This window comes from Musca domestica, unplaced genomic scaffold (assembly GCF_030504385.1).
Source record: "Musca domestica strain aabys unplaced genomic scaffold, Musca_domestica.polishedcontigs.V.1.1 62, whole genome shotgun sequence".
Taxonomy (NCBI): Eukaryota; Metazoa; Arthropoda; class Insecta; order Diptera; family Muscidae; genus Musca; species Musca domestica.
In genome coordinates this window covers 1241238-1520159 of record NW_026712369.1, presented here as the reverse complement: position 1 = coordinate 1520159, position 278922 = coordinate 1241238, and the positions used below count along the sequence as shown (strand labels likewise).

Below are 278922 nucleotides of genomic sequence, written 5' to 3'. Positions count from 1 at the left end.
TCTTGTAAAAATTACTTTCAAAAAAAAAAATCAACGATTAATTGCCGGAAGGTCCTTGTCAAACGATGCTCCACAATCCTAAATTTATTCTTGTAAAAATTATTCTTAAAGCAAATCCACGATTAATAACCGGAATGTCCTGGTCTAACGTTAATTAACAATTTCCTTCTTATCCTTGTAAAAATATTTTAAGAAAATCCACGATTAATAGCCGTAGGTCCTTCTAAAACGATTCTTCACAATCCTCTATTTATACTTGTAAAACTATCTTTAGCCAATTTTAGCCAGGAGTCGTTAAAAAAAAATATATCCTAAAATGTCCACAATTGACAGCCACGAAGTTCTTTAAAAAAATATCCTCTAAAAAATTATCGCAATCCTCTATTTATCCTTGTAAAGTTATCTTTAAAAATATCACGTTTTTAGCCAGGAGTCGTTTCAAAAAATTATCCTTAAATGTCAAGAATTGACAGCTAGGCAGCTCTTTTTAAAATTATCCTAAAAACATTTGTATCCAGGAAAGCCTAAAAATCCTCAGGAAATCCTTGAAAAAATTATCTTTAAAAATCTACGATTAACGGATAGGAATTCCTTGTGCACAATATTTAAAAAATCCACAATTTATAGACTCGAAGTCCTTGTAAAAGTTTATTGCAATCCCCTATTTATGAACGGAAAGTTCTTGTAAGAACTTTTCTAAAAATATCCCAATGTTTTAGTCGTAAAGTCGTTGTAAATATATTCTTTAGAAATTAACGGTGTTTGGTTAGGAGGTCCTTGAATAATATTTTCAAATTTGAAAAATATGTATGGACTTAAAAAGTTATTGAAAAATTATTTAAAAAAATAAACTATCCTTGAATGAGTAGGTCTTGGGAAAGAAGGACATGGTTTGATTGTAGTTTAATTCACTGCAAATATTTTAAAAAAGTATTACATCCATACAAGGACATGTGAATCTAATCCTGTTTCTTCGATTGGGTACATTTTGACAATTTCTAATGAGATATATCTTCTTTTGCCATTGACCAGGGCAAATTTGATTTAGGTTCTCCCGTAGGGTCCTCATATATTCACATTACCAAACACAAATTCATTCTCTCGATTTTTTCGATTTTCTCTCTCCTCGCCTCTCCTTGTCACCACATTACAAACTGACCCAAATATAACTATTTTCTGGACAATTTAATGTCTATTTACTTTAGCTTTTCTTGACCAAATACAGATACAAGAACACAGTATAACAGCAAGAATCCTAGAATCCTTGGACGACCAGAAAGGATACACAAAAATGTAAAACAATTTTTTTTTGTGCTCTGACCAAAAAATTAAAGAAAAATAAAATTAAATTGAAAGATTGTTGGAGGAGAAACACTCGTTGTTTGAAAATGGGATTTCCATGCCAGGACATGTTGCTTTGCTAAAATTCCTTTGAAATAAGAAAGTTAGATGTCTTGGTGTTATATTGCAAACTTTCTCTCTGTCTCTTTCTCTCTCTCTCTCTCTCTCTCTCTACCTTTCTCTCTCTGTGTTTCTCCCTGTGAAGTTGAAATTTCTTTGATACTGAAGAAGTTGTAGTTGCAAATGCTTGTAAATATTTTTTTTGCTGCATGAAGCTGGATAAAATTTATCCTTAAGAATTCAAGTCATATGGTCATGTATTTACATATGTAGATATGTGTGTATGTACGTTCCTAGATGGTGTATTTTTGTAGTTCTAAAATTATTGCGGTTTGATTTTTATCCGAGAAAGTTTTCAAATAAGTCTAAGGAGTGGTAAAACAGGGGTCGTAAGAGAAAAAAAATCATATCTTTGGAGGCATAGAAAAAATCCTTTGGTCCCATATTTACGTAGAGAACAAAATTTGTTTCTGGGTTGGCCCCACCGCTGCCTTGTTTACTTTTAATTTCAAGACTGTCGATTTTCAAACACTTTTAAAAAAATACTAATTAAAATGAATTATCACAACGACCAGACCAAAGGAAGAAAAAAAAGACCGGCAGACACACGAAGGAATAACTACATTTCCCATGAAACTTTGATTTGCTCTCCCCAAAAGGATAACAAAAACAATTTTTTTTCTAGAAAAAAAAATTACTAAAAACCCCCAGACCGTAAGAGAAACAGGAAAAAAAGGAAACAAACAACGAAAATGAAGATATTCCAACTCAAATGCTTGCTTGTCGGTCCTGCTAATAATATTTACAAGGATATTTTTTCACAATGCACCAACAGGACAGGACTAACGAACAGCCAAGCAAGCAAATCAACAACAACGGAAACAGGATGACGGAAACCTAAAGCCCTATATAATTAATGTTCTAAATAATATTAAACTAGGAATAAATGGGAACATGAAAATTAGTGCTACGATCAGATTGGGGAGTAATTAAAGAGCAGACAAAATTAAAGGGGTTTAAATATTTATTGTAGAAATTATTCTTAAAAATATCACAATTTTTTGGTTTGGATGTCCTGGCAAAAAAAATTGTTTTTAAAAATACAACACGTGAAGTCCTTGTAAAAATTATCCTTAAAATTCCTACAGCTGAATTGAAATTTGAAAATAGGACCACCTGCATTTTTTAACACATTTTCACCGGACTATTCCGCACAGAAACGTGGATTTAAGAACAGGTTTTCCAAAGGAAATAATTTCCTTGAAACAATCAATATTTTTAGTTCTACTTAGGATAAAAGTACATTGCATAGGTAAGTCCTTGTAAAAAATTTTCTTAAAATTGAAATAATCCTAGTGAAATTTGGAAATGAGACCATTTCTTGCCAGGATCATTCAGACCTTACTTCTGAGTGTTTGAATATAATTTTCCAGGACTATTCAGCACAAAAACGGGAATTTAGAAAAGGATTTCCAAAGGGCACAAGAGGCTAAAGCAGTGGATTTTAATGCATTTCTTCAAAGGATAATAACGGCTATGCCCTTAATTTTTAATCGTATTTTTTTAAAGGACATTAAATGAGAATTCTTATAATGAATAATTTTCAAAGGACCCGCCAGGCTATCAAAGTGGATTTAACATTTTTTTTCAAAGGACTATAGAGTTGGAATTTTAAAGGAGGACATTTTTTTCGAAGAACATGGATAGCATCCACGTGGATTTTTAGAAAGTTTTCCCAAAGGAAATTTGAAATTATGGACTTGGATTTTCTTAAGAAAAATTCTAATGTACATTATAGGTTATAACCGCCGACTAAAGGACATTAAAGGCTATAATAAATATATTGAACGCTAAAGGCGTGGACTATTAACAATAATTTTGAAGGAATTTTTGGAGACCATAAACGTCGATTTTTAAAAAAAATTTTCAAAGGACATTGCACTTAAAATTTTAAGAAAGTTTTCCAAGAACATTGGAGACTGCATAGCTTTAAAGGACATTAAAGACTATAAAGGAGAATTTGTTTCAATGAATATTTTTCGAAGAACATGCCAGGTTTTGAAAAAGATTTAAAAAACAATTTTTAAAGGATTTTGCAAGCTATAAAGGAAACATTTTTAAAGGATCTTCTTGGATATAAACCTGGATTTAAAAAAAATATATTTGTTAAGAACTTTTAAATCCTCATATGTGGCTTTTTTATAGATATTTTTCAAAGGATCGTCCAGGATATATACAAGAGTTTTTGAAAAATATTTCCAAGGAACCGTCCAGGATATAAATATGGATTGTTTTTAAAGAATACCTCTTAAAAAATATCATTTGACTTATAAAGAATATTTTGCAAAGGACATGGGAGGTTATATACGCGGATATTAAAGTATATTTAAGACAACAAACGTCGATTTTTTAAAAATACATCTGGATTTAAAAAGAAAATATTTTAAGGACTTTGAAATCTATAATTGTGGAGTTTTTTATGAATCTTTTTCAAAGGATCGTCCAGGATATGTACCAGCATTTTTGAAGAAAATATTTTTAAAAGATCGTCTCGGATACAAATGTGAATTTTCTTAAAGAATATTTCTTAAAGGATTTGGGTGTGGATTTTTTAAGGACGTGCCACACAATTATCCTTGATTTAATATTAAATAATTTTCAAGAACACTGAAACCTTTAAACTTAGCAATTAAAAAAATATTTTTCATAGGAGCATTAAGGATTAAAGTTGATACACTTGGATTTATATAGAATATTTTTCAAAGGATCTTGGAGGTGATATACCCGGATTTTAAAGGAAATTGAAGACAACAAACGTGGATTTTTAAGAATATTTCTTCAAGGACATTAGAGGCTATAAGCGCATAATTTAACAGAAAATTTTCAAACGATATTGGATGCTACAAAATTTCTAAAAGATTTGGAGGCCATAAATTATTTTTTTTTAAAGGACATTGGATAAAGTTTTTTTAAAATATTTTTGTTAGGACATCATATTCTATAAATCCTGATTTTTAAGAACATTTTCCAGTGAGCTATAGACGTTAATTTTAAAGATTTTTTTCAAAGGACATTGGATCAAGATTTTTAAGAATATTTTTCAAAGGACATTGTACGCTCTAAACCTGGATTTTTAAGAATATTTTCCAATGGTCATTGGAGGCTGCCAAAATGGATTTTTTAAAATGTTTTTCAAAGGACATTGGATCAAGATTTTTAAGAAAATGTTCCCAAGGATATTGGGGGCCATAAAGGTAGATTTTTAAGAATATCTCTCAAAGGATATGGGAGGCAATAAACACGGATTCTATAGGACATTGGTGACTTAAAAAAATGGATTTTTAAGAATATTTCTTCAAGGACATTAGAGGCTATAAGCGTAGATTTTAAAAAATAATTTCAATTGAAGACACCAAACGTCGATTTTTAAGGATAATTTTCAAAAGACGTTGGAGATTATAGACTTGGATATTTAATAAAATTATCCAAAGGACATTGTGGATTTTTAATAAAAAATCTACAAAGAAAAGGGGGGCTATAAACGTAGATTTTTAAGAATATCTTTCAAAGGATATTGGAGGCTAAATACGTGGCTCTTTCATGAAACTTTAGAGATTTAAGGACATTGGATCAAGTTTTTTAAGAATATTTCCAATGGAAACTGGAGGCTACAAAGGTGGATTTTTAATAATGTTTTTCAAAGGAATTAAGATTTTTAGGAAAATTTTGCAAAGGACATTGGAGGTCATAAACGTAAGTTTTCAATGGATATTGAAGGCTGCAAAATATTGATTTTTAAAAATATTTCTTCAAAGGATATTGAAGGCTACAGACGTGGATCTTTCAGAAAATATTCCAAAGGACCCTGGAAGCTATAAACTTCGATTTTTAAGAATGATCTTAATGACATTGCATCAAATTTTTAAGAATATTTTCCAATAGACATTGGAGGCTACAAAACTGTATTTTTAATAATGTTTCTCAAAGGACATTGAATTAAAAATTTCAGAAAATATTGATCCAATGGAATCGATTATTTTCCAGTGGACATTGGAGGCTAAAACGCGGGGTTTTAGGAATAATTTTCATAGGATATATGAGGCAACAAACGTGGATTTTCAAGAAAGTTTTTCGAAGGACCTAAAAGGATATACTCGTGGACTATAGAATATTAAATGTTATAATAAGGATATTGGAGCCTATACTCGTACTTTGGATTTTGAAGATAAATCTCCAACAGATATTGGAGGCTAGAAACGTGGATTTTTAGGAAAATTTTCGAAGGACATAAAAGGATATACTCGTGGACTATAGGATATTAAAGGTTATAATAAGGATATTGGAGGCTATACTCGTATTTTGGATTTTGAAGATAAATCTCCAAAAGATATTGGAGGTTAGAAACGTGGAATTTAGGAAAGTTTTCGAAAAACATAAAAGGATATACTCGTGGACTATAGGATATTAAAGGTTATAATAAGGATATTGGAGGCTATACTCGTATTTTGGATTTTGAAGATAAATCTCCAAAAGATATTTGAGGCTACAAACGTGGATTTTTAAGAACATTTTTCAAAAGACATTGGAGACTTCTAAGAACATGGATTTTTAACAATAATTTTCAAGGACCTTTGGAGACTATATACGTGAGTTTTACAAAAATAACTCTGAAGGTCCTTTGGGCCGATAAACATGGATATTTTTAGAAGAAACGGGGATTTTTTAAAGAATAATTTTCAAGGACCTTTCGTAGACTAGAAACGTGGATTATTCAAAAAAAAATTAAAGGACATGGGAGACTATAAACTTGGATTTTTTAAGAATAATTTCCAAGAACATTTTGGGATTGTAAACATAGATTTTTAAGAACAATTTTCCAGGACATTTCAGGACTATAAACGTAAAAAAATATTTTCAAGGACCTTTGACTATAAACGTGAATTTTTTAAGAATAATTTTCAAGGACCTTTATTAGACAGTAAACGTGGATTATTCAAAAATATTTTTCAAAGAACATTGGAGACTATAAACGTGGATTTTATAAGAATAATTTTCAAGGACCTTTGGAGATCATAAGCGTGGATTTTTTAAGAATAATTTTTGAGGACCTTTGAAGACCATAACGTGTATTTTTTAAAGAATAATGTTCAAGGAACTTTGGAGACTATAAACGTGTTTTTTAAAAATTTCAAGGGCCTTTGAAGACAATAAATGAGGACTTTTTACGAATAATTTTCAATGACTATTGGAGATAATAATAAACGTGGATTTCTTGAGAATAATTTCAACAGACCTTTAAAGATTATAAACGTGGATTTGAAAGAAAATTTTCTAGAGGACATTAGGGCTACGAACGTGGATTTGAAAGAAAAAGACACATTTTTAACTTTTTCGGAAGGACGAAATTTTTCAAAGGACTTTAAAGGCTATAATCCTGGACTTCTTTTTATTATAGTAGTCAAAAAGCCTCGACTTGTAGATATTTTAAAAGTGAAAGGTCAATAAAGGGCATTAAATTCTATAATCCCGGATTTTACATATTTTTTCAAGAGGCATTGTAGAAAAAAAATCCAGGACCATTCAAATATTTTTTAACGCACGTAGGAAAAAATTAAAGATTTAGTGTCAATAAACCTGATATTTTTAAATATTTTTCAAGGAAAAGGATTTGTAAAAAAATTCACAATACATTGGAGGCTATAAATGTTGATTTTTTTTTTAATATTTTGAAAGGACATTTGCTGTGGTTTTTTAAATTATTTTTGAAGTGATTAGGACACCCTTAATAATCCTACTAATAAGACATACGTTAATTTATAGCTTCAAAATGTATCCATCAATTCCACCTTAGTACCCTAACAGGCTCCACCTTATTCCAATTATCTCAAAAGGTTTACATCCATCTCAGACAGCCACAAAAAGTACACACATCTTTTAAACTTTAAGTACCTACTCATCTCTTCTTTCTGCCACAATTAAAGGAAATAATTCCCTTTTCTTGCTACGTAAATACTCAAAATATAATCTTCTACCTCCGCAAAACGACGCATTAAATGAAACAAAATTTTCTCCCTTCGCAATTTTCCACTTTGTAATCTTTGCAAAAACTTATTTCACTACTTAAGACTGGTAATGCGTTAAATTATTATCTATGCCTGTAGATATGGTCGGCGACAAAGTATGAACATGTTTGAGAATTTTCTTCTTTTTTTTTTTGCAGTAGTTTCTTTTTATTCCGACATTAGTGACATGTCAGTGATAATGCAATGGGATTGCAGCTACTTGAGAGTGGAAGAAAATCACCCGGCATCGCTTCATGGCCAGCAAAGGAAAGTCAGTCATGCCTGGCATCAGCTTAGTCCTATCTTATCATTAGACAGAAAAAAAAACACACCCTCTAAAGTCATAATTTGAACTTATTTCTTGGGATTTTTAAATGAAAGAAAATGAGGGAAAAAATTACAGCTTACACTTTGAGGATTATGGGTAAAAATTAAAAATCCACTTGAGAAGTTAAAGGGTGTGTAGAAAGGGGATGATGGATGAATTAGATTTAATATCATTAAAAATAATTTTTTGTCAGAAATAGTCCTCAAAAAAGATAATTAAAAGGACCTTATGGCCAGGATAGGTCTATGAAGAACTTGTTTAAGCCGGTAAAGAAAGTCCTAAAGTCGAGCGGGGCCGACTTTATGATACCCTACACCACTTTGCTAAATTTATAGAGTTCCACATAACAATTAAAAGTTTTTATGGGAGAATTCAATCACACACGCTATGATTATAATTATAATTTAAAGTTCAAAGGACTAAATATGCCGAAGCATTTGTATCTTTTAAATTCGGACTTTTATTGCCCATTTAGTGCAAAAATAATTTGAAATCGGATAAAGATATATATGGCAGCTATATCCAAATCTGAACCGATCTCGATAAAATTTGCAAAGATATTTCTGAGCTGTATCAAATACAGCCCTGAATATCGTTGATACGGAGTGCATATTACGGCTTCGGAGGACAAAAATAACAAATCGGATGAACAATACATATGGGAGCTATACCTATCTATGAACCGATCTTCCCCAAATTTGGCATACCTGCTTCTAGATTCGGTCGTAAGTGCCAAATTTCATGCCATGTGGAAAAATATTAGACGTTTGGGGCACAATATAAGGTAAATCGGACGAAGTTATATATGGGAGATATATCCAAATCTGAACCGATCTCGATAAAATTTAGCAAATGTATTTCTGAGCTGTATTTGATATATTTGCTCAAATATTATTATTACAGAGTGCATATTACGGCTGCGTAGGACAAAAATAACAAATCGGATGAACAATATATATGGGAACTATAGCTATATCTGAACCGATTTCGATTAAATTTGGCATACTTATTTTCAGGCCTAATTTGGTTGTAGGTGCAAAATTCCATACTATTCGGACTGATATTACACGTTTGGTGCACAATAAAAGGCAAAGCGGACGAACATATATATGTGAGCTATAGGGTAAGTGTGCCTAAGTTCGGCATGTCCCAGTAGTCGGCACTTTTTATTTTTAAGCCCAAATAAATGAAACTTTTATAACTAAATATATTTTGTTTACTTCAAATATATTGTCAGCTATCTTTGTGTACAATTTCGCTAAGAAAAGATGATTTATTCTAATAAAAATTAAATTTCTGTATGTGAAAGTCCTCAACAATCCATATTCTTAAGAAAAGTACAGTAAAGACGTCGAATCAGTTTAACTAAACAAAAATATTATATTTTTATGAATTAATTTATTATTATCATTAATTATTCTTACAAAAAAATTGGTATGCCGACTGTTGCAACATGCCATACAGACAATTGGCAAGTGGTGCCGACTACTGGCAAAAAAGCATTGTTTTAATAAAACTACAAATTTATGAAATTTAATAAAAGGTTATTAAAACTTTATTTATTATTGCAAAAACTATACAAAATTTCAAATCTGAATAAATTAACTTTGTAATAATTGAAAAGTTCCACTCAGAATGGTGAGCGATTACAAACGCGAAAATCCTAAAAGTGCCGACTACTGGTACACTTACCCTATCTAAATTTTTACCGATTATCTCCAATTTCAATAGGGTTCGTCCTTGGGCCAAACAAATGATTTGTGGAAAATTTCATCTCAATCGGATAATAAATGCGAACTGTACTTTGTTCATAAAAATACATGGACAGACGGGCGGACGGACAGACGGACTGGCATGGATAATTCAACTCAGAAAGTGATTCTATGGAGATCCTCAAAAGTAACTATGGGTCTATCTCGTTTCCTTTTGCCTGTTACAAACAAATGCACTAAGACATAATACCCTGACCACTATATGGTGTAGGGTAGCGAAATCCACGTTTGCAGACGGGTGGGCCCTTTGAAAAATACTCGTAGAAAATTCACGTATATAACCCATTAAGTCATTTGAAAATTTGTTTCTAAAAAATCGGCATTTAAAGCCTCCAATATTCTTTTTAAAAAATATTCCTAGAAATTGCAGGTATATAACCCAATATGTCCTTTGGAAAATATGCTTCTTTAAGCAAAAAAAAGCATTTTGAAAAATACGGGTTCTTAGACTACAATATCCTTGAAATATATTTTTTAACCCATTTACCGTTTCTTAGAAGGCACTTTTGTAGGCACCAACGTCCTTCGTAAAAATCCTTTGAAATATAATTTCAAAAAGCTGAGTTTATAACCTCAGTATCCTTGGAAATATTCCTGAGATGTCCCTGAATATAGTCTGGAAAGTCAACCGAAAATTTTTCATAACAAATCCTAGTATAAAGCTTGGTTAATCCTTAAAAAAATTTAAAATACCTACTTTTTAAAAAAAATCTTTGGAAAATAATCTATGATCCTTCGAAAAAGATTATTAAAAATTCACTTTTTTTTGGTTTCTAAAGTCCTTGGAAAAATACTCATTTTCGTATGTCCTTTTGAAAAATATTCTTGAAAAAATCCAACTCCATCCTTCAATGTCCTTTGAAAAATTTTCTCAATAATTAAAAAAAATATATATCTTTTTAAAAATTGAGGTTTTTGGCCTTCAAAGTCCTTAAAAAACTATTGAAGTCTTTTCTAAAACATTGCGCTTTGAGTAAAACTAGGAGTCCTTGTTATTGATTTCACCTTTCTTTGACATAGATTTTTAAAAAATCGAGAATTAATGTTTTTATGCCCTCTAAAAAATTACATAAATACACTTTTTGGAATCTACTATATATAAAAAATAGACATTGTTATAATAATATATAAATCTTATCTTAATCTTAATCTTATAATAATCTTAAAAATCCAAATTTTTTTGGCTTGGAATATTTGGTCATCAAATCTATTCAAAAATATTCTTAAAAATCTACGTTTCTAACTTTACGTCTGCTAAAAAATCCAAGTTCTAAAATATTTTTTAAAAAATCCACGATCAGCCTTGAATAATCTTCTTCAGAAATGCAATTTTGTTTAAAAATTATTCATAAAAAACTAAAAAATATAACATTTTTGTCTTCAATGTCCTTTGAAAAATTTTCTATAAAAATCTAGGGCATAAATCCCTTGAAAAATATTCTATAAATAAACCAAGTTAATGACCTTTGAAAAATATTCTATAAAAATCCAGGTCATAAATACTTTGACAAATATTCTATAAAGAACCAAGTTAATGTCCTTTGAAAAATATTCTATAAAAGTCCAGGACATAAATCCTTTGAAAAATATTCTTTAAAAAACCACGTTTATGTCATTTGATTTTTTAAAAACAGCTTTCGATGCCTTTTGAAATATAATTTTAACCGTTCACGTTTTTGGTCCCTAAAGTCCTATCAAATATTAATCCTATCTTAAGTCCTTTGACAAATATTTTTAAAAAAGTCACTTTTATATTCTTCAAAGTCCTTGAAAAAAATATTCGTTAAAATTCAGTTATGTCCTTTAAAATCAATTAAAAAACGCATCTATTGCACCCAATTTTATTAAAAAATGTTCTTTTAGATCTGAGTATTTAACCTTTAAAGTCCTCTGAAAATCTAATCTAAAGTCTTTTAAAGTAATTTCTTAAAATATCAATTTTTTTAGCTTCTAATGTCTTTGAAAATATTCTTAATTGCTTCTCATTTATATCCAGAATAATTTATTGTTAAAATTCCATGTTTATAGCTCTCAAAGTCAAAAAACTGAAAACAATTTAAAAAAAATACAAGTTTGAATTTTTTTTATAAAAATACGCTCATTGACTCTAAAATATAGTTTTATCTTTGATGTACTATCCTTGATGTCCTTTAAAAAATTTCATATATTACCTCTAATGTCTTTTAAAAAATGCTCTTAAAAATCCGGTAGTTTAGCATTTAAAAGCCTTCGATTTTTTCTTAATCCATGATGTAGAATATAAAATCTTTCGAAAAATTCTATAAACTTTTTAAATTTCATGTTCATAGTTTCCAAAGACTTTAAAAACAATTTTTAGTTAGTCTCTGAAATCCTTTGAAAAATATTTTAAAAATATCCACATCCTTCGAAAAATATTTAAAAAATCGAAAAATCCATGTTCATAGCTCGCAAAGTTTTTTTAAAACAATTTAAAAAAAAATCTAAGTTTATAATCCCTTAAATCCTATGAATTTACATTCATAGGTGCTAAGCTCTTTCGAAAAATATATGTATAAATATACTTTTACAGACTCCAAGGTCCTCAGAAAAATAAATAAAAAAGTCACGTTATTGGCCTTCAAAATACACCAAAAGCAAAAAAAAATGATTTTCGCCACTAAGGTCCTTAAAAAATAATCTAAGAAATTCATGTCCAAGAAAAATTTTATGAATATCAAAATTTTTCTATTTGGTTTTATTTTTTAACAAAAAGCTACAGAATATTAAAAAAAAAAAACAGAAAAGATTTATGAATATCGATTTTTTTTTACTACAAAAGTTAAAAAGGGAAAAACAAAACCAAAAAAAAATTAAAATTTTTGATATTCAAAAAATTTTTCTTGGGCATACATTTTTTAGGCCGTTTTTTAAGGATATTGGTTCTTAAAAAATATTGTAAAAAATGCATCTCCAAGAACATGTTTATGAATATCCAAAATTTTTTATTTTGTATTTTTTTAACAAAAATTAAAAAAAAAACAAACAAACAAACAAATATAGTATTTTTTAACAAAAATTAATTAAAAAAAATTTTCGATTTCCATAACGTTTTTCTTGGATATAATTTTTTTAGAATATTTTTTAAAGGACCTAAGTGGCCAAAAATCTTCATTTTTTCCCTTCATAAAATTCAAATATCCCCTTTAAAGATCTCAACATTTAATCCACAGCCCGCATTCCAAAATTATCACATCAACAAGTACTGAGGAATTGAAACATGCAAATGCAATTCAACATGCAAAGCTGGTTTTTTATCTAAAAAGAGTCTGTTTCTGGGTTTGTTAAAATAGATTTATTGCTAATAAGATTTCATGCAATCCCCTTCTTCTTCCTCCCTCCAGCCCTCTCTTCCCATGCTCTAAGCCTCTTTGGAGAAAAAAACTCTTATCACTTCGTTTCTCCTTGCCCCTCGCTTAATTGAAAAAATTCTCTGTTCACATTGAAGTTTTTTCAAAGAACACCGAGAAAGAAAAGAAAAAAACTACTCCAAAAAGGAAAACATTTTTAAAAACCGATAGACAAAAAAACAGAAAAAAGGAACAGAAAAATGATTTAGAAAAAAAAAAACTCAAAACTCCTTTTAAAAAAGGATCCCCCCACTCGAATTGCTAACAAGTTGTAGCGGCAGAAGGAGTTGAAAGGAAAATATTGTTTTTTTTTTCTTTCTCGAGAAATGAATATTCCTTGCGAACGAAAGAATGAATGCAAGCTCAATCGAACGACGAAGGATAACAAAATCAACAATTGTTTCCTTAGGAGTGTGAGAGTAGTAGATATATGCGTGAGTGTGTGTGCTTAAATGCGGGTGTCATGGCAACCAAAAGGAACTCTTGCAATCCAGGGATTGTTTGTCTTCATATGGGGGTACTATGGAAAGTTTCTTTTGTTGCTGTTGTTGTAGTTTTTATCCTTAATGCATATGCATGGTAGAAGAATATGTTCATCGAGAGATGTATGTTTACAGGGTGCGGTAAAAAAAACTGCAACTAAGTCAAACGTCATAATTTTTACATTTTTTTTAAATCTAAACGTGGATATATATCCTTGAAAAAATATTCTTACAAAAATCCACGTTTATTTATATCCTTGAAAAAATATTCTTACAAAAATCCACGTTTATTTATATCCTTGAAAAAATATTCTTTAAAAAAATCCACGTTTATTGTTGGTCCTTAAAAAAATATTCTTTAAAAAAATCCACGTTTATTGTTGGTCCTTGAAAAAATATTCTATAAAAAATCCACGTTTTTTATATCCTTGAAAAAATATTCTTTAAAAAAATCCACGTTCATTGTTGGTCCTTAAAAAAATATTCTTTAAAAAAATCCACATTTATTGTTGGTCCTTAAAAAAATATTCTTTAAAAAAATCCACATTTATTGTTGGTCCTTGAAAAAATATGCTTTAAAAAATCCATGTTATTTGGTCCTTGAAAAAATATTCTTTAAAAAATCCACGTTTATTGTTGGTCCTTGAAAAAATATTCTTTAAAAAATCCACGTTTATTGTTGGTCCTTGAAAAAATATTCTTTAAAAAATCCACGTTTATTGTTGGTCCTTGAAAAAATATTATTTAAAAAATCCACGTTTATTGTTGGTCCTTGAAAAAATATTCTTTAAAAAATCCACGTTTATTGTTGGTCCTTGAAAAAATATTCTTTAAAAAATCCACATTTATTGTTGGTCCTTGAAAAAATATTCTTTAAAAAATCCACGTTTATTGTTGGTCCTTGAAAAAATATTCTTTAAAAAATCCACGTTTCTTGGTCCTTGAAAAATTATTCTTTAAAAAATCCACGTTTATTTATATCCTTTAAAAAATATTCTTTATAAAAATCCTCGTTTATTTATATCCTTGAAAAAATATTCTTAAACAAATCCACGTTTCTGCGGTGTAAGTTCTTGCACTTTTTGGAATTTCAATGGCTTTACTCCGAGCTCATTTTTAAATATTTTGTTTGCAGTTTTTTCATCTTACCCTGTATATTATATGTGTGTGTGTGTGAGTGGTATGCCATAACAGGTGCATTGTAGCTGCCTGGTTCGCCCTCCGCTCCCATTCAATAGAAATGCTATTCTTTACCGCTTTTGTTCAAAAACAAACATTTTATGTAATTTATCGACTTATCTGGAATTTTCTATTGCATTCAATGCAAATTATTTATGCATCCACGTGTGTGTGTGCGGGTGCAGGTGTGTGCGTGTGGCATAGAAAGATTTATTACATTTCTAACTTTAGAAAAGTTGTTTTTTTAGAAAATGCAAAAAAAAAACAAGTAAAGAAAGTCTTAAAATCGGGCGGGGCCGACTTTATGATACCCTACACCACTTTGCTAACTTAGTAGAGCTCCACATAACAATTAAAAGTTTTTATGGGAGAATTCAATCATACACGCTATGATTATAATTATAACTTTAAGTTCAAAGGACTAAATATGCCGAAGCATTTGTATCTTTTAAATTCGGAATTGTATTACCCAGTTGGTGCACAATTAATTTGAAATCGGATAAAGATATATATGGGAGCTATATCCAAATCTGAACCGATCTCGATAAAATTTGGCAAAGATATTTCTGAGCTGTATTTGATATATTTCCCTGAATATTGTTGTTACGGAGTGCATATTACGGTTGTGGGTAACAAATATAACAAATCGCATGAATAATACATATGGAAGCTATAGCTATATCTGAACCGATCTTCACCAAATTTGGCATACTAGCTTCTAGACTCAATTCGGTCGTAAGTGCCAAATTCCATCCCATTTGGACAAATATTAGACGTTTGGTGCACAATATAAGGTAAATCGGACGAAGTTATATATGGGAGCTATATCCATATCTGAACCGATCTCGATAAAATTTAGCAAATGTATTTCTGAGCTGCATTTGATATATTTCCCCAAATATTGTTGTTGCAGAGTGCATATTACGGCGGCGGTGGACAAAAATAACAAATCGGATGAACAATATATATGGGAGCTATAGCTATATCTGAACCGATTTCGATCAAATTTGGCATACATATTTTTAGACCTAATTTGGGTGAATATGCAAAATTCCATACAATTTGGGCTGATATTACACGTTTGGTGCACAATACAAGGCAAATCGGACGAATATATATATGGGAGCTATATCTAAATTTTTACCGATTATTTCCAATTTCAATAGGGTTCGTCCTTGGGCCAAACAAATGATCTGTGCAAAATTTCATCTGGATCGGGCAATAAATGCGACCTGTACTTTGTTTACAAAAATACATGGACAGACGGACGGACAGACGGACGGACGGACGGACAGACGGACGGACGGACAGACGGACGGACGGACATGCATAAATCGACTCAGAATGTGATTCTATGCAGATCATCAAAAGGAACTATGGGTCTATCTCGTTTGCTTCTGCCTGTTACAAACAAATGCACAAAGACATAATACCCTGACCACCTTGTGGTGTAGGGTATAAAAACAGTTTTTGACCTCTAATGACTTTGAAATTTTTTCTCAAAAAATCCACATTTTTTGTCTCCAAGGTGATTAGAAAAAAGTTCTTACAAAAGCAAGATTCTTGGCCACTAATAAATTTTAAAAATTGGATTCTAAATTTTTTGGCATTTTATGTCCTTTGAAAAGTATTCTTAAAATATATCCGATTTTTACCTCTTAAGTCTTTTGAAACATTTTCGTCTAAACTCAACATTTTCGGTCTTCAAAGTGCTTAGAGAAATATTCTTAGAAAAAAACACGAGTTGTGGCTACTAAAGGACTTTGAAAAAATTCTTAAAAATCTAAATTGTTCGTCCCTTAATGTCCTCTGAGAAGTATTCTTCAAGGAAACCCGATTTTGGCCTTTAAAGTTCTTTGACAATTTTCGTCTGTCTGTTTGTCTCTCGGAGGGGGTATCCGATTTGGTCCAAACTTGGCACATCATAATATAATTGTAAAACTTAGATCGAGTTCGGAGATGGGCAATATCGGTCCAAGCCTTCTGGTACCTCCCGCCATTCAGTCAACATTTTCAAAGAAAATTATTTACTTGCTCAAACTTTGCAAATCCTAATATTTGCATCAGTGCTAGGTTAGGTTCTAAAATGGGCAATAACGTCAATCTCTTATAAAATTTGATGTAAGAGTCTGATTGTCTTTAAATTACACATATCACAATATTTTTATTAACCCAAGGCCCAAGGTGTGAAGATTGGATATATCCGCTCACTCCTTCTGTTTCCTCCCCCAAAAAAGTCACAATTTTGAATAACCGCTTCATGGTTATAGAGGCGAAATTAAAATCCGATTCCATTCAGACTTGACACATCTCAATATTTCCATAAACAAAAGATCTGTTATAAAGATGGTAGAGATCGGACCATTTCTTCTGGTACCTCACCCACATAGGGTTCAAGATTTTGAAAAACAAAACCCTCAAAGACCTGATTACTCTGATTTGAAATTCCAATCGAAATATCGAAAATCCGAACAGCGAATTTATTAAGGACTGTAGCCAAAAAGTTCCAAATGCCAAAAACATTAAATTCACTTTTTTTTTAAAAATCCACTTCATAGGGTCGTAAATATCGAGGTCATCGTAAATATATATTTTTTTAAAACCACATCTTAAATTTTTAAAACAAAAAAATTTGAAAAAAAAATTTTAAAAACGCAACTACCTTGGGGGGCCTTAGATTTTTTCCAATCTAACGATTTAGCTATAACTGATACAGGTTGGGTCCGATTATATTGGATTTTTGACGCGCTGTGACCAAAATCCGTTCATCTCATTTCTGATTTTTGCTTTTCACTAAGTCTCTCTCTCTCTCTAACTCTCGAAGGAAGTACTCGATTTGGTCCAAACTTTGTACATCGTAATATTTTTGTCAAACTTAGATCAAGTTCGGAGATGGGCAATATCGGTCCACCCCTTCTGGTACCTCCCCCACAAAAGGTCGAAATTTTCAAAAAATATATTTTCTGCACAGAAAGAGAAATAATGATACGATTTTGCTCCAACTTTGCACATCCCAACTTGTTTGCCAATGCTATGTCAGGAGCAAAAAGGTACACTTTAGACCCACTCCTTCCAGTACCTCCCCTCAAAGCGCCAATATTTTGAGTAATTACAACTCCCATAAAATGTGATGTAGAAGTCCGATAGTCTTCAAATTTCACACATCGCAATATTTATATTAACCCAAGGTCTGGTGTTAAGATGGAATACATCGGTCCACTACTTCTGGTACCTCCCCCACAAACGGTCGAAATTTTCAAAATATATATTTTTTGCACAGAAAGAGAAAGGATTTGCGTCAGTGCTAGGTCAGGTGTGAAAATGGAAAGGTCTGGTGTTAAGATGGACAATATCGGTCCACTATTTTAAAATAATCGAACATTGGCCCCCATATAACGGTACCCCCTGATATTCAGAATTTTGATGATTTTAGCGACAATATTTACAGCAACTATTTCAAATTTAGTATTTGAAGTTCGCAATGAATAATACAGCCTATGACAGAGAATTTTCTGTGCAGGTCCACGTCTTCGTAAGTAGAGACCTATTATGGTTGTGAGCCTAATTTTTTAGGATACATTTCTAGAGGCATGTCATATCTATAAAGTTGGATTTTTTTTTTTTTAAATCAGATAAATATAACCGTAAATGTGGATTTTTGTTTAGAAAAAATTTGAAGAGATATATTAAGGAACTTTAAAAAAAATCCTTGACGTGAAGTGTAGATTTTTTTAGGAAGACTGTCGACTGTCGATTTTTAAGGAATGTCTTTTAAGGGCATTGACATAGCTATAAGCCTTAAATTTTTATGAAAAAATTCTATAAGAATACCATGGCTATAAGCGTGAATACTTCTAAAAAAATTCTAGAGGCATGTCAGGACTATAAGCATACATATTTTAAATAAAATTCTTGAGGCCTGTCATCTCTTTAAAAGTGGGTTTTAAAATAAATATGTGGAGGTCTAGATTGGCTTAGGTGTGGATTTTAAATTTGGTATTCGAAGTTCGCAGTGGATATTACAGCCTGTGACAGAAAATTCTCTGTGCAGGTCCAGGTCTTCTTATAGGCCCCATGTAACGGTACCACCTGATATTCGGTATTTTGATGATTTTAGAGAAATTATTTACCGGAATTATTTCAAATTTTGTATTTGAAGTTCGTAATGGATACTACAGCCTATGACAGAAAATAGTCTGTGCGCGCTTATGACCTTAATATAGACCTTAATATTCGGCTACATTTGGTATTTTTAAGATTTTAAGAGAATTTTTAATGGATTTTAATTTTTTGAAAAATGCCAACTTTTTTACCAAATGGTGGAGGGTATTGAAAGTTCGGCCCGGTCGAACCTACCAATTTTGTACGATTTCTTCTATTAATGTAAAAAAGGAAAATTGCCACAATAATCCCCACATACAATTATTTTGTTGGGCACCTAAAAAAATTCCGCAAATGGAACTTATGTTCATAATGCCTTTATAACAATAATCCGTATGCGGGAAAAAATACACAGCACCCAACCAAAGATTCTCATTTTCTTCCAATAATTTTCATGTTTTCCCCCAATACTTTTCAAAAATAATGAAATCTTCGCTCATTAACACATAACACATACTTACCGTCATATTTGATGGTCAACAAAACCCGCATGGGTTTTTTTGGCTCCAGACAAAATGCAATGCTCATACTCAACACGATGGAGCTCTCATGGAAAGCTATAACGCTCACAGAGATGCGAACATAAATACATCAATTTGTAGTTTAATTAAAAACAAACCCAACGAAAACAACCAGCGCCGCCATAACTTGTCATAATGATGTGGGAGGAATGAAGAGAGAGAGAGAGAGAGAGAGAGAGAGAGAGAGGAGGTGGTGTTGGGATATTGTAAGTCATAAATATATTTACTCATCATTGCAACCAGGAAAAGCTATGGACTTCGTTGCAACCAGAAAAGCGAGAGAGAGAGAGAGGGAGAGAAAGAAAGCACAATGCACATAAACTAAATTATGATGGCAGGACATTATGAAAGGATAACAAAGGATAAAGTTATGAGCTGGAGAACGGGTAAACGAGCTGCGGTGAAATTGTGAGTGTGTCTGTGTGTGTCGTTGGGACAGCAGAATAAATATACATTTTAAATTGCAATGACCATAAAGTGAAAATAAATAAAATTCAGCAACAATAGTTGGACGTCCATAAATCCCATTAAACAAAAAAAGAGAGGGAGAAATAGGAAGGGAGAGGAGAGCAGGGGATTTCAAAATACAATCATCTGGGGAAAAATCCGATTAACAGGGATGCAAAAGCGATTTATTCGTTGTTGTGTGCAGGATGAAGTGTTTCTGAAATGAAATTAATTATGGTTTTAAGAAAATTCTGAAATCATTAAACTTTTTGGTATTGAAGGATATTTAGGGAGAGGAGGAGGCTGATTTAAAAAAAAAATCTTCTCTGGAGTCTTAGCTAGCCTCTAAGCAATAAATCTTTAAGAACATTTTTGATGAGTATAACATACTTATAGGCTAGACTATTAAAAATAAAAAAAATCCTTCAAGCCTGTCAAAACTGTAAATGACATTTTTATACCCCCCACCAGAGTATGGGTGGTATATAAAGTTTGTCATTCCATTTTCAACACCTCGAAATGTACATTTTAGACCCCACAGAGTACATATATTCTTGATCAGCATAAAATTCTATGTCGATTTAGCGAAGTCCGTCCGTCAGCCTGTTCGTCTATCCGTCTGTGGAACCAACTCTAGCTTCCGAACGAAATGAAGTGGGTTGATACAATTTTACTTAAATGTATATTAAGTCTGCAGGACGTTTGGTATTGAAAATGGGCCATGTAGGTCCACGTTTTGGTATAGCCCCATATAATGGTACCTCCGTATTTTCGGTATTTTGGTGATTTAAGCGACATTATTCTCCCGAATTGTTTCAAATTTTGTATCTGAAGTTCGTTAATGGATACTACTGCCTAAGACAGAAAATTGTCTGTGCAGGTCCATGTTTTGGTGTATCTCCCATAGAACCTTATAGAACTTCTCTATATTCGGTAATTTGATGATTTTAGCTACATTATTTAGCGATTTTTTTTCAAGTTTCGCATTTGAATATTGTAATGGCTTATGACAAACGTTGCCTATGTAGGTCCATGTCATCGTATAGACCATAATATAACGGCGACTTTCGGTATTTTTAAGATTTTACCAGAATTTTTAACGAATTTTAGTTTTTTTTTTCTTTTTGAAAATTGCCAAATTCATTCCAAATGGTGAAGGGTATTAAATGTTCAGCCCGGCCGAACGTACACCTTTCTTACTTGATTTAAAATACATGGATTTTTTAAATAAATTTTCTGGAGCCCTTTAATGGCTTAAGGTGTGGATTTTAATATGATTTTCTGGAGACCTGTGATGGCTGTAAACGTATTTTTTAGTATACATTTCTAGAGGACTGTCAGAGGCCTGGATTTATAACGGAAATACAAAATTCCCCAATTTTGTTTTAAATTCCGGCCTTTGATAGGCCTCTAGAAATATATCCGTAGATATTTTCCATAAACGTGAATTTTTTAAGAGTATTTTCCACAGAGAATATTTTCTTCAGGGCCATAACCATAAGCGTAGAATTTTTTAAGAATATTTTCTTCAGGGTCATAACCATAAGCTTAGAATTTTAGGAATATTTTCGATAAGCGCAGATTTTTAAGAATATTTTCCCCAGGAACATAATTGAAAGCGTGGCTTTTTACGAATATTTTCCATAGGGCCATAGCCATAAGCGTAGTTTTTCTTATAATATTTTCTTTAGGGCCATGGCCATAAGCGAAGATTTTTTTTAGAATATTTTACACAGGACCATAGTTGTAAGCGTGGATTTTTTAAGAATATTTTCCATTGAGCCATAGCTATAAGCGTAGATTTTTTTAGAATATTTTCTTTAGGGTCATAACCATAAGCGTAGAATTTTTTAAGAATATTTTCTTCAGGGCCATAACCATAAGCGTAGAATTTTAGGAATATTTTCCACAGGGCCATAACTATAAGTGTAAATTTTTTAGAATGACCATAAGAAATTTTTCCACATGACCATAAGCGAAAATCATAACCGCCAGCGACGATCGTAGCCGTAACCGTGGATTTTTTAAGAATATTTTCCACAGTGCCATAAGCAAAGATCACAGCCATAAGCGTAAATTTTAACAATATGTTTGTAGGACCATAAGCGCGGATTTTTTTAACAATATTTTTTATAGGACCATAACCGAAGACCGTAACCATAATCGTGGATTTTTTAACAATATTTCTTGTAGGACCATAAGCAAAGACCGTAGCCATAAGTGTGGATTTTTTAACAATATTTTTTGTAGGACCATAACAAAGACCATAGCCATAAGCGTGGATTTTTAACAATATTTTTGTAAGACCATAAGCTTGCATTTTTTTAAAAATATTTTTTATTCGACCATAAGCGTGGATTTTTAACAATATTTTTGTAAGACCATAAGCTTGCATTTTTTTAAAGATATTTTTTATTCGACCATAAGCGTGGATTTTTAATAATATTTTTTGTGGGACCATAAACGAAGACCGTAACCATAAGCGTGGATTTTTTAAGAACAGTTTCCAATAAGCGTGGGTTTTTAACAAATATTTTCCACAGGACCATAAACGTTTATTTTTTCAAGAATATTTTCCACAGGACCATAAACGTTTATTTTTTTAAGAATATTTTCCCCAGGATCGGAAGAGAGTCACTAATATTTTCCACAGGACCCTAAATAGATTTTTCAAAAATATTTTCACTGAATAATAAGTGTGAAATTTTAAAGAATATTTTTCAAAAATATTTTCCCCAGGACCATAATCATGGATTTTTTCAGAATATTTTCCACAGGACCATGGATTTATTAAGAATATTTTCCAATAAGCGTGAATTTTTTAGGAATATATTCCACCGGACCTTAAGCGTGGATTTTTCAAGAATGGTTTTCCTTAAGCGATTACTTCTTAAGAATATTTTTCAATAAGCGTGGAGTTTTTAAGAATATTTATCACAGAACCATACGCGTGGATTCTTATAACCTCAGCCATGTAGCTAGAGAGGGTATATATCATTTGATGCGATCAAAACGTGTCTCATCGAAATAACAGTTATAAACCCTAGGTATCTTTAGGCCAAATCCGTTTCAGGACATTTGGAGCCAATCAAGAGGTGTTCGTCCTGCCCTCTGATTGGTGCGCTCGGTTACTTTTACAGGGAGTATTCGATTTGGTCCTGACTTTGTACATCGTTACATAATTATAAAATTTATCGAGTTCGGAGATGGGCAATATCGATCCCCTTCTTCTAGCACCTCCCCCACAGAAGGTCAACATTTTCAAAGAAAATAATTTACCTCGTAGAATGAGAAAGGATCATTCAATTCTGTGCAAACTTTGCAAACCCCAATATTTTTGCGTGTGGTATTTAAGGTGCCGAAATGGACAAAATTGTCGCACTCCATCAACTATATCCCCCATAAAGGTTCGATATTTGGAATGCTTATAACTCTTATAAAATGCAAAATAAGAGAACGATTGCCTTCAAATTTCACACATTTTAATAGTTTTATTAACACAAGATCTGGTGTGAACCACCCCACAACCGATCGAAATTTTGAATAACCAAGATGCTCGTAAAAAAAAACGAAATGGGCATCCGATTCCTTTCAAACTCGGCACATCTCAATATTTTAATAAACACAAGAAAATATGGAAATATGGCAGATATCAGCCCATTGGTTCAAGTTCCTGCCCCATAAAGGGGGTTAACATTTTGAATAATAAAGCGCTCATAAAATGCGAAACATGCATCTGATGTCTTCTAAACTTCGCACATTCCAATATTTTTATTAACACAGGATCGGGTGTGAAAACTGACTCCATCTGGGTCGCAGATTTCAATACCTATAGCGATATACAGCGATTTTTTTCCGAACTTGGTTTATCAAATTATTTTTTTTTCAACCAGAGATCTGATGTGAATATGGAATTTGCCGGACCACGAAAATTCGTACTCCAAATCTCAATCTGAGATACCAACAGTTATATAAATATCAAATTTTAGAATTATATCTCTATTTCTTCACCCAACAGATACCCAAATATTAAATTTCGGGACTCCAGCCCTATTCCTTCCTATATCCAATATCAAATTTAGTATAAGTATAATAAGTATAAGTACAAATTTCGAAAACTTCCTCCATATCCCAATCCTACAATCCGCCATTAATGTTAACTTCAGGACGCCAGCTCCATTCATTTCTCCAAATTCGAATTCTACTAAATTTAGTACCGTTTAGTACTTTTCGTACGCACTTCCAAAGCAACCTCCTTACATCGAATCGACTCCTCAACATTGATTTTCATTCCAAATTTCAAGGTTTTAAGTTTTAGGTCTAACCGTTCTCGTGATACGAAATTATACTAAATGTAGTACATTTTAGTACTTTTTTACTTATGGTGCGAATTTCTAAAAATACACTTCGTCAGTGATCCTTATTCCAATTTTAAGAGTCCTAGCTCTACTTCTTTCAAGGGTACTATGTTTAGTACTTTATAATACTTTTCGTACCCTTCCAAAAGGTACCATATTTAGTACCTTTTAATAGTTGTTGTACTCTTCTAGTACGAATTTCCAAACACCCGGCATTATGTGATCCCTTCGGACCATGATTGAACTTCGCCTAAAATATAAGATTCCAGATTCAGCCGTTTCGTCTCAGAGTTGATGAATCTTCAATCATTCAGGAGAAGAGTAAAGTAGCAACTGACTGCCTAAGGGCTGAAGTTAGAATCTTGAAATTTTGGGTAAGGGTCACTCGTGGTCCGAAGATGTCATATAACGCTGGGTTTTTGGAAATTCGCACTAGAAGGGTACGACAGGTACTAAAGATGGTACCCTTTTCATTTGAGAAAGCATTGGAGCTAGAACTCTTAAATTTGGAATGAGTGTTACTGACGGTTTTTATGATAGATGTACCAAATGGTCTTTGGAAAATTCGCACTATAAGTGTACGAAAATTAAATTTTTAAGTGTCTTAAAATAAATGGGGAGGAATAAACCTGGATTTTTTTTTAAAAAAAAAAATCTCCAAGTCTATTTTCAGAGTCTGGAAACCTACGTGGATTTTTTAAGAAAATATTTTTGGGAGTTTGGGAACAAATATACATTAACAAGCGTGACTTTTTTTTTCTAAAATACTTTGAGAGTCTGGAAGCCTACGTGGATTTTTTAAGAAAATATTTTTGGGAGTCTGGAAACCTACGTGGATTTTTTAGGAAAATATTTTTTAGAGTCGGGAAACAAAGGTGAATTTAAGAAAACAATATTTTTAGAGTCTCGAAACAAACGTGGATTTTTTAAATAGCTATTTTTCAGAGTATCGAAACAAACATTCATTTTTTAAAAATTATTTTTGAACGACTCGAAATAAACGTAGAATTTTTAAAAATATATATTTTTCAGAGTTTTGAAACAAACGTGCATTTTTTAAAAATAATTTTTGAGCGGCTGGACGTGGATTTTTTAAAAAAAAATATTTTTGAGTGTCTCCAAAAAAAAAGAAAAACGTAAGGTCCTTTATTATCAAAAATTTATGATATTTTTAAATTAAAAAATTTCCGCTTGGTGTAGGGTAAACCAGCTTCCTTTCCTGACCGAAATTCCTCCTTCCACCCCATAATTCAATATTTTTTCGTAAAATCTCATAAAAAAATTATTTAATTATATTCCATAACCCAGACACTCACACATTCTCACATGTGATATCTGCACTTAAGTGTCATCAACATTCTTTATTTATTCAGTGACTGAGAGGTTGACGTCGGGTGAATGGGGGAAAATAATTATAAAACCATCAATTAAAAACCAAATTAAAAAGTGGAATAATAAAATGTTTTTTGTTGTTATTATTATTGCCATATATTTAAGATGATGGCCGCCAACTGGCAAAATGACCACAACACTCTAGAGAAATAAACAATTGAAATGCAGAGCGGACAAACAGCCAAGCACTTCAGCTGACAGCCAATCACCGCAGAGAATTAAGAAAACAATTAAATAATACAGAGGACAATTCTTTGGAGGGTGTTTTTTTTTATTTTATTTTTTTTTTTTTTGTTTTTTTTGAAAATAAAAATATAGTCGTATACAACATTGTAATGGATGTGTGAATGGCGCCCAACGTAAAATAAATACATTGTTGAAAATTGACAAAAATGAAATAAATAAATGAAGTATACTCATTATAGAATAATAAAAAAATGTTCGCAAACATTGCCTACTTTTGGGGGTGGTTTAACACTAAATTATTTAAATGACGCTACAACTTAAGAGAGCCTTAAACTTTTCAAAAAATTTGATTTTTTCTTAGAATCAGGATATTCTTGGTTATCTGAAGAAGCAAATCCAAAAAATTCTTCAGTTTCTTATAAATTGGCATTCAAATTATGACTGTTCGCAGGCATTGCATACTTATAGGGGCGTATTAAAATCAAATTATTTGAATGAAATAATATTTTTTTTCGACTAACAGGAAAGGTCGTCTGTGGGATAAGACCAATATACCCAAAGTATTATTAGTATATATGTATTCTGGAGAGTAAAATCCTCAAGGGAATTGGAAACATTTCCTCATTATTTGTACAATTCTTTGAATGTTACGTCTTATCAAATTTTGAAACAATAGAAGTAAGATAAATAAGCGAGAGCGAAAGTTTAAATATTTCAAAATCATTTTTTAAAAGATAAAAACTGATTAGGATATTAGTAACACCATTGCACAATGCGTCCACTTCCAATTTTTCTGTCCAAAACTATTTTAATGTCTCTATATATAAGCCCTAGGAACCGTGACCTCAGTGACCTCAATATCAAATTTCAGAATTTCAGCTATATTCCTTCACCCAATACCAAATTTAGTAACTTTTAGGACATATATCCACAAAAAATATGTTTTTAAAAAAATCCACGTTTGTGTGGAGACTTTCAAAAATATTTTTTTTAAAAATTCACGTTTGTTTGGAGACTTTAAAATATCCATTTATGGAGACTATTTTTTTAAAAAATCCATGTTATTTTGGAGACTTTCAAAAATATTTTTTTAATCTACGTTTGTTTGGAGACTTTACATTTTTAAAAAAAAAAAAACCAAGTTTGTTTCGAGACTTTCAAAAAATATTTAAAAAAAAAAACGACGTTTTTTTGAACTTTCAAAAGTATATTTTTTAAAAAAATCCACGTTTGTTTGGAGACTTTAAAAAATCAATTTTTGGAGTCTTTCAAAACATATTTTTTTACAAAATCCACGTTTGTATGGAGGCTTTCAAAACATATGTTTTTACAAAATCCACGTTTGTGTGGATACTTTCAAAACATATATGGATACTTTCAAAATATATGTGGATACTTTCAACACATTTTTTTTAAATCCATGTTTGTGTGGAGACTTTCTGAAAATATATATTTTTTTACAAAATCCACGTTTGTGTGGAGACTTTCAAAAAATATTTTTATAAAAAAAATCCTCGTTTGCTTGGAGACTTTCAAAAAATATTTTTTTAAAAAATCCACGTTTGTATGGAGACTTTTAAGACATATATTTTTTAATCTAAATTTGTTTGGAGACTTTAAAAACATATTTTTTTAAAAAATCCACATTTGATTGGAGACTTTCAAAACACATATTTTTTTAAAAAATCCACGTTTGTTTGGAGATTTTCAGAATTTTTTTTTTTAAATCCACGTTTGTTTGGAGACTTTCAAAACATATTTTTTTAAATCCACGTTTGTGTGGAGACTTTCAAAACATATTTTTTTACAAAATCCACGTTTGTGTGGAGACTTTCAAAACATATTTTTTACAAAATCCACGTTTGTTTGAAGACTTTAAAAAATCCATTTTTGGAGTCTTTCAAAAAATAGTTTTTACAAAATCCACGTTTGTGTGGAGACTCTCAAAACATATTTTTTACAAAATCCACGTTTGTGTGGAGACTCTCAAAATATATATTTTTTTTCAAAATCCACGTTTGTGTGGAGACTTTCAAAACATATTTTTTTAAAAAATCCACGTTTTTGTGGGACTTTTAAAACATACTTTTTTTTAAAAAATCCACGTTTTTTTGGAGACTTTCAGGAAATATATTTTAAAAAATCCCAGTTTGTTTGGAGACTTTCAAAACATTTTTTTTTTAATCCACGTTTGTGTGGAGACTTTCAAAACATATTTTTTACAAAAACCCACGTTTTACAAAAAATATGTTTCAAAACATATTTTTTTAAATCCACGTTTGTGTGGAGACTTTCAAAACATATTTTTTTAAAAAATCCAAGATTTTTTGGAGAATTTTAGTAAATATATTTAAAAAAAATCCAAGTTTGAAGACTTTCAGAAAATATATATATTTTAAAAAAAATCCACGTTTGTGTGGAGACTTTCAGAAAATATATATATTTTAAAAAAAATCCACGTTTGTGTGGAGACTTTCAAAACATTTTTTTTTACAAAATCCACGTTTGTTTGGAGACTTTCAAAACATATTTTTTTAAATCCACGTTTGTGTGGAGACTTTCAAAATATATATTTTTTTAAAAATCCACGTTTGTGTGGAGACTTTCAAAACCTATTTTTTTTAAAATCCACGTTTGTTTGGCGACTTTCAAAACATATTTTTTTTAAAAATCCACGTTTGTTTGGAGACTTTCAGAATTTTTTTTTTTTTTTTTTTAAATCCACGTTTGTTTGGAGACTTTCAGAAAATATATTTTTTTAAAAAAATCCACGTCTTTTTGGAGATTTTCATAACATATTTTTTTAAAACATCCACATTTGTTTGGAGACTTTCAAAAATATTTTTTTTAATTCCATGTTTGTTTGGAGATTTTCAAAACATATTTTATTTACAAAATCCACGTTTGTTTGGAGATTTTCAAAACATATTTTTTTTACAAAAACCACGTTTGTTTGGAGACTTTCAGAAAATATATTTAAAAAAAAAATCCAAGTTTGTTTGGAGACTTCCAGAAAATATATATTTTTAAAAAAATCCACATTCGTTTGGAGACTTTCAAAAAAATTTTTTTTAAATCCATGTTTGTTTGGAGACTTTCATAAAATATTTCTTTTAAAAAATCCACTTTTGTTCGGAGACTTTTAAAAAATCTACGTTTGTTTCGAGTAGCTCAAAAATATTTTTTTTTTTTTAAAAACACGTTTGTTTAGAGTCGCTCAAAAATATTTTTTAAAAAAGCCACGTTTGTTTAGAGTCGCTCAAAAATATTTTTTAAAAAAGCCACGTTTGTTTAGAGTCGCTCAAAAATATTTTTTTTAAAAAATCCACGTTTATTTCGGGTCGCTCAAAAATATTTAAAAAACAATGTTTGTTTCGAAACTCCCATTTTTTTAACGTTCATTGAACCAAATCCGTTTCAGGACATTTGGAGTCGATCTAACGATGTTCGCCCGTTCTTCCGTCTGTCCGTCTGATTGGGACGCACGGACATCCCAAGATCGACTCCAAATGTCCTGAAACGGATTTGGTCCAAAAAGACCTAGGGTCTAATACCATTTTTCGATGAAGCACGTTTTGGCCATATCAAATGATTAGCCATATGACTGATTGTAAAATGATTATGTCACTCTATATTCCCACAACTGTCCACACACAGACACACACACATGTGTTCATTCACCAGCTTACCATAAGTGTTATAAACAAAAATTATGCTTATTTTGCGGTCAACTCTGTTGTCACAAATCATCATTGCAAATTGCAAACAAACGCAAACAAAAACCAACTACATAATAATTTGGAAAATTTATTGTGACCGCACTTAACGATAATAATTGCTGTTAGGGTGGAGGATGTGGGAAATTCAAAATTTGAAAATGGGCAGAGCAAGGTAAAAAAAAATAACAAAAAATATTGGGACAGTAAATCAGTTTAATTGGAAAAGAACATTTATATAATTTCCAGGAAGGCAGTCGGAGTAAATATTTATTTCAATTCACACGAATAGTAAATAATTTAAATTGTAATTCAAATAAATATGCAATAATTTATTTAAATAATTGTGTAAATATGCAAGCAAAGAGAAAATGTTAAATTTATATAGAATGGATAAAAATTTCCCCTAAAGTATGCAATGCTTTTTTCGTTGAAGCCAATTGAATAGTAAAAGTATAATGAGAACTTAGGGAATAACATTCTTAATACAAAATCACCAATTAATAACAGATACAAAACATTTTTTTTTTTTAAAATTCAAGACTTGTAAGGAGTGTTAAAAAATACCTTTTTGTAAAAAATCTGTGTTCCAAAACAAAACAAAAAAATATTCAAAAAAATATTTTTTGATCAATTTTTTCTCGGACTTTTTTCGAGTTGATGCCTGCAATTAACATAATATTTTATATTAGGCGTAAAGTGTCGAAAGACGAAATATTCTACACAAATTTCATTCTAACTTTCCGGATAAATCATATATCTAGGTATAATGGTTAGTATGAAAATGTCAGTCTTTGCCTCTTTTACTACTAATATGTATTCAATCCGAGTGAAAATCTCCCTTTATACGTACTTTTTTTTGGATAAAATATCAAAGTAAGAATTATTCTAGATAAAATTTCATTGTGAGTCTCTGAACAAAAGAAATTTGTGTACTTAATATGTACCATGAAAAAATGTCATCAAATTTTGTTAATAAAAAATATTTTTCAAAGACCTTCAACAATCTTGGATTTGTTTAAAAATATTTTTTTTTTCCATATTTTTTCTAAAATATTTTTTTCTACAAATATTTTTTTCAAAAGCCTTCAACCCACTTGGATTTTTTAAAAAATATTTTCTAAAGGATCTTCAACAAACGAGGATTTTTAAAAAATATTTTCTAAAGGACCTTCAACAAGAGTGGGTTTTTTAAAAAATAATTTTTGAAGGACCTTCAGCAAATGTGGATATATTAAAATCTTTTTGAAGATTATATTAAAATCTTTTTTATGGATATATTAAAATCTTTGAAGGTCCTTGACTTCAATAAATGTGAATTTTTTAAAATATTTTTGAGAATTTTCAATAATATTTTTTTAAAAATATTTATCAAGGATCTCCATAAAACGTGGATTTTTAAAAAATATTTTTCAAAGATCTTCATAAAATGTGGATTTTTAAAAGTATTTTCTGAAATACCCTCAACAAACGTGGATATTTTAAAAATATTTTTTTCAAGGACTTTCAACAAACGTGGATTTTTTTACAATACTTTTCAAGGACTTTCAACAAACGTAATTTTTTTTTCAATGACCTTCAACAAACGTGCATTTTTTTAAAAATATTTTTTCAAGGGCCTTTCCTAAATCTGAATTGTTTTTAATACTTTTTCAGGGACTTTCAAAAAACTTGGAGTTTTCAAAATATATATTTTTAAAGGACCTACAACAAACGTGAATTTTTTAAAAATATTTTTTCAAGAGCCTTCAGCAAACGTTAATTTTTCAAAAATATTTTTTCAAGGACCTCCAAAGCACGTGAATATTTTTAAATATTCTTTCAAGGAACTTCAACAAAGGCGTTTCAAGAGCACTCAAAAATTTGCTTTTCCATGTGTGTTTTGAAACTCTCAAATATATGTTTAAGAAATCCACAGGTCTTTGAAAAAAAATATAAATAAACACTGTTTTCGAGATTTCCAATTTTTTTAAGAAATCCACGTTTGTCTCGAGACTTTTAATTTTTTATACCCTCCACCAATCCTTGGAGGGTGTATTAACTTTGTCATTTCGTTTGTAACTCCTCGTAATATTTATAATAGACTCTACAAAGTGTATATATTCAGGATCAGCATTAAATTCTAAGACGATCGAGCGATTTCCGTCTGTAGGTCTATCTGTCAGTCCGTCTGTCTGTCAGTTGTAATCACGCTATCTTTCCAACGAATTGAGAGAGAAGGCTAAAATTTTGCAAAGCTTACCAGTAGGCAGGTTACGTTCGTAAATGGGCCATGTCGGTCCACGTTTCGTGTAGCCCCCATATATCGGTACCACCAGATATTCGGTATTTTCATGATTTTAGCGACAGTATTTCCTGGAATCATTTCAAATTTCGTATTTGAAGTTCGTAATGGGTACTACAGCCTATGACAAATATTTTTTTTGCAGGCCCATTTCTTCGTATAGCCTCCATATAAGAATTTTTATTTAAGTGCTAGTTTTTGGAAATTTTCAAGTTCCTTCCAAGTGGTGGAGGGTATTTAAAGTTCGGCTCGGCCGAATTTAGCTGCTTTTTTACTTGTTTAAATTCAAATAAATATTTTTTAAATATCAAAAATGAAAAGACTCTCAAAAATATTTTTTTTTTTAAATCAACTCCTAAAATTTCCTATTTTTTAAAAATCCACGTTTTCTTTTCGAGATTATCAAAAATATGTTTTTTAAAAATCAGCTCTCAGACTATCAAAAATATTTTTTTTTAAAAAACTCCCAAAATTTCCTATTTTTTAAAAATTCATGTTTTCTTTTCGAGACTATCAAAAATATTTTTTTTAAAAATCAACTCTCAGACTATCAAAATTGTTTTTTAAAAAATTAACTCTCAAACTTCCCTATATTTTAAAAAAACACGTTTTCTTTTCGAGCCTATCACAAATATTTGCTTCAAGAGTATCAAAAATTGTTCTTAAAAAATCCATGTTCGTTTCGAGACTCTCAAAAATATTTTTTTTTTAAATCAACCTTTCTTTTAAGACTCTCAAAAATGTTAAAAAAATCAACGTTTGTTTGGATACTCAGGAAAATATTCTTTATAAAATCCACATTTGCTTCGAAACTCTCATTTTTTTTTTTTAAATCCACTTTTGCTTCGAGCCTCTCAAATACAATAATATTTTTTTTCGAAAAATCCGCGTCTTTTTTTTTTTTTGAAAAGTCTACGTTTGTTGGGGACTCTCAAAAATATTTTTAAAAAAAATCCATGTTCTTAGGGACGCTCAAAAATATTTTTGTTCTTAAAAAAATACACTTATGAGACACTCAAAATATTTCTTAAAAAATTACACATTTGTTTTGAAATTCTCAGAAATATTTCGTTTAAAAATCCACGTTTGTTTCGAAATTCTCAGTAATATTTCGTTTAAAAATCCACGTTTGTTTCGGGACTTCCAAAAATATTTTTATTTTTTAATATCCACGTTTATTTTGAGTTGGTCAAAAACATTTTTTTTTAATTCACGGTTGTTCTGACACACTCCAGAAAAATTAAAAAAAAATCGGACCTACTGATATCGGTATATTTTTAAAATATTTCATGCTGTGTCTACAAATTTATTACGTTTGTTAAAAGATTATTAAAAATATTTATAAAAAACCTGTTTTTTTTAAAAATAATTTTTAAATATATTTAAAACTATGAAATTCAAAAGAAAAACTGTTTTATAATTTATTATTTATAAGGTATCTCATAAATATAATTTTTTTTGTAATTTATAAATTGCCCTATTTAAATATTATATTTAATTTTTAATATTTTAATGGTGTTAAGAAAGAAAAAATACTGATTTAAAAATTTTAAGATCCAAACGCCTTTTATCTGCCAAAAAATAATTCCCTTTCAATTTTCAATAATTTCCCCCTGTCTTTTAATTTTGCATGTATGTATGTGTATGTGTCTAACCAAATATCTCTTAAATTAAATAAAATCGGATAACTAAACAATATGACTTAAATTGATTGCCAGTAAATTTTAAACCAATTTTAAAAAAAAAATTCTTAAAATTTTCAAACTAAATTCAAATCTAAAAACACAAGAAGAATAAAAAAACTTACCCAAAAAAATCTGATATAGAAACGAATGCATTTTCATGCCTTTTTCTTGGCCACACCTGAAAAAGGTCCTAACTACTGCTGCTGCAACAAGAAAACTACTCACTTTCACTTTTCCCCTTTCTCACTCAAAGACCACTGCTTCTACTCCAAAAAATTTAAAAAAAAATCTTTGATGCTTCATTCCAAAATACCACCAATCAGAAACTCCATTAACAAGAAAATACAACAAAAAATCTTTGAAACAAATTAAACTATTTCAAATGTTTACTAATAATAATATTTCTTTAACAACAACTACAAATTTTTACTGCCCCCCACCCTCGAAACTTCTTCTGAAATTCGTCTGAAATTTTCTGACGAATGTAACCCCAAACCAACAACGAAAAACGAATATGACTCGAATCGAAACGGCTAAAACATAGATACGTGTGGTATTTCTATGTTGGTTACCATGGATATTACGCATGCACCGACCAGGTAGACCGATCATTATGGATTTCACATCGACGCCATGTTCGGATACATCCTCGGAGAGGAAACATCAGATATTATCAGATGTGGAATTGAAAGAGCGGTAGGAAATCAAAATCCAATATTTATGTTGTAAATAGTTGAAAAAAAAAATCCAAAAAAAAAAAAAAAACGAAAATTAAAATGTAAAATAGAAATACTTAATTTATTTTAAATTATTTAAATGTAAATAATTTTACAACTTTTTTGAAAAATTTTTTAATAACTTAACTATTTTCTCATATTTTATCCCCTCTTCCCCTGGCAAAAATTCCCTCCCCCAAAAAACTATTTCTTAAACAAACTTTTAGCTCTTCGAAATCCCTGTTGGCCAACGTCTTGGACATTGATGACGACTTCCGCAACGTACGACCCATGACCCCGGGCGGCACCCTGCCCCATAATCCAGCATTTTATCGTACTGTTTATGGGTATTTAGAGAATTTGTAATACAGCGCCCGTTTGTGCCCTATTTATGTAATAATTATCTTTAAATTTGTTTTCTCCCCCTCGCTCTGTAGGCAAGGCGATGACGGCAGCATAGGACCGATCGGCAGCACCCGTATGCCGGACGCTGTTACCCATCACACATGCATCAAAACTCAAACGGAATACGAACTGAGTTTGATATTGAAGGAAATACGTTTCATCACGGATCAGGTAAGTTCAAGATGTTTGTAGTTCAAAATCGTTTTATGATATATTTTTTAGAAATAATAAAAAAGGATGAAGAGATCTCACAAAAATTATTTTAGAAAAAAAAAATTAAATTTTAAAAATAAAAAAATGTCAAGTAGTTTAGAAATATTAAAATTAAATTGATTCAGATACTTTGTTAGACAATTAAAAGCTAATTAATAAACAAACAAAATTTTTTTTAATAAATAACTCAGTAAATTGAGATTATCGAAAGTATTTCTTAAAAAATCCACGTTTATTTCTAGACCCCAATTTTTTTTAAAAAATTCACGGGGGTTTCGATACTTTCAAAAACATTTTTTAAAAATTTTTCGTGTGATTCAAGACTCTCGAAAACATGTTTTGAGATCCTAAAAAATATTTTTTTAAAAATCCACGTTTTTTTGAGACTCTCAAAAATATTTTTTAAAAAATCCACGTTTTTTTGAGACTCTCAAAAATATTTTTTAAAAAATCCACGTTTTTTTGAGACTCTAAAAATATTCTTTAAAAAATCCACGTTTATTTGAGACTCTCAAAAATATTTGTTAAAAATCCACGTTTTTTTGAGACTCTCAAAAATATTTCTTAAAAAATTCAAGCTTGTTTTGAGACTCTCAAAAATATTTCCAAAAAAATCCACGTTTGTTTTGAGACCCTCAAAAATATTTGTTTCGAGAGTAACAAATCTGAATATTAAACAAAAAGAATTTTTTAAAAAAAAATCGACTTTGTTTCGTAATTTTCAAAAACATTTTTGAAAAAATCCAACTTCTGTTTTGAGACTCTCAAAAATATTTTTAAAAAAATTCACATGAATTTCGAGGTTCTCAAAAATATTTTCTTAAAAAATCCACGTTTGTTTTGAGACTCCCAAAAATATTAAAAAAAAAATCCGCGTGTGTTTCGAGAGTATCAAAAATATTTTTTTATTTGGAATTCCACGTTTGCTTGGATACTCTCAAAAATATTTTCAAAAAATCCGCATGTGTTTCGAGAGTATCAAAAATATTTTTTTTTTATTTGGAATTCCACGTTTGCTTAGATATTCTCAAAAATATTTTTAAAAAATCCAGGTTTGGTTGGGGACTCTCACAAATATTTTTTAAAAAAATCCACATTTGTTCTGAGAATCTCACAACTATTTTTTAAAAAATCCACGTTTTGTTGGGGACTCTCACAAATATTTTTTTAAAAAATCCATGTCTGTTCTGACGGTCTCAAAAATATTTTTTAAAAAATCCACGTTTTATTGGGGACTCTCACAAATATTTGTTAAAAAATCCACGTTTTATTGGGGACTCTCACAAATATTTGTTAAAAAATCCACGTTTGTTTTGAGACTCTCAAAAATATTTTTTTAAAAAAATTCACGTGTTTTGTGAGACTCTCAAAAATATTTTTTTAAAAACCTCTACGTATTTTTTATAAATCCACGTGTGTTTCGAGACTCTAAAAAATATTTTTTTAAAACATCCACGTTTCTTTAGAGACTCTTAAAAATATTTTTTTTAAATCCACCTTTCTTTAGAGACTCTCAAACATATATTTTTTTTAAAATCCACGTTTGTTTTGAGATTTTCAAAAATATTTTTTTTTTAATCCACGTTTGTTTTGAGATTTTCAAAAATATTTTTTAAAAAATCAACGTTTGTTTAGAGACTCTCAAAAATATATCTTTTTTAAATCCACGTTTTTTGAGACTCTCAAAAATATTTGTTTCGAGAGTATCAAATCTGTTTCTTTAAAAACTCCACGTTTGCTTGGAGAGCCGAAAAGAATATTTTTTTTTAAAAAATCCACTTTGTTTCGTAATTTTCAAAAACAAATTTTAAAAAATCGGCGTTTGTTTTGAGACTTTTAAAAATATGTTTTTTAAAAAATCGACGTTTGTTTTGAGACTCTCAAAAATATGTTTTTTAAAAATCCACGTTTGATTCGAGACTCTAAAAAATCTTTTTTAAAAAATTCACGTTTAATTCGAGACTCTAAAAAATTTTTTTAAAAAATCCACGTTTTTGAGACTCTTAAAAATATTTGTTTCGAAAGTATCAAACCTGTTTCTTTAAAAACTCCACGTTATATTTTTTTAAAAAAAATCCACTTTGTTTCGTGATTTTCAAAAACCTTTTTTATATAAATAATTTTATATTTTATAAACAATTTTTCTTAAACCCACGTTTTCTTTGAGACTCTCAAAAATATTTTTTAAAAAATCCACTTTGTTTCGTGATTTTCAAAAACATTTTTTAAAAATCCACATTTGTTTCGAGACTCCCAAAAATATTTTTAAAAAATCCACATTTGTCTTGAGGCCCTCAAAAATACTTTTAAAAAAATGAACGTTTGTTTTGAGATTCTAAAAAATATTTTCAAAAAATCCGCATGTGCTTCGAGAGTATCAAAAATAATTTTTTTTATTTGGAATTCCACGTTTGCTTTGATATTCTCAAAAATATTTTTAAAAAAATCCAGGTTTGGGTGGGGTCTCTCACAACTATTTTTTAAAAAATCCACATATGTTCTGAGACTCTCACAACTATTTTAAAAAAACCACGTTTATTTTGATACTCTCAGATATATATTTTACAACATCCACGTTTTTTATAAATCCACATATGTTTCTAGACTCTCAAATACACTTTTAAAAAATCCACATTTGTTTCGAGCCCTGTAAAATTATTTTTAAAAAAATCTACGTGTGCTTCGAGACCCTCAAAAATATATTCTACAAAATCAGCGGGTGTTTCAAAACTCCCAAAAATATTTTCTAAAAAATCTGCGGGTGTTCAAGACTCTTAAAAATATTTTTTTAAAAATCTACGTTTGTTCCGAAACTCTTAAGAGGCTTCAAAATCCCATAAACCGATAAAGATAATTTTAAAATGCCCTACTTTGAATTACAAAATCTCAAAAGGACTTCTCACGAAAGAACAGGAGGACATTTCATTGAAGACCATAAAGTCTTCTGACATAGAAGACCGGAAGGTCTTCTCTCATAGAAGACCTTCCATGAGACGACCATCTTCTGGTCTTCTACGAGAAGACCTTCTTCTGGTCTTTTATAAGAAGACCTTATTCTGGTCTTCTATGAGAAGTCCTTCTTCTGGACTTCTATGGGAAGACCCTCATAGAAGACCAGCAGTTGGTCTTCTCTTAGACGACCAGTAGTTGGTCTTCTCATAGAGGACCAGTAGTTGGTCTTCTCATAGAAGACCGGTGATCTTCCCATAGTTTTTTTTTTTTTTTTTTTTTTTTGAAAAGTTATGAAAAAAATTTAATTGCCCTGTGTTATTAAAATAAACATAAAAATTAATTATTTTTACATAATATTTTTTTGTGAGATCTCTTGCCTTTTAGCGTCTATCTAATTATGTTTATTTAACAAATAACTCTTTAAATTTCTTTTCACGACAACCGAATAAAAAATAAACCAAACAAATGCAAATAAATTAATTATTATGTTATCATGTCAACACATTTGAAAAAAAAACAACAACAATAAAAAACCCTTGTTTACAATTATAATTTTTATTAATTACATATTTCAATTTTTTTCTAATATTTTTTTTTTTTTTTTTTTGGTTTAAAAAAAATCTTGTTTTGTGGACCTAATGACACACGAATTGACATAAATGACATTACACTAAACAATTACATTAAAAAAAATACACGGCACACAGCTTCGCAAAGAGGATGAGGAAAATGATATAGCCAATGATTGGAAATTTGCCGCTATGGTCGTTGACAGACTGTGCCTTATCATATTCACAATGTTCACAATATTAGCTACAATAGCTGTACTACTATCGGCACCACATATTATTGTCTCGTAGCTATATGAGAGAGGTGGTTATTGTTATTGGTTTTATCATAAAATCAATTTGTTAATTATTAAATTAATAACGAAAATTTTTAAATAAAAAAAAATGAATAAAACACACAAAAAATCTCAAACCCCCAAAAAATGCAAAAAAAAAAAATTAAAAAAAAACTTAAAAACAATACAAAAAATCAAACATAAAAACACAAGACCCTGGAACAAATACATCCAAACAAAAAAAAATCTCAAAGAAAAAAATACAAAAAAAATATTCATTAAAAAAATCTCTAAACCCAACTCAACACACACAGATACCAACAACACGGAAAGACCAAAACACTTGACATCAACAAAAAAAAAAAAATTGCAAAACTTAAAAACCAATTAAAAAAATAGTAAAACCACAACGTTTAAATAAAAAATTAAAAAAAAAAATAACGAAACAATAAACCAAAAAAAAAAAGACAAAAACTTAAACCTAAAATTTCTTCCTAAACTAAAAACCCTTAAACTAAAACCAAAAAAAAAAAATAAGAAATAAAAAAAACTTTAATAAGACGTAATTTAAATTAAATATAAAAACCTCCCATTTAACTCTAAATAAAATAAAATCCTTTAAAAAAACCTTAACTAAAATAATTTATTTTTCTTCTTAAAAAAAAAAAAACAAAACCAAAAATACCATACAGTTCCTTTATTCCCTTTAGTCCTGCTATCATTCATAAAAACTCCAACAACAACAACATAAATAACATAATAAAAAAAATAAATCACATTCTTCCATTTGTTTTCACATTAAAATGGCACATTTATTATAAATTTAAAAAAAAAAAAATAATAAAAAAATCTTAAAATATTTTCTAAATTAAGAAAAAAAAAACAATTTCAAAACTAACATTTCTATATTTTCATGTAAATATTAGGTGAATTAATAAATTGTTTTTTTTGCTGCTAAATTTCTCATAATAATAAAAAAAATGTAATTAAAACATTTTCACTTGTATATATAATTTGGAATAAAAAAAACTAATATTTAAAAATTAATATTAAAGAATTTCAAATAACTTAAATTTAAAATTTAACTATTAAATTAAATTAGTTTAAAATCAAATTTTCTTTTTCATAAAAAGAAATTAATAGAAACAAAGCAAAAACAAAAATTAAATTAAATTATTTTTTATGGCTTTCTGTTCAAAATATTTGAAAAATAAAAATGAATTTTAGGCTCTAAAATTGTTAAAAAAATGTTCTTACATTTTTAATTTTTTGAGCTTCCTTTTGAAAAGTAGGGGGTGAATTCAACCTCCTTTTTCCAATGTTCAATATTTTCGTAAAAAAATAAAAAAAAACAAGAATTTAATGTTCTAAAACTGTTTAAAAAATGTTATAAAAATTATCATTTGTCTTAGCTCCCTTTTGAAAAGTAGAAGGTGAATTCAACATCTTTATCCTAATGTTTGGATATAATTTCTTTAAAACAGATTTTCAGAGAACTTTTCTAACAACCAAAAAATAAAAAAAAATCGCTCCGAAATCTAGCACTTTTTTTGTACAACTTCCTTAATTTTCGCCCTTATCTCGTTAAAGTGAAAAATAGCTCAAATGTCACATTTTCTAGTACTTATTTGGATTAACTGCTCTTTGGGTCCAAATTTCGGTAAAAATGTTGATAATATCAAATATTCAGAATTCAAGCTGCAATTCTTCACATTTTGAAATTTTGGTACTTTTTCGGTACCTTTATTTTGGTACATAATTTATATTTTTTGTACATTTGTGCGAAAAGTTCTCTCTGGTACCTAATTGACACAATTTATATTCCACCTGTTACATATAAAAAAAAAACTTCTAGCTCATATCTTTCACAAACTATACTTTTTGGAATTATTCTGATTTATATAATTTTCACCCTTATCTCGTAAAAATGAAAAATAGCTTCAATGCCATATTTTCTGGTACTTTTTTGGATTAACTCCTCTTAACTTTCTTTTGGGTTCAAATTTCGGTAGAAACTGCTATGATGCTAAAATTTCAGAATTTAAGCTTACTTCTTCAAATTTCGAGCTTTTGGTACTTTTCCGGTACTTTTATTTTGGTACATGTTTTATGGTTTTTTGCAAATTTTTGCGAAAAGTTCTCTCTGGTACCTGATTGGTACTATATTTTTAACCACCTGCTATTTTCGACAACTTCGCATCCGAAGTGATCCTCATGTCAAATATAAGACTTCTAGCTCATGTCTTTAACAAACCACACTTTTTGTAAATCTTTTGATGCCAAAATGTATGAATTCATAATTACATGAAAAGTTCCTCCCAAATCTAGTACTTTATTTGTACAATTTCTATAATTTTCGCCCTTATCTCGTAAAAGTGAAAAATAGCTTCAATGCCAGGGTTTCTAGTACTTTTTTTGGATTAACTGCTCTTCAAGTTTCTTTTGGGTTCAAATCTTGGAAAAAATTGCTATGATGTCAAAATTTTAGAATTCAAGCTGTAATTATTCACATATCGAAATTTTGGTACTTTTGTGATACCATTATTTTGGTACAGGTTTTATGGTTATTTGTACATTTTTGTGAAAAGTTCTCTCTGGTACCTAAGTGGTACTATTTATTTACCATTTGCCATTTTCGACCACTTCACATCGGAAGTGAACCTCATGTCGTATATAAGACTTCTAGCTCAGGTCTTTCACACACTGTACCTTTTGTAACTCGCGTAATTCCGAAATGTACAAATTCATAATTACATGAAAAATTGCTCCGAAATCTAGAACAATTTTGTACAATTTCCTTCATTTTCGCCCACATCTCGCAAAAGTGAAAAATAGCTGAAATGCCACATTTTCTAGTACTTATTTGGATTAACTGCTCTTTGCGTCCAAATTTCGAAAAACTGCAATGATGCCAAAATTCCTGAATTCCAGGTGTACTCTTTCACATTTCGAACTTTTGGTTCTCTCTCGGTATTTTTATTTTAAGACATGTTTTAAGGTTCTTTTTTTTTGTATATTATTCCACCAACCATTTTCGACCACTTCGCATAAGTAATCCTCATGTCATATATAAGACTTCTAGCTCAGGTCTTTCATAGCTCAGGTCTTTTTGGTACTGGTTTAATGCCAAAATGTACGAATTCATAATAAGATGCTTAATTTTCGCCCATATCTGGTACAATTGAAAATAGCTCTAATGCCACTTTTTTTTTTTTTTGGATTAACAGCTCTTAAGTTTCTTTTGGGGCCGAATTTCGAAAACAAAAAAACTGCAATGAAGAATTCTAGCTTTACGTATTCACATTTTGAACTTTTGGTACTTTTTCTATACTTTTATTATGGTACATATTTTATGGTTATTTGTACATTTTTGTAAAAAGTTCTCTCTGGTACCTAAGTGGTACTAGTTTTTTACCATTTGCCATTTTCGACCCCTTCGCATTGGAAGTGGTCTTTAGGTTATATATTCAAGACTTGTAGCTCATGTTTTCCACATACTGTACTTTTTGGAACTCTTTTCACGCCAAAATGTACAAATTCATAATTAGATGGATAATTGCTCCGAAATATAGGCCTTTTTTGGACAACTTTCATAATTTTCGCCCATATCTGTTAAAATTTGAAAATAGCTCCAATTCCTGCTCTTTAAGTTTCTTTTGGTCCAAATTTCGATAAAAACTGTTATAATGCTAAAATTTCAGAATTCTAGCTGGATTTCTTTTCGTTTTGAACTTTTGGTACTTTTTTGGTACCTTAATGTGGAAGTTAAAATACAGTTTTCATCTACACTATGCGTAAAGTTCTCACTGGTACCTAATTGGTACAATTTTTTACAACCTGCCATTTTCGACCACTTCGCATCGGAGGTGGTCTTTATGTCATATTTAAGATTTCTAGCTCGAGGTTTTTACACACTTTACTCGTTAAATTCGAAAATGTACGAATTTTTAAATACCATACCAAATTTAATACCATTTTTCTAAAATCATAATATTTAGTACCTTTTTGTACATATTTCCAAAATTCTGTTACTTTTGCCTTACCTCGTGCCTATGGACGAAAATTAATGCTTTAGGGACAAATGTTCCATTTTAACACTCTTCTCACCTGAAGTGTGTCCCATGTCAAATTGGGGAAATTTTTTAGTACAAAAATAGTACAATTATAGAAAATTTCAACCATTCTGATACTTTTGGTACTATTTAGTACTCTTTTGGTACAAATGGAAAATATGTTGAAGCTTTAGACACCTCTTCCACATATAGCGATATTTATTCCAAATTTTAGTTTTTTTATAGCCCACACCACAGGCTATTATATATTTTTATATTTGTTTGTAACATGGAGAAGGAAGCGAGATAGACGCATAGTTACTCTTGAGAATCTTCATAGAATCACTTTGTGAGTCGATTTATGCATGTCCGTCTGTCCGTCCGTCTTTCCATGTATTTTTGTGAGCAAAATGCAGATCGCATTTATTTTCTGATTGGGATGAAATTTTCCAAACAATATTTATTCGGTCTAGGGACGAACCCTATTGAAATTGGTGAGAATCGGCTTAAACTGAGATATAGCTCCCATATATATCTTCAACCGATTTCGTATTATTTGTGCACCAAATGGCCAATATCAGTCCAAATGACCTGCTTTTTGGTACGTCCGACCGATTTCAGTCAAGAAATCTTGAAAATCGGTTTAGATATAGCTATAGCTCCCATATATATGTTTCATCCGATTTGGGCTTTTGAGGGACTTAATATGCACTCCGCAAAAATGATATTTGATACCGGATTTCAGATACATCCCATAAATATTTCTGTCAATTTCAGATAAGGTTATAGCTTCTATATATATCTTTACCGGATTTCGGGCTTATTGTGCAACAAATGGCTAATACCAGCTCAAATAGACTGAATTTTGGCACTAAAAAATATTGGAAATTATACTCTGCAACTAGGCAAATAGGACCGTTTAAGTACCCAAAAGGTACAGAAACATGTTTCCACAATAAACTCAAAAAGTACAGAAAAATAACAAACATTTAGTACCTCCTTGTAAATTTCTCCTATGAACCCCTTAGGGATTACTTTATTTCAGAGTAGAGCTGCTGAAGTCTTTCGTACTTTTTACCATAGTTACAAAAATTAAAATCGACTTAGTAGAAGAAATTTTATCACTAATGTAGTTTTGGTGGTTTTTAGCACACTTTTGGTAAAAAGTTCAAAATGTATCGTCATTTTAGGCAAATCTGGTACCTAGAGCGCCATTTAATAAAAATTTTACATATTTACCTCAAGCCCTATGTAAAAAGTACCGAAAAGGTACAAAATCACATTTCTACAATAAACAGAATTTTTTCATAACAAACTTTCTTTCTGCACATTTTCCTTATAATTCCTTATAGAGCTCATTCCGAAAATTCCGTGTTTGGAGCTTTCAGAAACATGTAATACTTTTTAGTATTTTTATTCTAAAATTTAATTTTTGAGGTAGAACACTACCCGTACTGAATTTTGATAATAACAATTACAAAACAACATTTTTTTCGTATACATATAACATTAGATATGTTCTTCTCGAATTCCCATAGAGTACTGATATACATTTTGGTCCATTCGTGCGTATGAGCATTACCTACAATTGTTGGTATTACACATACGCCACCAATGTTATCTTCCCAAAATTTAACAGAAAGCCATAAAAAATATACAAATAAAATCATAATTTAATTTAGAAAACCATTGATAAGATACGGTTTCCCCATTGACATTTTTAGAATTTAATAACGGATTAAACCAAAAAAAGAATTATTCATAAAAAATAGTAGACATAACACAAAAAAATGAACTAAGAAATCAACTAAACTGCCATTAAATATCAATAATGAGATTAGGATATAAAATAAAATTAAAAATATATAATGAATATAAAAATGAAAATAAATGCTCAACCACAACCACATTTCATTTCCCCAAATTCAAAAAGAATCCTCAAATGTTACACATTTTTTAAAAATATTCTTAAATATTTAAATTTTTCTTGATTAATAATTCAAAAAAAAAAATGTTTTAATCTTTAAAAAAATACGTATATATTTCTGTTCTCCGTTTAAGTATAAAAAATATATAATATGATTTGTCTAATATTTTTTATTTATTTATTTATTTATTAATTTTTTGGTTTTACTTTTATCTATTGTATGAAGAGTCGATATTATTGGTAAATTTTGCAATGCATATATAAGATCAAAGTGAGGTTTTCTAAGCGGGAGATTGTTGATTGAAAAAAAGAAAAAAATATTTTGTTATTAAATGTTTGTTTTATAAATTTTAAATATTTAATTTTAACAAAATTTACTTTTTTTGAAGAAATTAGAAACATATTTAATATAAACTATTGTAACTTTCTTTTTATATAAATAAAATTTAAACAAGTTTTTGTATTTCTATTTTTTATATTTAGTTTTTATTTTTTTATTTAAAAAAAATATGTTTTCATATTATTTTTTGGTACATTGTTAATTTGTAAATATTTTTTATGAATTTTAAATATTTTTTTTTAATAATTTTTTTTTTCATCCCTCCATTTTTGTTTTTTAATAAAAAAATTAATATCAACTATTATAACTTCCTTTTTATATAAATTAAATTTTAACATTTTTTGTGTTTCTATTATATAGGAATATATATTTTTTTAATATAAAAATAATAAAAAGTAAACATAAAAGTTTTTATTATTTTTATATTAAAAAATATATTCCTATATACAGAATATTTTTTATATTCTATAATATTAATTTTTAAATATTTTTTATAAATTTTAAATATGTATTTATAATAAAATAAATTAACCTTTAAAGAATGATTTTACGTGGTTTCAATTTATTTAAAAAAAATAATATTTGATAAAAGCTTTTATAATTTTATTTTTATTTAAATTCATTTTAAAATTATTTTGATTTTTTTGCATTTATTATTATTATTATTATTATCATTATTATTATTATTATTATTATTATTATTATTATTATTATTATTATTATTATTATTATTATTATTATTTTTTGTATTTAGTTATTATAATATTTTTAATTTTTTTTTTATAAATTTCAAATATTTATTTTTAATGGAATATATTTCTGATGTATTTATTAACATGCCTTTAATTTATTTAAAAAAAAATATATAATATAAATTATTATAATTTTTTTATACAATTTAAATTTGTCTTTTTTATATTTTTTACATACCCTTAATTTATTTTTAAGAAAAATATATTGAATATAATATATTATAATTTTCTTTTTGAATAAATTAAATTAAACATTTATTTTTATTTTTTTTTTAATTTTTACTTATTTTTCAAAAAACTCTTTTTTGGTATATATTGTAATTTTTATGTTTTTAAATAATTTTTGTAAATGTTAAATATTTAGTTTTTAAGATAACATATTTTGCTTTATAGTATTTATTTACGTACCTTTAATTAATTAAAAAATATTTAATATAAAACATTAAACTTTTATTTTTGTATATATTAAATTTCAACAATTTTTTATATTTTTAATATTTAAAAAATTATTATTTAAAATTTTTATATTTTTAAATATTTTTGTAGATCCGAAATATTTTTTTAGGTAAAATATACTTTTCTTTAGTGTATTGTTTAAATGTTTATTTTTTTTAAATATTTAATATACTGTTATAATTTTCTCTATATATAAATTAAACTTACACAATTTTTTGTATTTTTTACATTAAGTTTTTCTTTTGTTTTTATGTAATTTAAAAACATGTTTTCATATCCTTTTTTGGTATATATAATGTTAGCCTTTTTATTTTTAAAATATACATAAATTATATAAATTATACATTTTAAATATTTATTTTCAATAAAATATATTTTTTAAAGCATAAATGCCTTCAATTTATTGCAAAAAATATTCAATACAATTTACTATAATTTTATATAAATTATAACAGTTTAATTTTTATAACATTAAATTTTAAAATATTTTTGTATTTTTTTATATTTAAAAATAAATATATTATCACATTCTTTTATGGATATATATTTTTTATAATAGTCTTTTTTAACTATTTTTTTAACACTTAAATTAATATTTAAAATTTATAAATTGATTTTTATTAATTTTAACTATTATTTTAAGTATTTAAAAAAATATTTAAAAAAGACTATTTTAACTTTCCTTTTACATATATAAAATTTTTCATATTCTTTTTAAGGATATTTTTACTTTTAAATATTTAAAAAAAATAAAATTTTACTTTTTTACATGTCCTTATTTTATTTTAAAAAATATTTATTTCAAATTATTATAATTTTCTTTGTACATAAATTATTTTTTTATAAATTTCTATTAGTTTTCTTTGAATTATTTTATTTTTTGTAATTTAGTTTTTAATTTTTTATGTTTAAAAAATATGTATTCATTCATTTTTTCATATTCATTTTTTCATATTTTTAATTTATTATATTATTTTTAAATTTTTATTATAATTTTAAAATGTTTTAATTTTTTTTTAAATATTTTCAATAAAATATATGTTTTTTAAACGAATTCGTGTTTTTTATTTAGTTTTTAATTTTAATAAGTAAATTGAAAAAAAAAATATGTTTTCATATTCTCTTTTTTATTTTTGGTATATTTATATTATATGGTTTATATATTTTACAAGGTTTATATATTTTATAAGGTTTATATATTTTGTAAGGTTAATATTTTTTAAATATTTTTCTATAAATTTTCAATATTTATTTTTAATTCTTTTAAGAATTTTTTCAAAGTTCTTAAATTTTTAAAATTTTTAAATATTTTTGAAATAATTCATTATCTCCAAATAAACCCCTCTTAAAAACACAACAAACTAAAAATTCCCCACTAAAACCCGCTAAAATAAATTAAAATTAAAATAAACCCCCCAATAATAAAAAACGTGTCTTCTTTTAAAGAGAAAAAAACCAACAAAACCAATAGAATAACCCGTGAAATTAAGGCTGAAAATGCTAGGCCTTATAAACGCGAAAAAAAACAAAACAAAAACGAAATCCGAAATTGGCCATTTAACCATAATTGAAACCATTGAATCAACAGCGAACCAACAAAGCACACCTCAAGCTCACCATGTCAAACTTACATAAACAAAGGTTTTTGGGAAGGTGAGGCAATGTTGTTTCCAGAATGGAGATAATTTGGCCAAATTTTCCAACAAAAATTTGTTTATCGTCAGTTTGTCTTACCACCACAACTCATGTCACCAAAATTTGTGGAAATTCGAAAAAAAAAACCAAACACAACTCGGAACAAGTAAAATATCGTAAAAATAAAAGATTAATTTTTTTAATCGAAAAATACTAAATGGCTGCGAGCAATAATATCTGTGTGTTGATGCATACCAGATTTGGTGTTATGCCCATAGACAAAATATTTATAAACATTTTCAAATAATCGAACAATCTATTGTTAATAACTCTTCTATTAGCAAAGAAATTAACAAAAGATTGCCACCATTTCGATTATCAGTTAGGATTAGCATAGAGAGATGAGAACCCGCAAGAAAAAACTACGACTTCACAACAACACCCCCCTCAAAAAACTAACCCCCCAGACCAATACCATTGCCACCAAATCATCATTAGAAACAAAAACTGAAACATGCAAATGAAAAACGATCACTTTAAAATTTAAAATTTATTTCACATACATTTCATATCTCTCGAAAAGAGAAAGAGAGAGAGAGAAACGAAAACGAAAGAGAAAATTCATGCGAGCACACTACAAACTAGCCAATACATATGACATGACACAAACTCGAGAGAGTGAGAGAGAGAGACAAAGAAACCAAAACAGTTGTAGTGAGATATTTTCAATATTTTATATAAATTTTAATTTTAAAGTTACGGCTATTCAGCTTTTCATTGTAAATAATGTGTAATATAAAACAAAAACGAAAAATAATCAGAATTTTTGTCGCCAACAAAAAGCAAAAAAAAAAAAACACGAAAAAATTTGAGAAAAATCTATTTCCATAGATTTTTTTCTAATTTTTTTTTATACCACAAAAATAAAGCACAAAAATCCACACTATATCTCCCTTTTGTTGTAAAACAAAAAGGGTCTTCAATATCTATTTTTTTCTAATTTTTAATTATTTATTTCCAACACCATAGACACTTGTTTTTTTTTAATTACAATACCATACCAAATAATTCATAAAACAAATACACATGAATAAATAATTGTTATAAATATGCAAATAAAGGTATTTTGTGAAACAACAAAAATTACAACAAAAACAATAAACAATTGGTTTGGGTCAAAGTGAAATCAAGTCATGCAAATGAACCAGAAAAAAAGCAGAGAATAAAAAACAAGACAAATAGCGATTGAAAAAAAAAAATAAATAAATAAATAAATAAATATCAAGGCACTTAGGTTGTTATAAAGGAAATTAACTGAAATAATATTAAAAGGAAAAAAACACATTTGTATATATAAATATTTAAAGTTTAATACATTTATAATATTTAGTATATATGTATGTAGAATAATTAAATATGCAAACAAGTAATTTAGGTTGTAATTAAAATTTCGTTTTAAGAAAAAAAAAAACAAAGTAAAGAATATTTTCATATGGTGAGAGAAATTAGAATATGACTTCTAGGATGGGATATCCCAAGTAAAATAAAATTATAAATTATATCGGAGTTGACAAAAAAGGCATAAATACGAAGAATTAAGGCTTAATATTTAAGGACAAAAAAAATTAAAATGCAGTAGTTTTTTCCGAAAAAATTAATACCCTCAAAATATTATGTATGTAAAGTACATTCTATATGTAGAACACATTTGAATATTTATTTTGAAATAAAAAGCCTAGGGCTTATGGCCAGGAAATTCTTGAATAAAACCGAGGAAATCCTTAAGAAACATTCGTACAAAATTCACAATGTGTTTCATGTCCTTGAAGAATCCTTGAAAAAGCCATGAGTGTTTTACAAGAAATCCGTGAAAGAAACCCCAAATTTGGATTGGAAATCCTAAAAATATTCCAAACAGAGGTCTTCTTTGACTCTTAAAGCCCGCGAATTTTATTTGAAAGAAAAAAAATAAAAAATATATTTTAACCCATTTCGTTCCGAGGTTTAATTTGTATTTTTGTTTAAAAAAACATATTTTTAAGGGTAGTTTGGGCCTACTGATGTCAAAAATTAACTCAGAAAAATTCGATTTTTCTTTATTCCGGAAACCAGTTTTCAAAATTTTGAACAGTCATGTTTACACATATGTATAATTTCGTTCGTGCATTCAACCCATGCTTTTTATATTTAGTGTAACGTAATACGAAATGCAGAACGCATTTGAAATCTTATTTTGAATTAAAAAACCTATGTCTTTTGGCCAGGGAATTCTTGAATAAAACCAGCTTCTCTATGTTTTCCAAGGAAGACCTCAAGAGTAATTCCTACAAAATTCACAATTTTTCCTTGTAAAGTCCTTGAAAAATGTTTTTGAGAAATCCGTGAGTGTTTAACAGGAAATCCTTAAAAGAAACCCCAATTTTGGATTGGAAGTCTTCGCTGACTCTTAAAACCCATGAATTTTATTTTGAAAAAACATTCAAATATATATTTTAACCCATTTCGTTCCGAGATTTAATTTGTATTTTTGTTTAAAAAAATATATTTTTAAGGGTAGTTTGGGCCTACTGATGTCAAAAATTAACTCAGAAAAAAAGTCGATTTATCTTTTTTCCGGAAACCAGTTTTCAAAATTTCGAATCATCATCTTTACACATATGTATAATTTCGCTCGCGCATTCAACCCATGCTTTTTATATTTAGTCTAACGTAATACAAAATGCAGAACACATTTGAAATTTTATTTTGAAATAAAAATCCTAGGCCTTATGGCCAGGAAATTCTTGAATAAAACCAGCCTCGCTATGCCTTCCAAGGAAGTCCTTAAGAAACATTCCTAAAAAATGCGCAATTTTTCCTTGTAAAGCCCTTGAAAAATGTTTTTGAGAAATCCGTGAGTGTTTAAAAAAGGAATCCTTAAAATAAACCCCAATTTTGAATTGGAAGTCTTCGTTGACTCTTAAAACCCATGAATTTTATTTGGAAAAAAATTCAAAAATATCTTTTTTAATCCATTTCGTTCGGAGATTTTTTTAAATATTTTTTAGGGTAATTTGGGCCTACTAATGTCAAAAATTAACTTATAAAAATTGTCCGATTTTTAGGTTTTCCGCAAATCAGTATTAACAATTTCGAACACACACTTGTACATTCAGTCCATGCTTTTTGTACTTAGTGTAACGTAATAAGAAATGCAGAACACGTATGAAAATTTATTTTGAAATAAAAAGAAAATTCTTGAATAAAACCAGCCTCTCTATGCTTTCCGAGGAAATCCTTAAGAAACATTCTTACAAAATTCACATTGTTTAAATATCTTTGTAGAGTCCTTGAGAAAATATTTTAGAAACAGTCATGAGTGTTTTATAGGAAATCAATTAAAGAAATCCCAATTTTGAATTGGAATCGTAATCTTAAATATATTGCAAGAAATACACCACAAATCTTCGATATTTCTTAAAACCCACGAATTTCACATGGTAAGATATTAAAAAATGTCTTTTTATTAAACAGCATTTTTATTCCATTTTTTTAAATATGCAGAAATTTTTATTTTGCTAGATTTCTAAAAAAAGATTTGTAAAATACTGTATGTTTTAAATGAAGACCTACAAAGAAAGTCTTCAAAGTCAAATGGCCTCGATTTTTATCTGGGACATTTTTGTCCGATAGTACATTAAATAAAATTCACGATTTTTGTCTGGAAAGTTATTTTAAAATTATTTTTATATAATTCACGATTTTTATCTGGTAAGACCCTAAAAATAGTTTTTATTTGTAAAATTCGCGATTTTTTATATGGGAAAACCTTAAATAAAAGGCTTTATAAAAATCTTTGATTTTTAAAAAACTCTTAAAAATTCCCAAACGTGAAGTTCTATGAAAACCTCAAAAAAATGTTCTGAAAATCAAGTTAAATTTCATAATTTAAAAAAAAATGCTTTTTTTTGTTTGTTGATACCATAATACATGATTATCAACTGGGAAATCCTTAAATAAAAGGCTTTACAAAAATCTTCGGTTTTTAAAAAACTCTTAAATATTCTTAATTCTCTTAATAAATTTTAAAAAAAATGTTCTAAAAAAGGCCCTGACTTTTATTTAATCAAATCAACTCAAATAAAATATTTTAAAAAATGCATGAGTTTTCCCGTTTAGACACCAGAAAAGATTTAAGAAACATCCATGATTTTTATCCTGGAAAAGTTTAAACAAAAGTTTTTAAAAAATCCTCCATTTCTGTATCGTCCATTCTGGGAATAATTTTAATGTATTCACGATTTTTGTCAGGATATATAATTAATTTTTTTTTCATAAAATCCCCGATTTTTATCTGTTAAAACCATAAAAATAGTTTTTTTAATCCATGATTTTTATCAGGACATCTGGGATTGAAAAATTTACAAAAATCTTCGTTTAAAAAAAAACTCTTAAAAGTCTCCAACTTTTTACTGAGAATACCTTTACAAAATGTCCATGGATTTTATTCAATCAACTCGACTTAAATTAAATATTTTAAAAAATGCTTGATTAAAAAAAAAAAAACAAGATTTAAAAAAATTGGCAATTTTTGTCCGAGTATAACTTATAAAAATCCACGACTTTTGTCAGGAAGTATCTTTAAAAATTATTTTTATAAATCCACGATTTTTATCTGGTAAAACCCTAAAATATTTTTCTTAATTTTTAACTGGAAAACCTTAAATAAAAAGCTTTACATAAATCGAAGATTCTCAAACTTTTGTCTAATAGGACATTCTTAAAAATGTATGATTTTATATAAAAAGTCTTTAAAATATCTCCGATTTTTGACTGGGAAAAATTTATAAAAATCCACGATTCTTGTCAGGAAAGTTCCTTTAAAATTATTTTTATAAAATCAAGGATTTTTATCTGCGAAGACCTTAAATAAAATTTGTTATTTAAATATGCAGGATTTTTCATTTTCAAAAATTAACGGTTTATTTAAAAATTAAACCAATTCTTCAAAAAGCCATGGCTTTGTCTGGATAGAGGATAAAAACTAAATTTTTTATCGGGAAAAATGTAAATTAATTTTTTTTAAAGTTTAGAAAATAAATATATTGGGAACGAATCGTAAATAATGTCTGGGTATTCTTTTTAAAAAATAACCCAAATTATGAGATTTAAAGTTTAGTTTCGGATTATTTGATCTGAATTGTTTAAAATTTCAGACGAAAAACCTTCGAAAATTATTTTTACGAAATAAAACCATAAACCTTAAATTAATAATAATATAATTATACATGCGAAAAAAGTCAGTAATTTTCTTCAAACGTCGTGTATTTCAATATTTTTATCAAAAATAGATCAAATGTAAATATGGAATATGTCGGTACAGTATTTTTGATATTTCAGCTGAAATCTCTAGAATACCCAGTATGGGGACTATATAAAATAATGGAACTATTGTGAAGTGTTTTTTTTTTTTTTTTTTTTTAATTACAAAATTTCGGACAGACAGTACGACTATTAGATATGCGATCATCGTTAAATCGATTTAAATTAAATATTTCCAATTTTTTCTAAAGGCGGAATGTTGTTACTGAAAATATCTATAACACTTAAAAAGGAAAAGGAAAGTTTTAAAAATTTGAAAATTATCAACAATCAATTATCAAGTTTCAGTAATTCAGTAATTCAATATTTTACATAGAAAGGTAATTATTTGGGGCGATAACTTCATATTTCATTCCTCCAATAGGTAGTCATATTTGAATTTCTCGCACTGTACTCTTCTGTATTGAATTTATTTCACAAATCAGTATTGTAAAGTTATTTTGTATTAAATAATTTATATTTATGTATGTATAAATATGTAAGTGTAATATGTATAGAATATTCAATTAAGCAATACGGTTTTAGAAATTTGCCAAAAGATCCGGTTTGTGAGGAAAATATATATTTTTTTTTTTTTTTCAAAAAGGCAAAGTATTTGAAAATTGCCCAAAGATTTCCAGAAGATAAACAAAAATTACAGGATTTCATGTGAAGAAAAATTAAAATTTATAAATATGCCATATCTGAACCCCTGTACGTACGGTGGATAAGATATAATATTTTTCGGAAGACCTCATTGATTGTATAAGGAAGATTATTCGCACTCTGTAAAAGATGCCCTGTTTGGGAGATATCCTGTTAGGCAAATTACCTTTTTCTCGTTTTCCATGATATCCTGGGGGATGTCCCCTACAGGAGTTCCTACGAAGAGATGGTAGATAGAGAGAAGATCATCTTTTTAGAGAAGACCCTGTGAAGTTTACATAGTAGATTTTTTCCACATTCTGAAAAAATGTCTCATTTGAAGACTATTTTCGTCAGTGGACTGTTCTCCATGGCTTCCTAGGCTTTTCTAAAGAGAAATTCTTTTTGTGGACTTTTTTCTGAAAATTGACCAAAGGTTACCGGGACTTACAGTGAAGAAATACGCTCACGGGTTTATTTTTTATATATACCATCTCCTACTAGGTTTCCAGGGAGAGAAGGTCATTTTTTTAGAGGAGACCCTGTGGAGTTTACATAGCAGATATTTTTCCTTTTTTTGAAAAATGTCTTATTTGGTCTATTTTCGTCAGCGGACTTTTTACTCATTTTCCATGACTTCCTGGGCTTTTCGAAACAGAAATTCTTTTTGTGGATTTTCTATAGTTGGAGTAAATATTTGAAGCGTTCTTTCTGAAAATTGACCAAAGATTACCGGGATTTCCATCTCCTACTGGGGTTCCATGGAGAGATGATCATCTTTTCAGAGAATATCCTGTGGAGTTTACATAACAGATTTTTTTTTTCAACTTTTTGAAAAATATCTCATTTGGAGCCCATTTTCGTCAGTGGAATTTTCACGCGTTTTCCATGACTTCTTGGGCTTTTCTAAGAGAAGTACATTTTGTGGATTTTCTATAGTTGGAGCATATATTTGAGGTGTTCTTTCTGAAAGTTTACGAAAGGTCTCAGTAGTCGACATTTTTTTACGGGATTTCCAATGAAGAAATATCCTAACGCGGGAAAGAAGACCTTATGGATTTTTCCCATTTTTTTGAAAAATACCTTATTTGGGATCTATTATCGTCAACGGATCTTTGAGATGTTCTTTTTGTGGAGTTTGTATAGTTGGAGCAAATATTTACCAAAGGTCCCAGAAGACAGCATTTTTTACGGGATTTCCAATGAAGGAATATCCTAACGAGGGATAGAAGACCTTATGGATTTTTTCCCATTTTTTGAAAAATACCTTATTTGGAATATCCTAATGCGGGAAAGAAGATCTATTTAGAGAAGAACTTATGGAATTTGCCCACTTTTTGAAAAATACCTTATTTGCGATCTATTTTCGTCAACGGATCTTTTACACGTTTTCCATGACTTTCTGGGCTTCTATAGATAAGTCCTTTTTTTACAGGTTTTCTATAGTTAGAGTATATATTTGAGATGTTCTTTTTGTGAATTTTCTATAGTTGGAGCGAATATTTGAGGTGTTTTTTCTGAAAATTTACCAAAGGTCCCAGTACGGGATTTTTTTCGGGATTTGAAGGAATATCCTAACGCGGGAAAGAAGATCATCTTTTTAAAAAAAGAACTTATGGAATTTTCCCACTTTTTGAAAAATACCCTATTTGGGATCTACTATCGTCAACGGATCCTTTACTCGTTTCCCATAACTTTCTGGGCTTCTATAGAGAAGTCCTTTTTTGCAGATTTTCTATAGTTGGAGTAAATATTTGAAATGTTCTAATGAAATGAGACCTATATTCACCTTGCATTTTGAAGTAGTCTATGGGTTCTTTGGTAAATGCGTTTAGAGCTCTTCTGGAATATAGCCCCCCTATGAGGGCTTAAAGCCGAATAGGTCATATTACAGGTCTTCTACAGAATTTTTATTTGCAGTAAGTTCCATTTTTAGAGATTTTGTAAAATTAAACGATTTTTTCAAGAAAATGCTATTTTATTCTTCCTCTTTTTATACCCAACACCACAAGGTGGTCAGAGTATTATGTCTTTGTGCATTTGTTTGTAACAGGCAAAAGGAAACGAGATAGACCCATAGTTCCTTTTGATGATCTGCAAAGAATCACATTCTGAGTCGATTTATGCATGTCCGTCCGTCCGTCTGTCTGTCCGTCCGTCTGTCCATGTATTTTTGTAAACAAACTACAGTTCGCATTTACTGCCCTATCCAGAAGAAATTTCGCACAAATCATTTGCTTGGCCCAAGGACGAACCCTATTGAAATTGGAGATAATCGGTAAAAATTTAGATATAGCTCAAATATATATCTTCGTCCGATTTGCCTTTTATTGTGCACCAAACGTGTAATATCAGCCCGAATAGTATGGAATTTTGCACATACAACCAAATTAGGCCTGCAAATAAATATGCCAAATTTGATCGAAATCGGTTCAAATATAGCTATAGCTCCCATATATATTGTTCATCCGATTTGTTATTTTTTTTTTCTTCCGCAGCCGTAATATGCACTCTGTAACAACAATATTCAGGGAAATATATCAAATACAGCTCAGAAATACATTTGCTAAATTTTATCGAGATCGGTTCAGATTTGGATATAGCTCCCATACATAACTTCGTCCGATTTACCTTTTATTGTTCACCAAACCTCTAATATTTGCCCAAATGGGATGAAATTTGCCACTTACGACCGAATTGAGTGTAGAAGCTAGTATGTCAAATTTGGTGAAGATCGGTTCAGATGTAGTTATAGCTCCCATATATATTGTTCATCCGATTTCTTATATTTGTAACCCACAGCCGTAATATACACTTCGTAACAACGATATTCATGGATATATATCAAATATAGCTCAGAAATACATTTGCTAAATTTTATCGAGATCGGTTCAGATTTGGATATAGCTCCCATATATATCTTTATCCGATTTCAAATTAATTGTGCACCATATGGGCAATACAATTCCGAATTTAAAAGATACAAATGCTTCGGCATATTCAGTCCTTTGAACTTTAAATTATAATTATAATCATAGCGTGTATGATTGAATTCTCCCATAAAAACTTTTAATTGTTATGCGGAGCTCTACTAAATTAGCAAAGTGGTTTAGGGTATCATAAAGTCGGCCCCGTCCGAATTTAAGATATTCTTTACTGGTTTTTAGATATTTTTAAGACAAATATTTTATAGATACATGGGAATTTTTATGGATCTTCAAGTTATAAAAGCCATTTTTAATTCTTCGACTGATGGAGAATTTTTCATACGTCCTCTAGACATAGGTGAGCCTTTGTAGAGCTTTTATACTCAGAAGGTCTGTAAAGGACTGATCTCATTTTGGAGGCCATTTGTGTTTAAAAAGACCATTTTCTGGGCTCTCACTGATTTTTATCTTGTCTAGGTCTTCCAAAAATGAAAGATTATTCCTAGGATGCTAGAGGACATATAGCAGTTATGCAAGTATCCTGTAAGAAGAAGACAATTTATATGATAACAAGAGTCATTATTCCTTTATAGGAATTTTCCAAATGGAGAAAATTCCAATGTCCTCAAAAAACTCAAGGTCCCTCGTGGGTCTTTTCTAGAATATCCCTCTTCTAAGATTTTAAAAAAATATTGAAATTCCTTTCCCCACAGCTTTGGCAAATTTCTAAAACTCAATAAAATAAAAACCAAAAAATCTTTAAGTTATGTTTTTTGCGTATCATCCTCATTACGACAACAACAACAAAAAACAAACCAAATAAAAATCATTCATTTGTAAATAAGATACCCCACACATCAATTAGCATCTTGAGAAATTAAAAAAAAATAATCAATTTATAATGAAATTTTTTTGTTTGGCATTTTTCGAAAAGCAATTGTTTTGCCCTATTTCCAATTCGATTCACAGGTCAACAAACACATACATGCACAGTGTATGGGTGTGTGTGTGAGTGTGCAGATCTATAATTGAATTTGAAATTTCGGGGGAATAACAACAAAATATTGCTTAAAAACGTAAATAATATTCTAAATTATAAAATAAGTGACCAAAGATGAAACAAAAATGGATTTAAATACATTTACCAAGGATGGCATGGAAGGAAATGAAGTAAACAAATAATAAACAACCAACACAAACACACTTTCACCCACAAACAGACGCAAACACACACACACGAACAGTATTGAAATCAAGTTTAAATAAAAAAAAATGAAAATAATAATTGCAAATAAAACACACATAATATCGTTAAACACAATTGCCATAAGTATTTTTCTTCAGTATTTGCAGTTAAACTTGAATATTTCCACAATTAAAAAAAAAAAAAAATAAAAAATAGAAAATCTTAAGTTGGACAATATTTGGCACATATGGGAGGAAAATGTCGAGGATTTACAAAGAGAAATGGATATGGAAAAATTGAATTTTAAATATATCTGAATCAGGGATTTGAACAAACAATTTCAGACATTTTTAACATTTTTAGTATTCTGTCTCATTTCTCGTCGAACCTATTTTGTTCATTAAAAATCATTCTTTTGTAGAAGGGCTTTCAAGGCTTTCCTGTACAAAAAGTACATTTGAAGGTATTTCTGTCCATATTCTGTCGCTAGAAGATCTTTAAAGCTCTTCAGTACAAAACGGCATATAAAAGCTCTTTTGAAAATAATTCAATTCAAAATGTCTTTAAAATCATTTTTTGTAGAAGGATTCTCAAGGCTTTTCTGTTCATGTACATTTGACAGCTTTTCTGTTGATATTCTGTCCCAAGAAGATCCTAAAAGCTCATTAGTTAAAAAAGGCATATAAAATATCTTTTGAAAATAATTCAATTCAAAATGTCTTAAAGATCATTATTTGTAGAAGAGCTTTTAAAGCTTTTTTGTTCATATAGTACATTTGAAAGCTGTTCTATTGTTATTCTGTCCCCAGAAGATCCTAAAAGCTCCTAAGTTAAGAAAACGCATCTAAAAGCTCTTTTGAAAATAATTCAATTCAAAATGTCTTTAAAATCATTTTTTGTAGAAGGATTCTCAAGGCTTTCTAGTACAAAAAGTACATTTGAAGGTATTTCTGTCCATATTCTGTCCCTAGAAGATCTTTAAAGCTCCTCAGTACAAAACGGCATATAAAAGATCTTTTGAAAAAAAATTCAATTCAAAATGTCTTCTAAAACATTTTTGTAGAAGAGCTTTTTAGGCTTTTTTGTTCATATAGTACATTTTAGAGCTCTTCTCTTAATATTCTGTCTCCAGAAGATCCCAAAAGCTTCTCAGTTCAAAAAACGCATCCAATAGCTCTTTAGTATATGGGAGGCCGTTTAAAAGCACATTAATTCGTAAAATACCTTACCAGATTTTATATTTATAGAAGTCTTTAACAAGATATTTTTTTAAAACAAATCCATTAAAAGCTACTTAGACCCAAAAAAAACTTTTGGACTTTTGAAAGCTTTTTAATCCATAAGGAACTTTTCAAAAGGATTATCTATTCATGAAAGTCTATTAAAAGCTATTCTATGCATATATGATATTTAAAAGCTCTTTCGGCTTTAAGCAGCTCTTTTTGGACTTTTGAAAGCTCTTTTGTTCATTAAAGACCTTAACAACATGTTTCAAAGCTCTTCTGTTCATAAAGTACATTTGAAAGCTGTTCTATTGATATTCTGTCCCAGAAGATCCTAAAAGTTCCTAAGTTAAAAAAGGCATCTGAAAGCTTTTTTTGTGTATAGGACACCGCTTGAAAACACTTCAATTTGTAAAATAGCTTTATAAATTCCTATGTTCATAAAAGTCTTTGACAAGATATTTTCTGCCCTTCGTGGAACTTTGAAAGCTCTTTTGTTCATTAAACCCTTAAATACATTTTTTCGCAGGTGGGCTTTCAAAGCTTTAATGTTCATAAAATACATTTTACAGCTCTTCTGTTGATACTCTGTCCTCAGAACATCTTAAAAGCTCCACAGTTCAAAAAGGCATCCAAAAGCTTTTTTTGCAAGTTCTTAAGTTTATAAAAGTCCCCAACAAGATATTTGGTTAAACAGGTCCGTTAAAAGTTTAATTAGTTATTCTGCCCTTTTTTTGGACTTTTGAATGCTCTTTTATTCATAGAGAACTTTTCAAAAGATCCTATGTCCATGAAAGTCCACTAAAAGCTATTCTCTCTTTTTGCCTCTGAGCAGTAATTCCGCCCCCTTTGGACTTTGAATGCTCCATAAAGAACTTTTCAAAAGATTATCTTTTCATGAAAGGCTATTAAAAGATATTCTATTCATATATGACATTTAAAAGCTCTTTGAACTTTGAACAGGTATTCTGCGCTTTTTGAAACTTTGAAAGCTCTTTTGTTCATTATACCCTTAGGAGGGCTTTCCAAAGTTTTCTATTCATAAATTACAGTTAACAGTTCTTCTGTTGATACTCTGCCCTCAGCTCCAAGCTCCACAGTTCAAATAAGGCATCCAAAAGCTGTTTTGAACCTATGAGGCCGTTTGAAAATACGTCAATTCGGAGACTATCTTTACATGTTCACAAGTCCATTAAAAGCTACTAAGACCCAAAAAAAACTTAAATAATTATTCTGCTCTATTTGGACTTTTGCTCTTTTTTTGTGAACGCCCTTTTCAAAAAATCTTCTGTCAATGAAAGTCTATTAAAAACTATTCTATGCATATATGCCATTTAAAAGCTCTTTGGCCTTCGACCAGTTATTCTTCCACTTTTTTGCCTTTTAAATGCTCTTGTATCAATAGAGAACTTTTCAAAAAATCTTTTGTTCGTGAATGTCTATGAAAAGCTATTCAGTTTTCTTGTCTTTTAGAGACCTTTGCTAGGTCTTCTGGCCACGTAAAACCTTTAGGAAACTTTATTTACACTAAGAATCTTGAAAATCTCTTCTATCGCAGAAGATGTTTAAAAGCTTTCAAGCAGTGTTCTGACCATAAAACAGCTTTTAAACTTTACCTGGCCGTAGAAAACTTGTAAAAGCTCTCTAATATATATATAAGGCATTTAAAAGCTATTTTTCCAATTCAAGATCTTAAAAAGCTGTCTGTCCATAGGAGATTATGAGAGGTCTTGTATCCATTGAAGTCATATCAGAGGTCTTCTGTTGAAAAACATTTTTAAGGTTTATTCTGTCCATAGAAACTTTTAAAAGCTTCTTTACTCTAAGAATTTATTTTATAGCTTCCTCTTCATAGTAGACCCTCAAAAGCTCTTCTATTTGCAGATAGCCCTTTTCCTATGAACATGTGTGACCTTTCAAAGTTCTGTTTTGTATAGAGGTCCTTTAAAAGCTCTTCTATCTATTGAGATCTTTTAATAGATTTTATGTTCACAGAACACTGCTGCAAAGCGTAAAAGATTATCATTCCATAAAAGCTCCACAAAAAGCTACTCTATTCAAACAAGAATTTTGTTCTTAAAACCAGTTTTAAAGACGTGGGGAACTTTTTTATTTACATATTAAGGTCTTCAAGAAGGCTATTGGCCATAGAATGCCTTTAAAACATATCCAGCTCATGTATCCATAAAAAAGCTGTAAAAGCTCTTCTATTTTTCTATTCAAGGACATTGAAAACATTCTGTATATCGACCTTAAAAAGATATTGGAAAGATCATTTTGCCCTTCAGAATCTCTTTTGTCATAGATACCTTTTGCAGACATGTGTCACCATATTTTATTTAATTTAGATCTTCAAAACGTCTATTGGCCATAGAATACCTCTGAAATATTTCTAGCTCATGTATCCTTTAAAAAAAACTGCATAAACTCTTCAGCTCTTCAAAATAAAAAAGAGCTGACAAAATATTATCTCTGTGGACGAAGAAAATACATTAAAAAGGTTATTTTGTCCTACAAAAGCTATTCTACCCAATAAAACCATTGAAGAGCTTTTCAGTGAAGATAAGGTATTGAAAAAGCTCTTCTACACAAGAAGACCTTTATGAGGGCTTTTGATCATAGAAAATTTTTTGTTTTGCCCATGGAGGAGTTTCAAATGAATTGATGTTGGTAGAATATCTTTAAAAGCTCGTTTGTCCACCAGAGGATTTTAAAAGCTCTTCTGTCAATAGGGACTCTGTAAATGGTTTTCTGTTTATAAAATGCATTTAAAGCGCTTTAGTACAAAAAAGATTTTTACAAGAATCATATGTGGCTCTGAAAAACTCCCTATCCATAGAGGACATGTAAAGGCTCATTCATAAAAGTTGGTAGAAGACCTATAAAAGGTGGTCTTTGTTCTTAATATATCTATAAACACTTTTTTGTCCCTATGAGGACTTTGAAAGTTCTTCCCTCAATGCAACAACAATAAGAGATAGTCTGACTATAGAATGTCTTTAAAGCCCCTCAGAACGAAGAAGATATTTGCAGGACCATAGCACCTTTTACCTTAGAGGACCATTTCGATCTATTATGTCTATAAGCCAGTAGTTTTACAATAAAATATCTTTTGTCCATATGGGTTCTTTGAAAGCTCTTCTGTCAATATGAGAGCTATAAAAGGTAGTCTGGCGATGGATTGTCATGAAAAGTCATTCAGTGTTTAGAAGATCATGAAAAATCTTTTAGTATGTGGGAAATCTTTAGAGGGACTCAAAAAACTAATTTAAGCATATGTTAAAGGCTCTCAAAAAGCTCTTTTTTACTTCAGAGGAGGAGTTTAAAGCGTATGAGGACTTTTAAAGCCCATATGAGGACTTTTAAAGTCCTTCTGTCAATAGAAAGGAAGAGTGTCTGTCTGTTGGATGTCTTGGAAAGTCCTTTGGCAAATATTAGATCTTTGAAAGTTCTTCCATTCTTAGGTGGCCCTGAAAAGCTTTTTTCTTTTTCATAAAATTATGTCAATAGAATGGCTTTAAAATAGGCTTCAATAGATCCTGGTCCATAGATTGCACTTAAAAGCTCTTTTAAACAAAGAGGCCCGTTTTAAGAAATTTTGTTTTGGAATTTCAAAATAAAAATACATTTAAAAGGTCTTTTGTCCATATGAGGTCTTTGAAATCTCTTCTATCAATAGAAGACCTATAAAAGGTAGTCTGGCGATGGATTGTCATGAATAGTCATTCAGTATCCTTAGAGGGACTTGTAAAGTTATTTTTAGCATATAGAGCCTAAAAGCTCTTTTTTTATTACAGATGAGGAGTTTAAAACGTAATTTTTTCCAAATACATCTATAAAAGCTCTGTTGTCCACAAGATGACTTTGAAAGCTCTTCCGTCAATATAAGAGCTGTAAAAGGTAGTCTGACCATAAAATGTATTTGAAGCTCTTCAGTACGAAGGAAATCTTTACAAGTCGCATAGGGGGTCTTAAAAAGCTCCTGGTTCACATACCGCATTTTTTAGCTTATTTTATCATGGAGGACAGCCTCGAGCTATTTTGTCCATAGACCAGTAGTAAATAAAAATATATTTAAAGGCTCATTAGTCCATATGGGGTCTGTGAGAGCTCTTCGGTCAATATAATATCTATAAAGGCAGTTTGTTGATGTAACGTCCTTCAGTATTCAGTATAATCTTTATAGGAACTTTTAAAGCTATTTTTAGCATAGAGAACCTGTGAAGCTTTTTTTACTATAGAGGACAAGTTTTAAACATACTTTTGTTCTCACAACATCTATAAAAGCTCTTTTGTCTATACAAGGACTTTGAAAGCTCTTCTGTAAATAGAAACCCTTAAAAAAGAATATGTGTGTCTATTGGATGACTTGGAAAGCTCTTTATTACATAGAAGATCTTTAAAAGTTATTTCGTTCTTAGATGGTTTTTAAAAGCTTTTTGTTTAAAACATTTTTGACAATGGCTTTAAAAATGCTTCAAATCATAGAAGCTCTTTAAAAGCTCGTGTGGCCAAAGAAGAGCTTTTAAAGCTTTTGTGGTCCAATAAAGGCCGAAATGAGTACCAAGTGTCTAAGGCGGACCTGCAAGAAATCTTAGGCCAATAGACGAGCTGTCGTCTATCCCTAAAGGCTTTTATGTCTTCAAAAATCCGCTAAAGAGTCCTCAGCATACATGCGATCTTTAAAAGTTCTTTCGTTCTAAGATGGTTTTTAAAAGCATTTTGTTTAAAACATTTATGACAATGGCTTTAAAAATGCTTCAAATCATAGAAGGTCTTTAAAAGCTCGTGTGGCCAAAGAAGAGCTTTTAAAGCTTTTGTGGTCCAATAAAGGCCGAAATGAGAACCAAGTGTCCAAGGGGGAACTTCAAGATATCTTAGGTCAATAGACGAGCTGTCGTCTATCCCTAAAGGCTTTTATGTCTTCAAAAATCCGCTAAAGAGTCCTCAGCATACATGCGATCTTTAAAAGTTCTTTCGTTCTAAGATGGTTTTTAAAAGCATTTTGTTTAAAACATTTATGACAATGGCTTTAAAAATGCTTCAAATCATAGAAGGTCTTTAAAAGCTCGTGTGGCCAAAGAAGAGCTTTTAAAGCTTTTGTGGTCCAATAAAGGCCGAAATGAGAACCAAGTGTCCAAGGGGGAACTGCAAGAAATCTTAGGCCAATAGACGAGCTGTCGTCTATCCCTAAAGGCTTTTATGTCTTCAAAAGTCCGCTAAAGAGTCCTCTGTATACAAGCGACCAATTTCGAGTTCGATTTTTTTACGTTTCTTCCTAAATATATAATTTTCAAACCATTTCTCTATAAATCCTGCGGCATTTCCATCCCATGCGCTAATATTGTGAATACGATTAAATATTTAAATTTGTAAATAATATATGTATGTGTAAATAAATAAAATAAAAAAAAACATTGAATAAAAAAAAACTTTGGAAACTGCCCCCTAGGAAAAGAAGTTAAGTTTAGGATTAAAGAGAAAAAAAAAAGGAAAACGGATATAAGAAGTGTTGGTTATAAGCAATTTTAATTGTAAATTAATGGAAGAATTGAAAAACAAAACGTTATTAGAAAAAAATATTAATTAAAAAAAATAATAATTAATGAGAAAGAAATGGAAAAAAAAAACGTGAAGGATATAGGAAATTTCAAAAAATGGAAAAAATATTAGCAGAAAAGAAAACGTAAAGGAAAAAAATTCAAAGGAAGAAAAAAACATAATAAGAAAGCAATAACAATTCTTTTTAGCATGCTCTTCATATGAACAACCTCAACAAAAAAAAAAAACTCTAGTTTCAATCATTAAAAAAATAAAAATATAAATTTAAAATAAATACAAATATAAAATAATACTGATTCTAACAGTAGCAAAAAAATCTTGTGAAATATCCATAAAAATACATACACACATACAGTGAGACACATACATACATTCATTGATATGAAAGAAGTTTATATTATAAATAAATAACTAATTATAGAATTCATTATATCTAGAATATGATAAATTACATGGAATAGGAGAGCTCAGAACATCAGTTTAAAATTTAAAATCAATCTCAAAACTTCATATTGAATTCGTGATTATTATATACATATATTTTTATTTTCAAAAAATAATAGATAATTACAACCGAAGGTAAGCATAGTTAAATCTGTAAATTAAATATAACTATAATTTCTCCTTCTCTACAAAAACAAATCAAATCTATTTCAAAATCTTAGCAAATATGGAAACCAGCTGCATTAAAGACAATTTTTTATTTTGAATTAAATGTTTTGATTTTTTTTCCATTGATTTTATAATGGTTTTTTAGATTTTGTAATAACACATCAATTTAATTTTATATAATCATTTCTTATATAAAAAATTATTTTTTCTACATTCTTTGAATTATGTTTTTAAATTATAATAAATTGTATTGTTTTTAATTTTATATATATTCTGTTTTTTTTTAATTTTGCTTCGCTATAAAAGAAATAGATCTTAATTTTTATATTTTTTATTAAACATTTTACGGAAATAAAGTATATTTTAGTTGTTTTAATTTGAGAGAATTTTTTACTTTGTTTTTTTTTTTTTTTTTTCAATTATATATTTTAATTTTAACAAATTATCTTGATTTTAGTTGTTTTTTTAATTATTATTTTTTGTATTAATGTTCGCAATAAAAAACAAATTAAAATTAGTTTTATGTTTATTTTTTCTAAATGTATTTTTATTCTGATTATTATATATAATTTTTTTTATTGATTTTATAATGGTTTTTTCATGATTTTGTAATAAAACATCATCATTTATATAATTATTTCTTATATAACAAAAAGGAAATTTGTTTTAACTTTCTTTGAATTATGTTTTTTAAATTATAATACATTGTCTTCTTTTTAATTTTATTAATATATATTTTTCATTAATTTTGTTTTGCTATAAAAAACGAAATCTTAATTTTGATATTTTTTATTTAAATATTTAATGAAAATAAATTATATTTTAGTGGTTTGAGTTTGAGAGAAAATTTATTTTATGTTCGTGTTTTTTTTTTTAATTATATATTTTAATTATGAGACATTGTCTTGATTTTAGTTTTGTTTTTAATTATTATGTTTTATTATAAATGATCGCAATAAAAAAAATTCTTAATTAGTTTTCACTTTATTTTTAATTTTATTAATATACTTTTTTATTAATTTTGCTTCGCTATAAAAAAATATATTTTAAATTTAACATTTGTTATTTAAACATTTAATGAAAATAAATTATATTATAGTGGTTTTAATTTTTTTTTTTTTGTAATTTTGTTTTTTTTTCAATTATATATTTTAATTATAATAAATTGTCTTAATTTTAGTTTTTTTTTTTTAATTATTATTGTTCGCAATAAAAAATAAATCTAAATTAGTTTTCACTTTATTTTTTTTTTCAATTATATTTTTATTTTATTTATTTATTTATTTATTTTTTTGCTTTTTTTTTTGAATAATTTTTTTACTACTTCGTGTTCGCAATAAAATAACTGATAAATCTTATTTTCTATATATTTTATTAAAACATTCAACAAAAATTTTTAAATTAATTCAAATTTGTTACATAATTTATTTATTTTAAAAATAAACTGTCATAAAGTATATACTTTTGGAATAATGCTAATTTATATATATTTCCCTCTTTTGCGTAACTTTTTGAAGGATTTTTCAAAACAAAAATCAGCCAGGGCTTCCCTTTCTTATATATGTTGTACTAGCAACTGCTTCGGCTCGCAAACTTTGATCGAGTCCAGCTACGATCAGATGACAAAGTCCCAATTGAACTAATGTGCGATTTGCTCTCTTCTACTCTCCTACACCAGACGAAACGGCAAAAGCTAGAATCTTGAAATGTTTGTCCGAAGGTGTCAGATAAGTCTGGGTTTTTGAATATTCCTACTAGAGCGCTACGAAAAGTAGAGTAGCATTTGAGGAAGCAGTAGAGCTAGAACTCACTGATGGGGTGTGTGTATGATATATGTACAAAAAAAGGTAAAAAGTACTAAAATGTACTGCATTTGGTACCATTTCGTATCATGTGAAGGGTTAGAACTAAAAATTTGAAATCTGTAATAGAAATCAAGGTTGAGGAGTAGAGAAGGAGTGTAGAGTGCTTTCAATCTGATATATGATTTGAGGTCGTCTTTTTTACTTAGCCCAGATATATGGAGGTGGTTTTGGAAATATGTACCATAACTGTACGAAAAGTACAAAATGGTACTAGTCGTACTACTATGCTTTTGTGCTGAGGGATAGAGATACAATTCTGAAATATGATATTTAGATTAGTACTGGTATCTGTGTTTGAGATTTGGGGGTGGTTTGAAAATCGTCCTATATTTATACAAAAAAGTACCAAATGGTTCTACATTTATTCTTGGGTGAAGGGATAGGGCTGAAATCCTCCATTTTGATATCGCGGTCTTTGTTGAAATCTAGGATTGAGATATAGGAGTGGTTTGTGGAAATGTTTGCTATAATTGTACGACGCGTACTAAATGGTACTAAATTCGATATTGAGTGAAGGGATAGAGCTTAAATCTCAAATTTTGATATTGAGGTCTCTGTTGATATCTGGAATTTAGTAATGAAGGTGCTTTTAGAAATGTGTACTACAATTGTTCGGAAAGTACTAAATAGTAGTTAATTTTGAAATTGGGTGAAAGAATAGAGCGGAACTCCTGAAATTTGATATTGAGGTACCTGTTCTTATCTGGATTTGAGATATGGAGGTGATTATATAAATGTGTTTTCTAGAATTGTACGAAAAGTACTAAAAATGTACTAAATTTCGTATTGGGTTAAGTATTGGAGCTGAAATCCCGAATTTTGATATTGACGTCTCTATTTGTATCTGGATTGACGAAATGTGTACAATAATTTTACGCAAAGTACTAAGTGATACTGGAATAGGGCTGAAATCCTGAAATTTGAAAATTTTTTTTTGGTAATGTGTCCAAAATTGTGCGAATAGTACTAAATTGTAACAAATTTTGTATTGGGTGAAAAAATACAGCTTAAATCCAGAAATGTGATATATTCTTGCATAGAACCACAAAGCTTATAAAAAGTTTTCATCTTTTCCAAGGCCGTATTGAACGCCTTGCAATTCTAGATGTAGTTCAACTGGGAAGGCTTCAGACAAAGAGTCAAGAAATTTAGACCCTTCACATTAGCATCATCCCATGCTTGCTTTGGTTCTGAAACTATTTTAAGCAAAGTATTTAGATACGAAGTATTTTCCCAATATATTTTATGATATTTTAGAGTGGAAAAAAATAGTTTTTCGTTAAATTTATATAAAAAAATAATATTTTAAGAAAAATTATATTTTTAAGAAATTATATATCCTTTAAATAGGATATATTTTAATAATAAATTAATTTTTTTATAATACTTAATTTTTTAATATAAGAAAAATTAAAAATCTAATACTAATTTTTTTAATTAAGATATTTTACCACTTACATCTTTTTATATTTTTTAAAATTTATTAATTTTTATAATTTGTTTATGCGTTTTTTTCCGAATTTTTTTATATTCATTCCATTTTTAATTGTTATTCACATTTAATACTTTCCAGAAATGTATAAATTTGGAATAAAAATAAGTATTTTTGTAACATTAAAAATAATATATATATATATATATATATATATATATATATATATATATATATATATATATATATATATATATATATATATATATATATATATATATATATATATATATATATATATATATTTTTGTTTTTGTTTTTTTGGTTTAATTATTTATTTAATATTATACTTATCCACTACTTATTGAGCTGTAAGGGAACCCTTTCCAAGTTATTTATTTAATTTATTTATTTAATATATAAATATATTTATGAACATTAATTAATTTATTTATTTTGTTTTTTGTATTTATTTATTTATTATATGTTTATTATTTTATTTCTTTATTTTTATTTTTTATTTATTTTATCGAATTTATCATTTACATATTTTTTTACTTTTTATTTATTTATTTATTTATTTTATTTTATTTTTTTTTTTTAATTACCAATAATAAGTTTTGTTAAGATTTCACAGCTGTTTGGGTATATTTATAAAATTTTCCAATTTCTAATTTATTTTTTGGTGAAAAAATCTCTTTCAAAATAAAGGAACAAAAACACTTACCTTAGATATCACACATCTCCAGTTCTTAGAAGAAAAGTTACAATTTGAATTTTCATTAAAAAAAAAAACCAAACTTTAGATTTAATACATATAAATATAGAATTAAAATACATTTTTTTTAATGTCGTTATAAACAAATTTAAAGCAAATATTGAAAATCATGATATATAGGAATGAACTATTAATTAAAATTAAACACTTAAAAGAAAAATTCAATTTAGGATTTAAAACTCAAAAATAAAAAAAAAAAAAAATAAAGAAATAATAAAGGATTAAGAAAAAAATGGAGACAAAATGAAAAAAGGTTATAAATAGAGGTCATTATTTTGACTTGTATTAGAAATATGAATTTAAAACACTAAAAACTTAAAAATAATTTTTTGTATAATTTAAAACAATTAAAAAAAATAAATAGTAATTAAATTAATTATTATATAAATAATAAGTAAAATGAAAAAGACATAACAATGCATTTTTTTCCAAGAAATTTATTTTTTAAATTTCTTTAAGATAAATACCAAATAAATGAAATAACTAAATAGCAAAAAAATAGCAAATGGAAAAAAAATTAATATAATTCAATAAAAAAGAGAGAATATTCACAACAAGAGCTCCTTAAGAAAATATTACCAAAAAAAGGCAAAGACTTGAAAACAAAACAACAACAAAAAAATAAAAATCCATAAAAAAATTTCACTAAAAACCCAAAAGTCTTTTTTCTCCCATGGCTCTTAAAGCAAAATAAAAATCATGATTAATAAATAAAATAATATATAAAAACATCATACATACAAAAAAATATATCAATGGTTACCATAGCAAGAAAACGACACACACACACATTTACGAATAATAAAAATGCATTTAAATGAAAAAATCACCAGAGAAACAAAAATTTCACTTTGAGCATTACCAAGAAAACCAAAACGAAAAAAAGAAATAGAAAATTAAATAAAAAACTCAAGCATTCATAATATTTGCAATAAACACAAATTTTCGAAATCTTTTTAAACAACAACAACAACAGCAACAAACAAGAAAAACTTAAAGATAAATTTAAACTGGTACGATCAAGAGAACCGAAACAAAAGCGAAAACAAAAAGAAAAACAAAAATCCTAAGGTGTTTTACTGTAGTTTAATATTAAAAATTACAACAACAACAACAAGAAATGAACAAATTTTTGTTAAAACAAAATCAATTTTTTTATATATTTATGTTTATATTTATTAGTTTTAAATGAAACAAAAAATGGAAAACAAACCAAACAACACAAAATAAAGAAAATAATAATAAATGAATGAATGAAAATAAAATTGAAAGAAAATTTAAGAAATATTTCGAAGAAAAAATATTAATTTTTATTTATTTTTAAAAATTAGATAAGAAAGATAGGTTTGTCAGAAGAGGTATTGGAGGAGAATACTTAAAACAAAAAAAAATATTTTAATTATTAAAAAAAATAAATTCAGTTTTTAAGAAGAGGTATTTTAAAATAGGAATACTTGAAGGCGTCTAAAGAAATTTTCCAATCCATTTTTAAAAAAAATTTTTGAAATTAGATACTTCTGAAGAATCAGAAATACTCAAAGACCTTTAAGGGTCCTAAACCTTTTGGCCATGAGTCTTACAATAAAATTGTCAATAATTTCACTAGAAAATCCTGGGACCTATAGAGGATAGTCTTCCAACACCTGACAAGAAGGCTAATGACTATAATTTCGAATGTCCTTAAATTTGGATTCCTTGGAAAGTACCAGTTGGTCTAAATAAATAGAAGGTATAAAGGATAGTTTTCAAAAATCTGTATTAGAAAGCTAGGGGCTATAATTTCGAATGACCGGTAAAAAATTCCCCATTTTATTTGTTCACAAAGTCCAGGACAAAAAACCGCGCCAAAATTGGCCTTGGAAATATATTTAAAAAAAAATCCGCATCTAAATTTGCTTTGGAAAAAATATTTTTTAAAAAATCCACGCCTAAATAGGCCTTAGAAAAAATAGTAAAAAAATTCACGCCTACATAGGCCTTAGAAAAAATATTAAAAAAATCCACGCCTGTTTATTCTTTGGAAATATATTTTTGAAAAATCCACGCCTATATTGGCCTTAGAAAAAATATTTTTAAAAATTCACGCCTCAATTGGCCTTGGAAAAAATATGTTTTAAAAATTCCACACATAGTTGATCTTGGAAAAAATATTTTTTTAACAATCCAAGTATGGATTTGGCATTGGAAAAATATTTTTCAAAATTCCACGCCTATATTGGCCTTGGAAAAAAATTTTTTTTTAAAGTCCCACGCCTATATTGGCCTTGGAAAAAATGTTTTTTTAAAAAAATCCGCCCCAATATTAGCCTTGGAAAAAATATTTTTAAAAAAATCCGCATCAAAATTGGTCTTGGAAAAACTATTTTTTAAAAATCCACGCCTAAGTTGACGTTGGAAAAAAAGTTTTTTAAAATTCAAGAATGGATTTGGCCTTGGAAAAACTATTTTTTAAAAATCCACGCCTAAGTTGACGTTGGAAAAAAAGTTTTTTAAAATTCAAGAATGGATTTGGCCTTGGAAAAACTATTTTTTAAAAATCCACGCCTAAGTTGACGTTGGAAAAAAAGCTTTTTAAAATTCAAGAATGGATTTGGCCTTGGAAAAAATATATTTAAAAAATCCACGCCTATATTGAACTTGGAAAAAAATATTTTTTTTAAAAATCCAAGAATGGATTTGGCCTTGGAAAAAAATATTTTTTTAAAAATCCAAGAATGGATTTGGCCTTGGAAAAAATATATTTCAAAAATCCACCCCTGTATTGGCCTTTGAAAAAATATTTCTAGAAAATCAGCAGCTAAATTGGCCTTGGAAAAAATATTTTTAAAAAATCCACGCCTATATTGGCCTTGGAAAAAATATTTTTAAAAAATCCACGCCTATATTGGCCTTGGAAAAAAATATTTTTAAAAAATCCACGCCTATATTGGCCTTGGAAAAAATATTTTTAAAAAATCCACGCCTATATTGGCCTTGGAAAAAATATTTTTAAAAAATCCACGCCTATATTGGCCTTGGAAAAAATATTTTTAAAAAATCCACGCCTATATTGGCCTTGGAAAAAATATTTTTAAAAAATCCACGCCTATATTGGCCTTGGAAAAAATATTTTTAAAAAATCCACGCCTATATTGGCCTTGGAAAAAATATTTTTAAAAAATCCACGCCTATATTGGCCTTGGAAAAAATATTTTTAAAAAATCCACGCCTATATTGGCCTTGGAAAAAATATTTTTAAAAAATCCACGCCTATATTGGCCTTGGAAAAAATATTTTTAAAAAATCCACGCCTATATTGGCCTTGGAAAAAATATTTTTAAAAAATCCACGCCTATATTGGCCTTGGAAAAAATATTTTTAAAAAATCCACGCCTATATTGGCCTTGGAAAAAATATTTTTAAAAAATCCACGCCTATATTGGCCTTGGAAAAAATATTTTTAAAAAATCCACGCCTATATTGGCCTTGGAAAAAATATTTTTAAAAAATCCACGCCTATATTGGCCTTGGAAAAACTATATTTTAAAAATCCACGTCTATATTGGCCTTGGAAAAAATATTTTTAAAAAATCCACGCCTATATTGGCCTTGGAAAAAATATTTTTAAAAAATCCACGTCTATATTGGCCTTGGAAAAAATATTTTTAAAAAAATCCACGCCTATATTGGCCTTGGAAAAAATATATTTAAAAAATTCACGCCTATATTGGCCTTGGAAAAAATATTTTTAAAAAATCCACGCCTATATTGGCCTTGGAAAAATATTTTTAAAAAATCCACGTCTATATTGGCCTTGGAAAAAATATTTTTAAAAAATCCACGCCTAAATTGGTCTTGGAAAAAATATTTTTTAAAAATCCACGCCTAAATTGGTCTTGGAAAAAATTTATAAAAAGTTCACGCCAATATTGGCCTTGGAAAAATTATTTTTAAAAAATCCACGCCTATATTGGCCTTGGAAAAAATAATTTTAGAAAATTCACGCCAACATTGGTCTTGGAAAAATATTTTTAAAAAGTTCACGCCAGTATTGGCCTTGAAGAAATGTTTTTAAGCAATCCACGCCTAAATTCGCTTTGGAAAAAATATTTTTAAAAAAATCTACGCCTATATATTCTTTGAAAAAAAAATATTTTTAAAAAATCCAAATATGGAATTGGCCTTGGAAAAATACTTTTAAGAAATCCACACCTATATATTTTTTGGGAATAAATATTTTTAAAAAATCCAAATATAGAACTTTCCTTGGAAAAAATATTTTTTAAAAAATCCACGCCTATAATGGCCTTGGAAGAAATATATTTTTAAAAAATCCACGTCTGTATTGATCTTCTGAAAAAAATATATTTAAAAAATCCACGCCTATATATTCTTTTGAAAAAATATTTTTAAAAAATTCACGCATATATATTCTTTGGAAAAAATATTTTTTAAAGAATCCACGCCTATATTGGCCTTCGAAAAAATATTTTTAAAAATTCAATCCCCGTTGGTCGTAGGAAAAAATATTTTTAAAAAATCCACACCTTAATTGGCCTTGGAAAAAATATTTTTAAAAATGAAATCCTCCTTGGTCGTTGGAAGATATTTTTAAAAAATCCACGCATAAATTGGCCTTGGAAAAAATAATTTTTTTAACATCCAATAATGGATTTGGAATTGGAAAAAATAATTTTTTTGAACATCCAATAATGTATTTGGCCTTGGAAAAATATTTTTAAAAAATCCACGCATAAATTGGCCTTGGAAAAAATAATTTTTTTAACATCCAATAATGGATTTGGAATTGGAAAAAATAATTTTTTTGAACATCCAATAATGGATTTGGCCTTGGAAAAATATTTTTAAAAAATTCACGCCTTAATTGGCCTTGGAAAAAATATTTTTAAAAAATCCACGCCTATATTGGCCTTGGAAAAAATATTTTTAAAAAATCCACGCCTAAATTGGCCTTGGAAAAATATTTTTAAAAAAATATACGAATATATATTCTTTGAAAAAAAATATTTTTAAAAAATCCAAATATGGAATTGGTCTTGGAAAAATACTATTAAAAAATCCACGTCTATATATTCTTTGGGAAAAAATATTTTTAAAAAATCCAAATATGGAATTGGCCTTGGAAAAATACTTTTAAAAAATCCACGCCTATATATTCTTTGGGAAAAAATATTTTTAAAAAATCCAAATATGGAATTGGCCTTGGAAAAATATTTTTAAAAAATCCACGCCTATATTGGCCTTGGAAAAAATATTTTTAAAAAATCCACGCCTAAATTGGCTTTGGGAAAATATTTTTAAAAAGTTCACGCCAGTATTGGCCTTGGAAAAATATTTTTAAAAAGTTCACGCCAGTATTGGCCTTGGAGAAATATTTTTAAGCAATCCACGCCTAAATTTGCTTTGGAAAAAATATTTTTAAAAAAATCTACGCCGATATATTCTTTGAAAAAAAAATATTTTTAAAAAAATCTACACCGATATATTCTTTGAAAAAAAAATATTTTTAAAAAATCCACGCCTGAATTGGCCTTGGAAAAATATTTTTAAAAAAATATACGAATATATATTCTTTGAAAAAAAATATTTTTAAAAAATCCAAATATGGAATTGGTCTTGGAAAAATACTATTAAAAAATCCACGTCTATATATTCTTTGGGAAAAAATATTTTTAAAAAATCCAAATATGGAATTGGCCTTGGAAAAATACTTTTAAAAAATCCACGCCTATATATTCTTTGGGAAAAAATATTTTTAAAAAATCCAAATATGGAATTGGCCTTGGAAAAATATTTTTAAAAAATCCACGCCTATATTGGCCTTGGAAAAAATATTTTTAAAAAATCCACGCCTAAATTGGCTTTGGGAAAATATTTTTAAAAAGTTCACGCCAGTATTGGCCTTGGAAAAATATTTTTAAAAAGTTCACGCCAGTATTGGCCTTGGAGAAATATTTTTAAGCAATCCACGCCTAAATTTGCTTTGGAAAAAATATTTTTAAAAAAATCTACGCCGATATATTCTTTGAAAAAAAAAATATTTTTAAAAAATCCAAATATGGAATTGGCCTTGGAAAAATACTTTTAAGAAATCCACACCTATATATTCTTTGGGAATAAATATTTTTAAAAAATCCAAATATGGAATTGGCCTTGGAAAAATATTTTTAAAAAATCCACGCCTATATTGACTTTGGAAAAAATATTTTTAAAAAATCCACGCCAATATTGGCCTTGGAAAATATATTTTTTAAAAAATCCACGTCTGTATTGGACTTGGAAAAAATATTTTGTTTTAAAATCCAAGAATAGATTTGGTCTTGAAAAAATATTTTTAAAAAATCCAGGCCTATATTGGCTTTGGAGAAAACATTTTTAAAAATCGACGCCTATATTGACCTTGGAAAAAATATTTTTAAAAATCCACGCCTATATTGGCCCACACGAGCTAGAAACCATTATGAACTACAAAACCTATTTTTAGACAAATCCGCGAAAAAATTTGGCAAAAATATTCAAAATACCTAGTATCGGGAGGTACCGTTATGTGAGGGCTATACCAAAACGTGGACCTATATATACAATGTTTCGTATTTTAAATAAATCCAAGTTTCTTTTAGTCCTTGAAAAATATATTTTAAATAAATCCACATTTCTTTTTGTCCTTGAAAAAATAGTTTAAATGAATCCACGGTTTTTTTAATCTGTGAAAAAATACTTTAGAGAAATCCACCTTTTATTTAATCCTTGAAAAAAAAACTATAATAAAAAAGACATTAAATAAAACCACGTTTCTTTTAATCATTGAAAAATACTTTAAATAGATCCACGTTCCTTTTAGTCCTTGAATAAAAATTTTTGAAAAATCCAAGTTTTTCTTTAATCCTTGAAATAAAAGAATTTTTAAAAACATCTATTTTTTAGTTATGAACAAAATATTTTTTACAAATCGACGTTTTTGGTCCCTAAAATATATATATTTTTAAGAAATTCCTTCAGTCCTTGAAAAAAATATTTTCGAAAAATATAAATAAAAATATATACAGATCGCCCTCATTAAAACATTTCCACAAAAAAATTATGAGATTATGAGTCTCTTGAATTATTTTCAAAAAATAAAAAAATTAAGTGCTCCAAAAAAATATTCATGAAAAATCGTCCCTTTAAATCATAGACAAAAATGTTCTTAAGTAAAACTTCATCTTTGGTTTTTTCGCTGTCAAGCGTTTTCTTAAAGAACTTCATTTCTTCTTTACTCCCTGTAAAATATTTTTAAAATTCAACGTTGCTGTTAGCCTTGAAAAATTCTTAAATTTTTTGATTTCTAAGGATTATATAGTCTCAGTAACCGTTTCAAACAGCAGAGTTTCTTTTCCTGAAAAATTAGCCTGCCAGAAGGATAATAGTAACCCCATCGCCACTGGTTGAACTATTTCCGCAGGAAAGGTTAGATATTGATTATAAGTTTATAGTCATAGGGAAAGAGAAGCTAAAATATATTTTGAAAGTTATTCAGGTTAAGGTATTCTGCTTTACACAAAAATATATTACAATATTTATTAAATATAAACACAAATTTAATAATATACACAGTTATATATTTTATTTCAATATTAAAATGAATTTTTCTATTTATAAGAATTTTTTTATTTATAATAATTTTCTATTTATAAGAACCCTACGAAAAAATCTCTAAAGGAGATTTTTGAAAAATTCTGGTTATGCCATAGCGTGCAAGGGTTAGTCAAATTCCTCTGACATGAAAATACCAACACCAACCATAATAACGACAAAAAACAACAATATTGACTACGTAATTATGATTTATTTTTTAATTATTTTTTTTTTGTAATTTTTAATTTTTTTTATTTTTGGTTTTATTTTTGAAATTACACTGTCCCACAGACAAAAACATGATATTATAATGGAGCATGATATAGAACAAAAATATAAAAGGTAAAAATTGTTAGAGCCTATGGTAAGATGTAACATTGAGTTCAATTGAATTCAATTGTTAGTTTTTAACTATTGCTAATAAATTTGTTTCTGTATTTCAAACGTTATGACTTTAACCCCAATGTATGTGGATTATTGGAGCCCTGGGTTGCTGTAACCAAAAAGCAAATGGTCTATGAGGAAATGCTCTGGAGGACTTGTAAAAAGAAATATTTTCGGTAAGTAAAACAGAACAACATAATAATATAATACGCTATAGTATCGTCGTAGTTGATTTACAAAATATAGTTCCATTTATAAATGAAATGTTCTACAAATCATTTAAGTGGGCCAAGGACGAACCCTATTGGAGATAATCGATCAAAATGTAGACATAGCTCCCATATATATCTTCGTCGAAATAGGATGTAATTTGGCACATACGACCAAATTAAGCCTTAATTTTGTTTAAAGTTTGGTGAAAATCGGCTCATACAAAGTTATAGGTTCCATATATATTTTTCATCCGATATGTTAAATTTCTCCTCCAAAGCCGTAATATGTACTCCGTAACAACAATATTCGGATAAATGTATCAAATACAGCTCAGAAATGCCTTTGCCAAATTTTACTGAGATCAATTCAGATTCGGATATAACTTCCATAAATATCATTTGAAATTCCTCTGCTAAATTTTATAGAGATCGGTTAAGATTTAGACACAAATGCCTCCATCAAACTTATTAGATATTAAGAAGAGGATATACCACCCATATATTAGTTGCTTTCGGCTTCAAATTACAGCTGCTTTAAATTCATAATAGCCATTCAAAAACAATCATAGTTTGATTTAATTTTCATAAATTCCGCATTAATATGTGAATTTATTATGGATAGAGCTAATATATATGTAAAGTGGTGTGGGGTACCATAAAGTCAGCCCCGACCGACATTGGCTTTTCTTTATTCCTTTTTATTTCTTAAAAAAAAATCCACGGAGGGAGATCTCTGAGAGTCTGAGATAAAATATAATATTTTTTAAAAAAGTCACACAAAATAATTCCCCACGGTCATTTGAAAAAAATATTCGAAAATGGACTATAGGATGTCACTGAAAAATATACAAAATACATAATAAAGTTTATGTGACAGCCGCCGGAAGATATTTGTCAAAAATACGCTCCAGAAATCTGTTGGAGCAGAAACTTCAGAAATCTGTTAGCATCTATAAATCGGTAGATTTTGCTACCTTTGATGCCGAAAGATTTCGAAAAATACTTTTGAAAGTATCAAGTTAATGTAAAGTGGAAACCCCTAACTTAGATAGACCTTGATTCTAAAAAATATATATTTTTTTGTCTTTTTAAATCTCCCTTGAGTCTCCGTTCAAGAGGTACTTGAAAAATTATTTTTAAAAAGATCGGAAAGATACACTTATTCGCTTTGTAATTCGTTGCAAAATTATTCATTTTTGGAGAAATATTCATTTCAAAAATGTATTAGTAGGTGAAAAATAGTGGTTCGATAGTGGCTGAAAGAAAGTTCAAACCCGCGATAGTTTCAAAGATATTTCGATTCCCTTCAAATATTTCCAAAAATTCACGTTTGGATCACCTGGTAGACCTTAAAATAGTCTTAAAATGAATCCCCATTTAGAGCCTCTGATAGTCCTTGAAATATTTTTAAAATTAAGAACCTCTAATAGTATTGAAAGTATTCTTAGAAGTGAATTCACGTTTAGAGCCATTGATAGTCCTTGAAATATTTTTAAAAATGAATACACGAACCTCTGATAGTCTTTGAAATATTCTTAAAATAAATCCACGTTTAGAGCCTCTTTGAAATATTCTTAAAATAAATCCACGTTTAGAGCCTCTGATAGTCTTTAAAATATTCTTAAAATAAATCCACGTTTAGAGCCTCTGATAGTCTTTAAAATATTCTTAAAATAAATCCACGTTTAGAGCCTCTGATAGTCTTTAAAATATTCTTAAAATAAATCCACGTTAAGAGCCTCTTGGAAATATTCTTAAAATAAATCCACGTTTAGAGCCTCTGATAGTCTTTGAAATATTCTTGAAATAAATCCACGTTTAGAGCCTCTGATAGTCTTTGAAATATTCTTAAAATAAATCCACGTTTAGAGCCTCTGATAGTCTTTGAAATATTCTCAAAATAAATCCACGTTTAGAGCCTCTGATAGTCTTTGAAATATTCTTGAAATAAATCCACGTTTAGAGCCTCTGATAGTCTTTGAAATATTCTTAAAATAAATCCACGTTTAGAGCCTCTGATAGTCTTTGAAATATTCTTAAAATAAATCCACGTTTGGAGCCTCTGATAGTCTTTGAAATATTCTTAAAATAAATCCACGTTTGGAGCCTCTGATAGTCTTTGAAATATTCTTAAAATAAATCCACGTTTAGAGCCTCTGATAGTCTTTGAAATATTCTTAAAATAAATCCACGTTTGGAGCCTCTGATAGTCTTTGAAATATTCTTAAAATAAATCCACGTTTAGAGCCTCTGATAGTCTTTAAAATATTCTTAAAATAGACACACGTTTAGAGCCTCTGATAGTCTTTGAAATATTCTTAAAATAAATCCACGTTTAGAGCCTCTGATAGTCTTTGAATTATTCTTAAAATAGATCCACGTTTAGAGCCTCTGATAGTCTTTGAAATATCCTTAAAATAAATCCACGTTTAGAGCCTCTGATAACCTTTGAAATATTCTTAAAATAAATCCACGTTTAGAGCCTCTGATAGTCTTTGAAATATGTCTTAAATAAATCCACGTTTAGAGCCTCTGATAGTCTTTGAAATATTTTTAAAATAAATCCACGTTTAGAGCCTCTGATAGTCTTTAAAATATTCTTAAAAGTAAATCCACGTTTAGAGCCTCTGATAGTCTTTGAAATATATTTAAAATAAATCCAATTTTACAGTCTCTGATAGTCTTTGAAATATTCTGAATGTAAATCCACATTTAGAGCCTCTGATAGTCTTTGAAATATTCTTAAAATAAATCCACGTTTTGAGCCTCTGATAGTCTTTGAAATATTCTTAAAATAAATCCACGTTTAGAGCCTCTGATAGTCTTTGAAATATGTCTTAAATAAATCCACGTTTAGAGCCTCTGATAGTCTTTGAAATATTTTTAAAATAAATCCACGTTTAGAGCCTCTGATAGTCTTTAAAATATTCTTAAAAGTAAATCCACGTTTAGAGCCTCTGATAGTCTTTGAAATATATTTAAAATAAATCCAATTTTACAGTCTCTGATAGTCTTTGAAATATTCTGAATGTAAATCCACATTTAGAGCCTCTGATAGTCTTTGAAATATTCTTAAAATAAATCCACGTTTTGAGCCTCTGATAGTCTTTGAAATATTCTTTAAATAAATCCACGTTTAGAGCCCCTGATAGTCTTTGAAATATTCTTAAAATGAATCCACGTTTAGAGCCTCTGATAGTCTTTGAAATATTCTTAAAATAAATCCATGTTTAGAGCCTCTGATAGTCTTTGAAATGTTCTTATTGCTTCTCATAGTCTTTAAAATATTCTTAAAATAAATCCACATTTAGAGCCTTTGATAGTCTTTGAAATATTCTTAAAATAAATTCACGTTTATAGCCCCTGATAGTCTTTGAAATATTCCTAAAATAAATCCACGTTTAGAGCCTCTGATAGTCTTTAAAATATTCTTAAAATAAATCCACGTTTGTAGCCTCTGATAGTCTTTGAAATATTCTTTAAATAAATCCACGTTTAGAGCCTATGATAGTCCTTTACATATTCTTAAAATAATCCTTAATAGTCCTTAAATATATTATTAACGTGAATCCTAGCTTAGAGCCTCTAATAGCTCTAAAAAATATTATTAACCTAAATCCAGGTTTAAAGCCTATGATAGTCTTAATATTAAACTTAGGCTTAGAACTTCTAATGGTTCTAAAACTATTCTTTAAAAATCATAGCCTGTATCCTCTGATAGTCCTTAAAATTTTTTTCTTAAAATACGAGGTTTTGATCCTCTGGTAATAGTTCTTGAAAATATTCTTTAAAAATTCTAGTTTACATTCTCCGATAATTGTTCATAAAAAATCCTTTTTCAGAACCTTTGGTATTTCCAGATAAAATAAATAAATCTACGTTTAAAGCCTCTGTAAGTTTAAAAAAAATTAAAAAAAAATCCGTCATTAAAGCATTACATTTTAAAAATATTCATCATAAAATCCACGCTTGGAGCTTCTGATAGGCCTTTAATGTGTTCTTAAAATAAAACCTTGTTTTGAGTCTCCTTTTTTAAATATTTTTCAAAATACTAAAAAAACTCCAAAATGTATAGGTGTTTAGAGCTTCCAATAGACGTTAAAAAATTGGTTTAAAAATCCAGGTTAGTTTTAAACGATTCAGAAAAAAATATTCCAAAAAGAAAATTTTATCCTTCGATTTTCATTGTTAAAATATCCGTGGAGAACCTCCGATAGTCTTCAAAAATATTCTTAATTCGCCGTTAAAAAAATTCACGTTTATATCCTTCGATAGTAGCTGGAAAAATTCCTAAAAAAATATTTAAATATCCGTTCTTCAAAAAAAAAAAAAAAAAAAAAAAAAATGTAGTTAACAGCCTCAAAAAGTTGTCGGAAAATTTGATTCTCACATTGAGGCTATTGGGAAACTTCTAAGGACTATTGAAAATTTTAGAAAATTTTTCAAAATTAAAAATAGACCTTTTTGAGTATATGATTATTTTGATCGATTTTGGAATATTTTTAAGGGATTTTTTCCAACACAAAAATCCCTTAAAAATATTCCAAAATCGATCAAAATAATCATATAATCAAAAAGGTCTATTTTTAATTTTCGCAATTTTTCTAAAATTTTTAATAGTCCTTAGAAGCTCCCAATAGCCTCACTGCCTGATAATATTCTAAGTATCAAATTCCAATTCTATTTTTAAAATTTATTTAAATTTATTATTTAATATTTTATTAAAATCAATAGCAAAATCATTGACATCTATATTCTCCATTCACAGATTGTCGTGCACCCTCCCTCCTGACTGGCCTGGAGCATAACAACGGAACAATGCAATATCAACAGAAAATGCATCAATTATGAATATGGCCTGGCCTAAAAACTCAGGCTCACAAACAAGGCTAATAAAAATCCAAATTCTGCCGGCAGCTATTTTTAGAGTCCAAACACCTGTGAAATAAAATCGTCACCTCCTGGGTAGCTAAAGTGGCAATGACATGACATTCGGGGAGGAGCAGGACACGAGAGGAAAGCAGTTGACATGCAAATCCAGTGAACCAGAATCGAGGCATGCCAAAGCAATTGCAGTCAGATACTTCTCCTCTCTCACACCTTCATTCACTCTCTTCTCACCAGCGCCACCCCACGCTCAACCCCATAACAATGAATCGAAATGTTATTAAAATGCGATTGCATTGCAAAAGCAAATACGCGGTAAAATTAAATGGATTTTTCACCAAATTTGGCAGGGGAGCTGAGCGGGGAAAGAGGCATTTGAACAACACCATCAAATAGCTGCCAACTCAGCTTAAATAGCTTGGCTAATGCAACTATTATTGAAAGCCATATAAATGTGTTAGCCCAACCGTTGATGGCATAGACCTTTGGCAGGGGCCAAACTGCAAAAAATGAAAGTCGGCTGGGAGGCCGGGGAGGTCAAATGAAAAGTAATTGCATGCAGACAAAACTATTTATAATGCAAGGTTCATTAAATACCGAACACCATCGCCAATGAACTGAATAATAATCAAAAAAAAAAAAAAAAAAAAAAATTAAAATATTATTTGCAGTAGAAGAAAGCAAAATTGTCTATTTAATTGGTAATTTGAGAATTGCCGTAAAGAAAATATTAAAAAAAATAAAAAATAAAATAAATATGGGTCGTAATATTTAAAAATATTTGTGCATTAAAAAAATTGCTATTTAATTACAATGTATAAAAAATTATTTTTATTAATTTATCATAAAAAAATAAGAATTTTAAGTTATTTAATATTGGCCAAATTTTCAATGTTTACACAAGTAATAATAATTTTAGAGTTTTGCCTTATTAAGGCGAAGATCATTTGTTTTATGATTTAAGTGTTTGTTTTCTCTTTCGAGACGAGCTTAATGATCTGAAATTTGCAGTGAAAAGGAAAGCCAGATAGACACTATCACACACTCACCAGTGTGCGACGCGTTTCGCCGTTGGTTAAGCGGCTCATCAGGCATATTTGATGTGGATGATGGCTTACAAGGGCCGTTCTCTGGAAAGTAGTATATATTTCGAACTTAATGCAAATTAGCATATGCGAATTATACACTAGAAACTCTCCAGGTTCGACTCAAGTTCTATTGGCAGATCTTTTTCACAGCAACGTTTTTGTTTTTGTAGTGATGGATTTTTTGTCCACATTTTTGTCCATAATTTTAATTAATATTAAATTAATAAAAATATATTGTAACTCATACGCCATAGTGCAATGAAAATTAGTATTTTAAATATTGTCTTTAGAATTGAAAATATTTTCTTCACAACAAAATGTTAATAAAAAATTATAAATAAAAAATATTATTTTAAAAATTTTATAATAAAAAACTAATGTTTTTAAATTTTTTAAAATTTTACCTTAGTATTTAAGATCTAATATGTTTAAGGGAAAATAGCTATTTTAGCTAAAATAAACAAAGTTGTCCACTCATCTACATTTCTTAACTTTAGGCACATAGTGTCCTTGACAATATTTCTATAAAAATACGAGAATAATTTTTTAAAAAAATATTTAACAAAAATAAAATATTTAAAAGAAAGTGAAACAATATTATGTTCGGCCGGGCCGAACTTTGAATACCCTCCACCATTTGGAACGAATTTGTACCAAAAAAAATAAATAAAATGCGTTAAAAATTCTGTTAAAATCTTAAAAATACTGAATATAGGTTGAGGTCTATACGTCTAGACGTGTACCTGCATAGATAACTTTTGTCATAAGCCATTACAATATACAAATGCGAAACTTGAAAAAAATCCGGCGAAAATAGGGAGTTTCCGTTATATCGGGGCTATACGAAGACCTGGACCTGCACAGGCAATTTTCTGCCATAGGCTGCAGTACCTATTAGGAACTTCAAACACGAAATTTCAAACAATTTCCGTGAAAATTTTCGCTAAAATCATCAAAATACCGAATATAGGGAGGTGCCGTTATATGGGGGCTATGCGAAGATGTAAACCTGCATTGGCAACTTTTGTCATAAGCCATTACAATATTCAAATTCGAAACTTGAAAAAAATCCGGTGAATAATGTAGCTAAAACCATCAAAATACCGAATATAGGGAGGTTCCGTTCGGGGCTATACGAAGACCTATTCAAGACCTATACGAAGACCTATTCAAGAAGACATAGATAATTTTCTGTCATAGGCTGTAGTATTCATTGTGAACTTCAAATACGAAATTTCAAAAAATTTCGATGAATAATGTCGCTAAAATCTTAAAAATAACGAATATCGAGAGGTGCCGTTATATGGGGGTTTTCGAAGACGTGGACCTTCAAATGCAATTTTTGTCATAAGCTATTACAATATTCAAATGCGAAACTTGAAAAAAATGTCGGTGAATAATGTAGCTAAAATCATCCGAGATATAGGGAGGTGCCGTCATATGGGGGCTATACAAAGGCGTGGACCTGCACAGACAATTTTCTGTCATAGGCCGGTAAATAATGTCGCTAAAATCTGTCATAGGCTGCAGTATCCATTACGAACTTCAAATACCAAATTTGAAACAATTTCGATGAATATTGGATAAAATCATCAAAATACAGAATATCGGGAGATACCGTTATATGGGGGCTATACGAAGACGTGGGCCTGCCTAGACAATTTTCTGTCATAGGCTGCAGTATTCATTACAAACTTCAAATAACAAATTTTAAACAATTCCGGAGAATAATGTAGCGAAAAAAACAAAATTCCGAATTCAGGGAGGTACTATTATATGGGGGCTATAGCAAAAAGTGGACCTGCACAGACAATTTTCTTTCATATCCATAACGAACTTCAAATACCAAATTTGAAACACTTCCGGTGAATAATGTCGCTAAAATCATAATAGATATTTCGTATTATTATGATGGGAGGAACCGTTATATATGGGATATATGATATCGCTGACTTATATAGACAATTCTTTTCTAGGGGGTAATGTACTCACAAGAAACTCCTTTTGTGGATTTTCAGACAATTCCGTTGAAAAATGTGACGGCGGCACCGTTATATTGGGGATATTCTATATCGTGGACCTATATAGACAATTCTCTTTCAGGGGTAAAGTACTCACAAAGAACTCCTTGTTTAGGATTTCATACCATTCCATTGAAAAATGTGGCTAGAATCATCAAAATACCGAATACTATGTATGGTGGAGGGTATAAAAATATATATCGTAGCCGAGTTCCACAAAATGGGAACGTATGTCCCGAAATCCACTTCTTGGGCTAATATTAGTCATCATTTGCACAGTAAACCTGAAATCGGATTAAGGATATATATGTGGGACTTAAACACCAAATCGAATGAAGCATATATATGGGAGCTATAGCCATATCTGAAGTGATTTTCACTAAATTTATGTTTATGCTTTTAGACTAAATTTGGTCGGATATGTCTAAAATCGGGTCAACCGAAATCGGTTGAAGATATATATGGGAGTTATATCCAAATCTTAAGTGATCTTGATACAATTTGGAGAGGTATTTCTGGGCTGTATTTGATATCTGGTACCAAATATCATTCTTGTGGGGTGCATATTACGAATCTGAGGTACTTAAAACCAGAAATCGAATGAAGCATATATATGGGATCCATAGCTATATCTGAACCGATCTTCATACAAATTTTATGTACTAGCTTCTGGACTGAATTCGGTCACGTCATTTTGACTGATACTGGCCATTTGGCGCACAATTACCCCGAAATCGGTTGAAGATATATATGGGAGTTATATTCAAATATTAAGTGATCTTGATAAAATTCGCCAGAGGTATTTTTGGGCTGTATCGGATATCTGGTACCAAATATCATTCTTGTGGGTTGCATATTACGAATGTGAGGGACTTAAAACCACAAATCGGATGAGACATATATATCTGAGCTATAGTTATATCTTAAGCTATTTTCACCAAATTTGTGATACATTCGTCCAGGCTGTTCGTGCCAAAATCCATTCAATTTGGACTTATATTAACCATTTAGTCCGCAATAAACTTGAAATGGAGTAAAGGTATATATAGAGGCGCTTTATCCAAATCTGAAACGATAAAATTTGGCAAAATTATTCCTGAGCTATATGAGATATATTTATCCGAATATCTTTGTTACGGAGTGCATACTACGGCTTTGTAAATTGAATAATATATACCTATACCTATAGCTATACCTGAACCCATTTCCACTAAATTTTAAATATTTGCTTCTAGGCTCAATTTGGTCGCATGTGGGAAATTCCATCCGATTTGGACTGTTATTACACATTAGGTGCACAATAAAAAGGCAAACCGAACGAAGATTTACATGGGATTCCAATAAGGCTCTTTCTTGGGCCAAACAATTGGTTTGTGCAAAATTTCAACTCGATAGTACAATAAATGCGACCTGTACTTTGTTTACAAAAATACATGGATAGACTGACAGGCGGACTTACATGGATAAATCGACTCAGAATGTGATTCTATGCAGATCATCAGAAGGGACTATGGGTCTATCTCGTTTCCTTTTGCCTGTTAGAAACGAATGCACAAAGACATAATACCCTGACCACAGTGGGTTGTAGGGTTTAAAAAGCAGTCTTTTTGGTCCTTTTTTCAAAATTTGATTAAAAGCTCCCTTTAGACGGAATCATAGCAACTCAAGCTGTTCTACAAAATTATTTGTCATAAAATTCTACTATAAGTCCTAAAAGACATTAAAGGTCTAAACCTTACCTAAACTTCAGGAATTCATATATATTAAAACCACATTTTAGGATTAAAGACGTAATGTTAATAGCCTTTGATATTCATTGAAAAGTATTTTAAAAATAAAATTAAAAGTACATTAAGAGCTTTAAATTTTCCAAAATTTTCTTAAAATAAGAATTTCTGATTTTTATTAAAATATTGTCATTAAATTTCTAAAAATAATAAAAATGTTTCAAATGATAATAATATTTTCTGCTTTATTGAAAATGTATAGTATTGATGAAATTTTATAAATGCATAATTAAAATAATAATTATAAAACTTTTGGATATGTAATTAGATAATACGTAATATTTTAACATCAAATATTCGTAACTCATACGCCACCGAGCAGTGAATAAATAAAATATATCATACCACCCAAATGCCACTTGAATTAATTGGTATTTCATTGGCATTTCTATGCCGTAATAACTTTCAATGAATAATATAATATTATTAATTTATGTAAATATAATTAAGTACTATTTTTAATCTACATTCCAATTTAGAAAACAATTAAATTTAATTTTTAAAAATATAAAGCTCTTTAATTACCCAAATATAAAATGCTATTGATTTCATTTATTCCTTTGTTTTAATTTCCAAAAAAAAAAGAAAAAAATGGGGAAAATATTGAAATTTTAATTAACAATAAAATAGTTCACTCAAACGAAAAAAAAAACATAATTACGAGGCCTGTTCAAAAGAAATGGAAAAATTATTTTCGAGTTTGGGGAAAATTAAAGGTACAAAATCAGTTTCTTTCAAATCAACCTATTTTGACAAATTCTATATATATGGTCAATGACCTGGGGTACTGAATGTGAACTCAACATTAATGTAAATTTTAGAGTTGGTCAATTCTTTCCACTATCGTATGTTCTCCAATTTTAAAAAAAGTCAATAAAATAACATATTAGAGTTCTGCAAAAAAATTAAATTGCTTAAAAAATATTTTCTAAAAAAAAGAATAGCAATTCCGGGCAAGAAAGCTTTATTTAAAAACAAGTAAGCAAAGGCTACAGTCGAGCGGGGCCGACCGTTGAATACCCTACAACACTATAATAAACCATACAGTTTATATAGGCGAAATACTTGACAGAATTCCACAAGATATTGTGACAAATAATAAAAGATAACCATCAGGTTTCGTTCTCTAATTTTCGAATAATAGCAACTTAAACTAATTTGCTCATTTCCAATTTGTAGGTAGATGTTGCACGTATACGGTCTTCCTAGATCTGGAACCAATATTTCCCAAAGACCTATAATCTCTTAGAAGTGGCAAAAGATTAACATTTATTTGATGAAACGCATCTATATGAGATACAGACATTTGACTATATTCTTCCACGAAATCAGCGTTAACGAAATAGTGAGAAGTGCGTCTTTCCTGTATTTGTGAATTCTCGAAAAAGTCTCTGGAATAGACATTTTCGTATTTTGTCTACAAAAGTTGGCAAACTATTTCACACATTGAATATTTTTGGATGGCCATCCAAAACTGCTTGGCTATTGCAATGTCCGGTAACCCCCTTTCAAATGTGCGTGAGGATCGGGCGATAATTACAACCTTCCGACAATTTTGCAGTTTTTGGTCCATTTTAACCCCTAAATATATGGCGATCATCTCCAAAAAGAGTAGGCTTCTATTCTGACCCTCATCTTATCCCCATGCAAAATTTCGTAAGGATCGGGCCATAAATGCGATCTGTATATGATATCCTGATATCCCAACTACTTAGTTTTGTTAGCTGTAGAAATATTACCAAATGTTTAATTCAAAATGAAAATATGCCAAAAATATGACAAAATTGAAAAAATATTAGAAAATTTTAGAAAATCAATATTTTCATCTTTAGAGAGATATTTTTATGCGATTTTTTAGACGTTTTTTCTTTTCTGCCAAGAGGCCATTCTGAATTAATGAGAACTGTCGAAATCAGTTCAGCCGTTCTCGACATATAAGAGATCTTTCAAGCATATCTTCTTTGATAGACATATATATCGCACATATTTGCTATATATCCGATTTGTTGGATCTTAACATCAATGTAAAGATCAGAAGTAACCTTGTCATGGCTTTGTGATTTCGCCGGGATTTAAAATATTCGCGGTTTAATGAAAAATTTTGAATTTTTTCAACACAAAATATATGGTCTATTTTACCCGCTAAATATTATCCGATGACCACCCAAATTGGTAGGCTTCTTCCCCGCCCTAAACTCTAGCTACATGCAAAATTCCGCGTCGATTGGTCTATAATTGCGACCTGTATAGCTACTGCAAAATCCGACATTTTTTCAGTATTTGGTCCATTTCAACCCCTAAACATTTGGCGATCATCTCAAAAAGAAATAGGGTTCTATTCCCGACCTCCATTCCAAATTTCGTGAAGATCGGACCATAATTGCGACCTGTAGAGTGATTACAAATTGGACAGACGGACAGACGGACGGACGGACATACATAGCTAGATCGACTCAGCTCGGCGAGATAGGATGATCCATATATACTTTCCTATGTGGGAAACCAATATTTCGAGGTGTTACATAATTTTTGGGCCAATCAAACTTATAATACCCCCAACACATAGTGTTGTAGGGTATAAAAATATAAAAATTTGGATCGAATAATTTTTTGATTGGGCCAAACATTTTTTAAACCTCGAAATATTGGTTCCCAAATTGGAAAGTACAAATGGATCTTCCTATCTCGCCGAGCTGAGCTGATTTTGGATGACCATTGGATTATATTTAGCTGTAAAATTGACCACAACTTTCATGTGAAATTATTTTGAATACTTAACAACACTACGGAGTGCGTAAATATTATCCTAATTCTCCGGGTCAAAAACCTAAAGGTAGTTCCTGGGCAGGGCTCTTTGGCATTATTTCAAAAACGAAATCTTCCAAAATGGATTTGGATATAAGGGGACTTCGAACATATTGTAGTGTTGTTGGGTATGACATGTCGAACCTGCAAGACTATAGCCTTTGCCTTTGCCTTTGCTTTTTTTTTTTTTTTTTTTGGAAAACTCTAAGGGGTCCACTTTTCTTTGGTCAATGCTACCTTTTTCTAATTTCTGAGAACTGAATATAACTTTATTAAAAAGTTAATTCTCTCTGATATTGCAAAATTTTATAGAAGGCTTATGGTACGGGGCATTATTAACTGGATATACATCATTTGATACGGTCAAAACGTGCCTCATCAAAATAACGATTTTAGACCCTACTCTCTTTGGACAAAAGCTGTCTCAGGACATTTGGAGTCGATCTTGCGATGTCCGTCCATCTGTCTGGCTAGCTGGTGCACACGATAACTCTCAAAGGGAGTATCCGACTTAGATCAAACTTTGTATAGCGTAATATAATTATTAAAACTTAGATCGAGTTCGGAAATGGGCAAAATCGGTCAGCTCCTTCTAGTACGTCGCCCAGAAAATGTCAAAATTTTCACAGAAAATTATTTTCCATATAGAACCAGAAAAGATCATCCCATTTTGTGCACACTTTGCAAATTCCAATATTTTTATCAGTTCTAGGTCAGGTGCGAAAATGGACAATATCGGTCCACTCCTTCTGGTACCTCCCCCATAAAGTGTCAAAATTTTAAATAATTACAACTTTCAAAAAATGCGATATAAGAGTCCGATTTTCTTCAAATTTCACACTTCCCAATATTTATATTAACCCAAGGTCTGGTGTTAAGATGGAATATATCTATCCACTCCTTCTGGTACCTCCCACATAAATGATCGAGATTTTCAAAAATATATATATATTCTGCACAGAAAGAGAATCGATAATCCGATTTTGTTCCAACTTTGCAATCATGATATTTACGTCAGTTCTAGGTCAGGTGAAAAAATGGATATTATCGGTCCACTCCATCAAGTACCTCCCCCACAAAAGGTCGAAATTTTGAATATCCATCAAGCTCTTAAAACACTAAATTAACATCCGATTCCATTCAAACTTGGCACTTCTCAATATTTTCATAAACGCACGATTTTTTACAAAGATGGTAGAGATCGGACCATTCGTTGTGGTACCTCCCACACAAAGGACCTAAGTTTTGAATAATCAAAACGAGCAAAGAATCCGAAATAAACATCCGGTTCTGTTTATATTACACACGTCTTATTATTTGTACTAACTCAAGATCTGGTGTGAAGATGAGATATATCGGTCCACACATTCTGGTACCTCCCCCACAAAGGGTCAAAATTTTGAGTATTCTTGAAGCTCATAAAACGCAAAATTAGTATCCGATTCCATTGAGACTTGGATGATGTAAGAGTCCGATTGTCTTCTAATTACACACATCACAATATTTTTCTTAACCCAAGGTCTGGTGTGAAAATGGAATATATCGGTTCACTCCTTCTAGTACCTCCTCCACAGAGGGTCAACATTTTGAATAACAATGAAACTCATAAAACGCAAAATTAACATCCGATTCCAATCTGGCTTGGTACACCTCTATATTTTCATCAAAACAAGATCCGTTACAAAAGTGGTAGAGATCGGACCATTCCGTCTGGTACCTTCCCCACAAACCGTCAAAGTTTCGAATAACCAAAATGATTATTAAATCCGAAATAAGAATCCGGTTCTCTCCATATTTCACACATCCCATTATTTCTACTAGCACAAGATCTGCTATGGGTCCACTCCTTCTGGTACCTCCCTCACAAAGGGTCAAAATTTTAAATGCCCATGAAACACATAAACCACGAAATGTATTTCCGATTCCATTCACACTTCGTACATCTCAATATTTCCATCTACACAAGATCTGACAACAGATGATAGAGATCGGAACATTTCTTCTTGTAATGTTAATCCGATGGTCAACAAAAGTGATGTCCTAAACTTTAACCTCATCCACAATTCCGTGTAGATTGGTATTAAAACTTCTGTTTTCCAGGATTCGTTTCACAAAACTCCTAAATATTTTTCAAAATAATAGGCTGCTTTTCTGACTCTAACCGATACCGAACCGCCATGAAAAATTTTGTGAAGATCGGACTATAATAGCGACCTGTACATAATACTTCCAACTCATAGTATTCGAAGACATAAAACTATAAAGAGTCGATAAAATGCATATTGCCGTTTAATACTTCGATCGGGCAATAGATGACCGGCGAAATCGGAGAAACATTTGACGATTTTAGGGACATAATTCACAGGAGCTGTTTCAAATTTCATATTTAGAGTTCGTAATGGGAACTACAGACTATGACGGAAAATTGTCTATGCAGGTCCACATCTTCGTATAGCCCACATATATCAGTAGCTACCTATATTCGGTATTTTGACGATTTTAGGGTACAATATCCCCCGAAATTGTTTAAAATTTCAGCCACTGTGACAGAAAATTGTCCAGGCAGGTCAAGTTTTTCGTATAGCCCGATATAATGGTACTCCCTATATTCGCTATTTTGATGGATTTTTTGTCAAGTCTCATATTTGAAATTTTAATGGGATTGCAGGTCCACGTCGTCGTATAGACCCAAATATAACCGCCGTATTCAATATTTTTAAGATTTTAATAGAATTTTTAATGGATTTTATTTTTTTAGAAAATTTCCAAATTCGTTCCAAATGTTGGAGGGTATTTAAAGATCGGCCCGGCCGATTTTACTGCCTCTCTATGTGTTTCTACTACCCTCTCTTAAGCTCTTTCCCTTAATTCCCATTATGTAAGAAACATCATGCATAGACCTGTCTATATACAAGGTGAGATAAAAATAATGCAACAAAGTCAAACGCCCTAGTTATACCCTCCACCATACTATGGAGGGTATATTAATTTTGTCATTCCGGTTGTAACTCCTCGAAATACTCATGTCAGACCCAACAAAGTATATATATTCTTGATCAGCGTAAAATTCTAAGACGATTTAGCCATGTCCGTCTGTGTGTCGGTCTGTCTGTCTGTCTGTCTGTCTGTCTGTCCGTCTGTCTGTCCGTCTGTCTGTTGTAATCACGCTATCTTTCGAATAAATTGAGATAGAAGGCTAAAATTTTGCACACATATATATTTTGCCAGTAGGCAGGTTAAGTTCGAAAATGGCCCATGTAGGTCTAAGTTATCATATAGCCCCCATATAACGGTACCTCCCGATATTCGGTATTTTGATGATTTTAGCGACATTATTCATCGGAATTGTTTCAAATTTGGCATTTGAAGTTCGTAATGGATACTACATCCTAAGTCAAAAAATGAGCCATGTAGGCCCACGTCTTCATATAGTCCCCATATAACGGTACCCCCCGATATTCGGGATTTTAAAGATTTTAGCGACATTGTTTACCGGAATCGTTTCAAATTTTGCATTTGAAGTTCGTAATGGATACTACATCCTAAGTCAAAAAAATGAGCCATGTAGGCCTACGTCTTCATATAGTCCGCATATAACGGTACCCCCCGATATTCGGGATTTTAAAGATTTTAGCGACATTGTACACCGGAATCATTTCAAATTTGGCATTTGAAGTTCGTAATGGATAATACATCCTAAGTCAAAAAACAAGTAAGCAAAGGCTACAGTCGAGCGGGGCCGACCGTTGAATACCCTACAACACTATAATAAACGATACAGTTTATATAGGCGAGATACTCGAAAGAATTGCACAATATATTGTTCCAAATAATAAAGAAAACCATCAGGTTTCGTTCTCTAATTTTCGAATAATAGCAACTTAAACTAATTTGCTCATTTCCAATTTATTGGTAGATGTTGCACGTAAATGGACTTCCTAGATCTGGAACCAATATTTCCCAAAGACCCATAATCTCTCAGAAGTGGCAAAAGATTAACATTTATTATTGTTTTTTGACTGAAACGCATCTATATGAGATACAGCCATTTGACTATATTCTTCAACTAAATAAGCGTTAACGAAATGGTCAGAAGTGCGTCTTTCCTGTATTTGTGAATTCTCCAAAAAGTGACTGGAATGGACATTTTCGTGTTTTGTCTATAAAAGTTGGCAAACTCCTTCACACATTGAATATTTTTGGATGGCCATCCAAAATTGCTTGGCTTTTGCAATGTCCGGTGACCCCCATAATTACAACATGTTGACAATTTTGCAGTTTTTTGGTCCATTTCAACCCCTAAATATATGGCGATCGTTTCCAAAAAGAATAGGCTTTTATTCTGACCCTCATCTTATCTCCATGCAAAATTTCGTAAGGATCGGACCATAAATGCGATCTGTATATGATATTCTGATATCCTAACTACTTGGTTTTGTTAGCTGTAGAAATATTACAAAATGTTTAATTCAAAATGAAAATATGCCAAAAATATGACAAAATTGAAAAAATATGAGAAAATTTTACAAAATCAATATTTTCATCTTTAGAGAGATATTTTTCGGCGATTTTTTTAGACGTTTTATGTTTCTTGCCAAGAGGCCATTCTGAATTAAAGAGAACTGTCGAAATCAGTTCAGCCGTTCTCGACATATAAGAGATATTTCAAGCATATCTTCCTTGATAGACATATATATCGCACATTTTTTGCTATATATCCGATTTGTTGGATGTTAACATCAATGTAAAGGTCAGAAGTAACCTTGTCATGGCTTCGTGATTTCTCCGCGATTTAAAATATTCGCGGTTTAATGAAAAATTTTGAATTTTTTTAACAAAAAAGATAGGGTCTATTTTACCCGCTAAATATTATCCGATGACCACCCAAATTGGTAGGGTTCTTCCCCGCCCTAAACTCTAGCTACATGCGAAATTCCGCGTCCATCGGTCTATAATTGTGACCTGTAGAGCAACTGCAAAATCCGACATTTTTTCAGTATTTGGTCCATTTCAACCCCTAAACATTTGGCGATCATGTCAAAAAGAAATAGGGTTCTATTCTGGCCCAACCCCGACCTCCATTCCAAATTTCGTGAAGATCGGGCCATAATTGCGACCTGTAGAGTGATTACAAATTAACATGGACAGACGGACAGACGGACAGACGGACAGACGGACGGACGGACATACATAGCTAGATCGACTCAGCTCGGCGAGCTAGGATGATCCATATATACTTTCCTATGTGGGAAACCAATATTTCGTGGTGTTACATAATTTTTGGCCCAATCAAACTTATAATACCCCCAACACATAGTGTTGTAGGGTATAATGAGCCATGTAGGTCTTCATATAGCCCCCATATAACGGTACCCCCCGAAATTCGGTATTTTGATGATTTTAGCGACATTATTCCCCGGAATTGTTCCAAATTTGGTATTTGAAGTTCGCAATAGATACTGCAGCATAAAACAGAAAATGGCCCCCATATACCGTACCCCCCGATATTCGGTATTTTGATGATTTTAGCGACACTATTTACCGGGATGGTTTCAAATTTCGCATGTGAAGTTCGTAATGGATATTTCAGCCCATGCCAGAAAATTGTCTGTGCATATAAACAGATTTTTCTTCAAGTTTCGCATTTAAATATTGTAATAACTTATGACAAAAGTTGCCTATGCAGGTCCATGTCGTCGTATAAGCATTCGGTATTTTTAAGATTTTAACAGAATTTTTAACGGATTTTATTTATTTATTTTTTTTTTTTTTTTTGTGGAAATTGCCAAATTTGTACCAAGTGGTGGAGGGTATTAAAAGTTCGGCCCGGCCGAACTTACAGCTTTTTTACTTGTTTTTTTTTTTATTTTATTCAATGAAAGCAAAAAATATCGGAAATAGAATCAAATTTCAGAATAAGTTTAGATTTGTTCGAATTGGTCACCTTTGGCAGGAATTAAGGCCTTCAAACAGCCAATGAAACCGTCACACGCTGCCCGAATGTTGTTCTGCGGTATTTTGGCCCATTGCCGGCGAAGCGCTTGCTTGAGGTGATCGACACTTTGGTATTTTTTAGTGCCAACCTCGCTTTCCAAAATACTCCACACATAATAGTCCAACGGATTGGTGTCCGGAGATTTTGGTGGCCGTTGTGAAAATGAAGCGAGAAACCTCATTTTGTAACAATTCTTGTGTGGCACGCACGGAGTGCGATGGTGCTGAGTCCTGCTGGAATGTCCACGGTCTGCGGGCAAAATGTTTGCGTGCCCAAGACTTTAATGCACCCTCCAGAATATTTTTGCGATACTATTCGGCATTTTTATGCCAGGTTAATACGAGCGAAGAGCGACCATCGGCTGTTATGGCGGCCCACACCATCACCATGACCGTCACCCTCGGCGCTTGAGCTCTGTTCTGGTGGCCAACCGAAGGTGCATATTTTCAGCTGACCTCTTTGGCAAATAAACACGATCATTTTGTTTGTTTACAAACTACTGGACATCGAATGTTTTCTCATCGGAGAGAGAGAAAACAAAAGTTTCTCTCTCTCTCTTTCTCTCGGCCAATCGAAGCAACTCTTTAGCTCTTTTGAGTCTATTTTTTCTTTCTGTTGCGGTGTAAGTTCTTGCACCTTTTGGAAATTTCAATGGCTTTACCCCGAGCTCCCCCGCTTTTTCAATATTTGCCGAATGGAATATTGTGATATGTTCAGCTCACGAGACATTTTTCGGCCACTGCGATACGGGTTTCGATCAAGTCGCTTCTATAATTTTCGAACCATTTCTGGTGATGTTGCTGTGGTCTTCCGTCCACTACCTTGACGTCGGGCTACGCTATCACGATAACGAGCGATGATACGAGACACCAAAGATTTTTTCACATTTAAATGCTGGAGTGCTCTAACGATAGCCACTTGTGGTTTTCCAGCCAAATTTAAAGAATCACTCTTGAATTCCGAATCACGAATAACTTTTTTTCTGGAAAATTCTCACCAAAATGCTTTTGTACGCTTGTAAACAATATAGTGAGCTGTTACAGGAATAATTTTAACAGCTGTCGGACGAGTGGCTTAGAAATGACAGCAGTCTGAAATTGGTTGCTGTTCTTCAACTCACCTTTAATCGGTATTTTTAAGGATTTAAGATTTCCTTTTTTTGAAAATTTCTAATTTTTTTCCAAATGATGGAGGACATGGAGGGATCGACCCTGCCGAACTTACTGCTTTTTTACTTGTTTAATTTTCAAAGACTTAAATGCCTTTGCGTAAAGATTTTTCGACATGGGTCGAGATGCTCCCAAATATTGGCACATTTAAAATATCACCCGCATTTTTCGACCGAATGGTGCTGTAATTTTGCAAATTTGGTTCGTAACTCTCAGATGAATACATCGCAAGAATATAAGTAGTATATCCTTCTTACAACACTTACTTCATATCTAAAGGCCTCCTCAGCCTGGAGATTATCCAAAATTCTGCCCCTACACAAATTAAAACTATTTCTAATTCCTCCTCCTTTATTCAGTCTTTATCCTTTTTGTATATATCCTCTCTTTAACTGACTAAAATATTTTACGCCTCTGTTCCCCACCACCCCTTTTATTTTCCACGAAACAATTGTGTTTCTACGCACTACTCAATAAAAGTTCCCATTAGTAATGTTTTCAATGCTAATTGTTTTTGCCATTGCACGTGGTCTTCCATTTCCTACGAACCTTCAACATAATGAGGAACATTTTGTGTGTGTGCGTTTGTGTGTGGAAGGACATTGAAACAGGGACAGGAAAAAGAAAGAACTTAGTGGTTAGTAAACAAAACATGCTTGAAGGATATAAATGAGCTTAAGGAAGAATAAACTAAAAATAGGGAGCAATAAACTTCTTGAATGCCAAGGAAATGATGAGCAAATGTTATTCGGTAAATTTGGGAAAATCCATGAGGAAAAACAATAATTAAAAAATTTATTAAAAAAGAAAGATTTATCAAAATCAAGTCAGATTGCAATAAAAGTCCTTAAAAATTTCAATTTTAATCAGTCCTTAAAATATTGTTTTTTTAAAGTCATGACTAATGCTTTTAAAGACCTTGGGAAAATATTCTTAGAAAATATTTGAAGGTCCTTTCAATTTTTTTTTAGAAAATTAAAAAAAAATCGATTTATTGGCATAGAGGGCCTTTCAAAAAAAAAAAAAAAAAAAAAAAAAATATATATATATATATATATATATATATATATATATATATATATATATATATATATATATATATATATATATATATATATATATATATATATATATATATATATATATATATATGTTTAAGAAAAGTGAAAATCCACTAAGACAATATTATTAAAAATCCACGATTCTTGCCGTGAAGGCACCTTCGAAAAATAATCGTAAAAAATTAAAAAAAATGGATGTAAACTTGAAGTCTTTAAAAAAAATTAAGTGTCATGTTTATTGCCTTAAAGTTCTTAAAAGTCCAAAATTATGACTTAAATAATCCGAAATAAAATTTAAAAAAATCGATTTTTGCCTTCAATGTCTTTAAATACAATATTCATAGGAATTCAACATTTTCAGCTTGAAGGTCCATTAAAAAATATAAAGGAAATTTTCAAAAAAAAAGTCGATTCCTTAAAATAATGTTTTTTAATCATGATTGCTGCTTTAGAAAATTTTGGGAAAGTTTTTTAGAAATTTTTTTTTTAATTTAAATGATTGTTGGTACTGGGAAAATTTAAAACAATGCTTGATATTGGCCATAAAGGTCCATTCGAACAATATGATTAGAAATCCACGATTCTTGTCGTGAAGGTACCTTAAAAATATTAAAAATATATTCCTAAAAATAAAAAACCTTACCCTGAAATCTTTAAAAAAAATATATTTTTTAAAAGTCCTGGTTTTTGCCTCAATAGTACTAAAAGTCCACGATTTTTACTTAAAAAAAATTCTAAAAAAATATAAAAAATGGAGTTTTGCTTTGAAAGTCTTTTGCAACAATTCTTTTTTCTATTTTTGACTTAAAGTTCTACTAAAAGTAATCCTAAAGTAATCCTAACATCACGACATTTGCATTAAAGGTCATCTAAAGAAAACAAGTAAAAATGTATCGGTCGGTTTTGCCGACAAATGTATACCCTCAGCTAATGTTCGATTATTTAAAAATATTTTGACTTCTGTTATGATTTTTCAAACTCTTGAATATCCAAAATTTTGAGCGTTTCTGAGGAAGGTACTAGAAGGAGCGGACCGATATTATTCATTTTCACACCTAACTTAGCACTGACGCAAATATTAGGATTTGCAAAGTCGGATTATCGTTTCTCTATATGTTCAAAAATATATATTTTGGAAAATTTCGACAATTTGTGGGGGAAGGAGTGGACCGATATATTCCATCTTAAGACCAGACCTTGGGTTAATATAAATATTGGAATATGTTAATTTTGAAGACAATCGGACTCTTACATCACATTTTGTAAGAGTTGCAATTATTTAAAATTTTGACCATTTTTAGGGGAGGTACTTGATGAAGTGGACCGATATTGTCCATTTTCATACCTGACCTAACACTAACGCAAATATAAGGATGTGCAAAGTTAAAGCAAAATCGGATTATCCTTTCACTTTCTGTGCAAAAAATATATTTTTTGAAAATATCGATCTTTTGTGGGGGAGGTACCTGAAGGAGTGGACCGATATATTCCTTCTTAACATCATACCTTGGGTTTATATAAATATTGAGATGTGTGAAATTTGAAGACAATCGGAATGTTACATCACATTTTATGAGAGTTGTAATTGTTCAAAATTTTGACCAATTGTGGGGGAGGTACTTGATGGAGTGAACCGTATTGTCCATTTTCATACCTGACCTAACACTGACGCAAATATTAGGATATGCAAAGTTGGAGCAAAATCGGATTATCCTTTCACTTTCTGTGCAAAAAATTTATTTTTGGAAAATTTCGACCTTTTGTGGGGGTAGTAAAAGAAGGAGTGGACCGATATTGTCCATCTCCGAACTAGATCTAAGTTTGACAAAAATAATACAATGTGCTACCAAGTTTGAACTAAATCGGATACTCCCTTCGAGAGTTATCGTGTGCATCAGCCAGCCAGACAGACCGACGGACGGTCATCGCTAGATCGACTACAAATGTCCTGAAGCGGATTTGATCCAAAGAGACCTAGGGTCCAAAACCGTTATTTCAATGAGGCACGTTTTGGCCATTATGGCTGAGGGTATAAAAAAACACAATTACTGCTTTAAAAATCTATGGAAAATATTTTTGAAAAATTGCAGATTATTGCCTGGGAGATATTTTTTAATTTTCATGAAATTTGTTCAGAAATTCTAGAAAAACTTTTCTTAAACAAATGGACGACTGTTGCTTGAAAGTCATTTGAGAGTCCTTAATATATTTAAATCATGATTATTACGTTGAAATTCCTTGAAAAATATATGTTCTGCAAAATTCTATTGTAGAATATATTTAAAAAGAAATCACGATTATTGCCTAAAGAATCCATGAAAACATATTTGAAAAATGTCGGATTATTGTCCCTTAAAAATATTTTATAGTTGACCGTAGCCTGGTAAAAAAAATTAAAAAATAAAAATATATCATTTGAGAAAAATGTCAAAGAACCCAAAATTGTTTAGAAATATTTAAAAAATTATTTTCTTCGATTTGTTGGAATAATATTTAAACTATTACGATTATTGAATTGAAAGTCCTTGGAAAGGTATTTCTAAAAAATCCATGGATATTGTATGTCCTTATTTTTTTAATTGCCAAATTTATTTATTTATTTTTTTTTTTTTTGTTTTGAATTTAACAAAAAATGTGATCATATATATTCTTAAAGGACCCACAAATGATCTCTGGAAAATTAGACTTTGAAAAATCCTTATCATCCTCGAAGAAGGATTTAAGAGAATATTTCGTAAAATTTTAAACAGCCGCATATATAAGCAACCCCATATTTATTTTTGGAAAACCTTTCTTCAAATACCGTTCTTCAAATACTTTAAGAAACTTGAAAATGCTTTCTCAAAAATAAAAAAAAAAATTTGCCTGGAAAATAATTTTAAAAAATACGCCAAGTCAAAACAAAACCAAAAAAACATCCAAAAAAAGGATAAACATTCTTAGAAATTTACGAAAATCCTTAAGGAATATATTATTATTACATAATTCAAAATATCGTTATCCTTTGATTTTTTATACCCTCCACCATAGTATTAAGTTTGTCATTCCGTTTGCAACACCTCGTAATATACATTTTAGGCCCCACAAAGTATATATACTCTTGATCAGCATAAAATTCTGTGCCGATTTGGTGATGTCCGTTCGTCTATCCGTCTGTGGAAATCACTCTAGCTTCAGAACGAATTGAAGTGGATTGATAAAATTTTACTTAAATGTATATTATGTTTGCAGAAGTTTTGGTATTTAAAATGGGACATGTAGGTCACCGTATTGGTATAGCCCCCATATAACGGTACCTTCCGATATTCGGTATTTTGATGAGTTTTGCGACAATATTCATCGGAATTGTTTCTAATTTGATATTTGGAGTTCGAAATGCATGCTATGGCCTAAGACAGAAAATTGGTAGGTCCCATATAACGGTACCTCTTGATATTCGGTATTTTGATGAATTTAGCAACATTATTTACCGGAATTATTTCAAATTTCGGATTTGAAGTTGGTAATTGATAATGGATTAATCAACAGAATTCTTTCAAATTTAGTATTTGAAATGCATACTACAACCTATTACAGAAAATTGTCTGTGCAGGTCGACGTCTTCGTATAGCCTCCATATAAAGGTACATCCCGATATTCGGTATTTTGATGATTTTAGCGATATTTTTTACCGGAATTGTTTCAAATTTGGTATTTGAATATTGTAATGGCTTATGATAAAAATTACCTAATTCGAGTAGACCCCATAACGACATTCTCTATAATCTGTACTTTTAAGATTTTAGCAGACATTTTACCATTTTTATTTATTTATTTTTTTTTTTTTTTCTATTTGAAAATTTCCAAAAAAAAAAAACAATTTGGATGTTCGCCTTGAAGTTCTTGGCAAAAATATATATATTTTTTGAATTCATGTTTTTTGCCTCAAGTATCTTAAAATTCCACGAGTTTTACTTAAAAAATATCAAGAAAAATTAACAAAGAAAAATGGAGATTTGCCCTGAAAGTCTTTGAATACTTTTAAAATTTCACTAATTTTGACTTAAAGGTCTATTAAAAATATATATACCTAAAAATATACGATTTTTGCCTTCAAGTTCGTTCTTAAAAATTTTCTTAGGAAAAATTGAGAAAGGTTATTTGAATTTGTCTTGAAGACACTTTGAAAATATATTCTCGAGTATATTCCATATTCCACGAGTTTTACTTAAAAAAAACTTAATTTTTTTCAATTTTTTCTTGGCCGTCCTTTGAAAGTGCTTTCAAAACAATTCTTAACGAACCTTTAAAAAAAAACCCGATTTTGTTTCCTTAATATAAGGGTAGCCACGTATATTCAGCATTCTTAAAATTTTAAGAAATTTTAAATGGTTATTCGTTCCATTTTTTTCGTTCCATTTTGTGGAGGGTATTTATAGTTCGGACAAAATATTCTTAAAACTCAACAATTGATATTTATACAGTACTGCTCTAAAAGCCTTTAGAAAAATATTCTGGCAAAAATATAGGAGCTGAAGGTTCTGAAAAGCATATTTAAAAATTGTCCATAATTTTGTCTTTGTCCTAGAGATTTTTTTTTTGGAAAGTCTGTGGTTGTTCTTGAAAAAATAAAATAGAAGCACATTCAGAAGAACCCAACGCTGACAGGAAAATTATTCTTCGGAATCTACGAAATATTTGAAAAAAATATTATTAAAAATACAGAAAAATAATTATACCCTCCACCTTGGAAAGGAGGGTATATTAACTTTGTCATTCCGTTTGTAACATCCTTAAATATTCGTATATATATATCTATATCTATAAAAGAGGAAAATGTTTGTACGTTTGTTTGTTTGTTTGTTTGTTTGTTTGTTTGTAAATTATGGACTCGAAAACTGCTGAATAGATTTTTCTGAAAATTTCCATATATACTGCAACATCGCCTGAAAGTAACATAGGCTATATAAATTTTTGAATTTCCACTTGGAACTGGAGATATAGCATCAGAATCGGAGGTACCTCCCAAAAATTTAGATTTTATATGCACATATCTATTGATCGGTTAAAGATACAGTCTCCAAATTTGGAATGTGTAACGGAATTTGGAACAAAAATAAGTTTGCTAAATTATATTGTAATCGGTTCAGATTTGGATATAGCTCCCATATATATTTTCGACCGATTTCGTTCATTTGATGCCTCAAACACAATATGAATGTTCGATTCCAATGAAATTTGGAATATGTGACGGGATTTGATCCGAAAATAAATTTGTCAAATTATATTGAAATCGGTTCAGATTTGGATATAGCTCCCATATATATTTTCGGCCGATTTCAAGCATTTGATGCACCAAACACGCTATGTATCCCCAATTTCAATGAAATTTGAAACGTGTGATAGATTTTATCTAAAAAATTTATTTCCCAAATTATATTGAAATCGGTTCAGATTTGGATATAGCTCCCATATACATTTTCGGCCGATTTCATGTATTTGGTAGACCAAACAGGATATGTACTTCCAATTGTAATGAAATTTAAAATAAGTAACGGAATCGGGAGCAAAAATGAATTTTTCAAATTATATTGAATTCGGTTCAGATTTGGATATAGCTCCCATATATATTTTCGACCGATTTCATGTATTTGATGCACCAAACACGCTATGTATCTCTAATTTCAATGAAATTTGAAATGTGTAGCGGAAATTAAAACAAATATACATTTGTCAAATTATATTTAAATCGGTTCAGATTTGGATATAGCTCTCATATATATTTTCGACCGATTTCAAGTATTTTACGCATCATACACGATATGTATGTTCGATTTCCAAGAATTTTGGAATATGTAACGGGATTTTGATTAGAAAATAAATTAGTCAAATTATATTAAAATCGGTTCAGATTTGGATATAGCTCTCATATATATTATCCGCCGATTTCACATATTTGATGCACATTTGACAAATTATATTCAAATACGCTCAGATGTGATTATAGCTCCATATATATACTCAGCCGATTTCACATATTTGATGCACCCAAAGCGAGAGAGACAAAATCTGGCACCAGCAAAAATTGCACAATTATATTGAAATAAGTTGAGGTTTGGATATAGCTAACATATATATTTCGGCCGATTTCATACATATTATGCACCAAACACGATATATATGACCGATTCCAATGAAATTCAGAATGTGTGGCGGAATTTTGTTATAATAATAAATGTGATAAATTAATTGGAAATTAGTTAAGATTTGGATATAGCTCCCATATATATATTCTCGGCCGATTTCACATATTTGACGCACCAATTTCAATTAAATATGAAAGGTGTAGCGGAGTTTGGTGTAAAAGTAATTTTTTTAAATTATATTTAAATCGGATCAGATTGGGATATGATTTTAATAAGAACCATTGACCCACAACGCCTTAGGCTAACACTCAAAAACAACACAACAATTTATTTGAAATACGCTTATTACGGCGAAGTATGTTGCTATCTCAAATTCACTACTTGCAATAGAAATGCCACTCTACTTAAAAAAATTGCAGTTTCCTGCACGCTTGGTATTTGCAATGAAATAAATAAATCTAAAGGACAAACCCTTCGTGTATGCATGTCATGTTACTGCTTTTGTAATGATTTTGTTTATTAACGCATTAAATTAGTGCAATATTTTTTTTTAATTTTTAAATTTGTTTTTCTTTATCCAACATATATTCGTAAATAAAATTTTGAATGCATATAAAATCAAAAGGGGTAGCGAAGCGCACCGGGTTCAGCTAGTATATATATATTTCAGCATTATCAGCATAAAATTCTAAGTCGATTTAACCATGTCCGTCTGACTGTCTGTTGAAATCACGATACAGCCCACATTATTTGACGTAGAGCTCCAAAATTTAGCAGAGCTATTTGCATTGTGTCTAGGATGGTTGGTATTGAAAATGAGATATATCGGTCTACGCTTTGATATAGCCCCCATATAAAGGTACCTCCCGATATTCGGTATTTTGATAATTTTTGCCACATTTTTCCACGGATTTATCTTAAAATTAGTATTTGTTGGTCATAATGGGTTCTAGCTCCGGTGGCGAGACATTGCATGTATGGCTCAATGTTTTGGTATAGCCCCCCATATAACGGTACCTCCCAATATTCGGTATTTTGATTGTTTTTGCCACATTTTTCCACGGATTTGTCTAAAAATTGGTATTTGTAGGTAATAACGGGTCCCAGTTCATGTGACGATTCATTGAATTTTATAGGTCAACGTCTTCGTATAGCCCCCATATAACGGTACCTCCCGATATTCGGTATTTTTATGATTTTTGCGACAATATTCATCGGAATTGTTTCAAATTTGGTATTTGAAGTTTGTAATGGATACTACAGCCTAGGACAGAAACTTGTCTGTGCAGGTCCACGTCTTCGTATAGCCCCCATATAACGGTACCTCCCGATATTCGGTATTTTGACGATTTTAGGTACAATATTCACCCGAAATGTATCAAATTGCATACTTGAAGTTCCTAATTGGATCTGCTGACATTGACAGAAAATTGTCTACGAAGGTTCAGGTCTTCGTATAGCCCCCAGATACCGGTACATCCCTATATTCATTATTTTGATTAATTTTGGCCTCATTATTCACCGGAATTTTTTCAAGTTTCATAATTGAATATTGTTATGGCCTACGAGCAATTCTACGTCTTCGAGTATACCTTAATATTGTGGCAACAATATTCGGTATTTTTAATATTAACCAATTTTATTTATTATTATTTTTATTTTCATTATTATTATTATTATTATTATTATTATTATTATTATTATTATTATTATTATTATTATTATATTATTATTATTATTATTATTATTATTTTATTATTATTATTATTATTATTATTATTATTATTATTATTATTATTATTATTATTATTATTATTATTATTATTATTATTATTATTATTATTATTATTATTATTATTATTATTATTATTATTATTATTATTATATATTATTATTATTATTATTATTATTATTATTATTATTATTATTATTATTATATTATTATTATTATTATTATTATTATTATTATTATTATTATTATTATTATTATTATTATTATTATTATTATTATTATTATTATTATTATTATTATTATTATTATTATTATTATTATTATTACTATTATTATTTTTATTATTATTATTATTATTATTATTATTATTATTATTATTATTATTATTATAATTATTATTATTATTATTATTATTATTATTATTATTATTATTGTTATTATTTATTTATTGTTATTTATTATTTTTTTCCAATTAAAACCATTTGGATGTTCGCCATGAAATCCTTAGAAACAAATATTTTCTTTTCAAACTCATATTTTTAGCCTCATGGGTCTCTAAAGAAAATTAACAAAAATATTGAGTTTTGCCTTGAAAGTCTTTTAAAAAAAATGATTGTAAAAGTTCACTATTTTTGACTTAAAGGTCTATTAAGAAGTAATCCTAAAGAAAATTTCCAAAAAAAAAAAAATGAGTTTTGCCTTAAAGCTCCTATGAAAATATATTCCTAAAATCACGAGTTTTGTCTCAAAGGTCTTCTGAAGAAAGTTTCTGAAAATCCATGAAATCTCTTTCAAAAAAATATACGATATTTGCCTTAATGTTCGTTGTTTGATTTTTTTAGGAAAAATTGAAACGGTAATTTCCAGAGAATCCACGAGTTTTACTTAAAAAAAAAACTTGAAAATTATTTAAAGAATACTTAATTTTGTTCAATTTTTTCTTAACGAACCTTTAAAAAAACTCGTTTTCGTTGTCCTGAAAATGCTTTGAAAGTCCTTTGAAAAAATGTTCTTAAAAACCACGTTTCCTTCCTTTAAAAATTGAAAACAAATCTCAATTATGTCTTGAAGATCCTTCTAAACAACATTTATAAAAAACGCACTTACGATTCTTTAAAAAAATTTGTAAAGTATCACGATTTTTGCGTTCAAAGTCATTTTTAAAATTATTCTGAAGAAATATGAACAAAGTGTCCAATTTTTGACTTGAAGGTCTGTTGAAAATATATTCTTGAAAACTCACGATTAAAAAAAAATATCTTAAAGAAACTTAAATTTTTTTGGCGATTTTTGTATTGACCGTCTTTGGAGGTCTTTTCAAAAATAATCTTAACTAATCTTACTTTGAAATAATATTCTTAAAAAAAATTGGCCTTTAGTTTCAAACTACAATCAATGCTTTGGGAAAGCTCTGAAATCTATAAATATTTATAAAAAGCTTTTAGATTGTCACAAAAATTAATGTTATTTAAAATATGTTATTTAAAAGTGTTAAAAACATTTTTAAAATCCACCGCTATTTCCTCCAAACCCATTGGAAAAATATCTGTCATAAAACCGACGATCATTGCTCAAAAAGTCCTTGAAAACTTAATTTTTAAATATTTACGATTGTCTTTAGGAGAAATGATTTTTTTTAAATTAATATAAATTTCCTTTTAAATCTTAAAAAAAATAATTTTCAAAGTTCACCGTTATTGTTGTTAATAAAAATCCACAGTTATTTGCTATAAAGGCTTGGGAAAAAATATTCTCTGAAATCCACAGTTGCTTATTTTGAGAGTCCTTAAAAATTATTTCGAGAGAAATTATGACTACTGCTTTGAAATTTGTCGAAAATTTTATGTATTGCAAAAAGCGGCTTCGGAATATTATTGCCTCTTAAAAATATTTCATAATTGTCCTTGTGTTGGTAAAATTACTTTTTTAAAAAATTATATCATATTATTTGAAAAATATCTTGAAAAACCCAAAAATTGACATCCGAAAAGAAGTCTTTAAAAATAAAAATTAAAAAAATAAAATAATATTTCCAAAATAAAAATAAAATAATATTTCTTAAAAATCTACGAAAATCCTTAAGGAATATATTGTTATTATATTTAAAAAAACATCATTTGGTATACTTGAAAAAATATAATGAACAAGTAAAAAAACATTAAGTTCGGCCGGGCCAAACTTTTAATACCCTCCACCTTAGGGTAAAAGAAACATTAGAAGAAATGTGGCAGAAACCATTAAAATGCCGAATATCGGGAGGTACCGTTATATGGGGGCTACACCAAAACGTGGACCTATAATTACAATGTTACGCCACACGAACTAGGACCCATTATGACCCACAAATACCAATTTTTAAACAAATCCGTGAAAAAATGTGGCAAAAAAAAATAAAATACCGAATATCGTGAGGTACCTTTATATGGGGGCTATACCACAACGTAGACCCATACATGCAATGTTTTGCCACACGCTCAGGGACCCGCTATGACCTACAAATACCAATTTTAAGACAAATCCGTGAAAAAATGTGGCATAAATCATCAAAATACCGAATATCGGGAGGTACCGTTATATGAGGACTATACCAGAACGTGGACCGATTTATCTCATTTTCAATACCAATCATCCTAGACACAATGCAAATAGCTCTGCTAAGTTTTGGCACTCTACGTCAAATAATGTGGGCTGTGTCGTGATTTCAACAGACAGACGGACAGACAGACGGACATCGTTAAATCGACTTAGAATTTTATGCTGATTATGAATATATATACTTTATGGGGTCTAAGACGAATATTTAAGGATGTTACAAACCCAAGGTGGAGGGTATAAAAATACAGCATTACCCTTTGAAAAAAATAATTTTTAAATTATCACGGATTATTTGTTCGAAGGCTTTTAAAGAAAAGTAGAGGTTTCTGCTGAGAAGTCGTTGCAAAAAATATTCTTAAAAAATGAGCAACAATTTATTTCATACACTTTTTAAAAATTGTCCCTCTTTAAAATATATTTCTTCTACCACCCTGCATTTGTCATACCAATAGCTCATGTGTATGAGTAAATATTGCTCCCTACCCAGTAAACAATTTTTGCCGAATTCGGTCCGATTTCTGTCAGAATCTCTGAAAAAATGTCCGATTCTGATTCCGAATTCCTTCCGATTTCGGTACGAAAGTTGTATGGACGTGGTCACCGAATTCGGAAAGATTTTCTGAAAAAAATCTGAAAAAATATTAGATTTTCTGGACGAATTCGGTCCGAATTCGGTGAAAATTCTTGAAAAAATAAGAGAAAAAATTAGATTTTCGGAAAAGATTCGGAGGACAACTCCGAATTTCTGAAAGAAATCGGGCAGAATTCGTCTGGAAATTCGGCGGAATATTCAGATTTTCTAAAAGAAATCGGTCAGAATTCGAAAGAAAATTCGGAATAAAATTCAGATTTTCTGAAAAAAAAAAACGCTCAGAATTCGGGAGAAAGTTACGATTTTCTGAAAGAAATCGTTCGGAATTCGGAAGAAATATCGAAAAAATCGTCCCACCACTTAAAAATGAAAAAAAAAACACATATTTATTTAAAAAACAAACAATTTATTTCGGGTTTCGTAAAAATGTAGTTTAAATATTACATTTATAATACATTTACATTATAAATATTATTTTTATTAGGAACATAACATACAGTATTTTAATGCACAAAAGAGTTGAACAGATAACAGATAACAGCACGTTTCTGTTTCAACTGCTAAACAAGAACTAAAAATAAAAAGCAGTGCACACAGAAAACCGGTATGTAGTTGTTTTTGCAATTTTTTTCCATCATATTTTTTTGGGAACGAAAGAGAAAGAGGCTGATTCACAACAACAAATCGCACATTTTTACAACGGAAAATCTAACAGTTCACAATAACAATAACAAATAGCATTTTTGCTTTGCGCTTTGTTGTTGTTGAGATCTTGAAATGAATGATCACAACAACAACTACTATGGGAGAGAATGTGTCAAACCACCACCATCCGTTTACATGTGGGAGAGAATATGCCAGAGCAATAGACAATCTACTCTCTCCGTTTGTACATTTTTCGAGTTTTTTTCGCTTAAAAACACAGGAAAATGTGCAGAAATTCTAAAAAAACGTTTAGAAAATCGGACCAATTTCTATCAGAAATTTCTGAAAAAAACGTCAGAAATTTCGGAAAAAAAATCTAAAATCAGAGCAGTCGGAAAAAATTGTTTACTGGGTATATACGACTTCTGGTTTGCCATGCAATGGCAATGAAACAAATTCCAAAAAAATACAACAACAAAAAACCTAACTGACCCATACCAAGGCAGTGGAATGAAATACCCTTTACACTACGGTGCGAAAGAAAAAAAAACTACAGACAGAGTAAGGCCTATGAAGACCAAAGACAAAACTACAATAACAACAACACTTCTAAATAAGCCAGGCCAATACAATGAAAACACACAAAGATATCAACCAAATAATAATGTACGTACTATTCTCCCCCTCTTGCGTTTTCTCTTTGATTTGCAGTGTTACGTTTAGGACATGGCGGCATAGAATGTGAAGGTAAAGGGATAACATGAAATTCATTGAGAAAAACGGTTACCACAAAAAAAAAAAAATAACTACAACAACTATAGCACCAGCGTGGAAAACCTAGCTATACTATGAAGTTTCGGCATTGTTTGGCAATTGAACAGGCATGCCGATGGCAGCAGGCACTATGACAGCAAATAAGTACTCAATGTAGTTTTTAGTATAGTTTTAGGCGCAGACATTTCAACTCGATTCGAAAGCATAGCGTGACCGCACCGAAATGTGAAGAGAAGACACAGCGAGAATGTCCAATAAAATGTAGTGAAATGCATGTTAAAAGGAAATGTATAATGTAAAAGTTGAAACAAAATAAAAAATATATAAAATGTTTGAATAAAATTAAAAATAAAGATAAATAAATAAATTGTATGAAAGAAAGGAAAAAATAAGGAAATAAATTGAATGAGAAAGAAATATTGAAAACAAGGTGTTGTGTGTTTTATTCCAACTGAAAACTAATTGTTGACATTTCCTAAAAATAAGGTAAGTTATTTTCTTTTATTATAAATTAATAATAATTTTAATTTTATTAATATTTTTAAAATGAAACCCCTTTACTATTTGTTATTAGTTCAAAATGATGTTGCCTATCCTTTAGGCGCTCACGTAATTTTGTTAATCAATTGAATTGTCTTGCGTAGCGTATGAGTAATGGGAAAATCTATAAAGTCAAGGTGGCGTATGATAAACCGGCAAACCAAATGAATAATCGAGAATGAAAGGTAATTGGCCAAGGAAATAACAACGGTATCAACTAAAAGCCACATAAAAGGCTAAACCAAAAACCAGTAAGGAAAGCTCAAAAGTCGGGCGGGGCCGACTATATGATACCCTACACCACTATGCATATTTAGTAGAGCTCTCGTAAAAAGGTTTATACAGGGCATTTCAGAGCTCTATGAGATATTTGGTACAAAATCAAAATCTATCTAATTCTATCGTGCATTTTACGAACTATAGCTATCTCTGAACCGGGTTTCTCCAATTTTACGTATTCTTCTTCTTCTAGACTGGTGATTTGGGCTGATATTGACCATTTAGTGCACAATTAACCCGAAATCGGATGAAGATATATATGAGAGCTATATCCAAATCTGAACCGATTTCGATAAAATTTAAAACAGCTATTCCTGTGCTCCATCTAATACCTGGTACCAAATATCACGGTTCTGGAGTGAATATTACGAATGTATGGGACTAAAACTCTAAATCGGATGAAACATATATATGGTTGCTATATCTATATCTGAACCGATTTTCACTAAATTTGATATACTTGCTTCTAGGCTGAATTTGGTCCGATGTACTAAAATTCAGTCCATTTGGACTTATATCGGCCATTTGGTGCACAATTAACCCGAAATCGGATGAAGATATATATGGGAGCTATATCCAAATCTGAACCGATTTCGATAAAATTACAAACAGCTATTTCTGGGCTGTATCTTATATCTGGTACCAAATATCATTCTTGTGGAGTGCATATTACGAATGTGAGAGGCTTAAACACCAAATCGGATGAAAGATATATATGGGAGCTATAGCTATATCTGAACCGATTTGCTCCAAATTCGATATACTTGCTTCTAGGCCGAACTCGGTTGGGTGTGCCAAAATTCAGGTAATTTGGACTGATAGTGGATATTTGGTGCACATTTAACCCGAAATCGGATGAAGATATATATGGGAGCTATATCTAAATTTGATCCGATTCTCACCAATTTCAATAGGGTTCGTCCTTGGGCCAAAAAAATATTGTTTGGAAAATTTCATCTCAATCGGATAATAAATGCGACCTACATTTTGTTCACAAGAATACATGGACAGACGGACGGACGGACGGACAGACGGACTGACATGCATAAATCGACTCAGAAAGTGATTCTATGAAGGTTCTCAAAAGTATCTATGGGTCTATCTCGTTTGCTTCTCCATGTTACAAACAAATGCACAAAGACATAATACCCTTACCACTATGTGGTGTAGGGTATAAAAATCGAAAATTGAGTGTTCTATTCAGAGGCAAATAACCTGTTTTAGTTATCACTAGGTCTGTTATTTACTAAAAAAATTTTTTTTTTCCTAATATCTGCAATTAATCTAAAATAATTTTCAAAAGATATGTTCTTCACAAATTCAGGATTGCCCTTTGAAAATATATTTTTCATAAATCAGCGATTATCTATTAAAAAATATTCTCCAAAATCCAGAAAATAAATGGAAAAATAGTCTTACCAAGTTAAAAAGTATCAGTCGGTATTGCCGACCGGTGTATACCCTCAGCCACTAGGTCTGTTATTCACTACAAAAAAAATATTTTTATAAAAATTCTCAATTATCCTTAAAAAAAACATTCTTAAATAAAATAATGACTGTTAAATAATCTGGGAAAAATATTAAAAAATATTTTCCTAATATCTGCGATTAACCTAAAATAATTTTCAAAAGATATGTTCTTCACAAATTCAGGATTGCCCTTTGAAAATATATTTTTCACAAATCAGCGATTATCGTTTAAAAAATATTCTCCCAAATTCCAGAAAATAAATGGAAAAATAGTCTTACCAAGTTAAAAAGTATCAGTCGGTATTGCCGACCGGTATATACCCTCAGCCACTAGGTCTGTTATTTACTAAAAAAAAAATATTTTATAAAAAAAAATCTCGATTATCCTTAAAAAAATATTTTTAAATAAAATAATAACTGTTAAAATATTCTCGGAAAAGTATTTAAAAAATATCCTTGAAAAAATTTTTTCCTAATATCTGGGATTAATCTAAAATAATTTTCAAAAGATATGTTCTTCACAAATTCAGGATTGCCCTTTGAAAATATATTTTTCATAAATCCGCGATTATTGTTAAAAAAAAAAAAATATTCTCCAAAATCCAGAAAATAAATGGAAAAATAGTCTTACCAAGTTAAAACGTATCAGTCGCTTTGGCCGTATCAAATGATATATAACCTCTCTAGCCATTTTGGCTGGGGATGTATTTGAATAAAGGAATTCCTTGAAAAAAAAAATCTTTTACAAATCCACGTTTGGATTCTAACAAGTTAGAGAGTATCAGTCGGTATTGCCGACCAGTCAGCCAATTTTCCATTATTTAAATATATTTTTGACTTCAGGTGTGATTATTAAAACTGTTGGCCCATTACGGAGTTTGTTCCGAAGGAATGGGCCAATATTGAGCATTTCGTATCGGACCTACATATATATGATATAAATATTGCGACGTGCCAGGTTTGGACTATATCGAAAACCTCCATCACTTTATGTGAGATATGAGATAATTTTTAGAACATGTACCTGAGTTACCAGATATAGTCGGTCGAAGTGTTGTTGGTTGGTTGTTAGTTCTAAATGATGTTGCCTATCCTTTAGGCGCTCACGTAATTTTCACTAATCAATTCAATTGTCTTGCGTAGCGTATGAGTTATCTATAAAGTCAAGGTGGCGTATGATAAACCGGTAAACCAAATGAATAATCTAGAATGAATGGTAATTGGCCAAGAAAATAACAACAGAATAAGCTAAAAGCCAAAAAAAAAGACTAAAAATCAAAAATTGAGTGTCCAATTCAGAAGTAAATAATTTGTTTTGGCTCTATCTCTAGGTCCTTTACACAGCTTCAAAGGATTTTGCGATTGGGGAAATTTATATATAAAATATTGACATTTAAAAAAAATATATTCACTTCATTATGAGAAAAACTTAAAATTCGATGAATGAATTCCTTGAAAAAAAATATCCAATTCCTTCCTTTTGGATGGACCTTAAAAAATATTCTAAAACATAAAAAAAATTTAGTTTTTTTTTTGTGTAAAATTAATTGCATTCAAAAATTGAATGCGCTATAGATGGAAAAGAAAAATTAAATTAAGAAAAATAAATCAATTCTGAAAGACACCTTTACATGGAGTCCTAAAAGCAATGCATTTTGCAAGAAGCTATAGCTTAAAAAAAAAATAATAAATAAATAAATAAAACCAAATAATCGCCCGTTAAAATATTCTTAGAAATTCTGCGACCTTACTCGTTTACAATGTAATCTAGAGAGCCTCAAGTTCCCTGGTCATATCATATCTCAGTGATTTTATATAATTTTATCTCAAGGACCCACAGACCAACTAATGTTTATTTTATTGGAATTTTTGTCAAAAAGCTTTAAGGATTTTAATTTTTTTTTTTTTGACCAGGAGATACAGGCGGAAATCTGATTTAGGACATTTAAGGTTGATGATGCCTTTCCCATCTGTCCGTCCGATTTTGTGCAAATTCATCGTTATATTTTTTTTTTTTTTTCAAAATTTATATCAATTTGGGATATACGAATTATGGGTCTACTCCTCTTTAAAACTTTGCCAAAATATTCAAATCTCATATCGAGCGATAAGAAAATCCGGTAGATCAGGTGCGAAAATTGCACAAGTAATATCCTTACAATAAGAAACAATTTTACGTTATAGTTACGTTAAAATTAATTTCCGATATCTTCAAATGTATCACATTCAAATATTGAACACAGAATGTGGGCTATGTGAGTATATTCCAGACAATAGTTCAAAAACATGGATCATACATATAAATGACATATAACAAGTTAAAAAGCAGTAAGTTCTGCCGGGCCGAACTTTGAATACCCTCCACCATTTGGGACGAATTTGGAAATTTTCAAAAAATAAAATCCTTAAAAAATTCTGTTTAAATTTTAAAAATGCAGAACATAGCCGTTTTGTTGGGGTCTATACGACGTGGACCTACATAGGCATTGTTTGCCATAAGCCATTACCATATTTAAATTCGGACTTGGACCTGCATAGACAATTTTCTGTCACAGACTGTAGCTCCTATTACAAATTCTAAATACGTAATTTGAAACAATTCCGGTGGACAACGACGATAAAATCATCAAAATATCAAATACTGGGAGGTACCGTTATATGGGGGCTACACGAAGACGTGGACCTACATAGCCCATTTTCTGTTTTATGCTGTAGTATCTATTACGAATTTCAAATACCACATTTGAAACAATTCTGGTGAATAATGACGCTAAAATCATCACAATACCGAATATCGGGAGGTACCGTTATATGGGGGCTATACGAAGACGTGGACCTGCACAGACAATTTTCTGTCATAGGCTGTAGTACCCATTGCGAATACCAAATACCAAATTTGAAACAATTCTGGTGAATACTGACGCTAAACTCATCAAAATACCGCATATCGGGAAGTACCGTTATATGGGGGCTATATGAGGACGTGAACCTGAACAGACAATTTTCTGTCATAGGCTGTAGTGTCCATTTCGAACTACAAATATCAAATTTAAAACAATTCCGGTGAACAATGTCGCCAAAATCATCAAAATACCGAATATCCGGAGGTACCGTTATATGGGGGCTATACGAAGACGTGGATCTACATGACCCATTTTCAATACCGAAAGTTCTGCAGACTAAATATACATTGGGGTAAAATTTTATCAACATACTTCATTTCGTTCGGAAGCTAGAGTGATTTCCACAGACGGATGGACATCGCTAAATCGACATAGAATTTTATGCTGATCAACAATATATATACTTTGTGGGGTCTAAAATATATATTTCGAGGTGTTGAAAACGGAATGACAAACATAGTATACCCTCCATACTATGGTGGGGGATATAAATAATTGTAAATTGAATGTTCTATTCAGAGACAAATAACATGTTCTGGTTATCACTAGACCTGTTATTCACTAAAAAAAATATTTTTATAAAAAATTCTCGATTATCCCTAAAAAAATAATTTGGTGGCTCTTTCCGAAACCTAGGTATCCCCTGCCTTACCCCCTGGTAAACATTACCATCGTTCTCCACTAATAAACAGATGTTGTTTTATAAAAACAACAATAATGGAATTAAGCCTGACGATTTTTGCAACAACAAAATACTACGGTATCCCAAACGAACATGCCAACACTGTTCTATAAAATAATAACTGTTAAAATATCCGGGAAAATTATTTAAAAACTATCCTTAAAAAAATATGCAATTAACCTTAAATAATTGCTACTTAAAAACCACGATCATTTTCAAAAAAAAGGTTCTTCAAAAATTCAGGATTGCCCTTTGAAATTATATTTTTCACAAAACCGCGAAGAACTTTTGAAAACATATTCTTTAAAATCCAAAAAATGGAAAAAAATAGTCTTAAAAATAATGGATTAGCAACTATCCCTGGAAAAACTATTCTAAAAAAAATATTTTTTGATTGTTAAAATATCCTAAGAAAAATATTTACAAAATAAATCCAATACTATGCTGGAAAAAAGTTTTCTAAAACATTCTCAAATACCCATACTTGTTTTTTTAATATCTACGATTGTCCTCAAATAATTGTTACTTAAAAATCCACGATAATTTTCAAAATATATATGCTTCAAAATTTAGATTGTGATTTAAAAATATATTTTTCAAATATCCACGATTATCTTTTGAAAACATATTCTTCAAAATCCAGGAAAAACCAGTAAGAAAGGTCAAAATTAGGGCGGGACCGACTATATGATACCCTACACCACGTATGCCTAACAAATAAGTTTACATTGCGAATTTATGTGAGATAGATCCTAGCATGGTTATGGTATCATAACCCTACCTTGATATCATTATACCATGGATCATGCCAACTATGAACCAAATAAAATTGCTATATAGTGCATGATAAGATTTCGATGAGTATTATATACTGAATTTCAGATATATATGGGAGATATAGCTATATCTGCACCGATTTTCACCAAATGTGGAGTACTTATTACTAGGATGAATTCAGTCAGAATTGCCAAAATTCAGCGCATTTGGACTGATATTAGCCATTTGGTGCACAATAAACCTGATATCGGATACAGATATTGGAGCTATATTCTAATTTGATCCGATCTTGATAAAATTTGACAGAGGTATTTTGGAGCTCCAAAAGTTATGTGGTACCAAATATCATTCCTGTGAAGTGCATATTACGCATGTGAGGGACTTTAAACCCCAAATCGGATATGGGAACCATGGCTATATCTAAACCGATTTTCTCTAAATTTGAGGTACTTGCGTCTAGACTGAATTCGGTTCTATTTATCAAATTCCATCCCATTTGGACTAGTATTAGGTATTTGGTGCCCTATAAAAGCACATCGGACGAAGACATGCATATGAGAGCTACATTAAAATTTTAATCGATTATCATCAATCTAATCATTCGTACCAAATCTCATTTCGATAGGCCAATAAATGCGACCTGTACTTTGTTTACAAAAAATACATGGGCAGACGGACCCACCATTCTTGGAAAAATATTCTATAAAAATACCTTAAAAAATATTTATAAAAAATTGTCTTATAAATACACGCCTTAAAAAAATATGTTTTTTCCAGTCCTTGAAGATTTTTTTTAGAAAATCCACAACTTCAAAAAACATTGTTAGAAAATCCAAAATATCCAAATACAAAATATTTTTTTTTAAATCCAGTCATTAAAAAATATTTTTCAGAAAATGCAAGCATTGCAAAATATTTAATATTATTTTTTAATCCAGGCCTTGAACTGACAAACAGACGAACGGACATGCATAAATTGACTCAGAATGTAATTCTATGCAGGTCTATAGAGGTGAATTTTAAAGATCCTTTCCTGAAGGACTTATAGGATTTTTAAAGATGTTTTTTTATTAAAGACGGGACACTTAGCCAATAAACGTGGATTTTTAAAGATTTTTTTATCAGGAACTCAAACGTGAATTTTTAAAGATTTTTTATCAAGACCTCAAACGTGAATTTTTAACGAATTGTTTTTTATTATTAATGATCCGACAATAATAAATTAGAATTTTTAAGATTTTTTAAAGGACCTACAAGCCAATAAATATGGATTTTTATTTTTTTTAACAAGGACCAGATATTAAACCTTGTTTTTTAAGAATTTATTTTTTAACCAGGACCTACAAGCCAATAAACTTGTATTTTTAATTTTTTTTTATAAAGGACCTATTAGCCTACAAACGCGGATTTTAAAATTTTTTTATCAAGGACCTATTAGCCTATAAACGTGGATTTTAAAGGTCCTTTCTTGAAGGACCTACAGGGTTATAAACGTGGATTTTAAAGATCCTTTCCTGAAGGGCCTACTGGGTTATAAACGTGGATTTAAAGGTCCTTTCATGAAGGACATACAGGCCAATAAACCCGTATTTTTAAAGTTTTTTTTTATCTACAACTAGACATTATTAAATTTTAAATTTTTATTTTTTTTTTACAATGACCTACAAACCATTACACATGGATTTTTAGAGATATTTTTCTTAAGGATCTTCAAGCCAATACACCTAGATTTTTAGAAGATATTTTGTAACAAAGATCACACGATAATAAATGCAGATTTTTAGTAATTTTTTCAGGATCTACAAGCCAATAGACATGGATTCTGAAAGGATTTTTGTTTATCAAGGACAATATAAAATTTTTTTAAGGGCAATAAACCTGGATTTTAAACGAATTTTTTCTCAAGGCCTAAAAGCTCATAAAAATTCAATGAACGTGGATTTTTGTAGAGAACTTCATCTCAAGGAAATGTAGGTAAAAATACATTAATCCATGAAAAAAATCCATCTGAAGTATCTACGGAATAAAAATAGTGGATTTTTAATAAATTGTTTCTCAAGGGTCTACAGACCAAAAGATGAGAATCTTTAAAGAATTCTTTTTTTAAGAGCATACAAGCCACAAAAACATGGTTTCTTAAAAAGTTTTTGTCAAGTGCCAAATGTGGATTTTAAAAAAATGATTTCTCAATCAATTTTTTTAAGGACAAGTGATTTCATGCAGTTTGTATGTCGAAACACTGTCTGGAACGCTCCAACTTGCTTTAAATCTTTTTCAGAATTCCAGACCAAAAATCTTAAATTTCTCGAAGAAATCGCTGGAAATTTAATTTAAACTAAGAATAGTTTTCTATAAGCAAAGGATTTTTATTGTGGATTTATTTAAAAATTTTTCATAATATGTCCAAATTTTGCCAGTATGTGGATCCAAAATCTCCTGGCACCAAATTGCTGATTTTTACTTATTTAGGAAAAAAAATCAATTTAAAGACAGTGAACAACGTCGTAGACATTTTATGAAACTTTTTATGAAACTTGAATACCCTCCACCATTTGGAACGAATTTGGAAATTTTCAGAAAATAAAATCATTAAAACATTCTGTTAAATTTTTAAAAATACCAAACATAGGCATTATATTGAGGTGTATACGATGTAGGCCTACATAGGCATTGTTTGTCATAAGCTATTACCATATTCAAATTCGTAACTCGAAATAAACGGTGAATAATGTTGCTAAAATCATCAAAATATCGTACATAGGGAGGTACCGTTATATCGGAGCTGTGCGAAGACCTGGACCTGCATAGACAATTTTCTGTCACAGGCTGTAGCATCCATTACGAACTTCAAATACCACACCTCAAACAATTTCGGTGGGTATTGTACCTAAAATCGTCAAAATACCGAATATAGGGATGTACTGATATATGGGCCCTATACGAAGACCTGAACCAGCATAGACAATTTTATGTCTTAGGGTGTAGTATTCAATTCGAACTTCAAATATCAAATTTGAAACAATTCCGGTGAATAATGTCGCTAAAATCATCAAAATACCGAATATAGGGGGGTACCGATTCTTTTTGATTCTTTTGATTCTTTTCAAGATGGCATTCAATCTAATTCGTGGTGCGTATTTCAAATACACACATTTTTTTAATCACGGATTTTTTGACCGAAAAATGTGGATATTTTGAGGGGACTTCCTTGCAATGTTTTTAAAAAATTAACCGGAAGCTAATACTTTTTGAAAATTGACATTCTTCATAGCAAAACCTATGATCCCTTTGGAAAATACTCGTTGCTGACTAAGAATTCTGGATTTTAAAGCAATAATTTCCACCTATATTTTCTATTTTTTAAGCAATATTTTCCAACACGTCTATAAAACTTGCTTACTTTTTAAAGACTATTTTTTGCGAAGTCTTCCAGGACGAAAATTGTGATTTAAAAACATTTTTGGAAAAATCTTCAGAATACAAATCTAGGATTTTGTAGGCAATTTTTATTGAGAGACACAAAAACCCCTGTAATTTTTAAGGATATTTTTAAAATGTCCTTGTCAACAGTTTGGGATTATTATAATACCAGAAAAAATTAATCGGGACTTGATTAGAACCTAAGGATTTCTAAGAATATTTTTTCAATAATTTGCTGGACAAATGTTGTGACCCTTTCCTTAGCCCGAATCGCGCGGGTATTTCGAATATATTGTAGATTTATTATAATAATTGTTCCAAGGACCTCCAGAGCAAAAATCCTTTAAGAATTCAGAATTTTTGTGTTCGACTTTTTGTTTTGGAATTTTTCAAGGACCTTCAGTTAAAAATCAAGGATTTTTTAAAATTTTTTGTTACTATTTTTTACCAAAAAATTTTGAATATTATGAGGCGACTTTCTTGCATTGTCAAAACTTGATCAAAAGCTAAGGCTTTTTAAGGTCCTCAAAAATCCTAAAATTGTTGATGTCTTCAAAAGGTCATTCTGTCCAGAGCTATGGATTGGATTGATATGAATTGTGGATTAATGAAACCATCACACGCTGCCCGAATGTTGCTCTGCGGTATTTTGGCCACTCCCCGTGAAGCACTTGCTTTAGGTGATCGACACTCCAGACACAATAGTCCAACGGATTAGTATCCGGAGATTTTAGTGGCCATTATGAGCTGGAAATGATGGGAGGAACCTCATTTTTATACCCTCCACCATGGGTAGGAGGGTATATTAACATTGTCATTCCGTTTGTAACACCTCTAAATATTCGTCGTAGACCCCATAAAGTATATATATTCATGATCAGCATAAAATTCTAAGACGATTTAGCGATGTCCGTCTGTCTGTCTGTCTGTCTGTCTGTCCGTCTGTCTGTCTGTTTGTTGAAATCACGATAGAGCCCACATTATTTGACGTAGACCTTTGAAATTTGGCACAAGTGTGTGTATTGTCCCTAGGATGGTTGGTATTGAAAATGAGATATATCGGTCCACGTTCTGGTATAGTCCCCATATAACGGTACCTCCCGATATTCGGTATTTTGATGATTTATGCCACATTTTTTCACGGATTTATCTGAAAATTGGTATTTGTAGGTCATGGCGGGTCCCTGAGCGTGTGGCAAAACATTGCATGTATAGGTCCACGTTTTGGTATAGCCCCCATATAACGGTACCTACCGATATTCGGCATTTTGATGATTTATGCCACATTTTTTCACGGATTTGTCTGAAAATTGGTATTTGTAGGTCATGACGGGTCCCTGAGCGTGTGGCAAAACATTGCATGTATAGGTCCACGTTTTGGTATAGCCCCCATATAACGGTACCTACCGATATTCGGTATTTTGATGATTTATGCCACATTTTTTCACGGATTTGTCTGAAAATTGGTATTTGTAGGTCACAACGGGTCCCTGAGCGTGTAGCAAAACATTGCATGTATAGGTCCACGTTCTGGTATAGTCCACATATAACGGTACCTCCCGATATTCGGTATTTTGATGATTTATGCCACATTTTTTCACTGATTTGTGTAAAAGTTGGTATTTGTGGGTCATAATGGGTCCTAGCTTGTGTGGCGAAACATTGTAATTATAGGTGCACGTGTTGGTGTAGCCCCTATATAACGGTAGCTCCCGATATTCGGCATTTTAATGTTTTTTGCCACATTTTTTCTAATGTTCTTTTACCCTAGGGTGGAGGGTATTAAAAGTTTGGCCCGGCCGAACTTAATGTTTTTTTACTTGTTTAACCATTCCTAGGTGTCGCATGCTGAGTGCGATGGTGCTGAGTCCTGTTGGAATGTCCAAGGTCTGCGGCCAAAATGTTTGCGTGCCCAAGACTTCAATACACCCTCCAGAATATTTTCGCGATAATATTCGGCATTTATTCTGGCGCCACGGTCGATTAATTCGAGCAGAGAGAGCACACCATCACCATGGCCGGCACTTGAGTTCTGGTGGTCAACCGAAGGTGCACATTTTCGCTCACCTCTTTGACAAGTAAACACGATAATTTTGTTCGTTTAAAAACTGCTGGACAACGAATGTTTCTCATCGGGGAGAGATCATTTGGTTTGCTTACAAACTGCTGCACAACGAATGTTTTCTCATCGGAGAGAGAGAGAGAGAGAGAGAGAGAGAGAAAGAGAGAGAGAACCAAATTCGGCAGTTCACCACATTCGGCCAAGCGAAGCAACTCTTTAGCTTTTTTGAGTCCATTTTCTGTCTTTGTAATCTTTTTTTCAGGGTTTCGTTGAAAAAATTCTAAAAAAAAAATCTGAAATTGTACAAATTATGCTTTTAAATTAAGAATGCCTTTTAATTTAAAAGACATGGATTTTTTTAAAAAACATTTTGTATTTTACCTTTCTGACAAAAAATTGTATGGAGAATACTTTTCCAAAGCCAATAAGGCGTGGACTTTTTAAGGATTATTTTTGAATTTTTGGAAGAATATTTCTCCAAAATCACATAAGCATGGAATTTTTTAGTACTATTTTTACAAAGTCATAAAAGTGCAGAAGTTTCAGAGAAATTTTTCCATGGTCATACAATCGTGAATAATTCAGAGATTTTTTTTAAATAATATCTTTCGAAATTCTTGCAATCGAGGATTTTCGATATTAGTTTTTAAAATTCGAAGACGAATTCTGATATTTATTATTATGTTCTTCTTTTCTCATAAACACCAACAAAAGATATTCAATCAATTTTCAAATTTCCATAGGTAATATTAAAAGGACAAGGTTTATTTGACATTTTACAAAATTTATTTACAATTCTCAAAATTTACGTGACGAAACAGAACAATTCGTTATTTCGAATATCCCACACAAAAGACACTCATACACACAAACATCAACATTTAGCCTTCTTCTTTGTAATGGACATTTAATTACATGTTCAAAGGGCTAGACAAAACAAAAGCAAAGGACTTCTAGGACAATACAAAAAGCAAACTTACCACTGACACCAACTCCTTTAGCCCACACTGCAGAGGCCTTTGAAAACAAAACCAAAAATGGTAATTTACTCTCTATCCCCCTCTCACCTCTAAAACAGCAAAAGGAAGGTTGAATAAAAGTTTATTGAACGTTGAATTTGTTAAAGGTCAGTTATAAAAATAGCCAATTTCAATACTAGAATCAAAGACCGAAAAAAGGCACCAACTCAAACAACAACAATTGGAAAAATATAAGAAAATCGTTTCGACCATCAAATGGTGATTATTTTGTTACCGAAAACAAAAATCAATGATAAAATCTAGTTGGCCTATTAGGGAAGCGTCACAAATGCGATTTGTCGATAAATGTGAGAACACGATGGGAATTGGATAATTTGACAGGATTTGGTTTTGGATGGAAGAGACATGGCAGCGAAGACAAAAAAATTACAACATTTTTGAAATAAAGAACTATTTTTGTAAAAAATCAAAATTTATTGGAAAAAGATAATATTTTAAAAAAGTTCCAAAGAAATTGAGAAAATATTTTTTTTAAAAATCCAAAAATTTTTGAAAAAATAAATGTTGTTAAAAAAATTCCAAAAAAAAAATTAGAGAATATATTTGTTTAAAAAATCCAAAATTTTTTGAAGTGTAAAAATATTTTTAACAATTTCCACTATTTTTGGAAAAATAAATACTCTTTCAAAAATGCACGCCTGTATGGCTCAGCATTGAAAAAAAAAAATTAAAAAGAGCCATGCCCTGAACGAATATCTTCTAATAAATACATGTATTGGAAAAAAAAATTAAAAAAATCCATGCCTTGAAAAATGGCTTTTTAAAAAATCCATGCATTGAAAAAATAATTTGAAAAAGATCCATGCCTTGAAAAATGAGTTTTTAAAATATCCATGCCTTGAAAAAATAGTTTGTTAAAAATCCATGCCTTGAAAAAATTATTTAAAAAAAATGAGTTTTTAAAAAAGTCATGCCTTACAAAATGAGTTTTTAAAAAATTCATGCCTTGAAAAATAAGTTTTTAAAAAATCCACGCCTTAAAAAAATAATTTAAAAAAAATACATGCCTTGAAAAAATAATTTAAAAAAAATCCATGTCTTGAAAAATTAATTTTTAAAAAATCCACGCATTGAACAAATATTTTTTTTTTTAAATCTATGCCTTGAAAAATAATTTTAAAAAAATAATGCCTTGAAAAATGTATTTAAAAAAAATCATGCCTTGAAAAATAAATTTTTAAAAAATCCATACCTTAAAAAAGTAATTTTAAAAAATCCATGCCTTGAAAAATGAATTTTCAAAAAAACCACGCCTTAAAAAAATAATTTAAAAAAAAAATCATGCCTTGAAGAATTAATTTTTAAAAAATCCACTCCTTAAAAAATATTTTTTTTAAAAATCTATGCTTGCAAAAAGGATTTTAAAAAAATTAATGCCTTGAAAATTTTATTTTAAAAAAATAATGCCTTGAAAAATGGATTTTTAAAAAATCCAAACTTTGAAAAAATAGTTTAAAAAATATCCATGCCTTGAAAAATTAATTTTTAAAAAATCCACGCCCTGAAAAAAGATTTAAAAAATCCATGCCCTGAAAGAATATCTTTTAAGAAATACATGAAAAAAAATTTTATGCCTTGAAAAAATAATTTTAAAAAAATCCATGCCTTGAAAAATAGGTTTTTAAAAAATCCATGCTTTAAAAAATAATTTTAAAAAAATCCATGCCTTGAAAAATAATTTTTAAAAAATTCATGCCTTGAAAAAATAATTTTTGAAAAATTCATGCCTTGAAAAATTAATATTTGAAAAATAATTTTTAAAAAATCCAAGCCTTAAAAAATAAGTTTTAAAAAATCAACGCCTTGAAAAACATTTAATGCCTTGAAAAAAGTAATTTTTAAAAAATCCATACCTTGAAAAAATAATTTAAAAAAATCCATGCCTTGAAAAAATATTTTATTTAAAAATTCACACCTTCAAAAATATTTTTCTAAAAAAGCATGCCTTGAATAAATGGTCTACGCCTTCAAAAAAATTTTTTTTAAAAACCCACGCCCGTATAGAAGAATTGTTCCTGAAAAAATATTTTTAAATAAATAAAAAATATTTAAAAAAATGAAAGCCTTGAAAAAAACTTTTTCCAAGAAATCCATGCCATGAATAAAATATTTATAATATTTATATATATTTTTAAAATATCCACTACTGTATAAATGGATTAAAAAAATTTTATTAAAAACATCCCTGGCTTAAAAAAATATTTTTCAAAAAAATGCATGATTTGAAAAATTTTTTTTAAGATCCATGATTTGAAAAAAAATTAAGATCCATGCCCTAAAAAGAAATGTTTTTAAAAAATCCACGCCCTAAAATTTTTTTTTTTTTTTTAAATTCATGCCTTGAAAAAATATTTTTCAAAAAAATGCATGATTTGAAAAATTTTTTTTAAGATCCATGATTTGAAAAAAAATTAAGATCCATGCCCTAAAAAGAAATGTTTTTAAAAAATCCACGCCCTAAAATTTTTTTTTTTTTTTTTAAATTCATGCCTTGAAAAAATATTTTTCAAAAAAATGCATGATTTGAAAAATTTTTTTTAAGATCCATGATTTGAAAAAAAATTAAGATCCATGCCCTAAAAAGAAATGTTTTTAAAAAATCCACGCCCTAAAATTTTTTTTTTTTTTTTTAAATTCATGCCTTGAAAAAATATTCTTTAAAAAATCCACGCTTCAAATGGACTTTGAAAAAATATTCTTTAAAAAATCCACGCTTCAAATGGACTTTGAAAAAATATTCTTTAAAAAATCCACGCTTCAAATGGACTTTGAAAAAATATTCTTTAAAAAATTCACGCTTCAAATGGACTTTGAAAAAATATTCTTTAAAAAATCCACGCTTCAAATGGACTTTGAAAAAATATTCTTTAAAAAATCCACGCTTCAAATGGACTTTGAAAAAATATTCTTTAAAAAATCCACGCTTCAAATGGACTTTGAAAAAATATTCTTTAAAAAATCCACGCTTCAAATGGACTTTGAAAAAATATTCTTTAAAAAATCCACGCCTTAAAAAATATTTTTTAAAAAATCCACGCCTTAAAAAATTTTTTGTAAAAAATCCACGCCTTAAAAAATATTTTTTAAAAAATCCACGCCTTAAAAAATATTTTTTAAAAAATCCACGCCTTAAAAAATTTTTTGTAAAAAATCCACGCCTTAAAAAATATTTTTTAAAAAATCCACGCCTTAAAAAATATTTTTTAAAAAATCCACGCCTTAAAAATATGTTTTAAAAAATCAACGCCTTAAAAAATATTTTTTAAAAAATCCACGCCTTAAAAAATATTTTTTAAACAATCCACGCCTTAAAAAATTTTTTGTAAAAAATCCACGCCTTAAAAAATATTTTTTAAAAAATCCACGCCTTAAAAATATGTTTTAAAAAATCCACGCCTTAAAAAATATTTTTTAAAAAATCCACGCCTTAAAAAATTTTTTGTAAAAAATCCACGCCTTAAAAAATATTTTTTAAAAAATCCACGCCTTAAAAATATTTTTTAAAAAATCCACGCCTTAAAAAATATTTTTTAAAAAATCCACGCCTTAAAAAATATTTTTTAAAAAATCCACGTCTTAAAAAATATTTTTTAAAAAATCCACGCCTTAAAAAATATTTTTTAAAAAATCCACGCCTTAAAAAATATTTTTTAAAAAATCCACGCCTTAAAAATATGTTTTAAAAAATCCACGCCTTAAAAAATATTTTTTAAAAAATCCACGCCTTAAAAAATATTTTTTAAAAAATCCACGCCTTAAAAAATATTTTTTAAAAAATCCACGCCTTTTTTAAATTCATTCCTTGAAAAAATATTTTTTTTAAAAATCCACGCTTCAAATGGACTTTGAAAAAATATTCTTTAAAAAATCCACCCTTCAAATGGACTTTGAAAAAATATTTTTTAAAAAATTCTCGCTTGTTAATTTAAGGGTCATTATTCTTTGGTTGTCTCGTAACAGAAAGCTCTATTGGTTTTATTAACAGCCATCCAAACTGTAAAATCGCTGAAAATGTTAATGCCATAACAGACTCTGTTAAGAAGTTACAGAGATATCTACAGCAAAGTTTTGTATATTTTATTAAAATGTTAAACCTCTGTAGATACATGAAATACCAACACCTTAACAGAACTACAGCTATATTAAAATGTATCTTCTGTTGATTTTTGTATCTGCAGATAAACAAAATACGAAAAGCTTTAATGATGCCGATACCAAGCGCTGTTAACTTCGGTTACACCTGTTGAATTCTGGCCAACTAACGGTGGTTATTCGCCGCCGGTTGTCTAGCGAAAATTCAGTTGTTGGCCGCTCGTTATCGCGTACGCATGGAAATGACGAAATTAAACGGATAAATAAATTCTATTCGCAAAAGAATTCCGGTTCAATTAAAAATTATTTCAAAATATTTTTTTTTATGATGGCAAATCAACTGAGGACATGGACGGGCCGAAATAAAGTGCAAAGAAAATTGAAAGAAACGGAAATTGATGGCAATGCCATCAAGAAAATTTGAATTTTCTAACAGTTTAAAACCTACGTACGAAGTCAACGAAGTCGTGTAACGAAGTTATCGTGGCTACGCGAATTGAAATGGCCTCCAGGCCAATGTTGGTGTAAAAGAAATGAAATAATCCTCCTAGGTATTTGATTGTATGTGTGTTGGAAATGTGTTAAATTGTGTGCCTATGTGTGTGTGTAACACACATGCTTAGGCAGTTGGAAAATAGATTTATTGTAACAGTTGTTTTCCTTACTGTTGCTCAAACAACTCTTTTCACGGTGTCAACTCCTTTAATGAGTTTCTCTTCGTAGTGTGAGAGTGCCTGGCGTGTGTGTATTTGTGTGAAATAGAGTGGGCTGCAGGAAAATCGTAGAGTTAAATATGTGCAAATTTCCATGCATGGCCTTAGTTCTTTATGAACCGTGAAAAGTGCAAGATTTACGAATAGCATCGTCTTACCAAAAAAAAAAATATTTAAGAGGCCAACAAAAAAAATATGTATAAATAAATAAAAAAGTAGTTTTGTTTTGTTAATGAAAAAGTAAAAAGGTGAATTAATTTTTTATTTAAATTAAAATTATAAAAAAAAATCTAATAAATGTTGAATTGGGAAGCAATTAGAAAATGTAGGGAAAAATGAAGAAGATACTGGAACTGGATGATAATGTAACCATAAGAAATAATTATCGCAATATTTAAAGTTTTAATTAAATTAATACAACAAAGTAAAAATTATAAAATTAAAGTAAAACAGATAAAAAGCGAAAAAATGGAAAAATAAAACTTAATTAAATCAAAATACAATAAAAGTAAATTATAAACTGCAATAGTAAAGAAAAATTAATTTTAATATAACATGATAATATAATATAAAAATATTAATAGTAAAAAAAATAAAAAATAATAAAAATCTGAAAAAAAAAAAATAAAATTATATAAACATTTAAAAATTAAAATTCATAAATGAATGTATGCAGGAAAATAGACTAAAAATCAAAACAAAGTACAAATTATAAAATTAAAGTAAAACAGATAAAAAATGAAAAAAATAATTTAATCGAATTCAATTAAATCAAAGTACAAGTAAAGTAAATAATAAACTGCAATATTAAAGAAAAATTAATATTAATATAATATAATATTATAATATAAAAATATTAATAGTAAAAAAATAAAAAAATAATAACAATCTAAAAAAATATAAAATTATACAAAAAAAAAAATTATAAATTAAAATACATAAATAAATGTATGCAGGAAAATAGACTGAAAATCAAAAACTTGGCAAATAATAAAATCAAAAGTAATACTAATAATAATGTAAGATTTAAAAAAGATTAAATGAAAAATTTAAAAATAATAAATAAATTTAAAAACAACGATCAAGGAAAATAATTTTAAAATTAAAAATAAAATAAAAAATATGTACAAAAAATTGTAATAAAAATGTGAAAAAATAACTAAAAAAATATATATGTATTTTTTCCAATATAAAGTTGTATTAATATTATTTTTTTAGAAAATTAAGAATAAATTATAAAAAAACACCGAATAAATAATAAAATAAAATAAAATAAGAAAATTAAATTACCAAAAAAAAAAACAAAAAATTAAATCGGAATAAAAAGTAGTCATAAAAAAGTTTTATTACAAAAAAAAAATAAAAATGTATAAAGCATGAAACGACAAAAATACATTATTAAAAAAACGTAAAAAACATTCAAGAAAATAAATTAAAAATATAATTTAAAAATTAATAAAACAAATTTAAAAAATGTGTAAAAAACAAAAAAAAAATTGGACTGTATTTTTAATTTTAAAAACGTACTTAAATTATTTTTTAGAAAATTTGCATAAATAATAAAATATTTAATAAAAATGATTTTAAGGTATTAAAAATAAGAAAATTAAATTACAAAAAAGGACCAATTAAAAGTCGAAAAATACATAAACAATAAAAAAAAAACAATTTATTAAAAAGAAAAAGTTTTTTTTAGAAAAAATAAATAAATATTTTTTAAAAATCATGAAACGACAAAAAACAGCGGTAAAGGACAAAAAATAAAAGTCAAAATAAAATTAACACAAAAACAATTAAAAATTTCCAAAAAAAAAAAAAAATGAAAATATAGGAATTTATTTTTTTTAAATTTAAATTATATTATTTAGAAATTTAGGATAAATATTAAAAAACATACCTAATAAATACTTCAATAACTAATAATAAGTTAAAAAGCTGTAAGTTCGGACGGACCGAACTTTGAATATTCTCCACCATTTGGTAAAAATTTGGCAATTTTCAAAAAAAATCCATTAAAATTTCTGTTTAAATTTTAAAAATTCCGGTCTATACGACGACGTGGACCTGAATAGGCAAGTTTTGTCATAAGTAATTACAATATTCAAATGCTAAACTTAAAAAAATCGGTGAATAATGTAGCTAAAATCATCAAAATATCGTATATAGGGAGGTAGCCTTATATCGGAGCTGTGCCTGAACCAGCATAGACAATTTTTTGCCATAGGCTGTAGCATCCATGACGAACTTCAAATACGCGTCTCAAACAATTTCGGTGGGTATTGCATTTAAAATCGTCAAAATACCGAATATAGGGAGGTACTGGTATGAGGGGCATATACGAAGACTCGCATAGACACTGTGACAGAAAATTCAACGGATTTAAATATTATTGAAAATTTACAAATTCGTTCCAGATGGTGTAGGGTATTCAAATGTATTGCTTTTTACTTGTTATTATTTCAAAATTGTGTATTTTTTTCCAATAAATTTTTTTTCCATTCAGAATTTATTGGAAAAAAATAAATTTTTGTGAATAGAAAAGTGGACTTAATGGAGCTGGAAAATGATATTCAAGAAATAAAAAGAAAGAAAAATAAGAGGTTTAAATAATTTCATATCCTAACGATCTTTTTTGGTAGGATTGTTCAGTCCTACCCCTTGGATCAAAAATAAAGGTCTCAAAATTTAAAATAACTTGAAGTAATGATACTTAATCTTTTATCGTCTTGATTCAGCATTCAAATTCAAAACCATCCACATATCTTTGTCATCAATTTTGGATTTTGACACCGAATTTGGAGTCTGCTTAAGACAGTCGATATTGTGTTTCTTAAAAATTGGGAAGGGGTTTTAATGAAAGTTCTTATCTAAAAGTAATTATTTTTTCTAATGAATTTCGAGGTGATTTGGGTTATTGTGAATCTTCTGCGAATCTTTCATTAAATTTGAGCTTTTGTGAAAAAAACATGTTCGTTAAAGTCATTTCCAAATTTTGACCCGTTATGGGAGAGGTACTTGACTTTGTCCATTTTCCTACCTGACCTAGAACTGATATAAATCTTGGGATTTGCAAAATTTGAATAAAATCGAATGATACTTTCTAGTTCTAGAAGTTTTTTTTTCTATGAAAATGTTGACCTTTTGCGGGGAAAGTGTCAAAAGGAGTGGACCGATATTGTCCATCTCCGAACTCGATATAAGTTTGACAATAATATTACGATGTACCAAGTTTGGGCCAAATCGGATACTTCCTTCGAGAGTTATAGTGCGCACGAGCCAGACAGACGGATATTGCTAGATCGACTCCAAATGCCGTGAAACTGATTTGGTCCAATGAGACCTAGAGTCTAAAATCGTTATTTCGATAAGGCACTTTTTTGGCCGTATCAAATGATATGTACCCTTTGTGGCCGTATGGCTGAGAGCTGGACAACGAATATTTTCTCAACGGAGAGAGAAAAACCCAAATTCGGCAGTACACCACTTTCGGCCAAGCGAAGGAACTCTTTAGCTCTTTTGAGTCTATTTTCTTTCTGTTGCGGTGTAAGTTCTTGCACTTTTTTAGAATTTCAGTGGCTTTACCCCGAGCTCATTTTTCAATATTTGCCGAATGGAATATTGCGATATGTTCAGCTCACGAGCCATTTTTCGGCCACTGCTTGTTTCGATCAAGTCGCTTACTTACTTTTCGAACAATTTCTGCTGATGTTGCTATTTTCCTCAATCCACTTCCTTGACGTCCACCTACGCTACCAGTATCACGGTAACGAGTGATGGTACGAGACACAAAAGATTTATTCACATTTAAATGCTGGGGTTGCTCAAACGATAGGCACTTATGGTTTTCCTGCCAAATCTAAAGAAATCACACTATCACGCTTGAATTCCGCCACGAATAACTTTTTTCGGGATAATTCTCACCAATTCCCACCTTAAGTACGCAAGTAAACAATATAATGAGCTGTCACTGGAATAATTTTAACAGCTGGCGGACGAGTGGCTTAGAAAATCTCACCTTGTATATTACGAATGTGAGGAACTTAAAAACCCCAAATCGGATGAAATATATATGTGGGAGTTATAGCTGTATCAAAACCGATTTTCGATTTACTCGCTTCTAGACTGAATTCGTTGGGTTGTACCAAATTACAGGCCGTTTGGACTTATAACAGCCATTTGGTGCACAAATAACCCGAAATCGGTTGAAGATATATATGAGCTATATCTAAATTTGAACCGATTCTCACCAATTTCAATAGGGTTCGTCATTGGGCCAAACATATGCTGCTTGAAGAATTTTTTCTTAATCGGATATTAAATGCGACCCGCATTTTGTTCACAAAATACATGGACAAACGGACGGACGGGCTGACATGAATAAATCGCGTCAGAATGTGATTCTATGAATATCTTCAAAAGTAACTATGGGTCTGTCTCGCTTCCTTCTCCATGTTACAAACAAATGCGCAAAGACATAATCCTCTTACCACTATGTGGTGTAGGGTATAAATATATATCTTACAAAATTCACTCACAGCTATTTAAAAATATTTTTTAAATCCACACTTCAGAACCTCTGATATTCATATAAAAATTATTATTTTTGTTATCCAAAACTACTTTAGAAACTTCATGCTTCGGAACCCCTGATTACGCTTCGAGCAAAATTTTTTAAAAACCATGCCTCACAGCATTTTATAATTAATATTTAAATCTTTAATCTTTAAGAAAATTCCAAATTAAACCAACATTCTAGGGCTTCTGAAAGGGTCTGAAAATATGCTCTGAAAAAATCAATACCTTCAGATTTGAAGCTGTTAGCCCAAATTTCATTCGTATTAATGTCAAATGTCGACTATTTATTTTTTTATTTATTTATTTTTTTTTAAATATTTTTTTTTGTTTTTTGATTTTTTTTGGTGAAGTTGTGAGATTTGGCTCTGTTGCAAATTATTCCAATTTTATCTCCCAATAACGAATATGTGGACGTTGGAGTAGCAAATCAATTAACAAACTTTAATTGCCATTCACTATATTTGTCATTTCCTCCATTAACCACTGTCGCATCACAACTTCCTCTCATCGCATTCATAAATATGCGAAATAAAACAATTCGAAATTGAGAACAAAAAAATTACAAATTATAAAATTATGCCAATGAACTACAAATTGTTTATTTCTCACTATTTGTAGTTGTTGTTGTTTTATTTTTTATTTTTTTTTTAATTCTTCAAAAAATTCCATTTGTAATTGTTTTCGAGTTTTAAATGCGAAACGAACTGTCATAAATTACAACAATGTAAAAGCGGAGAATTTTTTTTTTTGCTAACAAACCTCTCGCCTACTACTGGCCCAAGCTGCGGACATTTGTGAACAATTAGTTAATAATAAATGGTACGTGCTTGTAATTTTATTTCACTATTAAAATGATGATGGGAGAGAAATACTTGTAATGAATGTCGAATAAATCAATCTGTGGGAAATGTCGTCATAGTAAATTAAAAATGGGGGGGGGGGGGCTTAAGAGAGCAGGGAAAATTAGAAGGCATGTATACCCTTAGTCTATCATCATATTATGACAGAATAAGATTTTGAAATATGTAAGACCATTTAAAAAAATTAAATTACAACAGCTTGCGCTATATCCGACAAATTGCTGACAGATGTATACTCCCATCCTTGCGTTATGAGTATTCAAACTGTTGACTCTTTATAGGGGGAAGTTCCGATAAAGTGGGCCAATATTGACAATTTCGTACCAGAAGGTGTTGGCCGATATCGATCATCTTCATACTCGATTTTGGGTTAGTAAAATATTTGAACGTTGGAAGTTTAAAATGAATCAGGTGCTTATTTCACATTTTATAAAAATTATAATTATTAAAAATTTTGACCCGTTGTTGGGGTCCTTGATATCATGTCTTGTGTTGGTAAAAGAATTGGAATGTGTGACATTTGAAGAGAATCGTTATACAACATTTTGACTTGTTGTGTGAGAAAAAAAATCCACGCTTATAGAAGTCCTTGAAAAATTTTTTTTTAAAAAATCCAAGCTTATGGAAGTACTTGAAAAAAATATTTTTTAAAAAATCCACGCTTATGGAAGTCCTTGAAAAAATATTTTTTTTTAAAAATCCACGCTTATGGAAGTCCTTGAAAATTTTTTTTTTAAAAATCAACCCTTATGGAAGTCCTTGAAAAAATATATTTTTTTAAATTTAAAAAATATTTTTTAAAAAATCCACACTTATGGAAGTCCTTGAATTTTTTTTTTAAATTCTTGAAAAAATATTTTTTAAAAAATCTACGCTAATGGAAGCCCTTGAAAAAATATTTTTTAAAACTTCCACGCTTATTAAAGTCCTTTAAAAAATCCACGCTTATGGAAGTCCTTAAAAAAATATTTTTTTTTTAAAATTCACGCTTATGGAAGTCCTTGAAAATTTTTTTTTTAAAAATCAACCCTTATGGAAGTCCTTGAAAAAATATATTTTTTTAAATTTAAAAAATATTTTTTAAAAAATCCACACTTATGGAAGTCCTTGAATTTTTTTTTTTAAATTCTTGAAAAAATATTTTTTAAAAAATCTACGCTAATGGAAGCCCTTGAAAAAATATTTTTTAAAACTTCCACGCTTATGGAAGTCCTTGAAAAAATATTTTTTAAAAAATCCACACTTATGGAAGTCCTTGAAAAAATATTTTTTAAAAAATCCACACTTATGGAAGTCCTTGAAAAAATATTTTTTTAAAAATCCACACTTATGGAAGTCCTTGAAAAAATATTTTTTAAAAAATCCACACTTATGGAAGTCCTTGAAAAAATATTTTTTAAAACTTCCACGCCTATTAAAGTCCTTGAAAAAATATTTTTTAAAACTTCTACGCTTATGGAAGTCCTTGAAAAAATATTTTTTAAAACTTCCACGCTTATTAAAGTCCTTGAAAAAAATATTTTTTAAAAAATCCACGCTTATTAAAGTCCTTGAAAAAAATATTTTTTAAAAAATCCACGCATATGGAAGTCCTTGAAAAAATATTTTTTTAAAAATCCACGCTTATGGAAGTCCTTGAAAAAATATTTTTTTAAAAATCCACGCTTATGGAAGTCCTTGCAAAAATATTTTTTAAAAATCCACGCTTATGGAAGTCCTTGCAAAAATATTTTTTAAAAAAATCCACGTTTATGGAAGTCCTTGCAAAAATATTTTTTAAAAAATCCACGCCTATGGAAGTCAATGAAAAAATATTTTTTTAAAAAATCCACGCTTATGAAAGTCAATGAAAAAATATTTTTTAAAAAATCCACGCTTATGGAAGTGCTTGAAAAAATATTTTTTTTAAAAATCCACGCTTATGAAAGAGCTTGAAAAAATATTTTTTAAAAAATCCACGCTTATGGAAGTGCTTGAAAAAATAATTTTTAAAAAATCCACGCTTATAGAAGTCTTTGAAAAAATATTTTTTAAAAAATCCACACTTATGGAAGTCTGGAAGTCTTTGAAAAAATATTTTTTAAAAAATCCACGCTTATGGAAGTCTTTAAAATTTTTTTTAAAAAATCCGTGCCTATGGAAGTACTTGAAAAAATATTTTTTAAAAAATCCACAGTTATGAAAGTCCTTGAAAAAATATTTTTTAAAAAATCCACGGTTATGAAAGTCCTTGAAAAAATATTTTTTAAAAAATCCACGGTTATGGAAGTCTTTGAAAAAATAATTTTTATAAATCCACGCTTGTGGAAGTCCTTGAAAAAAATAATTTTTAAAAAATCCACGCTTATGGAAGTCCTTGAGAAAATAATTTTTAAAAAACCCACATTTATGGAAGTCCTTGAAAAAATATTTTTTAAAAAATCCACGCTTGTCGACGCTTATTACTATGGAAGAAAAATCCACGCTTATAGATCTGAAAGTCCTAGAGAACATATATTTTTAAATCCAGGATTCCTTAAAAAAATATTTTTTTAAACCACCTTTTATTGGTCTGGAAATCTTTGTTCCTGCATAATTTTGAAATACTGTGCGATTGTAAAAATCAATTCATTAATTATCTCATAATTGATTTTTAATCATAATTGCTGTATTTAATATAAAAATCTCAAGTATCGCTAAACGATTGCGATAATTGCCAAGTACCTGTTTTGATTTCAAAATAATTGATATTGACATTTTTCAATCGTTTTTTGTTTGGCCATTGAAATTGTCAACAACTTCCCAAAAACAAAACGGAAACAAAAACAATGACCAATTAGAAAAAAAATGTGAAAAAGCCAACAACAAAATATAACTGGCATTAAAAATTAAAAACAATACCAATACACATTCATAATAAATAATTAGAATAACAACAAAAAAACGGTTATAAATCTCTTGAATATTTTCTATAGTTATGAAATGAAAACAGCAACAACGACAACAACCAAAACAAATACGGGCCTGCTAACAGCTGTTGTTGATTAACAACAATCAGAGATAAGTTAATTAAATCAAATTAAAACAATCAAAAAAGAGCGACCGCCACCCCCTCACACAACCCCATTACTCTACTCGAGAGCCGAAAACAAACAAGATTCTCATAGTTATTGCGTCAAAATATTTAACAGATTTGTAATCTTTGGAGAATATTCAAAGAAAAGCCAGCACCAAGCACAACACGAAGTGGGAATCAACACCGGAAGAAAACAGATGAATAACCAGCCAACCATTAACCCAAGCAAGCTCTCCCCAAATTGAATTACAAAAATGAACATTTAATCCAAATAGCAAATAAGAAGAACCACACGTGGCTGCTGGGCAGAGATTCAGAGCAGCTATGCGTTTGCCGTTAAGGGCAATAAAAATCCAATGCTTCGTATTTGCTTTTCTTAAAAAGTTCGAATTTTTTTTCTTCTCTGTCGAAATTATGGTATTCCAGTTTTTCGGTTACCAGTTCGGAAATTTATTCACCGCTAATGAATTTTTTAAAATGGTTTTATTTGCTAGTGATTTTCGTAAGTTCTGATGAGGGTAATTTTTGTATTTTAACGTCTGCGCCCAGCACTGAAAGGCAACCTAGATAAGTGTTTAAAATTTCGCAAAACATGTATTTATGTACAGTGGAACCTAGAATTGAAATGGCATTTCAAAAGGTGGTAAAAAGTAATTCTAAATACTTTGTATAAATAGATGACCTTCAAAAGGTCATTTATGAATGGAAAATCATATATCTTGCACAGATTGAATTTCAAAGGTCTTTCTGTCCAAAAGGGCAGAAGGACCTTTAAAGGATAGATTTTGACTCTAAGAACTAAGAGCCATCGGTACTTTGTAAGGACTCTCAGAGAAACTAGCGTTAATCGAAAAAATAGATAGGACTTCAAGATTTAAAAGCGTGGATTTTTTAAAAAATACTTTTTAAAATATTTCCATAACGTGGATTTTTAAAAAATATTTTTTCAAATATTTCCATAAGCGCGGATTTTTTAAAAATATTTTTTCAAGGACTTCCATAAGCGTGGATTTTTAAAAAAATATTTTTTTCAAGGACTTCCATAAGCGTGGATTTATTAAAAAATATTTTTTCTAGGACTGATAAGGGTGATTTTTTTTCAAGGAATTTTGCTTACCTCCCCGTCTAGGAATGAACTCAATTTCTTCCTACATCAAATTTCCCCTCATGTCATTGGAATTATTGCAATATTAATTGACAATAAATATATTTATCATTTGGAAATTGAGAACAACAACAACATCGCTACTCATTGACAAATGACTGACATTTACTCTGGCCAAATGTCACAATGTACGCCATAATTATGGCAACGAGTTTTGCGATATGCCAACACGTGCTACGGCCCAAAACCAAAAACCATTGAAATATGATCCGCAATTGGTGACTATTTTTAGATAAATTGACATTGGAATCAAAATTTGAAAAAAAAAAACGAACTACACATGTGAGTACATGGAGGCCTGGGTTGCCATTTTGGGGGTAAATGCGGCAAAAAATTTTGAAAATCAATTGTTTTGTTTTTAAATTTTTATATTTGATCGTTTGAGTCTTCCCAATATCGCGGTGGCGAATTCAAATCTAAAACGGTAACACTGCTACCGCTGACTAAGAGATATAATTTTCTGTTTTGAAGGGTGGGGTGGTGATGTTGATAAGCTCCCAGATATTCTTGCTGTTGACACACACATCAGGGGTGAGGTGACAGCTAGCTATCATTTTAGTTACTGTTTTTTTGTTGTTATTATTATTATTGTTTTTCTTGTTGTTGTTGTTTTGATAATGAAAACCAATAGATTAACAACAAACAAATTTGCTAAATGCCCACCATATTGAAATATTCATTGGAGCCAATAATTATTCTGAATACGGACAATGAGATCTTCAGGTGATAATAAGAGAGACTGAAAGAGAGATACAGGGGAGAGAAAACAATTCTAGAAATACGAGGTGTTGTTAAGAGTAAAGGTAACTACTTTTCGTACAGTTCTGGGAGACTCTAGAAAATCGACAATAATGAAACAATTGAAATAATCTTAAATTGAAAAAATCTCAAAAATCTTCGATGAGGGTCACGTGACGTATTTTAGGGTGGTTTTAGGGCGTAGATTTAAAAAAAAACAATGACTTCCAGAAAAAATATTTTTTTATGATCAAGGACTTCCCGAGGAAACTATTTTTTGTAAGGATTTATAAGCGTGGATTTAAAAAAATGAAGGACTCCCAGAGAAAAATATTTTTTTCAACGACTTATAAGCGTGGATTTTTTAAAAAATGTTTTTCAAGGACTCCCAGAAAAAATATTTTTTTAAGGACTTATGAGCGTTGACTTAATAAAAAATATTGTCAAGAACTTCCCAAGGAAAATATTTTTATAAATATAAGCGTGGATTTTATTAAAAAATTAAGGACTTCCAGAGAACGTGAATTTTTTTAATGAATATTTTTTGACGATTTTATAAAGATTTTTTTTTGAGGAGCCTTCAGGACGTGGATTTTTTAAGAGTTTTTTTTAAGAATATTTTTTGAGGAGCCTTCGAGACGTGGATTTTTTAAAGAATATTTTTTGAAAAGCCTTCGAAACTTGGATTTTTCAAAAAATATTTTTTAAGAACCCTCGAGACGTGGATTTTTTAAAGAATATTTTTTTGAGAAGCCTTCGAGACGTAGATTTTTTAAAAAATATTTTTTAATGTGCCTTCGAGACGTGGATTTTTTAAAAAATATTTTTGGGAAACCTTCGAGGCGTGGGTTTTTAAAAGAATATTTTTTGAGAAGCCTTCGAGACGTGGATTTTTTTAAAGAATATTTTTTGAGGAGCCTTCGAGACGTGGATTTTTTTAAAGAATATTTTTTAAGGAGCCTTCGAGACGTTGATTTTTAAAGAATATTCTTTGAGGAGCCTTGGAGATGTGGATTTTTTAAAGAATATTTTTTGGGGACCCTTCGAGACGTGGATTTTTTTAGAGAATATTCTTTGAGGAGCCTTGGAGATGTGGATTTTTTAAAGAATATTTTTTGAGGAGCCTTCGAGACGTGGATTTTTTAAAGAATATTTTTTGAGGAGCCTTTGAGACTTGGATTTTTAAAGAATATATTTTGAAGAACCTTCGAGACGTGAATTTTTTAAAGAATATTTTTTAAGAAGGCTTTGAGACGTAGGTTTTTTTAAAGAATATTTTTTGAGTAGCCTTCGAGACGTGGATTTTTTTAAAGAATATTTTTTGTGGAGCCTTCGAGACGTGGATTTTTTTTAAAGAATATTTTTTGAGGAGCCTTCGAGACGTGGATTTTTTTAAAGAAAATTTTTGAGGAGCCTTCGAGACGTGGATTTTTTAAAAAATATTTTTTGAATAGCCTTCGAGACGTGGATTTTTTTAAAGAATATTTTTTGAGGAGCCTTCGAGACGTGGATTTTTTTAAAGAATATTTTTTAAGGAGCCTTCGAGACGTGGATTTTTTTAAAGAATATTTTTTGTGGAGCCTTCGAGACGTGGATTTTTTTAAAGAATATTTTTTGTGGAGCCTTCGAGACGTGGATTTTTTCAAAGAATATTTTTTGAGGAACCTTCGAGACGTGGATTTTCTAAAGAATATTTTTTAAGGATTTTTAAAAAAATATTTTTTGAGAAGCCTTTGAGACGTGGATTTTTTTAAAGAATATTTTTTGAGAAGCCTTCGTGACTTGGATTTTTTAAAGAATATTTTTTGAGGAGCCTTCTAGGCGTGGATTTTTTAAAGAATATTTTTTTAAGAACGTTGAAGACGCGGATTTTTAAAAGAGCATTCTTTGAGGAAACTTCGAGACGTGGATTTTTTCAAAGAATATTTTTTGAGGAGCCTTCGTGACGTGGATTTTTTAAAGAATATTTTTTGATAAGCCTTCGAGACATGGATTTTTTTAAAGAATATTTTTTCAGGTGCCTTCGAGATGTGGATTTTTTTAAAGAATATTTTTTGAGGAGCCTTCGAGATGTGGATTTTTTTAAAGAATATATTTTGGTTAACCTTCGAGATGTGGATTTTTTTAAAAAATATTTTTTGATGTGCCTTCGAGACGTGGATTTTTTTAAAGAATATTTTTTGAGGAGCCTTCGAGATGTGGATTTTTTTAAAGAATATATTTTGGTTAACCTTCGAGATGTGGATTTTTTTAAATAATATTTTTTGGGGAGCCTTCGAGACGTGGATTTTTTTAAAGAATATTTTTTGAGGAGCCCTCGAGACGTGGATTTTTTAAAGAAAATTTTTTAAGAACCCTCCGATACGTGGATTTTTAAAAGACAATTTTTTGTGGAGCCTTCGAGACGTGGATTTTTTAAAATAATATTTTTTTAGGAACCTGGGAGATGTGGATTTTTTAAAGAATATTTTTGGGAAGCATTCGTGACTTAGATTTTTTAAGGAATATTTTTTGAGGAGCCTTAGAGACGTGGATTTTTTTAAAGAATATTTTTGGAGGAGCCTTAGAGACGTGGATTTTTTTTTGAAGAATAGTTTTTGAGGAGCCTGGGAGACGTGGATTTTTTAAAGAATATTTTTGAGCAGCCTTCGAGACGTGATTTTTTCAAAGAATATTTTTTGAGCAGCCTTCGAGACGTGATTTTTTCATTTCGCTTTTTTATTGAACGCACCTCGTATATTCACATGTGCATGACTAATATCACCGATGACAAAACAATGCGAATGCGGCACACTTCTATTCTTTGTGGTTGTCACAAAAACTGGTATGATTAAAAACGAAGTATGGCATTTGGCACATATATAAATGCAATAAATATGAATAAAGACCACACAATGGGAGTAGGTGTTAATTACAGTGAAGATCTCACACACACACACACAGGTACAAAAATTAGAAATAAATATTTTTATTAAAAAATAAAATTATTTCAAATTACTCATTCTTTCAGAAGAAGCTGCTATAATTTTAAATAGCTCTAAATCATATTTTGATATTTTTTCTTGAACTCCATTTAAGTAGTTTCAAATTAATTCGAAAATATCATTTAATATATTCTTCTAAAAAAACCAGTCAACAAAAATTTTGTGAGCTACCAAATTTATGTGCGAATTTCATCAGCAAAAATTCAACGCCCAAAATCAATTAATTGCGATTTAGTTAAATTCCGCAAATATTCGCCGCTGTGTGATTTTGCATTGATTGCCTTCAATGCGGAATAGCATATTTTGCCAATTATAATTGGGTTTACTGTTTGCTGGTGGTTCTTGGAAGCAATAAAAAATAAACTCATTAATATGCCAACGGGTGCCACACGCAGCCATTGAGGGCTTGGTTGGTTAAGCCTTTCGCGTCTCTTTTTGATGGACATTAGCAAATTATGTTGACAATGTGTGCAAACATAAGACACAGTGTTTTGAAATGCCAAAAAAAAAGTGTCGCATTTGGAAATTAAAAAAAAAAAAAAAAAAAAAAAACAATAACAAGTAAAAAAAGCAGCTCAGCTCTTTTTATAACCTCCACCATTCGGAAGGAATTTGAAAAAAAACGTAAAAAAATATCGCTCAAAAGAAAACCTTTATATGGGGGCTATACGAAGACGTGGTGCTGGATAAGCAAAATGTTTGTGATAGGCTGTAGCTACTAAGATGGAGGCTATAAAAATCCTACGCATACACCTCGAAATAATCTTTATTAAAAAAATCATTAAAAAAATATGTGAAAATCCATGTTTTTATGCATTAGAAAAAAAATTTAAAAAAAAAAAACTCCACGCCTGGGCCCTGCAGGGGTATGATGACATTGAAAAATATATATATTTGAAAAATCCAGGAATTAAAAAAAAATATATAAATATTTCACGTCATGTAGAGCCCTTGAAAAATACTTTCACAAGAATGAAAATATATTTAAAAATTATATTAAAAAATATATATTTTTAAATCATATGGAAAAATATTAAAAAAAAACTCCACGCCTGTAGGGTACTTAAATAAAAAACAAGTAAAAAAACATTATGTTCGGCCGGGCCAAACTTTTAATACCCTCCACCTTAGGGTAAAAGAAACATTAGAAGAAATGTGGCAAAAACCATTAAAATGCCGATTATGGGTAGGTACCGTTATATGGGGGCTATACCAAAACGTGGACCTATAATTACAATGTTTCGCCACCGGAGCTGGAACCCATTATGACCAACAAATACCAATTTTCGAACAAATCCCTGAAAAAATGTGGCAAAAATCATCAAATTACCGAATATCGGGAGGTACCGTTATATGGGCGCTATACCAAATTATGGACCCATACATGCAATGTTCCGCCACCGAAGCTGGAACCAATTATGACCAACAAATACCAATTTTCGAACAAATCCCTGAAAAAATGTGGCAAAAATCATCAAATTACCGAATATCGGGAGGTACCGTTATATGGGCGCTATACCAAAACGTGGACCTATAATTACAATGTTTCGCCACCGGAGCTGGAACCCATTATGACCAATAAATACCGATTTTCAGACAAATCCGTGAAAAAATGTGGTAAAAAAACTAAAATACTAAATATCGGGAGGTACCTTTATATGGGGGCTATACCACAACGTGGACCTATACATGCTATGTTTTGCCACACGCTCAGGGACCCGCTATGACCTACAAATACCAATTTTAAGACAAATCCGTGAAAAAATGTGGCATAAATCATCAAAATACCGAATATCGGGAGGTACCGTTATATGGGGACTATACCAAATTATGGACCCATACATGCAATGTTCCGCCACCGGAGCTGGAAACCATTATGACCCACAAATACCAATTTTTAGACAAATCGGTGAAAAAATGTGGTAAAAAAAAACTAAAATAATAAATATCGGGAGGTACCTTTATATGGGGGCTATACCACAACGTGGACCTATACATGCAATGTTTTGCCACACGCTCAGGGACCCGCTATGACCTACAAATACCAATTTTAAGACAAATCCGTGAAAAAATGTGGCATAAATCATCAAAATACCGAATATCGGGAGGTACCGTTATATGGGGACTATACCAGAACGTGGACCGATATATCTCATTTTCAATACCAACCATCCTAGACACAATGCAAATAGCTCTGCTAAATTTTGGAGCTCTACGTCAAATAATGTGGGCTGTATCGTGATTTCAACAGACAGACAGACAGACGGACAGACAGACCGACAGACGGACATCGTAAAATCGACTTAGAATTTTATGCTGATTATGAATATATATACTTTATGGGGTCTAAAACGAATATTTAGGGATGTTACAAACGGAATGACAAAGTTAATATACAACAAATCGTATGATGGCAGTAAAAAAAAGAAAATATTTTAAAAATTCATGGCTGTATTTTGGAATTAAAATAATTGAATATATAAAAACCCCCACATAGTTTGGGGTTCTTGAAAAAATATACTTTTCAAAGACTACCACTTTACGGGGACTTTGAAAACCATTAAAAAAATTCATGGTTGTATAATTGGTATTGGAAAAAACTATTTTTGGAAAATACACACTTGTGCGGAGTTCACGAAAAATTATTTCTAAAAATAAAACAGGCGTGTGTTTGCTTAAAAAATATTTAAAAAAAAAAAAAAAATAGCTGGGACCCTTGAAAAGTCACATTTAAAAAAAAAAAAACACTTTAAATAAAATTGCCGGAACATCTTCTGTTTTAATAATTGTTTTTATTTATTTATTTTTTTTTTTCATCAATTAAATCGAGTTATTCCAAAACATTTCCGATTTTAAAGTTTCATGCTTAAAAAACTACCGAATTAAAATTTCGGCTGCCGCTACTGTTAAATATGGTCTATAGGAAAATGTGGAACCTTAAAAAAAAACAATAACAAGTAAAAAAAGCAGCTCAGCTCTTTTTATACCCTCCACCATTCGGAAGGAATTTGAAAAAAAAAACCGTAAAAAAATATCGCTCAAAAGAAAACCTTTATATGGGGGCTATACGAAGACGTGGTGCTGGAAAAGGACATTTTTGTGATAGGCTGTAGCAACTATGATGGAGGCTATAAAAATCCTACGCATACACCTCGAAAGAATCTTTATTAAAAAAAAATCATTAAAAAATATGTGAAAATCCATTTTTTTATGCATTAGAAAAGAAATTAAAAAGAAACTCCATGGCTGGGCGCTACAGAGGTATGATGACATTGAAAAAAATATATATTTGAAAAATCCAGGAATTATATAAATATAAAATATATAAATATTAATAAATAAAATACCTTCACAAAAATGAAAATATATTTAAAAATTATATCAAAGAAAATATATATTTTTAAATCATATAGATGGACCATGACCATGTATATATACATTGGAAAAATATTTAAAAAAAACTCCACGCCTTTAGGGTAGTTAAATAAAAAAAATTAAAAATCTGAAATCGTATGATGGCATTGAAAAAAAGAAAATATTTTAAAAATTCATGGCTGTATTTTGGAATTAAAATAATTAAATATATAAAAACCCCCACATAGTTTGGGGTTCTTGAAAAAATATACTTTTCAAAGACTACCACTTTACGGGGACTTTGAAACCCGTTTAAAAAAATCCATGATTGTATAATTGGTATTGGAAAAAAATATTTTTGGAAAATACACAATTGTGCGGGGTTCACGAAAAATTATTTCTAAAAATAATCCAGGCATGTGTTTGCTTAAAAAAATATTTTAAAAAACTAGCTTGGGACCCTTGAAAAGTCACATTTAAAAAAAAAAAAAAACTTTAAATAAAATTGCCGGAACATATTTTGTTTTAATCATTGTTTTTATTTATTTCATCAATTTAATCGAGTTATTCCAAAACATTTCCTATTTTAAAGTTCCAAGCTTAAAAAAGTACCGAACTGAAATTTCGGCTGCCTCTACTGTTAAATAGGGTCTATAGGAAAATGTGGAACCCTAAAAAATCTGATATGGTGGCATTAAAAACATATTTTTTGCAAAAACCCAGGGTTGTATTGTGGAATTAGAAAATTATTTATAAAAAATCCCACGTAGTGTAGCTGGCTTTTGAAGAGGAGATATTTCACACAAAACCATTTTTAAAAAATCCGTAAGTATATGAAAGCTATTGAAAAAAATATTTTTTGAAATATGCACACTTGAGTGGGGTTCATGAAAAAATATTTATAAAAAACCTAGGTGTATATGAACTTGAAAAAAAAATTGAAAAAAAAAACTCCTTTTTTGAGACCCTTAAAAAGCAATTTTTAAAAAATACACTTTAAACTAAAATTTTTGAAACGTCTTCTTTTTTAATAATTTTGTGATCTTTATTTTTGTTTTCCATGAATAGAATACCGTTATTCCAAAGCATTTCCTAATTTGAAATTTCCACGTTGAAAAGTACAGAATTGATACCTTTAAAATTAGTATTTTGTACTTTTCAGACCCGTTTTGAACGAAAACCAAAAATTGTATAATATCTCCGCCCAAATTCAAATAACGAATTTTAAGCTATTATGTGGCTAAAATCCTCAAAACTCCGAATATTGGAAGCTCCCGTTATATGGGGGTTACAGGAAAATATGGAATTTTATAGACAGTATTCTGCCAGAGAAGGTTGAACAAATTGTAAACTGGGAGTATCGAATTTTCAACCCTCTATAGAAACTTAGGCTAATATCATCAAATTTCCAAATTTGGGGAGCTATATACCATTATATCGGAGCTATAGGAAAACGTGGACCTGTATGGACGAGGTCCTAGTACTGGGCAACAAGAGGAAGAACATGTAACAAATACCGGGAAATGAGACCAAAATCAGTACTAAAAGTACTAAGTGGTACTAAATTTGGTACAATATCGTTTTGGGTGAACCGATAGATTTGGAATCCTGAAAACTAAAAATAAGATTTCTTTCGACAGTATTATGAAAGTTATGAAAATTTGTACTTAAGTGTACTAAATAGTACTAGATTTGGTACAATTTAAATTTTGGGAGAACTAATAAATTTGGAATCCTGAAATTTGAAAATAAGATTTCTATTGGACTGTACGATGTAGGTAGTTATGAAAATTTGTACTTAAGTGTACTAAATAGTACTAAATTTGGTACATTTTAAATTTTGGGAGAACTAATAAAATTGGAATCCTGAAATTTGAAAATAAGATTTCTATTGGACTGTACGATGTAGGTAGTTATGAAAATTTGTACTTAAGTGTACTAAATAGTACTAGATTTGGTACATTTTAAATTTTGAGAGAACCAATAAAATTGGAATCCTGAAATTTAAAAATAAGATTTCTATTGGACTGTACGATGTAGGTAGTTATGAAAATTTGTACTTAAGTGTACTAAATAGTACTAAATTTGGTACATTTTAAATTTTGGGAGAACTAATAAAATTGGAATCCTGAAATTTAAAAATAAGATTTCTGTTTGACTGTACCATGAAGGTAGTTTTGAAAAATTGTACTTAAGTGTACTAAATAGTACTAAATTTGGTACATTTTAAATTTTGGGAGAACCAATAAAATTGGAATCCTGAAATTTTGAAAATAAGATTTCTATTGGACTGTACGATGTAGGTAGTTTTGAAAAATTGTACTTAAGTGTACTAAATAGTACTAGATTTGGTACAATTTAAATTTTGGGAGAACTAATAAAATTGGAATCCTCAAATTTAAAAATAAGATTTCTGTTTGACTGTACGATGTAGATAGTTATGAAAAAGTGTACTTAAGTGTACTAAATGGTACTAAATTTCATAAAATTTGGATTTGGGTGAACCAATAAAGCTGGTATCCTCAAAATTGGAAATAAGATTACTGTCGGAGTATAGGATTGGGATATGTAGGTAGTTTTCGAAATTTGTACGGATATGTACTAAAATGGTACTAAATTTGATACAATCTGGATTTCGGGTGAAACGATAGAGCTGGAATCCTGCAATTTGGAATTAAGATTACTGTTGGAATGTAGGATTAGGTTATGTAGTAAGTTTTGGAATTCCGTGCTTATCTGTACTATATGGTACAAAATTTGATACAATTTGTATTTAGGCGAACCTATAAGGATGGAATGCTGAACTTTGGAATTGAAATTGCCGTGGGAGTGTACATACCCCAAGTAGGAAGCTTTGAAAAAGTGTACTAAATGGTAATAAATTTGGTACAATTTGGATTCGGGTGAATCAGTAGACCACAAATCTTGAAATTTGGTATGAGAATCAAGTTTGGAAAGTAAGTGTGATATATATGAAGGTGGTTTTGGAAATGTGTATTAAATGGTACTAAATTTGCGGAAATTTGAGGTTTTGTATTGGCTTGGTGGTAGGTTTGTGATAAAGAGGTGGATATAGATATGTATACTGCAAAGGCACGAAAATTTCAAAATAGTACTATATTCGGTATAATTTGGTATTGGGTGCACAGATAGCGTTTGAAATCTGTAATTTGGTACATACGGAAATTTATTTTTTGGAAATAAGTACTATGACCGTACTAAAATTCTAAATAATAAAAAAATTAGAATTCGATAAAGGACTGGAGCTGAAATCCTAAAATTTGATTAATACGTCACTGTTGCTATATGTGGTTAATATATGAAGGTGGTTTTGGAAATGTGTACTATAATTGTACTAAAAAGTACTTGAATTGGGTGAAAGGGATATAAATTGCTTCTGTTATGATTATTCAAATGCTTAACCCCTTATGCAGTAGGTTCAGTAGGACTGGGCAAATATTGGCGATTTCTTATCGGACCTAAATAAATATGATATAAATATTGCGTCGTGCTAGGTTTGGACTGTGTTGTGTTGATCGAAATATTGGGATGTATCGAGTCTTGAATAGAATCAAATGCCATCTCCGCTTTTTATGAGCTTCATGTATATTCAAAATTTTGAGTCTTTTTGGGGGAGGTACCGGAAGGAGTGGACCGATATATCCCATCTTCACAATGTGATGTATGAAATATAAAGAGAACCTAATGCTTATTTCGGATTTTATTAATGTTTTGATTATTCAAAACTTTGAGCCTTTGTTGGGAAGGTACCAGAAGGAATAGTCCGATCTCAACCTTTTTTTTCAACAGATCCTGTGTTGATAGCAATATTCAGATGTGTCAAGTCTAAATGGAATCCGGCGTTAATTTCGCTAATTTTATGAGCTTAATGGATATTCAAAATTTCGACCTTTTGTGGGGGAGGTACCAGAAGGAGTGGACCGATATATTCCATCTTACTACCAGATCTTGGGTTTATGAAATTATTGGGATGTGTGAAATTTTAAGATTATCGGACTTTTACATCACATTTTAAAAGACTTATAATTATTAAAAAATTTTACCCTTTGTGGGGGTAGGTACTTGATGGAGTGGACCAATATTGTCCATTTTCACACCTGACCTAGCACTGACGCAAATATTAGGATTCGCAAAGTTGGAGCAAAATCGGATTATCCTTTCTCTTTCTGTGCAAAAAAAATATATTTTTTGAAAATTTCGATCTTTTGTGGGGCAGGTACCAGAAGGAGTGGACCAATATATTGTATTTTCACACCAGGCTTTTTGTTAATAAAATTATTGGGATGTGTGAAATTTGAAGACTATCGGATTCTTAAATCACATTTTATGCGAGTTGTAATAATTAAAAATTTTGACAAATTGTGGAGGAGGTACTTGATGGAGTGGACCGATATTGTCCACTTTCATACCTGTCCTACCACTGATGAAAATATTAGGATTTGCAAAGTTCGAGCAAAATCGGATTATGGTTTCTCTTTTTGTTTTTTTCGTTGCCATTGGGAACGAATTTGGAAATTTTAAAAAAATTAAATCATTAAAAAATTCTGTAAAAATTTTAAAAACAACGAATATAGCTGTTATATTGGGGTTTATACGACGTGGACCTACATAGCCATTGTTTGTCATAATCCATTACCATATTCAAATTCGAAACTTGAAATTAAGGAGTTATGGCCATTTTAAAATTCTAAATAATTTATGCTTTAAAAAGTGATCGCAAATAGTAGCTAAAAACGCCGTAAACTCAATATTTAAGGAGTTATGGCCATTTTAAAATATTGAAAAATTCATGCTTTGAAAAGTGATCATAAATAATAGCTAAAAACGCCGAAAACTCAACATTTAAGGAGTTATGGCCATTTTAAAATATTGAATAATTCATGCTTTGAAAAGTGATCACAAATAATAGCTAAAAACGCCGAAAACTCAACATTTAAGGAGTTATGGCCATTTTAAAATATTGAAAAATTCATGCTTTGAAAAGTGATCATAAATAATAGCTAAAAACGCCGAAAACTCAACATTTAAGGAGTTATGGCCTTTTTAAAATATTGAAAAATTTATGCTTTAAAAAGTGATCACAAATAGTAGCTAAAAACGCCGAAAACTCAATATTTAAGGAGTTATGGCCATTTTAAAATATTGAATAATTCATGCTTAAAAATTGATTATCGACAATTATTTCTCCAGAATGTATTGTTATCGACAATGTTTTCGACAGAAAATAATGTTATAGACAATGTTTTCTACTCAGTCATCGTGCGCACCAGCCAGCCAGACAGACGGACGGACATCGCTAGATCGACTCAAAATGTTCCGAAACGGATTTGGTCCAAAGAGACCTAGGGTCTAAAACCGTTATTTCCACTGGGCACGTTTTGACCTTATATATTGTATATATATTGTATATACCCTCTGTAGCCATATGGCTGAGGGTATATGTAGCAGATATGTGCAGCCTTTGTCTCCTCTTTTTTATACCCTCCACTCCATTTAGCCATGTCTGTCTGTCTGTGGTAATCACGCTATCTTTCGAACGAATTGAGATAGAAGGCTAAAATTTTGCACACGTATTTATTTTTCCAGTACGCAGGTTAAGTTCGTAAATGGGCCATGTAGGTCCATGTTTTCATATAGCTCACAAATAACGGTACCTCCCAATATTCGGCATTTTGATGATTTTAGCGTCATTATTCAAATTACGTAATTGGAGCTCTAAATGAATACTACAGCCTAAGACAGAAAATTGTCTGTGCAGGTCCACGTCTTCGTATAGCCCTCACATTACGGTACCCCCGATATTCGGTATTTTGATTTTATCGACATTATAACCGACATTTTTTTAAGTTTCGCATTTGAATGTTGTAATGGCTAATGACAAATGTTACCTACGCAGGTTCATGCCTCAATATAATAGCTACATTCGGTATTTTTAAGATTTTAACAAATTTTTTAACAGGTTTTTATTGTTTTTGAGAATTGCACAATTCGTTCCAAATGGTAGAGAGTATTCAAAGTTCGGCCTGTCCGAACTTACAGCTTTTTTATTTTTTTATTTATTTATTGTTTTTTTTTTTTTTCAACATTGGAACTTGTAAATATTTCCCTCATTTGAAAATCCCAATATTTGTATCAGTATAAAACATAAAAGTGTTTCCATAATTTTTAAATAAAATTCTGAGAAATATGGGAATTACCTTCAACTGAAGTCGGAAGTATTTGGGACTTATCAGCCCTAGAATAAAATTGATATATTTTACATTATTATTCCGAAAAATGTAAATGTTGTTAAATGTTATTGTAAAATAAAAATATACATATTAAAGATTATATAAAAAATAATACATATTCTTAGATTAAAAAAAAATAAAATAATATTTTATATTTAAAATAAAAAAATATCCACAACTCCCAGAATTACAAAATTAAATTAAATTATATAAAAATAATAAATAAATTAAATTATATAAAAATAATAATAAAAAATAATATACATTTTTATAATAATAAAAAAAATAATATTTTATGTTTAAAATAAAAAATTTCCATACTTCCCTGAATTACAAAAATTAAAAAAAAAACATATTTACTTTTTTTTTGTTATTTTGTACCCACTGTTCGTCCTCAGTTACCTTTCAAACATGATTCATAATTTTCGGCGGATTTTCCCCCCTGTTTTAGATAACAACACCCACAACTCAGAAAAAAATATTCCCAGCACGTGCAAATGTTAACAAGCATTTTAATGAAATTTGAACGATTTTGAATAAAATAAAAAAAAATTGCAATAAAAAAATAAAATTTTACAAACAGCCAACAAATAAAAATCAAAAAAAAAAAAAATAAAATAAAAAAAAAAATAAAACAACAATAATTTGTAAACAATACGACAACAAATTGAATGCCGAAAAAGTATTGAAATTCACAACTAAATAACGACGAAAAAAAATTATTTGAAAATTCACAACGCCTCAAAATAAAAAATAAAAAAATTATTTGAAAATTCACAACGCCTCAAAAAAAAAAAAACAAAAAAAAATAAAAAAACATAATTCATTAACGTCTTTGCGTTGTTTGTTCGTCTGCCTGTCTGTCTGTCGATCGGTCATGCGTGATTTGTGTATAACCATTGTTGAGGAGCACACGAAACGTTTGAGTCGCAACTTGGCCTTAACACAGACCAGGCGCCGTACAATTACCTTTGAAAATCCGCCACAAAATAAGGTTCTTGAAATTTGCCAACCCGATTCGAAGACGACAATTATTACCCAGCCGAAGACGCAGCAGAAGTCAATTTGTACCACCACCACAACAACGGAGCGGAATTTGAGGCCCATTAAAAATCCCATCACTTCAACGGTGACCACGACCACGGTGGATGTGCCATATAAGAATTTTAAAATTTGGACAGACTACGATCAGGACGAAAATCTGCAGTTACACATCAAAGAACAGAAGGGCAACACATCCAGGAAAATCGAGGATAAAAGAGGCGTGGCAATGAGAACCATATGATATTGGGATGAAAAGGAACCCGCTGAGCGTAAAGCCGATAAAGGTTCAAAATTGATTATCGATTTGAATTGAATTTTTCCCCCTCCTCACCCAGCCTGCACTCCTCGTTTGTTTCCATTGCAAAAAGCTTCTAGACTGTTTTGTAAGTATTTTTAAATTTTACAAAAAATTATTTTAAGACCCCCATTCAGGGGAATTTAAAAATAAAGCTTCTATACTTAAAAATAAAGATAGCTTTAAAGGTCATCTAAAAAAATAAGGTCAAGCCATTCAAATGGGTGTCAAATGGTTTTCAAGAAAGCAGGAGGACGAGGGGATAATAAACAAGCCATGTCCCCATTTGTTGGAACTGCTTAAGAAATGACCTCTTTTGTTGTCCTCCCCAGCCGCATGGCATTTTCTCGGCTGACCACCAGGAATTGCAACAATTGAATTTGTATGGAAAACCCCTGTCGTTAGTCATTGTCGTAGTCATCGTCTTTGTTGTTGTTGTTATTCTTGTCGTCTTCGCCATGGTATCCTTCTTCTTCTACTACTGCCTAGTCGCCTATTATGCAAATGTCTTGGCCATAATGGCAACAATTGTTTCACATGACCATTTTAGACCATAATTTATGGTCACTCCAATGGAAGCGACATTAAAGCTTTAAGCGCTTTAGGGAGGTTCTAAATCCAAACCTCCTCCCTCTCAACCCCCTCTCTCACTCTCTCACTTTTACTCTCTCTTTATATATGGCCGCAAATAAAGAAGGTCAAGAAAATAATTCTACTTTATGTGAATTTGCATAGGAATTGAATTAGAGGAAATGTGGAAAAGTGTGAGAACTTTCCTTTTTTTCACTAAGCCGGAAAATAGCAATGATTGACTGTTTTTTCCAAAAAAAAAAAATGTTTCCAATTGTTTGACAAAAAGACATGACGAAATTTAACTTCCTACATGATTTGTTTTTTACGAAAACCATGAAAAAAAATTATTTTTTTTGAAAAAAAAAATTATTTTTTTGAAAAAAAAAAAAAATTAAAGAAAATTTTTTTTCATACAATCCACAAACGTGGATTTTTTAAAAATTATTTTTTAATGAAATCCACAAACGTGGATTTTTTAAAAATTATTTTTTAATGAAATCCATAAACGCGGATTTTTTAAAAATTATTTTCTTAATGAAATCCATAAACGTGGATTTTTTAAAAATTATTTTTTTAATGAAATCCATAAACGTGGATTTTTTAAAAATTATTTTTTTAATGAAATCCATAAACGTGGATTTTTTAAAAATTATTTTTTTAATGAAATCCATAAAAGTGGTTTTTTTAAAAATTATTTTTTTAATGAAATCCACAAAGGTGTACTTTTAAAAAATTATTTTTTTTAATGAAATCCATAAACGTGGATTTTTTAAAAATTATTTTTTTAATGAAATCCATAAACGTGGATTTTTTAAAAATTATTTTTTTAATGAAATCCATAAACGTGGATTTTTTAAAAATTATTTTTTAATGAAATCCATAAACGTGGATTTTTTAAAAATTATTTTTTTAATGAAATCCATAAACGTGGATTTTTTAAAAATTTTTTTGTTATGAAATCCATAAATGTGGATTTTCCAAAAATTATTTTTTTTATGAAATCCATAAATGTGGATTTTTTAAAAATTATTTTTTTAATGAAATCCATAAACGTGGATTTTTTAAAAATTATTTTTTTAATGAAATCCATAAACGTGGATTTTTTAAAAATTATTTTTTTAATGAAATCCATAAACGTGGATTTTTTAAAAATTATTTTTTAATGAAATCCATAAACGTGGATTTTTTAAAAATTATTTTTTTAATGAAATCCATAAACGTGGATTTTTTAAAAATTTTTTTGTTATGAAATCCATAAACGTGGATTTTCCAAAAATTATTTTTTTTATGAAATCCATAAATGTGGATTTTTTAAAAATTATTTTTTTAATGAAATCCATAAACGTGGATTTTTTAAAAATTATTTTTTTAATGAAATCCATTAACGTGGATTTTTTAAAAATTATTTTTTTAATGAAATCTATAAACGTGGATTTTTTAAAAATTATTTGTTTAATGAAATCCATAAACGTGGATTTTTTAAAAATTATTTTTTTAATGAAATCCATAAACGTGGATTTTTTAAAGAATATTTTTTTAATGAAATCCATAAACGTGGATTTTTTAAAAATTACTTTTTTAATGAAATCCATAAACGTGGATTTTTTAAAAATCATTTTTTTAATGAAATCCATAAACGTGGATTTTTTAAAAATTATTTTTTTAATGAAATCCATAAACGTGGATTTTTTAAAAATTATTTTTTTAATGAAATCCATAAACGTGGATTTTTTAAAAATCATTTTTTTAATGAAATCCATAAACGTGGATTTTTTAAAAATTATTTTTTTAATGAAATCCATAAACGTGGATTTTTTAAAAATTATTTTTTTAATGAAATCCATAAACGTGGATTTTTTAAAAATCATTTTTTTAATGAAATCCATAAACGTGGATTTTTTAAAAATTATTTTTTTAATGAAATCCATAAACGTGGATTTTTTAAAAATTATTTTTTTAATGAAATCCATAAACGTGGATTTTTTAAAAATTATTTTTTTAATGAAATCCATAAACGTGGATTTTTTAAAAATTATTTTTTTATACAATCCACAAACGTGGATTTTTTAAAAATTATTTTTTAATGAAATCCATAAACGTGGATTTTTTAAAAATTATTTTTTTAATGAAATCCACAAACGTGGATTTTTTTAAAATTATTTCTTTAATGAAATCCATAAACGTGGATTTTTTAAAGAATATTTTTTTAATGAAATCCATAAACGTGGATTTTTTAAAAATTATTTTTTTAATGAAATCCACAAACGTGGATTTTTTTAAAATTATTTCTTTAATGAAATCCATAAACGTGGATTTTTTAAAGAATATTTTTTTAATGAAATCCATAAACGTGGATTTTTTAAAAATTATTTTTTTAATGAAATCCATAAACGTGGATTTTTTAAAAATTATTTTTTAATGAAATCCATAAACGTGGATTTTTTAAAAATTATTTTTTTAATGAAATCCATAAACGTGGATTTTTTAAAAATTTTTTTGTTATGAAATCCATAAATGTGGATTTTCCAAAAATTATTTTTTTTATGAAATCCATAAATGTGGATTTTTTAAAAATTATTTTTTTAATGAAATCCATAAACGTGGATTTTTTAAAAATTATTTTTTTAATGAAATCCATAAACGTGGATTTTTTAAAAATTATTTTTTTAATGAAATCCATAAACGTGGATTTTTTAAAAATTATTTTTTAATGAAATCCATAAACGTGGATTTTTTAAAAATTATTTTTTAATGAAATCCATAAACGTGGATTTTTTAAAAATTTTTTTGTTATGAAATCCATAAACGTGGATTTTCCAAAAATTATTTTTTTTATGAAATCCATAAATGTGGATTTTTTAAAAATTATTTTTTTAATGAAATCCATAAACGTGGATTTTTTAAAAATTATTTTTTTAATGAAATCCATTAACGTGGATTTTTTAAAAATTATTTTTTTAATGAAATCTATAAACGTGGATTTTTTAAAAATTATTTGTTTAATGAAATCCATAAACGTGGATTTTTTAAAAATTATTTTTTTAATGAAATCCATAAACGTGGATTTTTTAAAGAATATTTTTTTAATGAAATCCATAAACGTGGATTTTTTAAAAATTACTTTTTAATGAAATCCATAAACGTGGATTTTTTAAAAATCATTTTTTTAATGAAATCCATAAACGTGGATTTTTTAAAAATTATTTTTTTAATGAAATCCATAAACGTGGATTTTTTAAAAATTATTTTTTTAATGAAATCCATAAACGTGGATTTTTTAAAAATCATTTTTTTAATGAAATCCATAAACGTGGATTTTTTAAAAATTATTTTTTTAATGAAATCCATAAACGTGGATTTTTTAAAAATTATTTTTTTAATGAAATCCATAAACGTGGATTTTTTAAAAATCATTTTTTTAATGAAATCCATAAACGTGGATTTTTTAAAAATTATTTTTTTAATGAAATCCATAAACGTGGATTTTTTAAAAATTATTTTTTTAATGAAATCCATAAACGTGGATTTTTTAAAAATTATTTTTTTAATGAAATCCATAAACGTGGATTTTTTAAAAATTATTTTTTTATACAATCCACAAACGTGGATTTTTTAAAAATTATTTTTTAATGAAATCCATAAACGTGGATTTTTTAAAAATTATTTTTTTAATGAAATCCACAAACGTGGATTTTTTTAAAATTATTTCTTTAATGAAATCCATAAACGTGGATTTTTTAAAGAATATTTTTTTAATGAAATCCATAAACGTGGATTTTTTAAAAATTATTTTTTTAATGAAATCCACAAACGTGGATTTTTTTAAAATTATTTCTTTAATGAAATCCATAAACGTGGATTTTTTAAAGAATATTTTTTTAATGAAATCCATAAACGTGGATTTTTTAAAAATTATTTTTTTAATGAAATCCATAAACGTGGATTTTTTAAAAATTATTTTTTTAATGAAATCCATAAACGTGGATTTTTTTTTTAAATTTTATCGAGAACGGTTCAGATTTGGATATAGCTCCCTTATATAACATAGTCCATTCCGTCAATTTCCTTGACGTCGGGTTACGCTACCAGTATCACGACGGTAACTAGCGATGGTACGAGACACAAAAGATGTATTCACACTTAAATGCTGGAGTACTCGAACGATAGCCACGTGTGGCTCTACAGCCAAACATAAAGAAATCACACTATCACGCTTGAATTCCGAATCACGAATAACTTTTTTTCTGGAAAATTCTCACCAAAATGCTTTTGTACGCTTGTAAACAATAGAATGAGCTTTCACTGGAATAATTTTAACAGCTGTCGGACGGGAAATGAGAGCAGTCTGAACTTGGTTGCCGTTTTTCTTTTTATTCTAACCCTGTTTCATCCGATTTGGTTTTTTAAGTCCCTCACATGCGTAATATGCATTCGACAACAATGATTTTCCAGTTACACGATACAGCCCAGTAATACCTGTGCCAAATTTTATCAAAATCGGTTCAGATTTGAATATAGGTCCCATATACATCTTCAGCCGATTTCGGGTAATTGTACACCAAATGGCCAATATCAGTCCAAAACTCCTGAATTTCTAAAAAAAAAAAACAAATAAAAATATTTTTGTGTTTAAAAATTTACAATTATGGCGGTTTTTTTTTCTTTTTAAAAATTCTCGTTTATAGGAGGAGCTTAAAAAATATTTACAAAAAAAAAATCGCTTTTTTAGCCTTCGGAAAAAATTGCCATATCTTCGGCGTTGAAGCGTGTAAAAATTCATTCAAACTTAACACATTTCTTTTACTTCGTATTTTTTTATTACCTGCTAATCAAAAGCCCATAAAAATTCCTATTCTCAATATCACATTGCCACCCACAATATACAATTTTTATTAATTTAACATCGGACGACTTTTGCATTAGAGCGAAAAATTTGATAACAAATTAGCATAGACAACCCTAAACCCACCTCCACCCCCTTATCTTCCCTACCCTGTTTTATTTGTTTTGTTTATAAATATTAGATTCGATTTTCACACATTTTTCCACGACTACCAGCCATTAGCTGGCCAACTCAAGCAGTTAAACTAGTTTTGAAAAAAATCTGAAAAAAAAACAGACAGGAATCTAAAAAACGTAAACAAATGACTCGAAATCTAAAACTATTGTTTAATGTTTTAACGTCATCATCGTCATCACCGCCATCGCCATTGGAGCGATATTTGAAAACAATATTTGATAGTTTTTCCTAATTGTTTTGTTTAGAGAGAGAGAGAGAGAAAAAAAAACGAAATAAATACAAAATTGCAGCTAAATTTAGTCGTATGTCAAACACATGTGTTTGTTTGTTTGTTTTTGGTGTTCAAACACAAATGTTTGTTGAGCTCATTAAAGTACACATGTACGAGAGGGCATATCGGTGTGTGTGTGTGTGTGAGTGTTAGTCTGACGAACAAACAAAGTTGGCTAATGTGATGGAATGGGATTAATGTATTTTCGGGGGAGGGGTAGAGATATGTGTCTCACGTGTAAATTTTCATTAACAAGAAATTACTTGTAAAAATAATAGGCTTTCAGTACTACAATATTGGCAATTTTTATACCCTCCACCATAGTATGGAGGGTATATATTAAGTTTGTCATACCGTTTGTAACACCTCGAAATATATATTTTAGACCCCACAAAGTATATATATATTCTTGATCAGCATAAAATTAAATGTCGATTTAACAATGTCCGTCCGTCTATCCGTATGTCCGTCTGTCCGTCTATGGAAAACACTCTAGCTTCCGAACGAAATGAAGTAGATTGATATAATTTTACTCAAATGTGTATTATGTCTGCAGGACTTTTGGTATTGAAAATGAGCCATGTAGGTCCACGTCTTCGTACAGCCCCCATATAACGGTACCTTCCGATATTCGGTATTTTAATGATTTTAGCGACATTATTTACCGGAATTGTTTCAAATTTGGTATCTGAAGTTCGAAATAGATACTACATCCCAACACAGAAAATGAGCCATGTAGGTCCACGTCTTCGTATAGCCCCCCATATAACGATACCTCCCGATATTCGGTATTTTGATGATTTTAGCGACATTTTTTACCGGAACTATTTCGAATTTAGTATTTGAAGTTCGTAATGAATACTACAGCCTATGACAGAAAATTGTCTGTGCAGGTCTACGTCTTCGTATGGCCCCCATACAAAGGTACCTCCCGATATTCGGTATTTTGATGGTTTTAGCGACATTATTCACCGGAATTGTTTCAAATTTGGCATTTGAAGTTCGTAATGGATACTACAGCCTAAGACAGAAAATTTTCTGTGCAGGTCCAAGTCTTCGTATAGCCGCCATATAACGGTACCTTCCGATATGCGGTATTTTGATGATTTTAGCGACATTTTTTACCGAAACTACTTCAAATTTAGTCTTTGAAGTTCGTAATAGATACTACAGCCTAACACAGAAAATGAGCCATATAGGTCCACATCTTCGTATAGCCCCCATATAACGGTACCCCCTGATCTTTGGTATTTTGATTATTTAAGCGACATTTTTTACCGGAACTACTTCAAATTTAGCCTAAAACTGAAAATGGGTCATGTAGGTCCACGTCTTCGTATAGCCCCCATATAACGGTACCCCCCGATATTCGGTATTTTGATGATTTTAGAGACATTGTTTACCGGAACTATTTCAAAATTAGTCTTTGAAGTTCGCAATGAATACTACAGCCTATGACAAAAAATTGTCTGTGCAGGTCTACGTCTTCGTATAGCCCCCATATAACGGTACCCCCTGATCTTTGGTATTTTGATTATTTAAGCGACATTTTTTACCGGAACTACTTCAAATTTAGTACTTGAAATTTGTAATGGATACTACAGCCTAAAAATGAAAATGGGTCATGTAGGTCCACGTCTTCGTATAGCCCTAATATAACGCTACCTCCCAATATTCGGTATTTTGATGATTTAAGCGACATTATTTACCGGAATTGTTTCAAATTTCGCACTTGAAGTTCGGAAAGGATACTACAGCCTATGACAGAAAATTTTCTGTGCAGGATTATGACAAAAGTTGCGTATGCCAGTCGATGTCGTCGTATAGACCCTAATATACGGCTACATTCGGTATTTTTAAGATTTTAACAGAATTTTCAATGGATTTTAATTTTTTGAAAATTGCCAAATTTGTACCAAATGGTGGAGGGTATTCAAAGTTCGGTCCGGCCCAACTTACAACATTTTTACTTTATTTTAATATTTTTAAAAATTTTTTTAAGAATAAAAAAATAAATAAAAAAAGTTTTCCATGAACTTTTTCAAGGACTATGCAGTCGTGGATTTTGTACAAAAAATTATATTTATCGAGTATCGGCTTTTTAAAAGTTTACATCGAAAATTAACCAAAATAGAGGGGGAAAGTTCCCCTCCTCTTTTACACCTATGGAAATTTTCAAATTAGGATTTTTCGGAGTCGGTGCACTTTAGGAATATGGTGTCTTCGGCAATGTGGAAGATAAAAATACGAGGATTATTTTTGTTGAAAATGTTAACCCTCAAGCGAGTCAAAAAAGTGGTCTTATTTGCGGTCCTATTTTTAATAAGTAAAAAAACATTAAATTCGGCTATCGTTAGAGCACTCCAGCATTTAAATGTGAATAAATCTTTTGTGTCCCGTACCATCGCTAGCTACCGTGCTACTGGTAGCGTAGCCCGATGTCAAGGAGGTGGACAGAAGAACACAGCAACATCAACAGAAATGGTTTGAAAAAATAATGAAGCGACTTGATCGAAACCCGCGTCGCAGTGGCCGATAAAATGGCTCGTGAGCTGAACATATCACAATATTCCATTCGGCAAATATTGAAAAATGAGCTCGGGGTAAATCTAGCCATTGAAATTCCAAAAAGTGCAAGAACTTACACCGCAACGGAGGTAAAGAAAATAGACTCGAAAGAGCTACAGAGTTGCTTCGCTTGGCAGAAAGTGGTGAATAGCCGAATTTTGTTTTCTCTCCCTCTCTATCTCTCCGATGAGAAAACATTCGTTGTCCAGCAGTTTGTAAACAAACAAAATGATCGTGTTTATTTGCCAAAGAGGTCAGCTCAAAATGTGCACCTTCGGTTGGCCACCAGAACAGAACTCAAGCGCCGGCCATGGTGTGGTGTGGGCCGCCATAATAGCCCTTGGTCGCTCTTCGCTTGTATCGTAATCGACCGTGGCATCAGAATAAATGCCGAATATTACCGCGAAAATATTCTGGAGGGTGTATTAAAGCCTTGGGCATGCCAATATTTTGGCTTCAGACCTTGGACATTCCGACAGGACTCAGCACGCGCCATCCACGAATGGTTACAAAATTAGGTTTTTCGCTTCATTTCCAGCCCACAATTGCCACCAAAATCTCCGGATACCAATCCCTTGGACTATTGTGTCTGAAGTATTTTCGAAAGCAAGGTTGGTACTAAAAAATACCAAAGTGTCGATCACCTAAAGCAAGCGCTTCGCGGGAATGGCTCAAAACACCGCAGAGCAACATTCGGGCAGCGTGTGACGGTTTCATTGGCCATAATTCGTATCAAAGGTGAAGGCCATAATTCGTGCCAAAGGTGACCAATTCGAAAAAATCTAAACTTTTTCTAAAACTTGATGCTAGTTCCGACATTTTTTGCTTTCATTCAATAAAATTAAAAAAAAATCTAAAAATTATGGCGTTTGACTTTGTTGTAGTTTTTTTTTATCTCACCCTGTATATTAGATATGTGATAATATTCAGAAAAAAATCCATATTCATCTCAGGTTTTTGGTTAAGAGAAATATTTAGATATAGAAAGTTTACTTGTTTCGCAAATTATGACAGATAAAAGTATTGAAATTGTTATCCTTTGTGGGTGAGGTATTAGAAGAGGTTCGCATTTATATATCATATTCCCAACAGATCATGTCTTAGCAAAAATGATTGTATGTGTGAAACTTGAAGAGAGTTGAATACTGTTTCGCTCTCTTTGAGAGTTTTGTTTTTCAAAGTGGATGAAGAGAATCGGATTTTATGATAATTTTGTTATTCCAAATTTTGACCCTTTGTGGGGGAGGTACCACAAGAAATGGTTTGATCTCTACTATCTTTATAACAGGTCTTCTGTTGGTAGAAATATTGAGATATGCCATATCTGAATGGAATCGGATGCTTATTTCGCATTTTCTGAGCTTCATGGGTATATCAAATTTTGACCCTTTGTAAGGGAGGTACCAGAAGGGGTGGACCGATATATCCTCACAACAGATATTTTGTTAGTGGAAATAATGGGACGTGTGAAATATAAAGAGAATCTGATGCTTATTTCGGATTTTATAATCGTTTTGGTTTTTCAAAATTCTGACCATTTGTGGAGGAGGTACCAGAAGAAATGTTCCTATCTCTACCATCTTTCTAACAGATTTTGTGTTGATAGAAATATAGAGATGTGTCAAGTCTTGTAGGAATCAGATGATAATTTCGCGTTTTATGAGCTTCATGGGTATTGAAAATCTTGAGCCTTTTGTGGGGGAGGTACCAGAAGGAGTGAACCGATATATCCCATCTCCACGGCAGATCTTTTGTTATTGGAAATAATGGGATGTGTGAAATATAAAGAGAATCTGATGCGTATTTCGGATTTTATAATGGTGATTCAAAATGTTGACCCTTTGTGGCGGAGGTACCAGTAGGAATTGTCCGATCTCTACCATTTTTATAACAAATATTGCGTTTATGGAAACAATGAGATGAGCCAAATCTGAATGGAATGGGAAGATAATTGCGCGTTCTATGAGCTCCATGGATTTTCAAAATTTTGACCCTTTGTGGGGGAGGTACCAGATGGAGTGGTCCGATAAATTCCATCTTAGCACCAGACCTTAATAAAAATATTGTAATTTGTGAAATTTAAAGACAATCGGATGCTTATTTCGGATTTTATAATCGTTTTGGTGATTCAAAATTTTGACCCTTTGAGGGGGAGGTACCAGTAGGAATTGTCCGATCTCTACCATTTTTATAACAAATATTGCGTTTATGGAAACAATGAGATGAGCCAAATCTGAATGGAATGGGAAGATAATTGCGCGTTCTATGAGCTCCATGGATTTTCAAAATTTTGACCCTTTGTGGGGGAGGTACCAGAAGGAGTGGTCCGATAAATTCCATCTTAGCACCAGACCTTGGCTTAATAAAAATATGGTAATTTGTGAAATTTAAAGACAATCGGATGCTTATTTCGGATTTTATGATCGTTTTGGTTATTCAAAGTTTTAAGCCTTTGTTGGGGAGGTACCAGAAGGAATGGTCCGATCTTAACCATCTTGATAACAAATCTGACGTTTATGGAAATAATGAGATGTGCAAAGTCTGAATGGAATCTGATATTAATTTCGCTTTTTATGACCTTCATGTATATTAAAATCGTTAACCATTTGTGGGGGAGGTACCAGAAGGACTGGACCGATGTATCCGATCTTAACACCAGACCGTAGGTTAATAAAATTATTGGGATGTGTGAAATTTGAAAACAATCGGGCACTTATATCACATTTTATGAGAGTTGTAATTATTCAAAATGTTGACCCCCTGTGAGGGAGGTACTTGATGGAGTGGACCGATATTGTCCATTTTTGCACCTGACCTAGCACTGATGCAAATATTAGGATTCGCAAAGTTGGAACAAAATCGGGATATCGTTTCTCATTCTATGCAGAAAATATATTTTTTGAAAATTTCGATCTTTTGTGGGGAAGGTACCAGAAGGAGCGGACCGATATTGTCCACCAGACCTTGGGTAAATATAAATATTGAGGTGTGTGAAATTTGAAGACAATCGGGCACTTACATCACAATTTATAAGAGTTATAATTATTCAAAATCTTGACCCTTTGTGAGGGAGGTAGACCGATATTGTCCATTTTTGCTCCTAACGTAGAACTAACGTAAATATTAGGATTTGCGAAGTTGTAGCAATCTCGGATTGTCGTTTCTCATTCTATGCAGAAAATATATTTTATGAAATTTTCGATCTTTTGTGGGGAAGGTACCAGAAAGAGTGGGCCGATATTGTCCATCTTAACACCAGACCTTGGGCTAATGACATTATTGCGATGTGTGAAATTTGAAAACAGTCGTATAATTACAACACATTTTATAAGATTTATAATTATTCAAAATTTTGACCCTTTGTGGGGGGAGGTACTTGATGGAGTGGACCGATATTGTTCATTTTCGCACCTGACCTAGCATTAATGCAAATATTAGGATTGGCAAAGTTGGAGCAAAATCGGATTATACCTTCTCTTTCTGTGCAGAAAATATTTTTTTTGAAAATTTCGAACTTTTGTGGGGAAGGTACCAGAAGGATCGGACCGATTTTGCCCATCTCCGAACTCGATCTAAAATTGATAATAATACTAGGATGTACCAAGATTGGACAAAATTGGATACTCCCTGAGGGAGTTGTCGTGCACGCCACCCAGCCAACCAGACAGACGGACGGACATCCCTAGATCGACGCCAAATGTCCTGAAACGGATTTGGTCCAAAGAGACCTAGGGCCTAAAATAGTTAGGGCATGTTTTGACTGCATCAAATAATATATACTAGCCATATACTAGCCATGTGATTGAGGGTCTAATTATTATCAATCAAATCCCCATTGATTTCGATATGCCATATTTTTTCAGTATTTTCGAACAACGTGCCGTTGTTAAAAATATTCCTCCAAGAACTGCAATATGATACTCTGCATATGTATATATTACATCAATATATAACATATATTTGCCAAAATTATTTTTTTCGTTTCCTCCCACATATCTATATCACAATTCTAAATACCATGCCCAGCATGACCCACAAATATTCCATACGAAAATCACTCAAGCAAAAAAATAATGCACCAAGAAATTCAATACTCAATATTAATTCAATTTTTTGTTTTCGTATGTATGTATTGTATTTCCAGTGAAAGTGCGGTTTCAATACATTTTAATTAAATTTATTTATTGTTTTTTCTTTTTGTTGTTGCAATGTAATGAAAGTTTTCATTATTCGGCCAGCCATTGAATGATATGATCTGAGTGAAGTTGCAGCGTTTGATTGACGTCAGTCCGTGTTTGGGGGAACGACGAGACGGGGGGCAATAGATTTATGGCTTTGACATCTTTACAAGATTACAAATAATTATTTTTAGTTGCGAAAAAAATACAATTTATTGAAATTAATTTATATTCAACAAATACGGCATGGTTACAATGGAATTCAGCCAGCACCAATTGATTAATGTTTCTGGGAGCATAGGGGGCATAAAATATTTTTTGTAGAAAAATTCAAGTTTATGGGTGGTGTTTGAAAAAAAATTTTTATAAAAAAGAAGCATTCAGATAATTTTTTTAATGAAAAAAAAAAAAAAAAATAAAAAAAACACTCTCAAAAGTTCATAAAACACTTTTTTCAAAACCCCAATTTTATAGATGCCCTTAAAAATATTTTTATAAACCATCATATTTGGTGCTTAAAAATATTTTTAAAAAATACACCTTTATATTTGGAGATTGAATAAATATTTGAAAAAAAAAAAAAAACATTTCTTGGATATTGTTTGAAAAACGATTTGAAAAAAGCAGGCTAAAATATTTGGATTATTTTAAAAATAATTTTTAATAGACCATCAGATCACCTAGATTCTATAAAAAAATTAAAGGACTATTTATTTTAAGGGACTTTAAACTATTTAAAAATTCATGCTGATTATTATACCTTGAAAATGTATATTTAAAGAAAATAAATAAAAACAAGTAAAAAAACATTAAGCTCGGCCGGGCCAAACTTTTAATACCCTCCACCTTAGGGTAAAAGAAACATTAGATGAAATGTGGCAAAAACCATTAAAATGCCGAATATCGGGAGGTATCGTTATATGGGGGCTACACCAAAACGTGGACCTATAATTACAATGTTTCGCCACACGAACTAGGACACATTATGAACCACAAATACCAATTTTCGAACAAATCCCTGAAAAAATGTGGCAAAAACCATCAAAATACCGAATATCGGGAGGTACCGTTATATGGGGACTATACCAAATTATGGACCCATACATGCAATGTTCCGCCACCGGAGCTGGAACCAATTATGACCAACAAATACCAATTTTCGAACAAATCCCTGAAAAAATGTGACAAAAATCATCAAATTACCGAATATCGGGAGGTACCGTTATATGGGGGCTATACCAAAACTTGGACCTATAATTACAATGTTTCGCCACCGGAGCTGGAACCCATTATGACCAACAAATACCGATTTTCAGACAAATCCGTGAAAAAATGTGGTAAAAAAACTAAAATACTAAATATCGGGAGGTACCTTTATATGGGGGCTATACCACAACGTGGACCTATACATGCAATGTTTTGCCACACACTCAGGGACCCGCTATGACCTACAAATACCAATTTTAAGACAAATCCGTGAAAAAACGTGGCATAAATCTTCAAAATACCGAATATCGGGAGGTACCGTTATATGGGGACTATACCAGAACGTGGACCGATATATCTCATTTTCAATACCAACCATCCTAGACACAATGCAAATAGCTCTGCTAAATTTTGGAGCTCTACGTCAAATAATGTGGGCTGTATCGTGACTTCAACAGACAGACGGACATCGTTAAATCGACTTAGAATTTTATGCTGATTATGAATATATATACTTTATGGGGTCTAAAACGAATATTTAGGGATGTTACAAACGGAATGACAAAGTTAATATACCCTCCTTTCCAAGGTGGAGGGTATAAAAAGCCATTTTAAGGATATTGTTTGAAAAGCAATTTAAGAAAATACAGGCTAAAATATTTGGATTTTTTTAAATATTATTTTTAATACACTATCAGACCACCTAGAACCTATAAAAAATTTAAGCGACTATTTATTTTAAGGGACTTTAAACTACTTAAAAATATTTTTAATTAAAAATTATCAATAATCCTTGAAAATGTATATTTTTTAAAAAATACACGTTAATAAATTGTGCTTTAAAATATATTTTCTTAAATCTACTTTTAAAAATAATCACTTAATGATATATTTTTTTAATACACGTTAATAAGTAGTGCTTTAAAAATATTTTTAAAAATCTCAGTTCATTGTAATTCCTTAAAAAAATCCTAAAATTAAAAATGCTAGTTCATTGTGATTCCTTAAAAATACAAAAAATATGTATTTTCAAGGAATTACAAAAAAACAATGATTTTTAAAAATATTTTTAAAGCATTTATTTTAAAGGACTTATTAACGTGTATTAAAAAATATATATATATTTTTAAGGGATCATTTTTAAACGTGGATTTTTTTTTTAATATTTTCAAGGAATAATAATCAACGTGATTTTTTAAAAATATTTTTAAGTTACAATTTTTTACCATACATTACAACTTTCCCTCCACCATACCTCCATAGTATATATACACTTTGTCATTCCGTTTGTAACTCCCCGTAATACTCATGCCAGACCCAACAACCCCAATATAACGGCAATATTCCGAATTTTTAATATTTTAACAGAATTTCTAACGGATTTTATTTTTTGAAAATTTTCAAATTCGTTCCAAATGGTGGAGGGTATTCAAAGTTCGGCCCGGCCGATCAAACTGTTTTTGACTTGTTTTTCTTTATTTTATTATATATTTTTTTTATACCCTCAGCCATATGGCTACAGAGGGTATATATCATTTGATACGGCCAAAACGTGCCTAGTCGAAATAAGGGTTTTAGACCCTAGGTCTCTTTGGACCAAATCCGTTTCAGAACATTTGGAGTCGATCTAGCGATGTCCGTCCGTCCGTCCGTCCGTCCGTCTGTCTGTCTGTCTGGCTGGCTGGTGCGCACGATAACTCTCGAAGGGAGTATCCGATTTGGTCCAAACTTGGTACATCGTAATATTTTTGTCAAACTTAGATCGAGTTCGGAGATGGGCAATATCGGTCCACTCCTTCTGGTACCTCCCCCACAAAAGTTCGAAATTTTCGAAAAATTTAGTTTTTGCACAGAAAGAGAAACGGTAATCCGATTTTGCTCCAACTTTGCAAATCTTAATATTTGCGTCAGTGCTAGGTCAAGTGTGAAAATGGACAATATCGGTCCACTCCATCAAGTACCTCCCCCACAAATGGTCAAAATTTTGAATAATTACATCTCTTATAAAATGTGATATAAGAGTCCGATTGTCTTCAAATTTCACACATGCCAATATTTATGTTAACCCAAGGTCTGATGTTAAGATGGAATATATCGGTCCATTCCTTCTGGTACCTCCCCCACAAATTGTCGAAATTTGAAAAAAAAATAAATATTTTTTGCACAGAAAGAGAAACGATAATCCGATTTTGCTCAAACTTTGCAAATCTTAATATTTGCGCCAGTACTAGGTTAAGTGTGAAAATGGACAAGATCGGTCCACTCCTTCTGGTACCTCCCCCACAAAGGGTCAATATTTTCAATAATTAAAATTCTCATACAATTGATGTAAGAGTCCGATTGTCTTCAAATTACACACATGCCAATATTTAATGTAACCCAAGGTCTGGTGTTAAGTTGGAATATATCGGTCCACTCCTTCTGGTATCTCCCACACAAATGATCGAGATTTTCAAAAAAATATATATATATATTTTCTGCACAGAGAGAGAATCGATAATCCGATTATGTTCCAACATTGCAAATCCTGATATTTACGTCGGTTCTAGATCAGGTGCAAAAATGGATTATATCGGTCCACTCCATCAAGTACCTCCTCCACAAAAGGTCGAAATTTTGAATATCCATCAAGCTCTTAAAACACTAAATTAACATTTAAGAATTAGCACGTCTCAATATTTTTATAAACGCAAGATCTTTTATAAAGATGGTAGAAATCGGACCATTCGTTCTGGTACCTCCCACACAAAGGATGACAGTTTTGAATAATCAAAACGAGGAAAGAATCCGAAATAAACATCCGGTTCTCTTTATATTACACACGTCCCATTATTTCTACTAACTCAAGATCTGGTGTGAAGATGGGATATATCGGTCCACTCCTTCTGGTACCTGCCCAAAAAGGATCAAAATGTTGAGTATCCACGAGCTCATAAAACGCAAAATTAACATCCGATTCTATCCAGACTTGGAGCTTCTCAATATTTTCATTAACACAAGACCTGCCAACTTATTATTGTCATAACTTGCGAAACAAGTCGGTGATTCTTAACAACTTGCTATATCTAAATATTTCTCTTAACCAGTATTCTGATATGATTATGTAATTTGTCGGAATTTATGATTTCGCATAAAATTGGATACGAATGTTCAATTTCATTCAAATTTTACACATACCAATATATTTTATCTGTATTAGATGAAGTATGAAAATGGAATACTTCGGTCCGCTATATCTGTTACCTGACGCATATTTCCGAAAAAATTTCCTATCTCATATAAAGTACAAGAAGTAGCCGATATAGTCCAAATCTGTCACGTTCATAACTCAAGGCTGGGGGTATACATCTGTCGGCAAAACCGACTGATACTATTTTACTTGTTTAATCGTGGATTTTATAAAAAAAAAAAATATTTTTTACGGGACAACTTATTAATGTGAAATATTTTTTAATATTTTTGAGGGACTACTGATTAACGTAGATTTTTAAAAAATATTTTTAAAGGGTCTATTTATTTAAATGATTTTTTTAAAAAATAGTTAATAAATATTTTTAAGAACTATTGATTAACGTGGATTTTTAATTTAATTTTTAATATTTTTTTAAATAATTTATTAATCTGAATTTTAACTTTTTTTAAATTTTTTATGAATTATTTATTAAACTGGAATTTTTTAAATATTTTTTTAATAATGTTAGGAAATATTTATATACTTAAATTTTTTAAAAAATATTTTTAGTGACTATTTTTTTTTTCTGTGAAGATTCTTTTTTTTTTGAAAATTTTGACCATTTGTGGAGGAGGTATCAGAAGGAGTGATCCGATATATACCATCTTAACACCAGACCTTGGGATAGTAAAATTATTGCGATGTGCGAAATTTAAAGACAATCGGACATTCGAATCTTAAGGAATTTCGTCCTTTTGTGTTGAGCTACCGGAAGAAGTCAACCGATACTGCCCATCTTCGAACTTGACCTAAGTTTGATAATAATATTACGATGTACAGAGCTTAGACCAAATCGGATACTCCCTGGAGAGTTATCGTGCACGCCACACAGCCAGCCAGACAGACCGACATCCGATGAGCATCCCTAGATCGACTCCAAATGTCCTGAAACGGATTTGGTCCAAAGAGGACTAAAATCGTTATTTCGATAGGGCACGTTTTGGCTGTATCAAATGATATATTTTTTTAAAAATGTTAGGAACTATTTATAAACCTAAATTTTTTAAAAAATATTTTTAGTGGCTATTTTTTAATGTGTGTTTTCTAAAAAAAATATTTTGTAAATATTTTTAAGGTCTATTAATTAACATGGATTTTTTTTAAATATTTTGAGGAACTATTTATGAAGGTAAATATTTAAAAAAAAGTATTTTTAAATATTTTTAGGGACTATTGATAAACGTGATTCTTTAAATTTTTTTTAATACTTTTGTGTACTATTTTTAAACGTAATTTCCAAAAAAAATGTTATAAATATTTTTAAGAACTATTGACTAACGTGGATTTTTAAAAAAATATATATATTTTAAATACTTTTAAAGACCATTTATTAACGTGGATTTTTAAAAAAAAATATTTTTCACTATTTTTGGAGACTATTTATTAACCTTGATTTACTTAAAAAAATATTTTTGAAACATTTTTAGGGACTATTTATTAAAATGGTTTACTTAAATACATTTTTTGAAATATTTTTAAAGAGTTTTTGTCAAGGGGTTTTTTAAAAAAAATATTTTATATTATTTTTATATTAACATTAAAAAAATATTTTTAAGGGACTACTTATTAATGTAAATTTTTTAAAAAAATATTTTTTAGGGACTATTTATTAACGTGGATTTTATTTATATGTTTTCTAAGGGACTGCTTATTAATGTGGATTTTTTAAAAAATTATAATTATTAAAATGGATTTTTTTAAAATATGTTTTAAGGGACTACTTATTAACGTGGATTTTTTAAAAAATATTTGAAAGTACTACTTTTTAACCTGGATTTTTTAAAAAATATTTAAAACTACTACTTATTAACGTGGATTTTTTAAAAAATATTTTCAGAAAGCTATCGGTCAATATTTTTAAAAGAATATATTTTAAGTTCCTACATATAACGCGATTTTTTTAAAAAATATATATATATTTTTAAGGGACAACTTATTAACGAGGATTAAAAAAAAAATATTTTTAAAACGCTATCGGTCAATATTTTTAAAAACATATATTTTAGGAATCTGCTAATAACGTGGATTTTTCAAAAAAAAATGAAACGACGACTTACTAACGTGGATTTAAAAAATATATATATATATATTTTTAAGGGACCACTTATTAACGAGGATTTAAAAAAAATATTTTTAAGGGACTGCTTATTAACGAGGATTAAAAAAAATATTCTTAAGGGACTACTTATTAACGAGGATTTTTTAAAATAATATTAAATAAAAATATTTTCAAAAGACTATCGGTCAATATTTTAAAAAAAATATATTTTAAGGACCTGCTTATGGATTTTTCAAAAAAAAAAAATATTTTTTATGGGACTAATTATTAAGTGGATTTTTAAAAAAATGTTTTTAAGGGACTACCTATTAAATTGGATTTTTTGAAAAATATTTTTTAAGAGACTACTTTTAAACACGAATTTTAAGGGACTACTTATAAACCTGGATTAAAAAAAGCTTTTTAAGAGATTACTTATTATCGTGGATTTTTTAAAAAATATTTGAAACGACTACTTACTAGCGTGGATTTTTTAAAAAATATTTTAAGGGACTACTTATTAACGAGGATTTTTTAAAAAATATTTTTTAAGAGACTACTTATAAATTTTTTTAGTGGACTACTTATTAACGTGGAATTTTTAGAAAAAATATTTTAAGGGATTATTTATTAACTTGATTTCTTTTAAAAATATTTTTAGGGATTTCTTATTAACGCGGTTTACAAAAAATTGAGGGATTACTTATTAACGTGGATTTTTTAAAACATATTTTTAAATAACCACATATAAAAAGGTTTTTTTTTTAATATTTTTAAGTAATAACTTATAAACGTGTATTTCTTAAAAAAATAGGGTACCAGTTATTAATGTGGATTTTATAAGAATATATTTTTTAAGAGACTAATTATTAAAGTTGATTTTGTAAAAAATATTTTTTAAGAGACTAATTATTAACGTGGATTTTGTATAAAATATTTCTAAGGGACTACCAATCATCATGGATTTAAAAAAATATATATTTTTAAAGGACTACTTATTTACGCGAATTTCTAAATAATATTTTTAAGAGACTACAAATCAACATGGATTTTTAAAAAATATTTTTAATATATTTGAAAATTCATATTTTAGCTTATTTCTATTGAAACAAAATATTTTTTTTATAACCGTTAATGAATAATTATCGAGAACAAAACAAAGTTCTACAATGCAAATCCATCTAATTGACACTTCAAGGTCCATAGCTACTTTAGCTTCGCCACCTCCTGCAAATATTACAGTGTTAATTTTTCAAAAATATTAAATCACATTGACAGACAATTTCCGTTCCTAACAGTTTCAAATGTGTTTTTTTTTTTTTCTTTTTTTTTTTGTTCTTTGTTTTAATGATTTTGGCCAAGTTCAAAATTTCAAAAACAAAAAAAAGCTAAATATTCTCCACCTAACCCCTTTCAGAGCCAGAAATTTTATTTAAATAACAAAAATAATTGCAGAGTGTTAAGTAGCGTTGTTTTTCACGGGTTTCGAGCATTCTTGTAATTTGATATTATTTTCTGCCACTTTTTTCTGTTACATTCAATGGTAGACTGGAATGCATCATGTTTTTGATGTACATGTGGGTACTATTTGGAGCAAAATCACCGAGAATATAAAAAAAATATTCAAAACTATTTTTTTTTTTTTTTTTTTTTTGGAAGTTATAGTCATAGTTCCAATTTTTCCTAATTTTTTTTGTATTTTTTTACATTTTATACATGTTTTTGAGATTTACGACATTTTGTAGAAAACGCATAAAAGACTTTTTTGAGGCTTTTTATTGCATACAGTACGACTTTAAAATACATTTAATTGACTTTTACAAGTTTTAGACATTTTTGACGTTTACGACATTTTGTCGTAAATTCGTAAAACGTGTTCCATTAATTTTTTCCAACAATATGAAACTATTTCAAAGCATTTCTATAGGTTTTCGACCTTTTTGACGTTTACGACATTTTGTCAAAAACCTCAAAACTTCCCATCTCCGATTCGAAAAAATCACTTTAAATACTTCTAACACTTGCTGCATGTATTTGACGTGAATTTTCACACAAAACCAGTCAATAGAAAAAAAACATTTCCACATTTCAATTTTTTGGTGGATGTCGGCGTTGGGATGCATTTACTTGGCTCAAACTTTTTTTACCTTCAACTTAGACATTCATACATTTACTATTGCTGTTGTTGTTGTTATTTCATATTTGAAGTTATTTTTCCGTTTTTTGCACATTATTGCTAATTTATTGTTCAAATCTACAATAATTAATGTGTTTAGATACAGCATTTTGAACTACAATTGAAGTACAATTTCTTTAAATATCGCAGATATATTTTGCCAAATATACACACACATGCCCACATTCATATGGAGATACATAAGTATTAGGGTAGGCAAAAAAGAAAAAATCTCATCGGCTGATTATTTATTGTGCCCAGCAAACATTATTTGGTTTTATAGTCTTTTCTTAGTTGCTTTTCCAATTTTATTTAGATTAGATTGAGAGAAAGATTTAATTTGATGTGCCATATGGCGAAAATATGGAGCAATTTTTCATTAGACAAATGTTTTTAAATATTTATTTTTTAAATATTTCATGGATAACATGGTGTAGGCGTTTTTAGGACAAAATGTATTAAATTCGAATTTTAAAAAATATATTTTTTAAGACTTAAAATCCACGTGGATTGTCTTTAAAAATATTTTTCAAAGGCAGTTTTCAAACAGGAATTATTAAAAATATTTTTAAGGAACAAATTATTAATGTGGATTTTTTAAAAATATTATTTCAAACCCTTATATAAACGTGGATTTTTTAAAAATGTTTCTTCAAGCTATTATTATAAACGTGGATGTTTTAAAAATAATTTTTTCAAGGATTTTTTTAAAAATATTTTTTTCAATTATAAACGTGGATTTTTTACAAATATTTTTTCAAACACTAATTAGAAACGTGGATTTTTTAAAAATATTTTTTCAAGCCCTAACTATAAACGTGGATTTTTTAAAAAAATATTTTTTCAAGCCCTTATTATAAACGTGAATTTTCTAAAAAATGTTTTCCAAGCCCCAAATATAAACGTGAATTTTTTAAAAAATATATTTTTTCAAGCCCTAATTATAAACGTGGATTTTTTAAAAATATTTTTTCAAGCCTCAAATATAAACGTGGATTTTTTAAAAATATTTTTTCAAGCCTCAAATATAAACGTGGATTTTTTAAAAATATTTTCACAAACCCCAAATATAAACGTGGATTTTTTAAAAATATTTTTTCAAGCCCCAAATATAAACGTGGATGTTTTAAAAATATTTTTTCAAGCCCCAAATATAAACGTGGATGTTTTAAAAATATTTTTCCAGAGGCCTAAATATAAACGTGGATTTTTTAAAAATATTTTTCCAGAGGCCTAAATATAAACGTGGATTTTTTAAAAATATTTTTCCAGAGGCCTAAATATATACGTGGATTTTTTAAAAATATTTTTCCAGAGGCCTAAATATAAACGTGGATTTTTTAAAAATATTTTTCCAGAGGCCTAAATATAAACGTGGATTTTTTAAAAATATTTTTCCAGAGGCCTAAATATGAACGTGGATTTTTTAAAAATATTTTTTCAACCCCCAAATATAAACGTGGATTTTTTAAAAATATTTTTTCAACCCCCAAATATAAACGTGGATTTTTTAAAAATATTTTTTCAACCCCTAAATATAAACGTGGATTTTTTAAAAATATTTTTCCACAGGCCTAAATATAAACGTGGATTTTTTTAAAAATATTTTTTCAAGCCCTAATTAATTAAATGTGGATTTTATAAAAAATATTTTTTTCTAGGCCTAATTATAAATGTGGATTTTATAAAAAATATTTTTAAATTTTTAGATACAAATTATTTTCCAAATCATGATTTTTTTTATTTCTCTCTTTCACAATTCGCTATTGTTTTCCTATAATTTTAGAAAAATGAAAATGAAAAATGTTTCCCCAATAAATTATTAACCTTTCAAGCCGTTTACATTTACAACCACCTGACACAAAAAATTACACATTTCAATTATAATTTGTGATAATTAATTATAGAAAATTGAAACAAAAATCTAAAACTAATTGAATGGTAGCACTTCATAACAGTTGATATTGAATAGGGACACGCGATCGAACAATAATGCACAAAAGTTCCTACTAATCCCTCTCTACTCCCAACTACTCTCCTCCTCCTTTTAAAAATTGTACTTACATTTCTAAGAGTAATAAATTACGTCTTCCCTTTTCGAAATGGGTGGCTGAAATTAGTAATCAATTGTAGATTTAACTATCTTCTCTCACAGCCAGACAAATATACAAACGTACAGAGGCTACTGTTGGCAGTTGTTGTTGCCGCTACGGCTACTGCTTAAAGTAGTTCGAATAAATATTTGCAATCTGTATTTGTTTTATTACTATCATTATTTCTAGTTTTTCTTTTGTGTCTCGCTATTTTCTATTATATACACACATGAGGGAATATGTTTAGTTATACATATATGTATAAATATGTATTTGTAGGTGTGTTAAATTCGACCCATTTTTTTCCTCCCACAAAGTCATTACTACCATTACAAGTTCAATTTACATGTATTGGAAATTTAATATCTATAAATTTCGTGTTATTTATGGTCTAGAGTACGGATGGAGTACATAAGAGTAAAGGAGAGGAGGAGATACATAGATGTTATTCCCTGAAAAAATATTTAAAAAAAAAACCGACGTTAATATATTTTAGTAAAAAATATATTTAAAAAATCCACGATAATAGAATTTACCTCAAAAAATATTTTTAAAAAATCCACTTTTATAATTAGGGCTTGAAAAATATTTTCAAAAAATTCACGTTCATAACCATGCCTTAAAATATATTTTTAAAAAATTCACGTTCATAACTAGGGCTTGAAAAAATATTTTTAAAAAATTCACGTTCATAACTAGGGCTTGAAAAATATTTTTTAAAAAATCCACGTTCATAATAAGGGCTTAAAAAATATATTTAAAAAATCCATGTTCATAATTAGGACTTAAAAAATATATTTTAAACAATACACGTTGTTAATTAGGGCTTGAAAAAATATTTTTGAAAAAATCCACGTTTATAGTTAGGGCTTGAAAAAATATTTTAAAAAAAACCACATTTATAATTAGGGTTTGAAAAAATATTTTTAAAAAATGTATATTTATAATTAGGGCTTGAAAAAATATTTTTAAAAAATCCACATTTATAATTAGGGCTTGAAAAAATATTTTTAAAAAAATCCGCATTTAAAATTAGGGCTGGAAAAAATATTTTTTAGAAAATCCACGTTTATAATTAGGGCTTGAAAAAATATTTTTAAAAAATCCACGTTTATAATTAGGGCTTGAAAAAATATTTTTAAAAAATCCACGTTTATAATTAGGGCTTGAAAAAATATTTTTAAAAAATCCACGTTCATAATTAGGGCTTGAAAAAATATTTTTAAAAATCCGCATTTATAATTAGGGGTTAAAAAAATATTTTTAAAAAATCCACGTTTATAATTAGGGCTTGAAAAAATATTTTAAAAAAATCCACATTTATAATTAGGGCTTGAAAAAATATTTTTATAAAATTCACGTTTATAATTAGGGCTTGAAAAAATATTTTTAAAAAATCCACGTTTATAATTAGGGCTTGAAAAAATATTTTTATAAAATTCACGTTTATAATTAGGGCTTGAAAAAATATTTTTAAAAAATCCACGTTTATAATTAGGGCTTGAAAAAATATTTTTAAAAATTCCACGTTTATTTGTAGGGCTTGAAAAAATATTTTTAAAAAATCCACGTTTATAATTAGGGCTTGAAAAAATATTTTTAAAAATCCACGTTTATAATTAGGGCTTAAAAATATTTTTAAAAAATCCACGTTTATAATTAGGGCTTGAAAAAAATATTTTTAAAAAACCCACATTTGTAATTAGGGCTTGAAAAAAATACTTTTAAAAAATCCACGTTTATAATTAGGGCTGGAAAAAATAGTTTTAAAAAATCCACATTTATAATTAGGGCTTGAAAAAAATTTTTTTTTAAATTCCACGTTTATGTGTAGGGCTTGAAAAAATGTTTTTAAAAATTCCACGTTTATTTGTAGGGCTTGAAAAAATATCTTTAAAAATTCCACGTTTATGTAGGGCTTGAAAAAATATTTTTAAAAATTCCACGTTTATTTGTAGGGCTTGAAAAAATATTTTTAAAAATTCCACGTTTATTTGTAGGGCTTGAAAAAATATTTTTAAAAATACCACGTTTATTTGTAGGGCTTGAAAAAATATTTTTAAAAAATCCACATTTATAATTAGGGCTTGAAAAAATATTTTTAAAAAATCCACGTTTATAATTAGGGCTTGAAAAAATATTTTTAAAAAATCCACGTTTATAATTAGGTCTTGAAAAATTATTTTTAAAAAATCCACATTTATAATTAGGGCTTGAAAAAATATTTTTTAAAAAATCCACATTTATAATTAGGGCTTGAAAAAATATATTTAAAAGATCCACATTTATAATTAGGGCTTGAAAAAATATTTTTAAAAAATCCATTAGGGCTTGAAAAAATATTTTTAAAAAATCCCTATATATAATTAGGGCTTGATAAAATATTTTTTTAAAAAATCCACGTTTATAATTAGGTCTTGAAAAATTATTTTTAAAAAATCCACGTTTATAATTAGGTCTTGAAAAATTATTTTTAAAAAATCCACATTCATAATTAGTGCTTGAAAAAATATTTTTAAAAAATCCACATTTATAATTAGGGCTTGAAAAAATATTTTTAAAAAAATCTACGTGTATAATTAGGGCTTGAAAAAATATTTTTATAAAATTCGCGTTTATAATTAGGGCTTGAAAAAATATTTTTAAAAAATCCACATTTATAATTATGGCTTGAAAAAATATTTTTAAAAAATCCACGTTTATAATTATGGCTTGAAAAAATATTTTTAAAAAATCCACGTTTATAATTATGGCTTGAAAAAATATTTTTAAAAAATCCACGTTTATAATTATGGCTTGAAAAAATATTTTTAAAAAATCCACGTTTATAATTATGGCTTGAAAAAATATTTTTAAAAAATCCACGTTTATAATTATGGCTTGAAAAAATATTTTTAAAAAATCCACGTTTATAATTATGGCTTGAAAAAATATTTTTAAAAAATCCACGTTTATAATTATGGCTTGAAAAAATATTTTTAAAAAATCCACGTTTATAATTATGGCTTGAAAAAATATTTTTAAAAAATCCACGTTTATAATTATGGCTTGAAAAAATATTTTTAAAAAATCCACGTTTATCGATAGACTCAAAAAAATATTTTTAAAAAATCCACGTTTATAATTAGGGCTTGAAAAATTATTTCTAAAAAATCCACGTTTATAACTAGGGCTTGAAAAAATATTTTTAAAAAATCCACGTTTATCGATAGACTCAAAAAAATATTTTTAAAAAATCCACGTTTATAATTAGGGCTTGAAAAAATAATTTTAAAAAATCCACGTTTATAATTAGGGCTTGAAAAAATATTTTTAAAAAATCCACGTTTATAATTAGGGCTTGAAAAAATAATTTTAAAAAATCCACGTTTATAATTAGGGCTTGAAAAAATATTTTTAAAAAATCCACGTTTATAATTAGGGCTTGAAAAAATATTTTTAAAAAATCCACGTTTATCGATAGACTCAAAAAAATATCTTTAAAAAATCCACGTTTATAATTATGGCTTGAAAAAATATTTTTAAAAAATCCACGTTTATAATTAGGGCTTGAAAAAATATTTTTAAAAAATCCACATTTATAATTAGGGCTTGAAAAAATATTTTTAAAAAATCCACGTTTATAATTAGGAATTGAAAAAATATTTTTAAAAAATTTATATTTATAATTAGGGCTTGAAAAAATATTTTTAAAAAATCCACACTTATAATTAGGGCTTACAAAAATATCTTTAAAAATTCACGTTTATAATTAGGGCTTGAAAAAATATTTTTAAAAAATCCACGTTTATAATTAGGGCTTGAAAAAATATTTTTAAAAAATCCACATTTATAATTAGGGCTTGAAAAAATATTTTTAAAAAATCCACGTTTATAATTAGGGCTTAAAAAAATATTTTTCAAAATTACACGTTTATAATTAGGGCTTGAAAAAATATTTTTTAAAATTCCACGTTTATAATTAGGGCTTGAAAAAATATTTTTAAAAAATTTATATTTATAATTAGGGCTTGAAAAAATATTTTTAAAAAATCCACGTTTATAATTAGGGCTTGAAAAAATATTTTTAAAAAATCCGCGTTTATAATTATAGCTTGAAAAAATATTTTTAAGAAATCCACGTTTATAATTAGGGCTTGCAAATATTTTCAAAAAATCCACGTTTATAATAAGGGCTAAAAAAGTATTTTTAAAAAATCCACGTTTATAATTAGGGCTTGGAGAAATATTTTTAAAGAATCCACGTTTATAATTAGGGCTTGGAAAAATATTTTTAAATAATCCAAGTTTATATTTGAGGCTTGAAAAAATATTTTAAAAAAATCCACGTTTATAATTAGGGCTTGAAAAAATATTTTTAAAAAATCCACGTTTATAATAAGGGCTTGAAAAAATATTTTTAAAAAATCCACGTTTATAATTAAGGCTTGAAAAAATATTTTTAAAAAATCCACGTTTATAATTAGGGTTTGAAAAATAATTTTTTAAAAATCCACGTTTATAAATAGGGCTTGAAAAAAATATTTTTAAAAAATTCTCGTTTATAATTAAGGCTTGAAAAATATTTAAAAAAAAATGCACATTTATAATTAGGGCTTGAAAAAATATTTTTTAAAAAATTGACGTTTGTAATTAGAGCTTGAAAAAATATTTTTAAAAAATCCACGTTTATAATTAGGGCTTAAAAAATATTTTTTTTAAAAAATCGACGAACGAAAAAATTCACATTTATAAATAGGGCTTGAAAAAAATATTTTTAGAAAATCCTCGCTTATAAATAGGGCTTGAATAAATATTTTTTTTAAATCCACGTTTATAAATAGGACTTGAAAAATATTTTTAAAAAATTCACGTTTATAATTAGGGCTTAAAAAATATTTTTAAAAAATCGATGTTTATCATTAGAGCTTGAAAAATATTTTAAAAAATCCACGTTTATGATTAGGGTTTGAAAAATAATTTTTAAAAAATCCACGTTTATAATTAGGACTTAAAGAATATTTTTTTTAAAAAATCGACGTTTATAAATAGGGCTTGAAAAAATATTTTTTTTAGAAAATCCTCGCTTATAAATAGGGCTTGAAAAAATATTTTTTTTGTTTTTTAAAATCCACGTTTATAAATAGGACTTGAAAAATATTTTTAAAAAATCCACGTTTATAATTAGGGCTTAAAAAATATTTTTTTTAAAAAAATCGACGTTTATAATTAGGGCTTAAAAAATATTAAAAAAAAAAATTAGGGCTTGAAAACATATTTTTAAATATTTAGTGAATGGATAGAACTGAAATTCTGCAATTTGATATTAAGGTCACTGTTTCTTCTAGGATCTGTACATGGAGACGTTGAAATAGTTTTAAACCGAAAAATTAAATTTTTTACTTATATCCTCCTCGGTAAGATTCAATAAAAAGAAAAACAGAAAAATGTTCCTATTATTATTTCCAAAAATGGAAAATTTTTAAAAATAAATAAAAATATTGTCAAACTGTACAAATTGTGTTTTTGAGTACTACAAAGGCCTAATATGAATTGTTAGAAAAAATTTAAAATTTTAAGGTGGACTTTTCACTGACGAAGTAGCTGACGCTTGCAAGTTTGACATAAATTGAATATATATCTATGTGTTCCGCTTAGGAGGAAAGTATATTCAAGGAAAATCTTCCCAAATGTTTAAGGGTCCTTAAATAATATTTTAAGAAAACACGTTGTGTGGTGGCCCCAAAAAAATATCATTTTTAAAAATCGCTGTTGAAGATACTTTCTTAAAATATATTTTTAAAAATGTAATGGTTTGTTCTTAGAAGATATTCTTTAAAAAAGTGTATGGTGGTCTAAGATAAGATAATGTTTGAAAAAATGTTTTTTAATCTAATTGGTGGTTCTTAAAAAAGCCATTCTTTAAAACAGAAACGTTTAATGGCCCTAAAAAATATTTTTCAAAAAAAATAATGATCAGTGCTTAAAAATTATTTTTTTTAAATCAATGCTGTAGACAATGTTAGAAAAATATTTTTCTAAAATTCAAGTCATTTAGTAGTATTTGAAAAAAAACATTTTTTTATTTTTTTTTTTCAATTTTTCAAATAAATTGTTTCTGAATATTTTGCCACAAAAACCGTTTGTTTTTTTTTTTAATCAATGCTGTAGATAACCTTTAAAAATATTTACAAAGAAATCCTAGTTATTTGGTGGTACTTAAAAAAATATTCTTTTAGAAACATTTTCGATGACCTTAAAAAAATATTTTTTCAAAAAAAAAATTGTTGTATAAATTGAATATGAAACAACTCAACTACTTTTTACTATGTTTTATATCATTATATTATAGCATAGTAGGCCTTGAAAATATTTTATGTCATATTAATATTTTCAAGAAGAAATTTTTTCATTCTGTTTCAGTCATTCATACCATTGAGTTCAAATTATTTTTCTTTCAAATAAATGTTTTAAAATTTTTTCTAACTGAACTGAATCATCGGAATTTTTTCTATAACAAAGGTTATGGGCCCAGTTCTTGTTTAAAAGAATAAATTTTAAACGGCAAAGAAGAAACAATTTCAGAGGCAGCAATGGCGAATCAATTTGGAAATATTGATAAACTGAATGGTGAGAACTACATTACGTGGTCGGTGCAAATGCGAAGTTTTCTTATTACGCAAGATCTGTGGACGGCTGTGAAGGAACAATGTCCAGGAGATGCTGCGGCGGGTGTTAGAGCAACCTGGGAAATAATGAATCAGAAGGCATTGGCAAATATTACTCTTTGTGTTAAGCCGTCAGAGCTTATACACATCAAAAATTGTGAATCTGCGAGGGATGCATGGAATGTGCTTAGCGCTTTGTACAAAAGAGATGCACCGGGACGTAAGGTTAACCTATTCAAGAAATTGGTAAAGTACAAGTTCTCAAATAAGGAAAAGTTTTCTGGTCAAATTGGTGAATTTTGCACAATAGTGGATGAGTTGAAAGGAATCAATGTTACGATGCCGGAAGATTTCTTGTGTGTTTTACTTCTTAGCAGTTTACCTCAAGAAATGGAAAATTTTGTCGTAGCTGTTGAAAGCAGGGACAAATTACCAACGTTGGAAACATTAATATCAAAGATATTAGAAAGTGAGCATCGTCAAGTCGATAAAAATGAACCAAGTTATAACGAAAAAGTTTTCATGCTGAAATCAAAATCAGAAATTGCATCTGGAAAGCATGCTAAACCAAAATTTGAGACTTCAAAAGGCGATTCCCATAAAAAACGTAACAACGTGAACCTAATATGCTATAAATGCGGAAAAAAGGGCCATATTCGGTCAAAATGCAACTCGAATGCAAGATATGGTGCAGAATCATTGAGTGGTCTTGGTATGATCAACAAAACAACAAGCAATGTGTGGATATTGGATAGTGGAGCAAGTTCCCACATGTGCCGGGATTCTTCATATTTTTTGAACATTACGCCTAAATCGCAAGACATTGTTATAGCCTCAGGGGAGGTAATACAGGCTGAAGGTATTGGAACAGTGCTGGCCAAATCTACTCATAATGATGACATTACAATCAACGACGTCTGGTATGTGCCTAAACTACACTCGAATTTTCTTTCAGTAGGAAAAATTGTACAAGCTGGACACATAGTTCAATTCAAGAAGGGAAAAACGGTCGTTAAAACTCAGTCAAATAAACTGTTTTTTATTGCTGTTTTGCGTAATGGTGTATATGGTGTAAATTTGGATAGTAACGTGAAAGCAGAAGTTGTTAGCGGTGTTCAAGATGATAAGAAAGTTAAACTATGGCACGGCCGGTTTGGACACTTGAATCTGAACGACTTGGTGAAACTTTCAAGAAAGAACATGGTGCGTGGACTAACTGTGAGTATGCCAAAAGAATTTAAATGCACCACATGCGCAATTTGCAAGATAAATGTTAAACCATTCGGCAGCTATCCAAATCCCAATTCAAAAGGTATGTTAGACCTAATACATACTGATATCTGTGGTCCTATGCGTATAAAATCGCAAGGAGGTGCTTTGTATATCATATCGTTTATAGACGATTTTTCACGGTATATAGAGGTTCAGTTTTTAAAGCACAAATCAGAAGCATTTGAATCATTTCGAAATTTTATGGCACGAGCGGAAAAACAAAGTGGACGGAAATTGAAAGCAATACGGAGCGACAACGGATTAGAGTATATCAACAATAAATTCAAGAATTTCATGGCAGAAAATGGTATTGTTCATCAGACAACCGTAGCGTATACTCCTCAGCAAAATGGCATTGCGGAGAGGGCCAACAGAACTCTTGTAGAAATGGCTCGCTGCATGCTTGAGAATGCCAATCTCCCTCAAAATTTATGGGCAGAAGCGGTGAAGACAGCAGTATATATACGCAATCGATCACCAACAAAAGTATTGGATAACATAACGCCATATGAGGTACGTAATGGTCGTAAACCGTCAGTCGGTCACTTCAGAATATTTGGTTGTGAGGCAATTGCTCTTCAAAAGGGGCCAGAAAGAGGTAAATTTGAGCCAAAAGGTATAAAACTAATATTCATTGGATATGAAGAATTTTCTAAGGCATATAGATTGTATAATCCGAATACAAAATCTTTAATTAAAGCAAGAGATGTGATATTTTTTGAAGACGTTTTCTATAGAAATAATGTTTTCAAAGACACAGAAGAGACCGATGAATTATTCTGGTTACCTATCACGGCATGTCCTGGAAATGATGAAGCAGGAAATGGAAATGTTGAAACCCAAGCTGGAGAATCGGAGATTCAAAACGTGACATCAAATACTTTGGGTTATGAACCGGCAACCACGTCAGATATGCAACAATCAAACGAAACAGAAATAGAGGCAAGGAGTCAATCAGAACAAGTAATACAAAGCCGCAAGCGAGGAAGACCAAGAATTTTGAGAACAGGAAACCGTGGCAGACCTAGAAAGGTATACATCACACATACCGGACCTGAAATGGTGAATTCTATTATTGAAGATACTGAGAGTGTGGCTGAAGCATTGAGGTCAGAAGATTGTGAGCATTGGAAAGAGGCAATGCAAGTAGAATTCAATTCCTTGTTGAAAAACAAAACGTGGGAATTGGTGGACAATCCAAAAGGTAAAAATATTATTGGCTGCAAATGGGTTTTTGCTATAAAACGTAATCCCGATGGTACCGTTGAAAAATACAAGGCAAGATTGGTAGCTCGTGGATGTTCCCAAAAATATAATATTGACTATAAAGAAACGTACGCTCCTGTTGTACGTCATTCAACAATAAGGCTTGTTTTGTCATTGGCGGTAAAATATCAGTTATTTGTGAATCATGTCGATATTGTGGCGGCTTATTTGAACGGAGACTTAGAATCAGAGGTATATATGCGGCAGCCACCTTTATTTGAAGACAAGCAACATCCAGAGAAAGTTTGCAAGCTTAAGCGTTCTCTATATGGCCTAAAGCAAGCTGGTAGAGAATGGAATAAAAAGGTATCAGATATAATTACTACAATTGGATTTACTAGATGCCATACGGACAACTGCGTTTATGTGATGAATAAAGGTAAAAATATGAACATAATTGCCCTCTATGTTGACGATTTGCTGATTGCAAGTTCGCTGGAAGAAGATATGAAATATATATTGTTTAAATTAAATCAGCACGTAGAGGCAATTGATAAAGGTTCTATATCTTACTACTTGGGAATGGAAATTGAGAGGGAAGGTGATAGAGGAGCAATATCCATTCATCAAAAGAGATATGTGGAACAATTATTAATACAATGGCAAATGGAAAACTGCAAACCTGCATTAACACCATTTGCATGCGGAAATAAATTGGAGAAGTGTACAGAGGAATGTGAATACTTGGATGTGAAACAATACCAATCCCTCATTGGTGGACTAATGTATTTGGCAGTCATAAGTAGGCCAGATATTACACATGTTGTGTCGAAACTATCGCAATTTAATTCACACCCACATCAAGAACATTTCACAGCAGCGAAACACGTCCTAAGATATTTGAAGAAAACATCAAATGCATCAATAAAGTATTCAAAATGTTATGACGAATTAATATGCTTCACAGATTCAGATTGGGCAGCAGATACAGCGGATCGAAAATCGTACAGTGGATTTATTATATTTCTGGCCGGTGGACCTATATCGTGGGAATCAAAAAAAACAGCATTCTGTATCTTTGAGTTCAATGGAAGCAGAATACGTCGCTTTGTGCCAAGGAACTAAAGAAGTTTCATTCCAAAGAAGCCTTCTTAATGAAATTGGACTAAATGAAAATACAAAGAAAGCTACCATCATTTTCTGTGACAATCAAGGTGCTCAATTTCTAGTCAAGAATCCTAGTGTACAAAAACGCAGTAAGCACATTGACATACGCTATCACTACGTGAGGGAGAAATATCAATCAAATGAAGTGGACGTTCAATATGTAGCAAGCTCTGAAAACGTAGCAGATATTTTAACCAAACCACTCACTAAAGAAAAGCATATAGCAGCATGTAAACTTTTAAAATTAAATATTGAATTTTAATTATCTTTGAAGTATTTGAGTTGAGGTAGAGTTTGTTGTATAAATTGAATATGAAACAACTCAACTACTTTTTACTATGTTTTATATCATTATATTATAGCATAGTAGGCCTTGAAAATATTTTATGTCATATTAATATTTTCAAGAAGAAATTTTTTCATTCTGTTTCAGTCATTCATACCATTGAGTTCAAATTATTTTTCTTTCAAATAAATGTTTTAAAATTTTTTCTAACTGAACTGAATCATCGGAATTTTTTCTATAACAAAAATCCAAAAAAAATGGCCACAAAGACGGTTTGATGGTCTTGATTTTTGTGTAAAAATCAATGATGTAGGTTATCTCTAAAAATATGTTTTTAAAAATCGAATGGTTGATTAATAGTTCCTGAAAAAAATTTACCCATAACAATTTTCGGATGGTCCTCAATTATTATTTTTTATTATTTTATATTTTTTATTATATGTATATATATTTTTTTGAATTAATGCTGTATGTAATCTGTAAAACACATTTCTTATAAAAAAAAACAATAGTTAATTTTTTTTTTGTAAAATGTTTCCATTTTTTTCAATGTACATATTTTTTTTTTTCTATACATAAGAATTATTTTTGTGTTGTTACCCTAAGAAGCGAATTAATTTCAATCTTAATCTTATTGTCATCTTACAATAAAGCCTATTGCAAATTATGTTAAGCGGACAATAACCCGTCCGATTAATATAACAAATAAGAACCCAATTGACCCCTTCATTTGCAAGTACCGTGAGCTAGAAAAATTTTCCATAGCAGAAGCATTGTTTTATTTCTGTTGTTGTTGTAGATTTTCATTAACAACTTAATTTTCTAGCCTTCGTCTGTTAGCTTTCCTTGACTCATCCGTAATAACGGTTTATAATATTTTGTCGCTAGCTAATCCCCAGGGTGTTGTCGTACATACATACATATATTAAATATAAAAATATTATCGCATGATTAATAAAAAATAACCTTAACACTGAACCTGTTTTGTTTTTCGCTCCACTTCTGGATATTTAGACTCTAGTCTCGAAAACCCCTCAACAGATAGTGGGTGTGTGTGTGAGTATCTGCCTGCCAGCCAACCAGCAAAAAAAACAAATAAATGGAGCACAAAATTCTTCAATAAATAAACGTTGTGGAATATTGTTCCGAAATATAAACAAAACCGGCAATAAAACCTTCGTTATCAGTTCAGTTCAGATTCACCTGTCCGCTATCTCTCACCTACTCCTCCTACCGATAATTTAGTTTTTTGCTGTTGTTTTTTTTTTTCTATGGGAAGTCTAGAATGTTAGTTATATAGGCAAAAAAGACAACGATATGTTATATTCTTTTATCAAAAATGAATAATGGAAACATAAAAAATTGAAATGAGAATAAGGCGGAAAAAAATGAAACGAAATTGAAAGATTTCAAAAAAGAAGAAAAAGATAAGGCAATGGAGTTTCAAAAAAAAAAAAAAACACTCTCAAATTTGTAAAAAAAAAAAATATTTTAAACAAAATTAAAAATATTTTTTTAAATTCATTTTCCTTCTAATTTAATTCTCTATAATTTTTAAAAAGAATTACAATTTTTAAGAAAAAAATCGAAAAAATTTCTAAAATATTCGCTTTTAAAATATTAGAAAAAATTAAAAATATTTATTTTTGAATTCAATTCCCACTTAATTTAATTCTCTATATTATTTAAAAAGTATTTCTAAGAAAATCAAAAAAAAATCGAAAAATGTTCTTAAATATTCGCGATTATTGCTAGGAAAGTCTTTCCATCACTTTTCTGTAAAAAAAGTCAAAACAAGTAAAAAAACATTAAGTTCGGCCGGGCCAAACTTTTAATACCCTCCACCCAAAGGTAAAAGAACATTAGAAGAAATGTGGCAAAAAACATTAAAATGCCGAATATCGGGAGGTACCGTTATATAGGGGCTACACCAACACGTGCACCTATAATTACAATGTTTCGCCACACGAACTAGGACCCATTATGACCCACAAATATCAACTTTTACACAAATCAGTGAAAAAATGTGGCATAAATCATCAAAATACCGAATATCGGGAGGTACCATTATATGTGGACTATACCAGAACGTGGACCTATACATGCAACGTTTTGCCACACGCTCAGGGACCCGTTGTGACCTACAAATACCAATTTTCAGACAAATCCGTGAAAAAATGTGGCATAAATCATCAAAATACCGAATATCGGTAGGTACCGTTATATGGGGGCTATACCAAAACGTGGACCTATACATGCAATGTTTTGGCACACGCTCAGAGACCCGTCATGACCTACAAATACCAATTTTCAGATAAATCCGTGAAAAAATGTGGCATAAATCATCAAAATACCGAATATCGGGAGGTACCGTTATATGGGGACTATACCAGAACGTGGACCAATATATCTCATTTTCAATACCAACCATCCTAGGGACAATACACACACTTGTGCCAAATTTCAAAGGTCTACGTCAAATAATGTGGGCTCTATCGTGATTTCAACAGACAGACGGACAGACAGACAGACAGACAGACAGACGGACAGACAGACAGACGGACATCGCTAAATTGTCTTAGAATTTTATGCTGATTATGAATATATATACTTTATGGGGTCTACGACGAATATTTAGAGGTGTTACAAATGGAATGACAAAGTTAATATACCCTCCTACCCATGGTGGAGGGTATAAAAATACTCTTAAACATTTCACGAGAGCAAGAAATCCTTACAAAAATATTCCACGACTACAAAGTACCCGCTGACTTGTCAGCGAAAAGTCCACCTTAAAATTACAGATTTCTTCCAACAGTTCGTGTTAGGCCTTTTTATACCCTCCACCATAGTATGTTTGTAACACCTCGAAATATACATAAAATTCTATGACGTCCGTATATCCGTCTGTGGAAATCACTCTAGCTTCCGAACGAATTGAAGTAGATTGACAAAATTTTACTCCAATGTATAATATGTCTGCAGGACTTTTGGTATTGAAAATGGGCCATGTAGGTCCACGTCTACGTATAACCCCCATATAACGGTACCTTCCGATATGCGGTATTTTGATGATTTTAGCGCCATTATTTACCGGAATTGTTTCAAAATTGGTTTTTAAAGTTCGTAATAGATACTACGGCTAAAGATAGAAAATGGGCCATATAGGTCCACGTCTTCGTATACCCCCACATATAACGGTACCCCCGATATTCGGTATTTTTTACCGGAATTGTTTCAATTTTGGTATTTGAAGTTCTTAACGGATACTACATCCTAAGACAGAAAATGAGCCTTGTAGATCCACGTCTTCGTATAGCCCCCATATAACGGAACCCCCGATATTCGGTACTTTGATGATTTTAGCGACATTATTTACCGGAATCATTTGAAATTTTGTATTTGAAGTTCGTAATGGATACTTCAGCCTATTACAGAAAATTATCTGTGCAGGTCCACGTTTTATAACCGACATTCGGTATTTTTAAGATTTTAACAGACTGTTAACGGATTTTATTTTTTCGAAAATTGTCAAATTCGTACCAAATGGTGGAGGGTATTCAAAGTTCTGCCCGGCCGAACTTACAGCTTACAAAGTCAAACGCCATAATTTAATTTTTTTTTTTTAATTTTATTGAATGATAGCAAAAATATCGGAAATAGCATCAAGTTTTAGAATAAGTTTAGATTTGTTCGAACTGGTCACCTTTGGCACGAAGTATGGCTTTAAAGGGCCAATTTAGGTGTAAGTTCTTTTGCAGTTTTTTCATCTCACCCTGCATATGAATTTCTGGCGTTTAGTTTAAGTTATAGACTATTTATGTCTTGTTAGACCCGTAGTAGAATTTTATGACAAATAATTTTGTGGAACTCTATTTTTTATAACCTGCTGAATTTTGTCCCGGAATTACTGAATAAATTGTATTTTTTTGGCACCATATTATTTGAAGCATTCAGTCGACCCAAAAAATATTTTATTATTTTTTTTTTTAATAATTTTTGATTTTATTGTCTCCTCATCTTTGTTAGCTTCCCCTACCCGCCAGTTTTCTATTAAAATATGCAATCATTTTATTTATTAAAATCTTAAGATAAGACAATTTAAAAATAAATTTTATAAAATAAAATAAATAATGCACTCAGTTTTATAACCCTATCGCTGTTTGGAGAGATTTATGGGTGATTACCAATTATTTCAATTAACAAAAAAAAGGTTTAGAGAAGACCGTAGCAATTCAAAATTTTAAGCAAAAAAAGAATATCATAACAAACATAGACAATTAATTGAATAAATCGCATATTTTCCATTTTGAGAGTACTTGATAAAATTCTTCTAAAGCAGTATTTTTCAAAAAAAAAAAAAAAATAAATAAATAAATAAATAAATAATAAATAAATAAAAAATAACAAATTAAATATTTAAAGAAAATTTAGGTTTATTTCAGGGGAAATATTGAAAATATAAAATTTATATAACTTAAAAATATTCCATTAAAAATATTTTTAAATTATCCAATATTTCTCTTAAAAATTGAAAAATTTTACTCCAAGTTTGATACAACGACTAAAATATCAGAACTAAATTCAGCCCGCCTTCCGGACTCATTGTCCACACTACCTCATCTAGAGGGGTGTACAATTAGCCAATTCTCATAAATCATACCCCCAAGTTCCAACTGAAATCGTAAGGAAATTAGTGTCAACCACGTTCCGAACTTATCTTTATAAATATATTATTTAACAATTGTAAAATGCCAATAATCTAGAAAACCTGTCTAAAGCGTATTTGCCGGATTCAGACGTCACCGGGACTCTATTTTTATAAATATTTTTTTTCTTTTCTCTACAGAGTGTGAAAAAAAATGCTATCTTCAGAAAAAGATAAGCCAAGTTATTTTTTATTAATTAATGACAACAATTAATTTCGATGGTTAGGTTATAATGGTCGTAAAAATCAGAAAGTGCTGAGAGCCAGTTGCCATAAAAAATGCAGAAGATAAGAAAATTTTCTTGGGAAATCGAAAATAAAGCGGTAAAAATAAGACCCCCTTCGGTTCGTGCATAATTCCTATATACGTCTTATGGTCGCCTATAAGTCTTGCTTCCCCTTGTCTTTAAATAGATTCTCCCTTAGCTAGTCTATAAAGACTCCCACCCTTCGGTTCTACTTGACTATATTACCTAGCCTTAAAGACTCTGCTCATCTACAAACACTGTCCCATCCAATATTTTATCTATGGAGGCCCCTTTGGTCGCCAGCCCGCCTTTAGAGGCTACTTGGGCGCCAGCTCGTCTTGAGAGGTCCCTTTGGTCGCCAGCACGCCTATACAGGCTACTTGGGCGCCAACTCGCCTATATAGGCTAATTGAGCGTTAGCTCGTCTATGGAGACACCTTCCGGAGACTCACTGAGCATCACCTCGTCATAGCTGGTCCACGGAGACCCTCTCTGAGCATCAGCTGGTCTATGGAGACCCTCCCAGATCTTAAGCTGGTCTATGGAGACCCTCCCTGAGCATCAGCTGGTTTATGGAGACCCTCCTTGAGCATCAGTTGGTCTATGGAGACCCTCCCTGAGCATCAGCTGGTCTATGGAGACCCTCCCTGAGCATCAGCTGGTCTATGGAGACCCTCCCTGAGCATCAGCTCGTCTATGGAGAACCTCCCTGTGCATCAGCTGGTCTATGGAGGCTATCCCTGAGCATCAGCTGGTCTAAGGAGACTCACTGAGCATCAGCTCGTCTATGGAGACTCACTGAGCATCAGCTCGTCTATGGAGACTCACTGAGCATCAGCTCGTCTATGGAGACCCTCCCTGAGCATCAGCTGGTCTATGGAGGCTATCCCTGAGCATCAGCTGGTCTATGGAGACTCACTGAGCATCAGCTCGTCTATGGAGACTCACTGAGCACCAGCTCGTCTATGGAGACTCACTGAGCATTAGCTCGTCTATAGAGACTCCCTGAGCATCAGCTCGTCTATAGAGACTCCCTGAGCATCAGCTTGTCTATGGAGACTCACTGAGCATCAGCTCGTCTATTGAGACTCACTGAGCCATCAGCTCGTCTCTAAAGACTCCCTGAGCATAAGCTAGTGTGTGGAGACCACCTGAGTATCAGCTAGTCTATGGAGATCTCCTTGGGCATCATTTGGTCTATGGAGACCCTCCCTGAGCATCAACTGGTCTATGGAGACCCTCCCTGAGCATCAGCTGGTTTTAGGAGACTCACTGAGCCTCAGCTCATCTATAAAGACTCCCTGAGCCGCAGCTCGTCTATGGAGACTCCCTGAGCTGCAGCTCGTCTATAGCGACTTCCTGAGTAGCTGCAGCTCGTCTATAGAGACTCCCTGAGCGCCAGATCGCTTATAGCGACTTCCTGAGTAGCTGCAGCTCGTCTATAGAGACTCCCTGAGCGCCAGATCACTTATAGCGACTTCCTGAGTAGCAGCTCGTCTATAGACACTACCTGGGTAACAACTCGTCTATAGAGACTCCCTGAGCACCAACTCGTCTATGGAGGCTCACTGAGCATCAGCTCGTCTATGGAAACTCACTGAGCCATCAGCTCTTCTATAAAGACTCCCTGAGCATCAGGTCGTCTATGGAGACCCTCTCTGAGCATCAGCTGGTCTATGGAGACCCTCCCTGAGCATCAGCTGGTCTATGGAGACCCTCCCTGAGCATCAGCTGGTCTATGGAGACTCTTCCTGAGCATCAGCAGGTCCATGGAGACCCTCCCTGAGCATCAGTTGGTCTATGGAGATTCCCTTCGGCATCAGCTCGTCAACGGAGACCACATGAGCATCCGCTGGTTTATGAAGACCATCTGAGCATCAGCTGGACTATGGAGGCCATCTGAGCATCAGCTGGTCTATGGAGACCCTCCCTGAGCATCAGCTGGTCTATGGAGACCCTCCCTGAGTATCAGCTGGTCTATGGAGACCCTCCCTAAGCATCAGCTGGTCTATGGAGACCCTCCCTGAGCATCAGCTGGTCTATGGAGACCCTCCCTGAACATCAGCTGGCCTATGGAGACCCTCCCCGAGCATCAGCTGGCCCATGGAGACCCTCCCTGAGCGTCAGCTGACTATAAATACTACCCCTGACTATAGACACTACCCCTTGCCTCGTCTATAGAGACCCCCCTGGCTCTTGCATAAACACACCCTTTGGCTCGTCTGTAAAGACCCCCCTTGGCTCTTCTACAAAAACTTCCCCTGACTCGTCTATAGTAACTATCTATGACTCCTCCGTCAAGGCTGACTCCACATTGCCTGTATAGAATTTGTCCCCCCTTTATCCTCTCAAACGCCCCTTCTTTTTGTCACCTCAAACTAATCATCTCAGACGCCTCGAAACAAAGTACGACGAAATGATTTTCGCTTTCATCTGTTTACTGCCAAACAATTACCTAATTCCCTCCTCCCCTCTCCCACCCCCTCTTGGCCCTATAATGAAAACAAAAAATTAACAATCACATGAATTGTCTCGATTTGTTGAGAAAATTATTTAACATTTTCCTCGTTTTGTTTCGTCGGATATTTTTTTTTTTTGCTTTTCGATGACAGATGATTGTGTTTTCTGGCTATTTTAAAGATGCCGGTCAACAGCTGTTGTTGTAGTTGTTGTTTTCTATTGTTTTTGCAGCAAAGAAAACAGAATCTTTTCAAGTGACAGTAATTCAAAAATATCGCTGTGTCGGTCTGTCTGTCTGTCTGCCGTGGCTGTCGTGTGGACTTTAAGTGGACCACTCGAGAATAAATCATTTGATTAAAGTGTTTAGATGTCATTAAACATTTTAGCAAATGAGCCACTTGTCCCATGGGAAGTTGGGAAGGGGAGAGGCGGGGGTTATTTGAACTGTAAATCTGAAAAAAAAAACCTAAATTTAGTAATGATTTGCTATTTTTGTATTAAGGGGTCTATTATTGACGCAAAATGCTTTGGGTTAATTTTGGTTCGAGATTTATGGGGAATTTTTGCCAAAGGGGGTGGAAGGATGGGAAATGGTCTTGGAAATAAATAAATAGTTCGTCCGACGAAATGACTTTCACCTAAAACCATATGGATTATGGCCATATGCAGTTCTTAACCTCAAAAGATTAGGGGCCTTAGTGACCCAAATCGCAGTTGACTACAGGTATTTTGGGAGTTCCACATAAAACAAAAAAAAAAAAAAAAATAACCGACAACTGCCTCTCCGGCATGACTTGTTTTTCTGTCATAAATTATCAAGATTTTTGGCCTGGATTTGTGATACCACAGTGGAAGTGGTAGGCCACCTATCTGTCTGACCTTGTACTTTTGGAACAACAAATAGCAAACAGCACAAGAGAGTAGCAAACTTCTACCTAAAACCGCACGAATTTCATTGAAGAATAAACAGTCGTTCTGTTATCTGTGCAAATGAAAACCTTCCGAAACAAAATGCTTTGCCAAAAAAAACAAAACCGAATAGACGCCAGAATAGACAAACAGACAACCCAACGACAATGGTATCATAAAATTGTTTGATAAAACAATTTTTATTACATTTTTGGCAGTAGCTTAATGTTCTGGAGAAAACATAAAATTAGACTGAGATTATGGCAATAAAAATTTAAATTATTTTTAGAACGACAGGAGGATTTGCCATGTACACGAGCTGAAAAAATGACTTTATGGAGGGAGTCTCACAGATGAGGCAGGGGAAAATCTTTATAGGGCAGGACGAGCTTGAGGAACCAGCGAGTCAGGGAGTCTCTATAGACGAGGTTGAGGAACCAGCGAGTCAAAGAGTCCCTATAAACGAGCCTGATGAGCCAGCGAGTCTCTATAGACGAGCTGAAGAGCCAGCGAGTCGCTGAGTCTCTATGGACTAGCTGATGAGTCAGGGAGTCTCTATAGACGAGCTTGAGGATCCAGCGAGTCAGGGAGTCTCTATAGACGAGCTTGAGGAGCCAGCGAGTCAGGGAGTCTCTATAGACGAGCTTGAGGAGCCAGCGAGTCAGGGAGTCTCTATAGACGAGCTTGAGGAGTCAGCGAGTCATGGAGTCTCTATAGACGAGCTTGAGGAGTCAGCGAGTCATGGAGTCTCTATAGACGAGCTTGAGGAGCCAGCGAGTCAGGAAGTCTATATAGACGAGCTTGAGGAGCCAGCGAGTCAGGGAGTCTCAATAGACGAGCTGATGCTCAGGGAGTGTTTAGAGAAGAATTGATGTTTAGAGACTCCCTATTCAATAGTCTCCATAGACCAGCTAATGCTCAGGTGGTCTCCATAGACCAGCTGATGCTCAGGGAGGGTCTCCATAGATCAAGCTGATGCTCAGGGAGGGTGTTGCTCAGTGAGTCTCTAAAGAAGAGCTGATGCTCAAGGTGTCTCTTTAGACGGTCTGAGACTCAAGGAGTCTGTATAGACGAACTGAGGCTCAGGGAGTCTCTATAGACGAGCTGAAGCTCAGGGAGTCTGTATAAACGAGCTGAACTCAGGGAGTCTGTATAGACTAGCTGATGCTCAGTTAGTCGCCATAGACCAGCTGATGCTCAGGGAGGGTCTCCATAGACCAGCTCATGCTCTGGGAGGGTCTCCATAGACCAGCTGATGCTCAGGGAGGGTCTTCATAGACCAACTTATGATCAGGGAGGGTCTCCATAGACCAGCTGATGCTCTGGGAGGGTCTCCATAGACCAGCTGATGCTCAGCAGGTCTGAATAGACCAGCTGATGCTCAGCAGGTCTGAATAGACCAGCTGATGCTCAGGTGGGCTCCATAGACCAGCTGATGCTCACGTGGCCTCCATAGACCAGCTGATGCTCAGGTGGGTTCCATAGACCAGCTGATGCTCAGGGAGTCTTTAGAGACCAGCTGATGCTCAGTTGGTCTCCATAGACCAGCTGATACTCAGGTGGTCCCCATAGGCCAGCTGAGGCTCAGGTGGTCTTCATAGTCCAGCTGATGCTCAGGTGGTCTCCATAGGCCAGCTGATGCTCAGGTGGTCTCCATAGGCCAGCTGATGCTCAGGTGATCTCCATAGGCCAGCTGATGCTCAGGTGGTCTCCATAGGCCAGCTGATGCTCAGGTAGTCTCCATAGGCCAGCTGATGCTCAGGTGGTCTCCATAGGCCAGCTGATGCTCAGGTGGTCTCCATAGGCCAGCTGATGCTCAGGTGGTCTCCATAGACCAACTGATGCACAGTTGGTCTCCATAGACCAACTGATGCACATTTGGTCTCCATAGACCAACTGATGCACATTTGGTCTCCATAGACCAACTGATGCTCAGGTGGACTTCATAGACCAGCTGATGCTCAGGCAGGGTCTCCATAGACCAGCTGATTGCTCAGGTGGTCTCCATAGACCAACTTATGATCAGAGAGGGTCTCCATAGACCAATTAATGATCAAGGAGGGTCTCCATAGACCAGCTGATGCTCAGGGAGGGTCTCCATAGACCAGCTGATGCTCAGGGAGAATCTCCATAGACCAGCTGATGCTCAGGGAGGGTCTCCATAGACCAGCTGATGCTCAGGGAGGGTCTCCATAGACCAGCTGATGTCCGGGAGGGTCTCCATAGACCAGCTGATGCTCAGGGAAGGTCTCCATAGACCAGCTGATGCTCAGGTAGGGTCTCCATAGACCAGCTGATGCTCAGGGAGGGTCTGCATAGACCAGCTGATGCTCAGGGAGGGTCTGCATAGACCAGCTGATGCTCAGACAATCTAATGAGATTTTCTATATACTCTCTATGAGGACTGTTTCCCGCTCTTCAATAACGACTCTCTCCAGATTGTCTATTAAGACTCGCCATATTTGTCCATCTGCCCATCTGTCTTTGGCCCACCAATTTTGAGACCATATCTTCTATTTACACTGCCATGCTTTGCCAATAACAAAAATATATATTTTATTATAATTGATTACCTTTGAGCAGAACAAAATATTTGCCATCTCCCCTTACCCCCCAATCCCCCTATTCACCAGTTCTACCATTGACATTGCGACACTTTCAAAAATTTGACATACCTCGGCTTGTTTAGTTTATCTTTTTCTTTTTGACTTCCCCAAAGCGATCTATTATCCATAACTAGACGTGAATTGCCTGTTGTATCAGCCGAGGCGGGCAAAAAAAAAAAAAAGAAGAACAACAACAACAACCAACAAAGCGTCAAATATCAGACCATTTCTTTGTGATGTGACATGAAATGACAATTGAATAGTTGCGTTTCTGGTGAGGGGTGTGGGGTACAGATAAGAACCCTGTCATTATCTGTGTGGGGAACTACATGCATACACCAATACATGTGTAAATGGGTGAACACACACACACACACACTGACAGGCCACCCACAATAAATTCCTTGACACCAGAAACAGTTGTTCATTCATTATTTCTTTTGGGCCTTCGGGGGAGGCGGGAGGGTATTTTTGGGTATATCAAATGCGGAATGTTTTGGCACAGACAAGCATACATTTGTGCGAATACTCCAGGTCCAATATTTACTTTATTTAATTTTTCTAATAATAATTGAATTTTTGTTTTCTTTGTAATTCAGTTTATTCCTATTGCTGTGCTCTTGTTGTTGTTGTCGCCATTATTTCTTTATAAAAAATGTTGTTGCTATTTTTTCCTTTCTTTCTCTATTTGCCATGACATTTATTCCATTAAATCTCCTCTGTTCAGCATTCAGGCGGTCATTGTGTTATTTAGCCGGAGGGGCTTTGCGGTGGTGGAGTGCTCTATTTTTTTTTTTTTTTTTTTTTTTTTTTGTGGGCAGGGAAGGGCGGGTGTATGATTTTTTTTTAATCTTTGTTAATGGGAGGGGAAGGGTATGAAATGGGGGTATTCGTTTCTTTATTACGCCAGTATTGCGTGATTTTGTGTTTTTTTTTAAGGAAACTCAAAGCAAATGACTTGACAAATAATTTAGATTTCATTTAAGATTGCCAGCGATCTGAGCTTGTTAGGGGCGTTATTTATAGCAAAGTGGAAAATGGTGAAAATTTGATAGGAGAAAGTCCTACCAAAATAGCGGTCGACAGTCATTCGGTATAGGTTAGTCTTAATGCCTTGAAAAAAGAAAAAAAATATTTTTCCGTTCCAAAAAAAAAAAAAAAAACCCAATCTTTAAAAATACATTCACAATTTTATTGATAGGTCTGCCAATTTTTTGGCTTGAAGGGATATAAAAAAAAAATTGAAATAAAATCTCATAATTCAAGATTGTGGGGCTTGAAAAATATTGAAGAAAAATTTTTGTTCGTTTTTTTTAAATTTTTTTTATAAAATAAAGTCAATAAAAAAATTTGTCAATTTTTGTTGGCTTGAAAAAAATTGTGGAATCCGAAAAAGTATTTTTTTTTAACAAAAAAGTATTTTTTACCAAAAAATAAGATTTCAGATATTAAAAAAAAATTATAAATTTAAAATTTCGTTGCTTGAAGTCCTCCGTTCGTCCACAGACGTCTACCTTCTTCCCCACGAGTTCGTCTATAAAAAAAACTACCTCCTCTTAGGCAGCTCGTCTATAGAAGACTCATCCCAGAGCAGCAGATCGTCTATGGAGACCACCTGAGCATCAGCTCGTCTATGGAGACTCCCTGAGCATCAGCTCGTCTATGGAGACTCCCTGAGCATCAGCTCGTCTATGGAGAATGCCTGAACATCAGCTCGTCTATGGAGACTCCCTGAGCATCAGCTCGTCTATGGAGACACCCGGAGCATCAGCTCGTCTATGGAGATTTCCTAGGCATCAGCTCGTCTATGGAGATTTCCTGGGCATCAGCTCGTCTATGAAGACCCCCGGAGCATCAGCTCGTCTATGGAGACTCCCTGAGCATCAGCTCGTCTATGGAGACCCCCGGAGCATCAGCTCGTCTATGGAGACCCCGGAGCATCAGCTCGTCTATGGAGACCCCCGGAGCATCAGCTCGTCTATGGAGACTCCCTGAGCATCAGCTCGTCTATGGAGATTTCCTGGGCATCAGCTCGTCTATGGAGACCACCTGAGCATCAGCTCGTCTATGGAGACTCCCTGAGCATCAGCTCGTCTATGGAGACTCCCTGAGCATCAGCTCGTCTATGGAGACCCCCGGAGCATCACCTCGTCTATGGAGACCCCCGGAGCATCAGCTCGTCTATAGACGTCTATAGATGTCTATAGAGACTCGCTGCCCTCCTCAGCTCGTCTATGGAGACTCACTGACTCTCGCTGGCTCTTCAGCTCGTCTATAGACGACTCACTGACTCGCTGGCTCTTCAGCTCGTCTATAGACGACTCACTGATTTGCTGGCTCTTCAGCTCGTCTATAGACGACTCACTGACTCGCTGGCTCTTCAGCTCGTCCATAGACGACTCACTGACTCGCTGGCTCTTCAGCTCGTCTATAGACGACTCACTGACTCGCTGGCTCCTCTAGCTCGTCTATAGAGACTCTCTGACTCGCTGGCTACTCTAGCTCGTCTATAGAGACTCTCTGACTCGCTGGCTACTCTAGCTCGTCTATGGAGACTCACTGACTCTCGCTGGCTCTTCAGCTCGTCTATGGAGACTCCCTGAGCATCAGCTCGTCTATGGTGACTCTCGCTGGCTCTTCAGCTCGTCTATGGAGACTCCCTGAGCATCAGCTCGTCTATTAAGACTCCCTGAGCATTTTTCAAGTCTGTTAGACCTTTAAATCGTCATTAGAGACTCCATGGCCAAAAATCGATTTTTGTAAAATGTTTTGCATACGGATATTAGAAACACGTTTTCCGTGTTACAAAGGAAATCGCCAGCATTTCTTTTTGTCTTTTGCCAAAGTCACGCAAAAATTTGAAACACAATACACAAACATACAAAAATAAGTCGTTAAATACTTCTTTAGTTATGTATGTAAAGATGTATGTATGTGACCGCGAAATGAAGTGATACAATTGTTTTATTTTTATATCCACCCCAAGAAAGGAAATACATTTTAAAAAATATTTTTTAAAAAATCCACGTTTATGGATAGTCTTTAAAAAAATATTTTTAAAAAATCCACGTTTATGGATAGTCTTTAAAAAAATATTTTTAAAAAATCCACGTTTATGGATAGTCTTTAAAAAAAATATTTTTAAAAAATCCACGTTTATGGATAGTCTTTAAAAAAATATTTTTAAAAAATCCACGTTTATGGATAGTCTTTAAAAAAAATATTTTTAAAAAATCCACGTTTATGGATAGTCCTTTAAAAAATATTTTTAAAAAATCCACGTTTATGGATAGTCCTTTACAAAATATTTTTAAAAAATCCACGTTTATGGATAGTCCTTTAAAAAATATTTTTAAAAAATCCACGTTTATGGATAGTCCTTTAAAAAATATTTTTAAAAAATCCACGTTTATGGATAGTCCTTTAAAAAATATTTTTAAAAAATCCACGTTTATGGATAGTCCTTTAAAAAATATTTTTAAAAAATCCACGTTTATGGATAGTCCTTTAAAAAATATTTTTAAAAATTCCACGTTTATGGATAGTCCTTTAAAAAATATTTTTAAAAAATCCACGTTTATGGATAGTCTTTAAAAAATATTTTTAAAAAATCCACGTTTATGGATAGTCCTTTAAAAAATATTTTTAAAAAATCCACGTTTATGGATAGTCCTTAAATTTTTTTTTTTAAAAAATCCACATTTATGGATAGTCCTTAAAAAATATTTTTAAAAATCCACGTTTATGGATAGTCATTTAGAAAAATATTTTTAAAAAATCCACGTTTATGTATGGTCTTTGAAAAAATATTTTTAAAAAATCCACTTTTATGGATAGTCCTTAAAAAATATATTTAAAAAATCCACGTTTATGAATGCAAATTTAAAAATATTTTTAAAAAATCCTCTTTCATGGATAGTCCTTTAAAAAATATTTTTAAAAAATCCTCTTTCATGGATAGTCCTTTAAAAAATATTTTTAAAAAATCCACTTTCATGGATAGTCCTTTAAAAAATATTTTTAAAAAATCCACGTTTATGGATAGTCCTTTAAAAAATATTTTTAAAAAATCCACGTTTATGGATAGTCTTTTAAAAAATATTTTTAAAAAATCCACGTTTATGGATAGTCTTTTAAAAAATATTTTGAAAAAATCCACTTTTATTGATAGTCCTTTAAAAAATATTTTTAAAAAATCCACGTTTATGGATAATGCTTTAAAAAATATTTTTAAAAAAACCACGTTTATGGATAGTCCTTTAAAAAATATTTTTAAAAAATCCACGTTTATGGATAGTCCTTTAAAAAATATTTTTAAAAAGTCCACGTTTATGGATAGTCCTTTAAAAAATATTTTTAAAAAATCCACGTTTAGGATTAATTATTTAAAACATATTTTTACAATATCAACGTTTATGGGTAGCCCTTTAAAAAATCATTGTTTATGGATACTCCTATAAAAATATTTTTAAAAAATCCACGTTTATGGAAAATCGTTTCAAAAATACTTTTAAAAAATCTACGTTTAGGATTAATTATTTAAAATATATTTTTACAATATCCACGTTTATGGGTGGCCCTTTAAAAATATTTTTAAAAAATCCTTGTTTATGGATACTCCTATAAAAATATTTTTAAAAAATCCACGTTTATGGATAATCCTTTAAAAAATATTTTTAAAAAATCCACGTTTATCGATAGTCTTTTAAAAATATTTTTTAAAAATCCACGTTAATGGATAGTCCTTTAAAAAATATTTTTTTAAAAATCCACGTTTATGGATAGTCCTTTAAAAATATTTTTTAAAAATCCACGTTTATGGATAGTCCTTTAAAAAATATTTTTAAAAAATCCACGTTTATGGATGGTCTTTAAAAAAAAATATTTTTAAAAAATCCACGTTTATGGATGGTCTTTAAAAATATATTTTTAAAAAATCCACGTTTATGGATGGTCTTTAAAAAAATATTTTTAAAAAATCCACGTTTATGGATGGTCTTTATAAAAATATTTTTAAAAAATCCACGTTTATGGATAGTCAATTAAAAAATATTTTTAAAAAATCCACGTTTATGGATAGTCAATTAAAAAATATTTTTAAAAAATCCACGTTTATGGATACTCAATTAAAAAATATTTTTAAAAAATCCACGTTTATTGATAGTCCTTTAAAAAATATTTTAAAAAAATCCACATTTATGGATAGTCCTTTAAAAAATATTTTTTTGAAAAATCCACGTTTATAGATAGTCCTTTAAAAAATATTTTTAAAAAAATCCACGTTTATTGATAGTCCTTTAAAAAATATTTTTAAAAAATCCTTGTTTATGGATAGTCCTCAAAAAAATATTTTTAAAAATCCTTGTTTATGGATAGTCCTTTAAAAAATATTTTAAAAAAATCCACATTTATGGATAGTCCTTTAAAAAATATTTTTTTGAAAAATCCACGTTTATAGATAGTCCTTTAAAAAATATTTTTAAAAAATCCACGTTTATGGATAGTCCTTTAAAAAATATTTTTAAAAAATCCACGTTTATGGATAGTCATTTAAAAAATATTTTTAAAAAATCCACGTTTATGGATAATCCTTTAAAAAATATTTTTAAAAAATCCAAGTTTATGATAGTCCTTTACAAAAATATTTTTAAAAAAATCCAAGTTTATGATAGTCCTTTACAAAAATATTTTTAAAAAATCCACATTTATGGATAGTCTTTAAAAAAATATTTTTAAAATATCCACGTTTATGGATAGTCCTTTAAAAAAATATTTTAAAAAAATCCACATTTATGGAAAGTCCTTAAAAATTTTTTTTTAAAAAATCCACGTTTATGGATTGTCCTTTAAAAAATATTTTTGAAAAAAATCCACGATTACGGATAGTCCTTTAAAAAATATTTTTAAAAAAATCCACATTTATAGGTAATCCTTTAAAAATATTTTTTAAAAAATCCACGATTACGGATAGTCCTTTAAAAAATATTTTTAAAAAAATCCACATTTATAGGTAATCCTTTAAAAAATATTTTTAAAAAAAATCCACGTTCATGGATAGTCCTTTAAATAATATTTTTAAAAAAATCCACCTTCATGGATAGTCCTTTAAAAAATATTTTTAAAAAATCCACGTTTATGGATAGTCCTTTAAAAAATACTTTTAAAAAATCCACGTTTATGGATAGTCTTTTAAAAAAATATTTTTAAAAAATCCACGTTAATGGATAGTCCTTTAAAAAAATATTTTTAAAAAATCCACGTTTATGGATTGTCTTCTGAAAAATATTTTTAAGAAAATCCACGTTTATGAATGATCCTTTAAAAATATTTTTTTATTTTTTTTTTTTCCGAATCCCCAATCACTTTTCCTTTTTTTACTACAAATGACCTCATTTCCTGAATAAATATTTCGAAATTACAACTATCAAAATATATTGCGAAATTAACAAAACTATCAATATTTGACAAGTCAACAAACCAAGCCATCACCAGAATTAATGAAGGTAACAACCCAATGATTAACTATCAGCTAACCCTGCAGTTTGTCATAGTTTCATGACAACGAGGTCATCACTGAAACTAAATTTCCTCTATCTTCACTTTCACACTCTCTCTCTCTCTCTCTCTCCCTCTTCGCTAGGAAAACAATAAATTTCCTAAATAAATATTTTCATTCGACTTTCTAATGTTTGATTAATTTTTACGCCATTTTCGAATTGTTGTAATTGAAGCCATCAAATGTAATATCACATGGCCTTCCAGATGTCTATCGCAGTGTCTATAAGTTTTCCTTACATTTTCCTCCTTCCTTAGAAAAAGAGAGAGAAAAAACTTAAAATTAAACATAGATTGCGTGTTCATGGAAATAAAACATTTATCAAATGATTAGTTTTTCTCGCTCGCAACACTTGTTTGTATTTTTCTATTCCATTTTTTTTTTTTTTTTGCAGCATGCTACGGTATGGGGTTTTATTGGGAAACAATTTTAGGACCATTTTAGTCAGGCATTATTACGCCCCAGCTATGTAAAAACAGAGGCGATTAAATTTCAATTACTTGAAATTAATTGAAATGTTAATAACAGTGATGGAATTATTGTTAGAGTGTTATTAACAGAGATAATATCAAATGCTTTCAACAAGAGGTGTTATGTTAGAAGATAACTTTTAAAATGTAAAGCATACTTTTAGGCACTAAGGAGAGACTATCAACTTGGTGAACAGTGGTGCAAAGCAAGCGATGTAATGTTAATAAAATTAAATATTGTTGTAGTAAACCCAACAAAAAAGTTATAATGATAGACCAGTAAAGAAAGCCCTAAAATCGGGCGGGGCCGACTTTATGATACCCTACACCACTTTGCTAATTTAGTAAAGCTCCACATAACAATTAGAAGTTTTTATGGAAGAATTCAATCATACACGCCATGATTATAATTATAATTTAAAGTTCAAAGGACTAAATGTGCCGAAGCATTTGTATCTTTAAAATTCGGAACTGTATTGCCCATTTGGTGCAAAATTAATTTGAAATCATATAAAGATATACATGGGAGCTATATCCAAATCTGAACCGATTTCAATAAAATTTGGCAGAGATATTTCTGAGCTGTATTTGATATATTTCCCTGAATATCATTGTTACGGAGTGCATATTATGGCTGTGGGTAACAAATACAAGAAATCGGATGAACAATATATATGGGAACTATAGCTATATCTGAACCGATCTTCACCAAATTTGCCATACTAGCTTCTAGACTCAATTCGGTCGTATGTGCCAAAATTCCATCCTATTTGGGTAAATATTAGACATTTGGTGCATAATAAAAAGTAAATCGGACGAAGTTATATATGGGAGCTATATCCAAATCTGAACCGATCTCGATAAAATTTGCAAAGATATTTCTGAGCTGTATTTGATATATTTCCCTGAATATCGTTGTTACGGAGTGCATATTACGGCTGTGGAGGACAAAAATAACAAAACGGATGAACAATATATATGGGAGCTATAGCTATATCTGAACCGATTTTCACCAAATTTGGCATACTAGCTTCTAGACTCAATTCGGTCGTATGTGCCAAACTTCATCCAATTTGGGCAAATATTAGACGTTTAGTGCACAATAAAAGATAAATCGGACGAAGTTATATATGGGAGCTATATCCAAATCTGAACCGATTTCGATAAAATTTAGCAAAGGTATTTCTGATCTGCATTTGATATATTTCCCTAAATATTGTTGTTACAGAGTGCATATTATGGCTGCGGAGGACAAAAATAACAAATCGGATGAACAATATATATGGGAGCTATAGCTATATCTGAACCAAAATCGATCAATTTTGGTATGCTTATTTGCGGGCCTAATTTGGTTATATGTGCAAAATTCCATACTATTCGGGCTGATATTACACGTTTGGTGCACAATAAAAGGCAAATCCGACGAAGATATATATGGGAGCTATATCTAAATTTTTACCGATTATCTCCAATTTCAATAGGGTTTGTCCTTGGGCCAAACAAATGATTTGTGCAAATTTGTTCACAAGAATACATGGACAGTCGGACGAATGGACAGTCGGACGAATGGACAGACGGACTGACATGCATAAATCAACTCAGAAAGTGATTCTATGGAGATCTTCAAAAGTAACTATGGGTCTATCTCGCTTCCTTCTCCATGTTACAAATAAATGCACAAAGACATAATGTATGGTATAAAAAGGATGCACCGACTAAAAAATACCCTACACAAATCATCAATTGAATGATGGACCTGCAATTGAACAATAAATGAAGAATTAAAGTAAAAATCGGAATATTTAGGCTCTCAACCATCAGATGGAGATATATAAAATTTGTTGTAATGTTGCAATATCTCAATGCCCCACAGAGGGCATACTCCTTCCATATGGTCTGGTCTCCTTTTAAAAAAGATATATTTTTAAGAAAAAATAATTAAAAAATAAGTTTCTTCAGAAAGTTTTATTTTTAAAATCCGAGTTGTTTTGGTCCTTGAAAAACATTTCCGGGGCATTCTAAAAAAATTTTTTGTGCCCAATTTTTCTCTCCAGTCCGACCTCCATATAAAAAATATTTTTTAAAAAAAGTTCTCGTGTTTAGACCCTTAAAAACATAAAAATATAAATTTCTTCCCAAAGTTTTTTTTTCAAATCCACATTATTTGAGCCGTTAAAAACATTTCCGGGGCACTCGAAAAAAATTGTCTGGTCTCTTAGGAAAAAATATATATTTTTAAACAAGTAAAAAAACATTAAGTTCGGCCGGGCCTAACTTTTAATACCCTCCACCTTAGGGTAAAAGAAACATTAGAAGAAATGTGGCAAAAATCATTAAAATGCCGAATATCGGGAGGTACCGTTATATGGGGGCCACACCAAAACGTGGACCTATAATTACAAGGTTTCGCCATACGAACTAGGACCCATTATGACCCACAAATACCAATTTTTAGACAAATCCGTGAAAAAATGTGGCAAAAATCATAAAATTACCGAATATCGGGAGGTACCGTTATATGGGGGCTATACCAAATCATGGACACATACATGCAATGTTTCGCCACCGGAGCTGGAAACCATTATGACCCACAAATACCAATTTTTAGACAAATCCGTGAAAAAATGTGGCAAAAAACCGAATATCGGGAGGTACCTTTATATGGGGGCTATACCACAACGTGGACCTATACATACAATGTTTTGCCACACGCTCAGGGACCCGTTATGACCTATAAATACCAATTTCCAGACAAATCCGTAAAAAAGTGTGGCATAAATCATCAAAATACCGAATATCGGGAGGTACCGTTATATGGGGACTATACCAGAACGTGGACCGATATATCTCATTTTCAATACCAACCATCCTAGACACAATGCAAATAGCTCTGCTAAATTTTGGCGCTCTACGTCAAATATTGTGGGCTGTATCGTGATTTCAACAGACAGGCAGACGGACAGACAGACAGACGGACATCGTTAAAGCGACTTAGAATTTTATGCTGATTATGAATATATATACTTTATGGGGTCTAAGACGAATATTTAAGGATGTTACAAACGGAATGACAAAGTTAATATACCCTCCTTTCCAAGGTGGAGGGTATAAAAATCGCAGGCCTAGTCTTTTGGAAATGTACCTTTTCTATAAATCCACAATGTCGGGTCTTTTTGAACAATGAATTAAAAAAAAATCTCATTTATCGGATCACATTTTTGCCGGTTTCTTCTCTTTTATACCCTCCACCATAGTATATATACCCTCCATACTATGGGGGAGGGTATAAATTTGTTATTCCGTTTGTAATGCCTCGAAAGAGACATTTTAGATCCCACAAAGTACATATATTCTTGATCAGCATAAAATTTTATGTCGATTTAGCGATGTCTGTCCGTCTGTGAAAATCACTCTAACTTCGGAATGAAATGTAGTAGCAGGCCTTTTGGTATTGAAAATGGACCATGTTGGTCCACGTTTTGGTAAAGCCCCCATATAACGGTACCTATCGATATTCGGCATTTTTATGATTTTATAGAAATTATACACCAGAATTGTTTCTGCGCTGGTCTATTTCTTTGTATAGCTCCCATATAACGGTACCTCCCGATATTCCATATTTTCATGATTTTATCTACATTATTACCGATTTTTTTGAAGTTTCGCATTTGAATATTGTAATAGCTTATGACAAAAGTTGCAGATCCACGTCATCATATAGACTCTAATATAAAGTCTACATTCCGTATTTTTAAAATTTTAATAAAATTTTGAAGGATTTTTTTTTTTTTTTGAAAATTGCCAAAATCGTTCCAAATGTTCGAGGGTATTCAGCCAGGCCGAATTTACAGTTTTTTCATTGTTTCTTTGAAAAAAAAAAGTATTTAAAAATTTTTTTTTTGATCTCCTGAAAAAAAAATATTCCCAGAGATCTAGATTTTTGGTAGCATCCACCTTGGACAAAATATTAAAAAAAAAAAAATCTACAATGTCCGGGCTTTGTAGAAAAAAAGGCATTTTATTTGAAGATGTTATTTATTTTATTTTATTTTATTTTTTTTTTTTTTTTTTTTTTGAAAGATAATTTTTAAAAATCCTAGAAAAAATATTTATGATATTTATTAATATTTATTAATATTATTAATATTTTAATATGTTTTACAATTTTATGTTGAAACATCCTCCTCCTGTTGAAAAAAATTGAAAATCAAACTTTATGTACTTTAGACTTTCTATTAGTGCTGTATGGTAATTTGAAACGCGATCTCTTTTACAAAGACAAAAAAAATTTAAAAAAAAACAGTAAGGAAAAGTCAAAAGTTGGGCGGGGCCGACAGTATGATACCGCAAATCTAGTAGAGCTCCCATAACAAAAAAAAAATATTTCAAGTAGATCATACCACCCATCAATATTTGGCTTTAGAGCTGTTATAATTTGCTATAGAGTGCATGATATCACTTGGAGGAGGATTATATTAGAAAAATATATCGAAGCCGAGTTGCACAAAATGGAAACGTACGTCCCGAAATTCACTTCATTTGGGCTGATATTAGCCTAATTTGGTCGGTTGTGCCAAAATTCAGGTCATTTCGACTGATATTTGTCACTTTGTGCACAATTAACCTGAAATCGGAATAAGGATATTTATAGGAGCTATATCCAAATCTTAACCCTTCTCGATACAATTTGAAAAAGGTACTTCCGAGCTTCATAAGATATCTGGTACCAAATATCATTATTGTCGATTGTACATTAGGAATATGAGGTACTTAAACACCGAATCGGAGGAAACATATATATGGGAGCTATAACTATATCTGAATCGGTTTTCACCAAATTTGATGTACTTGCTTTTAGACTGAATTCGGTAGGATGTACCAAAAAAAATTACTGATCCAAGTGTTAAATTCTTTCTCTATACAAAATTTCAAATTAAAATCACCTCCTTTAAAAATGGTTTAACTAGAAAATTCTTTCATTTTTAAAAGATTCCATTTCAAATTTTCATAGAAGAAGAATTGAGTCGCAGGTTTCGGAAAAGTAAAAACTCTCGATTTTTTTTTTTTTTTTTTTTTTTTTTTTTGATTTTCCTGATGTAGGTATTTGTACCCTTATAATTTAAAGTATTTTTTTAGCGGTCGGACAAGGATATTTGATTGAAAATCCGGGCCCAAGACTCGGGTTTGTCCCGGACATACTAAAACGAAATGGACATAATTTGAAAGCTAATGAAAATGCCTACAACTATTGGTCACATGTTATTTAGAACGGTTCGGGAGTTCTATCAAAATTATTGATTTTTGGAACCCGGACTTTTTTTTAAAAAAAAGTTCCCAAAAGTCGAAAAAGGCCCCATTTTGGGAGTTCACAAGTCCACTATGTCACTATTTGCCGGATAGGTATTTTAATTAGCTTTCAAATACCATACTTATACCCTACACCACAAGGTGGTCAGGGTATTATGTCTTTGTGCATTTGTTTGTAACAGGCAAAAGGAAACGAGATAGACCCATAGTTCCTTTTGATGATCTGCATAGAATCACATTCTGAGTCGATTTATGCATGTCCGTCCGTCCGTCTGTCCATGTATTTTTGTAAACAAAGTATAGGTCCCATTTATTGCCCGATCCAGATGAAATTTTGCACAGATCATTTGTTTGGTCCAAGCACGAGCCCTATTGAAATTGGAGATAATCGATCAAAATTTAGATATAGCTCCCATATATATCTTCGTCCGATTTGCCTTTTATTGTGCACCAAACGTGTAATATCAGGCTGAATTTTATGGAATTTCGCATATACACCCAAATTAGGCCTGAAAATAAGTATGCCAAATTTGATCGAATTTGGTTCAGATATAGCTATAGCTCCCATATATATTGTTCATCCGATTTGTTATTTTTGTCCTCCGCAGCCGTAATATGCACTCTGCAACAACAATATTTGGGAAAATATATCAAATGCAGCTCAGAAATACATTTGCTAAATTTTATCGAGATCGGTTCAGATTTTGGATATAGCTCCCATATATAACTTCGTCCGATGTACCTTTTAGTGTGCACCAAACATCTAATTTTTGTCTAAAAAGGACGGAATTTGGCTCTTACGACCGAATTCAGTCTAGAAGCTAGTATGTCAAATTTGGTGAAGATCGGTTCAGATATAGCTATAGTTTCCATACATATTATTCATCCGATTTGTTATATTTGTTACCCACAACCGTTATATGCACTCCGTAACAACAATATTCAGGAAAATATATCAAACACAGCTCAGAAATATCTCTGCCAAATTTTATCGAGATCGGTTCCGATTTGGATGTAGCTCCCACATATATTTTTATCCGATTTCAAATTAATTGTGCACTAAATGTGCAATACAAGTCCGAATTTAAAAGATACAAATGCTTCGGCATATTTAGTCCTTTGCACTTTAAATTATAATTATAATCCTTACGTGTATGATTGAATTCTCCCATAAAAACTTTTAATTGTTATATGGAGCTCTACTTAATTAGCAAAGTTGTGTAGGGTATCATAAGGTCGGCGCCGCCCGACTTTAAGACTTTCTTTACTGGTATAGTTATGGTACTGTCTATTTGTCCATATCGATTTAGTAGGTCCAGGTCTTTGACCCATATTTTCAGGTCAAATATCCGGGTCCGTACCCAAGTAAAAAGTACTTTCCCAGAATCAGGTTACAAAACCTACTTCTGGAAAATTTGAAAAAACAAGAGTGTTTACTTAACTAAAGTTAAGCCAGAATTGATAAATGATACATGAGTGTTTATCAGGAGTCAGGTTTTTTTCGGCTAAGACTCCTTTTTCAGCAAAACTGTCCAAAACTCTGCCAACTCAGCAAAACTGTCCAAAACCCTGGTTGTGTTAGTCGACCCGAAAATTGTAAAAATTTTTATTGTGATTTCTTTAAATGTCGACATTGACAACACTTTTTATATGGATGTTTTCATTATTTGCGCCTCAAAGTATGCTCTAAGATTTAATAGAAATGTATTGAGTAAATCACACACAATTGGGGGTTTAGTTGTTTTATGCGTAAAGGTTATCAACATTTGTAAAATCGTCAACCAAAAGAAAAGGAAAAAAATGATTTAAAAAATATTGAAATTAAACAAATTTAGTCATTTTGAAGTTTTACATTGCAATGGATTTAAAAAAAAATCAGTGAATTTATATAAAATTATAGGGGGTCTGATTTTTTGATTTTTAAATGTAGGAAAATCATCCTTAAAGTTTTGACAAATAAATTTGAGTAAAATCTCTTGAATTTTTCCAACCCCTAATATTTTTTTGAAATATTTTTTGAAGACAGGTGGTATTTTTAAAAAAATAAAATATGGGGAACTTGCGTAGTCATGTATAGGAGTTTTTTGAATCGGCCATGGCCCTATGGCCTATGTAACTGTCTATATAAAATTATTTAAATAAGTAAATAAAAAATAAATTAAAAAATATTTATTAAAAATTTCACTTCAAATCGCATACCAACAAATGTGGTCATTTTGCCAATGAATTCTAAAAATACATATTTTTTTTATTTTCTTAATTTACACATTTTGCTCTAACCACGGGCCACAGTTGCGTTCATTCGTAACACTCCATGCGGCAGCCTCCCAAATTAAAACCGACTCAAAACATAAGAAATACAAACTCCATTTGCTACCGATACATTTCTTCTGCAATAACAAAAATACCCAACATCAATTGGAATACAATTTTGAGTGGAGCTAAATTTAGAAGACGGTCTGGCAAAAAAAAAATTGGAGAAAAAAAATCAAAATAAAATTTGAATCACATCAAAGTCAGACTTAAACAAAAAATTGAAATTCGCATCCAAGATGAGATGCTGTGAAACCCCACACTCTCCCCACCCCCGCTTCTTGTGTTCATGACTTCATGTTTGAATTTTGTTTTTTTATTCTCGATTTGTTGACATTCGTTGTTGTTGTTCCGTTCAAAGAATATTTGATTTAATTAACATATCTATGTTATTTATGCCATTTTTTGTTTTTATTTTTTTTTTTCGTTTTCTTAAATAGATTTCGTTTTTTGTTTTTGCGTCCTCAGACAAGCAGAGTTTTTTGGAATAAGTGTTAGAAATTGTTATATGATGTACTTAAAAAAAAACTGTGAAATTTTGTGGCTCATAAACAGGGAAAAATATATTGGATATAAAATTGGATACAGAGCAGTAATTATGTAAGGTGATTATTTTTATTGGCCGAAGAAAGTTTTGTTCTAGAAAGAAAATAATTTTTTAAAGGGATAATAAAAGCATGAGAAATATTATTTTAATAGCACATATTTTCTAGATAGAGCAAAAAATATATAAAAATTTGAAATTGGAAAAATATTTTTAAAAAATCCACGATTTCGAGGGGTATTGGAGAAACCATTTTTGAAAAGGAAAAAAAACGTGTTTTCAAAAATATTTTTTCAAAGAAAAACAGAGGCATGGATTTTTTAAAAATATTTTTTCAGGGAAAAACAATGGCGTGGATTTTTTAAAAAATATTTTTCAAGGAAAAACAATGGCATGGATTTTTTTTAAATATATTTTTAGGGAAATACAGAGACGTGGAATTTAAAAAAAAATATATTTTTTCAATGAAAAACAAAGCCGTGGATTTTTTAAAAATATTTTTTTTTTCAAGGAAAACCAAGGCGTGGAGTTTTTAAAAATATTTTTTCAAGGAAAAACAAAGGCATGAATTTTTTAAAAATATTTTTTCAAGGCCACAACAAAAGCGTGGATTTTTTAAAAATATTTTTTCAAGGCCACAACAAAGGCGTGGATTTTTTAAAAATATTTTTTCAAGGCCACAACAAAGGCGTGGATTTTTTAAAAATATTTTTTCAAGGCCACAACAAAGGCGTGGATTTTTTAAAAATATTTTTTCAAGGCCACAACAAAGGCGTGGATTTTTTAAAAATATATTTTTAGGGAAAGATTTTTTAAAAATATTTTTTCAAGGAAAAACAAAGACTAGGATTTTTTAAAAATATTTTTTCAAGGAAAAACAAAGACGTGGATTTTTTAAAAATATTTTTTCAAGGAAAAACAAAGGCGTGGATTTTTTAAAAATATTTTTTCAAGGAAAAACAAAGGCGTGGATTTTTTAAAAATATTTTTTCAAGGAAAAACAAAGGCGTGGATTTTTTAAAAATATTTTTTCAAGGAAAAACAAAGGCGTGGAATTTTTAAAAATATTTTTTTCAAGGAACACCAAAAGGCGTGGATTTTGTAAAAATATTTTTTTTAAGGAAAACCAAAAGCGTGGATTTTTTAAAAATATTTTTTCAAGGAAAAACAAAGGTGTGGAATTTTTAAAAAAATATTTTTTCAAGGAAAAACAAAGGCGTGGATTTTTTAAACATTTTTTTCAAGGAAAAACAAAGGCGTGGATTTTTTAAACATTTTTTTCAAGGAAAAACAAAGGCATGGATTTTTTAAAAAAAATTTTAAAGGAAAGACAAAGGCGTGGATTTTTTAAAAAAAAAATTTTCAAGGAAAGACAAAGGCGTGGATTTTTTAAAAAAAAATTTTCAAGGAAAGACAAAGGCGTGGATTTTTTAAAAAAAAAATTTTCAAGGAAAGACAAAGGCGTGGATTTTTTAAAAATATTTTTTAAAAGAAAACCAAAGGCGTGGATTTTTTAAAAATATTTTTTCAAGGCCACAACAAAGGCGTGGATTTTTTAAAAATATTTTTTCAAGGCCACAACAAAGGCGTGGATTTTTTAAAAATATTTTTTCAAGGCCACAACAAAGGCGTGGATTTTTTAAAAATATTTTTTCAAGGAAAAACAAAGGCGTGGATTTTTTAAAAATATTTTTTCAAGGAAAAACAAAGACGTGGATTTTTTAAAAATATTTTTTCAAGGAAAAACAAAGGCGTGGATTTTTTAAAAATATTTTTTCAAGGAAAAACAAAGACGTGGATTTTTTAAAAATATTTTTTCAAGGAAAAACCAAGGCGTGGATTTTTTAAAAATATTTTTTCAAGGAAAAACAAAGACGTGGATTTTTTAAAAATATTTTTTCAAGGAAAAACAAAGGCGTGGATTTTTTAAAAATATTTTTTCAAGGAAAAACAAAGGCGTGGATTTTTTAAAAATAGTTTTTCAAGGAAAAACAAAGGCGTGGATTTTTTAAAAATATTTTTTCAAGGAAAAACAAAGGCGTGGATTTTTTAAAAATATTTTTTCAAGGAAAAACAAAGGCGTGGATTTTTTAAAAATAGTTTTTTTTTCAAGGAAAACCAAGGCGTGGAGTTTTTAAAAATATTTTTTCAAGGAAAAACAAAGGCGTGGATTTTTTAAAAATATTTTTCAAGGCAAAAATAAAGGCGTGGATTTTTTAAAAATATTTTTTCAAGGCAAAAATAGAGGCGTGGATTTTTTAAAAATATTTTTTCAAGGAAAAACAAAGGCGTGGATTTTTTAAAAATATTTTTTCAAGGAAAAACAAAGGCGTGGATTTTTTAAAAATATTTTTTCAAGGAAAAACAAAGGCGTGGATTTTTTAAAAATATTTTTTCAAGGAAAAACAAAGGCGTGGATTTTAATTTTTCAAGAAAACAAAGGCGTGGATTTTTAAATATTTCAAGGAAAAACAAAGGCGTGGATTTTTTAAAAATATTTTTTCAAGGAAAAACAAAGGCGTGGATTTTTTAAAAATATTTTTTCAAGGAAAAACAAAGGCGTGGATTTTTTAAAAATATTTTTTCAAGGAAAAACAAAGGCGTGGATTTTTTAAAAATATTTTTTCAAGGAAAAACAAAGGCGTGGATTTTTTAAAAATATTTTTTCAAGGAAAAACAAAGGCGTGGATTTTTTAAAAATATTTTTTCAAGGAAAAACAAAGGCGTGGATTTTTTAAAAATATTTTTTCAAGGAAAAACAAAGGCGTGGATTTTTTAAAAATATTTTTTCAAGGAAAAACAAAGGCGTGGATTTTTTAAAAATATTTTTTCAAGGAAAAACAAAGGCGTGGATTTTTTAAAAATATTTTTTCAAGGAAAAACAAAGGCGGGAATTTAAAAAAAAAAATAAAATATTTTTTCAAGGAAAAACAAAGGCGTGGATTTACAAAAAAAAAAAAAATTAAAATATTTTTTTCAAGGAAAAACAAAGGCGTGGATTTACAAAAAAAAATTAAAATATTTTTTCAAGGAAAAACAAAGGCGTGGATTTACAAAAAAAAATTAAAATATTTTTTCAAGGAAAAACAAAGGCGTGGATTTACAAAAAAAAAATTAAAATATTTTTTCAAGGAAAAAAAAAGGCGTGGATTTAAAAAAAAATAAAATATTTTTTCAAGGAAAAACAAAGGCGTGGATTTTTTAAAAATATTTTTTCAAGTATTACTGAAGACGTGGATTTAAAAGAAATATATTTTTTCAAGTATTACTGAGGACGTGGATTTAAAAGAAATATATTTTTTCAAGTATTACTGAGGACGTGGATTTTTTAAAAAGTATTTTTTCAAGTATTACTGAGGACGTGGATTTTTTAAAAAATATTTTTTAAAGTATTACTGAGGACGTGGATTTTTTAAAAAGTATTTTTTCAAGTATTATTGAGGACGTGGATTTTTTAAAAAATATTTTTTAAAGTATTATTGAGGACGTGGATTTTTTAAAAAATATTTTTTCAAGTATTACTGAGGACATGGACTTTTTAAAAAATATTTTTTCAAGTATTACTGAGGACATGGACTTTTTAAAAAATATTTTTTCAAGTATTTCTGAGGACGTGGATTTTTTTTTAAAATATTTTTTCAAGTAATACAGAGGACGTGGATTTTTTAATAAATATTTTTTCAAGTATTACTGATGACGTGGATTTTTTAAAAAAATATTTTTTCAAGTACTACTGATGACGTTGATTTTTTAAAAAATATTTTTCCAAGTATTACTGATGACGTGGATTTTTTAAAAAATATTTTTTCAAGTATTACTGACGACGTGGATTTTTTAAAAAAATATTTTTTCAAGTAATACAGAGCACGTGGATTTTTTAAAAAAATATTTTTTCAAGTATTGCTGAGGACGTTGATTTTTTAAATTTTTTTTTTTAAACAAATTAAAATTAAATTCCCCTTTCGTTTTTTTGTTTTCTTCCAGATGTTGCTCCTCATAATCTTCTTCTAATTAAGGATCCTCCCCTCCCGAAAATCTCTCCGTCCATTTTTTGTGTGAAAAACAGCCCCCGTTCAAATGGCCACCAAATCTGTAAGTCCCACAAAAACCATCGTTGCCGCCGTTAGCGATTTAATGGAAGAATCTCGTAAATTTAAAGAAAATCTAGAAATACAAAAACAGGCCAACAAGGATCATGGCCTCAGCATATATGCCGAACCTCCCTCACGCACACCACTCTCCACTTCGATAAACACCCTACAAGTTCCACAAATGAAAAAATTACCAAGTGCCGAACCCATGCCAGATGCCCAATTGCTGGAGGGGACCGCTCAACGTCAACCCAAATTGGGCGTCTCGCGGTCTCAGGATGATGATAAGGAAATGGACGAAGAGCAGACATATGGACGGGTTACCCCCATTTCCTATGCCTCGGCAATTGCTGGGGTACCACCACCCGCACCCTCTGCCCGCAGCAGTGGCCTGAGTTCGGTGGGGGCCTCAAGGGCAACTAATTTTCGCATGAAATTTCGCAAAAGCCATACCTGTGGCAGTCTCTTCGCGAAATGTAACTGTGCTGAGGTAACCACGATGACAACAACGACAACGCCAGCCATGCGACCCGCAAATCCCCCCATCCGAACGGGACAAATCACCAACTCACGTGCCATATCAATTGATAAGAATTTAAATGCCGCCACAACAACGGCAACCGTACATAATTACCAGCCCCCGCAGCAGCAATGTATGCATCTATCGATATCACCCTCCTCCAATACGGACACCTCCCTCGCCTCATCCCTCTCCGATGCGGCGGGCAACAAACTAACCAGCTCGGGTATCTATTCTCTGTCCACACAAACATCATCCGCCACCTCAGCTTATCTGTCGCGCGAAGAGAGTCTTACGGCAAGCTTTGATACTCATCTACTCTCACCCTCTTCAGCCACAGAGATGTCTAGCGCTGGCGAAACTGGCAAAAGCTCAGCCGCAGTGCCAGCAACAAATTCGAGTTCTTCAACGCTTGCCAAACAAGCCATTAGTCCCGATACAGAGCTCGCGTCGTTAGCACGTTCTAAAGGCCAGCCAATACCGCGAATCTCTTCACCGCCAACGGTCTTCGACAATTCAGTCTCGTCGTCCAGATCATCGCCGCTCACAGTGGTGTCGCGTAAATCGGACGCTGTACAAAAATCGAAAAAACTTTTCCAATCCTATTCTCATCCCGATACCGATTTCATTTTCACCGATGAAAACAAACATCCCTCGAGGGAGTCGCTACAACATCTCCTGAGTCCACAACAACAGAGTCAAGAAACCATCATCACCTCCCGAGGGGGTCGTGTTGAAATAAAACAACCCAAAAGATCTTCCTCGCCAAATATTGGCCACTATCAGGTCTTGGATGTTGCTGTGCATCCGGATATTCTGGTGAAGATTTCCCCCAAACATTCACCCCTCTGTGAACCGCGACGGCCACACGAATCACCCTTGGCCGCCAGGTCAACTCAGCAAAGGCGAAGGCTACTGCAACGTTCCCATGAAATTGATTCGGGTGGATCAACATCTGAATCGGAAAAATCGGTAGAAGTTAAATCGCCCACGGACCTAAAGTCGCCACTTAGTGGGAAGACCCAACTGGCAAGTCCTTTGCTGGCCTCAAAACGTCTGCCCCTACAGGGCTCGGTGTCCTCATCGACCTCGGATGATTCTTCATTTAATGCTGCTCAAAAATATTTTGCTGAAAGTGGGATATTGGGACCGGTGCCCAGTTCAGCAACCAGTTTGATAAGGAAGACATCGAAGATATTGCAGGACTCAAATGTCATTGAACAGGTGAGTGAAAAAAATAATTTTGGAAAATATTGTTCAAAGGAAAAACGAGGACGTGGATTTAATAAAAATATTTTTTCAAAGAAAAACAAAGACTTGGATTTTTTAAAAATATTTTTTCAAAGAAAAACAAAGGCGTGGATTTTGTAAAAAATATTTTTTTAAGTATTACCAAGAACGTCGATTTGTTTAAAAATATTTTTTCAAGTATTACTAAAGGCGGGGATTTTTTAAAAATATTTTTTCAAGTATTTCTAAAGGCTTGTATTTTTTAAAAAGTATTTTTTCAAGTATCGCTAAAAACGTGGATTTTTTAAAAAATATTTTTTCAAGTATTACAGAAGGCGTGGATTTTTTAAAAAATATTTTTTCAAGTATCGCTAAAAGCGTGGATTTTTTAAAAAATATTTTTTCAAGTATCGCTAAAAGCGTGGATTTTTTAAAAAAATATTTTTTCAAGTATTACTGACGGCGCGGATTTTTTAAAAAAATATTTTTTCAAGTATTACTACAGGCGTGGATTTTTTAAAAAATATTTTTTCAAGTATTACTAAAGGCGTGGATTTTTAAAAAAAATATTTTTTCAAGTATTACTAAAGTCGTGGATTTTTTAAAAATATTTTTTCAAGTATTACTAAAGGCGTAGATTTTTTATAAAACATTTTTTCAAGTATTACTAAAGGCGTGGATTTTTTAAAAAATATTTTTTAAGAATTACTGAAGTCGTATATTTTTCATAAAATATTTTTTCAAGTATTACTAATGGCGTGGATTTTTTAAAAAATATTTTTTCAAGTATTACTACAGGCGTGGATTTTTTAAAAAATATTTTTTCAAGTATTACTAAAAGCGTGGATTTTTTAAAAAATATTTTTTCAAGTATTACTAAAGTCGTGGATTTTTTAAAAATATTTTTTCGAGTATTACTAAAGTCGTGGATTTTTTAAAAATATTTTTTCGGGTATTACTAAAGGCGTGGATTTTTTAAAAAATATTTTTTTAAGAATTACTGAAGGCGTATATTTTTCATAAAACATTTTTTCAAGTATTAGTAATGGCGTGGATTTTTTAAAAAATATTTTTTCAAGTATTACTAAAGGCTTGGATTTTTTAAAAAATATGTTTTCAAGTATTACTAAAAGCGTGGATTTTTTAAAAAATATTTTTTCAAGTATTACTAAGGGGGTGGATTTTTTAAAAAAATATTTTTTCAAGTATTACTAAAGGCGTGGATTTTTTATAAAAATATTTTTTCAAGTATTACTAAAGGCGTGGATTTTTTATAAAAATATTTTTTCAAGTATTACTAAAGGCGTGGATTTTTTATAAAAATATTTTTTCAAGTATTACTAAAGGCGTGGATTTTTTATAAAAATATTTTTTCAAGTATTACTAAAGGCGTGGATTTTTTATAAAAATATTTTTTCAAGTATTACTAAAGGCGTGGATTTTTTATAAAAATATTTTTTCAAGTATTACTAAAGGCGTGGATTTTTTATAAAAATATTTTTTCAAGTATTACTAAAGGCGTGGATTTTTTATAAAAATATTTTTTCAAGTATTACTAAAGGCGTGGATTTTTTATAAAAATATTTTTTCAAGTATTACTAAAGGCGTGGATTTTTTATAAAAATATTTTTTCAAGAATTACTAAAGGGGGGGTTTTTTTAAAAAAATATTTTTTCAAGAATTACTAAAGGGGGGGTTTTTTTAAAAAAATATTTTTTCAAGAATTAATAAAGGAGTGGATTTTTTAAAAAAATATTTTTTCAAGAATTACTAAAGGCGTGGATTTTTTAAAAATTATTTTTTCAAGAATTAATAAAGGAGTGGATTTTTTAAAAAAGATTTTTTCAAGAATTACTAAAGGCGTGGATTTTTTAAAAATTATTTTTTCAAGAATTAATAAAGGAGTGGATTTTTTAAAAATTATTTTTTCAAGAATTAATAAAGGAGTGGATTTTTTAAAAAAATATTTTTTCAAGAATTACTAAAGGCGTGGATTTTTTAAAAAATATTTTTTTCAATTATTTCCAAAGACGTGGATTTTTTAAAACAGCAATTTTTCAAAGAAAAATATAGACAACGATTAAAAAAAAATTTTTTCAAAAAAAAAAACATAGACCTTGATTTTTTAAAAAAAAAAAATTTCAAAAAAAAAACATAGACGTCGATTTTTTAAAAAATATTTTTTTTCAATTATTTCCAAAGATGTGGATTTTTTAAAACAATATTTTTTCAAGAATTACTAAAGGCGTGGATTTTTTAAAAATTATTTTTTCAAGAATTACTAAAGGCGTGGATTTTTTAAAAATTATTTTTTCAAGAATTACTAAAGGCGTGGATTTTTTAAAAATTATTTTTTCAAGAATTACTAAAGCCGTGAATTTTTTAAAAAATATTTTTTTTTTTAAATATTTCTAAAGGCGTGATTTTTTTAAAAAACATTTTTTTTTAAATATTACTTAAGGCGTGAATTTTTAAAAAAATATTTTTTTCAAGGAAAAACAAGGACGTGGATATTTAAAAAATATATTTTTTTCAAGGATATTTAAAAAAAAAATATTTTTTTCATGGAAAATTAAAAAATATTTTTTCAAGCATTACCGAGGACGTGGATTTTTTAAATAATATTTTTCCAAGCATCTCTGAGGGCGTAAACTTTTAAAAAAAAAAAAAATTCAAAGAAAATTAAAGACGTTAATTTTTAAAAATATTTTTTCAAGCATTACCGAGGACGTGGATTTTTTAATAAATATTTTTCCAAGTATTACTGAGGACGTAAACTTTAAAAAAAAAAAAATGTTCAAGGAAAATCAAAGACGTTGATCTTTAAAAAAATAGTTTAAAAAAAACAAATACGTGGATTTTTTAAAAAAAAATAATTTTTTAAAGGAAAAAAAGACGTGGATTTTTAAAAAAATAATAATTTTTAAAGAAAAACAAAGACGTGAATTTTTAAAAAAAATATTTTTTTAAAGAAAAACAAAGACGTGAATTTTTTTAAAAAGATTTTTCGAGGAAAAACAGAGACGTGGATTTTTTTAAAAATATTTTTCGAGGAAAAACAGAGACTTAGATTTTTTTTAAATTATTTTTCAAAGGTTTATAAAAAGGCTTGAATTTTTTAAAAAATATTTTTTTCAAAGAAAAAAGGCGTGGATTTTTTAAAACATATTTTTCAAAGAAAAAAGGCGTGGATTTTTTAAAACATATTTTTCAAAGAAAAAAGGCGTGGATTTTTTAAAACATATTTTTCAAAGAAAAAAGGCGTGGATTTTTTAAAACATATTTTTCAAAGAAAAAAGGCGTGGATTTTTTAAAACATATTTTTCAAAGAAAAAAGGCGTGGATTTTTTAAAACATATTTTTTCAAAGAAAAAAGGCGTGGATTTTTTAAAACATATTTTTTCAAAGAAAAAAGGCGTGGATTTTTTAAAACATATTTTTTTAAAGAAAAAAGGCGTGGATTTTTTAAAACATATTTTTTCAAAGAAAAAAGGCGTGGATTTTTTAAAACATATTTTTTCCAAGAAAAAAGGCGTGGATTTTTTAAAACATATTTTTTCAAAGAAAAAAGGCGTGGATTTTTTAAAACATATTTTTTCCAAGAAAAAAGGCGTGGATTTTTTAAAACATATTTTTTCAAAGAAAAAAGGCGTGGATTTTTTAAAACATATTTTTTCCAAGAAAAAAGGCGTGGATTTTTTAAAACATATTTTTTCCAAGAAAAAAGGCGTGGATTTTTTAAAACATATTTTTTCAAAGAAAAAAGCGTGGATTTTTTAAAACATATTTTTTCAAAGAAAAAAGCGTGGATTTTTTAAAACATATTTTTTCAAAGAAAAAAGCGTGGATTTTTTAAAACATATTTTTTCAAAGAAAAAAGCGTGGATTTTTTAAAACATATTTTTTCAAAGAAAAAAGGCGTGGATAAAACATATTTTTTCTAAGAAAAAAGGCTTGGATTTTTTAAAAAATATGTTTTCAAGTATTACTAAAAGCGTGGATTTTTTAAAAAATATTTTTTCAAGTATTACTAAGGGGGTGGATTTTTTAAAAAAATATTTTTTCAAGTATTACTAAAGGCGTGGATTTTTTATAAAAATATTTTTTCAAGTATTACTAAAGGCGTGGATTTTTTATAAAAATATTTTTTCAAGTATTACTAAAGGCGTGGATTTTTTATAAAAATATTTTTTATTTTTTTTAAATATTACTTAAGGCGTGAATTTTTAAAAAAATATTTTTTTCAAGGAAAAACAAGGACGTGGATATTTAAAAAATATTTTTTTTTCAAGGATATTTAAAAAAAAAATATTTTTTTCATGGAAAATTAAAAAATATTTTTTCAAGCATTACCGAGGACGTGGATTTTTTTCAAAGAAAAAAGCGTGGATTTTTTAAAACATATTTTTTCAAAGAAAAAAGGCGTGGATTTTTTAAAACATATTTTTTCTAAGAAAAAAGGCTTGGATTTTTTAAAAAATATGTTTTCAAGTATTACTAAAAGCGTGGATTTTTTAAAAAATATTTTTTCAAGTATTACTAAGGGGGTGGATTTTTTAAAAAAATATTTTTTCAAGTATTACTAAAGGCGTGGATTTTTTATAAAAATATTTTTTCAAGTATTACTAAAGGCGTGGATTTTTTATAAAAATATTTTTTCAAGTATTACTAAAGGCGTGGATTTTTTATAAAAATATTTTTTATTTTTTTTAAATATTACTTAAGGCGTGAATTTTTAAAAAAATATTTTTTTCAAGGAAAAACAAGGACGTGGATATTTAAAAAATATATTTTTTTCAAGGATATTTAAAAAAAAAATATTTTTTTCATGGAAAATTAAAAAATATTTTTTCAAGCATTACCGAGGACGTGGATTTTTTAAATAATATTTTTCCAAGCATCTCTGAGGGCGTAAACTTTTAAAAAAAAAAAATTCAAAGAAAATTAAAGACGTTAATTTTTAAAAATATTTTTTCAAGCATTACCGAGGACGTGGATTTTTTAATAAATATTTTTCCAAGTATTACTGAGGACGTAAACTTTAAAAAAAAAAAATGTTCAAGGAAAATCAAAGACGTTGATCTTTAAAAAAATAGTTTAAAAAAAACAAATACGTGGATTTTTTAAAAAAAAATAATTTTTTAAAGGAAAAAAAGACGTGGATTTTTAAAAAAATAATAATTTTTAAAGAAAAACAAAGACGTGAATTTTTAAAAAAAATATTTTTTTAAAGAAAAACAAAGACGTGAATTTTTTTAAAAAGATTTTTCGAGGAAAAACAGAGACGTGGATTTTTTTAAAAATATTTTTCGAGGAAAAACAGAGACTTAGATTTTTTTTTAAATTATTTTTCAAAGGTTTATAAAAAGGCTTGAATTTTTTAAAAAATATTTTTTTCAAAGAAAAAAGGCGTGGATTTTTTAAAACATATTTTTCAAAGAAAAAAGGCGTGGATTTTTTAAAACATATTTTTCAAAGAAAAAAGGCGTGGATTTTTTAAAACATATTTTTCAAAGAAAAAAGGCGTGGATTTTTTAAAACATATTTTTCAAAGAAAAAAGGCGTGGATTTTTTAAAACATATTTTTCAAAGAAAAAAGGCGTGGATTTTTTAAAACATATTTTTTCAAAGAAAAAAGGCGTGGATTTTTTAAAACATATTTTTTCAAAGAAAAAAGGCGTGGATTTTTTAAAACATATTTTTTTAAAGAAAAAAGGCGTGGATTTTTTAAAACATATTTTTTCAAAGAAAAAAGGCGTGGATTTTTTAAAACATATTTTTTTAAAGAAAAAAGGCGTGGATTTTTTAAAACATATTTTTTCAAAGAAAAAAGGCGTGGATTTTTTAAAACATATTTTTTCCAAGAAAAAAGGCGTGGATTTTTTAAAACATATTTTTTCAAAGAAAAAAGGCGTGGATTTTTTAAAACATATTTTTTCCAAGAAAAAAGGCGTGGATTTTTTAAAACATATTTTTTCAAAGAAAAAAGGCGTGGATTTTTTAAAACATATTTTTTCCAAGAAAAAAGGCGTGGATTTTTTAAAACATATTTTTTCCAAGAAAAAAGGCGTGGATTTTTTAAAACATATTTTTTCAAAGAAAAAAGCGTGGATTTTTTAAAACATATTTTTTCCAAGAAAAAAGGCGTGGATTTTTTAAAACATATTTTTTCAAAGAAAAAAGCGTGGATTTTTTAAAAAATATGTTTTCAAGTATTACTAAAAGCGTGGATTTTTTAAAAAATATTTTTTCAAGTATTACTAAGGGGGTGGATTTTTTAAAAAAATATTTTTTCAAGTATTACTAAAGGCGTGGATTTTTTATAAAAATATTTTTTCAAGTATTACTAAAGGCGTGGATTTTTTATAAAAATATTTTTTCAAGTATTACTAAAGGCGTGGATTTTTTATAAAAATATTTTTTCAAGAATTACTAAAGGGGGGGTTTTTTTAAAAAAATATTTTTTCAAGAATTACTAAAGGGGGGGTTTTTTTTAAAAAATATTTTTTCAAGAATTAATAAAGGAGTGGATTTTTTAAAAAAAGATTTTTTCAAGAATTACTAAAGGCGTGGATTTTTTAAAAATTATTTTTTCAAGAATTAATAAAGGAGTGGATTTTTTAAAAAAGATTTTTTCAAGAATTACTAAAGGCGTGGATTTTTTAAAAATTATTTTTTCCAGAATTAATAAAGGAGTGGATTTTTTAAAAATTATTTTTTCAAGAATTAATAAAGGAGTGGATTTTTTAAAAAAATATTTTTTCAAGAATTACTAAAGGCGTGGATTTTTTAAAAAATATTTTTTTCAATTATTTCCAAAGACGTGGATTTTTTAAAACAGCAATTTTTCAAAGAAAAATATAGACAACGATTAAAAAAAAATTTTTTCAAAAAAAAAAACATAGACCTTGATTTTTTAAAAAAAAAAATTTCAAAAAAAAAACATAGACGTCGATTTTTTAAAAAATATTTTCAATTATTTCCAAAGATGTGGATTTTTTAAAACAATATTTTTTCAAGAATTACTAAAGGCGTGGATTTTTTAAAAATTATTTTTTCAAGAATTACTAAAGGCGTGGATTTTTCAAAAATTATTTTTTCAAGAATTACTAAAGGCGTGGATTTTTTAAAAATTATTTTTTCAAGAATTACTAAAGCCGTGAATTTTTTAAAAAATATTTTTTTTTTAAATATTTCTAAAGGCGTGATTTTTTTAAAAAACATTTTTTTTTAAATATTACTTAAGGCGTGAATTTTTAAAAAAATATTTTTTTCAAGGAGAAACAAGGACGTGGATATTTAAAAAATATATTTTTTTCAAGGATATTTAAAAAAAAAATATTTTTTTCATGGAAAATTAAAAAATATTTTTTCAAGCATTACCGAGGACGCGGATTTTTTAAATAATATTTTTCCAAGCATCTCTGAGGGCGTAAACTTTTAAAAAAAAAAAAAAATTCAAAGAAAATTAAAGACGTTAATTTTTAAAAATATTTTTTCAAGCATTACCGAGGACGTGGATTTTTTAATAAATATTTTTCCAAGTATTACTGAGGACGTAAACTTTAAAAAAAAAAAATGTTCAAGGAAAATCAAAGACGTTGATCTTTAAAAAAATAGTTTAAAAAAAACAAATACGTGGATTTTTTAAAAAAAAATAATTTTTTAAAGGAAAAAAAGACGTGGATTTTTAAAAAAATAATAATTTTTAAAGAAAAACAAAGACGTGAATTTTTAAAAAAAATATTTTTTTAAAGAAAAACAAAGACGTGAATTTTTTTAAAAAGATTTTTCGAGGAAAAACAGAGACGTGGATTTTTTTAAAAATATTTTTCGAGGAAAAACAGAGACTTAGATTTTTTTTTAAATTATTTTTCAAAGGTTTATAAAAAGGCTTGAATTTTTTAAAAAATATTTTTTTCAAAGAAAAAAGGCGTGGATTTTTTAAAACATATTTTTCAAAGAAAAAAGGCGTGGATTTTTTAAAACATATTTTTCAAAGAAAAAAGGCGTGGATTTTTTAAAACATATTTTTCAAAGAAAAAAGGCGTGGATTTTTTAAAACATATTTTTCAAAGAAAAAAGGCGTGGATTTTTTAAAACATATTTTTCAAAGAAAAAAGGCGTGGATTTTTTAAAACATATTTTTTCAAAGAAAAAAGGCGTGGATTTTTTAAAACATATTTTTTCAAAGAAAAAAGGCGTGGATTTTTTAAAACATATTTTTTAAAGAAAAAAGGCGTGGATTTTTTAAAACATATTTTTTCAAAGAAAAAAGGCGTGGATTTTTTAAAACATATTTTTTCCAAGAAAAAAGGCGTGGATTTTTTAAAACATATTTTTTCAAAGAAAAAAGGCGTGGATTTTTTAAAACATATTTTTTCCAAGAAAAAAGGCGTGGATTTTTTAAAACATATTTTTTCAAAGAAAAAAGGCGTGGATTTTTTAAAACATATTTTTTCCAAGAAAAAAGGCGTGGATTTTTTAAAACATATTTTTTCCAAGAAAAAAGGCGTGGATTTTTTAAAACATATTTTTTCAAAGAAAAAAGCGTGGATTTTTTAAAACATATTTTTTCAAAGAAAAAAGGCGTGGATTTTTTAAAACATATTTTTTCTAAGAAAAAAGGCTTGGATTTTTTAAAACATATTTTTTCAAAGAAAAAAGGCTTGGATTTTTTAAAACATATTTTTTCTAAGAAAAAAGGCTTGGATTTTTTAAAACATATTTTTTCAAAGAAAAAAGGCTTGGATTTTTTAAAACATATTTTTTCAAAGAAAAAAGGCTTGGATTTTTTAAAACATATTTTTTCAAAGAAAAAAGGCTTGGATTTTTTAAAAAATATTCAACTATTTCCAAAGACGTGGATTTTTTAAAAAAATATTTTTCAAGTATTTCCAAAACGTAGATTTTTTAAAAATATTTTTCCAAGTATTTCCAAACCGTAGATTTTTTAAAAAATATTCAACTATTTCCAAAGACGTGGATTTTTTAAAAAAATATTTTTCAAGTATTTCCAAAACGTAGATTTTTTAAAAATATTTTTCCAAGTATTTCCAAACCGTAGATTTTTTAAAAATATTTTTCCAATTATTTCCAAAGACGTGCATTTTTTAAAAATAATTTATCAATTATTTCCAAAGTCGTGCATTTTTTAAAAATTATGTTTTTCAATTATTATCAATTTTCTAAAAATTATTTTTTTCAATTATTTCAAAAATCGTGGATTTTTTAAAAATTATGTTTTTCAATTATTATCAATTTTCTAAAAATTATTTTTTCAATTATTTCAAAAGTCGTGGATTTTTTAAAATTATGTTTTTCAATTATTATCAATTTTCTAAAAATTATTTTTTTCAATTATTTCAAAAGTCGTGGATTTTTTAAAAATTATGTTTTTCAATTATTATCAATTTTCTAAAAATTATTTTTTTCAATTATTTCAAAAGTCGTGGATTTTTTAAAGATAATTTTTTTCAATTATTTTCAAAAACGTGGATTTTTTAAAACAATAATTTTTCAAAGAAAAACATAGACGAGGATTAAAAAATATTTTTCAAAAAAAAATAGACGTGGATTTTTAAAAAAAAAATATTTTTTTAAAAAAAAATATAGACGAGGATTAAAAAAATATTTTTTCAAAGAAAAACATAGACATGGATTTTTTAAAAAATATTTTTTTCAAAGAAAAATATAGACGAAGATTAAAAAAATATTTTTTCTAAGAAATACAAAGACGTGGATTTTTTAAAAAATATTTTTCCAAAGAAATACAAGGACGCGGACTTAAAAAAAATATTTTTTAAAGACAATAAAGCGTGATTTTTTAAAAAATATTTTTTAAAAGAAAAACTGAGGCGGGAATTTTTAAAAAATATTTTTTTAAAGAAAATAAAGCGTGGATCCACAGTCAGAGAGGTTTTAATATTCCTTTTAAACTCTTAAAAAATCCACACTGTGAGCACACTTAACATTCTTCTAAATTTACAAAAAAAAAAATCAACGTTGTAAGACATCATAATATTGTTCTAAAATTCCTTAATTAAACACCACCCTGTGTAAATTAATATTTTTTTAAAAAATATTTTAAAAAAATCACGCTCTAAACCTTTTTTAATTAATTTTAGTTTTTTTAAAATATCAAGCTGTAAAAGTATCTAAAATGCCTTAAAAAATCTCCAAACAAAAAATAAAAAAATATTACCTTACTCGTGAGACCCCTTAACAATCATTAAATAATCATAAAAAATCTAAGACCCTTTAATATTAATTTTTTCAAAGTACAGTTATTCGTAGGTCTTCTTAAAATTCATTAAAAAATCCAAAGCCCCTTGGTATTCATTTTTTATTTAAGTTGAAAGGCCACTTAATATCCTTAAAAAATCCGCAAAAAAAACAACGCATAAGGCCACTTCCTTCCTTAATTACTTTTATAATTCCTTAAAAGATTCACATTTACAGTCCATTTAATATTTAAAAAAAAAAATATCTAAAATTTTCAATTTCACAATTTTTTGCATTTCCTTACAGATCCGTAAAACGTCAATGATTCTACGTTCGAATACGGTTGGCAATACTGGAAACATTAATCAAAATATCGCAATCAATGCAAGTGTAATGCCAAAGACAAACAACAGCAACAACACCAGCAACGGGGCCACAAACTACAACAACAACAGCAACACTACGGCATCCTCACCCACGCTAACATTAAAATTGCACAGCAATGCCAGCGGTAGTGGCGGGGCAATGATAAGCAGCACTACTTCCATCCAACCGGGTCTTATCTATTCACCGCCCTCACCCCAGTCACCGCACACAATGGCCACGAAGTGTGGTTTCAGTCCGAATGTCACGACCCAAAGTTGCAGTGTCATCGATGACAAGGATGCACAAATCAAAAGCTTGCAGGGTGAAATTGTTTCGCTGAAGGATGTGATCAAATCGAGAGATGCTGAGATTGTCAAACTGCGACGGGAGATACACAAGTTGAAGGTAAGTGAAAGGGGGATAGAGTAAAGGGGGGTGGGGAAATTGATAAATGGGGAGAAAGGAAACAAATTGCATGTGTTACAAAGTGAGAAAAACAAGGACGATAATGGATGACCGATTAAACTTGAGAGGATATTTTTTATGAAATTGAAAGGATATTTTGTAAGGGTGCTTGAGACAAAAAAACTTGATATAGAACTGACAGAAAATGAAAAAATTATAATATTAATAATAAAAAAATAATTTATTTTGTGTTAAAAGGATTTTATCGCCCTTATACATATAAACCAAATAATTAAACTTGAATCGTTTTAAATTCTCAAAAACAAATATTTTTTTATAATTTTTACATTTTCTTGTCGTGAAATTGTATATATCTCATTTTTTACATTTTATAATAAAAAATTGAAAATAATAAAAAATTCTAAAATAATAAAATTTCAAAATTATTTGTAAAATTTTATAATTTTTATTTTTCAATATTTGTTTATATCATTTTTGATACAGAAAACAATACTTTATGTTATTGTTTTCAGTATCAAGTATGGTTTAAAAACATATTGGAGGATAAGAATTATTAAATTTCAAGACAATAATATGTCAAAATTATAAAAAAAAAAATACATTTTTTAAAATTTGTAAAATAAGAAAAATATTTTGACATTTTATAGTTTTTAGAAATTTACAACTCTCAAATTTTATAATTTTAAATTTTGACATATTATAATAGCTTTTTTTTATTTTTATATTTTACAATATTGGAATGTTAAATAATAATGGAAATAATATGGGAATATTAAAAAATATCAAAAATATAAAATTTCAAAACTAAAAAACTATAAAATTAATATTTTTTTTTTTTTTTTTTGGAAAATCAAAAAGTTTCAATATTATAAAATTTCAATATCAAAAAATGTCAAAATTATAAATTTTGAAAATTTTGAAATTCCAAAAAGATAAAATATCACAATTATAAAAAAAAAAAAAAAAAATTATACCCTATGGAGGGTAGTATATATATTCTTGATCAGCGTAAAATTCTAAGTCGATTTAGCCACGTCCGTCTGTCTGTCTGTCTGTCTGTCGGTTGTAATCTCGCCATCTTTCGAACGAATTTAGTTAGAAGGCTAAAATTTTGCAAACATGTTTATTTTGCCAGTAGACAGCTTAAGTTCGTAAATGGGCCATGTCGGTCCACATTTTCGTACAGGCCCCATATAACGGTACATCCCGATATTCGGAATTTCGATGATTTTAGCGAGATTATTTACCGGAATTGTTTTAAATTTGGTATTTGAAGTTCAAAATGAATACTTCAGTCTGTGACAGAAAATTGTCTGCGCAGGTCCACGTCTTCGTATAGGCCCCATTATAACGATATTCTGTATTTTGATGATTTTAGCGACATTCTTCACCGGAATTGTTTCAAATTTGGTATTTGAAGTTCGTAATGGGTACTATAGCCTATGACAAAATTTCGTAAGCAGGTCTACGTATTCAAATCTTTTTTTTGGAAATTTTTCAAGTTTTTTATAATTTTGACATTTTATTGTCTTGAAATTTTGTATTTCTATTTTTGACATTTTATAACATTGAAATATGAAATTTTATATTTTTAAAAAATTTTATAATTTTGAATTTATATAATTTTCAATACTATAATGCCAATATTATAGAATGTAAAAAAAGTGAAATATAAAATTTCAAGACCATAAAAAACATTAAGTTTTTTTTTTTGAAAATTATAATATTTTCAAAATTATAAAAGTTCTAAAACTATAGAATTTCAAAATTATGAAATTTGACAGTTATAAAATGGTAAAACTAAAAGATTTCGACGTTATAGAAAATAATTAATCTTTTGAAAATTAAAAAATTCCAAAATTGTATATTTTGAAAATAATAAAATTCCAATATTAAAATTTTCAAAAAAATTATAAAATTCAAAAATCTATAAAGTGTCAAAATTATATTTTATTTTAATTATAAAATTTCGATATTATGAAATGTTAAAATTTTTGAATTTCAGAGTTACAAAACACCAAAACTATATAGTACGTCCATTTTTTTTTTGTTTTAATGAAAATTTTCCAAAACAAGTGAATTAAATTTAAAAATTAATTAATTAATCAAAATTAAAAAAAATCTGAGAAATATAAAAAAAATTAAATTATAAAATGTCAAAATTATAAAAAAAAATCTGTTATGTTATAAATCTGTTAAATTATAAAAAAAAAATCTGTCTCATCAGTTCCCTTGTTTCTTGTCTGGGATATTCTCCCCAGAAGTTATTTTAAAAAATTACTTCTATGACAAAAAACATTTTTTACCCAAGTGACGAGATCGTAAGCTCAATAGAAGAGGAACAAAAGAATTACATAAAACTAAAATTCTTTTGGAAAATCTTCTAAATCTTACAACCGCACTTATAAACATTTTCATCTTTCTCCACTTGTTATGCTTTCGTTCAACCTGAACGAAGTAACATAACCATGTAAGTTTGTTTTGTCTGTTACAACAAAAACCCCTTCGTCGACCGTGCCTGTGTCTATTAATAGAACAGTGTTTGGCTTGCTTGTTTGGCTTGTAAATGTTTATAAGTGCGGTTGTAAGATTTAGAAGACTTTCCAAAAGAATTTTAGTTTTATATAATTCTTTTGTTCCTCTTCTATTGAGCGTACGATCTCGTCACTTGGGTAAAAAATGTTTTTTGTCATAGAAGTTATTTTTAAAATAACTTCTGGGGAGAATATCCCAGACAAGAAACAAGGGAACTGATGAGGATTGGTGGCTCTTTCCGAAACCTAAGTATTCCCTGCCTTACCCCCTGGTAAACATTACCATCGTTCTCCACTCATAAACAAACGTTGTTTTTATAAAAACAACAATAATGGGATTTTGCCTGACGATTTTGCAACAACAAAATACTATGGTATCCCAAACAAGCAAGCCAAACACTGTTCTATAATTATAAAATTTTAATATTAAAAAATGTCAAAATTATAAAAAATAGTTTTTTCATTATTATAAAATTTCAAAATTGTAAAAAATACAAATTTTGAAAAATATAAAATTGCAATATTAAAAAATTTCAACATTATGAAATGAATACATTTTTTGAAAATTATAAAATTTAAATATTTTAAAACTACTCCTATATAAATTTTGAAATACTTCTTATAAAAATATATGTTTTTAATTTTGTACAAGTATTTTCACATCCCTTCCGCTCTATGCATCCTTCAGCATGAATCATGACATAGCGAAAAAAACATTTTTTTTTTATTTTGTGTCAATTTGTTTTTAATTTAATTAAATTGACAACAATAAGTTGTTAATATTTTGATTTTGTTCGTTTGTTTATTTATTTTTGATGATTTTTTTCCACGAAAAAAAAAAAACGAAATTTAATTGCGAATGTCAACAAAAAAAGGCACGTGCATTTGCTATTTATTTGTATTAATTTGTAATGGCCTTCGTAGGGAAAACAAAAACAACAACAAAAATAAATTAATAATTTTTTGAAAATTTATCAGATATAAAAATCACACTTTTTTTTCAAGGACTATTAATTTTTTTGAAAAATTTGCACTATTTCTCCAATGCTTTTGAAAATCGATATTTACTCGAAATTAAAGCTTTTTCGATTTCATAAGTTTTCGGAAAATTGGATAAAATGTATTTTTAAGGCTCAGACAATATGTTGTTTTTATGCCCTGCACCAGGGTAAGGGTGGTATGTATTTGTGCGTTTATTGTAACATACAGAAGGAAGCGAGATGGACCAATATTTATATTTGAGGATCACCATAGAATCTTCATGATTTATGCATGTCAGTCCGTTTTTGTGAACAAAATGCAGGTCGCATTTATTACACGATTGAGAATAAATTTTCCAAACAATATTTGTTAGCGCCAAGGTCGAACCCCATTGAAACTGGTGAGAATCGGTTAAAATTTAGATATAGTTCCCATACATATTTTGAACCCATTTCGGGTTAATTGTGCACCAAATTTCCAATATCAGTCCAAATTGACTGAATTTTGGTTCATCCGACCAAATTCCGTCTAGAAGCAAATTCATCAAATTTAGAAAAAATCGGTTTAGACATAGGTTTAAAGTCCCTCACAAGCGTAATATACATTCCACAACAATGATATTTCGTATCAGTTATCAGATACAGCCCAGAAATACCTATGCCAAGTTTTATGACAATCGGTTCAGATTTTGGATTTCTCTATATAAATATATTTATTCTATATCAGGTTAATTGTGCACCAAATGGCCAATATCAGTCCAAAAGTCTTGAATTTAGTCCCTTACATTCGTAATATGCACTCCACAACAATGATATTTGATACCAGATATAAGATACAACAAAGGAATACCTCTGTCAAATTTTATCAAGATCGGTTCAGATTTGCCTAATGTGAGATCATTTTGAATTTCCATTTTGAACTCAGCTCCGCTATAGTATGGAGGGTATTTTGATGATTTTAGCGACATTACTTACCGAATTTGTTTCAAAAATTGGTATTTGAAGTTCCAGAGGATACTTCCGCCTAAGACAGAATATTGTCTGTGCAGATCCATGTCTTCGTATAGCCCCCATATAACGGTATCTTCCAATATTCGGTTCTTTGATGATTTTAGCGACAATATTCACCAGAATTGTTTCAAATTTGGTATTTGAAGTTCGAAACAGTTTCTACAACCTATGACAGAAAATTGTCTGTGCAGGTCCACGTCTTCATATAGCCCTCATATAAGGGCACCCCCTGATATTCGGTATTTTGATGATTTTAGCGACATTATTTATCGGAATTGTTTCAAATTTCGCATTTGAAGTTTGTAATGAATACTACAGCCTAAAAGAGAAAATGGACCAAGTAGGTCCAAGTCTTCGTATAACCCCCATATAACGGTACCTCCCGATATTCGGTATTTTGATGATTTTAGCGACATTTTTTTATTGGAATTATTTCAAATGTTGTATTTGAAGTTTGTAATGAATACTACAGCCTAAAACAGAAAATGGGCCATGTATATCCACGCCTTCGTATAGCCCCCATATAAGGGCACCCCCTGATATTCGGTATTTTGATGATTTTAGCGACATAATTTACGGGATTTGTTTTAAATTTGGTATTTGAAGTTCGTAATGGCTACTACAGCCTATGGTAGAAAATTGTCTGTGCAGGTCCACGCCTTCGTATAGCCCTCATATAAGGGCACCCCTTGATATTCGGTATTTTGATGATTTTAGCGACATTATTTATCGGAATTGTTTCAAAATTGGTATTTGAAGTTCGTTATGGATACTACAGACTATGACAGAAAATTGCTTATGCAGGTCCTCGTCTTCATATAGCCCCCATATCGCGGTACCTCCCTATATTCCGCATTTTAACCATTTTGGGTACAATACCCACCGAAATTGTTTGAGATGTCGTATTTGAAGTTCGTAATTGATGCTACAGCCTGTGACAGAAAATTTTCTATGCAGGTCCACGTCTTCGTATAGCCCCCATATAACGGTACCTGCCGATATTCGGTATTTTAATGATTTTAGCGACATAATTCACCGGAATTGTTTTAAATTTGGTATTTGAAGTTCGTAATGGATACTACAGCCTATGGCAGAAAATTGTCTGTGCAGGTCCACGCCTTCGTATAGCACCCATATAACGGTACCTCCCGATATTCGGTATTTTGATGGTTTCAGCGATGTTATTCATCGATTTTTTTCAAATTTCGCATTTGAAAAGTTCCCTATGCAGGTCCACGTTGTCGTATAGACGTTAATGTAACGGCTACATTCGGTATTGTTAGGATATTAATAGAATTTTTAAGGGATTATATTTTTTTTTGAAATTTGCCAAATTCGCTCCAATTGGTGGAGGGTATTCAAAACTCGGCCCGGCCGAATTTACCGCTTTTTTACTTGTTTTCATTACCCATCATGGCCATCACTTTGTTTGGCTAACTTGAAAAAATGTCATGCAAAAAATAGGTCATCTTCTGATATTTACTTATGTTCAATACCACACCTAGGCTCTTAATTTTTTTTTTAACAATAGCCGCTTGCCACTCCAAACTTCCGTGCCAGCTCATCAGTTTTTTTTTTTTTTTTTTTTTTTTTTTTTTTTTTGGATACCCCACCTAAAATTGAACTAATTTTCCCCAACAAATTTGTAATACTGGTCATCATGGCGCAAACATGTCAAAAACATATTTTAAAATTATTCATTGAAACAAGACAATTTTCAATTTCCCTTCAACAATGCCGCAGTCTAGTTTTGAAAAAAAAAAAAATGAAACAAAACTGACTATTTATTTAAGATAGCAAAAAATACAACGACCCTCACGTAGCGTAGGCGCTAGGCTATTTTCAGACGACAATAAACCGCGGAACTATAAAGATATAAACCACAGTAACCAAACTTTCTATATATGACCGTAATATTAGATAAATACGGCCAAGATGTTTGCCATGAGGCGCATGAAGAGATATATACTTTTTTATATAAATACAACAAATTATTATTATCAAAAAAAATTTTATTTATTTTTTTATTTATTATTTTTTTTTTTTTTTTGTGGATAAATAAATTTTGTGATTGAAGGCTGGGTGTTAGATTGCGATAATTGCTTTTGGGAGGGTGTCCAAAGCTTAGTGAGAGCAAATTGAATCTTAGACAAAAAAATCTTAGAAAAAAAATCTTAGAAAAAAAAAAGAAAATAACATCAGGCCATGAAATCATCGACCGTCAAGTAGTACTACCTATCATCTAACTTGAAAATAAAAGCAAATAGCATCATGTGTTAATTATTTTAATAAATATTTAAATCAGCAAACAAATGTAGCGGGAAGTTTCGATGGGCAAGAATATTGTGTTGTTTGTAAATATGGTTTTTTATTATTATTTTTTTTTTTCATTTTTTTATTTATAAATAAAAATTATAAAAAAATGGCGTTGCTAACAGAGAAGCACATATAAAAAGAAAAATACAATGTAGAAAATTCAAATTAAAAAAAAAAAATAAATTCAATTAAATTAATACAAAATTAAATTTACCAATTATGCAGAAATTTTTTATTCGCCGCAATGGTCCCTCGAAAAATATTTAATTTTTTTTTTTGAATTTTTCTTGTTATTTATTTTTTTTCTTTATTTTTGAAAAAGCTCTCTTCCTAAAATTCCTAGACTGTTACCATTTATATGTATATTTCTATCTATCAATAATTCTTTATTATTATTATTATTATTTTTTTTTTTTTGTAATGTGACGCTTTCTTCGGCTCTTCAATTTTTTTCTCGCGAATTTCCGGTGGAATTTACCATTTCGTATCGGACCTAAATAAATATGACATAAATATTGCGACGTGCCAGGTTTTGACAATATTGGAAACTTCCTTCACTTTACATGAGATATATGATAATTTTTAAAAAATCTTAACATCTGCGTGAGGTACCAGATATAGTCGGTCGAAGTATTCAATTTTCATGCTTCATCTAATGCATAGAAAAATATTGGTATGGGCAATATTACAAGAAAATCGAACATTTATATCCAATTTATGGAAAATCATAAATTACATATTCATCTCAGGTTTCTGGCAAAGAGAGATATATTAAGATATAGCAAGTTGTAAAGAATCGCTGACTTGTTTCGCAAGTTATGACAGATAAAAGTATTGAATATTGTGGCCCTCTGTGAAAAAATTGTGACGTTTTGGTTATTCAAAAATTTGACCCTTTGTAGGGGAGGTACCAGAAGGAATGGTTCGATCTCTACCGTTTTTATAACAGATCCTGTGTTGATAGAAATATTGAGATGTGCCAAGTCTATGTGAGTCGGATGTTAATTTCGCGTTTTATGAGCTAAATTTCGAACTTTTGTGTGGCAGGTATCAAAAGGAGTGGACCGATATATTCCATCTTAATACCAGATCTTAAGTTTATAAAAATATTGAGTTGTGTGAAATTTTAAGACAACCGGATTCTTACATCACATTTTATTAGAGTTACAATTATTCAAAATACTTACCCTTTGTGGCGGAGCACTTGATAGAGTGGACTGATGTTATTCATATTTGCACCTGACCTAGAATCGACGGATATATTAGGGTTTGCAAAGTTGGATCAAAATCGGATTATTGCTTCTCTTTCTGTGCAGAAAATGTATTTTTTGAAAATTTACCCATCTCCGAACTCGATTTAAGTTTGACAAAAATATAACGATGTACTAAGTTTGGACCAAATCGGGTACACCCCTACGAGAGTTATCGTGGTGCTGCACCTCAAATACGAAATTTGAAACAATTCAGGTGAATGATATAGCTAAAGCAATGTACCATTGTAGGGGGCTATAAGTAGACGAGGACCTATATAGACAATTTCATGTCATAGGCTGTGGTACCTATTAGCATCTTCACATTGAAAAAATACTTTCAAAAAATCTACATTTGTTAAAGGACATTGAAAAATTATTTTTAAAAAATCCACGTTTGTTAAAGGACCTTGAAAACTATTTTTAAAAATTCCACGTTTCTTAAAGGACTTTGAAAAATATTTTTAAAAAATCCACGTTTTGAAAAAATATTTTTAAAAAATCCACGTTTTGAAAAAATATTTTTAAAAAATATACGTTTTGAAAAAATATTTTTAAAAAATCCACGTTTTAAAAAAATATTTTTAAAAAATCCACGTTTTGAAAAAATACTTTTAAAAAATCCACGTTTCTTAAAGGACTTTGAAAAAATATTTTTAAAAAATCCACGTTTCTTAAAGGACTTTGGAAAAAATATTTTTAAAAAATCCACGTTTCTTAAAGGACTTTGAAAAAATATTTTTAAAAAATCCACGTTTCTTAAAGGACTTTGAAAAAATATTTTTAAAAAATCCACGTTTCTTAAAGGACTTTGAAAAAATATTTTTAAAAAATCCACGTTTCTTAAAGGACTTTGAAAAAATATTTTTAAAAAATCCACGTTTCTTAAAGGACTTTGAAAAAATATTTTTAAAAAATCCACGTTTCTTAAAGGACTTTGAAAAAATATTTTTAAAAAATCCACGTTTCTTAAAGGCCTTTGAAATATTATTTTTAAAAAATCCACGTTTGTCAAGGGTCCTTGAAAAACTATTTTTAAAAAAATCCACCTTGAATAAATATTTTTAAAAAATCCGCTTTTATTTAAGGACCTTAAAAAATATTTTTAAAAAATCTACGTTTGTTAAAGGACCTTAAACACATATTTTTAAAAAATCCACGTTTGTTAAAGGTCCTTGAAAAAATATTTTTAAAAAAATCCACGTTTGCTAAAGGACTCTGAAAAATATTTTTAAAAAATCCACGTTTTTTAAAGGAACTTGAAAACGTATTTTTAAAAAAAATCCACGTTTGTTAAAGGACCTTGAAAATGTATTTTTAAAAAAATCCACGTTTGTTAAAGGACCTTGAAAACGTATTTTTAAAAAATCCAAAGGAACTTGAAATATTATTTTTAAAAAAATCCACGTTTGTTAAAGGACCTTGAAAACGTATTTTTAAAAAAATCCACGTTTGTTAAAGGACCTTGAAAACGTATTTTTAAAAAAAATCCACGTTTGTTAAAGGACCCTGAAAAATTATTTTTAAAAATTCCACGTTTGTCAAAGAACCTTGAAAAATTATTTTTAAAAAATCCACGTTTGTTAAAGGACCTTGAAAAATTATTTTTAAAAAATCCACGTTTGTCAAAGGACCTTCAAAAAATATTTTTAAAAAATTCACGTTTGTTAAAGGATCTTGAAAAATAATTTTTAAAAAATCCACGTTTGTTAAAGGACCTTGAAGAAATATTTAAAAAAAAATCCCCGTTTTTTAAAGGACCTTAAAAAATTATTTTTTGCAAAAATAAGGACCTTGAAAAATTATTTTTAAAAAATACACGTTTGTAAAGGGACATTAAAAAATTTAAAAAATCCACGTTTGTTAATGAACATTGAAAAAATATGTTAAAAAATCATTTTTATTAAAGGACCTTGGAAATATATATTTAAAAAAAAATCATTATTTTTTTCTGGCTTGAAAAAATATTTTGTTATGCTAGGTCCTCTAAAAATGGACTATTGGATCATCCAAAAAGTTACGTTTATGAGTCCTTCAAAATCCTCTAATGCACCATCTTGCCATTCTCTTCGAATCCCTTAAAAATCGAAAACTCTTTTTTTTTTTTTTTTTTTTTTTTTGAAAAAAAAAATCCATTTTCAGAAGTCTCCGAAAATCCCCATCTGAAATTCCCCTTTGAAACCCTCATGAAAATTAAATAAAAAATATTTTTGCAGCCATTCTCAGTTGGCAGCATAATTTTCTTATAAATCCTATAAAAATAAATTGCAACAAAAATAAAAAATAATAATTTACAACAAAAATTCAAAACAACACCCAATGTTGCATCTCAAATTTTGAATAATCATCATCCGTTGATGAGGTGCATAGGTGCCACAATCCCCAGCCAGCCTGGCTGGCATTCATACCTCTAATTTGTATGCCAAGAAATGTTTTTTTTTCTGTTTTTTTTTTATGAACTTTTTATCAGTTGCTCCGGTCTCATGCCTTGCAAAAGTGTGTAAAAAAATGATCGGCAAACAAATAGACAGCGATATGATATGACGCTGGTGACCGTTTTACGTTGTTACCCAGCAAAACGAACTGCGACAAATGATTGTCACCGGCAAATGTCAACAAATGTCATGGGGAGAATAACAATCGTCAATGATCATCGCCGTCGTAGTAAAATTCAAAACTATAAATACTCCTCGTAATTGATAATTTTTCTCAACACTTTGGGGTTTTGGACAATACTTTGTTGTTGTTGTTCTGTTTCAAGACAATTGTATTTTTTTGAGAGGCTACTTTTTCTACAGATTTGTCTTGCATAAATAATTGCGGGGATTTGACCCAATCGTAAATATGGATAATTTGTTGTTTTTGATGTTGTTGTTGTATTTTGTGTAGCTGTTTTGGTTTTTTTCGTTTATCATAACAATTGTTGGCATGAATCTGGAGAGTAGATTTGATCGATTTTTGAACTGAAAAGATAATTGCAAAAAAATAATAAAAAATAAATAAACCGAAAAATTGTGGAGAATTTAGAGATGCTACTGAATACAGAAATTTAGCCTATTACAATATTTTTAAAAACATGTAAGAACTATTTTTTGTTTTTTTGGATTTTAAGGGTAATACTCCCCTACAAACTATTATGGAATTTTAACCATTTTTTACCATACCTAAAGGTTTAATATCTGAGAATTTTGAGATTACCCTAAAGAAGGAAATAACCATGGATTGATTAAAACCCTGTTACAGTCTGGTGACCTTTGATTATTTATTTATTTATTTTAGTTTTATTCTTATTTTTATTTATTTATTTATTTATTTTTTTTTTTTTTTTGGTAACATGGACCTTGAAAAATAATTTTTTTAAAATTAACGTTGTAAAAGGAATTTGAAAAAGTATTTTTTAAAAATCCCCGTTTGCTAAAGGTCATTGAAAACATAAATATATAAATATAAATATAAATATAATATATATATATATATATATATATATATATATATATATATATATATATATATATATATATATATATATATATATATATATATATATATATATAAAATATAATTTTTTTAAGTCAACTTCGTTAAAGGACCTTGAAAAATATTTCTTTAAAAAAGTTACTTTGTTAAAGGACTTTGAAAAATAATGTTTTAAAAATCCACGTTATTAAAGGACTTTGAAAAATATATATTTTTTTAAATCCACGCTGTTAAAGGACCCTATACATGGACTTTTGGAAAATCATTTATGGAGTTCCTATATAATTTTAAGCGTTTCTTAGAAATTTTGTTTTTTTTTATAATTTTAGAATGGCTCAAATGACCAGGAATTTTGAGTTTTTAGGTAAACCACTAAGGTTTTATGTTTTTTTTTTTACAATAAAAAATAGCAATTTAGTCACCACTTTTATTTGAAAACCCATTTTGGGGAAAAAACTTTTCGATAAATTTAGGATTTGTAATTGTTGAATTTTTTTAAAAAGTTTATAAAATTCAGTGGGAAAATATATTTTTATTAAATTTTTTTTTCGGAAAAATTTCACGACTCTATAATTGTTAAAAAAATATTTCACAATTTGAAAATTGTTGAAGATATTATTTTTTATTTTTAAAATACACGATTTACGTTTATTGGAATTACTTGAATTTATTTTTGCAAAATTAAAATTTATTAGAAATTTGTGAATACCATTATTTAAAAAAAAATATTTTTTTTTTTATTTTTTATAAAAAAAAAAAAAAAAATTTTATTGAAAAATATATAATATATATTTTTATACCCTTCACCATATATTAAGTTTGTCATTCCGTTTGTAACACCTCGAAATATACATTTTAGACCCCATAAAGTATAGATTCTTGATCAGCATAAAATTCTACATCGATTTAGCGATGTCCGCCCGTATGTGGAAATCACTCTAGCTTCCGAACGATATGAAGTAAGTTGATAAACATTTTCTCAAATGTGTATTATGTCTGCAGGACTATTGGTATTGAAAATATGCCATGTAGGTCCACGTTTTGGTATAGCCCCCATATAACGGTATCTCCCTGTATTTGGTATTTTGATTATTTTAGCGACATTATTTACCGGAATTATTTCGAAAGTGGTATTTGAAGTTCGTAATGGATACTACAGCCTATGACAGAAAATTGTCTGTGCAGGTCCACGCCTTCGTAGAGCCCCCATATAACGGTACCTCCCAATATTCGGTATTTTGATGATTTTTTCGACATTATTTACCGAAATCGTTTCAAATTTGATATATAAAGTTCATAGTAGATATTACAATCTATGACAGAAAATCGTCTGAGCAGGTCCACGCCTTCGTAGAGCCCCCCATATAACGGCACCTCCCTATATTCGGAATTTTGATGATTTTAGCTACATTATTCACCGGAAATACTTCAAATTTGGCACTTGAAGTTTGCAATAGATGACAGAAAATTGTCCAGATCTTCGTAAAGCCCCCATATAACGATACCTCCCAATATTCGTTATTTTGATGATTTTAGGTAAAATATTCATTTAAATTAGTTTTATTGAATATATATATATATATATATATATATATATATATATATATATATATATATATATATATATATATATATATATATATATATATATATATATATATATATATATATATATTAATCGCTTCTTTGTGAGGAAAATATTTCAAAAAAAAAAAAAAATAGAATCGTATTTAAAAAATATTTAATCCACGTTTATTGTTTTAATATTCATATTTATTGGAAAATATTTAAAAAAAAATCACAAAATATTTTATAAAAAAAAACACGTTTAGGGCTAATAGACTTACATTTATTAGAAATTTCTGAAAACATAATTTTAAAAAATCCACCGTTATTGAAAAAAAATATTTTTTTGCGCCTTCATTGAAAAGAAATATAAAAAAATATTTTTAAAAAATTTGTATTTTTCAAAAATATATTATTTAAATCCATTTGTATATCCAAAAATGTATTTTTTTTAAATAGTTGAATACAATTCCTAGGTAAATAATCTTTGAAAAATATTTAAATATATCAAAATTTAAAAATATGAATATATTTTTGAAAAATCCTTGTTGTTGTTGTTGTATATCTATCATTGAAGAAAAAATATGTTGATAGTCCTTTAAAAGTTTTTTTTTTCACAAAATCGACCTAATTTGTAGTCCTGATTCTCTTAAATTAATATTTTAATAAAATGAAAAATATTTTGATATTTGAAAAATGAACTCTAGTTAAGTATATATTTTTTATATAACAACAATTGGTAGTCCTTAGGGACATTTAAAAAAAATCCTCATTGGATTGATAGTAAAAAACAAACATATTTAAAAAATTCTCAAAGCTGGACAATCTTGAAAATTTTAAAAAAATAAAATCAGGGATGAATTGTTGTCCTTTAAAAATGCTATTGGAAAATCCAGTAAAAACCAGTAAAAAAAGTCTTAAAGTCGGGCGGGGCCGACTTTATGATACCCTACACCACTTTGCTAATTTAGTAGAGCTACGCATAACAATTAAAAGTTTTTATGGGAGAATTCAATCATCCACGCTATGATTATAATTATAATTTAAAGTTCAAAGGACTAAATATGCCGAAACATTTGTATCTTTTAAATTCGGAATTGTATTGCCCATTTGGTGAAATCGGATAAAGATATATATGGGAGCTATATCCAAATCTGAACCGATCTCGATAAAATTTGGCAAAGATATTTCTGAGCTGTATTTGATATATTTCCCTGAATATCTTTGTTACGGAGTGCATATTACGGTTGTGGGTAACAAATATAACAAATCGGATGAATAATATATATGGGAGCTATAGCTATATCTGAACCGATCTTCACCAAATTTGACGTGCTAGCTTCTGGACTCAATTTGGTCGTAAGTGCCAAATTCCATCCCATTTGGACAAGTATTAGACGTTTGGTGCACAATAAAAGGTAGATCGGATCGGTTATATATGGGAGCTATATCCAAATCTGAACCGATCTCGATAAAATTTAGCAAATGTATTTCTGAGCTGTATTTGATATATTTCCCCAAATATTGTTGTTGCATAGGGCATATTACGGCGGCGGTGGACAAAAAAAAAACAAATCGGGTGAACAATATATATGGGAGCTATAGCTATATCTGAACCGATCAAATTTGGCATACTTATTTTCAGGCCTAATTTGGGTGTATATGCTAAATTCCATACAATTCTGGTTGATATTACACGTTTGGTGCACAATAAAAGGCAAATCGGACGAAGAAATATATGGGAGCTATATCTAAATTTTGACCGATTATCTCCAATTTGAATAGGGTTCGTCCTTGGGTCAAACAAAAGATCTTTGCAAAATTTCATCTGGACGGACGGACGGACGGACATGCATAAATCGACTCAGAATGTGATTCTATGCAGATCATCAAAAGGAACTATGGGTCTATCTCGTTTCCTTCTGTCTGTTACAAACAAATGCACAAAGACATAATACCCTGACCACCTTGTGGTGTAGGGTATAAAAATAAAAATATAAAAAAAAAGTTCTCGGCACTGGACAGTCTTAAAAAAATTTATAAATAAAATCAGGGGTGATAAATAGCCCTTTAAAAAATATTATTGGAAAATCCAAAAATCATTTTAACAAATCTATTCTAATTGTCAAGCAATGACAGTTTTTTTTAAATTCTGAAAAAAATTTGAAATCTACTCTGATTGTCAAGCAATGAAAAATTATTATTTTTTTAAATTTTTGAAATCTTTACACAATATTTAAAAAATCCAAAATATACGCGTACACATATATATTTTTTTACTCCTAATATATTAAAAATATATACCCATTCCTCCCATCCGATGCACCCTTGCCCTCTCTGGCCAATATTGTGCACGTGAGCTACCGTCTACTTCCATTATTATTATTTTTTTTTTTTTGTCATTATTCAAATAACAATGTTATTTATTTCATTGTTTTAAATATTGTTTTGTTGGTTTCTTCATCGCCATCACATCGCTAATAAATACGCTAATTAATTTTCTATATCAATACTTGGGCGGGAATGGTGAAAATTATCTAATCTTTGTGTAACTATAATCTACAACTTTTTTCCTCTTTTCTTCTCTCCTCCTACAATTTTCCCCCTCTCTTTCTCTTTTCTATCTTTTTTAAATGCCATCCTAACAGGAACAAATAGATTCTAAACAATTTAGTGGAGAAATTAAGGTAAACCCCTATTGGATGGTAATGCAACCAAACGCCGTTTGGATGTAAATTGAAAATATTCCAGAAAAAGAAAAACACACACACACGCACGATAATAAATTGCAATTCTGAATAAACAAAAAAAAAATGAGAACTATGCAGATCATTTAAGTAAATATGTATTTTTTGTTGTGAACGTCAATAGATCATATCCAGAAGGGAATGAAGAGGAGAAAATGTGGTGCATTTTTTGATCTTGAAATACGGATATTTTTTTGGTCAGATTTGTAAAATCGACCCTTTTTTCGGTTGCGCAAGATTTTCTAATGGATGAATAATTTTTAAGATAATACATATTTTTTTAGCCCGCGAATTGAAAGTTAATAAAAAATTCTTCTTCCAAACGTCTAATCGCTAAAAATGTTAAGAAAATACCATCGAAATAGACAAATATTTTTTTTTAATCCGCGAGAGAATAGTCCTCCAAAAAAAATATTTATATCGAAAATCTAGGAGCAAATCCAGTTTCTGGCAAAATAATTCCTAAAAAAGTTGTCGTTTTTGGCCTCTTAAAAATCATTCTCCTGATTTCCTCGAAAACCTCAATTTTTTCTCTCACAAAGCATACGGTCTCTCTCTATCTCTCCCTTCCAGCCGATACCTTTAAGTTTTCGGTATTCCGTTACATCTGTTCCTTTATGAAAAAATCTCTCATCTTCTCTTGCAACAACAGGTTTTCCTGTTACTCGAGCCGAACAGGCGTCCAATGGTTCGCAGAAAATTTGTTTATTTTGAGATAAAAAGAAAGACAATTGTTTTATAATATGGAAATTAACTTATAATGTATATAAAATCTACCTTTTGGTCCAAGAGGAAATTAGTATAACGGTAACTTTTGGTCCTGACAAAAAATCCCTCAAATACTATCGTTTTGGTCTTCTAAAAACCATTCTCCTGATTTCCTCAACAATATTCATTGTCTTCTCCCACAAAGCATACTCCCTCTCGCTCTCTCTCCCCCTCTCTTACAACCAATAACTTTTATTTTCGGTGTAGAACTGTTGATTTTGGCCTCTATAAAAAAATCTCTCATCTTCTCTTGTAACGACAGGTTTTTCCCGTTAGGCTAAAGCTCGATCGCTTGAGACGGAACGAGAAAGTTAATTGTTTTCGTTTGATAGTAGGTTTTATTTCTTGCTAATCTTCACCTTGCTAATCTTCGGTCGGAAGCGAGACCTGGATAAGTACTCAAGTGTGATACTGGGACAAGGTAGCATGTGGTCTTCTTCAGAATATTTATGCAAGAGTACCGGATAGATTTTATCCGAGAGAGAAATTTCTCAAGCAGGGCAAATAGGTCAGTGCAAGGCTACGTCTACAAGAGGTAAAATTCGCATTCATACCTTAACAAGTGCTTACGCAAAATATACAAGGATAAGTGAAACTACGGTAACAAGAGACTTTAATAAGTACTCCAGCCAGATCTAAAAGGATATTTGACGTTACGTCTGCGAGAGACCTTATTAAGGATCTACATGGATCCTAAGAATGATAGAGGCATTCAAGGATTCAGGACTTAGAGGCCTGAACAAGTTTAACTTACCCTATTAGTCTTCGGTCTGGCATTAGCAATTGTCCTTCGACTCGACACCTGGATAAGTACTCGGGACACGGGATAGGAAAGCAGGGAGTTGGTTCTCAGAATTCATGATTTTTCATGCAAGACTACGAGATGGATTTTATGCGAGAGATCTGAATAAGTACTCAAGCAGGGCTACGTCTACAAGAGATCCAATTCGTATTAGTACCTTAATAAGTACCCACCTAAGATACACAAGACACCTTGAAGTATAAACATGAGACCTTAAGAAATACCCAAGCCAGATTTACAAGGATATACGAGGATACGTCTTCGAGCGACCTTAATCAGTATTCAAGTGGGATCTACAGACATATGCCAGGATTCTAAGGATGGCACAGGGATTTAGGATTTGGACAAGTACTCTTCGGAAAGATATTCAAGTTAATTTCACTTATCGCAGGTCGATGTCAATCACTGATCACCAATTATATTTTTATGAATTCCTTGAACAATAGGTCAATACCTTACGGCTAATATAAGTTCCGTATATCTATACTTAGCGTATGACTTATTTTACTAAGTTTTTCTTAAGGAAGATCTTGAAGAATATGCAAGAATTCTAAGAATGCTACAGGGATTCCACGATTTAGAACTTAGACGCCTGGACAAGTACTCTTAAATATGTTATCAAGGTATGCAAGGATTCTAAGAAGACAACAGGAATTCAGGGCTTCGAGACCTGGACAAGTTTAATTTATTCTACAAGTCTCCAATCCGAAATAAGCAATGGTCCTTCGACTCGAAACCTGGATAAGAACTCGAGTCACGGGACAGGGAAGCAAGGGATCGGTCATCAGCGTGAGACCTTGATAAGTACTCAAATAGGACCTATGGTGAGAGTACAAGCCTACATCTACAGAAGGTCCAATTCGTATTTCTACCTTAATAAGTTGCTCCCTAAGATACGCAAGAATAAGCGAAACTTCGGTTGCGAGAGATTTTAATAAGTCCTCAACCAAGGTCTGCATGGATTCAGGACATAGAGACCTGAACAAATTCAACTTATCCTACAAGTTTCCGGTCTGGTATTAGAAATTTTCGTTCGACTCGACACCTGGATAAGTCCTCAGGATTCGTGTTTTTTGTGCTAGACTACGGGATGGATTTTATGCGAGGGACTTTGGTAAATACCCAAGCAGGATATATGGGGGAGTGTAAGGCTACAACTACAAGAGATCCAATTCATATTACAAGATTACATGGTCAAGCGAAACTACGGTTGCAAGAGACCTTAATAAGTACTCAATTGAGTTTTTCAATTGCAGCAGGAGATTTTCAAAAGTACTCAAGCCAGATCTACTAGGGTATATGAGGTTACGTCTGCGAGAGACTTTAAGAAGTACTCAGGCAGGATCTACAAGAAATGGTTCTCAATGATTCAGGACCTAGAGACCTGAACAAATTCAACTTATCCTACTAGTTTTCGGTCCGAAATTAGCACTGGTTCTTAAATTCGAGACTTGAATAAGTAATCGAGATACGGGACAGAAAAGCAGGGAGTTGGTTCTCAGGTTTCGTGATTTTTCATGCAAGACTACCAGATGGATTTTATACGAGAGACCTTGATCAGTACTAAAGCAGAACACATTGGCGAAGTGCAAGGCTTCGTCTATATGAGATCCAATTCGTATTACTACCTTAACAAGTACTCACTCAAGATATACAATTATAAGCGAAGCTACAGTTGCAAGAGACCTTAATAGGTACTCGAGAAATATCTTCAATTGTAGTAAGAGACCTTAATAAGTACTTACTCAAGATATACACAGATAGGCAAAACTACGGTTGCAAGAGATCGTAATAAGTACTTAACCAGGTTCTACAAGGGTTCTAAGGATGATACAGAGATACACAGCTTAAAGACTTGGACAAGTTTAACTTATCTTACTAATCTTCGGTCCGGAATTAGCAAAGGTTCTTTGACTCGAGAAATGGATAAGTACTCGGGACATGAAAGCAGGGGGTTGATCCTCAGGTTTAGTGATTTTTCATGCAATACTACCAGATGGATTTTATGCGAGACACCTTGATAAATACTCAAGCAAGACATATTGGGAGGCGTGCAAGGCAAAGAGATTCAATTCGTATTAATACCCTATTAAGTACTCCCTCAAGGAAAACCAGGGTATGCGAAGCTACGGCGGCAAGAGACCTCAGAAAGTACTCAGTCAATATCTACAAGGATAGCGAGAGTAATAGAGAGAGAGGAGAAGAGGAGAGTGAGAGTAATAAGGACTCAATCAAGATCTACAAGGAGTCTACGTCTGCGAGAGATCTTAACATGTGTGCAAGCGGAATCTACATGCATATGCAAAGTTTCTAAGGATGGTACAGAGATTTAGGACTTGGACAAGTACTCTTGGGATATTTAGGTTAATTTAACTTACCGCCAATCGATGTTCACTGTTCGCCTGTCTTTCTCTGGCTGTCCCGATTCTCAGACAATTCAATTCAACTTTATTTTCATCAATTCCTTAAGCATTATTTCAATACCTTACGGCTGACATTAGTTCCTTATATTTGTACTTAGCATAAGACCTATTTTTTAACTTTATCTCAAGCAAAATCTACGAGAATGCTATATTGATTCAAGGATTCAGAACTTAGAGATTTGGGCATATACTGTTTGGAAGGATATCCAGGTTAGTTTACTTCTTTAGATATATGTTTCTCAAGCTGGATCTACATGGATATGCAAGGATTCTGAGAATGCTAGAGGGATTCAGAACTTAGACAGTTGGACAAGTACTCTTCGGAAGAATATTCAGGTTAATTTCACTGACTGGATAGCCAATTATATTTCCGTCAATTCCTCAAACAATATTTCAATACCTTACGGCGAACATAAGTTTCTTATATCTATACTTAGCGTAAGACTTATTTTTCTAAGTTTATCTCAGCAAGATATACAAGATTTCTGAGGATGTTATAGGGTTCAGAACTTAGAGATTTGGGCATATACTCTTTGGAAGGATATCTAGGTTAATTTACTACTTTCGATAGATGTTTTTCAAGCAGGATCTATAGGGATATGCAAGGATTCTGAGAATGCTAGAGGGGTTCCGAACTTATAGATCTGGACAAGTACTCTTATGAAGGATATTCAGGTTAATTTACTACTTTACTTAAGTCAATCGATGTTTACTGTTCGCCTGTCTATCACTGACTGGATAGGCAATTATATTTTCATCAATTCCTTAAACAATATTTCAATACATTGCAGCTAACATTAGTTGCTTATATCCATACTTAGCATAAGACTTATCTTTCTAAGTTTATCTCAAGAAGGATCTGCAGGGATATCAAGTCTTCAGAGAATGGTACGGGGATTAAATAACTCAGGACTTAGAGACTTGGACAAGTACTCTAGGAAGGGTATTCAGGTTAATTTTATTTAAATCATTTGCCGTAGATCGATGTTCGGTCTTCGCCTGTGTATCACTGACTGGATAACCAATTATATTTTCATCAATTCCTTAAACAATATTTCCATACCTTACGGATAACATAAGTTCCTGATATATGTACTTAGCATAAGACTTATTTTTCTAAGTTTATCTCAGCAAGATCTACAAGATTTCTGAGGATGTTATAGTGATGCGAGGGTTCAGAACTTAGAGATTTGGGCATATACACTTTGGATAGATATCTAGGTTACTTTACTACTTTAGATAGATTTTTCTCAAGCAGGATCTACAGAGGTATGCAAGAATTCTGAGAATGCTAGAGGTATTCAGAACTTGGAGACCTACTTCAGGTTAATTTACTACTTTACTTAAATGAATCGAACATTTAGTTCCATATATCTATACTTAGCATAAGACTTAGTTTTCTAAGTTTATATCAAGCAGGATCTACAAGGATCCTCAGGATGATACAGGGATTCAAGGATTCAGGACTTATAGACATGGAAAAGTACTCTAGGATGGATATTCGGTTAATTTTACTTTAGTCAGTTACCGTCGATTGATGTTCACTGTTCGCCTGCCTTTCACTGACTGTCCTAATTCTCAGGCAATTCAATTCAATTATATTTTCATCAATTCCTTAAACAATATTTCAATACCTTATGGCCAACAATAGTTCCTTATATCTATACTTAGCATAAGACTTATTTTTCTAAGTTTATCTCAGCAGGATCTACAAGGATTCTAAGGATGATACAGGGATTCAAAGATTCAGGACTTATAGACCTGGAAAAGTACTCCAGGATGGATATTCGGTTAATTTTGCTTTAGTCACTTGCCGTCGATCGATGTTCACTGTTCGCCTGTCGTTCACTGACTGTCCAACTTTTGGCAATTCAATTCGTCAATTCCTTAAACAATATTTCAATACCTTACGGCTGACATTAGTTCCTCGTATCTATACGTAGTATAAGACTTATTTTTCTAAGTTTATCTATATAATACTTAATTTCCGTTCTGCTATATAAAATGTTCTCTCTATGAAAATTCTCTCTTTCTCTCTCCCAACTTATATATTTCAGAAACTTTTTATATTTTCCAAATTATTTAAGCCTCCTTTACCACAAAGTAACTCATTTTTTGTTTATTTTTCTCCCCTCTTCAGAGCGTTCTGCAACAGACCACAAATCCCATACCATTGGCCCATGATGAGCTACTCCAGCCGCCCTCGCCCACGGTGCATCGTTCCTTTATTGTCCCACAGCCCATACAGTGCAGCGACATTAGCAGTACCCATGAACGCTTGTGTGAGAAATGCAGAAAACTATTGGATCCACGGATCCCTGTCATACCCGAAATAGCTCCACAAACTCCAGCGACAGCGTCGACAGATACCAAAGTCTCTTCGGACAGCAATGGCAGTTCCGTTGACTCTTCCATTTCGGAACAATATCAATCGTGTCAATCGCGCTCAGCTTCCACTGGTACAACTTCTGAAACCTGGACACCGGCTGAACGTAATCCAGAGGAATCCAAAGATTCCCCGAAGGCAGAAAATCCCGAAACAAACGGCGGTGCTGCAGGTGGTGCCGTAAAAAATAAAATCTTAGCTTTAGCTTCTAGCCAGCCGGTGCTCAAGAAACAGGGTGTATCGGGTGAAAGTTGTGAGACTTCAATGCAGCAGAATATCAATGTACCCATACCGAAGTATGACAAGGATTTTGCCAGTAAACAGCTAATCAAGGATGCCATCATGGACAATGATTTCCTCAAAAACATTGACGCCTCGCAGGTACGAGAGCTTGTTGATTCGATGTATTCCGTAAGCATTCCAAAGGGTAAATTTGTGATACGTGAAGGAGAGGTGGGTGCGCATCTCTATGTTTCGGCAGAGGGTGAATTTGAGGTGGAAAAGAATGGCAAAGTGTTGGGCGTTATGGGTCCCGGCAAGGCTTTCGGAGAACTGGCCATACTCTATAACTGCACGCGCACAGCTTCGGTGCGGGTGCTATCCGATGCCAGAGTTTGGGTTTTGGATCGTCGTATTTTCCAACAGATCATGATGCGTACCGGCATGCAACGCATTGAGAACAGTGTTAATTTCCTGAAGTCCGTTCCCCTGCTCAAGAATCTCAGCGAGGAGATTCTAGCCAAAATTGCCGATGTCTTGGAGGTGGTAAGTTTTATTTGCGTTCCCAGAAAAAATCCCTTGAAATCAATGCTTAATTTTCCATCTCCCTCCCAGGAATTTTATCCCGCAGGGACCTACATCATACGCCAGGGAGCCAGCGGCGATACCTTCTTCCTCATCTCCCAAGGCTCAGTGAAGGTGACACAGAAACTTACTCCTGCCGGTGAGGAGAAGGAGATACGCACCCTGGAGCGTGGTGATTATTTTGGCGAGCAAGCTTTGATCAACGAAGACAAGCGCACGGCCAACATCATTGCCATGGCTCCGGGTGTTGAATGCCTGACTCTGGATAGAGATTCATTTACCCATTTAATTGGTGACCTCTGCGAACTGAAGGAGAAAAACTATGGCGATGAAAATCGTGTCTTGGCCATGAAACATGCCGAGAAAACGAAGGAGATATTTGGCGCTAATGTTCAGCAAGGTAAGTTGGAAAGGGGATATGCTGGGGAGTATGTAGGGGTGAATATGGTGGCCAAGGAGTCTGTATGGTCCAGCTGACCCGGATCAAAGGCACCCACTGCGAACGAAACTGGATAGGCTGAGATACTGTACGACACGTTGCTTGGTTACAGAATCAGTATGGGCAAGTTAGCTGACTACAGAGTTCGTGTGGACAAACCGTCGGGACACTGAGTCGACGTCGGTAAACTGACAGGCCATTTATTTAGTGGAGACATGATGGCTGTCTGATGAATCTGTAGGGACAAGATGTCATTCCGTTGAGTCTGTACGGAAAATTTACTCTGAAAAAAATATGGTCGACCGCTGAATCTGTTCCGACAAACTACCGCTGAGTATGTGGCGATAAGCTGACCGGCTCCTAAGCCTGTTTTGGAGAGCTGGACGGCCACTGAGTCTCTATCGGCGAAATGGCAGGTTACATAGTCTTCACAGACAAGTTTGATTGCCTAATTCTTTGCAGAGAGTTGACAGGCCTAACTCTCTGTGCTGAAGTGGTGGCTGCCCTCTGTACCGAAAAGTTGACTGGCCAAGCTCTTTCTGCAGATGAGCTGGGTGGCCAGATATTCTGTACTGACGATATAGCTGGCCTGACTTTCTGTACCAAAGAGTTACCTGGTCAAACTCTCTGTTCCGAAGAACTGACTGGCCTAACTTTATGTACTGAAGAGCTGGCTGGCTAAGCTCTTTCTACAGATATGTGACCGAATTAATTCTCCGTACCGAGGAGTTGGCTGGCCTAACTACCTGTACCGAAGAGCTTGCTGGTCTACCTTTCTGTATTCTGGCTGTCGTAACTTTTTTTTACAGATGAACTGGGTGCCCAGATTTTCTGTACTGCAGTGATAGAAGGCCTTTCTTTCTGCGTCGATGAGCTGTCTGGCCTGGCGCACTGTACCGAAGATCTGGGGGCGCCTATCTCACTGTACTGAAAATCTGTCAAGCCTGACTGGCTCCGTACTGAAGAGCTGACCGGAATAACTCTACCAACTGAATCGGAATAACTCTACCAACTGAAGAGCTACCAAGCTCTTTCTACAGATATGCTGGCTGGATATTCTCTCTGTACCGAAGGGTTGGTTGGCCTAACTCTCTGTATCGAAGATCTGACTGGCCTTACTATTTGTACATATGAGCTGGGAGGCCAGATTTTCTATATTGACGAGATAGCTAACCTAGCTTTCTGAACCTAACCCAATGCATCGAAGATCTGGCTGGCCTGTCTCAATATACTAAGGATCTGTCATGCCTAACTCTCTGTACAAAAGAGCTGGCAGGCCTAGCTTTCCGTATCGAAGAGCTGGCTGGTCTATCTTTCTGAAAGGAAGATCTAGCAGGACTAACTCTCCGTACCGAAGATCTGGCTGGCCTAATTCTTTGTACAGATGAGCTTGGAGTCCAAATTTTCAGTACTAATGAGAAAGCTAACCTTGCTTTCTGAACCTATGAACTGACTGGACTTACTCAATGCATCGAAGATCTGGCTGACCTGTCTCAATATATTGAGGATCTGTGATGCCTAACTCTCTGTACTGAAGAGCTGGCAGGCCTAGCTTTCCGTATCGAAGAGCTGGCTGGTCTATCTTTCTGAAAGGAAGATCTAGCAGGACTAACTCTCCGTACCGAAGATCTGGCTGGCCTAATTCTTTGTACAGATGAGCTTGGAGTCCAAATTTTCAGTACTAATGAGAAAGCTAACCTTGCTTTCTGAACCTATGAACTGACTGGACTTACTCAATGCATCGAAGATCTGGCTGACCTGTCTCAATATATTGAGGATCTGTGATGCCTAACTCTCTGTACTGAAGAGCTGGCAGGCCTAGCTTTCCGTATCGAAGAGCTGGCCGGTTTAACTTTCTGAACAGAAAAGCTGGCAGGACTAACTCTCCGTAGCGAAGATCTGGCTGGCCTAACTCTATGTACAGATAAGCTAGGAGGCCAGATTTTCTATACTGACGAGATAACTAACCTTGCTTGCTGAACCTATGAACTGACTGGCCTGACTCAATGCATCGAAGATCTGGCTGGCCTATCACAATGTTCTGAGGATCTGTCACGCCCTACTCTCTGTACTGAAGAGCTGGCTGGCCAAGCTCTTTCTAAAAATAATCTGGCTGGACTAACTCTCGGGCCGGTAGTGCTAGCTGGCCTAACTCTTTGTACAGATGAGCTAGGGGGCCAGATTTTCTGTACTGACAAGATAGCTGGCTTGACTTTCTGAACCGTTGAGCTGACTGGCCTGTCTCAATATACTAAAGATCTGTCATGCCCAACTCTCTCTACTGAAGAGCTGGCTGGCCAAGCTCTTTCTACAAATAATCAGGCTGAACTAACTCACTGGGCGGTAGTGCTGGATGGCCTAACTCTATGTACTGATGAGCTAGGAAGCCAGATCTTCTGCACTGACAAGATAGCTGGTTTGACTTTCTGAACCGGTGAGCTGACAGTCCTGACTCAATGTACCGAAGATCTATCTGGCATAACTCTACATACTGAAGACTTAGCTGACCAATCTCTTTCTACAGATATGCTGGCTGGATTAATTCTCTGTACCGTAAAGTTGACTACCCTAATTCTTTGTAATGGAGATCTGGCGGCCATGGCTCAATGTACCGAAGATCTACCTGGCATAACTCTACATACTGAAGAGTTAGCTGGTTAATCTCTTTGTACAGATATGCTGGCTGGATTAACTCTGTGTACCGACAAGTTGGCGGGCCTAACTCACTGTACCGAAGAGGCTAGCCCAACTCTCTGCACTGAAGAGTTGGCAAGACTAACTTCTTGTACCACATATCTTGCTGGTCTAATGCACGGTACCGAAGATCTATCTGATCGACATATAAGCTGACCTACCTTAATCTGTTTTCTGAAGAGTTGGCTGGTCTGTCTCTCTATACCGAAGGGCTGGCTAACCAGGCTCTCTAAACTGACAATTTGGCTGGTCAGGAACATCGTACGACAAACTGGCTTGCTAGGCTCTAAGCACCGATGAGCTAGAGAGCCAAGCTCTTTGCACCAATAAACTTGTTGGCCTAATCCTCTGTACTGATGAGCTGGCGGAACTAACTCTTTACACCGAAGAGCGGCCTGGCCTAACTCTCTGCATCGATGAGATTGTTGGCCTGGCTCTCTGTGCTGATAACTTGGCGAGCCTGGCTTTCTGGAGCGTTAAGTTGGCTGACGTAGCTTTCTGTGCCGAAAATATGGCAGGTCACATTATCTGTACCGTTGAGCTAGCGGGTCCGAGAGTGTATGCAGACTAGCTGAATTTGACTATGAATTACTACCGCTCCCCTCATAGCTTAAATGTAGGTTACATCTAAATTTTTCCAATTCTCTATTTTCAGAATTCCCCGATCTGCAGCTGACCGATTTGGAGGTCATTGCCACCTTGGGTATTGGTGGTTTTGGGCGAGTGGAACTGGTCAAGGCCTATCACCAAGACCGTGTGGACACATTTGCCCTCAAGTGTCTCAAGAAACGGCACATTGTCGATACCAAACAGGAAGAGCATGTCTTCTCTGAGCGAACGATTATGCTGACCTGCAACTCACCATTTATATGCCGTCTCTATCGGACATTCCGTGATGAAAAATACGTGTATATGCTGCTCGAGGCCTGTATGGGTGGTGAAATTTGGACAATGCTAAGGGATCGCGGTTGTTTCGATGAAAACGCTGCCCAGTTTATAATCGGCTGCGTGCTGCAGGCATTTGAGTATTTGCATTCGAAGGGTATTATCTATAGGGATTTGAAGCCGGAGAATTTGATGTTGGACGAGAGGGGGTATGTGAAGTTGGTAAGTGGGGAAGGGAAGGGTTTACTTGGGTGGAAGTTTGGGGTAAATGTTATGGGATTTTTTCAGGTGGACTTTGGCTTTGCCAAATACATTGGCAATAGCTGTAAAACCTGGACATTTTGTGGTACCCCGGAATATGTGGCCCCTGAAATTATATTGAATAAGGGTCATGATCGGGCTGTGGATTATTGGGCCTTGGGTATTTTGATTCATGAGCTGTTGAATGGAACGTAAGTCAGGATTGCCAAGCCCTGTTAGAAATCGGAAATAATTTGTATTTTTTTTTTTTTTTGTTCTTAGACCACCCTTTGCCGCCAATGATCCCATGAAGACCTATAACATCATCCTCAAGGGCATTGATATGATTGACTTTCCCAAGCGCATGTCCCGCTCAGCGGTGCAGCTAATAAAGAAGTTATGTCGTGATGTCCCTGCCGAACGTTTGGGCTATCAAAAGGGTGGCATACAAGATATCAAAAAACATAAGTATGAAATGAAAGAGGGGCCTCCTAGCCTTGAATTTTTAATTTCCAACTTTTTTTTTTCTAGATGGTTCCTGGGCTTTGATTGGGATGGCTTGCAGGACCAGCTGCTCATACCACCCTTTGTGCGACCCATTGCCCATCCCACAGACACCTGCTACTTTGATAAGTTCCCCTGTGATCCAAATGAGCCACCAGATGAACTATCCGGTTGGGATGCCGATTTTTAAAATAGACCAATTGACCAGTTATCCCACCCCAGTTTGAGGGGGGTCCTAAGTGCCTTTATTGCCTTTTGTTGTGAATGGGAATCAAATATAATTTTTTTAAGGAAATAATTTTAAGTCTTATCCAAGGGGCCAGGGGGAAAATATCAACATGGGTTGGAGCCTTCACTCAAATCCCAAGAGAGGAAGAGAAGAAAAATTTCCCCCTGCTCCTATCGAACATTTTTCGCTTGCTTTAGGTGTTAGTCTTAAGCCATATGGAGAGTAGGAAACATAGTTTAGCTCAAAATAAAATTTTAGTTAATTTTTTTTTAAGGAAATATTTGCTCTTTACATTCTAAGGAAGTGCCTTTGATCCAAAAACAGAAATCGAAAAACTAAAAAAATATTGCTCAATTAAATTTCTTAATTTTTTATAAATTTTTGTTTTTGTAGTAAATTTCATACGCACATAAATGTTTAAAAAATAGTTATTTTTTTATATTTATAGGGTAGTCTAGATCTACAGCTATGTTAATATTCTTCTAAAGAATTAATTAATTAATTAAACAAATTATATTTATCACCAAATCTCTTTACACTAACTACTCTAAGAGCTTAACTCTTTATCAAATTGTTTTTAAGAGAGTCAGAGAGAGAGAGAGAGAGCGCGAGAAATTGGCCTCTCTTTGTCGACTTGTTGTTAAAATGAAAAGCATTGCAAAATAAAAGAAATAGATTTTTTTCCTTGTCATTTAATTTTGGAAGTTTTTTTATGATCGGAAATTTGAGGTAAGGCAATACAGGGTGAGATAAAAACAAGTAAAAAACAGCTAAGTTCGGCCGGGCCGAACTTTGAATACCCTCCACCATTTGCAATGAATATGGAAATTTTCAAAAAATAAAATTATTAAAAAATTCTCTTTTAATTTTAACCAGTAAAAAGCTGTAAGTTCGGATCGGCCGAACTTTTAAGACCCTCAACCATTTGGTACAAATTTGGCAATTTCCAAAAAAAAAAAAAAAAAATAAATAAATAAATAAATAAATAAAAAAATAAAATCTGTAAAAAATTCTTTTGAAATCTTAAAAATACCGAATGCCTATACGACGACGTGGACCTGCATAGACAACTTTTGTCATAAGTTATTACAATATTTAAATGCGAAACTTGAAGAAAAATCTGTTTATGATGTAGATAAAATCATCAAAATACCGAATATAGGGAGGTACTGATATATGGGGGCTATACGAAGGCGTGGACCTGCACAGACAATTTTCTATCTTAGGCTGTAGTATCCATTACGAAACTCAAATACCAAATTTGCATCAATTCCGTTAAATAATGTCGCTTAAATCATCAAAATATCGAATATCGGGAGGTACCGTTATATGGGGGCTATACGAAGGCGTGGACCTGCACAGACAATTTTCTGTCTTAGGCTGTAGCATCCATTACGAACTTCAAATACCAAATTTTAAACAATTCCGATGAATATTGTCGCTTAAATCATTAAAATACCGAATATAGCGAGGTACTGATATATGGGGGCTATACGAAGACGTGGACCTGCACAGATAATTTTCAGTCTTAGGCTGTAGTATCCATTACGAACTTCAAATACCAAATTTGAAACAATTCCGGTAAATAATGTCGCTAAAATCATCAAAATACCGAATACCGGTAGGTACCGTTATATGGGGGCTATACGAATACGTTGACCTACATGGCTCATTTTCTGTGTTGGGATTTAGTATCTATTTTCAACTTCAAATACCAAATTTGAAACAATTCTGGTAAATAATGTCGCTAAAATCATCAAAATACCACAAATCGGGAGGTACCGTTATATGGGGGCTATACGAAGGCGAGGACCTACATGGCCCATTTTCTGTCTTTAGTCGTAGCATCCATTACGAACTTCAAATACCAAATTTGAAACAATTCCGGTAAACAATGTTGCTTAAATCATCAAAATACCGAATATAAGGAGGTACAGATATAGGGGGGCTATACGAGGACGTGGACCTACATGGCTCATTTTCTGTGTTGGGATGTAGTATCTATTTCCAATTTCAAATACCAAATTTGAAAAAATTCCGGTAAATAATGTCGCTTAAATCATCAAAATACCGAATATCGGGAGGTACCGTTATATGGGGACTATACGAAGGCGTGGACCTACATGGCTAATTTTCTGTGTTGGGATGTAGTATCTATTACGAACTTTAAATACCAATTTTGAAACAATTCCGGTAAATAATATCGCTTAAATCATCAAAATATCGAATATCGGGAGGTACCTTTATATGGGGGCTATACGAAGACGTGGACCTACATCGCCCATGTTCTGTTTTTGGTATCCATTGCGAACTTTAAATACCAATTTTGAAACAATTTCGGTAAATAATGTCGCTTAAATCATCAAAATACCGAATATCGGGGGGTACCGTTTAATGGGGGCTATACGAAGACGTGGACCTACATGGCTCATTTTCTGTGTTGGGATGTAGTATCTATTTCGAACTTCAAATACCAAATTTGAAGCAATTCCGGTAAATAATGTCGCTAAAATCATCAAAGTACCGAATATGGGGTGGCACCGTTATATGGGGGCTATACGAAGACGTGGACCTGCAGAGACAATTTTCTGTCTTAGGCTGTAGTATCTATTACGAACTTCAAATATCAAATTTTAAACAACTCCGGTAAATAATGTCGCTTAAATCATTAAAATACCGAATATCCGGGAGGTACCGTTATATGGGGGCTATATGAAGACGTGGACCTATATGGCTCATTTTCTGTGTTGGGATGTAGTATCCATTACGAACTTCAAATACCAAATTTGAAACAATTCCCGTAAATAATGTCCCCAAAATTATACAAATACCGCATATCGGGAGGTACCGTTATATGGGGGCTGTACGAAGGCGTGGACCTACATGGCTCATTTTCTGTGCTGGGATATAGTATCTATTTTGAACTTCAAATACCAAATTTGAAACAACTCCGGTAAATAATGTCTTTAAAATCATCGAAATACCGAATATAGGGAGGTACAGTTATATGGGGTCTATACGAAGGCGTGGACCTACATGGCCCATTTTCTGTTTTTGGCCGTAGTATCTAACGAACTTTAAATGCCAATTATGAAGCTATTCCGGTAAATTATGTCGCTAAAATCATCAAAATACCGAATATCGGGAGGTACCTTTAAATGGGGGCTATATGAAGACGTGGACCTGCACATACAATTTTCTGTCACCGGCTGAAGTATCCATTACGAACTTCAAATACCAAAAATGAAAGAATTCGGGTGACTAATTTCGCTAAAATCATCAAAATACCGAATATCGGAAGGTACCTTTAAATGGTGGCTATACGAAGGCGTGGACGTACATGGCTCATTTTCTACGTTGGGTTGTAGTATCTATTTCGAACTTCAAATACCAAATTTCAAACAATTCCGGTTAATAATGTCGCTGAAATCATCAAAATGCCGAATATCGGGAGGTACCTTTAAATGGGGGCTATACGAAGGCGTGGACCTACATGGCTCATTTTCTGTGTTGGGATGTAGTATCTATTTCCAACTTCAAATACCAAAATTGAAACAATTACGGTAAATAATGTCGCTAAAATCATCAAAATACCGAATATCGGGAGGTACCGGTATATGGGGGCTATACGAAGGCGTTGACCTATATGGCTCATTTTCTGTGTTGGGATGTAGTATCTATTTCGAACTTCAAATACCAAATTTGAAACAATTCCGGTAAATAAATTCGCTAAAATCATCAAAATACCGAATATCGGGAGGTACCGGTATATGGGGGCTATACGAAGGCGTTGACCTATATGGCTCATTTTCTGTGTTGGGATGTAGTATCTATTTCGAACTTCAAATACCAAATTTGAAACAATTCCCGTAAATAATGTCCCCAAAATCATCCAAGTACCGCATATCGGGAGGTACCGTTATATGGGGGCTATACGAAGGCGTGGACCTACATGGGTCATTTCCTGTGCTGGGATGTAGTATCTATTTCGAACTTTAAATACCAAATTTGAAACAACTCCGGTAAATAATGTCGTTAAAATCATCGAAATACCGAATATAGGGAGGTACAGTTATATGGGGTCTATACGAAGACGTGGACCTACATCGCCCATTTTCTGTCTGTGGCCGTAGTATATATTACGTACAACCAATACCAAATTTGAAACAATTCCGGTGAATAATGACGCAAAAATCATCAAAATATCGAATATAGGGAGGTACTGATATATGGGGGCTATACGAAGACGTGGACCTACATGGGTCATTTTCTGTGTTAGGATGTAGTATCTATTACGAACTTTAAATACCAATTTTGAAACAATTCCGGTAAATAATATCGCTTAAATCATCAAAATACCGAATATCGGGAGGTACCGATATATGGGGCTATACGAAGACGTGGACCCACATGGCCCATTTCCTGTCTTAGGGTGTACTATCCATTACGAACTTCAAATAACAAGTTTGAAAGAATTCCGTGTAATAATGTCTCTAAAATCATCAAAATACCCAATATCGGGAGGTACCGTTATATGGGGGCTATACGAAGACATGGACCTGCACAGACAATTTTCTGTCTTAGGCTGTACTATCCCGTTGGAACTTCAAATACCAAATTTGAAATAATTCCGGTAAATAATGTCGCTAAAATCATCAAAATACCTAATATCGGGAGGTACCGGTATATGGGGGCTATATGATGACGTGGACTGCCACAGACAATTTTCTGTCTTAGGCTGTACTATCCCTTTGGAACTTCAAATATCAAATTTGAAACAATTCCGGTGAATAATGTCGCTTAAATCATCAAAATAACGAATATAGGGAGGTACATATACATGGGGGCTATACGAAGACGTGGACCTGCACAGACAAATTTCTGTCTTAGGGTGTAGTATCTATTACGAACTTCAAATACCAAATTTTCAACAACTCCGGTAAATAATGTCGCTAAAATCATCAAAATACCGCATATGGGGAGGTACCTTTAAATGGGGGCTATACGAAGACGTGGACCTGCACTATCAGTTTTCTGCCATAGGCTGTAGTACCCATTACGAACTTCAAATACCAAATTTGAAAAAATTCCGGTGAATAATGACGCCAAAATCATCAAAATACCGAATATCGGGAGGTACCTTTAAATGGGGGCTATGCGAAGACGTGGGCCTGCACAGACAATTTTATGTCTTAGGCTGTACTATCCCTTTGGAACTTTAAATACCAAATTTGAAACAATTCCGGTAAATAATGTTCTCAAAATCATCCAAATACCGCATATCGGGAGGTACCGTTATATGGGAGCTATACGAAGACGGGGACCTACATGGCTCATTTTCTGTGTTGTGATGTAGTATCTATTTCTAACTTCAAATACCAAATTTGAAACAATTCCGGTAAATAATGTAGCTTAAATCATCAAAATTCCGAATATCGGGAGGTACCTTTAAATGGGGGCTATACGAAGACGGGGACCTACATATCCCATTTTTTGTCTTAGGCTGTACTATCCCGTTGGAACTTCAAATACCAAATTTTAAAAAACTCCGGTTAATAATGCCGCTAAAATCATCAAAATACCGAATATCGGGGGTTCCGTTTAATGGGGGCTATACGAAGACGTGGACCTACATGGCTAATTTTCTATATTGGGATGTAGTATCTATTTCGAACTTCAAATACCAAATTTGAAACAATTCCGGTAAATAATGTCGCTAAAATCATCAAAATACCGAATACCGGGAGGTACCGTTATATGGGGGCTATACGAAGACGTTGACCTACATGGCTCATTTTCTGTGTTGGGATTTAGTATCTATTTTCAACTTCAAATATCAAATTTGAAACAATTCCTGTAAATAATGTTCCTTAAATCATCAAAATACCGAATATCTGGAGGTACCTTTAAATGGGGGCTATATGAAGACGTGGACCTACATGGCCTACATTCAATACCAAGAGTCCTGCAGACATAATACACATTTGAGTAAAATTTTATCAACCTACTTCATTTCATTCGGACGCTAGAGTGATTTCCACAGACGGACGGCCATCTCTAAACCGAATGGAATATTGCGATATGTTCAGGTTACGAGCCATTCTTCGCTTATTTACTTTTAAGCGACATTATTCTCCGGAATTGTTTCAAATTTGGTAGTTGAAATGGATATTACAGCCGAAATGGATATTACAGCCTAGGACAGAAAATTGTCCGTGCAGGTTCACGTCTTCGTATAGCCTCCCTGTAACGGTACCTCCCGATTTTCGGTATTTTGATGAAATAAATATTTAAAGAATAATGCTCTAAATAATTTTTTTTTTTAATTTTTTTTTTTTTAAATAAAAAACATTTTTTTGTAGTCCTGAAATTTTTTTAAAATTTATTTTTGAATCCTAAAATGAATTCGAATTTATTTCCACTTAACAATGAAGGTGCGAATTTGCATTGGATCCATGGTAATTTGGAATTTAGACACGGCATCCTTTTGAACGGCCGCCAAAGGAGTATGCTTCGATTTGTAATACTCAACTTTCTTGGGTACAGTGCCATCTGGGTGGAATTTGAAGCGGTTCATGCTGCCCAAAGCCAAATTTCCATCCAAGGTGGTTTCACGGATTTCCGTACCACCCAAGGCATCGAATATGCTGCGAATATTAAATGTCAAACTGGATGTCTCGTTTTTATTGAAGAAATATTCCAAACGCAGGAGACGTTCATTGGTCGAATATGGTTCCAGGGTTAGGACATCTATGCCAATCGGCAGTGAGGTAAAGGTGGGAATACGTGGTAAAACCTTATTGGTGGCCTTGGTGGCATTGCTAAAGAATTTCCAGAATGGCAAATGAATTTCACGTTCAGCCAGACGTTCATTGGTGGTGCTTATCTTCGACACGGTGCTGAGCATGAGATAGACTTTGCCGCGGGCCACCAAACCTTTGCCGTTGACAGTTTCGTTGAGGGCCTCACCCACACCGAAGGCATCATCACGCAACAGGCGACGATGTAACATCAACTCCAAGGCACCATCCTTGAGGCTAGAGCCACCTTGGGCCCGATCATTGAGCAGGGCCATACGTCTGGTGCTCGACTCCAAGGCAATGCGCGAGGTAATGGGATAATAATTTCCTGAAACACTTTCCGTCATATTGGGTTTGAAATACTCCCGTTGATTGCGTACGCGTCGCAACATTTCACGGCCATTCGAATCGGTGTAGAATACTCCTGAATTCTTTAGGTTCGATGTAAAACGAGTGATGACTTCCTTGCCGATATTATCCTGAATGGGTATGGGTCCCACAAGCCATTCAAATTCGACACGATTAATGCCCTCGTATATGCGTATAACCTGCGACACCCAATCGGTGAAACGTTGATGCACCTCCTTGACCAGGCTGCCATTGACAATGGTCAGATTAGCTTTGGTGCCAATCAAAATCTCAGTGCCATTGGGACGGAAAATATAGGCCCCCGATGAGCGATTCTTGAACTCGGCATTGTTGCCATAGGCACCCTTGTAGTAGAAGAATTGCTGGGTGATATCTTCGGAAATGCCGTTCATTTGGACGTTGTACAAAATACCATTGCTATTGAAGGTCAACTTGATTTGCTGCAAAGAAAAGGGAGAGGGGGGAATTTATTTTTTAGAGAATTTTTGAATAACCCTTCAAGGATCTAAAGGGTGGATTTTTAAAAAATTTTTAAAGGATCCTTCGAGGATTCCAAACATGGATTTTTAAAAGAATTTCTAAAGGACCCTTCAAGGATTCCAAACGTGGATTTTTTAAAGAATTTTTAAAAAATCCTTCAAGGATTTTAATGTAGATTTTTTAACCGATGCTTCAAGGATCTTAAACCTGGATTTTTTAAAGAATTTTTAAAGGATCCTTCAAGGATCTTAAACCTGGATTTTTTAAAGAATTTTTAAAGGATCCCTCAAGGATCTAAAAACGTGGATTTTTTAAAGACTTTTTAAAGTATCCTTCAAGGATCTTAAACGTGGATTTTTTAAAGAATTTTTAAAGTATCCTTCAAGGATCTTAAACGTGGATTTTTTAAAGAATTTTTAAAGTATCCTTCAAGGATCTTAAACGTGGATTTTTTAAAGAATTTTTAAAGTATCCTTCAAGGATCTTAAACGTGGATTTTTTAAAGAATTTTTAAAGTATCCTTCAAGGATCCCAAACGGGGATTTTTTAAAGAATTTTTAAAGTATCCTTCAAGGATCTTAAACCTGGATTTTTTAAAGAATTTTTTAAAGGATCCTTCAAGGATCTTAAACGTGGATTTTTTAAAGAATTTTTAAAGGATCCTTCAAGGATCTTAAACGTGGATTTTTTAAAGAATTTTTAAAGGATCCTTCAAGGATCTTAAACGTGGATTTTTTAAAGAATTTTTTAAAGGATCCTTCAAGGATCTTAAACGTGGATTTTTTAAAGAATTTTTTAAAGGATCCTTCAAGGATCTTAAACGTGGATTTTTTAAAGAATTTTTTAAAGGATCCCTCAAGGATCTTAAACGTGGATTTTTTAAAGATTTTTTTAAAGGATCCTTCAAGGATCTTAAACGTGGATTTTTTAAAGAATTTTTAAAGGACTCTTCAAGGACCTTAAACGTGGATTTTTTAAAAAATTTTTAAAGGATCCTTCAAGGATCTTAAATGTGGATTTTTTAAAGAATTTTTAAAGGATTCTTCAAGGATCTTAAACGTGGATTTTTTTAAGAATTTTTAAAAGATCCTTCAAGGATCTAAAACGTGGATTTTTTAAAGAATTTTTAAAGGATCCTTCAAGGATCTTAAACGTGGATTTTTAAAGAATTTTTAAAATATCCTTCAAGGATCTTAAACGTGGATTTTTTAAAGAATTTTTAAAAGATCCTTCAAGGATCTTAAACGTGGATTTTTTAAAGAATTTTTAAGAGATCCTTCAAGGATCTTAAACGTGGATTTTTTAAAGATTTTTTAAAATATCCTTCAAGGATCTTAAACGTGGAATTTTCAAAGAATTTTTAAAGCATCCTTTAAGGATCTTAAAAGTGGATTTTTTTAAAACTTTTTTAAAGGATCCTTCAAGGATCTTAAAACGTGGTTTTTTTAAAGAATTTTTAAAGGATCCTTCAAGGATCTTAAAACGTGGTTTTTTTAAAGAATTTTTAAAGGATCCTTCAAGGATCTTAAATTTGGACTTTTTAAAGGATCCTTCAAGGATCTAAAAACGTCGATTTTTTTAAAGAATTTTGAAAGGATACTTCAAGGATCTTAAACGTGGATTTTTTAATGAATTTTGAAAGGATTCTTCAAGCATCTTAAATGTGGATTTTTTAAAAAATTTGTATAGGAAAAAAACTTACCGAATTCTGTACCACAACATCTCCCACAGCCATGGGTTCAATTGTCTCACTGGCCGGCGCCACCTCCAACTTCGTCAAATGCTGTCTCAAGAATCTCTTGGGCAATTTAATTTCATTCCTTTGGATTTCTTCATCAAATTCGCGTGGTTGCGGCTGAACCTTGATATAATAATTGGCAATCTTATCCGCATATGCAGAAAATACCAATTCATGTTGAGAGGCATTAGGTCTCAAATGGGTCAGGTCAATCAGTTCTTTAGGCACTGGTACAACATCCGATTTAACTTGACGTCCCGTTGCATCGGTGACAATGTAGGTACCATTCTTCACAGGAATTCGGACATATTGTGTCGAGGGATGAGCCAAGGGATTGACCACGGTTACGACCAAATTATTGGGACTCCATTGGCTAACCTCACAGATGCTCAAATTCAATTGGAGGCAACTGACAAATTCACCATTGGTTAGATTGGTAAGTTTGCGCAAGGCATCACGGGTATTGGTCTCGGCAACATTAATGGCCTTGGTCAGCATACGATCATAGTCCTGGGCCACATGTTGCTTCTCAGTACCAGTTACAGCATCATGATGTTGCATGATGCCCATGGCCTGACGTAGGGTATCGAGATTGGCAAAAGCCGCCGTGGTCGTCAAGTTCGCCATTGTGGTCAATTGTTTGGCCACCTGTAGGAAATGATTGCCATCACGTTCGAAACGTTTTTGGGTGGGGCGGGAGCTGTAGTAGCCCGTCCAATAGGTATGCCAATCCGTGGAATAGGGGAAGAAATCTTGGGTCTTGGTAGGCCATGTCTTGTTGTCGTTGTGGAGGGCGTTCAGATAGCAGGCAGGGGTTGAGTAGAAGACATTCACTTTGCCACCTTGCAGTTGGCGTTGATTGACGTATCTGGAGGAGAAGAGAGGGGTCGAATATTTAAAACATTTTTCAAAAAATACTTCAATGGCTCTAAACGTGGAATTTTTTTAAGCATTTTTCAAAAATACTTCGAGGGCTCTAAATGTGGATATTTTAAAGAATTTTTCAAACATACTTCGAGGTCTCCAGACGTGGATTTTTTAAAGATTTTTTCAAAAATACTTCAAGGCCTCTAAACGTGGATTTTTTAAAGATTTTTTCAAAAATACTTCAAGGCTTCTAAACGTGGATTTTTTAAAGAATTTTTCAAAATTACTTCAATGGCTCTAAACGTGGAATTTTTTAAGGAATTTTTCAAAATTACTTCAAGGACTCGAATCGTGGATTTTTTAAAGAATTATTCAAAATTACTTCAAGGACTCGAATCGTGGATTTTTTAAACAATTTTTTAAAAATACTACACTAAAAATACTAAACGTGGAATTTTTTAAATAATTTTTCAAAAATACTTCAAGGACTCGAAACGTGGATATTTTTAAGATTTTTGTTTTCAAATTACTTCGAGGGCTCTAAATGGGCATTAAAAAAATCAGAAAAACACGTCGAGGGCTCCAAGCGTGGATTTTTTAAAGAATTTTTTTAAAAATACTTCGAGGGCTCTAAATGGGCATTAAAAAATCAGAAAAAATACGTCGAGGGCTCTAAACGTGGATTTTTTAAAGAATTTTTCAAAAATACTTCGAGGGCCCTAAACATGGATTTTTTAAAGAATTTTTCAAAAATACTTCTAGGGCTCTAAACATGGATTTTTTTTTAAAATTTTTTTAAAAATAATTCGATGGGTCTAAACGTGGATTTTTTAATTTTTTTTTTTTTCAAAAATACTTCAAGTACTCTAAACGTGGATTTTTAAAAGAATTTTTCAAAAATACTTCGAGGGCTCTAAACGTGGATTTTTAATTTTTTTTTTTCAAAAATTCTTCGAGGGCTCTAAACGTGGAATTTTTTAAAGATTTTTTTAAAAATACTTCGAGGGCTCTAAACGTTGATTTTTTAAAGAATTTTTTAAAAATACTTCGAGCGCCATAAACGTAGATTTTTTAAAGATTTTTTTAAAAATACTTCGAGCGCCATAAACGTGGATTTTTTAAAGAATTTTTCAAAAATACTTCACGGAATCTAAATTTGTTTTTGGAATGATCTTCCAAGGACTCTAAGCGTGGATTTTTAAAGAATTTTTCAAAAATACTTCACGGAATCTAAATTTGTTTTTGGAATGATCTTCCAAGGACTCTAAACGTAGATTTTTTAAAGAAGTTTTAGGGGCTCAAAACGTGGATTTTTAAGATTTTTTTAAGGACTCAAAACGTGATTTTTTTAAATAAGTTTTTAGGGGCTCAAAACGTGGATTTTTAAAATTTTTTTAAGGACTCAAACCTTGATTTTTTAAGAATTTTTTAAGGACTCAAACCGTGATTTTTTAAAAATTTTGTAAAGACTTAAAACATGTATTGTTCATAGAATTTTTGAATGATCTAATATGGACTCAAAACGTGGATTTTTCAAAGAAATTTTGAGTGATCCTTCAAGGACTCTAAATGTAAATTTTTCAAAGAATGTTTGAATGATCCTACAAGGATTCTATGTGCGGTTTTTTATGGGTTATAAACGTGGATTGTGTAAAAAATTGTGTAAAAATTTTCAAAGCATTTTCAAATGATCCTCCAAGAACTTTTAAGGACTCTTAACATAGATTGTTCAAATAATTTTTGAATATTTTTTTTTTTTTTCAAAGGACTTTTGAATGACCCTCCAAGGACTCTAAGTTTGGACATTTTATACGATTTTTTGAATGATCCCCAAGAACTCTGACATGGATTTGAGAAAAAAATTAAAGTTACTTCAGAGACTTTTAATTTTTTGGAAAATATTTTGAAAGTTATATATAAAACGTTGATTTTTTAAAGACTATATTTACTTTAGTTGTTTTTAAAACGTATTTAAAAAAAAAAATTAAAAAATATACTATTTTCAACCTGGGTTTTTTTAAAAAATATTTTTCGTGTAGTTTAAGGAACGTGGATTTTTTTAAAAAAATGTTTTTTCAATTAGTTTTTGGAACGTGGATTTTTTATTTATTTTTTTCAGTGTGTTAAAATGTGTATTTTTTTAAAAAAATATTTTTTCAAGTAGTTCTTAGAACATGGATTTTTCAAGAAATATTTTTTCAAGTAGTTCATATAACGTGGATTTTTTAAAAAATATTTTTCCAAGTAGTTCTTAGAACATGGATTTTTCAAGAAATATTTTTTCAAGTAGTTCATATAACGTGGATTTTTTAAAAAATATTTTTCCAAGTAGTTCTTAGAACGTGGATTTATTAAAAAGTATTTCTTCAAGTAGTTCTTAAAACGTGGATTTTTTTAAAAATATTTTTTCGAGGAGTTTTTAAAACGTGAATTTAAAAAAAAAAATTAAGCAGTCCTTAAAACGTGAATTTTAAATTTTTTTTTTTAAGTAGTCCTTAAAACGTGGATTTTTTAAAAAATATTTTTTCAAGTAATTTCTATAACATGAATTTTTTAAAAAAATATTTTTCAAAACGTGGAATTTATAAAAAATATTTTTTCAAAACGTGGATTTTTTAAAAAATATTTTTTCAAAACGTGGATTTTTTGAAAAATATTTTTTCAAGTAATTTCTATAACATGAATTTTTTAAAAAAATATTTTTCAAAACGTGGAATTTATAAAAAATATTTTTTCAAAAAGTGCATTTTTTAAAAAATATTTTTTCAAAACGTGGATTTTTTAAAAAATATTTTTTCAAAACGTGAATTTTTTAAAAAAATATTTTTTCAAAACGTGGATTTTTTAAAAAAAAATTTTCAAGTAGTTCTTAAAACGTGGATTTTTAAAAAAAAATGTTCAAGTAGTTCTTAAAACGTGGATTTTTTAAAAAAATATTTTTTCAAAACGTTGATTTTTTAAAAAAAAAATTTTCAAGTAGTTCTTAAAACGTGGATTTTTTTAAAAATATTTTTTCAATTAATTCTCAGAATTTGGATTTTTTAAAAAATATTTTCCAAGTTGTTCTTAGAACGTGGATTTTTTAGAATTTTTTTTGAAGACGTTTTTAAAATTTTTTTAAAAAAATACTTTTAGAAAGAATTTTTGTTTTTTAATATTTTATTTATTTATTTTTTTTAATTTTTAAAGGGGTCCATACTCACTTGATCAATTTATCCATGTTTTTATAATTCACATAAGCATTTTCATAATTGAAATCATCACCCATGGGCACCAGCAAATCGGTGGCACGATAATATGTTCCCATTTTGTTGATATAGGTCAGGAAATCATCAACCTAAAAATATGAAAATTTCATAATTTCTTCGAAAATTACCCACTACCCTCCCTACACCCACCTTCGCCTTAACATTATTCTCGTAACTGTCACCATCAATAATGGGATCATCGGAACACAGGTTATCAAAACAAAAACCGGGAGGGGCCGAATAATGATTATACAGCACTCCGGTGAAAATTTCCGATCTCTCATCCAAATTTTCCGATGCCTTCCATATCATTTCACCGGTCATATTGTTGAGGCGAGCATTTTTCTCCATGTAATCCATGCGGGCAAAGAAATTGCCATCGTAGCCCATTTGAGCAAAAAGCGAGGCCATTTCACGGGAATGGCCGAAGGGATCGATTTGCCAGCCAATACGGGGACGGGCACAGCTGCCAAAAGTATCGGCCAGGGATCTGAGGGGAACGGAAAAATAATTAAAAATTGCATTGCCTTAAAAATTTCCTCTCCTCCCCCAAAAATACTTACTTGAGGCCCAATGTAAACTGATCGATAACACTTTGATAGTGGACTGCGGCCTCATCGTTCATACTCCAGGCACCACCGGTAAACTCCAGACGTCCCTCCTCGACCAAGGTCTTGACATTCTTTTTTACCGCCGCTGTTTGCTCATTGTACCACTTAAAGAAGAAGGCCGATTCAACTTGAATGAATCTGGGGGACAGAAGAGAACCAAGTAGTCAATTAAAATATTTTTTTTCTTTCAAAATTCCCTCCCCCTCTCCTTACCGCCTGCTCTTATCTTTCAACAGCTCGGTTATGACACTATCCAGAATGTATTGAACCCCAGCATGTTGGATGCCATTACGACTGCCATAGTAGTACTGATCGACGGTCTTCAACCAGCCCGTATCGTCATGGGAATGTGGCACCAAATGGACATTTATCATGTTGGCCTTTGAGGCGGGGCATGCCTGCAGGAAACAGAAAAAAAATCGAAAATTGAAATCAATTTCGCTGATAAGAATTATCGCAACATCTGGTGTAGCAATAAAAATATTACAAGAAAATAAAATGTATTTTTTTATCAAGAATTTTTAAAGAATATTTTTTCAAGGGCCATCCCAGGCGTTTATTTTTTAAGAATATTTTTTCAAGGGCCTATCCTGGCGTGGATTTTTTAAAGAATATTTTTTTTTCAAGTGCCTTCCCAGGCGTGGATTTTTTAAAGAATATTTTTTTCAAGGGCCATCCCAGGCGTGGATTTTTTAAAGAATATTTTTTCAAGGGCCATCCCAGGCGTGGATTTTTTAAAGAATATTTTTTCAAGGGCCATCCCAGGCGTGGATTTTTTAAAGAATATTTTTTCAAGGGCCATCCCAGGCGTGGATTTTTTAAAGAATATTTTTTCAAGGGCCATCCCAGGCGTGGATTTTTTAAAGAATATTTTTTCAAGGGCCATCCCAGGCGTGGATTTTTTAAAGAATATTTTTTCAAGGGCCATCCCAGGCGTGGATTTTTTAAAGAATATTTTTCCAAGGGCCATCCCAGGCGTTGATTTTTAAAGAATATTGTTTCAAGGGCCATCCCAGGCGTGGATTTTTTAAAGAATATTTTTTCAAGGGCCATCCCAGGCATGGATTTTTTAAAGAATTTTTTTTTTCAAGTGCCATCCCAGGCGTAAATTTTTTAAAAAATATTTTTTTTCAAAGGCCATCCCAGGCGTGGATTTTTTAAAGAATATTTTTTCAAAGGCCATCCCAGGCGTGGATTTTTTAAAGAATATTTTTTCAAAGGCCATCCCAGGCGTGGATTTTTTAAAGAATACTTTTTTTTCAAGTGCCTTCCCAGGCGTGGATTTTTTAAAAAAATATTTTTTTTCAAAGGCTATCCCAGGCGTGGATTTTTTAAAGAATACTTTTTTTTCAAGTGCCTTCCCAGGCGTGGATTTTTTAAAAAAATATTTTTTTTCAAAGGCTATCCCAGGCGTGGATTTTTTAAAGAATATTTTCTTTCAAGTGCCATCCCAAGCGTGGATTTCTTAAAGAATATTTTTTCAAGGGCCATCCCAGGCATGGATTTTTTAAAGAATATTTTTTTTCAAGGGCCATCCCAGGCGTAGATTTTTTAAAGAATATTTTTTCAAGGCCCATCCATTACAGGCGTGGATTTTTTAAAGAATATTTTTTCAGGGCCCATCCATTACAGGCGTGGATTTTTTTAAAGAATATTTTTTCAAGGGCCATCCCAGGCGTGGATTTTTTAAAGAATATTTTTTCAAGGGCCATCCCAGGCGTGGATTTTTTAAAGAATATTTTTTTCAAGGGCCATCCCAGGCGTGGATTTTTTAAAGAATATTTTTTTCAAGGGCCATCCCAGGCGTAGATTTTTTAAAGAATATTTTTTCAAGGGCCATCCCAGGCGTGGATTTTTTAAAGAATATTTTTTTCAAGGGCCATCCCAGGCGTAGATTTTTTAAAGAATATTTTTTCAAGGGCCATCCCAGGCGTGGATTTTTTAAAGAATATTTTTTTCAAGGGCCATCCCAGGCGTGGATTTTTTAAAGAATATTTTTTTCAAGGGCCATCCCAGGCGTAGATTTTTTAAAGAATATTTTTTCAAGGGCCATCCCAGGCGTAGACTTTTTAAAGAATATTTTTTCAAGGCCCATCCATACAGGCGTGGATTTTTTAAAGAATATTTTTTCAAGGGCCATTCAGGCGTGGTTTTTTTTAAAAATATTTTTTCAAGGGCCATCCCAGGCGTGGTTTTTTTTTTAAGAATATTTTTTCAAGGGCCATTCCAGGCGTGGTTTTTTTAAAGAATATTTTTTCAAGGGCCATTCCAGGCGTGGTTTTTTTAAAGAATATTTTTTCAAGGACCATTCAGGTGTGGTTTTTTTAAATAATATTTTTTCAAGGCCCAGACATGGATTTTTTAAAGAATATTTTTTTAAAGGCCATCCCAGGCGTGGATTTTTTAAAGAATATTTTTTCAAGGACCGTCCCAGGCGTGGGTTTTTTAAAGAATATTTTTTTAAAGGTCTTCCCAGGCGTGGGTTTTTTAAAGAATATTTTTTTAAAGGTCTTCCCAGGCGTAGATTTTTTAAAGAATATTTTTTCAAGGCCCATCCATACAGGCGTGGATTTTTTAAAGAATATTTTTTCAAGGGCCATTCAGGCGTGGTTTTTTTTAAAAATATTTTTTCAAGGGCCATCCCAGACGTGGTTTTTTTTTTAAGAATATTTTTTCAAGGGCCATTCCAGGCGTGGTTTTTTTAAAGAATATTTTTTCAAGGGCCATTCCAGGCGTGGTTTTTTTAAAGAATATTTTTTCAAGGACCATTCAGGTGTGGTTTTTTTAAATAATATTTTTTCAAGGCCCAGACATGGATTTTTTAAAGAATATTTTTTTAAAGGCCATCCCAGGCGTGGATTTTTTAAAGAATATTTTTTCAAGGACCGTCCCAGGCGTGGGTTTTTTAAAGAATATTTTTTTAAAGGTCTTCCCAGGCGTGGGTTTTTTAAAGAATATTTTTTTAAAGGTCTTCCCAGGCGTGGGTTTTTTAAAGAATATTTTTTCAAGGGCCATCCCAGACGTGCATTTTTTAAAGAATATTTTTTCAAGGCTCATCCATTACAGGCGTGGATTTTTTTTAAAGATTTGGATTTTTTTATGTCTGACTCATTTATGCTAATTTTGCAAATTTGTGAAATTGCTTGGCTATATTATACGTTTGACCCATATCTCCATATACGATTAAAATAATTATATTTAGGAAAAACCAACAACAATGGTTCATTGATTAGATTGCCATTCTATTGGCGAAAAATCACGTCGATGGAGATAAAACACCAAAATTTATGGTATTGTTTACCAGAAGTTGAATTAATATAAGTTCATAAAAATTTGATTATTCAGAAGCCTTTATTAAAAAAATATATACGTTGCCATTGGCTGCAATCAAGCAAATGAAAGTAGAGTAGATTTTCTTGAGGGTCATTTACAAGGCCTTGAAAGAAGTTCAAAGGGGAGTTATTTATGAAAGAAATTCAAGGGGAGCTATAGCAAAACCTGATATTTATTTATGAGAATATTTTCTAAAAGTGAATTGGAGATTTTTTAATATATATATTTTAATTAGTTCCTACAACGTGATTGTTTTAAAAAAATTATTGCAGGAAGTGCTCTTAAAACCTAGATTTTTTAAAAATATTTTTTTCGAGTAGTTCGTAGAACGTGGTTTTTTTAGAAATTATTTTATGAAGTAGTTCTTAGAATTTGGATATTTTAAAAATGTTTTTTAAAGTTGTGCATAGAACGTGGATTTTTTAAAAATTATTTTTTGAAGTAGTTCTTAGAATTTTACTATTTTAAAAATATTTTTTAATGTTGTGCATAGAACGTGGATTTTTTAAAAAATATTTTTTCGAGTAGTTCTTAGAATTCGGAAATTTAAAAAATATTTTTTAAATTTGTGCATAAAACGTGGATTTTTTAAAGTAGTTCAAAGAACGTGAATTTGTTAAAAAATATTTTTTAATAGTTCTTACAACGCGGATTTTTTAAAAAATATTTTTTCAAGTAGTTCTTACAACGTGGATTTTTAAAAAAATATTTTTTCAAGTTTTTCTTAGAACGTGGATTTTTTAAAAATTATTTTTAGAAGATGTTCATAGAACGTGGATTTTAAAAAAAAAATATTTTTTCAAGTTTTTCTTAGAACGTGGATTTTTTAAAAATTATTTTTAGAAGATGTTCATAGAACGTGGATTTTTAAAAAAAAATATTTTTAGAAGTAGTTCATAGTACGTGGATTTTTAAAAAAAAAATATTTTTAAAAAAGTTCGTGGATTTTTTAAAAAAATATTTTTAGAAGTTGTTCATAGTACGTGGATTTTTTAAAAAAATATTTTTAGAAGTAGTTCATAGTACGTGGATTTAAAAAAAAAAATATTTTTAGAAGTAGTTCATAGTACGTGGATTTTTTAAAAGAATATTTTTAGAAGTAGTTCATAGTACGTGGATTTTTTAAAAAAATAGTTTTAGAAGTAGTTCATAGTACGTGGATTTTTTAAAAAAATAGTTTTAGAAGTAGTTCATAGTACGTGGATTTTTTAAAAAAATATTTTTAGAAGTAGTTCATAGTATGTGGATTTTTTAAAAAAATATTTTTAGAAGTAGTTCATAGTACGTGGATTTTTTTAAAAAAATAGTTTTAGAAGTAGTTCATAGTACGTGGATTTTTTAAAAAAATAGTTTTAGAAGGAGTTCTTAGAACGTGGATTTTTTAAAAATTATTTTTAGAAGGAGTTCATAGAACGTGTATTTTTTAAATTATTCTTAGAAGAAGTTCATAGAACGTGGATTTTTCAAAAAATTTTTTTAGAAGGAGTTCATAGAACGTGGATTTTTTAAAAATTATTTTTAGAAGAAGTTCATAGAACGTGTATTTTTTAAATTATTCTTAGAAGAAGTTCATAGAACATGGATTTTTTAAAAATTATAAAATAATATTTGTTTATGTAGTTCAAGGAACGTTCGTTTTTTAAAAAATATTTTTTCAAGTAGTTCAAGAAACTTTCGTTTTTTAAAAAATATTTTTTTCAAGTATTTCAAGGAACGTTCGTTTTTTAAAAAATATTTTTTTAAGCAGTTCAAAGAATGTGGATTCTTTAAAAATTAGATTTCAAAAAGTTCCTACAACGCGGATTTTTCAAAAAATCAAAAAGTTCTTACAACGCGGATTTTAAAAAAAAAATCAAATAGCTCTTACAACGCGGATTTTTAAAATATTTTTTCAAATTGTTCTTACAACGTGGATGCTTTTAAAAATATTTTTAAAGCACTTCTTACAACGTGGATTTTAAAAAAATATATTTTTTTCAAGTATTTCTTAGAACGTGGATTTTTTAAAAAATATTTTTAGAAGGAGTTCATAGAATGTGGATTTTTTAACAATATTTTTTTAAAGTAGTTTTTACAACTTGGATTTTTTTAAAAAATGTTTTATCAAGTATTTCTTAGACCGTGGATTTAAAAAAAAATTTTTCAAGTGTTTCTTAGAACGTGGATTTTTTAAAAAAAACATTTTATCAAATAGTTCTTACAACGTGGATGTTTTTAAAAATATTTTTTAAGGTAGTTCTTAAAACGTGGATTTAAAAAAAATATTTTTTAAAGTAGTTCTTTAAACGTGGATTTTTCTAAAAAAACGATTTTTTCAAGTATTTCTTAGAAAGTGGATTTTATAAAAAATATTTTTAGAAGTATTTCTTAGAAAGTGGATTTTTAAAAAAATATTTTTAGAAGGAGTTCACAGAACGTGGATTTTAAAAAAAAAATATTTTTTCAAATAGTTCTTACTACGAGAATGTTTTTAAAAATATTTTTTCAAGTAGTTCTTAGAACGTGGATTTTTTAAGAAAATATTTTTTCAAGTAATTCTTACAACGTGGATTTTTTAAAAATTATTTTTTCAAGTAATTCTTACAACGTGGATTTTTTAAGAAAATATTTTTTCAAGTAATTCCTACGACTTGGATTTCTTAAAAAAATTTTTTCAAGTAGTTTTTACAATGCGGATTTTTTAAAAAATATTTCTTCAAGTAATTTTTCACAACGTGGATTTTTTTAAAAAATATTTTTTTAAGTAATTTTTCACAACGTGGATTTTTTAAAAAAATATTTTTTCAAGTAGTTTTTACAAGGTGGATTTTTTAAAAAATATTTTTTTTGTTTTAATTTTTTATTTAAATTTTTAATCTATGCATTTTGTTTACACTATTCCATTAACCCCACACTCCCTCTCTCTCATTATTTTCCAAATATCACATTCTCCTCCCATTTTCATACCTTATAACCACAGGCGGCCTCGGCATGGTAGCTCCAGGAGAGCACCAAAAGGGCTGATGATAAAGCCCACACACCGAATTTCATTTCGGCTTCCAATTATTTGAGGTCACCAAATTTCGATGTCAAATACAAAAAACAAACACTTTTCGATGAAAATTGTCAAGAATTTTCGTTTTTAAATTTCCTTCAACTCCCGGTTTCGAATTCTTTGCTGTCAGCACGTTCTTCGTTTCGCTCAAAAATTTCAACTAAATTCAGTGATTGTTTACTTTATTATTTATAGGGGAGGTATGGGCCGTTCGATTTAATTTGAAAATTTCTCAAAACAAATCTACAACGCACGAAAAGCTCTCCTGAGGTAGGACTGATAAGAATTCGTTGTCGTGTGTAAATGAGTTGAACTCAAAAATAATTGAGAGGGTTTTTTTTTTTTTTTTTTTTTTTTTTTTTTTGTTTGGCCAAGTTTCAATTTTCATTTTGATAGCTCTGGGAATATTTCGACAACAACTCCGTTTCAGGTATTAATCATTGTCGCCAACGACCAACAACAAGATGAAGTGGCGTTTGGCGATTTT

The 278922-nt window shown here is 30.6% G+C and overlaps 4 protein-coding genes across 5 annotated transcripts in view; 3 read left to right on the top strand and 1 right to left on the bottom strand.

The window, feature by feature from the left end:
* LOC101896226 (neuronal acetylcholine receptor subunit alpha-7-like) overlaps positions 1 to 38635 on the top strand; it is a gene marked incomplete at its 5' end in the record, with an annotated part of 244281 nt that extends 205646 nt beyond the window's left edge. Inside the window, 4 exon segments of the mRNA NM_001308981.1 lie at positions 33887 to 34038; positions 34286 to 34420; positions 34496 to 34634; positions 38336 to 38635. Coding sequence (NP_001295910.1) covers positions 33887 to 34038; positions 34286 to 34420; positions 34496 to 34634; positions 38336 to 38488 — 579 coding nt within the window. The 3' untranslated portion in view covers positions 38489 to 38635.
* Positions 38636 to 152433: 113798 nt separating this feature from the next.
* On the top strand, positions 152434 to 152943 carry LOC131805842 (uncharacterized). The gene has a single exon (XM_059129530.1). It carries the CDS (start codon positions 152528 to 152530, stop codon positions 152933 to 152935), a length of 408 nt encoding a protein of 135 aa, XP_058985513.1. The 5' UTR covers positions 152434 to 152527; the 3' UTR covers positions 152936 to 152943.
* A 1-nt stretch (position 152944) lies between these two features.
* On the top strand, positions 152945 to 258282 carry LOC101894351 (mucin-2). Of its 2 annotated transcripts, XM_059129528.1 has the most exons (10): positions 152945 to 153077; positions 217028 to 218878; positions 229415 to 229879; positions 245683 to 245721; positions 251915 to 252925; positions 252995 to 253364; positions 256753 to 257204; positions 257271 to 257434; positions 257505 to 257690; positions 257754 to 258282. In XM_059129528.1, the coding sequence occupies exons 2-10, from the start codon at positions 217121 to 217123 to the stop codon at positions 257914 to 257916; spliced, it is 4608 nt and encodes a 1535-aa protein (XP_058985511.1). In that variant the 5' UTR covers positions 152945 to 153077; positions 217028 to 217120; the 3' UTR covers positions 257917 to 258282. The 2 variants fall into 2 exon arrangements, with proteins under 2 accessions (XP_058985511.1, XP_058985512.1); XM_059129529.1 differs by lacking the exon at positions 245683 to 245721.
* A 6084-nt stretch (positions 258283 to 264366) lies between these two features.
* LOC101894618 (lysosomal alpha-mannosidase) lies at positions 264367 to 278590 on the bottom strand. The gene is made up of 7 exons (XM_005189929.4): positions 278348 to 278590; positions 272282 to 272466; positions 272021 to 272206; positions 271608 to 271947; positions 271413 to 271546; positions 267307 to 268210; positions 264367 to 265564 (listed from the first exon to the last, which is right to left on the bottom strand). The coding sequence occupies exons 1-7, from the start codon at positions 278429 to 278431 to the stop codon at positions 264368 to 264370; spliced, it is 3030 nt and encodes a 1009-aa protein (XP_005189986.1). The 5' UTR covers positions 278432 to 278590; the 3' UTR covers position 264367.
* Positions 278591 to 278922: the final 332 nt, after the last annotated feature.

Excerpts from the sequence above, each read along its gene's own strand:
- LOC131805842 (XM_059129530.1), top strand. The coding sequence starts at position 152,528 with ATGCGTGATTTGTGTATAACCATTGTTGAGGAGCACACGAAACGTTTG.
- LOC101894351 (XM_059129528.1), top strand. The coding sequence starts at position 217,121 with ATGGCCACCAAATCTGTAAGTCCCACAAAAACCATCGTTGCCGCCGTT. Across the intron at positions 245,722-251,914 it reads AATTTAGTGGAGAAATTAAG|AGCGTTCTGCAACAGACCAC; the intron begins GTAAACCCCTAT and ends TCCCCTCTTCAG. Across the intron at positions 257,205-257,270 it reads AGAGGGGGTATGTGAAGTTG|GTGGACTTTGGCTTTGCCAA; the intron begins GTAAGTGGGGAA and ends GGATTTTTTCAG.
- LOC101894618 (XM_005189929.4), bottom strand. The coding sequence starts at position 278,431 with ATGAAATTCGGTGTGTGGGCTTTATCATCAGCCCTTTTGGTGCTCTCC. Across the intron at positions 272,207-272,281 it reads TTGAAAGATAAGAGCAGGCG|ATTCATTCAAGTTGAATCGG; the intron begins GTAAGGAGAGGG and ends TCTGTCCCCCAG. Across the intron at positions 271,948-272,020 it reads CAGTTTACATTGGGCCTCAA|ATCCCTGGCCGATACTTTTG; the intron begins GTAAGTATTTTT and ends CGTTCCCCTCAG.